Here is a 288,358-nt window from a genome sequence, read left to right as displayed (position 1 = left end):
ATGGAATGATGCGATCGCTTGGCCAATTAAATAACTGAAATGTTCAAAACTGTTTGAATATATTGTATTAAATATATTTAATAGCTCCCATATCAATTCAAGTAAATAGAGCGACGTTAGAGAGTGGTTTGGGTCATACCGTCCTGTAATGAAATGAAGAGCGACTCGTCTCCAATGGAATGAACAAAAAAAAACGCTGGACTAATTAAATATTTGAAATGTTCAAACGATAGCAAGGCATTGTATTTTATATATTTTAGAGCTTTCATGCCAAAGACATGAAATACATAGACGTCAGTAATCGGTTAATGGCATGACATGGGCGCGTTTCACTCCGCCGCTAACAGTGTGAGTGCGTATGGTGCCAGCAAAGATTGTGTAAATGAACAGTGTATCGACCAAGGCTGTCGCTTTTACAAAAACGGTCTTCGAACGGGCAAACTCTTTCGTAACGGTTCGTAAATTCGCTAAACCTAACGGTATTTTCCGTTAGAGCGTGTATCCAGCACTTGTCAGATGATCACACGTCACGTGACCGCTCTGTAATGGAACGGACGCGCTCTAATGGAATGGCTCGAGCTAGGTCTATTCGGCCGGATTCAACACAAATAAGTTCCAGTCGCTGATTCTGTTCTAAACAATTTGGATTTAGGCATTCCCATGGTGTATCCTTGAAAAGAAAATATGTATAATAATAAGGTTATTACGAGAATACCTCATAGTATGCACTCAGACAGTACGCCGCGCATCGACCTCCGCTGCGTGTCGGTCGATACTCCCGCTGTACTGTCTTAAGTTTGTGTATACTTTGAGGTATCTTCGTAGTAATCCCCATACTATCAGTACGATTACGTTATCAGTAAATACAATATAACATGAGTATACATGAGTACGAGTAGTGTTGCTATTGTTCTCTTAATATTTCTTTGCATTTTGAGATTGCGCTAACTATACACGAGGGTTGTGTAATGATCACTTATGAATATTCATGACCTACCGTTCATAAGACTGGCCAAACTATCAATGACAGACATCGAATTTGTCGAGTGTTTTTTTTTTTTTTTACACATCAACTCATTTTAATGTGTACTAGAATATCAACGCTTTCTCTGCTCATATTGACGACTATCAGTGAAATCACTAAACTTAATTATTTCTTAAGTCAGGTTACGAAAAAGCTGTTTTAAATAAAATAAACAAATAAATTTTACTAGCTTGACTCGGCGATTGCCTATATGGGTACATTCAGATGTATTTCATGGGTACTTTCGAGTGAATCACGCAAGTCGAATATATCATTTGCGTGTTTATATATAACATACATCAGAATTGAATGTTCCCGTGAGATTTCATCGTTCAAGGCCTAACGTTATTCTAAGAATTGTGGAAAATCGAGAGTTATCTTGCGCCCTCATGCGAAATGACGCCTTCTACGTCACCGAATGAAGTATTTATGATAAAACGCTCATGAAAACATAACACATATTTTTATTAAAATGGTTTACTTACACATGCAATAGCCACGACTTCTGTAGTTTCCATTGTAAATATCTTCTTACGCTATGTAATACAGATCCCAGTAATCTGATTGGTCCAAGCAGGCAGATTTGAAGCATGGCTAACAATCGTAAAATACTTCACTAACTCAGTATTAAGTTTCATGAACACTGTATATATCTTGATGTTTTGTTAGAAATATAGTTAATTGAATATATCAGGTAGTTTCAGATAATAGATTCCCAACTTGGATTGGTGCTAACGTATATATGTGCTAACAAATATAACGCATTATCCATGTTTTGAAGTCTACGGCGTACGCAAGACCGCGACTTGAACCCTCTCCAATATTAGTAATCTTTCCAGCAATGTAACACACTAATACATTTCTGTTCAACTAATAATGATTTGATTTCATGCCCATTGTTATGTAAATGAATTTGATTTTATAATTTTGTTATCGTGGGTCGCTGGTTTCGAATTGAGTGAATATTAAGGGAGTTGTCGAGAGTGAGTTAACAATCACAGTCAGCTGAACATTCAAGTTATTTTTTATTCCAACATTGAACTTATAACATATGAAGCGAGACGACACAGTGAATTGGAAATTGCTTGATAAAATAACAGCTCAAAAAGGAAATGACATTGCGTTGATCGACATGGAGGGTTAGAACACGATAAATCGTGATTTCTTGAACCATAAAATCGTTAGAACACGCCACGAATTTCACTTCATATCATTTGCGTAAAATTAATTATTCAGGTAAGGATTCGAAAAGAAAAGGAATGATCAAATACTCCAATGTATATGAAATGTATATTTTCATCCTACCATATTAGGAAATGGGAATTCCAAATATGGAATGATTACGCGCGTAAGCGTCCTCTAATAATAAAAACAAACATGGCTGCCACCAGAGTTTGACCGGATTCGAAAAGAAAAGGAATGATCAAATATTCCAATGTATATGAAAAACTTGAAACTGCTGCTGTTGATGACAAAGTTGTCAAAATTACTAGCAATACAGAAAATATAAATAGCTGCCAATTACCTGCAAATTGTAGATCAATATTTTAATATCGAAGAGTTTGTGTCATGAAGCAAAGGTGACAATTACGGTATGATGGCGTCACCAACTTGAAGACCATCGAATCGCACCTGAAATTTGAGTTTTTAATGAAACCTTTATAGTTTATCAAAATTGTTTCGATGCAAAGTAATTTCTTTAGGATTTGCTTCTTATTTTGTCCCCGACCTGTAACTTCCACCTTTATACATATTATACGAGAACTGCGTCCATGGCGACCGGACGTTTAACATAGAACATCGCATACTAACTAGGTCAGTAGTGTTGAGTGTGTTTCGAGGCAGCACACACCGTTGCATGCCGGAATTTTACGATGTACAGATAAAAAATAAATCAGTCGGGTTTCGACACGCATAAATCGCGACTACCGTAACTACTTATTTCAATTCATTGCTCATTTTACTACATTAATATGTTAAATATTTCAGAACAATACATCCGATAATACAACTTCAACGTAGAAAGTTTCAGTTTTACCTTAAAAATTTTGGACGTTATTCGTTCTCGAGTGAGTGACCTAAATATAGACTGATTTGTATGTGTTCCATTATATCGCCAATCCATCATAGAAGAAAAAACATATTATGTTTTGCTTGGCAGTCGTAGATGGCAGTATCGATAACAGCGATAAGTGGAAATTCTCGCGATAACAGTCGCCCAGTCATGTTGGGAGATAAAAGCTGCCCAGAACAAGTCGCGTATGTAGTGCAATGAATTAAATGACGCAGCAGTTACCCAAAATGCATTGTCTGCATGGAGCTTGACGTCATTGGGCAAGAAAGTTTGAAAAGTAGTGTTTTCAAAAACAGGAAAGATAAACAAAAATTACACCTTGTTTCTGACATCACTTAGACAATTACCGACATAACATGTGCGTATTGTCGAAATATTTCACACGAATGTTTTGTAGATTTGCTAAATTTCAGACACACTTGTGCGAGATTTTTGAATGAAATTATTCTCGGGGCGGAGCTACGTTACAAGACGTTCCACGTTGCTAAGACGAACACCACTGTACCATGCATTTCTATGGGTTCTGTGCGCGCTGCTGTGGAACGCCGGTCGAGCCGGTGAAAATTCGAGAAAACAACACAAACTGAACTTTGAAGTAATCCTGAACAACCAAATTTATATATGTAACACACTCAGGGCTAATCTTGCTACACTGATCAGAGGAGTCTCAACAACCATCCCAAAGTACCGTTTTCTGCGATTTATTGGCCTTTGCTTTTACCGTGATGGTTGCCAGGCGGAGAAAATGCCCGGATGTCCCCCCCCCCCGAGGATAGTAAAATGTGTGTGATCGACCTTATAGTGAATGTATTCTACTGACGTTCGGCGTTCGGTGCGTCTCAACGATTCCCATGTGCGTGCGCGCAACATTCGATCTGCGCAGACCACGCGTATAATTTCGCGGTTCGAACTTGATTGAATATACAAACCGTGGCCGACTCCCATGACTGGCAAGGCATAATATTGAAATTTCAGGACAGGCCTGAATAAACTTTTTTTTATATAAATCACGCCCTCTGAGTTGAAGAGCTGTTGTGACGTAAGTGTATGGCTGGCGAGAAGTTCAAAACGTCGGAATTCTTTTGACTATTTGATGACAAAAAATACAGAGCCAAACGGATTTGCCAATATAAACGACCAAGCTTTCACCATATACGTCATTTGACGTCACAGTATCTCTCCTTAACTAGAGGGCGCGATTTATACCGATTATGATTGAAAAAAACTCGTTGCGGTGCACAATATTGATATGTTGAACAATGTTAAATCATGCGTACGTTATAATTAGTATGTTCAAGTCACATTGGAAAGTGTTGAGAATATGTTCAATAATGTGTTGTATTATAATTCCAGCCATCAGTCATATACAGACCTCGAAACAATATCAACATCGTGTGCGTCTCAGATCAACATAGCTCGTATAGCTCGGCGGAACATGCATATTTAGTTAGTAAAATCAAAATTTCCCATGAAGCACATGAAACGTAACTTCGTCATGTTAAAAATCGTACGTTTCTAACATGCCCCAATGGTTTTTGAAATGAACTCCGAGTGTAATAGAAGACACATTACGGTAATATTTCCCGTTATGCCTGTGTCAATAACAATATTATCAAACACATTGCCGGCGTCAGCAATATTTGTCTTATCCCAGCCGTTGCGCTACTTAAAATCTCCGTTGAGGGATCAAAATCGAAGCAGCAACCAGAGTCGTCCGATTTCACGTTAAATCTCCTATCCTGGCAGAACCCCACCCCATCCGAGTTCAAATCTCCGATTCGAGTCTCCTCCAGTGTTGCGTTCAGGCACGCCGCAAACAAGTTGTGGCAGAAATTCTCACAAATGGAGAGTCTCTGTAGTCCAAAGAACAGGTGTTGTCTAGGAGAACACACCCAGCACATTAGATAATTGATCCACTTGAGGCAGTCATCGCTGGCATCCTGTGGCGCTGTTATATCAAACAAGACGTCGATCTCCCCCTGGGTACAGCAGGAATATTCCTTATACCACGTGCAGTTGAGTAAATCAGGCTGGCGTGTGGGTAGACGGTTGTCAAAGTACGGGCAGTAAGCTACTTGTTCCGTGGCGAACGCTGTCGCGTAGAAAAGAAACGCCAGGCTAATCCGTGACATTATACCGTTCAATGTTGGGGTTCATATGTCAAAATAATAAATGCATCTCGGTCTCATATCCGCCTTAACGTCTCTGTCGTGCTCGCAGATACGGTTTGCCAATCGAAGTAACCGAACCACTGATGTAGTAGGGAAATTATCCTGAGGCTCACTCCCTGTCCTGTAACACTAAATCTTCACCATGCAAATTGGGCAGTCTTCGATCTTCGTTGAAGGTAGTCAGACCGTTGATTTCGTAGCGATAATCTCGTTACACTCTGTCCTATAACAATGTATGATAAGAATAATTGAAAAGGGGTTAAAAACGAGGTTGTCACCGTAGGGTATTTATCATTCGTAATCTGTATCGGGACTAATAGTCATTGCTTTGTTCAGGATAATGCGAACTATCCATTTTTCAAATTTGTCAGTATACTAGTTTGAAGCGAAGTCGTTATAGATACAGGGATACGCAATTATGGTAAAAGTCACGGGGAATAGTGTGACATGTTTTGAAATGCTACGTTCTATTACGTGAGCGTCCGAGTGCGTGCAACACGTTCGAAACCGCTCATATATAGTTTATGCAACCTGTTTTTAAAAACATGCTTTTGAAATCACCTCTTACGTACACGTCGCAGAATCCGGTCTGTAAAGTATGCTTTATATCATTGCCATTAGCGTATGGCTATGGAACGAGCAGACTCTGCAGGGTGGTTTTGTGTGTCAATACACCATTTCCATCAATCACGCCCTCTAGTGACGAATTACTTGAATGACGTAATTGATATCGCGAAAGCGAATTAAATCGTTCAAATCCTTTTGATCTGTAGTCATTCATAAATAAAGATTTTGTTTTTTGGGGAGATTTTACTATACTCCAAATGACGAACGACTGTACAATTGTCTATTTTAACGACAGGTTGCCTTATTTACACGTCACGAAAGTACCTCGCCGCTAGAGGGCGCGATTTAAGGAATGGACTATCCTCGGGCGGAGCTACGTCACAAGACGTTCCACGTTGCACCACTGTACCACATATTGCTATGGGCTCTGTGTGCGCTGCTGTGGAACGCCGGTCGAGCTGGTGAAAATTCGTGAAAACAACACAAACTTAACTTTGAAGTAATCCTGAACAACCAAATTTATATATGTTGCACACGTAAGGCTAATCTTGTTACACTGTTCAAGGGAGTCTCAACAACCATCCCAAATTACCGTTTTCTGCAAGTTGTTGGCCTTTGTTTTTCACCGCGATGGTTGCCAGGCGGTGAAAATGACCAGATATCCGCCCCGAGGATACCTAACGTTCCCTTCACAGGTAGGGTCATTAATAGATAAACACATGCGGTACATTGCACGGAGACATGATGAAAATCTCCCTCTCTCTCAATCTCTCTATCTTTCCTTTTCTCTCTCTCTCTCTTTCTCGCTTTTCCCTCTTACTACTCCGTCTCAAATCTGGTCCGCAGACGCATATTTGCGAATATTGAAATTATGGCTGTCAAATACCATCACAACATTTTTTGTTAGCACAACCGAGCCAGGACGGCACACAGTTCTGAAAGTATAATACATTAAGATCATAAACACATGTTAACAGTTATACAATATGTGTGGCGTTCTATTAACTTCTAAACTGTGAGTAGTGTTCTTTTACACAAACACTGTGCGATGTCGCGACATCAAACAAAAATCTAGAAAGTTACTCCACCTTCACCGAATTATCACAACGCAGCATCTGCACAACAAAATCTCTTCTGGCCTTATACAAAATCTTGTTAAAGGCAACTTCCGGATATGTCTGTTTGACACACACGCGAGAGTAACTTATTACACAAGTAGATGATGCGATATTGACACTACGTTAAGTAACGCGTGGCATTAACGAGAACTGAGTGGACCGTAACTCGAGCGTTAAAATATGCCGATGACGCAACTGTTAACACTCACTAAACACAGCAGATGCAAACGTATGTGGTAATGAGGTTATACACATACCATAAATAATCATACGTAAGGATAAAATGCGATGTGGATTGTGTTAATGATGCTCATGTCTAATTTGCTCTTCCAGTTCACTCGGTACGGAATGTGGTCACGATCACAAAATCGTTACTGATACTCATAAACTAAAACACGTTGTTCCAGTAGCATAGATGATATTCAATATATAACGAACGACGCTAAATGCGCATGCGTTTTGAATTATCAGTACGTAGCAATAATTCCAAACGTGTGAGCAGTTGTTTTATTAACTCCACGTCCTACAGCGCTGTAATTGATGAAACGAGTTCGTGATAAGCATGTAGATTGGATATTTATCACAATCGTCCGTGTCACGTTTGCTCGATGTGGGTCCCATGTGACGTGTATAGCGACACTGTTTATTAAAATACATTGTTTGTTTACACGATATTCGAATATATTCGAATTCGTATATTAGGAATAGTTTAAATATACAATAAATTAGTGATTTTAAAATCAAAATGTTGCTGCGTTGTAATGACAGTAAAATAACGTTACTAATAACAACGTGGAGTTCGTCACGTCCCGGTCGGGTATATCACGCGTTCAACTCCAGTCGTAAATAATATTACAATACTCACCCTCGATAAATACTACTTCATTGACCTCCCTAACCCTCGAGCACTTATACACAATTTACTCAACTTGCCATTACGAGGCTCTTAGTGGCCTTCTTAGTTTAGTGATTCACACACAGCTTCATATAAAAAATGGTACTACTAGTACATCCAATTCATTCAATATTGAGTGGAACTCGTGGAGATTCACTTTGCCAATTGCTTCTCCCAAATACGTACATAATACAAACATCAATTATTTGCCTATAGGGTCTGCGGAGTATAAATATTATCAATGTGTACGCCAACTTGTGGCGTTAATCCGCCTTAGGGAGAGTCCCATAACGTGTCAACGCAACACAGAAAGCAGTAAGATGCACGAATTGCTTCGTCCCCATGAGAGTTTCTGCTACACAGTTATTGCGTGACGGTAATGCCTGATATATGAATACAGAGGTCCTTCGCATATCTCATCAGATCGTATAGCCTGTAATATCACACATTCCCGGCTTAGATGAGACAGGTACCAGCCAGCTCGTCGTACTTTCCACGATTCGCAATTTGAACTGATTCGATATATTGCTTCGCTACGGTACACACATTTGCAATCAGCGATATTGGTTTACTAACGGAATATGCCAGAGCTTCGTGCCTGATTGATGGTACCATACGCACTCACAAAATCGCACGCTCCGTTTCATCCGCTAACAGTTAAAGTATGTAAAACACAGCGATTTATACTGTGTGCTTTTATATAAACTGGCGCCGATATAAGTATTTATATTAATACTGCGCGTGCGTCGAGCAAAATTGAATTTACTATAAGCAGCGCGTTAACAATAGCGTTCTTATTTTTGAAAACGTAGCAAGTAAACTGAATACCGGAAATCTCTCCGCGTTGAGAAATAAGTCATTGATAGAAATGGATTTGCAAATTTCGATGCAGGGGAGAGAAGATTATTATCTAGCCAGTCTGAGTATCGTCTAAGAAGACAGGGCGGGGCAATGTGAGTATATTTTCGGCACTACCGAATAGATACCTGGCCTAATTTAGGCGACTCCGCGTTGCCTACAAGTGTTCATTTCTCGCATGTATCAAAAAGAGTTTTTACGTTTTCACTATAATGAATACAATGCAAGTGACATCACGAATGTTTTTGTTTTAAACACCTTCAATCAAGCAAAGGCATATACTGTTGAAAGCTGTAAACGGCCAGTTGTATTTGTATCTTAAAGAACCTGAACAGCCCATTGCTCGGGGTAATACGATATAAAGCTCAAAAAATAACCTTCGGTTTAAGAATTAGTATAATATACACTATGTATAGACTTACAAATTTCCATGCAATTCATCCTGAGAATCCTCATGAGAATCGACCAAATGATGGAACAGCAATGATTTTCCCTCGGGCTGTTGACGATGATTATAAATATCCAATTGGGAGTCGCTTTCACTGCCTTATGTAAGTCACAATAATGAGAAAACTTCCGTAAAATAATTCCTAACACTGCACTTACCACCTAGTAAAAGAGATGACTATGATGACGACGGCACATCGCTTACTGGATTGTACGTTTCTGAAAAACTATTTATTTTACCGACTAATGTGTTTATAATCTTCTTAACCCAAAAACGGTAAATCTGAAAAGATCCTCAGGGCGTCGTGGCACGCGATGAATTCAGCCTACAGGCACGTGGTAAGCCCACGTTAATTCTTCGCTCGGTCCCGTCTTCTCGTCAATTAGCGGCGTGTTACGTCACACTTACGAATAGCACACAGAACTGGTACACTATAAAGATTGTTGCAACTCGATCGATATTTGGATGCAGCTTATGTCTTACCAGTACAGCAATGTGATTGCAGTAGGAGCGGCTGGCATGTGAAGTCTAGGAAACTGAGCGACCGATTTATATGTAATATTCCCTATTAATTGAATCGTGACGTGCCCAGGCAGTTACAGATTGGTTGAATATATCGAGTGATTTATGCTCCTTCCGGGAATACATGCACAGTTTCTCTACCTCAAGCAATATACTGCAATATAACAGGGCTGGGGTAGGTAAATGCGAGTAGCACTTGGCGAGCAAAATTTCGCAACACATTTATGCTCACCTGGTCGGATATGAAACGTTTATCGTAAACAGTTAGCACCATTTCCCCCGTGAAACAGATAAGGGCGCCCGCACTTTGCAAAACACACAGTTGAGTGGGAAAGTAACTTTATGTTTATATATAAAAGCATGCAAGTTCTTCAAAACGTTGTATGAAAATACATGTATAGCTAAAATAAAAAAAAAAGGAAAGTGCAAACAAAATCTTCTGAATATATATCTACGTAATAAAAAATGCCCCTTCTTGATGTCACGTGGACAACCACTTAATCTGTTTCAAGCACAAATTGAGTCCGCTGTTCTCGACAGGAAGTTTACATTTTGCTCACCAAAATGTCGCTCATCGAATTATGCTCACTACTTATCCCATCTCTAGCAAATGCAGTTATATTGACCGCTGATAAACCAAACATGATTTTATGAAATATGTTTATGATTTATTCAAATTCAAATGTGGGCAATTATCGTTCTAATTTAAAATATCTTGCCAGACTTAAGAACCGTTAGATTCATGTTATTGGAAATAATAAATCAAGCTCGATCTGATAGGAAAGTATGCCTAGTTGACATTAATACGTTCCCAGCAATTAGCTAAAACAAGACGGCGTCAACTACTGTGTATCCCTGGGCACCGTGCGTGCGTGAACGTCGACTGGAGCACGAGATAAACCGTGACTGTCAGGTTGATTTACAGTACATCTTTTATACCTCACTAATGTGTGTTTTCATGAGATTATGACGACGGTTACAATGATAAGAGGCTACAGTTCCCAGTAATGGATAGTTAGGAGCAAACTAAACGGAGTTTAGCGCGCAATTACTGAGCGAGGTCAGTCGTCAGGTGATCCATTGGTGATAAGGTGTATTATCTAGTCCGTGTAGTACATTCATGAGTGATGCGCATGTCATCTGATACACGTTTCATTTACGTATTTTCACACATCAACTGCGGTACAATGCGGTTATCATCTGGAACATCAGCAACGTTACCTGGACATCGCATTAAACAAGAAATTAAATTGTGTGAAAACCTCGAGTTTTGAAGGGACGGGGGAATTAATAATGTCAACTTCAAATCAACAGCTTTTATCGTAATCATGAAGTTCATTCGCTAATAACAGATGACGTCACGATCGATATACATCAGCGACAAATTAAACTCTATGACTGAATTCTTAACTAGTCATTCGCCGTTTGACTCGATATGTCCCCAAGTCATGTCACATCGTAGAGCAGTGTCACCAACGAATATATTTTACATCATGATCAATTATAATAATTGTCCATAACAATTTGTTGAAGCGACATATCAACGTCTTTGAAAGTACGGCTTAACTGAATATTCCAGTGAATTGACCCCCGAGTCGCATTAGGAGCGCTGCACACGAGAACGCCACAGTTTAGGGGCCAACCGTTCGAATTCAGGGGGTGGCTGGAAGTGTGAGACAGTGCGATTTGTTTTAGCGGTGTCTTATCTGTAATTTTTTGATAATTGTTTTTGTGCCAAATGATTATTTCAGTATTCTCTCGGTATCTAGCTTGCGATTTATTTTTAACAAAACGCCGGCCCCAGGATTTCAAATGATTGACCCCTTATAGACTAACGTCCTGCACAGCGTCGCACTCGTCGCGACGCGCCGGGTTCGGTATGGCTTCTAAGCGACGTATACATCGCGTGTAAAATACGTGGATTCTTTACATACAAACTTCGAATGCGTGTACGTGGCGGCGAATGTGACAATTTAACCTTGCCAACCGAGTTGTGTATTCCTGTCTTCGAATCTGGTTATCATATGAAAATGATCATAGTATGAACCGCCGTTTTCAATTATTTCTTCTTTTCGAGGTCATAAGTTGCATAAGACCAGTGAATACAGAATGGCGTTAATAAGCTGTCACGAAAAGAACCGAGTTAGTTTCAAGCAATTAGAAGCGGCATGGTAAATACTGTCATAGTTTCAAGCAAGCAAGTTTCATTTTGATATTGTATTTGCAATTTGACAATTCCTCGTTAACGAATTTTAGAAACTCTTATTTACGGCCTTCATGTTACAACTGAAGATAAAGTACTCCAAATATACCTGCTTTTTTTTTATCAACGTTTACAGATGCGTGCAATCAATTCTAACACCTTAGTCACATTGGCTTCGACATCGTGGCACAATCACATATTCTAATGAGCTCCTCCATGGCTCAGTTATGAGTGATGTATCATATGATATAAAACAGAATTTAATCAGACAACACACAAAGCAATTGCATACACACGCCCGTCTACTTTTAATATGAGCTTGTTTAGGAAGTTGTGTTAGTCATTGGTCAGCCTGTGATACTGCTCACTCTTGACGAAAAATTGGCAAATGAATGCATTGTTTTCAAGGTTTAACTGTGAATCTCTGAATACAATGTACTCGTATACAATGTGTCTTTTTAACACATTATTACACGCTGCACTGAATACATCAGCAAGTCTGTAAGTCACAGTGGAAAATGAAAGTAAAACCACTTCGTAACATTAAGTGGTGTTAAGGACTGGAGATTGCTCGATAAATTGTCAATGAACTGAAATCTTAATACTAACAATAAACTAAAGTCATTCTGAAGAAAAAGACAAAAAACTACCAATCTATAGTCGCATTGTATAATCGGAAACACTTAATGTTGATGGCAGACAAACCTCGTCAAGTCGGACAAACTTCCGACTTTGTGGACGACGATCATGAAAAGAAAAAGCACCGAGACATTAGGACAATCAGTCAACCACTGTTTGGCGTGATGTCGGACGCGGAAATGCGACGTGGTTGTGTTTAGCTGCTATTACTGAGTTAGTTTCTAAAGGCTATGTAAATGCAAAAATCAAGTTATCATCAGAGAACCGACATGGATATGCTTTGACACGCCACTCAGTGCCAGTGTTATACACGAATTGTGACGTCATAGGATGTACCTATTTTACAAGTCAAATATTGCTTTCAAAATCAGAGCCTCGCCATATACGATAACCATTCAGGCGATTTCTTCCGCGAACTAATAATACAGGCAATTTTCTGCATGAAAAGTCATAAATTCGATCTGACAAGATTCTTTCATCTTAAACCAATATTGGATTTGCAGTTGATTGCAGACCGTCTTTTGGTTAGTGACTAGATTGAATATTTGCATCGCCTGTATCAAAATAACACGCAAAGCTGCGGGCTACTCGTCGGTTGATATTACATATATTATATATTCTTAGGACGGGGAAACACGTTTTAATTTGTGCTCATTGGCACGCTTTTTATTTTTACGCTTATAACTAGCACACCTGGTCCCTCACGAGTAAACCCGCACTGGCAAACGCAACATGTTCATTCAACCATTCCTCACGGTCACAAAGGTTCCCCTCACTGGGACGCCACTCACTGCCATATGTCTCACTGACAAGCCCGCTAATTGGACCTGCAGCGCTGTAACAAACTTTTAGATCGAAATTGGCTTCTGGGGACGATGACTAGTCCGGTGCCATATATATTTAATGTGGTCTGCTGATTGTAATGTCCCGGATGTTATGATGTCAAATGCAAATATTAACGAAGTAGTGAGTTGTAAGACTGATCGCACGTAAATACCAACTACCCATGACAAGAATGATATTTATTGATCATATGATCATGTATTGACCAATCGAATAAACTGTGCTTTCGTGTATTTCTCAAGGCCTAATAATTGGATAATTCACGACTACGTAGCCAGATGTAATGCTTGTTGCGCGTTTCCACGATGATAAAACATGCATTTTCAATGTGTGGGATAATTATGGGATGCCGTTCATTCATTGATTTGTTTATATGATTTAACAATAATAATAATAACAACATTGTTATGTAAAGTTCATAAATAATCATTTTTCACAAAAAACTATTTATAAATAATAGTGAAATGTCATTAAAATGTATTTATATATCCCAAATGCTTATTTTGTATTCGTAAACATATATAATTACAACATACTATTATCCATATTTGGACATTGCATCATCTCACTTCTCTATTTTCTATTGCGGTTTATCAGCCCGGGCCGTACGTGAACCAAAAAATCGTCCCAAGGTTCTAATTGACAATGTGAATTAACATGAAAATACAATGCTGTAAAAACAAACTAAAATAATAATTATAAAATAATTATTTAACATGAAGCATGAACTCGACTCAACGTATCGTCTGCGTGTCCCAGTGCCACGGTAAACAGATACGCGCATGCATGTTCCAGGGCCCACTATCTCGCATAGAATCGACTACTAATCCAATAAGGTGTTCTACGTCATTCACTATAGATGGAGTAAATGGACACTGACACAGTTATACACTTAGTAAATATCCATTATTTGCAAATAAACGGCATCCCATAAGTGATGGTCACGTGACGTAATTACATAAACTTAATGTTATCCATGACGACCGTTTATTACTTTTTTATTTTCAACTTTGCGAAATTGTTAAAATTTTGAAACAGTATTGAGAGTATATACCAACCCAAGAGTTATACAAATGTTCATGACTTGGTGGCACATACATTATTTGCTTTGTTGCCATAGATACAGTTTTCGGATCATGTTTGTGCATAATAAGTAGCTAATTCCCATATAGATTTTCACCAGAGAATAACAATAATTAACAGAATGTACCAGTTTCGTTTGTAACCGCATACCATTCGAAATGACAAGTGTTTTTAAAAGTCTTAGGCAGACCGAACGATGCGGCAGTACACAAGACTATGCAAAACAGTTAGTAATTAGTGTCATGGCCGTCAAAGCCAGGTTTCTAAAAACTCTTAATAAAATGCCAATGCTCAGTGATCACATCCAGGCAACACAGTTTTTTTAATAAACGAATATGAACATCCACTCTAATCGCGGAGCCTAGTGAGTGGAAATAGTTGTAAACCGAATGAAACAGACACACTTGTCGCGTTTTTTTTAGAAATATATGAGCTGTCAACATAAGGGTGTTTGATAAATTCGCATGCTTTGGCTTGTAGTCTAATGAATGAGCTGTATTGGCAGTTGGTCTGTGTAGTCTCTGTCAATAAGATTAGTTTGCTATGTCAGGCACTGAGCGAAACACAACACTACTGTTGTGCACTATATGTTGCACTATGGTTTGGTTTGAAAAGAGAAAATTGAATACCAGTAAATTCAAGTTGCTGTAAAATCTACATACCTTCATGGGTCCCCTTACTTTTAACCACGACCACATTAATCGAGAAATGGAAAACGTCCAGTTCTGGCGTGTAGTTTGACACACGGTCGATATTACAGCCGCAATTGGCAGAATTGTTCTCTCTTTCTGGAGGGACAAACGTTAGTGATTAAGCTGGATAATGTATGAACGCGTTGCCATGGTAATGGCGGGCTTTACTGAAGTAGGACAAGTATATTTGCGGGCAGCTTCGTACACATATATATGATTTTCATTATATTGGAAAGTAATTGTGCATTGTCGGCGAATATTTCATTGCAAATCTCGTGTTCCTGGAATTTAGACGTTATTGAGTTAGCATGCTAGGATATAATGTACGGATAATATAATAGAGCGTACGGCGATGACGCCACGGTAACATGTTCGTGTACGGCGCTTTATCAAAAATCCGAGGTATTTAGGAACGACAATGTAAATTAAGAAAAAGCGAGAAAACGCCTTGTCCGACTAATAAAAACCATCTATATTCTATATATCAGCAACATTAAATAGCCATTACCTGCAACTCTAAAAACGTCAGTTATCGGCGATAATGGTACTTTTAATAGCGGATTTGTTCCTCCATGCAGCAAATAACTACGTCAGATAATTCGATATAATGGCGTATGCTTCACGAACGTTTCTGAAAAATAGGTCAAACTGATCGAAGACACGCGGATATACCGATTCGGAGATTACGAGATTGTGGTATGTTTCAACTGAAAGTTCATTATCGTGTAAATCCATATTAAATACAATGCACCTAAGAGTTTTGGAATTATTTAATGTGTTTTTCTATGTGTCAAAACGGAAATGAAAGTCCGACATCAAGCTAAATCGGGGAATGGACGCCTGACTGACGTAGAATTCACACTGGCGGGTGTAGACAATTAACGATGTGCGTGTCCGGGCATTAATGTTGCGTCCTTATTTATTCGCGGCGATCGAGAGCAGATCGTGTAAATTTACACGTGTTTTTACATAACGATTCATGTAAATTTTACCATATCCGGTTATCCGTAAAATATGTAGCTTTCATTACATGGCGTCATGAGTGAGTTGTGTTTGTTCCATCGATTTTACATTTTATCAGAGGAGATGTTGTTAGACAGTTCAGTGGCATACGCTGCAATCAAGTATGCGATCAGCAACACCAGTAGCCTCGCAGCGTTTGTTCGAAATTACCACAGGGAGTTGGACAAACTTATGTATTCTAATAAATTATTAAATAATAAAATGTTATATAACTTTTCTTTCACTCCCCTCCCTTCCTGGTATCGATTTCAAGTAATCACTTATCTTTGTTTTCTGCGAGTTTTGGGCCTTTGTTTTCATCGCCGCTGGTTGCCAGGCGGTGAAAATGCCCGGATGTCAGTCCGCCCCGAGGATACGTCGCATGGAACCCATATCGCGTATCCAAGTCGCGACACTGAGGCGTTCTATTTCTTCACAGAGAGAATGCAAAATCGAATAAAGCCACAAGCTTTGAAATGTCAGCATATCGCCACAGCAGAGAAAGTAGTTAAAACAATTTCGTAATATTATTGCAAACGCCACCATGTGACGCATCAAGACTTGACGTACTCGTAACGCGGCAACCGAACCATTTGAACATGTGCACTGGGACATACTCTGTGGCCAATGCCACCGTAACACGTTGCTTAGTGTCATTTGGAGGTGTGGTCACGTTCCAACTGAAGTTCATAAATATGCTTTCTATTCCAGATCTGATTTAATGACAGGGACAGGTTATTAGTGTTTGATGGCAGAATATACCCTCTGTCAAAAATGGCATACATGATTACCTGAAACCCTGAAACACTTTTGTCTTTTTGCATTGCAATTATTGCGAAGTGATTTGAATCTCGAATTATTGTGTTGGGGTATCATACGTATTACTGCGTTTAATCGTCGCATTACTTTACTGTTGCAATGGTCACTCCGAGAAACAGGGCACCGTAGCTAAGCGAGAAATGACACAGGACTACCTAGTGATACGCACAGATCGTTATTTTTCAACCAAATGACCTTAACATTGTTTTGTTACACTGCTCTTCAGTTAGTCTTGATAGGTTGTGATTCACTTTGCGGGAATTGATTGACTGACGGATAATAGGCAACCGAAAATACCTGAAACTGAAATAGTAATTACTCTCCAGCTACAACGATTATAAGAAAAGAAATAAGCCGTATTCTCAGTGGGATTTGAAAATGTGAACTATATCGCAACATTAGAATTAGTAAAATAAACGGGTCTCTATTTCTCCAACCTCTAAAGACACAGATGAATCCCCTGGGACGCAAAAACAGTTGAATTATTTACAAAATCGACTAATGGTTCAATATTTCACCCTATTTGCAAGTTGATGCGCCGTAGCCCGACGCTCTTGAGATCAAAGGACTGATAACTCTATATCCGATTCTACTCTGAGTTCAATTTCTGTCGTATCATCAAGATATCCTGCTGATACTAGAGGGCGTGTTCGGATAGTTAATCAATACTGCATCGATATGTAAGCACGTACGTGTCATTTGTCAGGACGTGCCGTGAGTGGCCGAAAAGTAAAGTGAAAATGCGTTCAAGCTTTTGGCGAAAGTTGCAGCAGTCTAAGTTTGTGACGAATTGGATAGAATGAATTTGTGAGAAATTTCAAACCTGAGTGTATATGAACGCTTACGATGGTTCGACTTTTCATTTGATTCAGAGCTTGTTAGTTCGAATTTTTAACTTCTGTCGCTATCTCGATTATTCATCGCAATGCTCACAAATCCAGATAAAATTTGACATAATATAGTCTCGACACTCCAATGTAGCTATACGAACGTAAATAAGCGTTATTTGCATAGAGATTCTATTCAGACATCGTATCCACACCATAACAGCGTTACAGAAACAAATTATTCTAGCGCAATATGCACATTTTTACACATTTTGTTTTTTGCTTCCCTCAAAAAAAAAAAAAAAAAAAAAATCTACACCCTCACCGTATTACATTTGTCATAAAGTACATGTTTTGATGGTTAGCTTCACATGGTTTCGTATTTGTATTGCATGTCATTTTCACGGTTATCGCTTGTTAGAAAGTTCATTCGCACACGGCAGTGCATCTCTTGTGTGACATCTTAAAGCCCGTATTATGAAGTTACTCCAATACAGTATTCTTGATATAAACATTACACTTATTTATTATTTTTAATTAAATTTCGTTGATATTGATTGGTATTGTCCATTCTGGACCGCATATCGTTTTTTTTTTTTTTTTTTTTTCAAATCGTTTGAATCACATTGCACGCACGAATGCGATATCAATAATTTAACAAGTGACCTTTGGAAGGTCACTTGCTTCTGACATACAGTGATTCGACGTTGGATTCGTGTTTTCAGCTAGTTGATCGGGTTCCGTTACACTTCGTTAACGGTTCATTCGCAATTCGAAAAACAAAACGACATACACGTGTTGATCCGTGACATTTGCATATGATATGTTACGTGTCACACTTACCAATGAGTTTATTTTAAATACAATACCAAGTGATGACGTTATTCGTAACTCGATCGTAAAACGAGGTGTGTTGTATACTGGTTACTGGTCCTTTAAGGAGACCTATCCTTTGATTAATATTGCTCCCTAAACGAATTCACATGTCTGAATATTGCACCCTAAACGAATTCACATGTCTGAATATTGTACCCTAAACGAATTCATTTGTCTCAATATTGCACCCTAAACGAATTCACATGTCTGAATATTTCACCCTAAACGAATTCACATGTCTGAATATTGCACACTAGACGAATTCACATGTCTGAATAATGCACCCTAAACGAACTCACATGTCTGAATATTGTACCCTAAACGAATTCATTTGTCTCAATATTGCACCCTAAACGAATTCACATGTCTGAATAATGCACCCTAAACGAATCCACATGTCTGAATATTGCACCCTAAACGAATTCACATGTCTGAATATTGCACACTAGACGAATTCACATGTCTGAATATTGCACACTATACGAACTCACATGTCTGAATATTGTACCCTAAACAAATTCATTTGTCTCAATTATTCACCCTAAACGAATTCACATGTCTGAATAATGAACCCTAAACGAATCCACATGTCTGAATATTGCACCCTAAACGAATTCACATGTCTGAATATTGCACACTAGACGAATTCACATGTCTGAATATTGCACACTATACGAACTCACATGTCTGAATATTGTACCCTAAACGAATTCATTTGTCTCAATATTGCACCCTAAACGAATTCACATGTTTGAATATTGCACCCTAAACGAATTCACATGTCTGAATATTGCACACTAAACGAATTCACATGTCTGAATATTGCACACTATACGAACTCACATGTCTGAATATTGCACCCTAAACGAATTCACATGTCTACAAATTGCACTCTTAACAAATTCACATGTCTGAATATTGCACCCTAAACGAATTCACATGTCTGAATATTGCACCCTAAACGAATTCACATGTCGGAATATTGCACACTATACGAATTCACATGTCTGAATATTGCACCCTAAACGAATTCACATGTCTACAAATTGCACTCTTAACAAATTCACATGTCTGAATATTGCAACCTAAACGAATTCACATGTCTGAATATTGCACCCTAAACGAATTCACATGTCTGAATATTGCACTCTAAACGAATCCACATGTCTGAATATTGCACCCTAAACGAATCCACATGTCTGAATATTGCACCCTAAACGAATTCACATGTCTGAATATTGCACCCTAAACGAATTCACATGTCTGAATATTGCACCCTAAACGAATTCACATGTCTGAATATTGCACACTAGACGAATTCACATGTCTGAATATTGCACCATAGACAAACTCATTTGTCTGAATACTACACCCTAAACGAATTCACATGTCAAAAAAATTGCACTCTTAACAAATTCAAATGTCTGAATATTGCACCCTAAACGAATTCACATGTCTGAATATTGCACCCTAAACGAATTCACATGTCTGAATATTGTACCCTAAACGAATTCATTTGTCTCAATATTGCACCCTAAACGAATTCACATGTCTGAATATTTCACCCTAAACGAATTCACATGTCTGAATATTGCACACTAGACGAATTCACATGTCTGAATAATGCACCCTAAACGAACTCACATGTCTGAATATTGTACCCTAAACGAATTCATTTGTCTCAATATTGCACCCTAAACGAATTCACATGTCTGAATAATGCACCCTAAACGAATCCACATGTCTGAATATTACACCCTAAACGAATTCACATGTCTGAATATTGCACACTAGACGAATTCACATGTCTGAATATTGCACACTATACGAACTCACATGTCTGAATATTGTACCCTAAACGAATTCATTTGTCTCAATTATTCACCCTAAACGAATTCACATGTCTGAATAATGAACCCTAAACGAATCCACATGTCTGAATATTGCACCCTAAACGAATTCACATGTCTGAATATTGCACACTAGACGAATTCACATGTCTGAATATTGCACACTATACGAACTCACATGTCTGAATATTGTACCCTAAACGAATTCATTTGTCTCAGTATTGCACCCTAAACGAATTCACATGTCTGAATATTGCACCCTAAACGAATGCACATGTCTGAATATTGCACACTAAACGAATTCACATGTCTGAATATTGCACACTATACGAACTCACATGTCTGAATATTGCACCCTAAACGAATTCACATGTCTACAAATTGCACTCTTAACAAATTCACATGTCTGAATATTGCACCCTAAACGAATTCACATGTCTGAATATTGCACCCTAAACGAATTCACATGTCTGAATATTGCACACTATACGAATTCACATGTCTGAATATTGCACCCTAAACGAATTCACATGTCTACAAATTGCACTCTTAACAAATTCACATGTCTGAATATTGCAACCTAAACGAATTCACATGTCTGAATATTGCACCCTAAACGAATTCACATGTCTGAATATTGCACTCTAAACGAATCCACATGTCTGAATATTGCACCCTAAACGAATCCACATGTCTGAATATTGCACCCTAAACGAATTCACATGTCTGAATATTGCACCCTAAACGAATTCACATGTCTGAATATTGCACCCTAAACGAATTCACATGTCTGAATATTGCACACTAGACGAATTCACATGTCTGAATATTGCACCATAGACAAACTCATTTGTCTGAATACTACACCCTAAACGAATTCAGATGTCTAAAAATTGCACTCTTAACAAATTCAAATGTCTGAATATTGCACCCTAAACGAATTCACATGTCTGAATATTGCACCCTAAACGAATTCACATGTCTGAATATTGCACTCTAAACGAATCCACATGTCTGAATATTGCACCTTAAACGAATTCACATGTCTGAATATTGCACCCTAAAGGAAATCACATGTCTGAATATTGCACCCTAAACGAATTCTCATGTCTGAATATTGCACCCTAAACGAATTCATTTGTCTCAATATTGCACTCTAAATGAATTCACATGTCTGAATATTTCACCCTAAACGAATTCACATGTCTGAATATTGGACTCTAAACGAATTCACATGTCTGAATATTGCACCCTAAAAAACGAATTCACATGTCTGAATATTGGACTCTAAACGAATTCACATGTCTCAATATTGCACCCTAAACGAATTCATTTGTCTCAATATTGCACCCTAAATGAATTCACATATCTGAATATTGCACCCAAAACTAGATCACATGTCTGAATATTGCACCCTAAAACGAATTCACATGTCTGAATATTGGACTCTAAACGAGTTCACATGTCTCAATATTGCACCCTAAACGAATTCATTTGTCTCAATATTGCACCCTAAATAAATTCACATATCTGAATATTGCACCCTAAACGAATTCATTTGTCTGAATATTGCACCCTAAATGAATTCACATGTCAGGATATTGCACCCTAAACGAATTCTCATATCTGAATATTGCACCCTAAACAAATTCATTTGTCTGAATATTGCACCCTAAATGAATTCACATGTCTGAGTATTGCACCCTAAATGAATTCACATGTCTGAATATTGCGCCCTAAACGAATTCACATGTCTGAATATTGGACTCTAAACGAATTCACATGTCTGAATATTGCACCCTAAACTAGATCACATGTCTGAATATTGCACCCTAAAACGAATTCACATGTCTACAAATTGCACTCTTTACAAATTCACATGTCTGAATATTGCAACCTAAACGAATTCACATGTCTGAATATTGCACCCTAAACGAATTCACATGTCTGAATATTGCACTCTAAACGAATCCACATGTCTGAATATTGCACCCTAAACGAATCCACATGTCTGAATATTGCACCCTAAACGAATTCACATGTCTGAATATTGCACACTAGACGAATTCACATGTCTGAATATTGCACACTATACGAACTCACATGTCTGAATATTGTACCCTAAACGAATTCATTTGTCTCAGTATTGCACCCTAAACGAATTCACATGTCTGAATATTGCACCCTAAACGAATGCACATGTCTGAATATTGCACACTAAACGAATTCACATGTCTGAATATTGCACACTATACGAACTCACATGTCTGAATATTGCACCCTAAACGAATTCACATGTCTACAAATTGCACTCTTAACAAATTCACATGTCTGAATATTGCACCCTAAACGAATTCACATGTCTGAATATTGCACCCTAAACGAATTCACATGTCTGAATATTGCACACTATACGAATTCACATGTCTGAATATTGCACCCTAAACGAATTCACATGTCTACAAATTGCACTCTTAACAAATTCACATGTCTGAATATTGCAACCTAAACGAATTCACATGTCTGAATATTGCACCCTAAACGAATTCACATGTCTGAATATTGCACTCTAAACGAATCCACATGTCTGAATATTGCACCTTAAACGAATTCACATGTCTGAATATTGCACCCTAAACGAAATCACATGTCTGAATATTGCACCCTAAACGAATTCTCATGTCTGAATATTGCACCCTAAACGAATTCATTTGTCTCAATATTGCACTCTAAATGAATTCACATGTCTGAATATTTCACCCTAAACGAATTCACATGTCTGAATATTGGACTCTAAACGAATTCACATGTCTGAATATTGCACCCTAAAAAACGAATTCACATGTCTGAATATTGGACTCTAAACGAATTCACATGTCTCAATATTGCACCCTAAACGAATTCATTTGTCTCAATATTGCACCCTAAATGAATTCACATATCTGAATATTGCACCCAAAACTAGATCACATGTCTGAATATTGCACCCTAAAAACGAATTCACATGTCTGAATATTGGACTCTAAACGAGTTCACATGTCTCAATATTGCACCCTAAACGAATTCATTTGTCTCAATATTGCACCCTAAATGAATTCACATATCTGAATATTGCACCCTAAACGAATTCATTTGTCTGAATATTGCACCCTAAATGAATTCACATGTCAGGATATTGCACCCTAAACGAATTCTCATATCTGAATATTGCACCCTAAACAAATTCATTTGTCTGAATATTGCACCCTAAATGAATTCACATGTCTGAGTATTGCACCCTAAATGAATTCACATGTCTGAATATTGCGCCCTAAACGAATTCACATGTCTGAATATTGGACTCTAAACGAATTCACATGTCTGAATATTGCACCCTAAACTAGATCACATGTCTGAATATTGCACCCTAAAACGAATTCACATGTCTGAATATTGGACTCTAAACGAATTCACATGTCTGAATATTGCACCCCAAACTAGATCACATGTCTGAATATTGCACCCTAAAAACGAATTCACATGTCTGAATATTGGACTCTAAACGAATTCACATGTCTGAATATTGCACCCTAAACGAATCCATTTGTCTCAATATTGCACCCTAAATGAATTCACATGTCTGAATATTGCACCCTAAACGAATTCACATGTCTGAATATTGCACCCTAAACGAATTCACATGTCTGAATATTGCACACTAGACGAATTCACATGTCTGAATATTGCACCATAGACAAACTCATTTGTCTGAATACTACACCCTAAACGAATTCACATGTCTAAAAATTGCACTCTTAACAAATTCAAATGTCTGAATATTGCACCCTAAACGAATTCACATGTCTGAATATTGCACCCTAAACAAATTCACATGTCTGAATATTGCACTCTAAACGAATCCACATGTCTGAATATTGCACCTTAAACGAATTCACATGTCTGAATATTGCACCCTAAACGAAATCACATGTCTGAATATTGCACCCTAAACGAATTCTCATGTCTGAATATTGCACCCTAAACGAATTCATTTGTCTCAATATTGCACTCTAAATGAATTCACATGTCTGAATATTTCACCCTAAACGAATTCACATGTCTGAATATTGGACTCTAAACGAATTCACATGTCTGAATATTGCACCCTAAAAAACGAATTCACATGTCTGAATATTGGACTCTAAACGAATTCACATGTCTCAATATTGCACCCTAAACGAATTCATTTGTCTCAATATTGCACCCTAAATGAATTCACATATCTGAATATTGCACCCAAAACTAGATCACATGTCTGAATATTGCACCCTAAAAACGAATTCACATGTCTGAATATTGGACTCTAAACGAGTTCACATGTCTCAATATTGCACCCTAAACGAATTCATTTGTCTCAATATTGCACCCTAAATGAATTCACATATCTGAATATTGCACCCTAAACGAATTCATTTGTCTGAATATTGCACCCTAAATGAATTCACATGTCAGGATATTGCACCCTAAACGAATTCTCATATCTGAATATTGCACCCTAAACAAATTCATTTGTCTGAATATTGCACCCTAAATGAATTCACATGTCTGAGTATTGTACCCTAAATGAATTCACATGTCTGAATATTGCGCCCTAAACGAATTCACATGTCTGAATATTGGACTCTAAACGAATTCACATGTCTGAATATTGCACCCTAAACTAGATCACATGTCTGAATATTGCACCCTAAAACGAATTCACATGTCTGAATATTGGACTCTAAACGAATTCACATGTCTGAATATTGCACCCCAAACTAGATCACATGTCTGAATATTGCACCCTAAAAACGAATTCACATGTCTGAATATTGGACTCTAAACGAATTCACATGTCTGAATATTGCACCCTAAACGAATCCATTTGTCTCATTATTGCACCCTAAATTAATTCACGTGTCTGAATATTGCACCCTAAACGAATTCATTTGTCTGAATATTGCACCCTAAATGAATTCACATGTCTGGATATTGCACCCTAAACGAATTCTCATATCTGAATATTGCACCCTAAACGAATTTATTTGTCTCAATATTGCACTCTAAATGAATTCACATGTTTGAATATTGCACACTAAACGAATTCACATGTCTGAATATTGGACTTTAAACGAATTCACATGTCTGAATATTGCACCCTAAACTAGATCACATGTCTGAATATTGCATCCTAAAAACGAATTCACATGTCTGAATATTGCACCCTAAACTAGATCACATGTCTGAATATTGCACCCTAAACGAATTCATTTGTCTGAATATTGCACCCTAATTGAATTCACATGTCTGGATATTGCACCCTAAACGAATTCTCATGTTAGAATATTGCACCCTAAATGAATTCACATGTCTGAATATTGCACCCTAAACGAATTCATTTGTCTCAATATTGCACTCTAAATGAATTCACATGTCTGAATATTGCACCCTAAACGAATTCACATGTCTGAATATTGACTTTAAACGAATTAATTTGTTTCAATGTTGCACTCTAAATGAATTCACATGTCTGAATATTGCACCCTAAACGAATTCATTTGTCTCGATATTGCACTCTAAACTACATCACATGTCTGAATATTGCACCCTAAACTAGATCACATGTCTGAATATTGCACCCTAAACGAATTCACATGTCTGAATATTGCACCCTAAACGAGATCACATGTCTGAATATTGCACCCTAAACGAATTCATTTGTCTCAACATTGCACTCTAAATGAATTCACATGTCTGAATATTGCACCCTAAACGAATTCATTTGTCTCAATATTGCACCGTAAACTAGATCACATGTCTGATTATTGCACCGTATCATACGATCCAAGTTTGTGAATATCGATCGCATACCCTAATGCCATGCCATAAATAATACCAGATATGAAGGGTTGTACCCCAAACACCGTGAACATAGCATAATTCAACTCTTTTGGCGCACCGAATTTCACGCATATGAGTCTCTATTAAAGCGGGAGGGTCGTCACCTGCACACGCGCGGGAATTGAGTCCCAAGCGACGATAACAACACACGCTAAAAACGCAAAGGTTCATGGGTAGACGCTTGTTTGTAAACAATGACACGCTATGGCCATCTGACGCGTGCGCAGGTGACGACTTCCCTGCTTTAAAAGAGCAATGTGGACGACGAAATGTAATTATTAGTTTGTTGTATATTGATATATCCATTGAGCTATGATTTACCATGAACTGACGCGCTGTTTTTGTAGCACACACATATCGTAGTATTCGTTCGATGAAATTCTCTAGTACGCATGTGCACTGATTGTTTGGTACGTACAATAACAATCACTGCACATGCGTATTAGTGATTTTGATTTCCCATCAACCGAATATTACCGAGTGTCCCGCAAACGCAACATAGTGAGTTAAGTATCCATCGTCATCCGATTCAGATTGCGGTATCGGACAGCAAATTAAAAAAAAATACGTTTTCGTCCGGATTGCATCTTTAAAGACACTAACCTTTTTGTTAGCCGATGTATTAACTGGTGTCACCGGGCGACCAGCCGTTTCCCACTCGTTATGAGGAACGATGATGTAACAGGCGACGCGACGGGCACGCGGCACACAAGTACAGATCATCTTGATAGGAAGATATTTCAGTGTAATCATCTCCAAGAGATGCAAAGCCCAAATGATCGGAACACACTCAGGAATAAACCGTAGTATATGTCCTCAACATCATGCGTATACACGAAGCGTGTTTGAATCACATCACAATTCGACAACTCAAATATAAACATTAACGTACATGTACTTGAATATTAGCGCAGATGCCTCGCACCCAACGTACTATGTTACGCTACATTACACTCAGTTAACTTACCGTGAAGAGCGGCTCCGTTTGTGATACGAAATAGGTTGCTTTTTTATTGTACATCGCCTCTTTACATCAAATCACCAATCGCAACAGCATGAAGACATGTCCGCCGGTAACGTCACTGTAGTCGTCGTGACGGCGGGAATAACTCAAAACATCCCGTTTATTCATAATCGATCGCATGTTATATGATATATATTGACAATGCTGTCATCTAAAACGCGTTATGACATCCAGTATTAGAATCAATAAATGTTATCGAAGTTATTTCTAATATTTTTTATTTTGCAAGACAGAAAATCGAACATATATTTGATCGTGGAACTAATACAGCATCCTGGGCCGCCACGTGCTTCGCGCATTGAAATGTACATTGAAATTCGCACGATTCGTTTGACCTGTATGAAAAAGTTCCCGTAAGTCGGGAGATATGTAATAAATCAAAATTGATGCTGACGCTACGCAAAGCTAAATGCATATTGTTATATAAGTCTCTGCGTGTACATTCTTTCGTCTAACTCACATATCTAAACATTTCGTGCGTATTGCGTGATATGGTTAATTAGTACCCTCGAGGCATCGCTATGGCCACCAGAGTGAATACACAGAATTTATGTCTTAATCTAAATTACGTAATTGCCATGTTATTGGATTTCTGTATATATTCTCACGAGAAACATATATATATATATATCTCCTGAATGTGTTCTGGTATCGAGTATATACTGTAAAACATGTTGAAAAAGCGGCATGCAATTTCAAAGTAGCGAATTGTAGTAAAATGACATAATAGCGAAATGTTGATTAGCGAATCTTTTTTGTCATTGCTGATTTCTTTGTTTGGCGGCCATTTTGAATTGATAATAAAGTTATTAGCGACATCTTGATTTAGCGAATCAGTTCTCTCGCTAAATTCGCGAAAAAGACATGCTCGCGAAAAAAGACATGTTTTACAGTAGAACATTACTAAAAATTCCATTTAATTATACGACTGAATACAATGTGGTTAGGCGGGGTTACTGCTTTCTATAATACGAATGCACGGCAAATCACATAAATTGTTGCAAATATGTAATTTTTTTTTCAAATAAATTGCGATGCAATTAAAATAACGTGAACTAGTCGTTCATTACCGTTAGAAAACGCGGAGATTTTAATATAATATCAGTAACACCGTCTGGCGAGTGTACATGGACAATAAAACAGAATCAAATCTTTTAGATATCTCGCTCTGTAACAAGTTTATCTGTTCTTGATTATTATTGGAAGAGATGTATTCCAATGTATCATCTGATGAGTAAACATAAGTGGGCACAATGATCCTTAGAGATTATCCCATGTATGCAAAACCGCTGAAAAATAACTGCTATTAACAAGTCGGATAAAATGGCCGAAATTATTTTAGTGGTAATAAAGTCGGGCGCATTATTCTGAGATTTAAATATCAAAATTTCGATTGTCAGTTCGATTTCATCAGCGTCTTTAGAAAACCAGTCGAGGGAAGAAGTAGGAGGTGTAATTTGAGCGATGACTGTAGTGGATCATTTTAATTGATATTGAAGTGAAATATTCTGCTCTGACGAATTGAATACCTCGTCATTTTACAACACTGGTTGTATTTTTGCTATCAGGGGTACATTACTCCATGATATTCTAAATTGTCCAGCTATGCTCCAAGAATGTTCTATCGGTTTATTTGCCACATTGGTTTCTATACGTGAAACATCAATGACAATATATACAAAATAAATTGCCGAGATGTGAATACTAGTAAATAAAATATTAAACGATGTTAAATGGCATACAGTGTGCGTGTGTATGTAGGATTTTACGCTCGTACGCCTTCTGTATGCATTTGATGTACAATGTTTTCTGGGGTTTTCCAGCGTTTGCAATTTAATTGGCCATAGCCGTCTATATACAGTCATATCGCTTGTGATGAATTGAACAGTTGATGAGTAACATTTTAAGGGAACAACTATAAAATATGTATGGGGTTTTCTACAAGATTTTCTCTGATAGAACGAGTAAGTGCAAAAGACATTGGCCTACGGCGGGTCAGTTTATGTTTCCGTCACGGCGAGGGGGAAATAGCATGCCTGGGAAAACCATGAACGTGCTCATTTCATAACATGATTGAGAATACCGCATGACAGTAACCAAGACAGACTTAAGCGGCCTACAGTCATAGGTATATTAGCATCGATTTTCTGCCTTGGTTAATGATAGATATTATTTCTAATTTTATTAAGATCACATTGATCTAAGTAAAGCATGACGTGTCGTGTTTCAAGAACTCAGAAACACTCATTATATTAAACGACATCCGGGCCAATGTAGCTCATCGTCTTGAATGGTTGCCTTCATCGAATGTCCCATATATTACATCCCCACGTAATAAAGGTCATCGTTGTCAAGACGAGCGTAAATTAAAGTAGTGGCAATCTGGATTGTGTAGTGACTACACTACAATCGCGCACGACGTTTTCATGTACTGACGTTCTCGTAACAGAGTACCCAAACTAACTGCGGCGATTTTCATGTATGTACAATTGGTATGGATGCAGGCGGACCGTAAAGGTATATATTCCAAACCTTGGTATATGCATTGCATAGCCGCGTCATATCGAACATCACGCGGCGTGACAACTTTGCCGCTTTTTTTTTTTTATGCAATCAATTTACTTTTCATACTTAATATTGTATTTTGTTAACTTAGAGAAAGCTTAACATAGAGAAAGGTCATTGTTGTTGATGACTCGATACAGCATGGGAGCCTTTCAAAACTTCTGATTAGACCTTTTGGTTGGTGATTGTGATAAAAATTATTCATAGGTGAATGTAAATACTAATTGATCTTCACCGACAGGGATTTAATTGAAACATGGTTAATTCTCACAAATTATGCACAGATAGTAGTCGTAAATAATAAACGATATTTTTTTTTCATACTAGTACATTCACTGATTGTCATGCAGTTTTTCTTGTGATTGTTGAATACACTCTCTTGGGATAGTTTGAACTATTGTGCTGTGTCTTTAGCACATGAGACATGAACAGTGGATGCGGCGTGTGTCACAGGTGGAGAGATGCGTACAATAGATACAGTTTAGTTCTCTCGTAACATACTTTAATCGATGAAACCGATTTGAATTGAAATTCTGGTTTCATGACGTGCGAATGCGAGTCATTGATTGTAAGCAGACAGTAAACAGAAATTATAGTCGTCATATTCGCTCCATTGTGTTGGTGGTCGTATTATTTCATGGAGGAAAGCAACAGCGAATGATATATATCGACTATTACATAAATATTGCTCGCTCGAAAACAAAATGTGTTTAAGACGTACTTTCATTTCGTTCGATTCGCGATTTCGTTCGCGGTACATGCGCAGTTAGGTCATTGGTTAAATATAATTCATATCTTAAAAACAACGTAAGCGCCACCTTGTGGCGGAAGCAGTATCTAGTAAACCGTACGTAAACCTATATCTGTACATCGTCCGAATCGCACGGTCCCGTGTCTTCGACCTATAGGCCTCTACACCATACCGTGCGGGATCGCATAGGCTAATTGCGTATCTTAAGCAGTGAGATGTGATTGGGCGCGCCTCGAAACAAGGCGTCCAATTAGCTTGGACGTACTAAATTATAAAACAAACTTCCACTTCCTGTTTTTGTCGCTATGAAGACATCCTTCCCACACAAAACTGCGTCGATTGCCTGTACCTGATGAGGCTTGAGGGCACCAATACCGAAAACTTTCGCAATTTTATCATCACAAGTATCACGATTCATGGGCGCCGCCATTTTGTTTAAAATAAAACGCCAAAGAGGGATTTGTAACACGCAAACTGATTGGATAATAAATAGCCGCAACTGACTACAGGGGGCGCTGTTAGAATACGCATATTTGATGGTCGTTCTGCCAAGGTTTGTTTAGAGGCTTGGCCGAATAAACTTAGACCTTGGCTAGCGAAGATGATATGTGTACTCCGAAGGTCATTCACACCATTTTTACCTTGTCGTTAGGCTTTTGGGCAGGCTATTGACATAATAATCTGTCCCACTGTAAGACAAATGTAAGTTACAGGCAAATTTGAATATGTAAGCGCACAACGGGGAATTTGAACCGTCACGATCACGCAAATGCGCCGCGCAGCTATAAACAAGGATGCACATCACCACGCTATTTGATACTAACTGCCCCAAAAAGAACGCCGGAAATAGCGTGCAATGATCGCGTACATACAGTATATAATAATATAAGGTTATTACTGGCATTTATGCAGTGATTGTAAAATGTTGTATGTTGACACATTTTCGTATCGTCATCCATGTTTGGTGAGTGTATTATTACTTACTCTATACTAGTGTACGATATTTGTTCAAGACTCTTGCATAACAGGTCATTGAATGCGAGGTATATATGTATTATTTGCTGATAAGATCTCCCGGAATGTAACACGTAGGCTTCAATGGGAATACATTACTTGTCGAAAGTGGTTGTACTGCAACATAAAACGTCTGCCGAGAGAACCGGTTTTATTGCAGTGTGGAGATACTCATCTCTTGTATTTTAACGAGTCTTCGAGTAAGATTGTGTGCGCTGAATTACTTAAGAGTTGTGACACACTGAAAGTTGTAGAAAGATGAATCTATATACTTGATTAGTTGGCGGAGTGTTGATTGCTCGTCGCGTGCAACTGTGATCAATCCTCCCAGCACTCATGCAATTTATATTACAGTCCACGTAGACGTACGTGCACTATAAGAGGCGTGGATATTGATATTTACGACGAAAACAATTAGGGTGTACGACGTGTACGTATTGCCGTAAAGATGTCTGGCGATGTAGATATGAAGATTGGCCTGTCCGCGAAAAGAAACATTTACCCATAGGCTATTCTAGTTAAGGGAATAAAGATGTGACCGCAATCGCAGTAATTAAAAAGTGGCGAGTTGTTTGAATTACCCCCATATCGTCTTCGATCTGTGTTACGTGCACGCAAAATGTAATCATTATTATGAAAGAACACGATGATAATAGAGTTCATATGTTTTTCACGCATTGACAGGGGGGTTCGTTTATTAGAAAATGAAGAAGCAGGAATGAATGGCAGCAAAAGCATTCTTAATGAGGGTCCTCGAAGCGATTGTCAACATCATGCAACAATTGTAATCGGAATGTGTGTTACAAAATATGCTGTTAATCAAGTCAGATGTGAAGCATTATCAGCGGCGATTGAAACGACGTTGAAATTTGGAGTATCTTTAGTTAGTGCAATCATTATACATCATCGAAATGTACACGTGGTGTATTCGTGAGAAAACATGGATTTATACATACCCATGTGGCAATCTGATTAGAAAATTATGTTTTACAGGACAGGTCTCCAATAAAAGCATGTCGACTTAACCTGAATACGTATGCAATGTACCATATTTATATTTTACATTTGAAAAGTATTGTAACTGCACAGAAAATAATCGCCAACTCAAAATCATTGACATCTTTAAGCTTTAGCGACTCCTCCTTTCTAACTTCATCACTAAAACAAATTCAAAAGTACACTCAAAATAAATCTCCTTGAACTTTCTCCCTAAGACAGTACTTACTTGCATTGCATTTAATTTTATTACTGTTATCGTTTATTTGTTTGTTATTTATTTACTTATTTATTTATTTACCTAACATTATCAGGTGTAATACAAATTATATATAGCTATATACAAATTGTATTACTCATACTAGTCAAACGAATCTAACTAGATTAGCTGTTTAAGCTATTTTCAACTGTGTAGTAATCTCTCCCATTTGGATAATATGTGAATGCAATTATAATTTCCCAATTTAAAAAAAAAAAAATCAGGAATATGGTTCAGGTTGGAGTGTCATGGAAGAAATGCTCTTTTATTGATAAAGAATGAATATGAATATAATTTGATTTTTTTCGCCAAGAATATTAGGAAATGAAATTTTCACCTAGCTACATAACGCATTGTGTGACGATTACAGTGGCGTCATATTCAATCTACAAACTGCCACATTTTGTTACTTGTAAATTATGTCTATACATAGTACGGGCGTACTGAAATAAAAACGTTCAGAACGTGAACACTTCAACATGAGTCGCATCTGAGTTAGATGATGTATGCACTCCATCATTGATCTTAATTTAACCTGGTAAATGTATCATCCATATAACATTGGCATACTTCGACTAATTATATAAATTGATGTTAATTTTTAGGTACTAGGTAATAAATCTTCATTCCATTCCACCTATGCCAGTAATTGTACACTGCATTCCGAGAACTCGCGATCAATTTGTAATAATCAAATCGACTTATTAGTCTAAAGGAGGAGAATAAATATACTCTATATTAGGTATTTGTACGTTACCTGGGGCATTCTCTTTTACAATGTAATTCGCCTGGATATGCATTGTGTTAACGACGTAATTTATCATCGCAAAGTGGTATTAATCATACCTGATTTTTTGTTTTCCTTGTGATTTTGTCAGTTCGTATAAATTTCACTGAAAATAATTTGGAAAGTATGAACGATATCGAAATATTTCCGTGAAACTTGTGTGATGAAAACGAAAATAAATCGAATTGCGGTTCGGTCGATCGACTGCGCAAGGTGAAATTTTCGACGTTTATTTTTCAACGGCTCGCTATGAACATCTTGGTGACATGACCAGCAAGAGATGGATCACATTTTTTCTAAGCGAACAATTGATGTCTCACATTTATTTCATTTTGAATAACAATATATCATTATCGCTAGTGTTATAGTGTTTTTTCGCTACATTTTAAATATTCAACGTCAAGTTCTGCTTTCGGAAGCTATGATTTACATCATGAAAGCAAACGACCGATCAGTGCTTGTTTTATAACGAGGGTACAGATCGTCTTTTTCTACGGGTCGATTTTTTGAAAGAGGGCATACTGATTGGGGCAATTTGCAAAAACTGAAAGTACAATATAAGGCACAATTCAGAACTAACCAATAAGGACGTATCTGAAAGCATGAAGTCAGATTCATACCTTGATCTGTTCCTCTAAATTTAACCTAATGGTTTACACACAAATCTGTATATACAATGAGCGGGGTGATTTCAATTCTTAAATAATTATCCATTTCCCGTATTTTTTTAAATATTATTCCGTCAGCTCCAGCTTATGGGTATACATGTATACTATGTACTGTAAAGCATGTAGACTACATGACGATTTTTGAGTCAAATATAGTTCAGTACTCTATATAGATTGCCAAGACTAGATCCTAATTGATATGTATTACAATATGAAACCAATCGATCACGATGGGTGTGACTAGTCAGTTTGGTAAACTTTCTCATTCCCGACACCTAATATCACCGCTGAGATGACAGTGTTTCTTGATCGTCAGTTCGCTATTTTTTTCAGTTTCCTACAAATCAGGACAAAAATACCAATCTTTCACAAAAATACGGTCCGTTGGGGTTATATTAAGCCAACCGATAACAAAATTCCTAAGCCGCGGTATTTGAAACTAAAATTTGGCATTCCAGCACAGCAGCCAATCAGCGACGGCCTAACGCTTAGATGACAATTTCGGTTTCAAATACCCCGGCTTAGTGTTCTAGGTTCTTCGCGTAATTAGGTGTTCGTATGCAAGGGATTTTTCCACACAAAAACGACGAATTCGGCCGAATTTTGTTATCGGTTGGCTTAATATAACCCCAACGGACCGTATTTTTGTGAAAGATTGGTATTTTTGTCCTGATTTGTAGGAATCTTAAAAACGCGTTTCACAACTTGTCTCGTATTTAGTTTTATGCGTCATTCAAGATGGCGGCCCCCATATAGTAAATATCGCATTTATTTTATTATATCAGATGTGCGCCAGCTGACTGTGGGATGAAGCACGTGGGCTGTGGAAGGTTCCCTTTATTGAGGAACCCTCAATAAAGGTGCACGTGATTTTGTTTTGTGACATTCTACATTAAGTGGTCTTACATCCTACATACACCCACTTACACGTATTGTTTTTGTGAACTATGAACTGTATATGAGTGTGCATAGCACTATTAAGTATTCATTTTGTTTTCGATTTAGTCATTGTAGACCCTCGTTCATTGTACGCTATTTTCGAACCGTCTCATTGAAATTGTTAGTGTGGCGTATTGGGGCGCGCGTCTGCTAACGTTTCATCAGTTTGAATCCCGTCTGTAATTATATTATATTTTATATATATCATAAAGGAACACGGTGTATGTTAGTGATTACTGCTTGTTTAATTTAAAAACGCCAATATGATTTAATATCATGCGTGAGTGGGAACAAGTCTCATAAAAAACAATATCACTAAGAGAATTGGTAAATTACTGTAATGTACGTTATTTTCGCTTGAAATTTATTTTCGCTATTTTTGCAGAAGGAATGAATCAATAGATAAAATTCAATGAAATACCACTTTCCCGTATATTTTACATTCAGCTCATCGCAAATCAGTGAAAATAAACTTCACACAAAACAATCAAATGTCTTTTTTTGCGAAAATTGATTCCAGCTAAAAATAAGTATTTTTCAGTATGTTCATGCTTTGGAATTTAATTTATTACCTAGAATATATACAGTGGAAAGCAAGAGGTCATTTCGATATTAAAATGTTGATTTATGTTGAGAATAAATCAGTGACTTATAGCCTTCTTGTTTTGTGCGTATATCCCGGTGTTGGTCTTAAGAAAATTGCGACATAATTCATCCAGTTTATGGGCAATTCAAAATGACGTCATCATTATCGATATGAATAGGAGCCAAACGCGTTAGCGTTTACACACATTAAGAACGAATGCGTTGTCTTAATGCTTGAAGACCGTTCAACGAGTTCCGTAGTATCGACCGACTTGTGACCTAATAGTATTAGTATATTCCGCTAAATATTACGTAATAGTTCCAGACTTTGGGTTTTTTGCAATTTGGCATGTTCTAGTGAAGAGGGAAAACAGATTTCCTGTGCAATATCACACAAATACGATCCGCTGGGATTTAATGTGGATGTGATAATCACGATGTAGTCACTGATGCATTTTCTATACAAACTGTTCAGTCCTGTGTACATTTGCATGGGACTCGGGTTGTGTGTTCTTCTATTCACAACACGTTCAACTCCGTGCCGCATAGTCGACATTTCTCAGTACACGTAGAAATAGTATTCCAAATTTCTTTCTTGTTTGAACTATACCACGAATAAAGGCTAAGCAAATCGTATCCAATATGCAAGAACGGTTGAAAATAATTCGGTCGTTAAACAAAATAAAGTAATATACTATTTCTTTACGAATCTGCCAGGTGCGCTGATCTTTATCTTTGATCCCGCGTATTCTGTGCAAATTGCTGGCGTAGCACGTTAAATTTTAATAAGGACACGCATGACAGTTTTTCGAGGTCGTCACACAATGAAACGAGTTTCACGGAATGAAATATTGACGAGGCGCCTCACAGCTAGTATTAAATCAGCCCCCACAGCGGTAGAATCCTAGATAATGAACAGCACGTCTCCTTGCACAGGTCACGTGAAATAGGATAGCAAACGACAACCTATCTAGGTTTACAAGATTCATTCATGCAAGTCATAGTTTAGTTGGGAAATGGTTTGTCTTCTCGAAGTTTACTGTCAAATTTGAAAGAACATTGTATTAACTATTTACTCTTTATCGTCACCCACATTGCAATGTTAAAGATTATTCTCAGCGCGTGAATAATCCGCCATTTTGAAATAAGTACTTCCGGTAATCTGCATGCGCATAGTACTAGGTACTCGTAACACTGTGAATACAACAACATTGAGGCAGTTCATAGTCGGTCTTATTTTATGCGTCACAATTAGGCATCACTAATTGAGACTAATATGTAGCTATGCCTGGCGAGCGAGCGCAGCCGATGAAGTTTATTGATATACCAAAAATAGAACTGACGTAACCACAGAACGCCGTAGCTCCTATAATGGGGGAGTCGGGTTATATGTTGCGTTGAGCGGGATTCAAGTTGGCGCCAAGTACGATTCGTGTGTCGCCGCTGATCAAAATGATTCGAAACACTGTTCAATGTTGGACTATTTCAGTCTGTTGCCAGAAAACCATTGCCTTATCATTGAACAACATCCTAACAATGTTTTATCATGCATGAACTGTTTCGTTACGCAAAATTTGTGAAACAACAAACAAAATGGCGACGCCTATTGACCGGAAGTGCACATTTTTCAAACACTTAAGGTATCTTCCGTACTCTTCTCTATACAAATGTATATACTTCGGTGTTCGGCTTCGGCCTCTCTCGCTACGCTCACTATTGTGATTGTGAACGTAAATAAAGATGGTGTCAATTTTGGTTGGTCCATGACGAAATAATTAGCAGCTAGTTTCATGTTCTATACCATTTTGTGAGCATTCGTTGTTACGTATTTGTAAGGTCATACCATGTCACATATGGTATACAGACAGGAATGTGACGTAATTGGACGCATGTTGCTACTATCATCTTTAACTAAAGACTATCCATGTTATTGTACGTGTCTGTTGAGGAAGTCAATGCGAAGTCAGAGAATAGCTGATTTGTTGACAATTTTTTTTTCACAATACTGCATTATATACATATACTCCGACCCACCTGTGTTGAGGTAGTTTGAACATAAGTTCTCAGACTTAGATGTAGCAGTATAATATATACATATATACTTTATAATACACTACATTACATTGGATTGTCTTAGAATCTTGAGGATAACTTAGAATTATTACTTATATTGCATCATACCAAGGTTAAACACACGAGGAAAATGGAACAGTTACGTTTACTTTAAGTATCATAAGGCACAGACTTATAAGCGAATCGTGACTTTCAAGTGATTTATGCCAAGACAATTATTATGATTACGATAGCGGTTTGACGTCTCTACTTCATCATGACCTGCACAGAAAGTGTTGTCATATAACTTTTCATGGCCGTATCAACCAATTAATCCCGCATATATCTATTACTCGTCAGCGGTTTATTTGAACATAAACCGTACATGCTCTGTCGCGGAATAACCAACATCACGAAATAGCATGTATTGCTATGATAACAAGTGCCTGGAAAGTTGTTTGGTGTTTTCTTCTTGTTATTGTATCCATTGGCATTTTACATGTCTGTATCGATGAATCATGATGTATATAGACGTCACTCGATCATTTGGTCTCGTACTATCAGTGATGATCGTGAGTTACACGGAGCTGTGTGTTGACAGTCTGTTATATTGATCAGTGCACCATTCCATGGTACTATCGGAATAGTTTGCATGTTTATGTATAAGTTAAATTATAATCAATTCTATTTAGATAATATTCAAATTAATATCTATACGTGGTGATATAAAAGGGTGAACACCTGATTTAAAGCGTCGTTTTATGAGAACGCGTTTTCATGTATGATCACTAAAGCAATTGTGAAAAAAACGTTTATGTCACACATTTCTATATAGTTCGAGACAGGCTCCTGATGCGAATAGCTTACACTCATCAATGTACTTTTCAGGCTAAACAAATATGCTTACTTCACGGAGTCGCCGTTTGAAAAATTTGTTTTGTTTGGTTTGGGAGATTTCAATGATGACATTTTGGTCGTTGTGTCGCTGTTGCGATAAGACTCACTCGAAGCACATATAAACCATGTGCGAGCAATGTTTGTGTTTAACTATGTGTGTGTTTTACTATTCCGTGTTGTCACATCAACAATATCTACTATAACAATGCAACACAATATATGCATAAAGACCATGAATGTTAGAAACTGGAATAGTTGTTTATAGACATCGGCTCTCATATGAGGGTGACACATACGTAATTCATGAATGAAAATATAAGAGGAATTTCGCATGCTAGGATACATTTGATCGATAGATAAGTTTATGAATGAAATTCATCATAACCTGATTAATTACACCGACAATGAGTGCAAATGTACCACACTAGTTGACCGGTGTTGATAAACAAGCACCAACTATTTGATGACACGTCCTTACTGACGCAATATTACACTGCGGTTCCTTCGATAAGCTACCCAAACATATTACACACAGTCCTGTCATGGCATGTATTCCCAAACATGAATATGACATCTGTGGCAAAATGCACTATGTGTCAGCACTAGCACTTGCCATTTGCACATACAACAGAAAAGTCAGGAGAGACAACAGTGACTCTCAATGTCCGGAACTGTCGCCTGGCACAAAAAATATTTAAAAAAAACACATATTACACTGTCGACGGAGATGAGTCGATTTCCGCTTCACATTAAACATAAATTTAGTGGAGGAACTAATCAACAGCTAATCATATTCCATGATGTTAATTTTCAATTATTAGTCAGTGATTGCACTGAACGTATGGTTTTCCAAAACAAGTTAGTTTACACGTCAAGTGAGTGGTGGTCGTTATATAAAGGTGTTCACTAAAACAAGCTTGAAAATTAACGACACATTGTACATTTGACTAAAATATTACTCTAGTAACTTGTGCGGGTATCGATACGGGGATAATGATACACTCAACTACCGATCAAATCTGATAATACTATTTCACTTTAAATCAACTCTACGCGATTTATATAGCGCTGTACTCATGTGTAAAACATGGCCAGAGTGGTTATAATTCCGAATAATAAATAACAGTATATTGATGTGTAAATTCCCTCAAATTGCGGTGTCGTATTTGATGTGATTTATTATACAATCCCCAATGTAATCGAACATCCATTAGCGGAGATTTCAGTCAAGCTCAATAATACATAAGTAACGTCTAAGAAATCTCCGAGGACGCTCAAAAGATTTGTACTGATTTGCTCCGCATGAAAGAAATGAGGGTACATTCACGTCATGTTGTACTTCGTCTATTTACGGAATTACCGGTACACTGAACGTTTCGGATTTCCCCGCTCAGTATGGTTCAGTATACGCTAACGATCTAAATGCATTTAATAAATTTGTTTATTGATTTTGTTTTTAGCGGTGACAGTCCAGCCGATCAATTGGGGTCGTTTGTGTGATGCAGGTTACGTAACTACTCCATGTGTCGCGTAACTGGTGATTGATACGTCGCGGGCGAAGTAGAACATTTTCTGGTCAAATACCAGTGCAAACAAATTGGCGCCAAGAAAATGATTAATACGCCAGGGTAATGTCACCCTTTGATGCATATAGCAGACAACATGTTGATTATATTACTGAAACACATAACTCACACAAATCGTATATCCATTATGTGTTATTCAATTAATCTCAGGCTCAAGGCATAGTCAGATTAAGCGATATTTACAATAGATTGTCATCTCCCCTACTTCAAAACCGCCTGGATCCTGCTGTTTCAAAACTAGAATTGATGACTAAAATACAGTGCACGTAATGTGCATATTATATATAAAAGTGATTCATTTTATTTTCCATTAACTGAACTTTATTTATTTATTTATTTATTTATTTATTTATTTATTTATTTATTTATTTATTTATTTATTTATTTATTTATTTATTTATTTATTTATTTATTTATTTATTTATTTTTATTTTTTTTATTTTTTTTTTTATTTTTTTTTTTATTTATTTATTTATACTTTAATAATACAATAATTTTTAGAGAGTATCGAAGTTGTTACCTGGTTAAAGAATTGTGAGGAGACGGCATAAATATAAACCAGCTTTTGGTTTATGTTTTTTGTACAATATTTTGTTATCAAATTGCTAAATCTTCACTTTTTTTCTTGATCGGAGTGACCATATCTTTCTACGTACATGAATAGATTCTTCCATTGTCGTTGTTGCTGATGTTGTTGAAGGCATACCAGGGAAGAGCATACAATAAACCATGGGGTTTCATTACTGCTATTGACATTGCCAACAATATGTGTGTGGTATTACGTACACAGTATGCCATGGGTCAATGCCCACATGACATAGAATGCCAAGCATCCCGTGGGCATGTACGCATGCGCTACATCTCAATCTATACGAAAACACTCACTTATCATATTTGTTTAAACGACATTTGCATTCGTGATGATTTTTGTTCTCGCAAAGCATGCATGTTTTATATGTAATACTTTACTTTCGTATAAGCGCTCTCAACTGTAGCAATTCACGGCTAGTGTCATTCACGAATAAATGCACAGAAGTCTCTGATGACGTAACGCTATGGCATCAGGAACTACTTCAAATAAAGAAGACAACAATAAACGGTGATTTGTTTAACTTTTGGAACTTTATTATTGACACCTGTCAAATTATAAATTGTCATTTTATAGGTTCCTAATTTATTTCATTAAAAAAAAACGAGTATGTGACCTGTCGACATTGCCTTGTAAATTATCAATGTGATAATAATTATGAAATTCCGTCACTGTGATTTGTATGTTCTCTCACGGCCCATGGCACTACACGCTGTAACATGGTTATCCGACTAGCTACTACTACTACCATAAACCTAATGTCAACTTGTTCATCAGCTACGCAGACAATGCAATTATAATAATTATTCTGGCCTCTCGAGTAAAATTCAGCAACTCCAAGTGTTCTAAGAGACATCTGACTGGATATCGTTAATGTATAGTACTCATGGCCAGTACGTCACATTCCGTTAGAAGAGACGTGTCGTGACCGAGACCAACTGGTATACAAAGTTCAATAGGGAGTGTGCGTGTGGCCATCACACACTGTGACATCAGTGATCGTCTTATTGCGTTCTATCAGAGATGCTAGGTATTATATCGGTGGAAATTGCATTAACCGGTTTACAAATTATTATCAGCAGCGTGGTGAGTATTCGATTATCACGATTTAATTGCGATTAGTTTTTCTTTTAATCTTGTTAAAACCAATATATGGCTAGAGTAGTTTCTATTAACGGCTAAATGTCGATGTTTATTAACAAATTTAACGTTGAACCGCTATGTCACTGCGTAGGAATATATGTAGCAGTCATAACTCCAGTTCGTACAATCATTTTTTGGGTCTGTACTCTTTAACAAACAGAAAATTTGGCTGATTTGAGCTGCGCGTGTGTCTTTTGGACGTTAATCGGAGCAGTACTAGTCACACACGAAACAGATGTTTAATTCGTTACACAACAAATGTTAGAAATAATGTAGTTCAGCTGGATGACTACTTCCGATGGTGAAAATATTTTGGTGAACACGGGGGACATGTGATGCATTTATCGATCTATTTTGAAGCCTTGTAATTGTGGAATATTTGCATGAGTTTCAAACCAGACACGCGCGAAGGCCCTTAGAGACTTCCTTTCTTTCCTTCCACGAGTGCGTTCCATGAGTATAGTGCTATTAACGCGCTCAATGCGAGGATACCCAACACAATGTAACTTGGAGACGAGGGTGACACTATACTATCAGTGTTGCAATACATTAGTGTGCTGGACCGTGAATAGTATCTGAAAATCCAAGAAGCCAATTCAGGCGCACGTGATAGCAGGACTTAGTGTAAGTGTAGTACAACGTATATTTTGCGTTTAAATGTAATTCCTAGTACTTCGATATCGAATGTGTCATGTTCTGTATATTGTGCGTAACGATATGTATAAATATGTGTGAATTAATGAATGAACGAACGAATGAATGAGTGAATTTAATTCAAGAGAAAGGTTCGAAAGATTTAGCAAAAATGAATATTGTCAGGTCCTCTCACGTACTTTGGTGGATTCCTGCCTCATAGTAATGGAGATTTTCAATAGTGCTGAATCCCATTATCCAGGGATGTACTGGCCACGTTGTTGCGATGGTGACGTCAACAGCCCACTGCTGTCATCGGTTCGACTAACATACAGTGACATTAACGATTCATTTGATTCTGGTGTTCGGTGACTTCACTTGGTGTTCGCATCATACTCGGTGACTTCGTGCTTAATCTGACGGCAGATTGATTATTCATGGTTATGAACATGACCAAATGGGTTCCGGAAATGGAGTATCGATGTTTTAATGTACGAGATTGTCTCCTAATATTGCTTGATCCTAGAGCAGTGTTGATGCCGTGATACATTGTGTTGCCAAATCGACATAATTGGGTTACAGCTTGTGCGTATTTAAGCCTTATGGGAGTATCAGATTGCCCGGCACTAACACAACACCCACTGACAGTACTGTCAATGCCGTGTTTTTCTATCCCGCATGGGGATACCAGTATAGCAAACGTGTCTCTTGAGTTTGTTTAAGGCTTTCGACTGCTAGCTTTACGTCATCGTGAACCAAATCAACGCCGTCCTTGCACACGTCTGCATCTTCCTTGAGGCGTGAACATGTGCAATTAACTACGAGCGTGTGTGCGGACGTCTGCAATTTCTGGCAGGTTGAACGACCCGTTATTGTTCAAGCTGTTATATGTTTGATTAGGAATTCTGGAGTCAGTGCGGAGCTATACTTTCAAGATTGTGCCTGATTGGCCACCTAAAACCTAGAAGTCAGACCAATCAGATAACAGTTTGTTTGTTAAGTATTTCACCGCTCATTGTATACATGCCAAGATTCAACCCACTTCTGCGTCGTGTGTTACTCGGAGCACGTTTTTTTTTAACAAATAACCTCAATTCACTAGTTTTGTGGAGTAGGTTTCTTCGGATGATGGCAAGATACAGAAACGACACCAGCTATTGACAGTTGAACAGATTTATTGAAACACTATTGAGACACTACAAAGACAACACTTATATACATTCTTAATTTTGGCGGGAAGGGTATCTATTACACCGTTATCATTGGTCAGTAAGGATGCGCTATGACTGGCTGTTTTTTACATCCGGCCATATGGGATTGGTCACATCGGGGAGACATATGATTGGGTAAGAGGTTGAAGGTCGCTGAAGGCCGAATCCTAAACTGTCACCAAGCTCGGTGATTTTGATTTCCAACATTCTCCCGGGCCTCGCAATTAAACGGAAAATCGAGCTAGAAACAATCAAATAAATCAAAATTGTCGAGTAAATTGTAGAATTAAATGAAACTAAAGTACATAAGCATTGAAAATAATCATTGTAGATATATATGAATCATCGTAGTCATGGAAAACAAAGCATACTAAATATAAAGGATACATGCAGTAAATCGATAGGAAATGAATGCATTGAACGTTATAGTAATGCAAATATCGAAAGTCACGAGATAATTAAAAGTTCAGTAACAATGATAAATAAGAGTTCCTATAAATACAAATAACATAGTGTTCACACGTCATGTAACAGTTTGTTACAAAGAATTGTAGAAGAGTTCATTTAGACTTGGTTCATGTCCGAGATACGGTATCGTGCAACAACAGCGGCAGTCCGTTTTGGGCGTGGTTCAATGTTGTTACCCGAAGTTCGAGGATCAGCAGGTAAATCCAAATGCGTTTTGACGACAGCATTTAAAATAAACGGAGAAGAAACAGCACCGAATAATATTACTTTGAACCGGTATATTGTGAACGGACTTTCGGGATCGGACGGATCCGTTAGCCACATGAACTTGGTAAACTCGCGATCATCGTTCTCTAATCCAACCTGCAAAAACGCCTTCTCTATATCACTAGTTAATGCAAAGCGGTTGACGCGGAAGCGAAGTAGAATTGAAGTGAGATCATTCAGAAGGGAGGGTCCGGTTTCTAAACAATCATTTAGACTCGGAGAATCACGCGATTTACAACTACAATCATAAACTACTCGTATAGGTGTTGTAATTGAATCCTTTTTCACTGAGTGGTGCGGTAAATAATGGCCACGTGTATTGTCGTCATCTTTTACTTCTTCAATGAAGTTTCGGCTTTTCTGATCATTGATGATTTTATCGTAAGTTTGTAAAAGTTCCGGTGTCAATTTACGGACCATGGCGCGAGTGCGTTTCTCAGTGATGTCGTAGTTGGTGGGAAGCGGTGGGTGGTCACGTTTCCAGGGTAACCGAGCTATGTACTTCCCGTTTTCCACTCGCAGATGAGTATCACGAAAGATTTCGAAGTTATCAACATTAATGTCCGATTTCGACGAGTCATCTTTGATACCGATTGTTTCTAAATCCCAATAACTTTGTAGTTTAGATTCTTCTTCGTATACGTGTGTCATGACGTGTAATGTGGTAGCGTTAGTTTCCGATGATATTCCTTGACGAATTGGACCGGAAAGTAAGTATCCAAACTTAGAACTTACAGCGGTCGGGCCTGGGCCGCGTATAACGTGATCTTCGACAAAGTCCCAATAGAAATCTGCTCCAATCAATAAAGAAACTGTGAAAGAGTCAATACTTGAAACGGGTTGCGCAAGTTTCAATGCGCGTAAATGAGGCAAGTTGCGAATCGACGGAGTAACAAAGTTCTTCATTGGTGTTGAGATTTCGGGCACTATTAAAGCATTAATGTCACGTTTGGCCCCTGTAATAGTGTGTAAAGTAAGTGTCGCCACTTCCAAAGATCGCGCACGAGAATGCTTGTCTCCAAATGCGGCGAGGTGTATCACTTCAGAGCGAATAGATTTAATCCCAAGTTTTGAAGCAAGTTCTGTAGTAATAAAAGATCGCGTGGCACCTTCATCGAATAATACGTTAGCGTGAACTTTCTCGTAGTCGGCAGAGATCGGAATAACGGCTGTCTTCAGAAGGACTGGCCCGGTCGGTAATTCGCGTGGAATATCTTCAAAGTCGGCTTTGGCAAATTGAACGTGGGTTTCAACCTTATGTGACGCGGCATTTGGCGTTTTCGACGAGTTCGTGTGTGAATTTGAGTTCGTAGGCTGAGTTGAGTGAAGAGCGGTGTGGTGTTTTCGTTGACAAGTACGGCAACTAAACTTAGATTTGCAGGCACTTACGCGATGTCTTCCGAGGCAATTAAAACATAAATTGTCCCGTTTAACTACCTCCATTCGTTTATTGCGATCGACGACAACTTTGCAGTTATTTGGGCTGTGTTCTCCCTTGCAGAAAGCACACGATCGTGGTTTCCGTGGTTCTGTAGACGTTCCGGCGTAGAACGCAGCGGTGACGGGTGGTTCAGTAGGTGGTTCGAGGTCAAATTCGTCGAGCGAATAACCGGCTTGTAATGCGTCAATTTCCTTAAGGATAGCTTCACGTAATTCGCAAAGTTTCCACTCACAATTGCCGTGTTCCCGTGCAATTTGTTTTCGGACGTAACCGGGTAATTTCTCTAGCATAATCGGCACAAGCAGATCGCCGTACGAGTCTTCTCTTTTTCCCAAAGATTGGAGACCGCGAATATAACTTTCAAGACTGTCATAAAAATTTCTCAGGCTGTTGAGATCACCCGTTGGTTTTGGCATCTCCCATAGCGATTTCATGTATGCGGCGATGATTTTATGGTTTTGTCCATAACGATCAACGAGAATCTGAATGGCATGTCTGTAGTTAGAATCGGTCAGTTGAAGGCCTTCAATGGCGCGAGCTGCTTCGCCTGTAAGTTGCGCACGTAAATATTGGAACTTTTGGACATCTCCGAGATTAGAATCACTGTGTACTGCAGATTTAAAGGCATCGTAGAAACTCACCCATTGAAGTATATTACCATTAAATGTCGGCAGTTGAAGTTTTGGCAGGCTTATTGTTTTCGGGGCAGTTAAATACATCGCCTGTGCTGTATTGTCACCGCTTGTACTGGGTGTAACTGTCGGCGGGGTTGAAACTGTCGGTGGGGTTGTTTCCTCTGTTCCGTGGCTGGATGGGTTTGTTGGTTCCCTGCGCTTTCTTTCGATTAGCCGTTGAATCTTGAATTTACTTGCGTAGACGTCATTGAGGTAGTCACTGGAATCTTCTATGGTACTTTCGATATCGTCTTCCTCTACCAGTTCTAAGATACGTTCATCAAGGGATTTCAGTATATCATACCTCTCTTGTATCAGTTCTTGATTCGAGGTGAGTGTCTCGATGGCCACGGACTTGTCGGTACTTTCGAGTTCAAAGGAGGCGATGACTGCTTCTGTAGTAGCTTCGTCATCTGTGAGCGATGGCCATTTCTTGATCTCTTCAACTTGGAGAGTGATGTCGCGGAGACTTGACTTGGATTTTGTTTATCTGCCATCCTGGTCTTGGCACCAAAAAATGTGGAGTAGATTTCTTCGGATGATGGCAAGATACAGAAACGACACCAGCTATTGACAGTTGAACAGATTTATTGAAACACTATTGAGACACTACAAAGACAACACTTATATACATTCTTAATTTTGGCGGGAAGGGTATCTATTACACCGTTATCATTGGTCAGTAAGGATGCGCTATGACTGGCTGTTTTTTACATCCGGCCATATGGGATTGGTCACATCGGGGAGACATATGATTGGGTAAGAGGTTGAAGGTCGCTGAAGGCCGAATCCTAAACTGTCACCAAGCTCGGTGATTTTGATTTCCAACAAGTTTAGGTTTTAACATGCAAGGTTATCATGATGGAATATAATGTGAATCTTATATCGTTCTGTCGCGACGAGAGTATCGACAACTTCGCTATTAAAATATTAACTTCATAATGCCCAAAAATTTACGGAAGGGAATACTTAGGCGAATGGATTTATCATAAATGTATTAATGTGTGTCATCAGTCTAAGTCGTGGTAAATATTTATCACTTTCGTAGCTTTGAAAGGAAAATGCTACTTCTTTTTTAAGCTTATCAATATTGCATAAAGTAACATGGCATGTGGAGCCGTATACTGCGAGTATATTTACATATATTTGCATCCAACTATTTCGACTTAGCCAATTCTGAATAATTTGTTACTTTTTACAAATCAAAGTAAAAGTAAAAAGCATGACCCGAGTTGCTTACAGGTGACCGAAAATTGTTATAAACAAAAGATTTTTTGCTTTGTTCAGGTCATTTTAATTCAGTCCAACTGTAAAATATTAATGGTATACAACGGAGTTTGCGATTTGCCCAGCGGGCAGCACTCTCTGTATAACAATCTATTTCTAAGTCGCAAAACACGACCACGTGCGACTGTGGTGTCTAGTGCTTATATCAGACCACGTGAATACATACTCTGGTTACAGTGAACCTATACAGGATACCCACAGCCTAGGGTTGGTTCGAATAGTGTCGTCACGGGTGACCGACTTTTGTTTAAATATGCTACTGTGATGTGAATTATACATTTGCATAAGTGACATAATGAACCCCCATGTGGTATAACGTCAATCAACAAAGTTGTCACGTCCATTACCCAGTGAGGTGTCAATATCGAAAAGTGACATGTTAGTTTGTAGCAGAGGAAATCGCGTGACATAGTCTGGCTGTTCATTTCAGCGGTGTGCACTCGATGTAAGGTAAGGCGAGACGCTGGTTTAGAAATGGTGTCTATTCACAGATTCCGCCGTACATGAACTAGATAGAGTTGCAATGCGTAAGGCTGTTATACATATTGTAGTTTATATATATTCTTGTTAATGATAATAGCAAATTAGTGATGGCATTTATTTTGTTTTGTTACAGAGTAGCGAATGATGAAAGCACACCTACCAGAGAGGAAATTGATACGACGACGTGCTTACGACGACGTTAAATGAAACAGCCGTGAGATGAACAGATTGGAAACGACTGAAGACTTTGTCGTTCCTTCAATCGGGGATATTCAGAAGCAAAATGCCTTGGAAAATGTTCATAGCTACTGCAATACAATTGTTTTTCTTTTTAACAGTGACTGTTATTCACGTAGAAAATATCGCCACGAGCGCTCCAGTAGTTGTTGACACAGAAGCTTACTGTCCGTACTTCGATAACCGTTTACCGACACGCCAGCCTAATTTACTCAACTGCACGTGGTACAAGGAATATTCCTGCTGTACTCAGGGGGAGATCGACGTCCTGTTTGGCATAACAGCGCCACAGGGAGCCAGCGACGAATGCCTTAAATGGATCAATTATCTAATGTGCTGGGTGTGCTCACCTAAACAACACCTGTTCTACGGTTATCAGAGGCTTTCCATTTGCGAAAACTTCTGTCAGAATATGTTCACGGCGTGTGAGAATGCAACATTGGAGGAAACCCCGATTGGCATGTTGAACACGGACGGGATAGGCTACTGCGAGGATAGGAAATTCCTGGTGAAACCGAACGAGTCTGATCGTTGTTTTGATTTCGATCCCTTAACGGAACTTTCACTTGCCAATATGAAAGAATCGGACGTGTTTACCGTGGTCACTGTCGCTATTGTAGCTATATTACATACCAAATAGTGTTTTAAAAATCTTAAATGAAATGCGAATACGTGCAATGTAAATGATAATGTGTAAACGAATCATACACAAACGGTAGTTAATGCAATGAACAACACAAGATCATCGTTGTCATGTCGAATTTCGTGGAAATTAACCTGCCACTGTGTCACCAGGACGCCTCAAGTCTACATGCGTGTTTGTTCAATTGTATATTTCTTGTACGTGTAGAATCACGATATACTGTCACGTGACGAGGTTTCAACATCGACATCGATAATTAAACTTAAATAAATCATTTAGCGGTTATCTTTTGAACATTCCTTGCAGCTATCAATATTCAAGGTTCCTGGATACTTGTAGTCCGTGACACGCTTCACTATACTAATCCTATTCACTTATTGCGGGCGGAGTGGTCGTCAACTGCGCACGCGCCTTAAAGTAGTCGCAAACGACGATGACAACATTCGCTAAACACGCAAAGGCTCATAGGTGGACGTTTGTTTGTAAACAACAACACGCTAAGAACGTCTGCCACATAATATAATATATATAAAGCAGTGATTGGAATGTATTTTATTTTTTAAAAAAAGGACATCGCAATTTTATTAGATACGCTTTTCATGAAAACCGACTCGGTGAGTAAATTTGAATACTATGCCTCGATAGGTTCAGTAGATTAGATGTGACACCAGCGACATCCATTATTCAAGGTAGTGGGTATGCATCACATGCCAAGAGACAGTAGTATATGCAATATGCGTTACCACGTCATTCAAAAGTAATCGTAATGACATATGATCCTTTGTTTGCGTGATCATATTGTAACAATACATGGAGTGATCTATTGGCCCGGGGGTTAATGATTATTTTAACGACTTTTCCTAGAAGATGACCAAGATAAAACGGGGAATCGCTATCACTACCCTTTATTAATTATCAACGATGATTTCGAAATAATAGGGATAGCGTATTCATACATTCAATTAAATGTATTCAGATGTTAGGTAGAACGATTATTAATCAGGAATTATACATAATCATTTAAATGCGTCAAGACTATATATTTTTATATTCTTTAACTAACTTGGAGAGGGGTTGCCGATCTGTTTTGCGAATCAGATTGTGTAGCGGAAAGGCCATAATTTAGAAGGTAATACAAACAATATTTAGAAATTAGTTCACGAATACGTGATAAAATTCCTAAGAAAAGTCAGTGTCAATAAATGTCCCTATTTAATATCTGGTTTCTGTCAGATGCGTTTTTGAGTATTCGCGTATACAATATTAGTGTTAACATCTTTGACCGAATAACACATATTATATGTAGTGACAATAGCACATCCCATACTTCCCAATAAACTATTATTGATGTATGTAACATAGATATTAGTTATGGGAGGTAAAAATGATGAAAAATGTTTATCAAACAACTAGTGTCAGTTTGGTGTACAAAACACAACAATTAACACATTGAAACCATGTGTCTATAATTCTAGTACAAATACGAGGGTCAAAACATTCGTTTACATCCAGGAATATAAACATTATTTGTTTGTTTTTTGGTAGAAAAAAAAACATGTATATATTTTGATAAAATCGTCAAATGTTCTGTATACTACATTAACATGAACATTAAAAAAAGTACATATTTCAATAAATATATTATATAAACAGCGGGTCATTCTTGGTATCTGTTCAATATACTAGTAACCAGATATTTCGGACAATTCTCCACTTCACTCCTAACTTTAGGTATATTATATTCAAGTGGACAAATATTACTTTGCTTGTACGATCTGGTGACCAATACAATTAATACGATTTGCATCATATAGGAAGGTAACGCAGTAATTTTTTCGGATTGCATGAGTAAGTACCGCAATATAATCTACAATATTTACTAGCACTAATATTAACATGAATTTTAACGCATGGAATAGGACGAATAATCAATTTCCAGTTTCCGTCATCCTTAAATCTTATCTATGACACAAATAATTAACATTATTATACATCTCTCACCGTAACGCCATTAGTTATAGGGTGCCGTAATTTTGCGGTATTTTACGTGGTATTTTCATTCTACCATATTAGGAAATGCGAATTCCAAATATGGAATGATTACGCGCGTAAGCGTCCTCTAATAATAAAAACAAACATGGCTGACATCAAAGTTTGATCGTACTCAATACAAAGATGTTCGCTGATTCTGTTCTAAACATTTTGGATTTCGGCATTCTCCTGGTGTATCCTTGGAAGGAAAAAATGTATAATAATAAGGCTATTACGAGAATACCTCAAAGTAGGAACTCAGACAGTACGCCGCGCATTGACCTCCGCTGCGCGTCGGTCGATACTCCCGCTGCACTGTCTTCGTGCATACTTTGAGGTATCCTCGTAATAACCTTATATTATCACAATGATAGACCAGGCTTCATGAATCTGTATATAGTGATTATGGATATGGTGACAACAGGAAATCGTATAAATGTGCAATATGCTTGACCGAAAACTGGTTACCATATGTTTATAATTTCAAAAAAATATATTCACATTATATCGATTTAACAATACTTGCCCATTTCCGTATACAAAGAATTGACAAATGAAATGGATCCCTAAATATTTCCGGTTGCAGTATAAATAGTTCTTAATACCATAGATGAGTTATTCTATTCAAATACATTCTGATTAGTATTTGTAAAATGTCATGGCAACACGCAACAAGAGATTCGAATTTGCGCACACGGCGTGCTCACTGACCAAAAAATAAATTCAAAATAGGCTGTAGTGTACGTGTTCCAACAGCGGCCAGATGGAAATACACAGACTGAATCTCGAACAACACTAACAACGTATAGTATTTTAACTACGTACTCACATAAGAAGCCTATTATGCATAGAAACCGAACGACTGAGTTTACGTCCAGCATCCAGGACAATCCTATCCACCAGTAAAGACAATCGTCTGAGAAAATTTGACTAATTACAGGCCAACGAACACTGAAATAGCCATGTCAATAACTGCGAAATAAAATGAACATATTCCATCTCGCCGTGCCGTACAGAACACTTTGAAATGTTAGTCATACTTTCTATCGAAATTTCCATTTGAATGCTAGCATTCGCGTCTTACTTCGATGCATTTCAACCAAAAAGCACTCTCAATATATTTGATATAAAAACTGAATAATATTAGATAATTGAACTTTGATGCAGACCAATACGAATGTTGAACAACTCCTGGGATTTTGCATTACCACATTCTTGTATTCACATTGACTATTAAGAAAAAATAAATAAAAAAGCGTTGCCCTGATTTGCACTTTAGATGATATAGGTAACAATGCAGAACGGTGGTTTCTATGGAAAACCTTTTAAAAAGTAAATGAACTTTTGAATAAATGTATTCAATATGAAAATGTCCCATTTTTTTCTGAAAAGCATATTGTTGCTTCACATTTCTGTTGTACGATGAAGCTGTTTCATAATCTGTATTGTAGGTCAGTTGCTATATTTGGAGACATTTAACTAATACAATTAATAGCATAATTGATATATTGAAGAAATGACCTAATTTTTGGATTGTACTTGTCCATCTAACATGGACGGATTACAGTTAGATGATGATTTCGGTTTGAAATACCCTGGGAAAATGTTCCATGTTCTTCGTGTAAATAGTTGTTCGAATCATGATGCAAAAGATTTTTCAGCACAAAAAGTACGAGTGAGGTCGAATTGTTTTAGGGGTTGGCCTAATGTTACCCCCAGCAGATCGTTTCGCAATGAAATCTTCAATTGGTATTTTCCGCTCATTTGGCTCTCACTAGATTATTCGCATTTATTTTATTTTCACTTGTACGCCAACTGCTTGTGGCCTAATTATGAAGAATGTATTCAAGCGCCACGGCCACCGCACTACGTGCTCTCCATTTCGTGTAAACAAACCATTTATATTACAAGCATTATATTCGTCGCATGGGACCCTTGTCAAACATTGCGACCGTGACACTTTAAAGACATGGCAACTTTATGAACTTTCATTCTGTTATTTGATTTTACGTTTGCATTCCTCTGATTGTCTCCGCATTTCTTTACACCACACATGTAATGGTAATTATAACCCAACAGGTACTGATTGTGTTATCGTCGTCTTAAAAACGTCACCTTTTTGCGGCATATGACAGTAATGTACGTCAACATTGCCGTAAACTAGTGACAAACAAATGTGCCAATCTTCGCGACTTTGTTATGTTCCCATCAGAAATACAGCACATTTTATAAGACAAACATTTTTTTTTCTAGAAACACTTTGAACAAGTACTGGCAAAAAACAAACCACGTGATTTCTAGTTATAATCTAGAGCTTTAAAACAGACGTTCAGTCGTGATTTGTTCCCACAACGTTTACTCATGAATATTAACATCACAGCTGCAAAGTACACGTACTGATTGGTCATTTGTTTCCATGACGTTTACTCATGTTTATTCACATTAAAAGTACAAGTACTGACTGGTTATCTGTGTCACGATATTTACTCATAAATATTCACACAATAGCTTCCAAACTCACAAACTCAGAATGTTTTGGAGTGAAACCAAGAAAAAACACCACGTTGTACAAGAATTGTATATATAATATTTCCAACATATTTAGGAGGACACACTCTGTGCGCATTTAATAGGAAGGATTCAAAATTGCAATGAAATGTGAAATGTAAATAATAATGGGCGCATTAAAATTCAAATTCAAACACTTGCTTATTTTTTTTATATTTTATCAATAATATTGAACAAAGCCTGTAGCCAATAGCACATTATGCCCAAAATTAACAAAGAGAAAACATTACAGTCAAATTTTCAAAATTTTGCACCAATATTTTGGCGGGAAAAAAGATGGCGTTTAAGGAGTGAATATCAGAGGATGTTCGTACGCGCAGACGATATCGTTAAAACTAGTGCTGAGTCACCTACATATTTACTATTGATTAAATGTTATCCTCAGCTTAAAGAGGTTAAGTAGTGTTCAAAATACTGGGTGCTAAAAGGTGAACACTAGATTGGAACCTTACAATACGTGTAAATGGTTGTTCTGTAGTGTAGCTCTAACCTTTTAACTGCCGTCATGTCGAGTCGAAATGAAGCGACAGCGAACGTTTACACTGAACAGTTGGATGTTTAACCTCCATAGAGGCATGAAATTAAGAGACACGATCCTTCTTTAAACTGTCATTTTAATTTGTAGTTCATATAATCTTGGTCACCAAGGATACGTATACATGTAAACTTAAATAAATAAAGTGCTTCTCAGTTGGAAATACTTATATAGATTGGACCGCAAACACAGATATGGCAGACTATCGTTGACTCATTGTATTGTAAAATATACAGTAATGGATTAGACTGACAAGTTTACCACACAGATGGCGTTCATACGAGAATGTCAATAACTTAAACCGCTATGAACTCCCTGTGGTGTGTGATTGTGCTTCCAGAAGTGCATAAAAGTGACGTGTATTACATGAGAAAAGCCTTTCTACGTACATATACGAAAACGTGGTTTAGTCATTATTGAGTCAGCTGGAAATGTTTTATCACACGGAGACACGTTTACAATAACACGTACATATTTGACTTTTAACATCGATGTCGTTAAATGTTATTGATTCGAACGTCTCAGGTGAAATTGCTTCTCTCTTGAAAATATATATTATCTAATACACTAATTGGACTACTAACGGTTTGATGTGTACGGTTGGTACATGGACGATGTCAGTGGATGATGGATACGATTTCAGGGGATTAAAACACTGAAAGTAATATCGACAATTCGGATACCTCATTTATGTCTAATAAGTTAAATGGATATAGGCAAATGTTGGCATCAAGAAACTGTAAAAAAAACGTCATTAGTGAAACTACGAAAAAGACGATTTCATCTCATATAAAATCAGGTGTGAGAAGTAATTGCAAAGTTGTGTTCCCAAATATTACGTCACGATGCGAAATAGCCGAGTGCATATATAATAGAATAGAGCAATTTATTGCTTCAAGCAGTCAATAACTGAAAGGTTTCATGATATATGCATCTATATTCCCTCAGTTGTGTTTGCCACTTATGTGTTTTGCCGACTGTTAGTGTATTCGTAGAATGTTTGTCAATTTTACGGGGTTCTTGGACTTGTATCTTCTACGAATGAATATCGATTACTATATAGATAATCAATAATATGGAAATCGGTACGGTACCCTGTTTTTTTTAATAATATTGAATGCTATACGAAATTCATTCCGATTCCGAAAATCCAGTGATGTAATAACCTAAACGCAATTACCGATGCGTTTTTTTCTTCTGACGTTCAAATAAAAATCAACTCTTACATTTCAAACACTAAATCATGGGTCACCGTAATGAAAATAAGTGGCGCTGACGCAGATTTGTGATAAGTCTCGCTAAATCAGCACCTGGTACTTGCTACACACCGCCAATCATTAAAAACGCCAGATTATTTTTCATTTTGCGTCATTACAAAAGGATTACGGCGGATATAAGCCGATATAAAATAACCAATTAAGGTGTATCGTATTTGCAAACTTATCGTTTTTGAATATTGCTGCCGATTGAATATTATAAACCTTGACGATAAAGGAAAGTAATGTGTACGGTTTTCTTAATAGAATGTACAGTCGCTGGTTTCTATGGACTATTCACGTATTTTGAACTATAACTACTAATTGCTAAACGCAGATTTGTTTTCTATGACTATCTTTATTTTCGGTACAATTATCATTTTAATTATATCACATGAAGTTCGGCCATACTCGAAATATTTGAATATTGCTAAACTAGAGAGTATGCATATCTTAGATAAAATATTTGACATTCGCGATTTTACTTGGATGCCAATTTTTCTAATTTACAAACTGGTTACGATTTTAACACCCCGCTGAAATAACTCTTGCAAACAATAATGCTCATGCGCACGTTGTTGGTGAACATATTTTCGGTTCTGTGCAATCCTTGGAAGACACATGTCATAAGATGAATACTATTAGAGTAGCCCAGAGTTAAAACATTGTATACATAGTTATGTGTTATATAACATGGAAGGACATCTGCACACTTACCCCATTACGCATTAGTAGCAATTTCACTTTAGTGTTTAATTCACACGAACTATCTATATTAAGCAGGTTTGAACAGAATGCCAACGTAAACGGAGTACGTGCGCTTCAATGTAACAACATGTCCCGGGGTCATGTACCAATCGATCAAATGTCAACAACAATCACCAGGAACACTTCAACACAGTAATTTATTAGTACACATCTTCCCAGAGGTCAATTACTTTTCACGTATGGGTGCACCGTTGAATTGATGTGGCTTGAATATAAAATGACCGCTATAACATTTGAGGGTTTCAAAGTTACGTGGCATATTTGGTCGAATACGTTAGTAATCATCTATCTTCCATTGTACTTTATAGTTTTCCAGATGTATATCTTTGACTGGTTCGATTTCAAATATTACTGAATCCTAACTTATAGTTTTTAAGTGCGCATTTGAATAGTAGAAAAAGAAACACATGTTGACGAATTCAACCATAAGTAACTTTGCCCCATCGTACCTAAAGTTGGCAATGGATCTGTTCAATTAATAGACAACAGTGTTAACGTTTGGCACAATTTGACTGATTCAAAGCTCCCTTCGATTCAAGGATGTAATAGAAGTTTTCAGGAAATATAATCCACAATAATTATTTTCATAGAAGAAGCCACATCAAACTATACATTTTCTGAAAGCTCATAATGTACACTAATCAGAAATATGGTCATGTTACTGCTAAGTAAATAAATTCTATGTTGAAGACTCAAATCAGTACTTTGAAGAAAGTGAAATAGTTACCACATTATTTTTATAGAATTTTTTTTTGCATTTTGACTAGTAAAATGTGATAGTTTTGTACATTTAGATCTTTAGAATGAATGAATGAATTTAACACTAATTCCTATGACTGTTATGTTCATATGTGTTACATCTCATTTTGTTTTTGAATTGTGACTATGATTTAACGATCAGTAAATTGTTGATGATAGGTAAGCTTCTAAGGATGTTCTAAAACTATTTCACACTTGACTGCGTGATATATTAATTATTTAAAATACATGGGAATGTGCAAATTTAGTCATCCCAAAAATGAGGGTTTTTAATTTCAATCACTGTTTTAAGCATGTTCCATTTATGACAGAACTCTGACATTTTCATAAAATAATTATACTTATGTATTCTATAAAATATAAAAAAGTTCATTTTGATCAAAATGTGCCAGTTATTCAAAACTGATTCAACAGTGTTTTGTGAGGTGATTGGCAGACGAGTGAAAATTAGCTCAAGGAATGGACCACGGTACTAAGAATGGCGAAATCAAAGTTGTCTGCAACCAAAGCGGATTACAAGCATAGTTGAAATTAAAATAAAATACCCAGTCATATTTCTAAAATAATTATACTTATGTATTCTATAAAATATAAAAAAGTTCATTTTGATCAAAATGTGCCAGTTATTCAAAACTGATTCAACAGTGTTTTGTGAGGTGATTGGCAGTGAAAATCAGCTCAAGGAATGGACCACGGTACTAAGATTGGCGAAATCAAAGTTGTCTGCAACCAAAGCGGATTACAAGCATAGTTGAAATTAAAATAAAATACCCAGTCATATTTCTATCAACAACATTTGTATAGGAAACAAAATACAAGTAAAGAAATCATTATCAAAGACATTTGTATCAGGATGACTGAAGATTTGAGAAAACAAAATTATGTCGAGTTCTTGTTAATGTGAGCACATTATCTAATTTTTCTTTAGTATGAAATGTTTTTTTTTAAATAATCGCTTTTCTAAATATTTAGAAATAGGACAAAATTCTAAAACGAGAAATAGTGAAACAATAATGTAACGCAGGTATTATTTTTAATATTGGAAACCGTTGTTTTAATAAATTGATAAAAATATTATACAAGGAGTTTAGATAAAAAAAAACAGTGTCCTTTGACTTATTAAGAATTTTATCGGAATGTATAAAAGTTAAAATCTTATATTTCTTAGGTTTCTAAAATACATTTTATAAACATAAAGATTAACTTTCATAACAACTCATGTGTTATGTAATTTATTTTTTTATTTTTGAGCTTCTAATTTAGATTAGTATTCAGTATACATTGTATTTATGGCTACAAAGTCGTATATGATATCATAGCCCTAGTGACGGTCATATAGGTCGTAAAAACGTGTTCGAGAAAAAAATGGTGCATCTTTAAGGACATAAAAAGTAATGTAGAAGAACTAGTGTGCTATATAGAATGTAGAAATAATCTTGGACACATCTGAAGTCGCATAGGACATATGGCCTGTCCAATAGAAGATACAAATCCAAGAGTATGCTGCATCTACGTCATTTGTAATACATATACTAGCACCAGATGTAAACATAGATAACTATTAATGAACATTACCAGGAATAATAGTTTATGTTGAAAATGTAGGACCCTGGTTTGTTTACATATCTCAATTTCAGAATCCCTTTCCTAATTGATTGCGTTGTCCATGTTTACGACACTTCCGAGTTCAGGCTCACGATACAGACAAAAAATAATCACAAAGATGTAACAAAAGAAAATTCATTCGCTTTATTTATCTTGACAAATACAATTTCTTTATTCAGTCAGTAAGACTACCATCAACAAATTAAACTTAGATTAAAAAAACAATTCCAAGAAGAAAAAAAAGGCCGCCGAAATGAAAAAGGAAAATTTTTTTTCTCGGCCTAACAATGTAAATGCGACGAACAATTAATACAGCAAGATTATGAATTTTAAACGCTAATGATAATTTAATTTTGTATTGTATTTGAGATGAAAGCAGTAAAACCAAAACCAGGGCAAGCAAAATTTGCATTTCGTGAGTAGATAAAAACGAACGACTGTGCAAGAAGCGGCGTTAATTGGCGCTGTTGGCAAAACAAAATGGCGCCTACATAAATTACACTTATTCAGAGGACAGACATGATATACTTCCAATCACGAAATACCAAATGTATACGTTATTTTTCAAATGCTAATAATAATGATACTGAGTATTGTGACCCCGGGACGGGATCGAACAAGACCGTACAGTGTGCTTTTTAAAAATAGGAATGAAACAAGAGAGCTACACAAAAAATACTAAAATGTTCACAATCCTAGTTTTAAAAGAAGATTTCGTATTATATAGTTTATAATTCAGCACTGCGATGATGAGTAAGTTGCGTATGGTTGATGGCGTCCTTCTCATCACTGGCGAATGCCGACGTGCAATTTGGTCGACATTTTGTTCCTGATAGTTCACAATATACATCATTGAACTCAAATTCTGTCGAAATTTTAAGTAATGTCAAATAAAAATAGACGCTTTTGAAACAAATTACCAATTACCTGATTTTCTTCTTATTCACGCACTGAAACGTCGAAAATATTCTCGTAAATTCTCGTAAAATACAGCCAATAAAGAATTGCGAACATGTGAACGGCTGGTCGGTCCGTCATTCACGAACGGTGTACGTTTCACAGCGACTCTGATTCGCAATGCCTTATAATTAAACATGGAATGGAATTTGGAAGCATTATAATACACTTATGCGGCCACAACGTTATGTCTCTTAAAAATGATTTCGTCCCAGTTGCTGACTAGTCACGTTGAATATAGAATCGATTTATCGGAACACGAAACCGAACTCAACATCGATCCCGAGACTTAACAATTATGTAGCGATATTTAATCTACTTACCGTAAATTGTATTTCATAATTGACATTTTGACATTTTGGCCAAAGTATTGATAAAAATATTGGCCAAAATATTGATCAAACTGTTTAAAAGTCGCTGGTGTTTCTGATGTAACTTGCTGACTATATTGTGTGCTTGTATTTGTTGTTCTTTTTCGACTTTTGTTAATATATCTATGGTTTGGTATGTCATTTCCATTTTGCATGTAAACCGCCTTGGTAGTTTGGTTGCAGATAATTTATTTAGTTGCGGGGTCCATGACGCTAATGACATCACAAATCATTGGTGGGTCCCGTGCGAATAACTGTAATACTGATCATCGACAATCACTTATACTTATCTCATATGAGATATATGTTTAGTGCGTAACTATCTTGAATAGGTATACAGACTGAAAAATGTAGTATGGATTGTTTGATTACGTGTGGGTTTTACATTAATCTTCGTGTTTTATTTCACCTTTTCATTTATATAATTAATTATATTTTTTTTAGGTTTTTATCATCTTTGTAAATTGATGCTTTATTTATAATCACGCTTTTTTATTTGTATTCGACGTATTCTAAGAAATTATGAATCTACCAAAAGTTACAATATTCATAGTGTGGCACTGTTTTATTAGCGACATGTAAATTTATTCATGTTAATGCCTGATTTTGCAAGTTTCTGATTGACTTATATCTTGCTGTTATTGTTATCAAAGTCGTGCGTGCATGGCTCGTATATACGATATTTGAAATTGAACCAATCATAGATATACATTCAGAGGACTATTAAATAAATAAACTGCAAGATAAATGATTTACTAACGTATTCGACCAAACATGTCTCGTGACATTGAAACCGACAAAATGCTGTAGCAGTTATTTTTATGTTCGTCCCACGGCAATTCTCCGTATTGGTGCAATCATAGACACAAGTTAATTGACCTCTGGGAAAACGTGTACTGATGAATTACTGTGTTTAAAGGTTTCTAGTGATTGTTGTTGGCATTGATCGATGGGCACATGACCCAGGGACATGTTTTACATATAAACAGTCCTTAGTACAGATAGTATCAATTTCGTGTGAACTGCACAATAGATGCAATTGCTACTAATGCTTAATGGGGTAAGAGTGCAGACGTCCTTCCATGTTATATAACACATAACTTTGTCGCCTTGTGTCTTCCACGGATTGTAATGAACAAACAACGTGCGCGTCAACATGTATATGTTTGTTCGCATATTTGTTTCAGCGGGTGATAAAATCGTAATGAGTTTGGAAATTGGACGAAATGGCATCCGTGTACATCCGCCAATGTCAAGTATTTTATCTAAGATGGAATAGTACTCTATAATTAATTCTGGATATGGCCAAACGTCATGTTATATAATTAAATTAAAAATTTTACGAAAATAATGAGAGTTATAGTGAAAAATCTCATCGAGTAATTGTTGCTCAAAACTCGTGAATAATTTAGAGAATCTGATTGCCAGTTATGGCAAATCCAATTAAATTATGCAATGTACATGGTGTTCTTTAAACATTTTTATATAATTAGAACGGGTCATTATTTATTGGAATATACAGTCATTAAAACGAAAGAATATCGTTTAATCGGATAATGCTATACGGGAATATAATGCAATTAGTTGAACACGTGATTCTTAGTCAAGCATGTATTCCACCGTACAGGTCAACACTGCATAATTGAACAGTTTGGTCGTCGATCACCGGTATTCACTTTAATTAAAATCAATACACTTTCTCAGACAGGGACGACTCTGATCCCCACAATGCGTATGACAACAATGATACAAAAATTCCCACAATGACTGAACAAACGTGTAGATATAATTGTAATCAATTAATTTTGTACTTTTAAGAATAGCATACAACCAGGTTATACATATAAAGTCAACACGTTTTATGCAACAAATTTGCCAGGACTATATATGGCAATCGTCTCACCTATGTTTCAAAACAAACTAACGCAAATGTCTCAAAATGAAGTGGCACGTTTTTTCTGAAAATTCAATATGGTAAATATAGTCACTTACATACGGAGGCACACAATGGGGTAGATCGTCGTCAAGACTAATAATTTAATCAAAACACATCCCAAAATATTATATATACACTGCAAATGAAATTATGTATAAATGTATGCAGTCATAATACTTTAGCTAGTTATTACTTTACAGAAGAGGCCATTGAATGTATATAAACTTACATCTAATTGAACAAACCGTATATATTACTTGTTTCTTGGGATTTAACTGTTAATATCCAATCGGCAGAAATAATTCAAAAAGATAAGTTTGCAAATACGATACACCTTAATTCCTTATTTTATTCATATCTTCTTAGCTGCCTTAACCTTTTTATATTGATCCAAATGATAGAAATCTGGCTTTTTTAATGATTGACGGTGTGTAGCAAGTCGTTGTGGAAGCGAGCATGGGCAACTCCCTGTGGGATAGTCATGTATATGTATTTTCTTACGATTGAAGACAATTATCTCTGTAGTTTTGTTTTTATTTTTGTTAATTAAAATAACATTACAAAGTTATCATAGATGATATCCATATAGCCAGCATTACTACACATAATAGAATTCGATTTCTACATTCTTTTCAGACGTCCTTACGAGCGTCATTACACGGTCTGGAATATGCTGCCATCCAGAGAGGAATAAAACAAATGCTTCCATTTATTCGTACAATAGTTTATATAACGAATAGTCGCAATTGATTCAATCGTAAAATAAATAGAATTCAGCCGTTACGACACGTAAAACGTCATACGGCGCGGCATGTTCAAATATGTTGCAGACGCCTTTGTAAAATGTACGTCATATTTACGTCAGACGCGGTTACAGATCAGACGCAGTAACAGTGTAGGCTCTAACGGGAAGCTTGTATATAAAAATGTCCCTCTTCCACATGGTTTCGATACATGGCAATGATTTCGACACATAAGGACACTGCTATGTGCGTATGTATATCCATGACGAACAAGTTGGATATATTTAGAATCACTTAGTTTCCATTTTTTAACATTCAATTATAATTATACGGTATATAAAGAATCTCCAGTTTGCTTATAATTACATATTCGTATCAGGTTTTGAAACGGCGCCACAGCGTTGAGGTAATGAAAATGAACATCATTTAGAAAAAGCAGACTTGCATGTAAATATTGTATAATGGCATACAACGTCAAAGTCACGGACTGTAATACAATACAAAAATAAACGTATGAAAATCAACATTATGTAACTTCTGCAGTCATTTCAATATCACCCGGTATAGGCGCTTGGCCGGTGACTGTACGCGATATTTGCATACGCATACACATGTCACTTGTATGTCAGGCGATGTATTAACTCATTCTAGAAATGCAGAATTGTAAGTCTGATGACATTGAGACAAGGTAGATTAGTATTCTTCCCCATCGCAACGTTTCATTACGAGACGACTTCAATTCGTCATGGTTTCTGATTTCTACAGACTAAATAGGATTATCAGCGTGTTTCACAGAGTGACTATTCCGTGTTGCTCGGTAATTACATTATACGAACAAGTTGCAATCTCGCATCGCCAACACAGCACTACTACATAAAGTCCTAATATATATATATATATGTACAAACTTCAAAAAAGACAATTAAGGTAGAGATGCAGTTTCGTGGGCACTTGGGAGTGAATTTGTTTTTTTTGCTTTTTATTATTCAAACAGTCTTGGCTACTGTTAAAGTTTTGTATAATTGTGAATAGTGGAACATACTCAAAAAACGATTTTAAAATATAGATAACAGGTGCAAACATTATCTCTTTTGAATACTTAGCAAGGCTGTACACAAGTAATAAAAAAGAAACACGGTGAAAAAAGAAATGACGGGATCTCCATATTATGCACTATATTTAACTTTTAACAGAACGATAATACATTTAAATTTGAAACTGTTACAGCCATTTTAATTATGAGCATTATCAAACTTCTTACTGAGTGAATTGTTATGCAAATTAGCAATTATCTCAGCTTCTTTTTAGTGCACGTCCCAGAACAGAAAAAAAATAGCTCCTAGACGCTTTGACCTTTTGTTTTGAAATTTTCACAAATGATTGACAATGTGTTTATCTTCAAAACGCCGTCGGGCATTGTTTTTGGTTGAACAGTGTTACAACAGGCTAGTCTGGGTGTTAATTTATGCATAAAAGTAGTGACATTTGAGCTGTTGCCCTGCAAAATTGACAACTGGTAGACAGCTTTCAAGACGGCACTGTCTGCATAGTAAACAGATGTACCCATAAACCAATTTTGACAGGAAACAAAAGCATGGTTTAGAAGCTAATTTTTTTTAAATCACTTTTGACCAAAAAAGCACGTTTTTGTGCATATTTCAAACTACAGTCTCCATAACAAAAAAATACTAACAAAATTTTAAAATGCATACAATAAGCTTTCCGAAAATGTATAGTTTTGTGGACAATGGAGGTCATCTTGGTTTCCTAATTAACTAATTAAAATACCTGTCTGGTAAACTACATCTCTACCTTAATGGGTAATTTTATCAAGATACAGTCAGTGCAGTGTGACTAATAAACACATATTTCACAACTAAAACACATATAGCAATCGTACACTCAATATCTACAGATTGCGAATATTGTATCCTATTAATTAAGGTCCAGTGGTAAGCGTTTTCGACCATACCTGGTTATCGCCGAAAGCACAGTAGGAAGCTGGTCATACAACTTGGAACACGACTCTGTGCCAAAAAGTACAGTTTTTGCAAGCGACCTTCCAACCTGGAACATTTGACCAAGTCTGAGGTGATAACAGTGACACGCAAGGACCGAAGTAGTCACCTTGCACAGCAACAGATTAGTTCTTATTATAATTATAAGAGAGATGTATCGATGGATGACAATAGTTGCGTATATATATTCCCCTGTCATGATGCTTTACGATAATATATAACTTGGCCAAATGAACTTGCTTCTCGTGGGAGCTACAAATCATTCCTATCATTATTGTAACCGACCATTAACTGTTTACGGATAATAAATCATTTCGTACTTGTTCACATCCACTCTCCATATCGACAATCAAATCTTATGCACACGAGCAAACAAACAAATAAATAATAATTATTTTGTAGAATGTTTTAGATAAATCTTCAATTATTTTTAATACTGAATTCGGAATACAATGTGCCATTGTGATCATTACTTACGTAAATGGAGTGCGACACATATCAAGTGAGTATACTATTCATATATATTTCCAATATCTAAAACTCGTCGCCTACACTGATATTATAGCTAACCCGATTTTTTTTTTTGAACTGATCATGATTGTATATTTCATTTACATTTGTTTAATTTTATTGCTGCTATATTGCTATACTATCAAATCTAAATATGATGCTCACTTTTGGTAAATGTTGCGTATTACATGGTATTCGTTTTTCACCGCAAATGACGTGTTCTGACATTGTGTGCGCGTCCGTTAAATTGGGACTCAATTGTACGGTATAATTTGTGTGGTGGAGCCATGAATATCACGTGACAGAAACAGTGTGGAGAGGAAACGTATATAACCACGTTACTGATCCCATTTTGAAAATATCACTGTCGCATATTTGACATATACTGGCAAAATACGAACACTCACGAAACTACCTCGGCAACGTTTCACGCCACTGTTCTCAAAAAGGGGGCTCAAAATGGTGTGTAATGAGCGCGGATTTACAGTGAAAAAATATATAAATACAAATAATAATTTTGACGAATAATCAATAAATTTTGAACAGCGTGGTATCGGTGTGTAGCACTTAAAGTTCCAGTGCGAGAACTATTAATTTGATTTATGTTATACTCACGTCTTAACGTGCAGTGTCCTCTTACTCAGAACCTGTGTTGCGATAGAATGACTTCAAGTGTTCCTACTATTTGTTGTATCGAATATTTCTGCTTCCCAGAGCCTTTCAAAGACTCACTTTAAAGTGGCTACAGAATATATCCTTTAAAGTGCTTTCGTGTGGTGAATATTACACACCAGTTACAACGAAAATAATCGCAACGGATTTATAAATAAACTATCTGTCCAGTAGTTTTAGCGACGACGGTTGCATCTTGAGTGGCAGCGTGAAGCTGTGAATCTCGTTAATAGACGAATGCTCGACAGAAAGTGTATCGATTAAGCAAAGATTGTCGGATATGACTTCATGGAACGAGTTACAGCAGGAATATTCAATTCAACGAAATAATCCTCTAATTGTTATGCTGCGTATCAATTCACGACGGAACTAGGCAGTGTACGTTGCATGTACGTTAATGTGACATAATGAGCGCGCATCGCCATCCTTGGGGTTATGAGTATTTAGCCTTACTTACGTCCTCATGTCCAGTACACTACACTGAATCAAACTGGGTAAATATGAACTCCCCGTACTCCAGTTACTGTAATTCAATGCACAATACAACGATGCATTTATATTGTTCACATATAAGAGTGACAAGTCACTCACGAGCAAGGTCGCGCAGTTTTGAAATCAAATGAAAAGTACAGCGTGGGCGTGTATATTTCTGACACGTACCGTCTAATGATGGCGCCACTCAAGGTATTGATTTTCAACCACAGTAGCGTACAATTACAAGTAAGTTGACCAATGAACTTAATAGTGGAATGACGCAAAGTGGGATCTCGTGAAGCAAATTATCACTGTGCGACCCTCAGCTGAATCCACACACGTGCGTATCAACACAGTTGTTGGGGGACTGTGGTACCAACAACATAAATACTTCAGTACCCCTCGTTGTATAATTGATCTTAAATCGTGTACAACGACCCACGCGTTGCATTATATCAAACATTCGAACAAAATTGTATAAATTTAAATTATATACTGTTTTTACTTGTTATATAAAAAAATAAAAGCTCGTCATTGTAGCTGCAGTATACCATACTCAATATACATACTTATATCAAACATATCATATTATAACAATTAGGGTGTTCTTACAGAGAAAAAAATACACGCAACTGGAATTAATTATTTCAACTACTGTAAAATACTTTATTTTCACTTGGAATTAATTTTCGCTGAAGTTGTCAATCAGTGAAAATAAAAGACACTATTCTCTATATGTTCGACTCATCAAAACAAAACAGTGAAAATATACTTTATACAAAACAGCCAAAATTTATTTCCCAGCCATAGATAACTCCATAAAATAAAGTATTTTACAGTATGTATTTTTATTGAAAAAAACGTGATCAGGGTAACGGAGGACAAGTGGGAGAAGACATCCTATGGAGTCGTTGACCAATTGTTTTATAAGGACAGTCACGTGACGGGTTTTGCCGCATTACGTGACTGAAACTCGTGTTGTGATTGGACGATGATTCAATGTTACAGCGTGAAATGCAATAGTGAAGTTAATGATACATACAATGGTCAATTAATTATCACCTGTAGTCTGGATCAGGCGATAATGTCCGTCACATTTCTATCACGCGGCGGCTTTGCCCACCTACATACAACATGGCAAGCCGTAATACTTCACCAAAGGCAGTGAATATTTGGCGTTCTATGCCATTTGTAGCAGAACGCTAATTGTATCTACATTTTCATTGGATGATATTGTTGCTGTTCTATTTTGTATTGTCAAATTTCTCGTCGACAGCGTCTTTGTACACGCACATTCTCATAGTCAGTTGATTTATTATAATTTAAAAAAAAAACTGCACCATCCAGTAGAGCTATTCTTGGATTACAATTAAAAAACAGATTCGAGTTTCCTGGTTGCAAAGAAGGTATCAGTTTAATATATAAATTGCTATTGTGGAATAATATTTCAAAGATAATGGGGCACTCATTACAACGAATCACATTCGATCGCATTTCAAGAACATTTCTGTTTATTTTAATGGCTATCACATTCCGAAACTACGTCATCCGAGATTGTCTCATTGTGATTAGTGTATCGATTGTTGAACACGTGATAAATCCGCAAATTGTATTTGAAATTCGAGGAACAAAAATACATCGCCGTTTTTATATTGGTGTACACAGTACAATACATTATTTTGTTGTTCAGTGTGGAAAAGTTGGTTATATGTAGTGAGCGAGTCTCGTATTTCGGTGGGACTGAATTATTCAATACAGTAATAGACCTTAGTAGAGGAAAAGGGCCGCCGAGATCTCATTGAAAGCGGGAACACAACGAGACTTGATTCTGCCCGTCAAATAGTGTTATATTTTCAGACTGATGAGAATGGAATACCATTGAGGGTCAACAATGTCACGTGGTTCTCTCGCGAGATCATGGCGGCTATTTATGTTTAAAGTCTATTTTTGAGTAACATGAAATTTAGGCGTGAAGTAATCTGTAGTTAGCCAAGTAAAATACTGTCTATTTAAGAATGCAACTGTTGCTATCAACACACACGAAATATGTTATTAACAGATGAAACAAGTACATGATCGTTATCCACCGTCTGCGTAACATAAGTTAATGCATTGCTCTGCAGCCTTTTATTTGTAATACGAGTCTTAATATCAGATTTACGTAATAGCCTCTTACGAGCTGAGCAAGCCCTCAGCGAGTCAGTGAATACCTTTGTTGAATACCGCCTCAAATATCTCAGATGACCCTCTTATAGAAGATAAGATAATAATCTCCGTTTGAAGAGATGTTGAGTACGTTTCAGTGTTAGTGTTCCATTTACACGTACCTCCAGACACATGGCAGTATTTCATACGAGAAATGGACAGCGAACTAAACATTGATTTATACAATTGCGCACGTACATTGAATTAATATTGTTCAGAGTTTCTTTATTTGTTCTTTGAAAAGAGCCGCTGGCCCATCGCACATGAGAAAATATATATATTCAGATAGCATAACGTCACGTTGTCACCTCAAATTGAAAAGTTTATGTAGAGAAATGGGCAGATAGAAACGTGTTTGGCGGACGTTCATGAAGCGTACAATTAAGTACAAAATAGAACTTATTCTCTATTGGAGAGGAGTTAAATTTTTGTGTTGTTTTGTGTTCAGCGTCCCGAACATGTATTCTCACACACAGGAAGGGCGTGTCACGTAAAAACGTGTTTGGCGGAAGTTTATGAAGCGTACAATTAAGTACAAAATATAACTTATTCTCTATTGAAAAGGAGTTAAATTTGTGTGTTGTTTTGTGTTCAGCATCCCGAACATGCACCCTCGCACACGGGAAGGGCTTGTCTATTTCTTTTATAACTTAAATAATGTACAGTAATGAAATATTATTTGAAGGTTCGGGTAGATGCGTCACGGTAGCTAGTCAATTGCGGGCTCTAGACACGAATTGACGGAGAAATGCATTCACCAGGTCCTTACAACAATCAAACCTCACCAAAACCCATAATTATGAAGATTTTTGTTACGCACAATTCCCTGTTTTTCTGTGTCAACTGATATAGCCAGCTCAACTTCAATTAATAGTACATACTGACAACTCTCTGACGAATACGTGGAATATCATTAATAGAGCAAACTTAGCCAGCCGAGTTTCATAACTGTCACCACAGTATTAATTAGGTGGCGTGATATTATTGGACTCCGTTTTAAAGTCTTGTAGTGAAAACAAGGCATTCCAACGATAATTAAATATCATCTGGAAGGCAGCTGTGAACATAAACAAACAGGAGTGGATTGTCTTTCGCAGCTGTTTAAATGGTCGTTTTTCGATGACGTAGAAAGGATGGGTAAATGAGTGTTCACTTGTTGTCATCCACTAATTACCAATATAGGTTTATGACCTCTTTATTTTAATTCAGTATTTATTGATTTATTCGTGTCGTCAAGTATTTCCTAGGAAGTGGGTCTTATGAAATGCAAGTTGTAATACACGTTGGCAAAACGTATGTTCTTGCAGTTTTTATTCTGTTTCCTTATTGCCATTTTTTTCAAAGATGGTGTCTCACGCTAGTATATATGACAGCTGTTGACGTAGCTCTAGATTGCTCATAACATGCGCGGTGTAAATTTCATCAAAAATACAATCGCATAAATAACCAACAAACAAATGAAAATTACAACACAATACATGACAAGGTAGAACGTCGATAGACATCTAGGCACGCGGCTAAGGTGTGACGTCACGTGCTGTTTTATGTGTAACGCGCGTTTTGTGATTCGTTAAAAGAGTGTTATTCATGGCTACTAACAAATGAGCTCACGGGCCTGAAACACTTTTTATGCGACATTGTGATAACTGTTTCCAATCACTACATCTTTTTCGCAAAGGTATGAATGGTGTCGGAATAAGTTTGCTTTGGTCGTCCTGTAAAACAATCAATCAAAAACAATGCGATAATGTGACATTTTTTGCACGGTTCTCCTGTTCTGATGTCATGAGGGAATTACAAAAAACGAGGGGTGTTGAAGCTATCTAAAATTCATACAAATTGTACTGAGAAACAAACAAAGATTATTTTTTCTCGCGTAATCATCTCACCTTGTGTCAGAATTCTATGGGATGAGATCAGTACCAAAATGATTTGTTTTTCTTTTAGCATTACGTTATGTTAGTTATTCATGATATGGCTTGTTTTTGGCATTTGTTGATTACATTTGTTAATTTTTCGTGTATTAATTCTTGATGTTGTCGATTTGCTACCCGAAATGTGCTGGGCCAGGGGTTAAAATTTGTTCACGAATTGCTAAAACGAACATATTGCATTGCATTGATGTGCAACCAAGTTCTGGTACTGTGTGATTATTGTGTAATATCAATTCCTAACTAGAACACAATTGGGGAGCATTAATTTCAAACTTTTTATTCATAAAATGCACATGCATTTAAAATAACTATTATGTCAGTATGAATTATTAGGTCAAATCAAATACTTAATTTTAATGTTGCTTAAAATATTCGATGAAATCATCCTTAGTCAGGAACACATCTTTCAGTTTTCTTTACAGTTTATAAAGCGTGTTTTGTTTTAAACGTATCACTTGTTCTGTTTTTAGTGTGTTTCCTTGATTAATTTGTGCAACAAACAATTCTGAGAAATGACGTAAGTGTGACTTAACATTCATTCACTCACTCATTCATACGACGTTACTTACTCTTTCATTCATTTTGATTCCTTCTTGTCGACATCTCACTTTTGCTAAACTCGTGTCTCGTTTACCTGCAGGCTGCTGGTATCCGAGTTTCGGCATGTTGTGCAGAGAAAATGTCCCTCAATTCTTGATATATATATATGTTTAACACCTACGCCCACGTTCCAATTGACACCCTTGATATTACATAACCAAGCCCTGGTAATGAATGCATTAGAATGGCGCCGTCGAACACTCAGAATACGTATCCACGCAGCAATCAATCTAGAAACAAGGGGTCTGCTGATGACAATGTATTGCATTACAGATGAATAATGGAGATACTGTAGTCAAATTCTTAAATAATTGAACAAAACTGAGTCCCTGAGGCTTGCAGCGCGCCTACAGACGTGTTCTAACTACAGCAGCTGATTAAACTAATGGGCCCGCTATGAATAATAATTTACATTTTTTTCTCATACGGGATCAATTTTCCTATTCTCTGGGGTTACAGGGATAGTTTATCATTGTATTATGTGTTTAACGTAACTTTTAGGGAATGTTCACAGCTGATACATTCCGGCTTGATAATTTTATCTTTTATTCGAAAATTCGTTTGTTCTATGCAAAATAATCAACCCAAAATTTCAACAGAAAAATATATTATATTATTATATTATATTATTTTATTTTAGATGAAATGTTTTTTTTTTTTTTTTTTTTTTTTTGAATAAATAAGAGTTAGTTGCCATGGAACATGCGGGCAAGAATTCATTTTAAAGTTTACCTCCAGATAATAACAACTTTCGGTATACATTCAACTAAATATGCAAATCAAATACGGAAAGATTGAAAGATTTGATATCAGAATGCGTAAGTTTATTAAATCATCGGATTTTCACATTCTTGATGGGAAAACAAATTGGACACGTTTTGCAAGACATACTGTCACTGGCAGATGGTCTACTATATCAAAAATAAGAACAAGTTAGAGAATAATTTGTCCCCGAGGGGCACTATATATACCTGGTAACCACATTAGTTTATGAATGAAAGTCAACATACATACTGTACGTACAATATATTTAATGTACAAACCGCGGACCGCTGCGGGCGCTGCCCAGGTTGAAAGGTGTCAAGAAAGCAGCAATGAACATCTGTGTCCTGAGGATACCCCTACTGGATATATGTGTGACAGGATATGCAAATCAGAATAACATTTGTAGCAATTACAATTGGTTCTACCTTATATGTATATAGTACGCGTGTTAAATGCAATCGCCAGAGTAGGACGTAAAGAAACACCATAATCTCGAGAATCACGAGACTTGCGTTTGCCCCTCAAAAAATGTTCCATTCTTTTCCGTCATCGCGTCCACTTTTCAAAATACCATGATTAAATAGATAAGTGAAACAGAGTACGTGATGACGAGAAGAGTAGGACATTATTTAGGGGCAAACTCAAGTCCCGCGACACTCTAATTCCCAGCGAGATCTCAGCCGCCATTTGCATATAAAGCCAAACAAACTACTACCTATTAATTCGTGGCGTATATTTTATTTACAGCCCACTTTGTTAAATTATGAATTGGTCGCGACTTTCTTCTCCGGGTGGATGATATCGTGCGCTCGGTTACAGTCGTCCATACTCGGGCAGTGATAATCATTTAGTAGAGTTTATAGGGTAACCAAAAGATTAGCATGTGACGTAAGAAGTTCAGATTGAATTGCAGAATGTGTTGAACCTATCGGTGTCGTCTAATCATCTTCCTGTTGAGAACAATTAAAGCGGGGCAGTCGTCACCTGCGCATGCTCATGATTAACTCGATGCGTTTCGTCGGTTGAAACATACAAGCCTATGATGAAATATGCAAATTACGAAATCATTATATACTGTAAAATACTTTATTTTAGCTGGAATTAATTTTTGCTGGGGATTTTGTAGGGAATTTATTGTCACTGATTTCTGACGAGTTGAATGTAAAATATAGGAAAAAAGGTACATTCGCTGAATTTTATTTTCACTGAATCATTGCTTCAGAGAAAATAGCGAATATGAGTTCCGAGAAAAAATACAGTGTTTTATAGTATTCCGTTTTTATCTGTACGTAACTAAAGTCGTAACGGATGAAAAAACAATATTAAAGTGCAGCAATTTATACAAACATCGGATCTCGCACGTGGTCTCATAAAGGATGAGACTGTCCCATACGTGAATTAAATTCAATACGCAAGGGCGCGCGGCTGACTATGAAGTTCATCCAATCGCAAACTATACTACATTCATTTGTATTCCTACTTGGCCGGCAGAGCTGTATACACCAATTAGTGAACACGGAGTCCCCATAGACCGTAAAATAACTGCTGTCACACACAATGCGTATTGATAAGGGATAGGCGGCGGCGCAGATGACGGTCAGCACTCCACATGTATAGTCATTACATTACCGAGCGATCCCCGTGAATATCGTTCCCGTCCGAGAGCGGTTCAGCGCAGGTCGACTCGGAACTGTGAGACGGGCGTCCGCCGATGAAAGCAACTGGTACGGAAACACCTTGCGAGTAAGGTTAAGGTTAGTTTCGGCTGTCGTAATCTTATACAGAAGATTCTCGACCTCTTGAAATTTAATTGGTGAGTCTATTTTTCCATGAGTGCAATCTCGGGTGCGCTTTACGGTCTCTGTGCAATTCGATAGACAATATACTCGATTTCATATTTTGGGGATATCTTATTCTAGTGCTTTGTATCGCCGCCTTTCAGTTCAGCCGATGGTGCGTGTTTCATTGTCCGGGGAGACAGACTTCTATCTCTGTACGTGCGTATGGTATTCATAATAGTTGCTTAAAATGGGCTAGTTTTAAATACCCATAATAATCTCATTAAAATACGCTCAATGTGTTTTCTGACCGACAAAGCCTGAAAGTTTCCCCGTGAACGGCTGTGGTTTTCTCCCACCCTGTTGCTGTGTTGAAACGATTGTACGATACCAACAATCAACAACGACGAGTTGTACAGTTAAATTAATCGTGCCGGTTGTTGTTTTTTTGACAGAGACGTATATAATAAAATTCATGAGTTTATAGATAGGTCAAAATAATGTCAAACGTTCAAGAAGTTGGCAATTGTATCATGTAAAGTTCACGAATTAAATGTCTGACCTTTAAGAAACATGTCTACATTGGATTTCCCGTAATTTGACTTCATCGGATTGAACATCAAGAAAATGCAATGATTGGTGTAGCGAGATATATACATGGTGCTCCCTGTCCAACAACTGAACATTAAATATCTAATAAGAGGGGGGCAAGGGTTATTTTTGTTCAACGTAATTGCAATATTTTCTTATATATAAATAAATTGCATATATAATATAATTAATATAATAAATATAATTGCAATATTTCTTATATATAAATAAATTCCACAGGCGTACACTGTAAAAATATGTAATTTTTCTCGGTACGTATAAGAATTTTCTAGGTTTTATTTCTTAATCTTCCGTAAAATGTAAAATTACCTTTATTTCTCTGTAAACTGTAAACATTCAATTTTCACTGTAAACTGTAAAAAACGTCTTTTTTTCCTTGTAAATTGTAAAAAGCCATTTTTATTTCCCGTAAAACTGTACCAGCTACCCCCCTCTAATAAGTGGTAACGGTGTATGTTGATGTCTAGTGGTCAAAAGGTCGACGAATAACATCAATGCTGAAACGAAAGCAATCATTGTTGATGATGGCAAACACAACGGCGCCGTCTCTATACATTTCTTTGAATCATTGTAGACGATGATCGGCAATAAACTTGGTAACCACATAAATTGCACTTGAACCATCTTGACAAGTTTTACACTTCACGTTCGAGTTACATGTACGTGAGTCATGGACACGTGTCGCAACGCTTTCACTGCGAGCTAGACATCATAGAGGTCACGCTGAACGCGTACCCATTTGATCATACACGTGTTGTATACGACGCATGGGACCCACATCGAACACAACTCGGAGGTGCGATGCATTATGTTTTTAATCATGTTAATTGCAGGCTGCACAGTGACATTCAAGCGTGTTATTTACGACCAGATACATTCTTCGGCGTATAGCAAGAATGTTTCCCCATCCCGTGAGTATCGAACCATAACGTGGTATGATCAATAAGCTTCTGTTATTATATTAACATGGATCTTCTACAGTGAAGATAATACACACAGGTCAATATTTACATATATCAAAATATATGTATGTCACATCTAACGGGCCTTGTTACTTGAGATAAATACACCTCATTCGTAAACGGCCTCCAAAATATCGTTAAAAGCGAAAGATCCACGAAATTTGTTTTTTTTCTTCCCAAATTGTGTCTCATTTTCTAACCTGACCGAATCCAATGTTCCACTGGCATATGTAACCATGACACAATGGATACAATGACGAGGGGCCAATCCGCCAATGAGACACTACCGCTCCACGCGAGATTTCGGCGACCATTTTCAAATAAGATATAACGTCGTGCGCCAGCAGCGCTTTACTTGTTGTGTTGTACATATCAATCAACAATATCTTTATTTCTATCCAAGCATTACACGTGTAACACCTATCGTTGACATTTAATTCACATTCCGTAGACTGGTTGCGCATTACGTATAATTAATATGTTTTAGTAACTAGGTCACACGCACCAATCGGTCTAATAAAAGTGTTAGACAATTTTAATTTGCTAATATAATCCATCCGTTACAACTTGTGATGATTTGTATACCATAAAAACTATTACTGTGTTATCACCTTGAAAAATTACTTCAGCGAAAGTAGCGCATGGTAATTAGAAAGATAAGGATGTCTTAACATTGCTCTGTGACTTCAGCGTTTCTTACAAGACTCATTAAAGTTGTCGGCAGACGGATTGTGCGCACAAAGACTGACGTTTCGATTGAGCGCTGACCCGCTTAGTCGTGTTCAAGTCTGTACAATTATTACATTGCGTATAAGTATAGTACCAATCAGATATATGCTTTTAACTGATGTCCAATACGTGGCGGAGTACATGGAAACAATGCAGCAACATAGACATCATAATACATGTACATACAGCTTGTTGTATGTGTTAGTCATTTATGGAGTAGTCATTGAAAAAAAATATAAAAACACCATATCGAGCCGTAATCGTAACACCGTTAACACAGTCCATTATTGATAAAACTGCATTACGTGGCATTTGTGGCGCCTATTCATTGACTGTTGTCTGTTCCTTTCGGTCGTTATGTCTGTCATTAAATTCGTAACTCTACATTGTAATGGGGCAAAATGTTTAGCGCTTTCTGGGTCGCGACAGTTCCTATATCTCGGGGCGGGCATCCGGGCATTTCCACCGCCTGGTAACCATCACGGTAAAAACAAAGGCCGAAAACTCTCAGAAAACGGTACTGATTGTTGAGACAACCCTACGATTAGCCTTACGTGTGCAACATATATAAATTTAGTTGTTCAGGATTACTTCGAAGTTGAGTTTGACTGTTTTCTCGAATTTAGCTATTTTCACCAGCTCTTCAACCGGCCTTCCACAACAGCTCGCGCAAAGCCCATAGCAATACATGGTACAGTGATTCGCATCTTAGCAACGTGGAAAATATTGTGACGTAGCTTCACTCCCGAGGATATACTAGTACGTCGCGTAAGACCGCCATTCCTATAAATAGCGCCCTCACATGACAGTGAGCTTCTTTGACGACAAAATGACGTATATGGGTGAAGGCAATTTCGTTCAAAAAGATCATTTTCGTTTGTCACAAAAATAATACAGAATAATTTCTCAATATCGACACTTTGTATAGCCATTGTGTCACAAAAAACGCGTCATAGAATCACTTCGTCTGTAGAGAGCGCGATTCATAGAAAAGGTGTATTTGTGATAGTGGTCTGAATATTTTAAAGTTCTGGCTGAGCCCAAAGATAATCGGTTATCTCAGTAGCAATGTCATTTCCATATAATCCAACATGTGTTCGTGAGATTATTGGCAGTGTGTACTTTGGCACAACTCCGAGTCGAAGTATGGACGACATTGCTGATTATTTTTTGTATGTAATTAAGACAGACTAATAAACAAATCTGAAATTAGAAAGCGATACAGGAAAAATAAAAACGATGAATTGATTTATAGGGTGATTGCCAAGGTGCGAATGCAACGAACAGAATGGGGGAGTAAGTGGGCATACGTGCATGCCTACACCACTGGCGTGGTGGAGTAGACAGTCACGTACCCCGCTTCACGCTGGTGATCTCTATCGAGCACCATCATGTATATTATGCTCAGGGTGGGGGGTCACTCTATATTGAGACCTTACACCATGTGCATTCTTGCTAAAAAAATAATAGGCCCCTAGGGCCGGCAGCACATTGGCAAACCATACCCCCTATAGGTGATTTTCCGTTCAACTGCCAGATCTCGCGAGATGCATGAAAGACGCGCGTCGAACGTCTGCAGCAAAAAACGAACGATTTGATTTTGAACTCGAATTTTTTTATTTCGTAACTCACATCGACCGGCCGATCTTCGACAGAGGAATATTGCTTTCGAATACCCTCACTTAATCCGTTGCCTATCATCAAATGTGGACAGCACATTATTAAGCACGGAAATGTCCCCCAAAATATTTTTGCGTTTGTCGAATCCCACGCGATGTTGACGCCACTACGACGCTATGAGCTTTGTTTGTCCTGTTTTTACGTTCGATTTCACGCATAACGCGTGATTATCGCAGTGAGCGGGAATGGTCTATTGCGGGCGCAATGTAAATATAGTTGCCCCTAGAGCAGACAGATTGAAGAAGAAAAAAAAAAAACACCCCCTATTGCAGACATATATTGAGAACATCCTACCTCTATTGCGAGCATTCTCTGCCGTTTTTTGCACTCAAGTGGAGTGTGATCAACTCAAACAAGCTACTTAATGGTTGCTGTGTATGCAACTCCTGTTGGTGTCATTTGTTGTTTTATGGGTCCGTAAATTCGGGGCCTAGGGCGGCGTATGGGAGTGGTTGTTGCAAGATGGGTCCTACAGCGGACGCAGCCGCAACCCTGTGAGTTTATTCCTGGGGTTCTATTGCAAACATTACAATTTTAAAGGGGGCCTATTCACCAGACCCGCTTTAGAAAGTGAAAAACGCCGCCCTTTCCTGCAAAAGTTGGAACGCACATGGGGTAGTAACGGCATTTAGACTGACCCCCATGAGATGTCATACGCAGCAAAATCCTTCGCAATAGATTCGCCACTGTCCACAGTCTGCCGAGACCCAATACTAAGTAACGGCTATCATCAAACAAGTATCACGTCAGGAATACCAACTAGACGCCATTACGGAAGCTCAGCTGCGCGTGTTTATATCAGTGGAATCATGAGTTTCCCATACTAAATCAATACCTTCAGAAGTAACAACAATATGAAAAAAATACAGAGATAAAAGAAGAAAACAAAATCGGTACACCATTACGCATAACCAACGAATTATGCGGAATCCTTGTTTTTTCCATCTTGTCGCCAGTTGTTAAATTCGGCTTCTCGGTGTTGTGGGAAGGTGGTTTCTACAATACAACTGCCAAATTAGTTCTTTTTTTTATATTTCTATGCGTTTTTGGTAAAACACTACTATGGCATATAACTTACGTAGTCTTTTATAAAAACTATTATGATTAAAGTGTTCATTCAAACTTGGTAGTTTTGAGAAATCAAAGGAAACTGATTTGCACTAACTATTAATTGAAACAAAAATGAACGAGAGCTGCCCCAGTTTAAACTTTGAATGAAACATTATTTAAATGAAGGGGCCACCGTACAGACAAATATGGTGATTAATGTTCAAATGACAATCGCTTGATGAGTCTGTTCTTGCTAAAAACTAGAAGAATTCTAAACAGGGTTAAGATAGTAAAGTGTTATTTGTATTTTTTTTTCTTTATTTTGCAGAAAGATATTCTATCCAATGAGTGTATATGACACGGGTGTATCTAAAGGTAGAGTTTGATGGTACGGCGGGAACTGGTAGATTACATGAAAATTGCTCGTACGATTATGTCATCAATGCCACTAACACGTGGATTGCTCGACGGTTCGATCAGGATGAAAAATGTTAGAGATACTACAATGTTTTAGGAGTATGAATTGTCAGGACGTTATATGCTAAGAAAATGATGGTCAACTTAGTGAACATTTTAGTGACAATCAGTATACGATTTCTGGTGTGCGGTGAGTATGTGACTGGAAGCTCCAATAACCGAATCGCTACAGAACACATAGATTATTGCCCGTACTTTGACAACCGTTTACCCACACGCCAGCCCAATTTACTTAACTGCACGTGGTACAAGGAATATTCCTGCTGTACCCAGGGGGAGATTGACGTTCTATTTGGCATAACAGCGCCACAGGGAGCCAGCGACGAATGCCTTAAATGGATCAATTATCTAATGTGCTGGGTGTGTTCACCTAGACAACACTACTTCTACGCGTTACAAAGGCTCACAGTTTGCGAGAATTTCTGCAATAACCTATTTACGGCCTGTCAGAATGCAAGTTTAGAGGAGACTCCGATCGGAGATTTAAATTCGAACGGGACGGCATTCTGCGAAGACAGAAGGTTTTTGGTGACCTCTTCTGAGTTGCTTCGACTTCGATCCCTCGAATACATCTGGAAGTGGTTTGCCGTTGAATAGTGATGGGATACTGTCCATTGTTGCAGTGATTTTTAGTGCTATAGTATTCCTAGTTTGACAACGAAATTCGCCGTCAATTATCCTTACAACTATATCTTGAAGCGGAAGGGTCGTCAACTGCGCATGCGCGCGGGAATTGGGTCCTAAGTGACGATAACAACGCAAGTTAAAAACGCAAAGGCTCGTGGGCAGACGCTTGTTCATGTTTGTAAACAATGACGCGCTATGGCCATCTGACGCATGCGCATGTGACCACTCCCCCACCTTAATGTATACATACGTCTTCTTATGACAAAATACTACGGGTACGATTACGGTTCATCCGAGGCTGCTCGATACAGGTAGCCAGTTCAGGTATATTTGGTGAGAACATTTCAATTGTGGTGATACCATGCATATTCCGCGGACGGTAAAATTACGATGTATATTCGTCAAAACCCAAGTGGGTGTGGCAATGACACATTAATCACACAAATGTATTAATTAATTAATCTGTATAGTCTGTATATTTCACTTTTATAATTAACAAGTAATAAAACTGTCACATATCAAATAATTGGTCTATAGAAATTTACATTTGTAATTGTCTCTCCAGGTATATTTAATATTCCCCAAACGTCGCGACGCGATGTGTTTTATTATGGGTTTCAGGCGACGCGTACACCGCGTTTAAAATACACGGAATTCAGTAGAATGTTTTAGTGTCAAAAAACATGTCTCGTGATCTCTCGCCCCCGGCGTACGAGACCATGCTTCAGTCGCCATTCGCGTCTTAGATCTATTTGTGTGCCCCAATTTTGCGTACGCTATTCGATCAAACATTTGTGTTCAGCTCAAAGCTAGTCAAAATGTTAAATAGTCACTAAATTGTCATTCAATTCTAACATTATAACACGCATGCACACCGAAACCTCGCAGATGATACTGTAAAGGGGGTAATTATTCACTGGGTTTTAATTTAGCTTATTTCGCTGACTGGAAAAATGCGCTAAATTAAAACACAGTGAATATGTACAATTTAGCATAGAACACATTATCTAAATGACGAAACCGTGAATTTAAAACCCACTGAATATGCCTGAAATGGTAAATCAGTGAAATTTAAACCCAGTGAAAATTAGTCATTTTACAGTATATGACCGATATTGCGATACAGTGTACCTGTAGTCTATTTTGGTTGGCGTGTATAATTAAAGTTAAATAGCGTGATGATTTTTGTCAATTAATTTTATTATTAATAATTCATATCTCATTCAGTGTGCATTTCTATGCAACACTGATGACTAATAAATTATTCAAATACAGGACACGGCAATCTCCCACGCAGAGTCCTATTTCTACGAATATGTCCTTTGTGTTCTAACCGCAAGGAACTATGGGAAAGAGTATGAGGACATGGTAACGACTGCCAAATGAATCTGCAACAGCGCCACCATACGATCGACTTCATGTCTAAACCATCTGAGCTCTGTATCAACACCATGATTAGCCTGACAAGAACGTGTGAGTTGCGCCCTCCGCGGTGCTCCAAATCCAACATAGTTGGGTGGGGTCTAATGCCGTTCGACCAGCGAGGGCGGTACTCAAGCCTACATGTCAGGTTACACCACGATCAACTACATGACAATACAGAACAGCTCTATAATGATGATAGAGATATTGGCAAATGCAACACGATTTTTCAATCCACCGCCACATACACATACTTAAATTAAACTGCAAGGTCTAAACTTCTCCTCGCATGTCATTGACTTTCCGGTAGGCAGCGTCATTAAAACATTGAAGGTATATTACGGTGAAATTGCAATTCATTTGCGCAAAATTTGCTCTAAAACTTGCCGCCCATCATGATTAGGTGCATACATCGCGACATATATTCACTGTATCTATGTACCTCGTCTGTATGTTGTAAAAACTAATAAGAAAATGTGAAATATTTTAACAAAAATTGGTGTTATAATGTGCCAGGTGAAACCAGGTGAAATTCAGTACGACTGCCACAATAAATACGTTAGCATTTCTTCAATAAAAAATGTTAATACAGAATACAGAGGATTGCCACCCGAATACTTTCGAAGATAGACGCAGTTACTAAATATTACTGGACAAAGCGTCCGTAAGCTCTACCCCTTAAAAATAAATTCTTTGTGTAAAAATATATTGATTATGCAGTACAGCGTCGGTGTATAATATTCGTTCCACGAAGAATGAAAACATACTGATACTCACATGCAGCGATTAGTATTGTACTTAGCCACAAAGTAAACACGCATGCGTATTAAAAAAAAATTATTGTTTCCACACATGAGATGCAATATGGACGAAAACATACACTCTTAAATATTGTTGTTTCCAACTTAATAATGTACTGGGAATTGTTGAAAAGAGTAGGTGAAGTGCAACAAATGACGTTTTTGATGGCACTACTAATGAGACGTTTCATTTGCGACTTAAATACTCAATGGCTTTGTACATGACTGGTTACACTGGATATGGGCTTGTATACATGCTTGGCGAAAAGAGAAACGAGCTGAATGGTCATTGTAACGAGCTTGTCAATTAGTTGAAGTTAAACCAATCTCATTGGCTGGCTAATTTTCAGTCAGAATCCAAAATTGTTATCAAGCTCGGTTATTTTCCGACAATGTACAACAAATCAGATTATGATTCAGTTCACCGTGAGTTATAAATATCGCGCTTGCAGGACACACGTTTTCCGGTCATGGTAAACTACATCCTAATTTATTCATCAACGTACATTATCAAATCACAAGAGAATGTATTCGGGAACGAAGGGTCAGTTGTCGTTCGAATTCAAAGTCGCTGACCGTGAGCTTCAGAGGGCGACTGTCGCTGTACAGCGCTCATTCGCGTGCCGTAATAAAAAAAAAAAAAGAGCGTTGTATACCACTATCAAACACACCGTGTCAATCGCCAACAAGTAACTAATTTGCATGCCAGTAATTACCGTAACAATAATTTGATATGTACCATGTAATTGCGTTACACGTGAATTGTTATTGCGTTATGCGGAGGTTGTTATGAGCCGGCTGTTATCTTATTACACGTGGCCATGGTTTGTTATTGCGTTATGCGGAGGTTGTTATGAGCCGGCTGTCATCTTATTACACGTGGCCATGGTTTGTTATTGCGTTATTCGGAGGTTGTTACGAGCCGGCTGTTATCTTATTACACGTGGCCATGGTTTGTTATTGCGTTATTCTGAGGTTGTTACGAGCCGGCTGTTATCTTATTACACGTGGCCATGGTTTGTTATTGCGTTATTCGGAGGTTGTTATGGTGTTAAATGTGGGTTGCTATCGTACTGCACGTGAGTCAAAAATATAATACAGGCAACAGCTAGTAGTAAGTTAGTTATTTTTTTCATAATACTGTTACAGTAAGAACAATTTGTGTGCCTTCATATAAAAGTAAATCATACAAATTTCGAATTCAACATTGCTCATATTTTAAGTTTAAAAACAAAGCTGCCAAAATATAAACTATTTATTGGAACAATTGTGTATAATGTCCAATTGCATAGGGGTATAATCTATTTCAGAACTTCAAAACTCTTCTAATAATACACCATTTCATTAATATGCTTCTGAACAATACTGATTAATTCCGCAAGCTCCGGTAAAATCGTTCCTTCAACATATACTGTTACATGTCTTTTTCGCTCGAGCATGTCTTTTTCGCGAATCTAGCGAGAGAACTGATTTGCTAATTCAAGATGTCGCTAATGGCGGCCAAACAAAGAAATCAGCAATCACAAGAGAGATTCGCTAAGTCAACATTTCGCTATTACGTCATTTTACCACAATTCGCTAAAATTGCATGCCGCTTTTTGAACAGTAGATCGATTATGTAGTACCAAGAGTATACGCACGTGACTATGAATTTCGCAGAAAAGTAATTCAGTGTTACATTTATGAATATATAACGTACAAGTTGAGATTTTATTGAATAAATGTAAAAAAAGAAAAAAGAAAACACGAACTGATGAAACGAATCAGACGCGCTGCTAAAACATCTAGTGAAGGGGCGAAGCTATGGCGTCAAGATGACGTATATGCGAATAATACATATCGCTGAAAGAGACAACCCTGACTGTGCACTCGTTTGTCATCTAGAATATAATCAAATCTATGGAAAACATGTTTTACTGATGTTTGGTTGGCCACAGATTAAAGCAATATCGAAATAGTGGCCCTTGCAGTTAAGTCTTAGAAATTCCGCCAACAGAGGGCGCGGCGTATCTATACTACACGCCAATGAGACTTAATTTCTCTGATGTCGTGAATCAGACTTTTAACGAAACAAATGGACACCGCTTGCACCAAGAGAATTCCACCAATCGCAGCACATATAATGACCAAATTCTGGTTCATCCATTGCTCGATGGACACTGCGCACCCTTGTACATGGATCACTCCTATCCACTCGTGGTCTGGCTTTTCTCGTAACCGTCCATAGCCACATTGGTAGTTGACGAGTTCGCCCTCTGGTTTTATACAACACGAGTACGGCACGCCACACGCGGACACCGCCGGAGATGAACAATTGAAGTATCTGTGACATATAAAATATAAAAAAAAACGAAAGTGTAGAATGAAGTTGGCTATGATGGCGCCCTACAGATGTACCGAGTAAATTATTCTTAAATTTCTCAGGTTCATACATAACTGTTTGTGTTGCGGAATAACACCTGACTTCTCGAATAAAAAGCCACAATAGTCACACAACACGTGTTCCGAATTTTGTGTATACAAACTCCAACAATGTATTTGATACTTTCGTATACATCGTATAGAACCCATATGGTGCGTTATAACAACTACAAGGCTTTAAGTGGTGTTTGCTGTCATAATTTTCTCAATCATCGTTTCAAAATCTAAATTTGTTACAAACTGAAAAAAAACAAAACAATTTAGAGTAGTATTTTAAATAAATTGTCATTCGGCATTATTTAAAAAAATGCATTTACAATCCTTATATTACTAAATTTTGGCTACTTACGGGTTGTTGTCCCAATCATTGGGATGAGTTGATCCGCAGCATTTCAAATCAATCTGCATTTGATCCAATAAGAACTGTGTATCGGGGTCGTCTACCATGGTGGTGATTTTTATTGTTATTACGTCATTGGAAAAATGAAAAAAAAAAAAAAATTATATCATATCATAAAGTGTAACATTATTGTTGCTATAGTTGGTTGATTTGTGTGACGTCATTGGGCTGTATTTTTTACGAAATTTTATTTTATTTGGAAATAAAATATTCCACGACAGTACGGGTGGTGTTTCGAAACGAAGGTAAAGATGGTAACTTTGATACAAAACATGTCTTCGATGATATGCCCTAAATATTCAACATAGCTATGACGTCATATGTTGTATATATGTCATCGCAGTGTTCGAATCTTTAATGGTAAGCATACACCCTTTCAATATTTAAAGTCGCGCCCTCTAGCGCCGATGCCTCACTTTGGTGTAAGCAAAATCGTTGCAATAAACAACTCCATCTGGTTGTGTAGTCGATCATCACTTAGAATATATAAAATCTAAAAAAAAAACAGTACTTTTAATTTATTGAAGGACAACCAGATATCAGATATCCTTGTACCATCACACGTCACAGGTGTCATTTATCGCTAGAGGGCGTGATTCATTGGAGCGATCAGTGTATCCTCGGGGGCGGAGCTACGTCACGGACGTTCTACGTTGCTAAGACGCGCACCACTGTACCGCGTATTTCTATGGGCTTTGTGCGCGCTGCTGTGGAACGCCGGTGGAGCCGATGAAAACTCATGAAAAAACAACACAAACTCAACTTTGAAGTAATCCTGAACAACCAAATTCATATATGTTACACACGTAGGGCTAATCTTATTACACTGTTCAGGGGACTCTCAACAACCATCGCAAAGTACCGTTTTCTGCGAGTTTTTTGTCTTTGTTTTCACCGCGAGGGTTGCCAGGCGGTAGAAAATGCCCGGATATCACGGCTACACAGGTCAATGGAACAGTGGACGTGATGACGGAATACAAAACCAAGTCTCGAGGCTCTCATACTATCAACGAGATCTTAACGGCCATTTTCTTTTAAGCTGGAAAAAAAAAATAGAAAACCTACCCCGATAATCGACAATGGCGCGATCGATCCAACCACCAATTATATTGCCTTGTTCTTTGTAAACAAAAGCCAACACCACTACGGCGGTCTCAGCCAGCATAATGATGCTCAGAATTATGGCAAAGAATTTTAGCAGACATGTGTTTTCCCTGAGAGCGCCAATGCAGCCAGCCATCGAGATGATGAAGATGAATGCCCCGATGATGACGATAAACCACATAGGGTCGATGAACCCGCCGATGATCTCGTCAACACTGGTCCCCTTCGTCACTAAGCCCCAAGTTCCAAACGCCAGCAAGGCGGTACCGACGATCCAGAAGACCAGATTGTAAAAAAATATGCCATATTTAACGCACAGGCTGACTTGTCCTGATTGCTGTCGCTGATGGCGTTTTCGAGTCGATTCCATTCTCGGCACCCGTCTACGGGTTTGTCGTCTTACCTGACGTTGAGGTCGAGCTGCTCCCCTTGGTTCAGCCATAACGTTCTGTAAAACAGAATAGTATTTGCTTAGTATCCGAGACGTAAACCCACAGTTTAGACAGCCACTCACATTTCATTGACTGTGTTACACTGTATTACAGTCGATTTAGAAGTTGTAGAAAGGCGGTATATGCGCTACCATATAGTAAAAATATGTAAAGAGCCTGGTTCCAAATAGCAACCGTATACGCCTGTTATACGGACACAAGTAGTGTGGACGCCGGTGTTGACGTCACTTGATTACACACTGGCAGACAAGACAGACAGGGATTGGTGTTAGAGTTCGTTGACCCTATAGGGTGCGGATCGTATAACACTGTCCCTACAACTTGTCAAAATAAATTAGTTTTATTATAGAAGCAACTGTGTAAATAATGTCTCTCGAAGCATGGTTTCATTTTTGATTTTATTAATTTATTTCTTAGGGTAATCTGGGTTACATAAAAGAAGTTTGTGATTTACGGAGGTCTCTTAGTATAAATATACAATTACACGCATAGAGTAGATCATGTCGTTCCTGGTACTGATAAAAAAAAACAGGGTCTCATGGCAGAACGACCTCTCAAACATTACAATTCCACGCGGTGAGTTATATTGCTGTGAATTGCGATTCATTAATATCGATAGTAAATTAAACTCCGACTACATATCGGTAATATGCTAATACACAACTTGATGTGATACTACATCTGAAAAGACATATTCAAACTTATCGGCGTTAAGTTTCCATATATGAAATACCGTAAAAAAACGGAAGATTTTGTCCACTCTGGAAATTCGGTTATGTAATTATTCCTCGGTATTTACAACATGTTTCTGGTGAATTTTTTTTTTCAAAAAAGGTTTCGCCGACTACTCAACAGAGGGCGCTGTGTCGTGGAAAAATGTTAAAAAAAATATTTTTTTTTATGAGAACAACCACCATCGAGGGGTGGTGAAATAAACCAAACACCAAACGCAAATGTTCATCTATACCATAGATGTATCAAATAAGTTATTTTCTACCACCTTTGCTTCAAGTTATCGTTCAGTCACGCTATATATTCGACTTGATAGGAATTATATTTAAAATTCAACAGTTTTATCGTGTTTTTAGAACACTCGATCGATGCTGTCCGAAACTCCGCCGATTGTATTCAGTCATGGTTTGCAACTGAATCATGATTGTCCATCATGATTGGTCCGAGCAATGTCGTAAACTTCCGACATCTTCCGAATATTGACGATCGCGAGGAACGCATTGCGTAAGTGAATAGCTGTAGCAATAAATTTAGTTATAAGTCTTGTCAACTTAATAAACAAAGTCCACAGAATAAATGGTTTTATAAGTTATTTTATTTCCGATTTATTATAATTGGTATGTCGACTTTTGATACTGTAGATGGATTCATAGTTTGAGTTGGGTGCATGCATTGGCTAATAATTGACTAAGTTTCAAAAATGTTATGTTGGTTATCATAATAGCCACACGCGTACGCCCAATGTTTACAATGTAACTAAAACAAAACAAAAATTGTCGTGTCTATCATTTTGCTTTGTTTGTTTCAATATGTTATAAATATTCCTTGGACACCATTTATATCGATGGTTAGTTGATTATTTATATTTACGATGCCCTAAGTGTGTCACGATGGGATTAGATATTTAACTCCCAACATAAATGTGTTATTTTTTGTCAAATTTAATTATAAGTCTATCAATTTTCAGTTGTAAATTCTTAAATAACATTATTTTGAAAATTAGGGTATTTATGCAGCAAACTGGGAAAAACTAATTGAAATATTGAGTTGATCTCTTGAGCTGCGTAATTGCGTGAATTGGATTGTCGCGTACTTCCGTCATTGCACATGATGATTCTCAGATAGACCAGTAGTGCGTGCAACAGCCTGTGTGAAAATACAAATGTGCGCCCTCTAAGCCGTAAGGAGCGCCACTGACGTACACCGTACGGGTTCGATGCATCTAATTGTGTTCATTCACTGGTGTATCGTTGATACACTAAGAATATCGTACAATGAAAACATCTTATATAGTTATGGAATCTGTCGTTTCAAATTGGTGAAATTAAATTTTATAGACAAAATAAGGGAATTCTCAGGGGCGGACATCCATGCATTTTCACCGCATAGTAACCATCACGGTGATAACAAAGGCCGAAAACTCTACGAAAACGGTACTTTGGGATGGTTGTTGAGACTCCCCTTAACAGTGTAACAAGATTACACCTGCGTGTGTAACGCATATAAATTTGATTGTTCAGGATTACTTCAAAGTTGAGTTCATGTTGTTTTTCTCGAATTTTCACCGGCTCTTCGCCCCCTCTTCGCTCGGCGTTCCGCGTTCCTCAGCAGCGCGCACAGAGCCCATAGAAATACATGGTACAGTGATACGAGTCTTAGCAACGTGGAACGTCTTGTGACGTAACTCCGCCCGAAGATACACAGGAAATTAGGTGCCACAACATATTTGTCTATGCCTCGAGTCGCCTCATACAGTCGCATACAATTTGATTTTTTTGATGAAAACCGATCTCCCCAGCTGTCAACAAATTTATCTAACTTGATTTTTGAGGATTTCATTTTGACTCTGGATTTCTACAAATTCTGTTCTGGTAGAGATCACACTCAGGCTGTTCACAACGTCAAATATCTCTTAATATATAAATATAAGCCGGAATAACGGACAGTGTATTTCATTAGCCGATCAATCTGAATATTACCAGAACAATGACCCGTGTCATATATGATTCAAAAATTAATTTACAGAAATATGAGACTCGATTTCCTTTTTAGGTAGCTTAACCGACTACCGAACTTCCAGCTATCGACGACACCGAAGACTTGGAATCATCGCTCAATAAACGGTAGCCGACCATAGTATATGGTTAATTTCTGATTCGGTAACTATGTCCCATGTCCCCAGTGTCCCGAGTGTGTTATATCATATCATTTAACAATGTGACATTATACATATTTTTGATTTATGTACTGTACATGTCTGCCACACCGTATATCTGTGGTTACAGTGCACAGTGCCATGTAGCGGTCACATTGAAACATGCATTGCCGCACTGTGGGGAATATACTATGTGTGTATTTTTGGATCATTTTACTACACACAGAAAGTGCCTGGTACTATGCCTGATGCATTTGGAAACAATCTGCTACAAACGACAATTTATTGTGGCACACGCCCGTATAATCCACGACTGGAAAAACAAAATAGTTTTTGTTTTTTTTCTGTTTACGATAAAGGAGGGGGGTCGATTTAATTCATTCGACTGCTATACATTAAATCAAATTTGATTTACGTACTTCCTGTATGTGACGCGGAGCTGGTGGACTTTGAACCCTGCACAGCCGCCATTTAAAAATAACAGACATGTTAGAAGCGAACAGTTGACCAAATACGCACGTCTACTGCTAACTAACCTTTAGTCCATGTGTATTGTGTAGAATTGATTGGTTAGTTATTGTGTCACGTGTACATACAGTCAGACCATCATAGTTCACATGGGAGTCATGGTCGGTGACATTACGTCGTTTAACTAGAACAAGGCGTATATGGTGACGTCATATCCGTCATTTGCTAAGGTGTTGATTTTGTGGCTGCTCCCACCGAGGAAATATACAATACAGGTTCGTCACGTGATCGGGTTTGTTTTGATTCGTGAACTCCTTCATATATTTGGGGGGGGGATATAGATTACATAAAAAATACTAGTACACAATCAAACATAGCTCTCAGCAATTTTTCGGCTCAATGCGACTGGATGTTTCGGGATCGGTCTTACCTGTGCTGGGGACGTGTTCTCGACATGACCTCCACTTATTCTGTAAACGTGTCCCGAGTCGTATACAGTGTCGTATGGTGGTGCCGATGGGCCGTTTTGATGCATGGCGGCTTGGTTCATTTTCACTGAACCATAAATACGAAGCAGATTTCTTCTAAAAAGCCTTTCTTCAGGTTTGACCTCAGTGGGCCACTTTCAAGTGAGAATAGGTTGTTTGGTTTCACGCTAATGAGTCATAATAGTCAAGGCGCAAACACAGGGCGGTTACCTGTCAACGTAAATGTACAAATATTAAATAAATCATGTTAAGTGCCGTAGGCCGTATTTGCTCTGCTAAAAATACAAACGCTGTTGGTTATAATCTAACTCCACGTGACTAGAGGCTGTATCATACGTTGGATAAACTGAAAGCAATCTAAGATTCAGGGTTACGTAATATTATTATTAATAATATTATACACCAGAGTGCATTGTATTATATTTAATTTAAAGGGATAAGTCCTGTCTGTCGATGATGGAATGTATATTACACGTGTTGCATACGTCACATGAGACCCATATAAAAAATGAAGCGTCTCGGAAACTCGATATTTTTTAAGGTTTGATATGGGTTGAAAGCGTTTTAACGAATCTTAGGGGGGATTATATATTAAACGTGATTAACAGTATTGTCAGTAATCAATACTTGCCCATAAATATACATGCCGCAAAAATAAACACCATTTTGTAGAATAAAGCTGAAAATCAAAGGCAAAAATAAGGATATACTGTTGATGATGTTGTTGTTGCTGTTGGTTCCAATCCAATCAATATATCTGATCTTTGAATTAAAATTTATTTATTTATTTATTTATTTATTTATTTATTTATTTATTTATTTATTTATTTATTTATTTATTTATTTATTTATTTATTTATTTATTTATTTATTTATTTATTTATTTATTTATTTATTTATTTATTTATTTATTTATTTATTTATTTATTTATTTATTTATTTATTTATTTATTTATTGTGCTATATACAAAGACAAACATTAACTAATAATTAATGTAATTAAATAATAGGAACTGAAATAATTCAACGCATTGCAATTTAAATGTAAAATGTGCTTTAAAAGTTAAATTTATATGGCGCCGCCAGTGTTATAAAATTGCACACCATCCACCTGACACGCCGGTAATGTCACGTGACTCATCTGCTCCTCAACATTTTATACATTTGTGAAAATTACAAATTTACATATTCAAACTTTGGATTATCGAGTTTGTTCGTAGCCAACTTAAAGCAAGGTAGACGTCATCTATACAACATGCACACTGGAATTTTCTGGATCAGCATATTAATACGAAGTTTGTTTTCCAAGAAAAAAGGAAACACGAGTGACAAACGTTTTTGTTGAAACAGAATGCGACGTCAGACAACCAGTGTTTCAGTGAACGCAAAAAAAAAAAAAAAAGAATGTGTACACCCCCCCCCCCCTCGACAGGAACTATATATGTTAGGTGGTCTGAGTGGTCTGAATGTTTGTACTTTATGGAAGAGTGTTCTTAGAAACAGACTGAATGTACTTCCGCCTTTCTATCCTGGTGACTCTGAGATTAAAAACATATATTTAAAGCGACAATAGCTGTAACTATCGATCAGTTTTCTTTGATTTTTTATTGTCATCAGTAGCAATGTTAAAGCGGGGGGTCGTAACCTACGCTTGCGTCATGTGCGTCATTGTTTACAAACAAGCGTCTAACCATGAGCCTTCACGTTCATTCCTGCGCGTGCGCAGGTGACGATCATCCCGCTTCAACGGCCGCCGCGAGAATGTTGTCATTGAAAGCATACCGACATTGTACATTATGCGAAATACCTAGGTCCTTCTTTTTAAAATAAACAGATAATATGATTATGTACACATGTTTGAATATTATTTGGTCTCATAAAGACGTTTTATATTAAGGTAGGAGCCTAGTCATAATTTTTGACAAAATTGGTCATAAATCGCATGACAATGTTTATTAGTTTATTATGTACAATCATGAAGATAATGTTCCATGGTACAATGAAATAGCATTATTTTGTGTGTTACAGTTATGCTTTTTGAGAAACGTGTCCCAATTTTTCTTATTTTTTTTATTTTTAGAACAATTCCACATAATGTTAAAGAAAAATTGCATTTTTTGACACTTTTTACAACCCAGATTTTTTTAATAATTCAGAACAACAAAAGGTACTCCATCATTAACAATATATGATTTTTTCAGCTTATGTCACGAGACTAGATTTTGAGATATTGCATAATATCTCTGCCGTAGGAACCTGTTGTAAAAGTGTCATAATAGTGTCAAAATGGCGACTTTCCACTAAAATACAACCATCCATTTCTCGAAAAAAAGGCTGGTGACCCCCAACTTTTTTTAGGTCAATATAATTATATTGCCTCGGAGTACAATTTATTGCGAAATGAATAAATTCTGGGTTTTTTAATTTATGAGTAGGCTTAAATATATATAGCCGGTTCGGTGTTTCACGAATCTAGACTATAGATGGCGCTAACTATCGAAACCTAGGATTACCGCCGTACAAGTGAACAACTTACGGCGGGTGCCCTGACGAAATGCAAATACGTTGTTATCTTGAGAGGTTATGCCTCCCCTGACAGCCTAGTCACTGATCATTTTATGTGTCATCTCCCACATAGTGTGCGTCGATGGTCATCATTTCTACACGGTGTACACCACGTGACAACTCGACCCTTATTCAAAAGTTTTTTCACATCACATTTGTGTTGATATTGTGTACGATCACTTTGCCCATGCATTGTCTCTAAAATAATATTTCGGTAAGATTTGGCTATCTTTACGTTTAAACAAAAAAATGTCCAAAATCTTGTGTTAAAATTGTTACTATTACCCGCGGCTACTAAAGACAAAGTCCCAATTAATGTTAAAATTTCTTTGGTCCGGATACTAGTATATTTGAGCGCGAGACGGAGATTTTATGATCTCGTGTTGCTTATAGTAATAATGGGACTTACTTGATTGTCATATTGTTGTTTCTTATCTTTGCCGGTTTATTTCTTGTTTAATGTCCGATAAAACCACAGTAAACATCATGTGGCCAATTTGAGCTTCTCTTATTTTTCTTTTCTTTTCAACAACTGAAAGTAATGTTTTATGTGAAAATGTGCTCAGGTTGCAAAGTTTAAAAAGTGTGAAATGTGATGACCCGTATCTGTAAAACATCACGTGGTAAAAGATTTGGGATGAAACGTACAAACTATTTTTTTATTGTTTGTTATCTTTTTACTCGGTTTCAGTTCACATTTAGAGACTATAATATGATGTGCAGCGTTTTGCTCATATCGGGCGTTGGTGGCGACCTTGTAACATACGGAATACATGCAGTTCTGATTGTGAATTCCCGCGACGCGTCTGTCTCCTAGTTTAAAGCGGGGGAAGTCGTTACCTGCGCATGCGTCAGATGGCCATAGCGTGTAATTGTTTACAAACTAGCATCTACCCACGAGCCTTTGCGTTTTTAGCGTGTATTGTGGGACTCAATATTTAAGTATTTCAGCATATTTATCCAAAGTGTACAGTGCGTATTGTAATACCCTACTTATTATGGGGGTATATGGTGAGCAAAATCTTCTGATCAGAATTAGGGACGGCGTAAAAACACCAATGCGGATAAAAAACTTAATTCCTTTAGTTTTTCTTCAAATCCTCCCCCCCCCACACTGAAACTTAATTGATAAATATTGGTCATGGCGTCAGACTATATTCACCATTAAATACAAATGGATAATCGGACAGTAGTATGGCAGTTGGTTATCGGGTGGGTGTAAAAAGACTTTACAAATGCACCTCATTTGACACACATATTTACACTCGGACCAAACCATTTCCTCGTCTTGGATGTTTTTTTTCTTCATTTTCTGTTATTTCTGTTCATGAGTGGATAGAATAAAAATGAACTACAAATTTGTTTTACTTCATTAAAAAATAAAATTGTTTTTGTAGGATAGAAACTTTTTGAGGTCAACCCCCAACCCCCACTCCCAAACTAAAGCAAATAAGTTTTTTATCTGACATCGAACTTTTGACGTCGTCCCTCAGGGAGATCATATTTTTGTATGGTATTTTGCGCACCATATCATTAGGGAATCTCCGTTCTTAATGGAGGGAAAAAAATTTCTCGAAACAGATAAGGGCCTACACTTTTGAACTAAATGGGGTTGGGTAGAAGAGTCACCCGGCATTTATTGATTTTATATTAAAAAATCATTGGGTTTTTTGAAACGTATTGAATTACATGACATATCGCTATATTAAAGTTGAAAAAAGTGTAACAAAAAGCTTCTTGTTGATTTAATTAATTATTTTTTATTCAAAGCATATCATGAATTATTAATTTATGGAAATCATGTCATGCATTATAATTGATGCAGATTGTGTAATTAATTATTATTTTTTTCAGAACAAAACAACAATATTACGTGAAAAAATTCCCCCCATCTAATTCACTGAACTGGTTCACTTTTAATCTGTTTCAGGGGGAATTTTGGCATCGTTTACGCCAAATTCTTATCCGATTTTGGTGAGCAAAGTTTGGTGATTTACAAAATTTGGTCATCACATATCTAACCCTGGGATGTATGTCGCCAAGGTAATTTATGCGTGTGACGGCGGGCAGGAGATTACTTTCCAAATGTCTGTATGTTATGTCCAAATCCTAAGAAAAAAAAAAGGATGAACCAAATATAGCATTTACAAAATATGCCATACTCTGTAACCTCAAATAAAGGAAATTGTATGATCGGAGCAGAAAATAAAGTACTGCAATATATTTTCAACTCTAACTTACTGAATCAATGGCAACCAATGCAGGAGAGGGAGAGGCGTAGTGTTACATCCGCCAAAGCATTCACCATACACATACATAAATGAAAACGAATATCGAATGGTCAAAACAAATGGTCGAATAATACACGATTTAATTTTGAAGTTCAATCTTAATGTCATGCTTTAATAACTCTGGCAGCGAATATGTCCAGTTGCACATGATTGGATTACAGTGTACATTACATGGTTTCTTTTGAAAGTCACGGGAGACTTTGGATTAGTTTTCTCAGGGAACACGAGTACGTCAACAACAGGTGTGAAAATCGGAGCTTGACCTCATTCTAGTAAAAAACAAGTGAAATCTTAGATACCCACTCGTTAATGATATTTTGCTGAGGTCGATGGCTACTCGACTGATTCATTTACAGTAAATGCGAACTTCATAGTAGTTACTGTACTATTTTAAAACTTGCTATAAAGACGCCCTCTAGCGACAAAAAATGCAAAATCAAAATATCAACAGACGATACTGCCCCTCATTACTACAATGAATCAAATCATTACATATGACCGAAAGAGTGCTTTTAATTTGTGATAAATCCTAATCAAGGGTATATCGGAGCGCAATTAACAAAAATAATACAAAATACTCAAAACTATGTGTTCTTTATTTCAAATTAAAGCTTAGTGTAGCACGACATATGGGTATGCTGCGGGGACATTGTTGTATCAGTAGCTCGCACAAGAACACCGCTTTGTACTGCCAATAGCTGGTCCGTTACAACGAACTTGAACTCGGCCCAAGAAAGTGGGAGACTTTGCCGAAAAGAATATTTATACCGGAACTGTCGGCACTAAGGATTATGGGAGGAGCGGGATGGTGTCCTCAATTCATCCATACCTCATCGTCCGCCTGCACGGTGTTGTTCCGTTCGGACATTCCTCCCTCTACAACACCGTGCGGTAATACCATTCATAACCGTGTATGTCACGTGGTTGCGCGATAGAAAGTTTACCGACCAATAGAATGCTTTGTTACAAACAAAGACTGCCAGAAAGCGCTCGGAGATCTGCATTTCTGATGTTTTCGGCTTCATTACTGCCGATATGTGTTGCAGTGATATCACGAGCTTTGGGGTATAACACCTACTCTTCTATAGTAGTCAACAGTGGTGACAACACTATTACCACTATTATTAAGTAAAGCTTGAATAGCTTTGGTCTGAATATCAGTGAGTTGCATGATGTATGGATATTGTCGCTGTATCGCCTCGACATCCAAGCCAACACAGCTTTAGCTGTGCTCAGCGACATTTATTCTCGGGTCAGGCATTTTCACCGCCTGGTAACCATCATAGCATGGTGAAACAAAGGCCAATAAATTCTCAGAAAACGGTATTTTGGGATGGTTGTTGTCATCCCTGCATATGCAACATATTAAATTTGGTTGGATTTCTTCAAAGTTAAGTTTGTGCTGTTTTCTCGATTTTAGCTATTTTCACCGGCTTTTTGATCAGTGCACAGCAGCTCGCGCAGAGTCCATAGAAATACATGGTAGAGTGGTTCGCGTCTTAAATAGCAACGCGGAGTGTTTAGTGACTTAGCTCCGCCTCGAAGATTTTGATAGCTTGGCCAAGCGCGTTGAAGAAAGAAGTTATATGATTGGCTGTTGTTAAACTGATTCTAAACTGTGAGGGCATTGTCACATACACATAGTCCTAATGAAATACTTCAAGGTGATAATGGAGTGCTTCGCCGGAACATTCACCTTGAAAATTCAAGATGTCCATACCTTGGCCTACTCGATGCACGCTAACAAGAGCGAGCATTGACTTCCGTTAACCGTGTGACGTCACAACTATCATATTTTTTATATGGGAACGCACAGCCGGGCTGGGGGAAATGATAAATTGTGACGTAAGCAACTGCTGTACACACAACTCTTGACGCACAGCGTCATAAACGAAAATTAATATCAATCAAATATCGGTTTAATATAGTATGTTTATATGATCGTGCAGTGATGAATGTGTTGTGTGACGTCATCGACGCGATCTCTTGAACAAATTACCGTTTTTTTCTGACTACAATATACGCGGAATATAAATAAGCATAAACAACGGTATTCGTTGCAATGTAGCTCAGTATGAAATTGTCGCCGAAAAAGCAGTCACACGCCAGCTGCTGGTTATTGATATGTGTGCAGCTGTTAAAATGGCGTGTCGGGACATCGTCAGTTGTCTTGTCGTTATTTAAATAATAACACATGCTTGTGAGGGTAATATCACGATTTGTTGCCTGCCCAAGGGATGGTGGTCATGACTATGATATTGATGATGCCAGAGCCGAAGGCGAGTATCGGGCAGGGCAGAATCGTTGCGCAGTGGTTTCAGTGACGTCATCCATGTGATATACCGATGTAATATGAATATTGAATGAATATTTCAATACTTTCTTTGTTATTTTCTAGTAGCTACAATTCTTAATCAAAAACTTTCTAAAATATATAGAGAAATGTTTATTTTTTTTTATTTTTGTGTGAGCTATTGAAATACGCATTCAGTTTGAATTCATGGTACGTACCTCGAATTTAAAGCGCACGCGCTTTTGCGTATTTTATTATGTCACCAACAAATACGTTATAGCGTGTCAGTCGTATGAACCTTTTTTAGCACGATAAATCAACACACTGGCAATTATGTACACTTATACAAGGTCCAACAAAAACACTAAATAATAAAAAAAAATCCGAACAATAAGTTCAAGTAATTTGACGGGTGAGCATGCGCAATAAATACAAGATTGTATCATTTGGTACTAGTTGGAGACAAGGTGCGGGTGGGTCAGCTGCAAGGAATTATTGTGGAATGCAACGCACAATATGCATTGATGATTTGGTTTGTTTGTGTTCTACTTAATTTACCATAAAAAAAACAAACATTCCAGCTTGAACATCAACAAACAATATCTGCCGAAATGTGGGAATGTCGTCACCCGGTCATGAATGTGTTTCCGTTCTTGTTCAGTCGAATAGAAGATAGATAAGAAATTTGTGTTAATGGTGAATAAATAACCGTGAGTTATCCAACGTGTCACTTGAATTGTTTTGATTCTGGCATAATTTACATATTCTTTGAGTCCGTTGTAGGAATATTTTACATCGCAATGTTCCATTTCACTGGCGGGCTGAAAATTAAAAAAAAACGAAGCGCTCACAGAGGGCGCTGTGTTCATAAGTCATATGCAACGTTTCGTTTAGAACCGAAGCAAGACTGTCATTGCGCCCCTGGTGCTGCCAACCTTGTGTAGTTTTGCGGTAATCGGTACATAGTGTACAGTGACCGTTAAGAGCTCATATCACGGGCGGTTGGCAACGGGGTCGTTGACGAATCGGAATTCGATGATAAGCTACGGACACAAGGGAGGTTGTAATTAATACATGTACTAGGCAATAGCCCAGTGATGTGCGATTTGGAAATAACTAGTAGTGGGGTGACGCGTTTTTTTTTAACGGTTCAGTTGACGCATATGCAGTGGGTCAAACACAACGTAATTGCCTACAAGTGTCAAAATCAATTATAATCGCGTTCAAGCTAAGTAACACGGTACAGAGTCTTTTTTTCTCGTTAACAGTGCCTATAATTATTTGTTTCTGTGTGTATTCACCCTTAAACGATGTACTTTCTCAGGCTTATGAAGGTTCCTGAGTTGACTGGCCTCTCCCGGTCTTCAAATTACTTTCTATTTAACTCACGTAATTAGCTTCGATGCCAATTACTAATTAATCGTTAGGTCCGCCACCTTTCTTTCGCGCCTCGATAACGCGTAATCGGGCGTGTGATGTGAATCTGCTGACGTCACGACGAATCATAAACGATCCCAATGAAGGCGGCCCTCTAATAAGTCAAAGGTCAACTACACTGTCAGTGAGTGAGCCCGCGGAGTAAGTAGCGATCCGTTTAGCGCGGGTGGACACTACAAGGCGTGTTGTTTTTAAAGAGCGCGCCGTATGGAAACAATTATTGTGCGGAACACGTGAGAAAAAAAACAACCCACTCGGCTGACATAATAGCAACAGTGGCCAGTGATCCGCCAGTGAGAACGGTGAACCAGCAACAGGGATTGTAGCAGCAGCTCAGGCCAGTATCGAGGAGAAATTACACGGACTTGAATATGGGCTGTGTGGAATCAAGCAACGATGACGATTGGGTGCCCGGTGAGTTTTAATTAAATGTCTGTCACTAACATATTGACTAGTATTCTACGAAACAAAACCGCAGCGCCGAGCTTACAACACTAATTACGTTTTTTTAAAAACCGAGGCAGGGTCACGACAAATCGGATTGGCATCCCGGACATGCACTCCTTGTATATTTGTCTTTTAACCATATGCGACTAGTATTTCACATCGAAGATGAAGCTATTACGCTCACTGACAGCGGTTCTGCTTTTAATGCACTATTAATCATTTTGCTTTTTAGCTTGTAAATGCACAGGCGTATTTGAGTTGACAAGTGCGTAAGTACCTATCGCGTGAATCGCCGTGCCGCAAGTCCATAGCCGTGTCATTTATTGTGGTGACGAGCGTGACTGTTGCTAGCTTTCACCTGAGGCTGTTTACATCGATCGTTTGTTACGTGCGTTCTCTGCCGTCTATAGCAAAACATTGGCAATAAATCCCATTGTAGCTCGTCGGATCAATACGTCAGTTGTCCAATTGTTCGCATGTCACTGGATGCCGGTGTTTTTGTAGCGTCTAATGCTAATGCTCCCGGATGACAATTGTGGTCGGTGATTTATGTCGGATTTGTTGGGAAGGGATACTTTTGCCAGGGAATTTGTTTGCAGGGTATAACAAGTCATTGAGAACAAATCCGCGACCAGTGTTAGGCTATAATACGAGTTGTTTAAATACATGTTTAAAGTTGTTTAGATCTTCTTGGCTGTTAGGGTAATTCTACCCTTTACTGGTACGCATGTGAACGCCATCGGAATTTGTTGAACGTGTCAGCTGAATACTTCACAATGATATTGCCAGATTAGCAGCGAATTTAAATTAAAACACAGGTCAACTGGAGTGTATACACACGGACAAACACGCATCCGTTTTTTTTTTTCTTCTTCAAACCTATAAAGTTCGATCTTAGCGCGGCGTGCTACAGTGGATGCCCGGGCCGCTTTCGACGATGTCACAGCCAGAGAAATGTTTCCACATTGTTGTATATTATGAATGGCATGCCGATCCTCCAGTTCAGTGTTACTGAACCGTTTGTTTAGAGTTTCACTATTAAACGTTGCTAAGCTCGGCACGAAGTGGGTTGAAACATGGCCCTTAGCCGCCGTGGGACAACAAAACTCGATTATGTTATTGTTATTCGCGTTATAATTATCCGTTATACGCGCACCACCCATGGATCGTCGATGAGAAATCAAAGCCAACACTAACAAGTGAACACTGTTTTTGTTACCGCTATGCCAACTATTATTCGACAAAGGCGACTGACAAATAACTAGCAAGTTCAATGCAAATGATGGAAAGCGTTTAAAACGCCTATGTACCAAAATCCGAAATACATTATTGTCCTGAACAACAAGGCGATGACAAGACCCTGTCGCAGTGACTTGTGGTTTGACATATTCTTTGCAAATCAACCACATGCAGTGTATTTGTCATTTTCTTCGGCGTGATAAAAAGTTACCAGTATGGGTGCGGGTACAAGTAGTTATTTTGGTCATTCCCCGCAAATTATCGATGACGTATGTGTTCTAGATAGGTAACAGCAGGCGAGGCAGAGAAGGTTTCCCCGTTCAGTTGTACGACGGTGGTGTTATATTAAAGGGGAACCAAATAGAGCCTATTTTGGTGTTTGTATTTATCAAGTTATGTATATTGATTATAAATTTGAAAAAAAATAAAATAAAAAAATGATTATCTTCAGAGTTATGATGATTTAAATATGAGAAACCATATACCTGCGAAGAACTTCCGTTTGCGCCATCTTGCCATAAAAAAACGCCCTAATGAGGTATAAACAGGTAAGGTAACAAAGCATGATGACGAAATAGTATCTGATTAAATATAAGCAACTTAGGGAGCCATAGTTGGCTGGACTGGTGAATTGACTTCTAGTCTAGGTTGTTTCGACTTTTACGTTAATGTTATTTACAAGCGTATCAACATACAATGATGGACGCATGGTTACGTGTTAACACGTAATTGTACATCTGTATGCATAAGGGTGGGCAATGTTACTTACGGTGTCATGCACAGAATCATGTACGATGACACGAAAATTAATAGTTGCACGCTTGTGCATGTTCCCGCCAAACCACAACAAACTGCGGTGGTCGTCGTCGTCACGGTGCAGACCGCGCTCGTGTGAACAAGCAATGTAATTTACACACGTTGTAAACATGCATGGGACCCACATAGGAAACCAACGATCACCGCCATTTTAATTATTCTCCACATGGCGGAGAAAACTGAGAACAAAAGTAACATCGTACGGCACAAACACAAATTATTTAGCACACGATTGTGCGTTTTCCCGCCAAACCACAACAGACAGAAAGTGCCGTTCTGTTAAATTATTCAACGAATGTTGTAGTGTAGATAGAACCACAGTGTCGCTATTAATTACACAACAAATTATCCGAATTATTCAATTCCTAGTAATAAAAAAATCACCCATCCTGTTCCGGGAATGTCTACGTATTCCAAAGACTGCTGTTTTCCGTCTGACCGCCTGTCTCCGTGTTGACATTATCCTGGCGAGAGAAAATTACAGTAAGGAGATATGTTCATTTCCTGTATGGTCCTTAGTTTTAGACATATTTCCCTGGGGGTGTATCTACATAGCCGCGTCTATTATATGTGCACACCTCGTGTCCAACATCGTCACGCCGATTTAACAAAATTGGGTCACGTGCGAGTCATTAATACTGTATAATGACTTGAGGTGACATTATAGTTGAGAACTGATGAATATCTGTGATATTCGCAATTATGTTTGCTCATTTGCCTGTTGTTGTTTCTAGTGAATCATAAAAAAGGGGGTTAGTCGTCTGACTCTTCAAGCCCGGAATCTCACTTAGGGTTTGACGTAAACAATACTAGTCTCAACAAAGAAAATGGAAATCGACGGTTTGGTTCTACATCGATTTGAGAGATAAAGACGTGAGTGAAAGCGCCCATTCTGAAAAACAAGATATATTGACCGCGACGTAACCATGGTTTCGCCGCCTCCTTACATAGAAAAGGGACGCTATCAAACGAAAAGTACCATGAACGGTTTTGATTGAGTTAACAGACGTCAGTTCACGAGCTTCATGTCACATAATTATCAAGTGAACGTTTTTGGCATCAATGATGTTTCACGAATCTCAAATATTATAATAGCGAAAAACAGATGCCATCGGAAATTTCGCTCTCGGGCAAACTTCACTAACTGAATGTGAGTTGCCTTTGACGTCTTCCATGGATATTCAAATTGCAACTTCCCAATCCACGACTTTTGCCTGAGTATTTATTTTGCAACGCGTTATGCCCGGCCCAAAGATGTTAGACCTCAGCTGCAAACCCTCGCAGAGATTCGCGCACACGTTTTTTTTCTCAGATGACTAAACATACTTCTGAAGGAAAACATGATCCACCCTAAGCTTATTTTTCACCCAACTATGACGTTTATCTCACTTTGGAGTGTAGAACATCATGCACAGCAGTCGTTTCGTCGTGTTCAATATTGAATCTCATGCCGACGTTAAAGCAGGAGAGTCGTCACTTGCGCATGCGTCAGATGGCCATAGCTTGTCATTGTTTACAAACAAGCGCCTGCCCATGCAGTGAGCCTTTGCATTTGTAGCGTGTGTTGTTATCGTCGCTTGGGACTCAACTCCCGCGCGTGCGCAGGTGACGACCCTCCCGCTTTAACAACCTTAGTTGAATAAGATATCTATTTAAACGACGATTAGAATGCGCCAGCGCGCTTTGTGAAAGTTGCGTAGTGTTAATTATCTCAACTCGATCAATACTGTAGAAAAATAACATTAGAAATACTTGATATTATGCTGAGCGAAAGGTTTCAATGGTAGCCAGCCATTTTGAATTCAAAATTAGTCAAAATACATACAACTGAGACTTTGGATTTCTTTGGATTTACAAATAGTAAGTCATAAAGAATACCTTCGTAGATTTGCTGGAAATTCCTGTTCTAAAAGTGTGTGTGTTCATGTATTCTTAAATAAACGTTGACGCCATTTGCTACTTGGAAAGCCATGCTGTATCATTCTCTTTAATTTGGCATTATATACACGTTCTGAAACTGTATGCACTATTTTTTTTCATTTCTGTGGTGAATATATAAATATGAACACAATATTGCAAAGTGTGTGACTCGGGCTCTGCCCTCGAAACGCGATATACCGGACGCGTAATTGAATCGAGAACATGGCAAACAAACACTTCAGTTTGACAGACCCTGCCAGGGGTCATGTCGATGTCCTATATGGAATACGAGTCTTTCAGATCAATCTCAATTTTCAACTGTTTGCATTTAAAATGTGCAATTTGCTCTTACTTCACCTACGTTATTTGGTACTCCACATCGCGGGCATTGTTCGCCTCAATGCCCAATTTTCTTTGATTCTCCGCCCTATCATTTAGTAGGACTTTCAAAAGAACTATGTTTTGAAGGATTGAATTACACGTCAGGATTTGGGCGGGGCTTGTTTTTAGATCACCATTGTTGCTAAAAGCTGTGTAATCTAGCAGTGAAGGGGATAAAAAAAAACATGTTGCGACAAATTACCCATTTGTGCTTGAAATTGCGTGCTAGCATATTGTAATACAAGCATCCATGGTCGTCAGTCACGGAAGGTTTACATAGTGTCCAAGTGGTGGAAATGCGACAATATTCCCGTTTATTTCGCAATATCTAAACTGTCTTTTAATCTTAATATATTCAATGTTTTACTGAAAACAGAAACGTCTATGTGGTAGTTTGGTCTGACGCTTTCGAAATCTTACAATATGTGTATTCATATATCTGCTGAATACACTTACCACCTTCGAGCAATTTCGTCGCCAACTCAAATAGCAAAAATGAAACGTGTACTAGTATGAAGTACATACGGATATAGTATAAAACGTACACATAATCATGTTACATTTCATGTTGTCACGTGCTGTCCATGATTGGTGTCAACCATGCCAGATTTCACTTACACGTGCACGGTCACGTGTCGCACAGAACGATAAATAATACCAGGACTTGGTAGGGGCTTGTCTGTCGTCTCTTATTTCACTTTCCTCATGATTAATAGGACAATTAAGTTTACCAATTCATAATGAGCGGATAAAATCGCGCCTGTTATAGAGATAAAATATAAGAAATCACTATCATGACAAATCCAAATTCCCATGATCGTAATCCGCCGAATCCCTAAATACTTCAACTTGAATGTCGAGTATTACTACAACCCCAAAACAACCGACAGCGGTCTGTATGGAAATAACAGGCGCCCTTTAATATGGAACAGAGTTCAATTCTTTAGAGAACTAACACGTGTTTTATTCAGAAGCAATGACAGCTGCGTCGACATACTTCAGCTAATCTGCTTCGCATGATATGGGTTACGCTATTACTTGAAGTTTTTTAAACCTTCAAAATATGTTCATATTTTATTCCATTGTGCTCTTTTATTTTATTTCGTCCCGATGTATTTAAGGGCATTTGTGAGTCTACCATGTTTCCCGCAGATATGTTACTCACAAATATCACTCTTGCATTCGAGTTCCATGGATGGCTTTCCCTGATTTCAATTATTGCTTCGAATCCTCCCCGCCTTACATGCAAATGTCCGCCAAGTCTCGTTAAACGTGAGACTTGGTTTTATCTCTCATATAGTGTTTCATTATCTGTGATCAGCGCGTTCAACGTTCACTTGGCACATACAATCCAAGTATTTGGAACAGCAGACGTCGGAACGGAAGAGAATGAAACAGGGATTTGACGGTTTAAACAAAGTCTCGAGCCTTCTCGTTTACAGCGAGTTATCGCCGGCCATTTATTAGATTGGTTGTTTTCCATTGTATCTACTTCTACACATAAAGCGGTTGTCTGACGTTGACATTTAACTTGGTGCCTGAGTATATCTACCTTGGACGTTCTCTTTTCCGGGTCTTCCGATGTTCTACCCTTCAGTGCGAGTCATTCCGAACGTAGAGTCACGCCTCATGTTCAGCTACGATTGTGACAAGTAATTGTTTGTCTCTAGCATGCGACCCATAGCGTGTGATTCCATGATTAATTAAAGGCAATACACTCGTTTCATGAATATGTCATGACATAGGACCACTTAGCTTAGCTTAAATGTTTCCCCATCTCGCCCGGTGACAGGAGGCCACCATTTTGTTCCAAAACTTCGTATTTCACACCTCAGCTCACACCCGTTTTATTTTCACCAACAAATCACGAACGATTATTGTTTCTGATTCTACAGCTGTTTGCCTGTTACCCGACAGACGTTGCTTCTAGGCAATGTATAAATACTAGGTATAGGAACGAAGCTGTAAAGACACGGCAAACTGGTTGTTGAACAACGTAGTTGATCAATTTTTTTTACCTCGCGAGTTCGTGGTGCATTATGGGCAGTGAGCAATTATATATCTCGGCCGTGACTAAGATTGAACGCACGATAGTAATAACTGGGCTCCACATCACATCACGTACATGATATGTTATATTCAAACGTAAATGCGACCGACGTGCAATCAATGAGGGAATGTTATTGCATTCTTTAGTACCAACTTCCCACTTGGTGTATCGACTTCGAGTCAATCTAGGAGTCGCCAAGATTCGCATTATAGCTAATTTATTTTCGCATAGTGAGAGTTGTTTCAACAAAATGGGTGAATCAGAAACAGTGAAACGTTAGATGAAATTTGAGAAACAGGGGGGGGGAATCCCTATCGCGCAGAATGATAAAAAGAGTTCAAACTTTCTAAAGATGATTGGAATTTTATAGACATCTACTGGGTTCACTGTACGGACAAATTAACCCTGAATTTAAGAATAATTGCAAAATCCTGCAAGTCAGCAAAATTATGCTCTCCAAGTGAGATAAGGAATTGTCGTCGTAAACGTTGAGATAAGTTTCCCCTTAAGATTAAAAGTTGACCATTTAAAATCCAGGAGAATTTTTTTCACGTACACATGTAGTCCGGAACTCTTTTTTCTCAATATACCTTGAGGTAATGTCCAGACATGGTAGTATTGGAGCCATGACCGTGCATATTAAAAAGCTAATTTGCATAATCCAGCGTATGTAAACAAAATCTTCTAACCTCTAATGCCATTGCTCCTTCACTGACTGTAGGGAATTTTTATTTTCTAGATATAATAATTGCCTATACTCTACATATGCAGAGGAGCTTTGGAGAGTTGAACTTTGATTTATTTGGGTTGTTTCAGGTTTGCTATAGTGTTTTCCGAATAGAAAAATATGAAAACGTCGTGGTAAGTTGTGGGTGGCACACGATTAATTTGTTCAATTTACCTAAACGAACGACGTAAGCGTCCTATTCGCTTGATACTCAGGCATACGATTTCAGACTTCAAAATAGTCATACATCGAAGGAAAAACAAGTTAATATAGAATTCCACGCTTTGGGTGCTTTACATAATGCACAGATTAGTTACTCTGCAGTCAACTAGAATATTCCAATTTTAATTGTTCCAGCGCAAGTTTATTATTTGTTTATGTTTTAAGTCTAACTTACAGTATTCTACTAGTAATTATAGAGACCTATGCAATCGTTTTAAACTGTCATTACATAATAGGAGTACCCTATTACATTTTAACTGAAATCAGAAACTTGATTATTTGGCAATATATGTTCCAAAGCTTCTATTAGACATTTACGGATCTTTATAGAGTTCATCGTAGTCGCATCGACTTAAGGAAGTTCCCCCCTATGTCAAGATAATAATAATTCTACATGTTTCCGATACATATGAAAGGCTTAACTTTAATTTTAACCCCCCCCCCCCCGTTGTAAAATGTAGTGTCCTGTAATTGTTGTGGTCTGTATTGTATTCGTTTAGATCTGTAAATTGGCCTTCATGTCCGTTGGTTACCCCATGGAAGGTACCCGAAACTAACTAAATAAATAAATAAAATAATCCTACACGGAACTAAGGTGTCAACTTGAATTTCTAGGTCACGTGTGGACAACTCCCGACCGCAATATGACAAATCATAAACCAATTATGGCCAATACTAATACTCCTATATCAATTGTATCATATACTAATGCAAACGTGTTCAATTATTCACCACTCATGTCCATTATATTTTGCCACATTTTCCCAAATTACAATCAACGTATCACTGTTTACGTGTTTTTTATTGTTTTCAAAGTTGTCCCCTCCGGTTAGCCCCCCTTCACTGTTGAGTAAACATACTTGGCTCTAATATTTACCCGTGAGTTCAACCATGGAACTATAATGGTTCAACATACTTCATGAGAAACACATACAGTGTAAATGAATCGTAAATAGCGAGATTGGCATTATTCGGGTCGATTCACGGTGTTCGAAAATAACGCCGAGATGATGATCTCTGTGTTTCTATGGGTCAAACGCGCCATCATATAGAATACATAAATGGAAGATGCCTCCCGCCTAAATTGTGCCAAACACATATAGTTCGTGTCCAAAGTTTATCATACTAAATTGTCATTTTTGTGTTTGTCGTCTTCGTATGTGCACATTTCGCTTGTGCCATATGCTTGACATCCACGTGGCAGTCGATAGGACTGGAATTTCTACTGTTTATAATAACTGCACATAAAACATACTTGTGTTTTATAGGGTCTTTCTGTTGTAGTTAAACATCCTTGCTCAACCGCCGTTTCTTTGGATGAATGATGTAAACTAATCATGTGAAATAAACGATACCATATGTTGAGTGATTTTGACATTGTCAATATTCTACTTTCAAGTTCAAATATTTTCTTAACTTGACACTGACGTTGAACTTGAAAACACATAAAGTCAATGTGTTCGCGATCTGCTGAACGTTTCTCATCGCGTTGGAATTCAGAGCGTGATTCTGACATTGTCAATACTGTACTTTCAAGTTCAAAGCCTTTCTTAATTTGACACTGAATTTGAACTTAAAGTACAGAAAGTCAATGTGTTCGCCATCTACTGAACGTTTCTCATCGCGTTGGAATTCAGAGATCTCGCGTGAACCTTCTGCGCATTACGGCTGTTGGGTGGTAGAAAAACTGTTTGCAAAATGTTTTTTAATCTTCACTTAGTGTTTATGTTGTAGTTTTATTTACAATGAGCGTGATATTTTTCTTGGCCTTAAGATTCAGACATGCAGAATATGTTTTCTTCTGTAATTGATCGCTGCAGACTGTCCATATTTTTTCTGTGCAAACTTCTGCCATCCGCACCCCGGAGTATCAAATAGTCTGCCTCTTAGGAAACAATCTCAGACGACTCCACTATATCGTTCCGAATAATTCATGCGTTCAAAATGATTTGCAATCAATTGAAAATCGTTCATCTGAAAAAGAGCTAAGTCTGACTTTCATTTCTGGCGCCCTGCTGTGATCCACGGTGTCTTTATATTCCCTGAAGCAACATTGACTTGTTACATTTCAACGCCAGCTGAGTGCAGACGACCAATTAGTTCCAGTACTTCTGTTGCTACTTTGATTTCTTATTTCAGGCGATATTTTTGATGTGAAGTTTCGGTAAATAATAACATTTCTTAGCAAAAAGATCGAAATAAAAAGTTTTTTAAAAAGTGTTATACTAATTTCTTGTTTTGTTTTTTGTTCATAGATCTTTCGCCGCAAGAGGAAAAAGAGATATTAGCTGCATTTCGGATGATTGATACGGATAATAGCGGATACATAACGTTTGATGAACTTAAAGTTGCCATGAAAGACTGCACTAAAGCTGACTATACCGAAGAACGCGTGGCGCGAATGATGCGAGTCGCTGACAAAAATCGTGATGGGCGTATCAATTATTCAGAATATGTGAAAATGTTAAAGGGCTATTGACACTATTTATTTAAACTTGTTTTCTAGTGTCGTCTGCGCCTGGTCATTCCAATCACTCTGTTTTTCTACTTTAATTTTATTTTCCCGCAATTTGTGGATTGCAGACGAGAATTTGTATTCGTTCTTGGCATGTTTTCGAATCGGGGGCTATATATGTAACAGCTGAATTAATCCATTTCGTTTCAAGCAGATGACAACGTAATGATGGAATTTATCACGAGCGATTACCATAACCGCCCGGATCGTGCGAAAAATGCTATTATGGGGCCGGAAAATATCTTTTTACCGGGCTGTCGTGCACTAATTTTTTTTCGACAGTGACAATGTCGGTTTCGTCACGATGTTGGATATAATATTGATGCTACGTCTCCATGATGAACTTTGACACGGTGTCAACGATACACGTGCGTCGAGGTTTCACTGATCAATATTCTAACAGAATACGACAGATGATTTCATCGCACGCCTTTGACACCTGCCTTCCATCTATAAAAAAAAAAATACCGATCGTCAACGTCGTGTAAACATAACAGTGCGAATAAGTGTCACGTGTTAATTAATTTTAGTTGCCGATACATTCTTCTTTGATTTCCTGGGAGTTGAAGGATACAAAATGCTATATTTAGAGCCCGCCGAGAGTTTTATGATAAGCTTGTGTTGAGCGTAAATACACGAGCGGCATATGTGTTGATCATTGGTGCCGAATATACTATGGGTGAACCGTGCCGGGATATCGGGTGTGGATTTGACGTTCATTAACGGCGAAAATCAACACGATATGTTGACAACAAGGTGAATGCAGTGTGAGGTCGTCGTGTATGTTTTTCTCTCTTTTTCAATGCGTTTATTATTTGAAGTCTCTGTTTATTTTAGTTAACTCGATGCATTCTTTTTTTAGTACGACTGTACATTTATCCAATATACTTCGTTTATTTGTTCATACATAATTAGTCTTCCTTCTGTCTCTTGATATATTGTGTATCATGACACCGTGCCACTGCGAATGTGGGGTGATTGATATTCAGAGCTTCTTCACCGTAGTGTACTATTTAAAATGACTAGTCTATATGCAAATTACATACACGTTTCACGCCGTATTGCTTCCTGTTGGGATGCCCCGTATTGTCACGTGATACGCAAATCATGATGTCGAATGCTGGTACTAATAACATAACACTGATTGAGAAACACCTATGTACACAATGTATTTGCTCTTCCACTTCTCAGTTTCATGATAAAATAAACCAAGAATAATATTATAAAAAAAAATACGAAATAAGAAGATTGGAAAATAAGAAGATTATAAGGGGAAAAGGGGAAAAGTTCATGCTTTTCAGTGACCAGGTTGAAGATAAGACACTTAATCTCCCACCCCGCCTATGCCGGTTATCGTCTGAATCTTGATATTTTTTCCTAATCGTGATCGTGTCAGTGTGACGTGGTGCGGAATCTAAGATAACAGCCGATCGTTAGTTAAGCACATCTCAACCTATACCCGAAGCGGATAGGCGGCATTGTCGCGCGTCTTGCAAATTGTCTTCTCGATATTGGCCAATTTGATTGGCTTGCTTGTCACGCAACTTGAAATTTCCCTCGACGCGAGTTTGAGGTTCAGTCAGCAATATGATATTACTTCTTGGTGCGGCACGGGTAGCTGGGTTTTCATCGCATTGGCATGGGTCGCCTGCTACACGAACCTTAGGAGAGATCCAATCAGAATGCCGATTGTAATCGCCTGACTTCTTTACAAGATTGCTTTTAAAAGTATGGCTTTCGAACAATCTTGTATCGAATCAATCAATTAATCAATCTATCATGCACTGGAGATGCTGAATTTTTCGAGTTACGAACATTGAGTTACAAAAATGAATACGCCCATATTTAAACCACGCCCTTTTTTGCAAAACCACGTCAAAATTAGATTTCGATGAGCAATTACTGTCACCGCCATGTTGTTCCAAACAACAAAACAGCAAAATTGCCAGCTAAATTGCTGACTGGTGTGCTATGCGTGCCTGGAGATTGTTACGCGATTAGAACAGTCTCAACCCAATTTCAAAAGCTGCAGGAAACTTCAAACTAATAGTTAGGCACTGAGACACGTTGAATATAAATATATTTAAATCAATTTTATTTTGTTCAATCGTATAAATAATAAATGGCAAAGTTATCAAACAAAATGTATGTATACAAAGTCTGAAATGTTAGGATACAATCGCTGGTGTGTATCATTACACTAGTGAATATGCGCATTTAGCCTAACGGTTCACCCTCTAGACTACTCGTAAAAATGGTTTGAAATAACCAGTTCTAATCATAAACCAACTTAGATGCAAATGGCCGCCGAGATCTCGTTGAGAGAGCTCACGAGATCTCGTTGAAGGAGCTAGAATCATGAGATTGTTTTGTGAACTCTCGTAGTGTCAAATTCTCACCTTTCGTCGTGCCCATTGTCTAAAACTACCATGGTTACATAAACCAATGAAACAGTGGACGCGATGACGGGAGAGAATTTGACGCTATGAGAGTAGACAAAACGCAATGTCGCGACTTTCTCGCTCTCAACGAGATTTCGGCGGCCATTGCATCTAAGCGAAGATGACTAAACAGATGACTGTCCAGCAGGATAAATTGTTGTTGAAAAGTTGTTGATGATTCTTATTTTGAGGGGCTTTGTTCTTAAAGCGGGGGAGTCGTCACCTACGCATGCGTCAGGTGGCCATAGCGTATCATTGTTTACAAACAATCGTCTACCCATGAGCCTTTGCGTTTTAGTGTGTGTTGTTATCGTCGCTTGGGACTCAATTCCCGCGCGTGCGCAGGTGAGGACCCTCCCGCTTTAACACACGGACTAATCGCTTAGACTTTTGTAGAGATTTGGATCCGGTTTCTATGGAAACAGCAAAATCTAGAAATATTAGTCATTGATAACTTAACAAGTCAAGGATTGTCATGGGATAACCCTAGGTATAAGTACAAATCTATTAGATTATGGGGAAGATCTGGATCAATGATGTTTCCATGAAAATAATTAAACACATTTGGAATGATTTTTCCTTAGCTTTAGAATCCTTTGCATAAGACTGTCTTCTAAACAAGCACTAATTGTTTCGGGTTTGGAAAAGATCTGGATCTCGTTGCCAAGAATGTTTTCATTGATTACCCATTGCCACATAACCAAAAAAAGATGAGAACGAATTTTCAAGTTAATTTGGTTTTTAAAAGGGCATGAAACAATCGATAATATTTTAGGAGAGATCTGGTTGCCATGAAGACAGCGTCGATTCGTTGTTTGAATAAATATTCAAGACTAAAATTAATTTAGTCTTTTTTTCAGAAAGATATTGGATGGTTATTGTAGCAACAGAGTAAACATGTTAAAATTGGTCTGTGGTTTAGACGTTATCTAAACGTTAAAGAGCAAGCTTTTATAACAGCCTATATATCACCTGAAAACCTTAGATACAGGTGGATAGGGAAATGTACACGCCGTGCAAATGTTTGTCTAGGGGACTACCTGGCGACCAATTTCGCTATTGTACTTGATTTACTATTCCGACTATACTGATTTTAACACTCTGGCGAATCGCTTTTTATTTCGTTCTGTAGCTACGATTAAACAACTGCAGATCTATTACCGACAACGGATTTATCAGATGCCAGAGATTATTGCTTGCATTCAAATAAAATTAAAGAACTATGACAGCCGGCAATAGTTGGTAATGGCAAAAATAACATCGTTTGAGTTGTTTTATCAAGGTCCAATTCGCTCTTATTCTGTTTCGTTTCCAATGTGTATAAATGACACTGGCATCACGTGACAGTATGATACGTGTCTTGCATCACGTGATTTTGATTATTTAAAACAAGAATTCATAAATGCGATATGGTCACAAAATCGCAAAAGAAACTTACATTTCTAGAAATCTTAATTAAAATAAGCGAGTCAGTGACAGAACTTATTCGTGGTCATCTCATTTTTTGGTAGTGCTGTGCTTATTCATTTGTGAATAGGTAACCTCGCTCATTTCTGTCTTTGCGTTCGAACATTAATTGCCAGTGCTAACTGCGTTCGATTAACATGCAATGAAAGAGATCACTTTCTTTCAAACGCTCACGAATCGCGAGAGCGCACTTCTCGTGAGATCTTCATCGCATATCTTATAAATCATTGGTATAACACACCATTGCCCGTCAAAATCATAGCGCACATCGTCTACCAACACTACGACATGGACCTTCTTTTGTGAAATCGTTTTGTTTGTTTTTTGCAGAAAAAAGTAAAAACCGTATTTATTAAAGTTATTGTTCATATGTTTGCTGCAATCTGAAATACTTACGCCGATTAAATCTAATGGTTCAGAATCGAAGTTGTATACTCAAAGGTACAGATACACAATAAGTAGGCAAAGAACATTAGGCGAAAACTAGTTTTAAGACAGACGCTCCAATAATCGAATCATTCGTACACTACTCCTAACGCATGCGCACTATCGCATAAAATCGATTCCGCGTTCTCGGTGGGGGAATTTATCATTACGTCATCTTTATGCAGTTAAAATATCGCAATACAATATCGTGGTGATCTCATTGAAGGTCACAAGCTAAGCAAATCATTCAAAAATAAGGCATGGCAGCGATCGTTGCTAGGACATTCAGTGTTTCAGATACGTATGAAATATTGATATTCTCATGTGAATGTCATATAAATTAATTAATAATATCCTGTTCAGTACTTGACCTTGGCTGAGAACGATATTAGTGGGTATTGCCACTAGCAGCCACTTGGAGACAGCTGTCATTTCTTGATATCGTACACATCCAAGGCCTTGTTTATATAATAAATGTCCGAATAATGCACAACGTGGCAGTTCGTCATATCGTTTTCGAATAATCTCGGACAGGCAGACATGTCATCAGATGAATGTGACGTCTCGGGTAATTAATATAGCTTTAAGCTGGCTTTTCAGCAGAAATTAATATTTCAACACAAATATAGAACTATAAATCAGGAGAGAGGACCCATTATATTATATTAAATTGTAGCTAGCGTGCACGTCAATAAATAAAAAAAATGTGCTTAAATCATAGAATCATAGTTGCATAGAAGATGCACTTTGGTAAGTTTCCCCATACACTACAGTAATTGGTCATCAATGAAATAAAATAATTCTCAGATTGAAATACATTTCCTAACGCCGTTTTCATCCAGATTTGTATTGTAATCTCGGAACACATTCTCTCACTTCGTATTTCATGCGCCGAATTTCTGAATTTGTATGAAGCTGCTTTGCATTTCATAACATTTTTATTAACTGGCAAATATAACTATATAAATATCCAGGGGGCAGGGGCATGCCCCCTCAAACGCATGACGATTCATATCATCTGAATTACGCATAGCTTCTCTGCGATTTTCGCTCCGTAACGTTAAGCGAAGCTTGCCCCCCCCCCCCAATACATTTTGCTGGATCTGCCACTGATAAATATAACCCAGTACAGTTCTGAATATAGCTTAGCATACAAGGAGTCATTATTATAATCCATATCACGACACACTGTGGTCCAATGTTCGAATGTTACTTAACGATAATTGATGAAGTGACGGCTGGAATATAATGTTTCACATGGCAAAACTAAAATTATTTCCACTGGTGGCATATTGCGTGAAAACCAGATAACCTGTCGTTGTCAATTAATTGACGGTAAATTTGTTTTATTTTGTCAATATAATCAGATTTCAAAATTCACATAATATTCGTGACCGTATAATATTATTGCTGGTAATAAATAATTCAAAAATCATCGACACTGTTATCATACAATAAACACAATTGGCCTGCTTTCTGAAAGGACGCTGGCGCGTACGAATTGCAAGTTACCGTTAAATTTACCCGATGTGCGCATCATGTCCGGCTGCGCATAGAACATAACCAGAAGCAGAGGAAATCGGCTTACATGGTAGACACGCCGAATGGAAGAAACAGAACAGTTTCAAACACGATATTAATTAGAAAAAAAAAAGTTAACTGATATATAAAGTATCTTTTTGGTGAGGATAGCAAATGGTATTGTGAGAGACGCGACGTGGCGCATAGTTACGCGTTTTGTTAACGCATGTGCGCGTCGGTTCCTGTCACGTACGCAGTACAAGTTTCCTTTCCTGTATTTGCTCTACTTTGATTCAACCCGATACCGTATGTCCATTGTACGCTGAACACCAAAAATCACTACACATGATTCATTTCAATAAGGTAATTCAGTTAGAATTATCAATTATTTGCATGTTTCATTTCTTTATACGATTCCCATACGGAGCAACACTCAGTAAATTAATATCATTAAAAATTAATATCTGATTTCATTTTAATTAAAGTATACTAATAATTAATGAACTTAATCAGTTTCTGCTAACAACATGCAGTACTCCCATATTTAATAGCTTATCAACCCGGCTCATGCTGCAATGTTCAAAGTTCATTCCCACGAATGTCCATTCTCAAGATGTCCACGAAATCAATGGACAACAACACACGTGATCAAAGTGTAAATAGTTTGGTCTGGCTTTCGTAAAATCACTCGCCAGCAAATTGCACTGGAATTATACGTAGATTAATTTGTAAAAGTCACATTGGGCAAGGATGTGATTGACAGCGCCATCAGGTAACGTCATACTGTAAATACCCACAAAGCTTGATTGGAACAACATATGGAACAGTACTATGGCAACGAACAAAGCAACTGAGTGGCATTCTGTTAAAGACATTTCGTCTCACTGCGCAGCGCATTTGTCATTAAACAATCATAGTCATAGGAAAAGAGGTAATTAGACGAGAAATGAATGCTTACGGATAGCTGTCTCTTGATATTGTACGAATACACCTCGAACACACGTTCAATGAAGGTGGACCGAATGCAAGGGCGAGCCTCCCTTGCCATGATGGCACTCTCTAACAATAAGAGTCTTCTGCGAGAAATCGGGCGTTACACAATATTAAGTGTTTCATTTAAAATACAGTAATTTAAAATACATTTAAAATACTCTGAAACATTTTTTAAAAAAGTAAAGTGTATTGTTCTTGTTTGCATTGTCGCAAGAGCGTTTCATATAACTCCCATGATGCGATGCGTCATTTGGTCTGTGATCAGATGGGGAGTATTCCGCTACATTCAATAGAACTTTTCCAATAATGTTCGCCCTCTAGCGACGAAACGCTTCCTATGTGACAAGGTGATCGCGTAAATGGGCGTAATAAATAGACAATTGTGCCCCCTAAGTGAGTGAAATAAAGAGTGCCTTTCGTGGGTTAGTTCTTCATAAATAAACACTCATTTAAATGGCTTCATGGATTACCCAAAATGCTGAACATTTATTAATAATGGAAGTAACCCTCACGAAGAGGAGTTTGTTTTCAATCACGATCTTCGAACTTTTTTCTCGATATTGAACTCCGCAACGTATTATATGGAAAACGTATTCGACCAATGTATACAAAATCACAATGCTAGTTTCCCTTTTCAAACGACGTCCTAGTCATATAGCAAAAAAAAAATGTTTGATTATACAGCATTGTTTTTAATATTGAACACACGTCAAGTTTATATTTAGTGCTGTATTATATTATTTTTTTATGAGCAACGTGCCTAGCATGATGTTACAATAGTCTTTCTGCCGAACAAATATCAATATGGCCGCCGATCTCGTTTACAGCGAAAGAGCCGCGAGACTTGTATCCTACATACCAGTGCCACCATCTCTCCTTCGATTTTATTTTCGCTCTCGGCCAGATTTGAGCCGACGTTTGCGTCTAATGATTGTCAGGTTGTTGAACTTATAGTAATGTATACTCACAAAGACAGTACAGCGGGAGAATCGACCAATAACCTATGATAACTTGATAGCCTATTCATTATACCCTGCATGCTATTCCCTATCCAACCGCTTCGCATATGTACCCCGGAGTTGGGCAATTTAGTAACAAAACAGTGGTAGTTTTTGGCAATGTTCAAGAAGTGCGCTATTTTAGAATTATCGCGATTACGTAGAAGATAGACCACCATTGCGTCACTGTCTTGAATATGGAGATGACAGATTTATAATATTTTATCATATCATATCATATCATATCATATCAATAAATTGCGCATAAAATACTTATATATGATTTATGTGGTCATATAAACCATAATGAAAACAACAAACAAGATGACAAATTCTCCTGACAAAGATACTATACCATTCCTGTAGACCACATCCCCTGGTGATAGGGCCTCTGTGATTTTATGAAATGGCGCAAACCTGGTAAAGGCAATGTCGTTCAGCTCGATAACCGTGTTAGGTTTTGAGTCGTCTGTCTTCTAGAAATTAGTAAAATGTAATAAAAATATAATCCGCGTTGATGGACGACTACAGAACAAAACGTTATCGTGAACGGCCTTCGTGTCATTTCGCTAGTTCCCGGCGTCCTTTGCGAACCCAAGTAGAACGCAGGTAACTAGTCATTTTTCTGGGCCGGAATTCCGGTCCTGGGTTCGAGCGACAAAGTGACGTAATTTGAAAACATTCCAAAATCCGTATCAGTGCTCTGATGTTTATGGTACTGTAATAACGTCTCGTCCAGTCAGTCTACCAGTCGAGCCTTCATACTGAGATGATGAAAATACCCGGCGTTTCTAGTTATATTTGGAGAAATGTGATAACAAACAAACAAAACAATTATAAAAGGCGTGACTTGATATGAATAGCGTATTACAGTATCGTTCTTTTTTAATTCAAGTAAAGTACTGTCTAGTATAATTGAACATGAAGCAAATAAGTTTGACTTAGAGGGTAAGGTTATCGCTCTGTACATACCAAGTAAAGTAAGTTTATTTTGAATAAAAGGAATATAAGCCACAGTTAAACCATATTTCAGTAATTATTACATCAGTGGTGCCGATAATATTACGGTAACTGTTACAAGACATCCATACTATATTTCATTAACTGTTACATCAGTGTTACCGATAACATTGACTGTTGCAATGCACCCATACCATGTTTCATTATCTGTTATATCTGTGGCGCCGATAACATTAACTGTTACAAGGAGCCCATGCCATGTTTCATTAACTGTTACATCTGTGGTACCGGGTCGTCACCTGCGCACGCGCGGGAATTGAGTCCCAAGCGACGATAACAACACACGCTAAAACGCAAAGGATCATGGGTAGACGCTTGTTTGTAAACAATGACACGCTATGGCCATCTGACGCATGCGCAGGTGACGACTTCCCCGCTTTAACTGTTGCAAGGCACCCATACCATTTGTCATTTACTGTTACATCAGTGGTATCGATAACATTAACCACATTCCCATACCACATTCCATTAACTATAACATGTATTTCATGTATTTCAAAAACAACAAGTGGACATTACACCGCCGTCATACCGTGAACTGTGAAGCCTACGCGACCAGGAGGTTATAAGTTACAGCACGACAAATAGTATATCGATATTTTTTTTTCCGATTTCTTTCTCATGTTGTAATCTATGTAATCATGGGTGATGACAATGATATCAATGCTATCAAATAAATACTGCATTGTAAAATGTTAAAATGTACGAAAGACACTATATTTACTCGGGTATACGAATGAACACGCCGTGCACATCTATCTGCATGCATTCTCCACGTTAATTTTCGATCACATGAATACAATTCCAGCGTTACTGGTCTTAGTGATCAACAACATCGGAATGGATACGAGCGATAAATAATAAGTCGCGCCCTCCCGCGACGAACGGCTTCTGTGACGTAAGATGGGTGTAAGAAATATCGGCCACATCATCGATTTGATTTTTGATCTGTAGTCGTATTTTTTTAATTCACTATATTTTAAATGACTAACGACTGCACAATCAAATACAGATATTGCTTTCAAGCATTTGTTAGTACGTCATTTTGACGTCACAGAAACGCTTCATCACTAGAGGGCGCAAGTTTTACGAATGACGTATTAATCGAAAGTTTTCGTAACAAACATAGACAAAATAGTGTAGGCTCACGACACTAATATCTTCTCTAATGTGTAAAACTACTATATTTAACGCCCATTCATTTGACGGACAAGGCAGGTCGTGGCTAACTGGTATGTCGCCAATAACTCTATTCGTGTTACATACCATTGTACCCATGATCATGTATACTGACAAGTTCACTAGTTTATCACGTCGTTTTATAGGAGCGAAGGTGATGACACGACCACCTATGACGAGGAGCGAAGGGTCTATAAGCGGAGAAGGCCTAGAGTGGTAACTAGCCTGGGCACGCGCGTGTTGTAAGTTCAAGAATGGTCAGAACACTCGTGCATTGCTCGCAATCCTCGGGGGCGGAGCTACGTCACAGACATTCCACGTTGCTACGACGCGCACCACTGTACATGCATTTCTATGGGCTCTGTGCGCGCTGCTGTGGAACGCCGGTCGAGCCGGTGAAAATTCGAGAAAACAACACAAAATCAACTTTGAAGTAATCCCGAACAACCAAATTTATATATGTTACACACGTAGGGCTAATCTTGTTACACTGTTCAGAGGAGTCTCAACAATCATCCCAAAATACCGTTTTCTGCGAGTTTTGGGCCATTGTTTTCACCGCCTCCGGTTGCCAGGCGGTGAAAATGCCCGGATGTCCGCCCCGAGGATATCGCATATGCACGTTAATCAGATTTCCCGACATTCTTCAACTGCGATGAGCGAGTTCATAGAGCGAGAGGACCACGTGACTTATATTCACCTATCTCCCGTCACAACATCCACTGTTTCAAATGGTTATATTGATCAGAGGAACAACGGTCGCGATGACGGTATTGCTTAAAGGGCGGTGATCGTTTCGCCTCGCATGTGCGACATTTGTTTTGATAAACATTGGATTTCCCCAGTTCAATGCGCTCTTCTAATGATTCTAATGGGAATTCCAAGTATGAGTTTTGACCTGGGCTCGATGTGCACTAATTACAGTCGGTGACTCCCTCTATACCTTGCAATCGCATACAAATTATCTAACTAGAGCTTTGTAACGTCTCAACTGTCGAACTCGCCATCTTTGTTTATATGAGTCCCGTATCTCGCGCATGCGTAACGCGACGACCACTGCCTTTAAAGATTCAATGTGAATAACTTTGGGAATTTTTAATCAACGAATACTACTTTGTTTGTTACCAGCCTGAGAACAAAATAATTTTAGTTCACGGTATATCACACTCTGCTGTAGTAATGATCAGTATGTGATATATATTGTCAGTTTAACCATTATAACGGAAACGTCAATAGTTCTTTTTTTAGATACTAAACACCAATATTTTAGTGTATTTTTTTAACTTAGTTTTTATTAATATGGATTCACAGGTATTTCGGATTTGAACATCAATTTACAGTAGGAACCATAAACATAGAGATGAATATATTGAAATTAACCTTATCCATTCCCAATACAAATACTTCCTCTTATGTGATTTACCATTGCACAAGTGATCATGCAACCCACTATTATAATCAAAATATCACTGTTCAGTAAAAAAAAAAAATAGTACAGTATAGTTATTCATATAATAAGGACAATTTCAAAGATGTCTGCAATAGACAATTTTCCTCACACTACATTGCGAGGTCCCGTATTATGCGTGAATCGAACTAAAAAGAGGCCATATTGTGACGTCAAAACACCGCGTGAACGGGATTCGTCGAAGTCGAAAATATTTCGGCGTATTTTCACGCTCAATAATGTGATATACACATTTGATGATGGTCAATATTGATGACGTAAGGATATTTCAACCCACTTTATTGGTTTGTATATATTTGATAATTTGACGCTTATGGAAATGGTCAGTAAACTTCAATTTAAAATTTCAAAAACATGGAGTTAACGTCACATTTCGCGGTCACTCTTGGTGTATCGATTTTACCGAGCCTCCTGTTTACAACTACATATGCCACTTATGTTCAAGTAGCATGAACTTATTTTTGAATAAAACATCCACAAGACGGCAACACACTGACATCTGTCAAAATCTGAAAGAGTTTATCTTAGCAATCAACGTTTTAACGGTTTGTGAAAGTCCGTAACACATACAAACTATACTGTGATTTATTAACCGACGCGCACGTTAACCGTAGGTGGCGCACTATAAATCTATGTGATTAATGGTACACTCTTTAAAAAACGAGCGTACTCTGCACCCAGAAATAAAACAACTATATTAATCAAAATCCATCAGATTTAGCAAACATGTACAATTCTTCCTTACAACTGATATGCAAGTTTCACGCTTATAATTGCTGTTGGCCAAAAGGAAACAGTTCACAAAACAGTTTCGAGAATTATTTTACAATTAATTCTTAATCATATTTGGTTTGTCAATATCGACGTGTCAAATGTTCATGACATTTGAAAATAACACTAAATTAACTGATAATATTAGCCAGAACAATTACAGATGCATATTTCACGTTTCCCAGTTAAAATGCCCACTTCCGGAATAATATTACAATCAATTTTAATCGTATTTGGTTTGTGAATATCGACGTGTCATATTTGGACGACATTTGAATTTAGTTTGGCTCGTTATTTTAGGTCAAAATTAATATTCTGTTTTAAAATACGCATCATTTTGGTTTTCTTGGCGTTTTTCAATTGGTTTGTTTAATAATGACGTATATTGCCTGATATGAACATTCCTAACTAGTAACAGCATCAACTTGAAATTGACTAATCAGTTCGCATTCTCACTAGCGCAAACCCAACTTTTCTCTTGCGGATTGCCACCCTGTAATAATAGTTCAACCATAGCAATTTTCTGCTCCAAATTAGTTGCCCGCTATCTCTGATTCGCTTACAAATTACTAGACAGGGTAAAACAAATAACTTGATTGCTGTTAAACCCGCGGAACGTGGTTCAACTAAGAATTAACGCAGGGCGTGATAGACGTGCCAGAGCGCAGAGACAGGGTTACTGGATGGCCACTGTTGCCTTGCTATTTAAACTAATGAACCGAAGCCGAAGAAGTTATGGTAAAGTTTACAGTGAGTTTAAACACCATCCATCGCCCAGGGTGATTTGTTAAGCGCTTGATAAATACATGGTTTTAAATCATAAACCAAAATACACAAGTTTGGTTCAAATATGTATGTATATGTTAGTAAAACCTTGTTCACACGTGTTGAGAAACGGAGGGCTAGGTTTCTTATCGGAGGGATAAACTTGCGTTCTGTTCATACGTCGCAGTGGTTTAGTACATTTAATTCCGACGGCGGCCACGCCTTTCGAGCCCTTATCAGCTACCGTTGTATCGCCAAAAGAGGGCGTCGTTGTAACCATGAGAACTTGTTCAAGTTTCTCATCTCAAGATGATTAAAACTCGGGGATTGAGACCAGCCCTCTGACTCTGAGCTAAGCTAGCTCGAGTCGTGACCGGGTTAATCTCTTAATATGTGTTATTTTCAACAGGGGGGTACAATTTAATCCGGTTAGATCCTCGTGCAGTGCTATACACGTGTGAACACGGCATGGTTGACGCATGAACTCGCTTGATTGATTGCAGTGCAATACAATTTTTTTACTATTATCTGTCGCGGTCGGTTCGATTACAATAAACACGGATTTCAACGGTACATTAGCGACGAATGTTTGCGTTACGTCTGTCTTCTTTAAGAGTTGAATAACCCTCCTTGTTGCAAACGACACAACTCACACGCTGATTATGTTGACTATATGTTATCCTAGAGCTGAAAATATCTTAAAAATTCTGTTCGCTTGACCATCTCTTAATGAAGGATTTTTGTGAAGGGCATTCTCTCAATGAAGGATGTTTGTGTGAATGCAGCCCTTATTGCAGTGTGTGTCTACTTGAGAGACATTCCTCTCATTCCGACCCAGTTGTGGGAGTGTCAACACACCCTGTGAGCCGGGAAAAAAACACAGTTACACATTACCTTAATTTCCCAAAACTCTAAGTCATCGCCGATGTTATGTGCTTAACGCCGTATCAGTTTGACAGATAATATAACATTGCGTTGACGCCAAAGGGCGCCTGTCCTGTAACATAAATTACTTTATCTGTTTGCATAGTTTGTTTCTAAAGTATTATGTATAATATCGATCCACTAGTCTCTTACTACTACGAGTACTATTAAACTGCTCAAATTAAAATAAATAAATAAACAGAGTGATTTGTTAAGTCAAATTGTAATCAGCATATTTACAGCTTAGCTGATTTCACTTACGTATTTCCAATTTATCAGTTCGCTATTTCATATCCATTTGGCCTGAGGCTTGATAACATGTATTATATGCATATTTATAACTCTTTTTGAAATATATGCATGCATTTAGTTTTATTTTCAGACTGTGGCGGGTGTGAATAATACAGCATTAACAACATTTAGCGATCATTCTGTTTTCAGATATATTTAAGCAAAACCAAGTGTTTGGAACCCTAGTACAGTCTCGCTCAGGGAACGCGGTTCACATCGGCGGGTCGGAGTTGCAGGCTGTGAATGAATTCGCGAATATTCATCACGGACCGTGGCCGTGACTCGTTGATGCAAGTTACGGGCTTTGCGTCGTGCATAAGAGCTGAAACTAACGGGCACAAGCTTACCAAAATCTATTTAACATGCGCTGCATTAAGTATGAACAAAATGGTCACATAAAAGTGGACGCGGTGAGAACCGTGACAATATGGCGTCCGACTAGTTCCAAAATAGGAACTTTAACTGAAATCAGAATAACCAGACCTGAGTACAAATGTTTTGTTTTATTTTAAAAATAAAAAAAACACACAACAATGACACTAAATTAACAGATCATATTCGCCAGAACAATTGTAGAAGCACATTCCACGTTTTTCGATTAAATCTGCTCACTTCCGTAATCAGAGTTTAAATATTAACTCGAAACAGTGGACCCTCGCCGACGTGACCGTAATATTGCATAGAATTTTCGTCAGAGAGTACAGAAACGAGGGTGGTGCAAAGAGTGGGCACATTAGGGAGATTCGGGTTTAATTAGGAAGCGTTTGCCATTTTGTTTCCTAGTCAACGAGTACTAAACGGGGGAGTTGCAAACAAGTTGTTAATTTTACTAATAAAATGAGCGGGCACATTAGGAAGTATATACATTTTCCCCTAGTGAACAAGTCCCAAACGAAGACTCTACATACACTTTATAATTTCACTAATGAGAAACGCGGGTACATTTTTGGGGTATTCGAATAGACACTCAGGTAAGTGAAGGTCCTAGATTCACTGGTGAATATTCCTTTCTAAAATCAGTCCTGAGTCCCGTGTTGCAAAATTGATCACAAAAAAAATAAATAAAATAAAACTGTAAGAAAAAAAAACATTCACTGCCCTTTTTTCGTAAATACTAAAATATTAAAATGTGATTTGCAAAATACCAAAATAAAATAAAAAAATTAAAGGTGAATTATAACTAAAATAATAACAAAACAAATGAGAAATAAAGTGCAACGAAAAAAAATAAAGTGTAGTTTGTATTTACTGATTTTTAATTTTCTTTTGGTTTTGCTTTTTAAAATAATATTAATGTTAATGTTAATTAACAAAATAAAGGCTTCTGGTCTTTAAACTAAAAATAGTATCATAATATGAAATCGATTACACTGAGCAATTATCTAAGCATGTTTAATTAGGAAATGGTTCAGTTGTTTAACGATATCGCCATCGATGAACAACTTGAACATTTTGGGCAAAATTTGATGCAAACTTTTCTACTGAGACGTCATTTTTCATGAACACAATGACCAAGTTCAAATAATAGAGAGCAGTTTCAAAATCCACATTATAGAATACATATATTACAAGAAACACGTTTTTTTTTTGTGGGGAAAAGGGGTATTTTTTTAACAAAACCAGAGCGTTAACAGAGGATCGTTATTACAGCCAATATTGGTTCATATTACCGTCATGTTGAGTGATGTCGCGTTCACTGACATGAAAACGGAAATGTTTCATGCGGTATTTATTCCGTGCACGTATTAATTTCACACTTTGTGCTTTGTTGTCACATGTTTCAGCACGCCATGCGTGAATGCGATGGGACCGGGCGTCAAGCACGACGATTCCACGCATATTAAGAATACTAAATAGCAAATATCCCCAGGGGGGAAATGCAACTTATACATTTTTTAACAATTCACGCTTCATACGTTAGTCCAAGTTAAACTTTTGTCGTCATTATGCATTTTAACTACTGAGAGCACTTGTTTGTATTCCGTGATTCTATGCGTAATATTCATTCGTGCGACTGAACTCAAATTGGTTATAAAAAAAATATTATTGATTCCACGCGTTAGAGGGCGCTTCATCCGATCGAACTTATGCTGTGACGGGTTGTTTTGTTTGACGTCAATATGAAATAAAAAAAATAAAAAAATAGAGGACGGCTTTACAAATCAATTATATATTTCATAAATGCAAATAAATTTTACTGTCCCAAATGTCAAAATACAGAAAAAAAAAACACTTAGTTTTCTCAGTTGTATTGACCATATTAAACTGTCGAACATGATTACAGTTTTTTTAAAACTTCTCATGATGATCTGTTTTCATTTTATTACCGAAGCCACATTTCCCGGATTCATTTCAGAATACAATATCATGGTCACGTTAAGCACACATACTAGTTAGAATAGCAATTTTATAAACAATTGTCATGACAACAAATTGATTTGTTTAACATAAAAAGAAAATTTTCCATAAAAATGCACTTCACAAGTTGGGGTCCCGGATAATCTAATTTGCATATTTTGCTAAAATCCTAGAAGGGCGAGTCACTTTTGCACAGCTTTATACTATAGTGTGTATTGAGCGTAGATCTATTGCAAAACGCGCGGGCGGAAAATGTGTTTATAGTCATAAAACAAACCACATAGATTATGGGATCTTAGGCGCCGTTAAGTTCATGTGTGACCTGGGATACACGTGCAGAACAAACGTGATAACAGTTTGGTTTTAAATGGAAGAAATTGATAAGATCTTTTAAAAAACAAACTCTGGGTGGGTATAGTATGTCGAATTGTTCAAGTTCGCTGTTAGAAGTTTGGAACTTGAAGGTCCAAGGTACATTATTTTTGATCTGAAAAACAATGGAAAATACATGATCCGGGCATTCCGTCTCTCGGGGCAGTATCATAGAAAAGGCGAATTTAGTTTCGAGACAAGAACGCTGTCGAGCATATCTAACGGTGCTCCGTTTGGATAGGTCAAATGTCATTCACAATTCTTGCGTATAATACGTTCAACTTTAGGGTAATATTTTAATTGATTAGGGTCATGAATTGGCTGGCACTAGTAGTTGAATTGAAGTATTAAACGATTACTCGTATATACGAAAAAAAATCATAACTAATCATAACTACATAAGTAGGGTGTGAATTGGGAATTACGCCCTCAGGATGTGTGCCACGGCGGACCTTGCTGGTAGTTTATTGACACAAGTCTACCCGAAGATTTCCGAACGTACTCGCATTTACCTGCTTCGTGCGTTTTCGTAATGTCATTCTTGTGCGGAACGCACAGGCGCATATTTTTAGATCTCGTCGGAAATGAAATCTGTGAGTTTTGACTTTCAGATTGTCGTCGTTTTTGTTGAAATCGGTCAAGTTTGGATGAGTTACGGCGTTTATTTCCTATTACGTCTACGATATTTATGAATACATAATGATCAAATTTTTAGTAATATTTCTCATTATTTTGACGTTTCCCTAAGAATTTGTTGAACTGTTCTATAAAGGTCAAATAGGGGCGTTGGCGCTGACAGTGTTCCTTTGTGTGTAAACTCATAGTTGCTGTCGACATAGGAAGTAAAGTAAACGGCAAGGTAAAGACTATGTCTAATTATAGTAAATACGTACTGCGTGCGTGACTCGAACCGGCGCTCGCGTACGGCACCAAATCGCCTAGCTTCACGACACTACACGTCTTCCCCTCGGCCACCAGGCATCCCCAATAAAAGATGCTTAATAACCGAGCTTATTACGTGCAGAGAACATGAAACCCGTCCACGCGATACGCGCCACACAGCGTGGCCAGAATGCGGCAAAGGCCTTCAGATCTGGCTGTAGTAGGATGGTGAAAGTAATGGTACAGCATTGTAACAGTGAATAAGTACTGAGAAATAATTTTAAACTCATAGTTGCTGTCGACATAGGAAGTAAAGTAAGCAAATAACACCGAATAAACGTGTGGACGCTTCGGGTTTCTGTGAACATTGCGTTTTGGAAACTTGACTTATGGCTAACGCAACTAAGTGATTGAAGCCATTTGATATTCAATAGGAAGCTGATATTTTAATGAACCATAAATTTTAAATATCTAAATCTACTCTCGTTTTTTTGTATAATTACAGAACAATGGTCCTTACGAATGATATCGACTATCGGTTATATCGACTACCGCATAAAACAGTTTATATTTGTGTCATTTACTATGAATATTCGAATTGAAGAATAGAAATGTCTTCCTTGTATATTCAGTGATATCTGCCAACGCCCTCACAGTCGGATGATCTCGGTGCCTTTTGTTTTCAATAGCCTTGTTGCTACAACAAAGAAGGACCCAACACGCAGTTGTACTGGCATTACATCTGTTTTTTTTTGGGGGGGGGAGTGTTGTAGTAGTAGTTCTGACTATAATATAAATCAATATGGTCTCAAAACTTAGTGATTAATTTGACAGCGCGATATGATTATTCTTGAGAAAAAAGGCTGTGTTGTAGCAAAGATGGCGTTGCCGACCGCGGTTGTCTGACAGTATGTGCGCGTCGCTTCGGTCGCCAAGGAACGGACCGTACAATGAATGATGACGTAGTGTCGTGTAAACACGGTTTTCAATAGCCCAATGCTTTAGAAAGTAGCCACAAAGGCCGCTAGACTCGAGTCACCACGTACACTGACAATTGTTCTACGCATTGTTCCGATAACAATATACCTATGATTTGGGATATTTTCGGGGCATTGTCATCCATCGTAAAGTACTGTCCCGTAGCCACTATCGCATGACTGTATTTTGTGAACTTCAGTAGAACCAACGGACGCCAACTGCTGCGAAATACGGATCAATTCGCCGCACCAAGCATACACTGGGGGAGATCTAAACACAGACATGGGCTGTGGGTCGAGCTCATCGGGTAAGTGCCTCGCAACTAGGGCGACAGCGCCGTACAATTAAGTGACGTTAGCTTCGTTGTAATTTCCGGGGGCGACTATCAGTTTCACACACATATATTAAATAATCGCTCCACTCACAGACGTAAGTCAATCGGTATTAAATAACAGCAAATGCGTAAATTACACCGATCGGACGGAGTGTTGCGCTAATCTAGTAGGTGATCTATGAAATGGCGACAGTCCTGAAAACGTGGTGACAACGGTGAATTATGACAATGACACGCTATGATAATAACAATGATTATACACATTTTGCGTTTACGTGTACTACATCCTGTCATACGAAGTTTTTGTGATATATGCCGACACACTGATCCGTTGCGACACAGAAGCTCCAGGATACTTAGTTTCAAGCTGTCAGCTTTTTGAGCGATCCCTGTTTTAACTCTACTGACATCTAGGGACGTTAAAAAAACTATATATATAAACGATGCAAATAGTTTACATACACCGTAATGTTAGCACAGAGCACAATTCGCCGATAATTTTGAATAAGAACACTCCAGATCATGAACTTTCCATTCATTGATTACTAAATATCAGTTTCGCTTCAGAAACTACCTTCGCAAATAATAAAAAAAAAATCAAGAGATCAAGAGCAGTAACTAGAACGGAGTCATCGTGTTGTCAAGCAAATATCAACGTGCGGTCACAGCACCAGTCACTTAATAGTGACTTATGAACCGACTGCATGTAAATCGTGGTCTTGACTTTTTCTCTGAAAGATATTTTTCAACAACTCAGGTATTTTGCGATATCTTAACATACGAGTCACCGTAGCTTTGTTCAGCATGATGACTACGTATGATCGAATGACCATCGTAGTATACGGCGACGTCCTGTTACCTGATGAACAGAAAATTTAGATAGAAGCAGAACCTGGAAAACGCACAGTAGGTAATCCTAAAGATGATGACAGTACACGATTGCAACAGTTATAAATGATGTAATCACTGGCAGGCGGAATCACTAGCGGGCACCGATCCGCGTGGATAACAGTGGCATTGTCCTCCTTTTGTTTCGCAATCACAATACGAATATTGTGTGAACTACTTGGTGATCATTAGACCAAAGCACCTGTTGGAGATCGCGACTATAAAAAAGTTGCATAATGCTCGGAATCCGCCAAATGTGATCGTGCACAGGTACAGGTCGAACAATATTATACGAATGGTGGTGAAATTATTATAATGATATGCGATTTTGGAAATTGAAATAACAGAAGAAAACATATTTATCGAATGCAATTTACGTGCTTTTATATAATTGTCATGTTAATATGTTACCGTGCAGCCGATGAGTAGGTTGAAGCATGGACGTACTAGAGATCTCTAGTACGTCCATGGTTGTAGCAATAGACTCGTGATCGTTATGTCCCAAGTTCAAATTATACCTTGAGTTGAACGGACACCAGCATTAAACGCGTGTGCAAGATTCTTTTTTTTATCAACGACTTTAAATATCGTAGTCAACATGCGACTGCGTTTCGAGCCTGGCTGACACTGGGATAGAACGTCAAATTACCAAGTGACGGAGAACGGCCAATGTAACCCTGTTTTGAACTCCTAAACATGAATATTTATTGCTGTCACACGATGGACCAGAATATCTATGACTGTATTCACGCCAGTTTTTGTTTTATTACACACTGACATATAAAACACATTGTATGTTGTACAGTTTAATTTAATCTGATGAATATGGAGTCTGTACTCAAATGTCTCACCTTTTGCCCTGTCTATCTGACATGACAAATTGAACACTCTGTTGTGTTCAGGCGTGTGTACGTGCTTTAGCATAAACGCCATGTTTGTATTTGTAAAGTTTAACCCAACGATGGCCTATTCAAAATTGATATGATTGTTTTTTGTACTGTTCGGCTCTAAAATTCACATGTTTGGAACCCAAATTTCACACTAACCCCTCCCCTTCAAATTAATTCACGTCTTTGCCTGTTTGCCAATAGCACCGTCACGTATATATATATATATATTTGTTGATAAGTAAGTGCTTAGACTTAAATGGTCGCCGATATATCGCTGAGAGTGAGAGAGCCGCGAGACTTTGCCTCTCAAATTATTTACCCCATTCTCTCCCGTAATCGTCTTTTAAATGTCATGGTTCTTGTTAACATGGAAAAGTCGTATAAAGGGAATCCCTCAGAATAGGAGTAATTATAAATAACGAATTAATCGCAAAAAATGGCACTTTAAAACAAACTTGAATATAACCCTGACATGACAGACCTGTCACAATGAAAGTATAATATATTGTTCGTAATGACTTGTCACAGATGTGTTACTAGTTGCCCCGTCGATTTTGTTCGCACTGTGAGTACAGTTAAAGGTGGCTGGAAATGAACCAAATTAACAAAAGAGGCTTTGTCAAAACACATCGAAGTGTACGTCGCCAATGTTACGCCGAGATACTGATCATGTTAGAAATGAAACGATTCGCACCCATCCGTGTGCCTTAATCGTGAAACGAATTGCCAGTAAATGGGGGCGATTAGCTTTACCCTGATGGTTAACATCAACGGGTGATTGGTCTCTACGTGTCACTGTGATTGTTATTTCAAATTAAAAAAATAAATCCCCGACAATACATTTCAATACATTTCATAGCAAAAGAGTTGATCCCCAAGCAACGGGATTTACAACAAGTCTGTCCCAAATGGTTTGTGTGTTATTGCTACTGCCATTGAACGGACACCCTGACAGTACGATTCCACGTGCATGGAATCCGGATTTGTTTGACACCATGGACTTGCTGTACTCTGAGTTATTTGGTCAATTCCCCCAGGCTTCTTCACAATATTCATCTGTCAAGATTCTAATGAAAAAAATCGTTCATAAACCAAAAAAACAGAAACTGACTAGTTCTATTTACCTCGCCCGTTACGTGTTTCACCCGCAGTCACTTGCATCCCGGGTGATCTTCACCTTTGTCGGTTACATGTAAATTCTTGCTGTATCGGCCCCCTCCTTCAATGCTACTAATGAAGAGAATTCATGAGGCCCGGCGATCAAAAGAACATTGGAAATGTTGCTGAAATCTAGGTTAAATTAAATGTTTTGATGATCATGTGAGTAAATTTTGAAGAATCGACAATCGGAGTGAATTTGACATCAACAAAAGGATACTCGTGATCAAAAAGACGATGTTCACACTACACGTAGATATAGTTTTTATGCGCGAGATTTACTTCCTCTAATTTCGGAATATTTTGTTTACTACAGATGCTTTGCATAACCTTCAGTCTCTATTTTGGCAGTGGGAAGTTATTGTTGAACTTTAAAACCGCGCGAGTTCTACGAAACGGAACATTGCTGGTAACATAAATACGCATGTGCTCTGATTGTTTTGGTACGTCACGGTACAGTAGTAATTACTGCACATGCGCAGTAGTATTCTACTTTTTTTCATCGAGGGGATTCAATAGTGTATGCTGCAAAAGAAACATTTTTTGTTTTTTACAATAGATGCCTATCAAATTTAGATCATCAACTGTATGAAATAAATTTAAAAAATAGAAATAATGAAAAAAAATGTCTTTTGCACATATTACAACTTTAAAGAAAGTCCATGGTGTGGCAATAAACATTGTGATTGAGCTTCGTGTTTCGGAGACAGCTGAGAAGTACGATGATAATGTTTACTATTTGAGTTTAAATCCCAGATACACTTTTTTTTCGACTTTTCTAAGTATGAGCCCATGACTCGCCGGTGTTACGAATTAAAATACACTTGCGTATTGTCTGTAAACATTGGGAATTTTAGCCACTTGGAATTTTCGCCATATCACGGAATTTATTATGTATCGCTATTTCTGAGGCGAGTTACAAAAGACGCAGGGCGTCGATTTCAAGCAAGGGAGGTTTGTTACGCTTTGGTTGGCATCACTGTCTCTGCCCATGCGTGACTCGACGTCGTAAAATTAGGTAGCATCACCTATTCAGGAGTGCACAATAGAACGCATGCACATGGGACACACCAAGGTAACCGTATGTATCAGAACGTATCGGTCGGCTACCTATTTACTGGACGTTATATTAAACTAACACACGAGCCTTGTTAACGACAGTGGTGATTAGACAATTCCCCGGTCAAATTAATTGCCCTTCTTATCAAGAGATGAGTGAAGAAAAAGTGCACAGTTGTTCTGCCATCGTCTTCTAATGCCCCCCTCCACTGAGCCAGGGCAAGTATACTAGTACTCTCTATGTCATGTCATGGTAGACCATGACCTGTCAATTCACGGCGTACTACATGTACTAGTATATATCTACCTTGCCATGCCTGCTACTCTATATGATATGATATGATATGATATGATATGATATGATATGATATGATATGATATGATATGATATGATATGATATGATATGATATGATATGATATGATATGATATGATATGATATGATATGATATGATATGATATGATATGATATGATATGATATGATATGATATGATATGATATGATATGATATGATATGATATGATATGATATGATATGATATGATATGATATGATATGATATGATATGATATGATATGATATGATATGATGTGATGTGATGTGATGTGATGTGATGTGATGTGATGTGATGTGATGTGATGTGATGTGATGTGATGTGATGTGATGTGATGTGATGTGATGTGATGTGATGTGATGTGATGTGATGTGATGTGATGTGATGTGATATGATATGCTATGCTATGCTATGCTATGCTATGCTATGCTATGCTATGCTATGCTATGCTATGCTACGCTATGCTACGCTACGCTACGCTATGCTACGCTACGCTACGCTACGCTACGTTACGCTACGCTACGCTACGCTATGCTATGCTATGCTATGCTATGCTATGCTATGCTATGCCACGTTACGCCACGCCACGGCCACGCTACGCCCAGTTTTTTTTCATAATTTCATACTGTAATAATACAGTAAATTTATACATTGGCCAGCAGACGAACCACTCTAAAGTCACTGCAATTATTCTCACAAATATAAGTCTTAGTTACTCTGGTGTCATACAAAATAAAATACTGTAGAATACTTTATTTTCGCTTGGAATTTATTTTCGCTATTTTCGCTGAAGGGATGATTCCGTGAAAATAAACTCCAGTGAAAATATTTTTTTTCCTATATTTCACATTAAACTCATTAAAAATCAGTGAAAATAAATTCCAAGCAAAATGCCCAAAAAGCCGTTTCAGCGAAAATTAATTCCAGCGAAAATAAAGTATTCCACAGTAGTTAGAAATATCAGCATTCAATTCCTAGTCAAAGTTTTTTTTTAATTTTTTTAAAGTGGGTTAAGTGACCTCGTGCCTTATTGCAAATTGTAATTATAGTGTGTAACCTATAATGACCCATCGGCATTCAAGATTGTATTAAACGCCCCCATTTCAGATACAACAAAGTCAGTCAACGATCCCGGCAGCATCATTTTAAAGCGGAAGGTCACTTGCGCACGCGCGGGAATTGAGTCCCAAACGACGATAACAACACACACTAAAAACGCAAAGACGCATGCGCAGGTGACGACTCCCCGTTTTAAATAGCGCCGTGTTCCGCGTTTACGTCACATCATGTCCCCATCGCACTGTTGACGTCACTTGGGCAAGCGATTGTTTTTTTGTTATGTACTACGCGATTTATTTATTAGAAGCGGTGTTTGTTTCATATTGTATACGCATTCAATCAAACGCAATACTGTAGGCACGTGACCGATTTCAATAGTTATACATTGTCAATATCTAGGGATATGCGCTTGTTTATGTTCTCATTGGAACACGCAATTGTATCAATAACCGCACGTTGTTGTTATCCACAATAATTGTCAGTTGTTCGGCTCTTTCAAACGTTGTCACAAGTTCAATGTAATTGTCAGAAACGACATAGTGTAGTGTAGCAATAAGGTCCGTTCGTATCTTGCCATGAAACACGAGTTCACGAATCGTCATTTCCTTTCTAAACGAACAAACTAACTCTTATAAACCCACCCGTTTGAATGAAATAATCATAACATGTCGTCGATTTGTTTCATCGCAGTCCCACTGATAGACAGAGGGACTGCGGTTTCACGTTGAACGGGACACCGATACGCACACAGAAACGAGGGAACAAAAGACACAAGTAAAATCAAACATCGGACATGTCAAATAGTGTCTCCTTTTACTGATCATGTTTTCGCATCTGTGAAAGATCATTGTTGGCTTATTATCATTGCCGTCTCCCGGTGGAGAACAATTCTCATCGCCCTCGAGTGGAGAACTAGAAAACACTACCGCGCTTGTTTTGTGTCTTTCGCTCGAATTCATAGTGTGTTTGCTGGTCAAGTTTGTTCCAATACCATGTTTATCTACAGTCTGCTTTGTTCGTTGGATGTCTTTTCTATGAGAATCGGCCTATCAACAACATTCAAACACCTGTCTTCGCTGATCTGCACAGTTGCCTGGAATAAACACTCTTGATATTTTTCAAACTTTTTTACTAGTCTTCCCATGCTTTAATAATTGAAATTATACTGATTAAGAAGTGCGCTTGTTACTGCGTGAAATTACTAGTATTCTAGGAGAGGTCACGTGTACGCAATCACGTGCCCTGCGCGTGTACACATTAATGCAAGATCGCTTGAGCATCATTGATAATTACTAATCGACACAACATCCATGATCTGACTCACTGTATAGACGTTTTTTGAGTGATAGTGTAAACCATCTCCCTCGCATAAGAAACAAATTATTGAAATTTTTTTTTTTTTTTACCCCAACAGCCGACGATTTGACGGCGGAGGAGCATGAAAAGGCTTTTACGGTGTTCCGAAAGATTGATGTCGATCACAGCGGCTTTCTGACGATAAACGAACTGCGAACCGCACTGAAAGAGACAGGAGACGTCTCAGACGAAGACGTAGACAAGATGATGGAAGCGATTGACGACGATGGTGATGGAGTCATCGAATTCAATGAGTTCAAACAACTCTGGAAAGCTGGAAGGGATGCAACATGAAGAGACGCTCAGAACATTTTTTTTTTCAATAAGATATGCCAAAGGAATTTCCTATTTACATTATAATTTTAAATCAGTAGAATGTCGAGCAGTAGCAGAACACTAATCATGTCCGGCTGAGATTATTCGTAAAAGTTTATAAAGCAAAAAAAAAAATCATGTGAAGCAATCCCCAAATTAGATCAAGGTGTTATCATGGCTGTCGGAGTTGGTACTTGTTGGATCGTGCACGGCGAATCACGTAATCGACATCAACTATATTTTGCCGTCTAGGTATCCATGACCACTTGCTGCCATCAAAGTTACCAGGGTGCAATCGAAGAAATTAAAGGGCGGCAGTCGTCGTGCCGCGTCTTGTTCGACGTGGGACTCATAGCGACGTATACAACGCGTGTAAATACACATGAAATTCGAACACGCGCAGCGCGACGACCACCGCCCTTTAAAGAAATTTACGTAGACTGTCTTTCAACCAATCATGCCGTCCATCTAACTATATTATCTCGCAATTGTCTATATTTGAGAAAACATAACCAATAGAATACATGCGGGATTTCTCGAAATATTACATGAAATATTGTAGAAGTTTTATCGATGTATATACATGTCCATGCTTCGTTTGTGTTCATACTCAAAACTCTTTGTGGGGGAAATCTGTTCAAGCCAACGTATCCAGTCGCCATTTGCTAAGCAAACGCGCAATGAATGCTGGGACCCGTCAATTTTATAATTGAGCTTTGCTCGCTAGATGGCGCATTTCCACTGGTAACAAGTCAAATGGCGTCTCTTACCGCTTCTAATATCACATATCTAGCGACAAAATACGAAATAATGAGAAACGCAAATACAAAAAGATAGTCAACCAATATGTACTGCCGATAACACCCGAGCGGAGCGAAACGACCGATCTGCCTAGTCGCCGTTACAGTGAGAGTACAGTGATAATATTGTGATTGTTTCTCCGGTAAGCAGTGCGCGCGATGTATATAATAATAGTACAACACTATTTCTGTTTATATAAAAACTAGCGTTTGAACCCAACGGTTATTAACGCCCACATTTACCGCAGCTAGATTAGGAGTAGCAGTAAAACGATAAACGGGGTCAAAATAAACTCGCTCGCGACTCCTGGAAAAAATATACTACGTGACTGTGGCTGGGAGAGGGGTCAATGACTGACTGACATATGACGACAGTTTAAAAAAAATGCAAACATCACGCATTGCAGTGCTTTTAAAAGCTGATTCTCGTGCGTTTTCACGATTGGGTTTTGGTCTGCACTTAAGTTCTGTATGAAATTACTATGTTAGCTGCAGGTAATGTGGCGCCAATAACTGTTGACTTCGAGCACTAGTTTGTCATATAAACAGATTGAAACACAGTTCACTACTGTAAAAATCGCGCAGTGCTTATCGACGAAACAATCATAGTGGTAATACTTTTACGCTCACTGTAATCGTCATTGGCGACTACGCCGAGTGGTCGTTTCGCTCCGCTCACGTGTTACCGGTAGTAGTTATGTGAACACTGCGCCAAAAGTAACCAGACCGTACACCATCCGTCACGGTGCAGTAGCTGAGTGTCACGTTGACCTTCGCGTTGACAACGATTCTACCCTATGAGATCAAACAGCTTGTTTTAATCTGAATGAGTCGTACATTAGTGATGACACATCTTAATATATATTAATTTGGAATAAATGAGTTGTTTATAATAATTATTTTAATACCAGCCAATAATTTTCTTACAATTATGTTATATTTCATGTTTTTTTTTTTTTCTTGTTCCTTTGTTTATTTGTTTTTTTAAAGGTTGTTGTGTTAAACTGCTGTCGAATTCTTCATTTCTCTTGTCTACTAATATTATAGATGTAGGTTGCTGAGGTAACAGGTTATTAGCAACAAAGTTATCAGCGCTACTATCCACTAACACGTGTTCTTCAGTAGGCGTCGGCCATCTTGGATCATTTTGCAAAACACTTCGGGCAGAGCGATTTTTCTCTCATTCCACAAACAACCGAATTCTGAACCAAAACAGTCCCAAGACGAACCTGTACCCGTATATCGTTTTCCATCGAAGTTCCTCATTCTAAATAACTCGCACAATAACCACAACAGGCAAGAAAACACAAACAAATACAGAGCGACGTAATCACCGATGTTAACACCGCACGCCCTCAGCGACCACCAGTCGTTATATAACGTTCAAAGCAAGCCAACCGCCAGGGGGGGGGGGAGTTGCATGACACGATTGGTTGAAATAATCGTCTCATTTGCATAAATTAATATTCAAGAGCAATGAAAAACTCGTCTTTTCAGTAAAATTGTGCTAAAATGCTTTCCGATAGCATACATGTTAGTTCTAAATTGACTGATTCTATCGTTACCAGCTGAAAAAATAATCGGAAAAATTATGTAAAAGTATTTTTTGAGACACGTTTTCGATCGGACTCCAGCTAACTGTTGAACGTAAGCACAGGTTTTCTCTTTACCATGATCATAGCAAGTTGCGATATTCATGGAGAATGCAGAGGCACGTTTAAATTTCACTCTCGTACTATTGCTCAAAATTGCTCAAATTGTTTTTGGTGACTTTTAGCAGTGACAAGTTACCTAATTAGTATGCATTTCGAGAAACCACAGTGTGTGTGCATGCGCAGTTTGAAATGGAACAGTTTTGAACGCAATAACATCACGCGTGGAACTCGGGCTCCAGCAAGAAATTGTGGCGTCAAACTGGTTGTCGGTTGAACTGTTTTGCAATAGACATAATTTTGGAGCCTGTATTTGTCTATGAAATGTTTCTAAGTTTTGTTGAGGATTTTTCTGTAAAGAAATTGCTGAAATTATTTCATCTGTTTGTAAACGGGACGTTGTTGCTTTGACGATGGGCTACGGACGACTGACGTCGAAACGTTCCATTCAGATCGGATGGCGCCCTCTTGTGCCAATCCCCCCTGCCAACCGCCGTAATCGTTACACGCATTGACGCTGCAGGTCGGCGTCTTCTACACCGATCTGACGTATATCACTTTCACTTTCTTCTATGCTATCGATAAAGAGCCATTGCTCGAAACGTCTAGCTATTTTTAATAGTTATTTAGGACTACGATTACCAAATATTATCTTCTGACGTATATCACGCTAGGTCGAACTCCGCACAGTTCGATACGCGTTACCATTGACGCTGCAGGTCGGCGTCTTCTACACCGATCTGACGCATATCGCGCTAGGTGTGCCGGGAGTTTGTTCGAAATTTCGAACGTTTCGAAGTCAATCGTCGGTTGCCACGTATTTTACGGATATATTAAATCGTTTCAGAGACATGTTTACTAAATAATGATAAATGAAACTTAGAAAACTTGTAAGAACAAACTGGGCCCAAATTGCGCAAATTGTAATAAGTTTACGCTGCTAGAGTCTAGTTCGGATGGAGTTCTACGCGTGATTTTATTGCGCTCAAGGACGTTCTATTTTCGAACTAGTTGAAACCGGAAATAACGCAACTACTTTCGAACTTTAAACACAAATTTGATTATCGTTATTATGTGTTAGTTTCTGTTGTTTCAAAGATTGAATTATGTATGACAATAATATTTCACTCTATAAACATTATTTCACTAAAATATGTGATTCAAAGGCAACCCAAATTGTAAAAAGCAATATCAAGTTCCGCGTATAAACACTGTTGTAAAGAGGCGGCGGAGCGGAATTTTAGCCAAAATCGGCGAGTAAGACGTCATATGACACATGTTTGTGCTGGGACAGCGCTTCCGGTGACGACACAACGTACGCGTTACTTATCATAAAGCGCAAAGGCCTCTGGGAAGGAGATTGGCGCTAAGTGTGCCGGGAGTTTATTCGAAATTTCGAACGTTTGGAAGATAATCGTCGATTGGCACGTATTTTACGGATATATTAAATCGTTTCAGGGACCTGTTTACTAAATAATGATAAACCAGACTTAGAAAACTTGTAACACCGTCCCTCAGAGGGACGGTGCTTGTAAGAACAAACTGGGCACAAATTGTGCAAATTTGCAATAAGTTTACGCTGCTAGTGTCTGGTTCGGAAGGAGTTCTACGCGTGATTTTATCGCGTTCAAGGACGTTCTATTTTCGAACTAGTTGAAACCGGAAATTACGCAAGTACTTTCGAACACAAATTTGATTATCATTATTATGTGTTAGTTTTTGTTGTTTCAAAGATTGAATTATTTATGACATTAATATTTCACTCACTAAACAATATTTCACTACAATACGAGGTATAAAGCAACTTAAATTGAAAAAAAGATTATCAAGTTCCGTGTATAAACACTAGTGTAAAGAGGCGGCGGAGCGCTTTTTTTAGCCAAAATCGGCTAGTAAGACGTCATACTAGTATGACACAGGTCTGTGTTGGGACAGCGCTTCCTGTGACGACACAACACGTTACACGACGAAGTCAAGTTGATGTCACCGACATCACCTGTATAGGCTCAAACACTTAATAACTTTCTTGCACATTTTTGTTCAATGAACATAATTTCACCACAAAACAGTTATTTTCCGAAATGCACCTTTTCTAAATGTCGCGCCCTCTAGCGACGAAAGGCCTTTGTGACGTAGCAATGACTATGACGTGAACACATTGTCGACCAATGTGACTACCTAGTGAGGCTGGGCCACGGACGAGATGTTATAAAAACGCTAGCATTATTTGAATGTCATGTTTTTACTAGACTCACCACATCCGATAATACTAATACACAACACACTTACATAAGGTAAGGTCATGCCAGGTGTGGCCACGTATGTGCAGTCAGTCCGGCGAAACCGTTTATTTAAACCAATACTCTGATAAGCCGACTAAAAAAACGGCTGCTGTTACATGGCTTTGTAGCGCTCAAGTGAAGTGATTGAAAATACAAAAACAAACAATTCAATTCAATTCAAAAAACTAATTGGAAAAATAAAATATAACTTGAATTAGCATTCGAAAACTTAAGGTCGACATTGGCTGCTTAACACCATTGAATGTTGTGCTTGGTAAATGCCACTTACATTGAACAGATCAAAGAACACATTAAACATAACTGAAAAAATCGCACCCCCGTTACTGGCACGCCGACCGCCCAGGAAAAACCAGGAATAAAAAACCCTTTCCTATAGTAAATTGGATAAAAAATCCCTGGAAACCTGTACCCGTCGCACTGTCGAGCGTGCCCATGGGAAAGTGGCGGGCGTCACCCAGTGTGCTACAAAAAATCAATAAACAAATGAACAAATGAAAAAATGAATAACTAAATAAATAAATAAATTTACAAAAAAACAAACTGAAGAAACTGCACAGTGGCGTGACTGGCCTAGAGTGGCATTCCACAGCCTGTCTTGCCTTTACATACCCCTAGTCATGTGACCCCACATACCATACCCGTCTGTTTGTCATCCCGAACAGACAATAGTTACCCGCTATACTACGAAACGCGGTTAACAATATTTCTTTCACTCATTTCATCACATGAGCGCCACATCACGACTGAGTAAAGAAATGTGTTGTCCATAAATTCGTAATTTCAACCTGGCGACTGGCCAGACTGACTGACCCCGCAGTTGGCATGTACTTATTTAAGAATGGCTGTAACTTGTGTGTTTTCCATGTGTCGCTTTCATGGTCGCTTTTCGTTTCCATATTGTCTGTGTGCCGTCGTCCGTAACACCCACCACTACACCAATTTAAACTATTAATGATATTTGTACGTCAAATGGAATTGAAATCGAAGATGATCGACCGTATTCCCAAAGGAATATGTAATTATGATCGCCTTTATACAATCTCTTCAATGTATTTTCTTCATTAACAATCAATTGTACTGGAATGTATCTGCGCGCGACAATGCGTCTATCTATTTGTTCAACCACAGGTCGAAGACCATTTAACATTTTTTTTGTTTTCAAGTGATGAAAAAATGATGGGGACGATCAGATAATATAATGAAGAATTGAGGACTGTATTGCACCCACCCCGCCGGCAATTTAAGCTAAAAGAGTGGATTATTTAACCGCCAGAATAAGCTGTTAATTCTTATTTTACTGGGATTGAAATGTTTTTTAAACATGTGCCGCTGTAATGGTGAAATGATAACATTTCCTGAATATGTTGTTCTTCCAATAATTTTGTGTGATGTGCGAGTGCGTTTACCTGTGAGGGCGTCGTTTATTGAGTCCAGTAGATTCGTTCACTCTAAAACCACTACGCTGATTAATGTGTGACGCAGACTCAACGAAGACATTTACGTTAACATTAATATTACCAATTTACTTGAAAGACTCGTGCAATTGTGATTTCACTCAAAACAGTAATATGTGAGCTTATTTTATATTCTATTCGATTACAATTCTATGTAATGGGTCTTTCAATTTCCACATCTTCCGGTTAATCTTCAGTTACAATCGTCTGATGAAGTACAATGTGGGTACGTCGATTTACTCGGCCCTGTTCTCTAAACTGTCACGTGTTTGAAACGAACCATACGTCATATCTGCCAGTGGGTGTTGTCATGATTACATGCACACATTTACTGAGTAAATATATTACACGAAAATATTTACACATCTAGTGATGAGATGACGTATCACAACGCAAAACACTGTGACGTCATTCCCTACGTCGTGAAATGAACTGAAGATGTTCCCGACCTGCGCAGTGCGTTGGTTTAGTAGCCAAACACACATGTCACTGTGTACAACAGGACTCTCCGGAGTTGATATCGTTCCGTGCTTGAACATCTTAGCTGTTTGCCGCCCGTTTGCTTGGGAGCTGTTCCACGGCGATGGGTTGTACGTCCAGCAGCACCAAAGGACGTGAGTATACCTTCAAAAATCGATCAACACGACACTTTATTCGCCAGCAGCGTGTGGGCACGGCAGTTCAGTGCAGACGACACCAACGATTGGAGACACTCGCCTATCAGCGTGTCATCATCTCGACTCATATTGCGACTACATCATATATTTCATACATGTTTCATAATTTTTAAAATAATTTAAAATGCGTACGACGAATGAGTGGCATCGTGACGTCACATTGACCATCAAGACAGCCAGAAACGTTTCATATTTCTACTCTCTTCGGGTTTCATTTTTTATCTAATATTTATGTTGTTCAATGTGTATTATTTGAAGGCCAGGTAAATCCGGATGCTTTGGGCGACATATTTCCTGTTCACAAAATCCGAACTTGACCTTTGATGCTGGCCGTTGCCGGGATACCGCGAGAATGAAAAAAATAATAACTCGAATCAAATTTACATTGTCATGGCCATCGTTATTGTTACTAGTATGTATGTAAAATAATTACGACCGAGGTTTGGGACATGAGAGTCAGTGGTTAGGATATTCGACGACCAATAGACCGTGTTCTGTTTAGTGCGAGGTCACGCAGGTCATGTGCGAAATCGAACGTAACACAGGACGAGCTAAGGTCATAGCGTGCTGGTAGCGTCAAAACATCGCGTGGGATTCGACAAACCTCAAACAAGGTCTGCTATCACGATGTCTATATTTCTAGAATAATTTTGTATTTTAATATAACAATAATAAGACATTACATCAATGTTTGCACGTGTCTGAATTATATTCAAACAACTCGATTGATAATGATGAGTTTTCATTCTCTCTTTATTGCACACGGAATGAAGAAACGTGCTAGTAGCCGCGCTCATTGCAGTCTTGTAAACATGGCCGTCATGAGTGTATACTATTATTCATCGTTTGTATTTGACACGTCGTACACAGATTTAACAAGAATTACATTGATATTCCATGTTGATGTAGGCTGTATTATGATCTATCCTCAAAAAAGTTTACAGTAAACCGGATAGCGTAAAAGACCTACTACATGTATATGTATCGCGTACATGTAATTTAAGAAGCATGCGCGTTTGCCTTATTTGCATTATATTACAGAACGAATATTAAATGGAGCGACAAATCCTTGTATAATATAATATGATGACTCCGGAGATCTTGGATACAGTTTCCGAAAAGATTAAATCTAATCCCCCCCCCCAAAAAAAACGTGGCTTTTCACGGATTATTCGATCTGTATATTATATTCCTTGCTCAAGGGTCGTATAATGATGACATCTTGCCAACAAATACATGTTGTGAGCTTGACTCTGTGGTATCGCGGAAATTAAATTGCGTTTACATGTACCGTTTTATGGCCAGCGTAATCCGTTCATGGTACATCGATCGCTCGGGGTGATTCACTGTACATATTGGGCAAGTTGTGCCCCAACTTGAATGAGCAAACTCCTTAGCCTGTGATACTGTGGTATCTCAGTAATTATTGTTTTCCGGTATTGTTACAGAGTTATTGATTAGTCGTATTATTGAGCCGCGATTACTTCGCTTCGTTGATACATAATTGAAGTGGTAGTAATTCACATTGTAGATTTTGTCTTGTCAAGTCAATTACATGTAAAGAGAGAGACATGCTTTCAAATGTCCCCGAGTCACGTTAGCGTGGATTTTACGGCGATCGGAAAGCAAGGTCAGAATTATTTGCAAATTCCGATAACGACTTCTCTCAGCGTGATGGTGTTAAGTCTATAACAATTAAATACGTTATCGCTCAGTGTCAAAGAATATTGCTCGAGTTCGCCCCAGTATTTTGGAGAACGACTCGAACGACGACCTCATTCGAATCTGGCTTCCATGAGTCTTGTGTGTGTCGTGACGGCGGCCGTTATAAATTAAGTGATAGTTAGAAGGATTCGCGATGAAGTTAGATGAATACGGTCTAATACTTTACCCTTTTTTCATTTGTTCGCTTATTATAGTGAGTCCCAAGCATTTGTCCAATTTGTTTGCATAAGAATGATATATAGTGGGAGGGGATGTGAAGCGGGGGAGGGGGCTGTATTAAGCAATAACGATGTGTAAGCGCTTTGCGGGGTGTACGTCAGGAACAGATCTACGTCTTTCTGCAAAGCCGTTGGCTAAAACGTATTGGGATTTCGTGGCGTCTCATTTTATGACAGTATCATGACTCGTCATGTCAGGCAATGAGGGACAGTTGACTCCACGCACCAACTTAATACGCAATTATTATATCTATAATGTGTCTATGCGCTATACTTTAACTAACAGATCATAATCCAGCGAATAATAATATTAGCTCTCACTGTGCCATGACTTGTAAATGGGACAGGAGTCTTGAACTCAATCCCAGGCTCTAGTGTATTATTACCAAAGGCCACGAGAAATGCTGTTTGTTATGTAAACTCAGAACTAATCACCCATCGGCGAGTTCCCGTTACACCGTGGCGACGTCGGTGCAATTGCTGCTAATGTACCAAAGCCGTATTTGTATTCAAGCCTACGGGCTAAAAATACAGTGTGTATAAATGCATATCGTTCAACCAATCTGTCTGCGTGTGTCGTAGTCGCTGCTACATGGCCTGTGTTTAACTTGTCTGTCAACTAGCTGTGTGATCGATCAAACGTAAACCATGCCACGCCACTCAAACGTTTTCTTTTTCCGTCTATGTTGCATGGCGTGTTGAGAAGGTAATTCTGAGCTGCTCCCGGACATGCATGAAAGTTCCGAGTTTCACGGCGTTTCAGTATCATTAATTTGACCTCGTGAGCAGTCTCAGACTACTACTACTAGAGTAATCTGAGATACAGTGCATTGTGGGATATAACCTTATTGTATATAACAAAAAACTAGTATTGTACTGAAAGTTACTAAAATAAATGTATGTTTTTTTTTCAATAGTTCAACAGCATTCGGAGTCATATATGTAATAGTATGACTTCTTCGTCCCATACCATTGTGTACAACTTCGAAATATTTGTCAGCATAACATTTCAAACTCTTGTAATACAATTTTCTAGTTATCCCATATGATACTTGCTTTTGCCTTTCAAACCACACCGTACTCTTCTCGCTTTCTTTATCGCGTCAGTTCACCTGACCCGTGTAACTACGGTCAATTTAGAATGATGGGCGCCATGATAGGAGAGCATGAATCACTGTTCTTATTACTCGTACGATAGGCCATCCTAACTGGTTATCACCATAAAAGGGCATGGAAAGAAGACAAAAACACAGTACAATTGTAACACGCATCAAAAATGACATGCTATACTATGGACACACATATATCTAATTGTCTTATTGTGTAAATGATATACGACATTGTGAGTAAAACGCTGAGTTAATAATTCAAAAACATGTTTTCGGTAACAAGGTGTCTATTTCACAAAAATGTTATTTGAGCAAGGCTGGTCACGTGTTCTGATAATATGTATTCATCTCAGACATCAATGAATAAATAAGAAGCTAACGCGCACAGGTTGGCGACCTATCGTGGTGCTTATTGACGTATCTCGACATGCCATGGTCTATTAGAAACAACGACGATTTCGTTTAAATTCCGGCTGTACAATGTGGTACCTGAGAATGCATTACAGCGCATGCGCACCTGCCGCGGAAATCAGAAGATACAGATGATGGCGGAAAGGCGGTACATGGGTGGCCATACCTTCTGGCGGGAAGACCCGCAAGTCCAATAGATTTAATCTTTTCGGAAAATGTATCCAAGATCTCCGGAGTCATCATATTATATTATACAAGGATTTGTCGCTCCATTTAATATTCGTTCTGTAATATAATGCAAATAAGGCAAACGCGCATGCTTCTTAAATTACATGTACGCGATACATATAGTAGGTCTTTTACGCTATCCGGTTTACTGTAAACTTTTTTGAGGATAGATCATAATACAGCCTACATCAACATGTAGTATCTCAGATTTGTTCATTTTGTAATGATATCTTTAATTCTCTAATTTTGGTGAATATTTTTGTCATTTTTGGTAAAAAGTGATATTTTCAACTTCTTGTTAAAAACCGCAAGTCCAATTGCTTTTATATTACATATACAGGTACTACATGTGGAACTCTCTCAGATTTGTTCATTTTGTAATGATATCTTCAATTCTCTAATTTGGGTGAATATTTTTGTCATTTTTGGTAAAAAGTGATATTTTCGACTTCTTGTTAAAAACCGCAAGTCCAATTGCTTTGATATTATTACATGTATAGGTACTACATGTGGACCTTTCTCAGATTTGTTCATTTTGTAATGATATCTTTAATTCTCTAATTTTGGTGAATATTTTTGTCATTTTTGGTGAAAAGAGATATTTTCAACTTCTTGTTAAAAACCACAAGTCCGATTGCTTTGATATACATATATAGGTACTACATGTGGACCTCTCTCAGATTTATTTATTTTGTAATGATATCTTCAATTCTCTAATTTGGGTGAATATTTTTGTCATTTTCGGTAAAAGTGATATTTGCGACTTCTTGTTGAAAACCGCAAGTCCAATTGCTTTGATATTATTACATGTATAGGTACTACATGTGGACCTCTCTCAGATTTGTTCATTTTGTAATGATATCTTTAATTCTCTAATTTTGGTGAATATTTTGTCATTTTTGGTAAAAAGTGATATTTTCTTCTTGTTAAAAAACACAATCATTTATGGTGAAAAATGATATTTTTGAATTCTTGTTGAAAACAGCAAGTCCCATTGCATTGATACTATGCATATTGTTCATTTTCTAATGATATCTTCTGTTCTTTAATTGAAATGTGCATTGCTAACAGCGGAGCTATCTCAGCCGAGAGGCTGCTTGTTAAAAATTTCTACTGATTTTTATTTTTGTGTGGGCTTTGGTGTTGATGATTCTATAAATCTCATAATTTCGACGTCGCTACCCACAATCCTATGCGGTTTTGGCATGGGATGTCTGTTTATAGTATACTTGAGCATTCCTTACCAACCTGAGTACACAGTTGCAATGTATTCCCTTTATTCTCTTTATTATATATTATTATAATTGTTGTGCAATATATCCATTCGGACGCGCTCTGCACCTCATTTTTACATTTGAGTGGATGAAACAATAAATTTGACATTTTAGCTACCAATTAACGAGAGTTGACAATTATTTTATTTCGTGAATATGCACTTTTCATGGATTTGATCACATCATTATAAAACCTATACACTGCCCATTACTGCATTTGAAAGACACTTTTCGTCGCACAACGCGCCTGCAAAGTTTGTCTAAAGTTTGTAGTTTACAGGCGTTGTCACACGTCGCATGGAACCCATGTAATGTAATTTTCCGATCATATCTTTTAAAAAACGCACTTATAGATTACTTAGAAGTGCAATGAATTTAACAAATGATTATGCAACTTAAAGGTTTCAGTCGTAGAGAGTCAAAATTGACAAAATATTCAAAAAATAACATCCATGTTTGATGCATTGTTTAATTCATAAACCTCTTCCTTAATTATTGTTATTTTATCTTAATATCGACTGCACGACACCCGGGTATCTTTCAACGAACAACTAAACTAAATGTTGGTCATTACTAGTATACAATAACAACACACGCTAAAACTCAAATGTTCATGGGTATTCTCTTCTTTGTAAACAATGACACGCTATGGCCATCTGACGCATGCGCAGGTGACTTGCTATAAATTGAGCAGAAACTATATGTGTCATGTATCGGCAAACAATTATTCTAAAAAATACAATTGCCATCATGAGAACCTGTCCAATATATATAAATATATATAATACATTATATTTGGGTTAAATATGTTACCACCATTATTTTGCTATACTTGTGGTCATCATATATTTATTTTCAGAAGTAACCTTCAATAAAAACGTTGAATATGAAACACTTTTTTCTTTATAAATCGCGCCATTTAGTAACTAAAGAAAGGGTTTCTTGACGCAATCGGTGATTTCCGGTGATTGTAATTATATTCCAGATGACGAACGACTGCATAACCAACCACAATTGTCGATTTTGTTTTACGTATGTACGTCATTTTGACGCTCGACGGACGTGATAGTTTACCTTAATGTTTCACTTTGAGATCGTTTTTTTTTAAACTTGCCTGTTTTTTGGATCAATTACGTGATCATGTTGACAGTGTGGATAAACGTCTCTACATTAAACGACAATTGGACGATATTAGCTTTGTCCTTTGTTACTTCTGACAAAATGCACGTTTTCTAGAATAATGTTGTCGTATACTAGACGCAAAAATGGGGGGCGTACAAGTAAGATTTGAAATGCGCCTTCCGTCGTAAAATCGTTCAGAATCTCAGTGAATACGGCATGTGTGATGCAGTTAAACTTCATCTAGTAATTAGACGTACTTAATTTGCTTCATTATTTTTTTTCACTGCTGAAAGTGGCTTGATCAACATCAGGAGAAACTATAACTTTGTAAGTAACACATTCCCAAACATTTCATCTATAATTTTCTTACAAACGCACATTGTTTAATGTTCATTGTTCGTCACAATGGGTGAAGTCATGGAAGTTGGTCTGATGACAATGTCGAAGTCTGAGCCAATATAGTGATGACGACGGGACTCTGACTTGAGATACTCAACCATTTGAACATTTGTGGTTATATATTCACAGATGGCAGTTTTTTCGACGTTAGAATGTAATAAGAATAATACAATACAAATCAATTTCTCAATGATTCATCTTCAATAAAACAAAGAAGCGCGCAAGGTGCTAAACACCGAGCGAGAAAAAAGACTGTATGAAAATGTATTAAAATACAATAGAAAACAATATACAACCTAACAGAGGAGACATAATAAAATTATTCAATGAATTTATAATCAGTTAGAAAAGTATCATAAAAAACTATTATTTTTTTAAAGTAACATTACAAGCTTATTTAATATGAGATTTTTCCAAAGATAAGTAAATCAGTAAATCAGCCCATTGTAAGTATTTTTACAGTTGGAATTCTTAAGTTTCTGAATCATCTCAAATTAATTCCATACTATTTGACAATAGTTTCTGAATATTATGCAGTATTTGAATTACACTTTATAATAATCTACCCATAAATCCAAATTTAATACCTGAAACCACTTATCATATATACTTCTATCATTTAGAGGGAATGTGTTGTAGAAATCATTTAAAGATTTAGCACATGCGCATGACTTTATTCTCGTATAAATATTGGCCTCTCCTCCACCAGCCAATCACTTTTTTTTATATATTTGATCACACTCACTAGTTTTTAAACTCACAGATTTGTTTGCTTTAAACAAACACATGTGCTTGTTAATCAATGAGTTCTGTCGTCATATCACCTATTCACATGGATTTGAAATGAGGTATGTTGAGATTAACACAGTTTATGTAATATTATTATTATTCTTCCAGTCCTTCTTTATGGATATTGATTTTATTGAAATCGTCATTCAATATAATACATTTCAACAAATTCCACAAAAGACAGGGGGGGGGGGTATCAAAGATTGGAATAATTTTATTCACATTAATAGAATGTCTGGTGTTTGACCTGAGATGCATTGGACTATTAATTTCTCGTGATTTTATGAACATGGAAATATAGACCCATTTACAATGCCTCCATACAGCGCCCCACACGATAATTGTATATGGTTTTTGCATGTCAACTTGAAGGCATTGTATTCCGATTAAAGACCTTAAAGCCACTGTTTGATTGGAAATCAGTTGCCGTCAAGACTCCATTGAGTTAAGAGTGAACGAAGATTTGATTCACAACCAGTCATGTTAATATTGTGGTTAAATATTTTCTCTGTACAATAAGTGTATGCTAAGTTGCTCTGCAATAAGGTTTTCCCACTTATACACTTATATGCACCTCTTTTCGTATCTAATGCCAATATATTTCTTTATATTTTCAATTTACAGTCATACACCTTGTGTTTGTGTAGGTCATAGCAGATTAAAGGGCGGTGATCGTCGCGCCACGCATGAGCGTATATGGAACTCATATGAACAAAGATGGCGACTTTAACTGTTACGCAGACTAACGAGTACAAACCGAGACGTTACTAAGCTTTAATTAGGTAATTTCTTTGATGATTGAAGGGTGTCGAAGGAGTCACCGGCGTAATTATTGCACGTTGACAGGTCAAATCTCGTACTGGCGATTTTAATTAGAAGAGCGCATTGTGTTGTGGGGGAAATCAATGTTTATCAACACAAATTACGCACATGCGCAGCACGACGACCACCACCCTTTAAATTCAGCAGTACCACTTTACAAGATAACTGATTTGCAAATTCGTTATGTATACGTTACAATAGTCTCGTCCGCTATTAGCAAAGTGACTGAGCTAGTAAGAACAACATTGTTGTATTGTCCACTTTTGTTAGAACGTTTTCATCATTAACGGAAGTCATGATATACTTTAACTTATTTTCTGTATTATATTCTTTATTATATTATGTATGGTCCAAGTAAGTAATATTTTAATAATTCAGATATAACTTTTGATTTTGGTGTATATGTGATTGTCGCTTCTAACAGAGCAAATACTGAACACCAATTGGAATTTTAGATTGTTATAACCGCATCTATAAATGATGCGGTTCCAAAAACGCAAATGCAACATTATTGTTACATATAATTGTGAATAGTGAAATGAACGTAAATAATCGCCAAACTTGACAAAGATCTTTTTTTTTTAAAACCAACATCTTTTTTAAAATCACAGATGCAATATGAATTTCTTAAGCAACAAGGCTTAGATAGTTTTTCTATGTTCTTATTATACTGCAAGTCGAAGAAACCGCAATTGTTAATTTCAACTTATTGCGAACGGTCTGTCAGATACTTCTCTGCTACTATCCTGGATACCATGCGATAGTTGATGGCAGGCAGTCAAAAGCTTTCGATAAATTCTTGAATGGCCAATGACTGTCTTAGAATCAAGTTCGTGCTTCCAATCTTCGGAGAGTCTCAGCGGTGATGTCTCTCAGCTTTAATGCAGACATATATGAGGACAAGTTTGAATTATGATGCCTTCAAATCTATATATGTTCAAAAATCTCAAATTTAATCGCTTGAAAAGTCTGCATTTGATTTATTCATAATAAAACCCGTGAGAAGCGTGAAGAGAGAGTACATTGATATGTGAGATTTCTCGTGTTTCAGATGCCAGAGCCTTGCGTTGCGATTTGAGAAGGAAAGGTTACAAAGCTTAAATAATGAAAAAATAGCATTTTATATGATTCCTTGAAAACAGATAATGGAATTAATTTAATACTGACATGTCGCATAATGTCAGTTTTAGCGATTGCTGATCCGACTTTTCATAAACTTTATTGTGATTCACAACAAATCACAGGCCGCTACAACGCGTCCTAGTTGAGTGGCCGGGGAAAATGCATCATCGGCTGCACACGTTATGCCCACATTTGATCTGTACAGTTTCCCGCACTGCGCATCGTTCTACGATTATGTTAACTTCATTTCCAAAGAGTGTACCCTATACTGATCAACGTTATTACATGTACACATACATGCATTTGTACCATGCGATCACCATGGTTACAGTTTCCAAACACGTTCTATGTATACACTAACGCTAACACTTGTTAAATTAAATTTCCGGAGTTTGCAACTGTAATACTTTCCGTAACAACACGACGCCCATTCAATGCTCAATGATTTTTTGGTGGTAAAACATAATTGCGACAAACTAACGACAGATTCCGGTGAAATGGACAAATTAAGAAGGGTTGCTAATTAAAAACGTCACAATAAATGTTTATTTCCTTGTTAATTTCAACGGTACCATTCAATCAAACTCAGAATGCCGACAACAGGGAAGAGCCTGATTTCTCGAGATGACCACCCAATGATTGTTGCCTGGCAACGGGAGAATAGTCAATTACGGTTGATGGGATGATTTGGCACTACATCCGGGATATAATGACTTTGTAACGTTTATAGTGTTAGTATGTAGAGTTTAAAGTGGGCTAATTGATTAATAGTCCGCGCCATCAATGTACGTGGATACAATGAGAACGTCTATGGCGTAGCAATTCGCGAGATATATCAGTCTAGTTGGTAGGCACTGCTATCAACTGAGAAGCGTAAACAACATTTATTGTCATGTAAACGAAAACAAAATCCCGACTTCACTTTTCAGACAGATACGTACACATACATAAAGGAATGAATGTAACAGAACTATAACGCCGTTTTGACTGGTGGTCATCCGCCGATTTATTTAGAAATTCGCTACATTCTAAATATCGAAAGACTGTACAACGAGTTGTCTATGAAATATGCCTATATACGTCATTTTGACTTTACGGTTCGCTTGTGCCCGGCGTCCTTCTCGCGATCGCTTGCACAGAGGACGCTGGGAACGTCACATGAACGCTTCCGAGAGGGCGCGATTTATGGGCGAAATAGATTATGAGCTTGCATATTGATTCGGTATGATGTAGTTTTTACTCTGTTCATGAGAAAAAGTATTCCATTTGCTTTATTGTTTCACGTTTATTTACATTTCGTAATAGTATTTCGCACGTACCTAAATTCGTAACATTTATCCCATACTTTTGTCTTTCACATCTTAACCGTTTTCTGCTACACAGATCAATACCGTGTCTTTTTCATATCTGCATTCATATAAAGCTGCAATTTAGGTGATTAGAAGATGATCACATAATTGTGGCTTGATTAAAATAACTACTTCCTGTCTAGAAGAAATTCAAAATGGCGGCCAAACCATGTGACCAATGATAACAATTTGTTAAAACTTAAATGTGCTTCGTATATTGAAGCTAAATATCATATATGGGAACATTTTGCTTGGTGGTTCTGAAAAAGAAGATTTTCAAGCGTTTTTTCCCGTTTTTGGGAGAATAAAGATAGCGGAAAAAGTTGAGGTTTACGTTTAGAATTTTTTTTCCAGATATCTATTACACATGAGTTGTACTATATGCCATAAAAAACTCTGATCTCCTAGACCCTCAGAAAGTGGTCACATAGCCACTTCCTGATGAACTTCAATCCAATATGGCTGCCGAACTAATTGACCAATCAAAATTCTAGAAGTCTTATGCACATGAGTTCACAATAAGGACTACAAATTATGCAGCATTTCAGACTATTCCGTTCAGCGGTTTTCTCAAAGAACTTGACGAAAGAAAATTACGGAAGAAACAAAGAAGAACGAAAAAACTGAACGATAACAATAGGGCTTGGGCCCCTAATAATAATATATAATACTTAAGGGTTTATTCTAAAGAAAAGTGGCAAAAGTTGTCGTTTAGTGTTTTTTTTTTGTTGAGCCAGGGCAAAACTGTCAGGTGACATCGAACCGGCAAACGTTTTTTTATCAGATCAGTTCGCCAAATCATTCAGTATAACGCCCTCATTGCCACTATCAAAGGTTCAAGTTTACTGGGCCACATGAAACATAGTATTGCGGTAACGGGTTAGCACAGAAAAGCCGAAAATGTTGCCTGGGGGACTTGGAATCGGACACTAGCACGGCACTCATAATTTTTATTTAGTCTTTGTAGTACGAACCTATATTTTACAGATGAGTTTGCCGAATAAAAGAAAAACATTTTTTCCCCAAAACCTGAGAAAATTAACTTGCCAATTAATTTCAAAATCATAGTATAAAAGCTATTTACTAGTACCCATGTAGGAATTGGATTGTAGCTTGACATTCTAGACTTGACCAAGAAGTAGTTCAATACAGTGGTAGTTTGACAGTTCATGGTCAAAAGTTTCGAGCTGCACCCTTCTGTCAGTATGCTTGTGAGAATGATTTAAAGTCTGAGTGGAATGTACACGTAATAAGCGTCACGTCCATAGATTATGATTTTCATATGACTAGTATCAATGTCAGCGCGAGTGAATTTCAAAAAAACTATCATCATGATGGAATCCATCAATATGCTCAACTTTATCGTAATTATAATCCCAGTCGTGTATTACATATCATCTCATGATTTCAATTTGAATCCTTTGAAGATTGTCAGCTGACCATGTCGTACGTAGTTTATCTCCATGATAGGGGAAGCTGTTACAAACGCCGGCCATGTGCTAAGTCGTCATAGTGACGCAGCTGACGCGCTCCCCCAACATCACAAGTGGAGAGACGCGTTGCATGGTGTCTAGGTGGATTCATGGTGACGTCACTGGAAATAGCATAATGCCGATAATTTTGGAAATTGTATCACCATTAAGATATCATACGATGGTTTCGTTTTTGAATTTAAATGAACAAAGGTTATAAGAACAACATATAGCATGGTGGGAATAACAATACTCTCGTGTACTAGTAAATATCATGGCGAGTGCTCAATAACCGAACCTCATGAATAATTCATGAACTCGTCTGCTTAACTCGTCTATTAATGAATAGAGATGAGTACAAATTAATGAACTGCACAACTGCCACGTCATGAAGTATAATATAGTATTTCGAAAACCCCACAACAGAATTAACCCGCATAACATTTTTCACATTAGTTTATACAGTTTGACTAAGACGTGCAGTCATCATGTCTACAGTTTAACGAAGAAAGTATAGAAAACTACATAAAAGTGTTGCAAAATATTGCATAGACAATTGTCTTGGCTGGAAAAATACGAAATTAATTATTTTGAAGCGAAACATAAATTAAAGTTACATGTATGTTATTACGTTAACTGTAAGAGTTGATTTGTATGTCGCGTGTTCGCATGATACGTCAGAATACGTCTGTAGCTTTTAGGCTCATCCGTGAGTTGTTACCATCCCAAGTTACACACATAATTGACTGTAATTTTCACAGCATTCTGTCAGCTCTTCAAACGAATCAGATATTTAATCACAAAGTCAAGGTGGACTACTTTTGAAAAATTACATGGCTACTGTAAAGGGGGTAATTATTCACTGTGTTTTAATTTAGCTTATTTCGCTGACTGGAAAAATGCGCTAAATTAAAACACAGTGAATATGTAAAATTTAGCATAGAACACATTATCTAAATGATGAAACCATGAATTTAAACCCTACTGAATATGCCTGAAATGGTAAATCAGTGAAATTTAAACCCAGTGAAAATTAGTCATTTTACAGTATTTACATATGCGAAATAGGATGAACAAAAATGGTGGTTTTAATAATGTATTCTGACAAAATTGATTTGTACATAAGCAGGTTTGTGGACGGTTAACGAGCGGTAGTCGTCGCGCCGCGCATGTGCGACATTTGTGTTGATAAACATAGATTTCCCCCACAGTCCAATGCGCTTTTCTAATAGAATCATAGAAATATGTGGTTTGACCTGGGCCTGACTTGCACTAATTACTCCTTCGATACCTTCAAATCACCTAAAAAATATCTAATTTAAGCTTGGTAACGTCTCAGTTTGTACTTGTTTGTAACAGTCGAAGTCGCCACCTTTGTTGATATGAGACTCGTATATCTCGCGCATGTGTGGCGCGCCGACTACCGCCCTTTAACACGTGATCAATGCCGATCACAATGTGTGTAGCCCAAGTTTGCGTGTCCAATGTACGGTGTGAGTGGTGTTACAGATACCCCACTACCCGCATACTTACTATTTACGACACTAATTAACCAAAACATGTTCAAGTTAAAGCGAAGGGGGTCGTCAACACGCAAAGGCTCATCGGTAGACTCTTGTTTGTAAACAAGGACACGCTAAGGCCGCCTGCGTATGCGCAAGTGACGTCTCCTGCGCTTTAATACGAATGTTTAAATTTAATTTAAATAGTAACACTTGGAAATACATTTATAGTATTGACTCTTAAACTTGCATTTACTGTTCATATCCACGGGAAAACATAATGTTGTTAGTACGAGTGACTGTTGTAAATTCTAAAATTGGTGAAATGACACTAGACACGTACTATATATATCTATCAAATTATTTCATCACGTGGTTCAGTGAAACATATGGTGTACATAGCACGTTGATTACTCGCACTGATTACCCGTAATTTTCCAGATCCATTGAGTGATTGGCTGTCACATACCAGTAATTATATATATTGACAAACTTCCAGAATTTGCCGCGGGCAAAGCTTTATGTTGTTTTGTACTCGGGGAAAACAAGCAGTCATTGCGAGTTCCACGCCCGCGGCTCCTTTGGAATTATCGACAAACATTGACACTGTCGACAGATTAAATGATGAGTGCATAGTCAATGTATTAATACTCAGTACTGGCATATAGAGGATCTTGGAGAAAAAGAAACTGTGATGGGGTCTGGAATCAAGAAAGAAGATCCACAGGCTCAATAGTAAAAAAAAAAAATCCAAACATAGAAAAAAGTGTGAAAAAAAATATGCAATTGACTAATTTCCTTCAGTTACCTGCCCTTACCGCCCACGGTATTACGATCCATGGGAATACATTATATACAGCAAGCAATGCCTGACAAGCGAACGCAGCTGAGCCGTTTATCGATTTAATACAAAAAATAGGACTGACGTAACTTTAGAACGCTGGAGTACACGAATTTCGGGTGACCACATTTATCTAGTTCATTCGCACGGTTCTCATGATTCCAAGGAATGTTATGTTTTAAGTCCGTTTTCAGCAATCGATTATCTTATCATTGAAGAGCATATTTTATTATGAATGAACTGTCACAGTGTCATTTTGCATAATTTCTGATAAAACAATAAACAAAATGGCGCCACCCATAAACCGGAAGTGCGCCATCTTCAAGCTTCTTGGTCTTTCGTAGTCTTCCCATATATATACATGTTATAGCTCACTATATATGATTTGATGCGTCGTCTGCTGTATTTTACTTCGGGATATAATGACACAATTGTTGGCTTATGACGCATTTATGTTAACAATCACCTGTGCAGTAACATTAAACCATATGTCATTATTAATACGGGTAATAGCATTTTTTGGCCACTCTCTGCGTAATATTCACTGAAAAACCAGGAACATTTAAACAATCAAATATTTACGAGGCCTGCACCGGCATGAAAGGGCATTCAGCAAGAATGTTGGCTGTCTATATCTTATACAATACGAATACCTTCTAGGCTCTGGTTGATTTCTCAATACAAAATGCTGAGACTTACTAACAGTGACAACCATTTTTGAAGCTTTAGCAACTTGTATAACTATTGGTAATATACTTGATGGGATACTTGCCACGAATTGGAAATCCTTAATTCTCGTATTCACTCAGAATTGAATGTTGTAGTTGGCACGAAGTTAAAGCGGGAGGGTCACGTGCGCACGCGCGCAAATTGAGTACCAAGCGATTATAACAACACACGCAAAGAACGCAAAGGCACATGAGTAGATGCTTGTTTGTAAACAATGACTCGCTATGGCCATCTGACGCATGCGCAGGTGACGACTCCCCCGCTTTAAATCACAAAGTCACTTTAACTCGCAATTCGTAAGTACTATAGTCGATACAGGGTTATGTCGCAGCGTTGCACGGACACATTAATTGAATTAGACCTTTACCTATAAAGAAATGGTATCGCCCGCTTTGAGAAGCCGAGACGTAAAATGTAACTGACAGCTTATTGCATTTACAAAGTCTTGCTGAAATGAAAGCGGCGATTCCATCTCCTAAAGAGGGGTCGGTAACACAGTTAAACATTGTTTCTCGTTGAGAAAATCTCGAGATAATGCAGCATGTCCTGCTGTTGGGTATTCCCCACAAAGTTTGTAGTTCTATTAACTTTCTGAGTTTCTTACGCAAAAACAAAGTATATTTGTTTGAAGAAAAAGTGACTGACCAAATGCAAAAAAAAAAAAAAAAAAAAAAAAATCTTTCCATAGGGATCCATTTGTTTCTCAAACTGTATATATACTATTCCTAGGAAAGACTCTAAAAGTTCATGTAAACCACTGAGACAAGATATGTTGTAACAAGACCATAGAAACCTAAAAGTATGATTTTCACAGATGTTTGATGATAAAATTCGTTGTATTTGTATGTATGATTTTGCGAAGAACAACATGAAACAAATAGTTCGTATAAAAATCATGGAAATCGGATAATTTTATTTAATGCTAACATATGAATACACATTTAGATGACATCCACACAGTCTGAAGGTGGAATCATCCATGCAGTATTCGATGGCCGAGGCACTTACCGATGTTAGTTTACAGCACACGAATAATTTATAGTGTTTTATTTTCAGAATACTGGAAAACGCGTCGATCATGTGTATCTTGATTCGACCTTTGCGATAGGAGCAAATACATGGACATCGTTCTTTACAAAACGTGTGTCATCAGATGTTCGTTCCCCTCGTTAATATTCCGTGTTTTATTGCTTTGCGTCAAATCCATCTGTACCTTAATGTCAACAACCAATTCGCAAAAAGTTCGCAGCAAATACATTCGCCATCGCCATTTTTTTACCAGTAGTTAAACACAAATGACGTCACCTTTCTCGATTCCTCCAAAACGTGTAAATGCATCAACTGTGATAGACACACATTCATTATATTACTGGGTCATATTGCCCTATATAATGTGTATTTTATTGCATGTTATAGAAGACTGTATTCGTTATTTTCTAATGTGTTCGGCTATCGAGTTCTATTACGTTTATGCATATTGAAGGGCACATGACAATATTCAACATCTGTTGGATCTGTGTCAGAATCAATCTGATCTAAGACTAATCTGACCGAGATACAATGAATTAAAATAACGGCAAGTAAATCCCCCAAAAATATTCATAAATAAACAAAAATAAACATTAAATTTAATATGGAAAATGTAGTCAGAAATTATGATTTTATTAATACATTCAAAAATAGTAATACTTCATTGACTATATAATTATGTGTTTTGTTGTTTATGTATTTGATTAGTGGTGTTCTGTTACTGACATCCGAGTTTGTTTTTTTAATTAAAATTTGTAATATCAAATGAGTGTTGATATTTGGTCAGCTTGTTATTTGTGCCCATGGGTGAGTGAAATGTTTACACGATAATATAGTAGTATAAAGTATCAATATCAAATGTCGCCATGGCAACTATAATAAGAAATGAATAGGATGATGATAATGAACAATTGAATGAAAATGGAACCTTTATGCCCGATGTTGTGTGTGTGTGTATGAGACGCGATATCCGATAGTAGTAGCTTCCGTACGATATTATACAAAGTGCGAAACACAAGCCGTGTACAGAACGAAGGAAATTGTTTCCGTTCTTGTTGAATAAAAAAAAGAAATTTCACGAATCGTCGGCTCATATGGCTTCGAGGATACTTACTAAATTAGATGGTAAAGATAGTATCCCCTGAACGAGGCGATGACATTTTTTATACGCTTCGTGCATAGTATCAAATCACCAAAGTGCTATAATCTTCATAGACATTTCGTCACTATTATTGATTGAAAGCAATTTTCTTATCGCGGTTGAACGTACCTTATCGTGAAACATATAGGATTGGAAGGGATATTAACCTTTTAATCGTTTAAACTTTTAAGCGCTGTAAACTTAACCGCAAAAATGTTGGAGCATTGTATTTTAAGAAAAAGTGACAAAAATGACTTTACCCTAATGTACTGTTAGTAGATCAAGTTCAAGGGGGTACTGACTAGAAAGTTTTAGTATTATGTAAAACTAAGGTAGTTGGTAATCATAGTCGTCATAGTTATAATATAATGTAATATCTGATTTGTTGCCACGTCAAATCGGAGAGAGAAAGAGAGAGAGAGGGAGAGAGAGAGAGCCATTGCTCAAAATTCTCACTGGTGATTCCCATCTACTAATATTTTTGTATATAATATATTCATCTGTCCAAGCAGCTATCATACATTTTACCTGGTAAAATTTCACGAATATATTATCGAGTTTGTTGAAAACGATGCTTGAATTGGACAATGGCTGCAATCATAACAACTTTTTGTGAAAAGAAATCATAAGTCTGTGGCTGAACACTTCTAAAACGATACATGTTACCCAACCTCTTGTAAGTTGATCGACCGCACGAATCGCCCTAGGCTAAGATGCATTCTTTGTTCCACTATCTAGTCTATTGAAGAGAAGAGCAGTTTTTTTTTTTTTTTTTTTTTTTAATCCCAATATATTTTTTTACTTATTGTTGTTGTTACCAACTAGAATTACTTATCAACATACTAGTAATGACAATCTGCGCATGGTGTGATCTGTACCATTTCAGATATTAGCATTTTTTTTCAATTTCATTCGTACTTTTAGTAGTACCATGAAATCCCATTAGTGACATACAAAAAAAGGTTTCGCGACAATAACACGTGCAAAACATGATGAAATCTCGTGATCATAAAATCGGATAATTTGCATACAAATTTCATAACTAATATACATATCAATTTAAAGCCATAATGGACATTTGTTATCAACTATGGGTACACTTATAAATGTAAGCGGGTTTCCATTAAAACATCGCCATGTTTACTTGACTTCAGGCTTTTACAATATTTTTAAATTTTCTTTATGCTGTAGTTTGCAGAATTCAAAATATCAAAATATGGTCAGCGATTTACACTTTGCCTTATAATGTGTCAGACATCCATGAAAATCCTGGACAATTTACTATTGGTTTCTTAGATAAACATCAAAATATTACGGTTATAAGATACGTTATATTTTTATGAATATTAAATAATACATTAACATGAATTTCTATGTAAATAATTTGAAAAGGGGCTGTTTTACATTGTTTCAGACAGCCCCCCCCAAAAAAAACAATATTCTAGGTACTGGAAGAACTCAAAAAATTAACGGTTTATGTCTAAATTATCAATCATATAACACTTTTGAAAACGAGAAAATATGTTAAATTGTTCGCAGATATTTAATAGATTAAATGCCCGCGAACGACTTAAACTATGATTTCAAACCAACTTTCCTTGATTAAAGAACAGTAGTTCAGCGGTCCTATGCAAAATTTGCAACGCATACATTTTTTGCGACTGCGTACACTGTATGTTATCATCATGATGGGGTTGTCAGGAACACGAACTACTCTGATTTTGCCAAGGTACAGAACAAAAAGTCGATATCACTACCGAAAACATGATGTCGCTCAGATACCGTATTTCCATGCCCAGCAAATAGATATTGCACATACATTTAATAAAAATAAAATAGCGTTACTACGTAGCATGCGATACGCCAGACGTTACTTTCCAAGTGCCCCGCCCATCTCGCTGCATCAAGGTAAACCACTTACTCCGGACTTAACACCTAACGTAGACTCGGTTTCAAGCTTTTGCCGCTGTGCAACTGTACCTCGTCGAGGGCAGTTCACCAAACAGGAACGGCAACTATATCGTAAGCGAGGGGCAGAGATCGAGTCTACACCTAATACGACACGCGTTTCTAGTATTCGTATCCACGGTATCATCATGATCGGATCACACAGCTGTGTAATATACGTATATTTGTGTTCACACATACTGGTCGTCGATTTACGTACACGTGTAGGCAGTGACGTAAACTGTGACGTAATATCATGCCAATACCAACCGGAATGTGGGCATCATACTGAACCATATCTAATTTGAGTCGCCGAACAAACATTTTCGTCAAATAATGCACCACCGACGGTAGACAAAGACAAATTTGGGGCGGCACTATATACTGAATGTCCCACTGGATACGGACACATCGCGCGTGACAAACTCACATTTCTGCCTGCGATACGTTGGTGCTAAATTCTCGTACCTTGTTTATTATTTTTCTTGTTCGTGAAAAGAAAAGATAGAAGGAAACCTCACATGAAAAAGGCCACAAAAGGTGGGATTATTGACCCACATCTAATGAAGATGCCTTCCTCCCCGTATTTCTTGACCATTATAATGTACTATACAATAACATGGTACAGACATACAAACAACAATATATAAACATACATTTAGGAGTGGACAATTATTTGTTCGGGTGGGGGTGGGGGTGGGGTGACGGTCTGCTAATTCAATGGAAATATCAGAAGCATAAATGTTGATCACGCGACGTTTTAACGCAAATACTGGTTTAATTAAGTCACCGTGGCAAACCGACGACCGACTACCTACATAGATCACAGAATGCATTTCTTATCTCGGTGTTTTTTTTTTTTATTACAATTTGGTCAGAAGATTCTGAAATGTCAACTACGTGACGGTAATACGGGTAATCGTCGGTGAGATTAGAGTCGTGATCCCTCGACTCCGGCCACGTGATGCGTGATGTCATTCGAATACTACTTGCAGTAAACGGTAGTGAAAGTAGGCGATATCTTTGATTTGTACACTTTCCTACACACTTTTATTTTTTAAGGGTGGATCACAGTTATTTAATAATAATAGTAGTAGTAGTAAAGTGGTAGAAGTTGATTATTTTTTCACTTGGAGCTGGATTTTATTTTCAAGATGACGTTCCTTAAAATATTTGTTTACATCAAATGCGTAGGTGTTTATACACATATTTTTAACCTCTATCTCAGATTCTGTAGTCTCCCTTGGATAAACCCTGACGAATGGGGACTATCTTGATAATTTCTTTAAAAATGTCGCGGGTGTAATATTTGTTTAAAGCGGAGGAGTCGCCTGCGCATGCGGCAAACGGCCATAGCGTTTCGTTGTTTACAAACAAGCGTCTACCCATGAGCCTTTGCATTTTAACGTGTGTTGTTATCGTTGTTTGGGACTGAATTCCCGCGCGTGTGTAGGAGGGGGGCGCCCGCTCCGCTTTAATAAATGTTCTTCCATTAAAGTTTGAAGATAAAATGATGGTGTAAACAAACAATATATTTTACTGGTGGCAAATACATCTCGCGGGATCCATGTCGAACACGGTACGCCGCAATGCGCATGTGCGAGATATATGGGTCTCATATAAACAAAGATGACTGTTGCGCAGATCAACGAGTACAAAATGACATGTTTCCAAGCTGTAATTAGGTAATTTTCATGTGATTGGAAGGTATCAAAGGAGTCATCGGCGGTAATCAGTGCAAGGTGCGCCCAGGTCAAACCTCATACTTGTGATTTCCATTTGAAGAGCGCATTGGATTGTAGGAAAATCAATGTTTATCAACACAAATGTCGCACATGCGCAGCTCGACGACTACCGCGCTTTAAGTGATTCTTAGTGTGAAAACGCTGCTCGTGATCGCGCCACAAAATGATTAAAAGAACCATGCAATTGCGCATGCGGTTTAAATTAATGGTGCGTACCAATAATTTGAACAATAACGGTTCTTAGAATTCTGGACAAATCGAAACGAAACAAGTACTGTTGTCAAATCTTACAGAATAATGAAGTTGTAATCGAAAATGTATATCACTGAGCTCGAGATCAAACAATCTAGTCACGATAGTGAGGATTTAAAATGAATACCCGGATATCTCTACCACGTGGTCTCTTGAGGGCACAATTGTCTCGTATAATATCAGAATCGACGTTTTATTATTCCTCGAAAGGGTATGTGGATTAGAAACAGCAAATGTAGATATCGTTTACTTTCTCATCAAGTCGTTAAGCGTATTAGCTGGGCAGTGGAGCGAGGATAACGATACGATGTGAAACACACACGTTTTGACTCGAAATCAATAAATGCTGGAACTCGCGTTGTCTCAAATTTAGTACACAAACCAGCTGTGACGATTCGACACACACTGTTGCGAAAACATTTGTCCCTGTGCGCATGCGTTTTTGCTTTTAACTTTTTAGATTACACTTTTGATCGCTACATTTGAATGATAAATGTGATAACGAACTTATGTTGTCGAATGATCATTACTTATATCTGTTACGTAATTTCATACAAGCCTAGGAGTCGCAGTGAAATAGACACCCTAGTCTGTTGAAGAAAAGCATCATTGAAACACCACATTGGCAAGTTTTTTGCAGTTTACTATGTTTTAACGTTCGTATGGGTGAGATCGTTGGAGATCATTGTGAAATCAGCGTCTGGTAATTTCCCTCCAAATTGATCATTATATTTTATTCACCGCGGTGACCGCAATTGATTGACAATACTTTGAGTTCAGCACCAATTCCTGCGACAGTGCTTTTCTAAGCGGCTCTTCATTCTTCTTGTATCGAACCGTTATTAAAGTTGAACTATGATATTGGAAATTAATCCAGACATGTGGCGCAGTTCCAAAATGTGATAAATTGACTGTGAAATAATTTAATCAACCAGCGTCGAAACATTATGTCTCTGGGTTCCTCACGCTTCGTGTAGCGCAGCCCCATCGTGTCTCCATGACTACCACTCTAGCAGATGGGAAAACGTCGCATGCACGAAGAGAATACAATGAATATTCCGGTTGTCTGTCATTGGCATAATATTTTATTTTCAGGTCGTTTCTATAGTAATTTCACGCTTGGCGCCAATTGTTTTGAAGTACACGTCTTGTTTCTGTAAGCCATCGCTTCGTTCCCTTTGGCTCTGTTCATTATTTACGTTGGCGCGTGGTTTCTTATGCAAATTTGAAACAAGAGAGTAACTGTTCCGAGTCTAGTCACCACGAATTGAAAAAAAAAGACGAGCATCTTGTTTTGATATATGTATATAACGTCATGGTACGAATAAACTGTTTTTTTTTTTTTGTTTGTTTGTTTTGAAAAACCAGTCAATGCTAGTACGGCACATGGGTATGTTGGATGGGGATGTGAATTTTAAGTGAATAGAAGTTGAATCGAACCAACCAATAATCGAGCGTAATGCACAATGACGTCATTTGAAAATTGTTCAACCGAATTAGTCCATTGGTCAATAAAAACATTATGTTTCAATTTAAATTAGCATAAAGTAAGTAAATATTTATATAAATCATAAGATTGGATTTGTGGTGTCGAAAATATATATATTTATAAATGCACGAGAAAACCATGTCATTTATGAACGGGAGCACGTGACAAATGCCGACATGGGTCCCATGCGACGCATGCAACGCGATGACGTACATTGTTTACACACATTTCATCACGTCATGGATCAGTGATTCAAACTCGACCGAAGGCGTATGAGTGAACAAGACTACGAACAGTATTCAAAACAACATCGTGTAATGACTTGCATATATTTATGAAAGATAGGTATTCAATTCCCCGTCTTACGTGATCAGTAAACACTGGCTTAATTATTCACACATAAAGAAGAATCCTGAATCGTGCATTCGTTTGAATAAAAAACGACTATCAAAATGCAATTCGTGTAAATGGGACACGGTTACCTCACGTGTACGACGTTCTATTTAAACATAACAACCTACTATGATTTTATTCCATGATGTTATTCACAGAAAAAAATATTCGGTTGCATGTGCTGAAGCCATCTTATGAAGTTATACGCCACGGTCGTTCTGATTAATGCATTTTATAAAAATGAAACAATGCTTTAATATGAATTCCTATGCAATTATTTCAACAGATTTTTCGAACTTGGTGAAAGAATTGAAAGGCTGATAACATATGCTTAAATCAATAATTATATGCGCAACGTTCGAAACATTAACTTGTGAGATGATTTCTTTTCAGTATAAAAGGTAGTATTAACACCTATAAATCGCGCCCTCTGGCGAATGGCTAGAATGACGTGTTTTGTCGTTCAAAGCGTCGATATCGTTTTATTCCGTCGTCGACTGTCACTGGTAATAATAGTTTTGAGAGATCTTACTTTATTCTAAATGACACCCGCCTGAACAACCAAACACAGTTTACGTTCTTCAGCAGAGGATATAGGGAACACCGGGTCACGTTCCTTTCCTTTTGTTTGTTTTTGTTTTAGTTTTAGGATGTTGTTACGTACATATACATATGTTTGCATTTCATTTTCGTAATATATTTGCAGACCGTGCACCTTAAAAGCTGCATTTTTTTTAGAGATATGACTGATTAACGACATGGTAATGCATTACTGTACTAGTAAAATAACATTCAGTTGCCTCTAATGAAAATAATGGCTGTATAAAAGAATAATTCAATTCTCAGGTTGACATCATATTTAAGGCAGTGACTGTGTGGAATACGCTTAATTAGTCTGGAATTAAGATATATTCGTAATGTTAACAATATGTTAAAACATTTAAATGTGAATAGCTGTGTGCGTAATTTCAAGAATTGAGGTGTGGGACAATACGAATGACTTTATTTACTCGCACAATACATTTATTATGGGACAAACCTAATCTTGTGAAAGACTAACGTTTTGTTCCTACATTCATGATCAGGGTTGATGACCTGCCCGGGTTACTGTGTTTTTCAGTGTTTTCCCATACTTGTAAGATGGTACATTACGACGGATCATGTTTCATAATACTCTAAAGTTCAGCAATAACAAATCCAATACACATTTCGTGTGCATAAATTGTATAAATGTTAGTACTGTGAGCGGAATGAACGCCGGCGAACAGAAACGGCTCACATGTGCATTTTGTTTTCTTTCAGATATTTTCCGTAACTAAATCTCATGTACAAATAATGAATTGAAATTCATAAATCATTGTCTATATGTAACTTTTTCTAAATGAATATCATTACTATAGTGACATGGTTAAGGGTAATGTATTTGACCCTGATTTTGACGTCACGGAGGCGACCTGTCACAAGAGGGCGCGATTTTCCGTAATGGCCGTTTGCAGGCCACTTGTTTTTTTTTGTTTTTTTTTTAAATAATTAATGTGTTCAGACTTATATTAATGGCCCCTAAAGCGAATATTTGTCATTAGAATAAAAAAAACAGCTTTTTTTTATGGAAATTACGATGTATATTATTTATGTTCAGCAGGGCGTAACATCATGATCCTGTCGATCGGGTGGTAAAATCTATATAATTTTTGTTACCCTCAAATCATAAACCATAAACTCATTTGAATTTCAGCTGTGTTGATGAACCGAAACTGATGAATTTAGTCATTTAGCGTGAAAAACGTCCCACACCATTTCGTTTCGTGCCGTATCCAACATCACAGTGCAAATAACATGACTGCGCGCCGCATATTCGCACGTACAAGAAAGATTTTCAGGGGACCCGATCGAGGTCTGATTTCTGGGTGCATGTGGGTGTGTGTGCAGGGTACGGGTAGAGTGGGGTGGTGGGGTGTGTCGGGGTCGGGGGGATCCGAACGTGTAGACCTCATTTGACATTATCCGTGGGTTTTGATTCTCGTCTGTATATGTGAATGGAAAGATTAGATCCAACGAAAAGACTACTAGTATTTTGAGAAAGGTTACAAATTTCGCAGCGGTAACACGGCTTAACGTTACGTTACGACCGACGCACACTGTTTGTCGTTCCATGCGCAAGAGCATTCTCGTTTGTCTGCTACTGGAAAATATATATGTACGTGGTTCTCCGGATGACAGCAATTTCCATGGAAACAGACCCGAACATCCATGGACATGCAGGGTAACCACTTGAGATTACCTAAAAACCATTTGGGGGTCATTAGTATAAATACCAGACGCGTATGCCCGGCGCGCGCCTTAAGGGGTCTAGATCTGTTGGATCATTATGAAATTGTCAACTAGGTCACTCAGTCAGTTTGTAGGTTTCTAGGTCTGTTTCAACTGTTTGACCTTTCACCCAGTTTCAGCAAAATTTCAAATTCTATTTTTTTTTTTATTTTATGGCGACGAAAGCCCAAAAAACTGAACAGTCTCCATGGAAGATATCGATCTCGTTCATGAGATCTCAAATGACTACGGATTAGTCAACCAATCAGAAGACATTGTATACAGTGATACAAGTCAACAAAGACCTTCTCTGATTGGTTATCACATTTTGCGAGAGTTGAAAGATTTATCCTATATCAAGTTGTTGTTGATCAGATAATTACAAATTAAAATAAAAAAAAATATGGAAAAACGAACAATAAAATCAGCTACAAATTATAGAATAAAATGTGAAATAAACTTGAAGTCCTATAAGATCTGGTCAGATTGTACATTGGACTTATTGTACTGTTTTGCGCAATCCAGCAAAGTGGTCGACTTTGTAACGTCCCTCCGTCCGGACACCATCCCAAACTCGAGGGAATAATCGAGAGCTGTTGGCTGAATTACAATAAGAAACTGGACGTCGCGGCGTCAGTGTGTAGTGCGCCACCAACGTCAAACCCAACCTACGTGGTAAGAGTGTAAGTACTCGTCTCGCAAGCCAACAGCTAATATTTATCTAACTCGCTAATACAGTAGTGAAGCATTCCCAAACAGGTCATTGTCCCCTTCATTCCAGATCTGACGATATCGATCTTCATTCTTTTCAACTCATCATTGAGGGCAGCACAACAGCGTCCTTTTCCCCACTTGTGCACGTACAAATCGCGTCGCTCCAAGTTAGCAATAAATCACAGTCACCCAAGCGCTGTAAACAAGTAGAATCATTATCATGTAATCTGTTTGAGAGTGATTTAACGGTGTTTACACGAGACTTTACACAGCCATTGGGCAAATAGCCGAATGAACTATACGCACAAACACCCACCGACTTCTCAAGTTGCCGGTAGACCATAAACCGCGCTCGATTGAAAACAGCAGAATAAAGCTCTTACATAAATCCAAAGGCCCAAGACAGTCACGATAACCCACTAGGTATCTTGTCAGCCTTATTTTATATAGAAATGGAAGTAACACGTTGATTTGTAAATAAGGCAAACTTGCATCATGTCAACTCTCATCCCTTAAAAACAGTTCTAATCAACGTTTTTCACGATTGTTGTCAAACATTTTGTTTTTTACGCAAGCAATCAAAACCAGTTATTGAATTTTTACAAATATCGATCACTTATTTTTAGCTTGAAATGCCCAGCTTTTTGAATATCGATCACATGACATCATTAAATGTCACCTCTTTGACTTAACATTTTGCAGGGTTTTCGGAATTAAACAATAACATGTTAGTTTATTTCTATTCGTTTCACTTTTTTTCATTTTAGAAAACTCGTCATGGAATCCCGAACCTTACACGAGCAGGTCGACGGAAACAACAACCCTAACAACGACACAGGCAAATGGATCGCCACGGAAACAGCAACTTGAAGGTAATGAATCCGAGTAAACCTTTATACTTAATAAAACATATTTTGTGGACTCGGAAGTATGACGCGTGAAAACATATTAAATGTTGGTCCGTCCCTAATTTACATAATGATCATTACGTAATTACTAGTATGATCTCACGTAACCTTGCGGAAGGTGTCTCAGTCACGGTGTTTCGCCGGGCTTCAGATCGATGGCGTTGCGGCTTGGTGAGTCCACACAATCAAGGTTTTTTTCGATATGGAGTTATTGTTTTTAGAGCAAAATTGGACTGACTGTCTTTAATTGAATGGCACTGTGTTCGTCCAGATTATTTTTCCGATGAGCTTTTCAGGGAAATTCCTCACTGTCAAAACGGTAAATGTAGTCAGATAGATCAACTTGGAACTTTGAAACGAGTTTACGAGATTTACTAGTAAAAACAATGTATAATTATGCATGTAATTACACATTTTCGCGTGTCACTGGTTAGCGGACGCGACTTTATCGAAAAAAAAAACTCAGGAATTAAAACGAATCTTAGGGTTTACGGTAATTATTATGAAATTTCAGTATGCAATGAGTGCGCCCTCTTGAAACGAGTAAAGTTAAATCTCAGTGTCTTTAGGTTCAGGAATCGCTTTCGTCGCTCATGTTTATATATTTTCATCGCTATTGCTTGGGACTCGTTCACAAGAGTCATATGAATCCACGTCTCTTTAGTGTGTCCGCTCTTTTCAAAAGCACAGTCCCTCCATCAGACTGTGTCAATAGTTAAATCAAGTGTTTGTGACGTCTTTGTTTGAAACTCGCTTACTATGGAAACATGTTAAGGAGAAAATTGTAAACACTCCCTAATTCAGTCCGAACCACCCTAATATGTCCGCACTTTTCGTTAATGAATCTATCGCCTCTCGATTGAAGGACGGTGATGAAATCAATATATAACGCCTTCGTTCGATTCTAGCTGACGAGAATCCTATGAAAAAATCGGTCACGTGAGTGCCACCTGAGTTAATATTTAAACTAGGAGCATTTTAATTGAAGAACGTGCAATATACAACCATTTCCAATTGTTCAGGTGAATATTATCACTTTATTTAGTGATATTAAAGTGATGGTTATTCTGATTTTAGCTAGTTTCCCATTTTGAAACAAATCAGTTGCCATTTCATGATTTTGCTCACCGCGTCCAAATTTATGCCACCGATTAAGTAACATAAAAATGAATTTTCACAGTGCTTCGACATGGGATGTTTGTGCCCGTTAGTCTCAGCTCTGATACCTAGCACAGAGTTCGCAGATCGCAACGTCGAGTCCGGCTTACGATCCGAGATGAAGTGTTGCCCACTTCATCTCAGATCCCACCCAGATCCGCCGCTGCGATCCACGTACCCCGCGCCGCCATCACGAGCTAGACCATAAACACAAACATGAATCCTGCATCGGAGATCAAACAATTGGTTTTGTGTTTTCCTTCAAGTTAACGAAACCATAATGTGAAAATTTTAGTTTTTTTTTTCACACCACATTCTGGTTAAACAACTTTTCGCACTGAGGGAATGGCGTCCGTGTATTTCAAAAAAGTGTAATATTACCAGATTAATTAGCAGTGTATTAGCAACAGTGACTGAATCGGTTTAATTGTTGTACTTTCAACATATGTGATGATGCCGTTTAATATTTGATTTTAAAAACTATACAAATCATGCTTTTTATTTTTCAAGTGTTTGGCAGTTGACGCAAATAAGTCTGTGTTCTGCTTTTTGAAGTTGTTGTCACACATAATAACAATAAGTTCATTGCTTACCTCGGCCACCGTCCCATATACAAACACTTCGATCAAAACAATATTTAAAATGAAACAGGTACAAGCAGATTATGTCATATACAGGAAGTTTAATTGCAGTATATGGATATTAGAGCTCATACCACTAATTGAATTTCCATAGACGACAATGTTAACATTGCTAAACATGGATCAAAAATGGGAAATCAAAATGTCCGTAAACATTCACATGAAAAAAAAAAAAAACTAATATGTTGGGCATCTCAAACTCTTGCAAATCTCAGGTAAACAAGACACACTTACTGTATTTGGACTCAGACTAGTCTGAGATTTGGATTGCACCTAGAGAAATCACTGAGAAAAACACCAAGATTATAACATCCAAATACACACAGAATAAACCCACAGGTACACAGCTGCTAAGTAGTAAACAAAAGACCACATGTTATTCGCACATTTGACCGACGTGATCACTCCCTCAAACAGGTAGCTCATGAGAATAAAAATATTAAACACATTTCATTGGTTCTTGCACGGCATTAAAATTGGTTGATTAGTGGCATGAGACCTTAATATGTTACACCTTGGGAACAAATTATCCGAAAATACAAGTAATAAAGCAGGGCTTGTGACACACGCATTGAAACCAACGAGAGGTGGGTAGGACGCATTCTCGTGACCGCAATACGAATTAGTTCCCGACAAAAAACACTATTGTTAATTGTCTTTTGAAAGTGAAATAAACTTATCATCACAAACACTCCACCAAGGCGTTTGTTTTGACATAATCTTTCATTTATATTAGCATGGAATTTATCTCAGTCATACCAATGCTTTGGAGGTTTTCATACTAGATTTCTGTACATAAATGCAATATTGGTTTTACTAGCACTTTATTGAATGTCGATATCTGGGACTTAGTAATTACTGTTATATAATCGTTGTAGTTGTTAACATTTAGGTAGCAACCACTAGCGTGCACTTGAACTTCCTCTCCAATCAGTCTATGCATACTATCATGGTAGTACGAGATTCGTCACAAATCTGTGTTTTTGTAAACAATAATGAAAACGTCTGGTATTACAGTAAATTTTATGAAGAATGGTTTCTGGTTAATTCTTTATCCTGTAATTTATCTTTATTTTTGTCTTTGTTTGGGACTCGTTCGCGAAAATCATATGAATGAAATGATATACAGTCTTATCCGAATATCATGACTGTGTATGCTTCGGTCTTTTATTGGTGAAATTAACAAGCCCTCGTTCGTTACTCGCTGACACGGAATCATAACGCTGCCGCGGTCACATTATGATGAGTGGCCACTATCGCGAGTTAATATTTAAATCGAGTTAATATTTAAACCGGGATTACGAATGTAAGCATTGTAATAGAAGAACGTGAAATATACAGCCATCTACAATTGTTTATGGGAATATTATCACCTAATTTAACGTTTTTAATTTTTGAACCATTTCTAGTTAGGTCTGATAATTTGTTTTTAGTTTAAGTTCATATTTTGAAACAAATCAGAAGTCATGTTTTCGCGGCGCTCACCGTGTACAAAGTTTTGTCACCGATTAGTTCATACATAATGCAGTTCATCGCATACTATGTTCGGAATGTTTGTGCCCCTCGGTTCCTGTTCTGATACGCAACACAGAGTTGACATCCGGTGCCTTAGCAGTGTGGGGCTGTGGTAGACCGTCCTGTATGAAACCCCTCCATGTGTACGGAGTTTCATGTACGGACGGCGACTGCTAACCCCCTAGGTTGCGTTTGAAAATTCTGCGTCATTATCACGAGCTGAGCTATAAACACGAACTCGTACCGGAGTTCAAAACCATTGGTTTTGCATGTTATTCTGTAAATTGTAACTGCTTAATCATTATCATATTAAAATTGTAATCATTATTGTGAAATTATAATATACAGTAAGTGCGTCCTCTTGCAACGATAGGGGTTCAAGTTAAATCCGTTAAAAACCCTACAAAATTCTGCCTTCAAGTTCGTGAATCGATTTTCGTCGTTTTTGTTTATTTTTATTTGTGTCTTCATTTGGGACTCATTCACTAGAATCATATGCAGAAAATTAGTTTCACTAATACAATTAAAAAGTGTTATATGTTAAAAGCGTAATATCTTAGTTTGAAGCAACATAGTTTACTCTCCACAGTAGCGAGTTAATTCAACGGAAAATACGAGAACTATACATCCCCCTGCAATTGTTTTGGCGAATAGTATTGCCTAATTTATGGGTTGTTTGTGTCCGCTAGTTTCAGCTGTGATGCACGGACTAAGCCCGTGGTTTGCATCGGCGAGTCACTGTCACCGTCCGGGATGAAAAAAACGCGAATTTCATTCACAGACAGCGACTGCGGGCATCGGCGTTCTCTGCGCCGTTACCACGGGCTGGTCTATAAACACAAATGCAGGCCCCGTACTTGGGTTTAAACAATTAGTTTTCCGACTTGCATACAGTCGCTTGTTAGTTTTTAACCAGTTATACACTCACTAAATATTTTATTTTATTTGGAAAATCACCAAAAAATAAACAAGAGACTGTTTGCAAATTTACGTTCTCGCGCTTTTCTCATCTTGTGTTGATGAACTATTCATTTGCTACTCGTTAACAACCACATTGTGCTGAATAATAAAGGGACTTAAAAATAATAACGGTGATTGAGAAGCGCACAACAATAATTTGTGTCCATGTATTCTGTATTCTTTAGAAAACAGCCCTCAGAGTTGTGAGTGGAATCATTTAGGGACGACGTCAAAAGATCGATGTCGGATAAAAAACTTATTTGCTTTAGGTTGGGGTGGGGTGGGGGTTTGACCTCAAAAAGTTCCCAACTTACAAAAACGATTTTATTTTTTAATGAAGTAAAACAAAATCTTGGAGTGTAGTTCGTTTTTTTCTATCTAATCATCGACAACAATAACACAGAAAATGGAAAAAAAAAGAAACATCCAAGACGAGAAAATGGTTTGGTCCGGGTGTAAATATGTGCGTCAAATGAGGCCAATTTCAAGGCATGGACCTAGAACCAACTGCTATGCCATGCCACTGTCCGATTATCAATTTGTATTTAATAGTGAAAGTAGTCTGGCGCCATGATCAATATTTATCAATTAAGTTTCAGTGGGGGTGGGGGTGGGGAAATTAAAGGAATTAAGTTTTTTATCCACCTACATTGAACTTGATGTTGTCCCTTAGCGAACGCAAATGTATCGACCAGACCAGTTTTGAAATGATCGCTAGTCTGGTACATTTAGCGGGAATACTCAGCTGGGTGCGGGATTACCATTTTTCAATATGGCTAATGATACCAGTGCAGTTGAATCGGCTTATTTTTTTATACTTTCAACATATGTCATGAGCAGTGTTGTGATGATGCTGTTGACTATGCAAATCCTTTTAAAAACATGTTCGATATAGTTAACGTACTTGAGTCTATGTTAAATAAAGCACTTTCCTGTCAGTAGTTGGCTGCTTTTGTAGTTTTTTCCCCATTCTATTCTGCGAGGAGTGTAATTATAGTATGAGATCTGTACACCGATGTTGTATATTTAACACCTTGGTAACAATTTATTTGAATATAATAAAGCAGGGCTTGAAACACACATACATTGGACTCGTGGCCGCACTATTAAATTAGTACTCGGCAAAATTCACAATTGTAAATTCCAACCCAGCCTAGAAACGGCTGACGCACACCCAATGCTGCGTTATAATTCCCAATCAGCCCTATCATAGGGTTCAACCACCTTTTTTTCGCTGGGGGGGGGGTCATTAAAAAAATACATAGGAAAAAATTAATATGCGAAGGCATTCGGGATCTGACAGTATTGATTTGATTCTGAGAACTTTAAATGCATTGCTGATCGGTTTTGACGCGAGATCCCGAATAGGCAGCGACCACATCGGGTATAGTGATTCCAACCCCATTGCAAATTGCATGGCACAATATTAAGATAATATATGACGCATAGCGTTATCTGACATATTGAAGATGATTGTGTACTTTTTATGGTCAAACTTGTACAGGTGTATTAAATAGGCCGGGTCACAAGTCAAATGAGACCAGGTCAATGTCCAAAATTGTTTTAATTACGGACAATACATAAGGTCGCATAATAGTATGTTTTCTTTTTCCATGATACAACGCATCTACATATATCATGTAAGTTTTCGGACAATTGCGACAGTTGCCGGGCTCATATTTTCCGTAATTTGAACTGAACAAAGAGTTTGCCTTGATGTGAAATTTTCTTAGTTTCTGAAACTTGTCAACTTTTGGCCGTGACAAAAAAACATCTAATATCAGGTCTTTCCCGCCAAAAAATAAATAAACTCAAAAGTAACAAAACATTTGGAAGCAAAACTATGGCTATGGCTTTTCCCCACAGCACTGAAACCTACTAAATTATGGCATTATTAAAACATGGAAATAACGTATTGGTTTATGAAGCGCGTTTCCACGATTCAAAGTTTGGTGTTGTTTCTGTTCAGTACTAGTGTAAAACCTATGCGGCGTCAGACTTGCTGAATGCAGATACCGTGATGGACACGTATACGAACAGATTCAAAGCCGTGTACATGGGGCATAGCAGCGCAAACGCCGGACGGGTGTTTATACGTTAATCGCATTTACATTCAACCAATCATATCCAGTACGGATAATAATTATAATACTTTTTTTCCATTATCGGATAATTATTGAACTATGCTGCTGTCTAAAATCGACCTAAAATTTCGATAATTATCGGATAATATGATATGATGCATGATACTATGCAAACTAACCGGTAAATTAATTGATGAAACTATTTTATCATCCAGAGTGTTCACTCATTTGGCGCCACAAAGGTCGTTTTGGCTGCGGTTTACATGGATTAAAAACTATGAACAAACGCAGCTGTTGTCATAGATGGTCGCAATATTTTTGAAGTTGAAAACTCCACACCTAGGATTAACGTGTGCATACTGTGAGTCATCGTTGATCTTGTTCAATGACTGCCGCGCCCTACTAGTACGAGTTTTCGCCACGGTCAGTAATTTCTCATAATACATAGCCGAGGATCTAACTACATCAGTTATCGTACAAATGTGTTCATCACTCTGAATTATCGCAAAACCTTGTGCGACTAATGTCAATCGAACAACAACTAATAATTATAAAGTATGTGGGTGCCGGAGTATTACTGAACATACGTGAGAAATAAATTAAACGACTTCGCCCCCCCTCCCATAAGCGTCTGTATCTCCTAAAATTTGGATATAGCGTCGAAGTTAATAATCCGTTATTGAAACGACTGTACGTAAAATTTATTAATAAAAACATGTTTATGGGTTTGCATTCAGTAAGGGTAAATAAATTTGAGTATACCTCCTCTGTCCGTCTGTCAGTCTCACGGGTGAATCCGAGTCGTTCATCACATTTTTTTTTCATTCATGACTGCGCTTTGACAACCGTCTTTTTTTGTTTTCAATTTGCTTAAATATTGTATCAATACTTTAGTAGCACACGATATTTTTTTAGGAAGCAATATTTTTTTGTGAACAATAATGAAACTGTCTAGTAAATATTATGAAGATTTTTTTTTTGGTGAGCGCACATCGGTTCAAAACGGCCGTTCGTGTATTTTGGCTCTGTTGTATATATGCTTCTATGGCAACAAATCCAATCAACATCTGTTCGACCGGACAACATGTCACGAGTCGATCTGTCCCGATCCCTCATACAACCCGGTTTTGCGCAAATACCTAATACCTAAGTATGGTATCTCGCGCTGTGAACTAACCTGTTTTCGGTGCCGTTCAGAGTGACGCATACGCTCTTACATAAAACGACACGGGCAGTGTTAGACTATTACATACATATTCGTACTACTTCCAGAGCCCAAATCAACAAAAATGGTTAAAGGGCGGTAGTCGCCGCGCCACGCATGCGCGAGATATATGGGTTTCATATAAACAAAGATGGCGACTTCGACTGTTGCGCGGATCAACGAGTACAAACTGAGACGTTACGAAACTTTAATTAGGTATTTTTTAGGTGATTTGAAGGTATCGAAGGAGTCATCGGTGCGGTAATTAATGAAAGTCGCACCCAGGTAAAAATTAGTACTTGTGATTTCCATTAGAATAGCATTTGATTGTGAGAAAATCAATGTTTATCAACACAAGTGTCACACATACGCAGCGCGACGACTGCCGCGCTTTAATATCAATTTGTTACCGTGACATAAGTGAAAAAGGCTACAGTCGCCGCTCCGCTCGTGGCTCGTATCTCATATACAACGCGTGTCAAATTGTTTGTTTACAGGACTTTCGAACACGCGCTGATTGACAACTATGGCGCTTCAATAACGACATTTCTTTATTTTTACAGAAAAATTCACCAAAGATGATATACTCCTAATTTTTCGAACTATGGACAAGGACAAAAATGGCTTCCTGACGTCGGACGAGATAAGGGACGCTCTGGTGAAAACGAGGGCGTACCAAAACGAGGCTCAAGTTCAGCAGATGATCACAGAGGCCGATAAAGATGGCGACGGACGAATAAACTACGTGGAGTTCGCTGGTGTTATGGACTTCGTTAATTCAAAACCGTAATAGGATCCACTAATACCCAAATTCAACAAATACTATGAAACGAAATATTTGTGCGTGAAACAAATTTACAAGCCATGATATGTGGTGGGGAGCGCCTTCGCTGGGTTGGACTGAGCACTAGCAGTCGGCAAGTGACAGGTCACCACAGTTATATTTGAACCGAACTACAGATGACAGCAAAAGAGGAATGCATGTACTTTATTCGTGGTATTATTCAGAGGGCGAACAGAAGCCTTTCGAACATTGTAATTTAAAAACTTGAAGGAATGTGGTGATTTTGAAAAATGTTCAGAAAATTAACAGCGACAACGGCGCGCAATAATTGAAACAAACAAACAAACAAACAAACAAACAAACAAGCGACCGTTTATCGTCATCATAGACGTGTGTGTGTACTTTTGCTCATTTATGTTGGTATTATACTCTTTCAGATATTCTAATTTATTCTAATTTATCGGTTCAGTGTAATAAAGCAGTGTAATAATTTTCTATATCTCCGCATTATGTACTGCATCAAGTTACATCGACCTTTTGACATCAGGGTCATTGCCAAATATCTCAATATAAGCCAATATATCGAGCTATTGGTGGTTTTACAGATCTATAGATCTCATTTTAAATTTTCCCAAACCCTAAACTTCGAGTCCGCGCACATAAATTTGTTTCACCAATATCTAGAGGCAATTCGCCGCAAATTGTGAAACGGACACAGTTGAATTGATTTAAGATATAGTATTAATGCACAATAATGCATCCCCAAATCGTAAATATAGTGACAACTTTAAACATAACTACATTTCTTAGTTGCATGCGGCTAATCGGCGTGCATGCAGATACAATGGGAAGCTACTCACAAGATTGCTCCTGATTGGCTACCCAACCCTAACAGTCAGACCAATCAGAAAGCAGCTGGTTCTTGACAGTTTTGTTTCGTCGTAATAATTCCTGCTTCCACTCAACTGCATTCGAGCAGGGCGAGGAGAGAGACGTTAAAGGCAATGGCAGCTCATCATATAAACGTGCAGTAATTTGCCTTGCCATTAAAATTTATTTGAGTGGTGAGATTCGTGTATGATCGCATACAACAGCGGCTTTTTCAAACTAAACAAGTTGGATCGTTCGATTTGAGTGGAGATTTACCGGTCTTTCATCCGCCTACCCTGCAGTTTGAAGGAAACCGTGTCGATAAAAAGGTGCGGCCGTCGATACTGTATAGCGCAATGGGAGAATGGGTTATTCAAATTATATAAAATACGTTTTTTTTTCTCAATAGCACATACGCAAGTATGAAATGTAATTTTGTATTTACACGATCGTAATTGTAGCCTCGACTCGATGAGTTCTCGCCGTGTTTGAAGCAGCCATGTGTATCACAATAGACTGAGTACAGAATAACACATCGAGATCCCGTGACATATTTTCATTCGATCTCAATTTCAATAGCTTTTGTGGAATTATTACTCATGCCGAATTGGTTATGTAGTTCTGTATTTATATTTGACGACTCGTTACCATGGCGACCGATTTTCGTAGTTCAGTGGCCTCATTGGAATAGCAACCCCCTGCTTATGATAGTAGATATTCAACAAACAACACACGCAGAAAATACAGACGCGCAGTGGAGGTTGAACTTGTGACAGCGGGCCGCTGGAGATCTTTAGTTGATGAAGACTTGTTATGTCGATATTTTAATTGGTTGGGCGTTGATCGAGGTCAACCCAGTTTGAGTCCATTCAATACATATGAGAACGGATTTTAACTCCTACAAAAGTGAAGACTTCTAAGTAATCGATTATCGTTTTCTCCTCACATTGCAGCAATTCGTTCGATTGGCACTTTTTTTTAATGACTATTGATCCATTAAACATTTCTTTTGATACGGACACTCTGTTGTTGTTTCATCTTTTGTAAGAACACTTTATGAATAGTGTATCTATCGCAGGAAAACACTTTATTTATTTATTTATTTATTTATTTATTTATTTATTTATTTATTTATTTATTTATTTATTTATTTATTTATTTATTTATTTATTTATTTATTTATTTATTTATTTATTTATTTATATGTTGAGGCAACATAAATGTCGCGTACGGACAGTTTTGAGCAAAATAATGACAACTATATGGGGGAATTAAGTCGATCTTTCTTGCTATGGTTTTCATGGGAAGTAGTCAGTATTTCTTCATTAAAGTGGTTATACTTTCATCTAACAGATATGGCCAAACGAACTGGCTGACGTACAAGAAACACACTCATTGCAGTAATAGCGATACCGCTGTCCTTGAAGATCGCCTGGCGTGGTTTTACCGCAAATTCATAAAGCAGCGACGTCAAAAACGTACTATGCTGCTCGGAAACAAGCCATTGTCGGAATGAAGATTGCATTTTACTTAAAAGTGCGTTCAGCCATTCGCGAATTTGCAATAATTGTATCATAAATTTCATAATATTCCGCCGGAAATGAACATAATTTGTGACGTCATAATGTCTGAGGTTTACTTATACTTTGATAGAACAGCCCGGTGAACCAACCTGGGTCGGGGAAATCGTGAAATGAACTAAAGTGGTGTCACTATAAATTACGATGATGTTTGCTATATAATAAGCGATACAATTTTCAGTCATGTTCCCGGAGAATTATATATGTATATATGAAATTAATACTGTCAAAACGATAAACTAGAAATGTCGTCACATGTTGGTTGCTAGCAGTAACCAGGCAATGTCGGATTTCCCCCTCAGAGAAGTGAATACTAATTACCCCGTTATAGTTTCGATGGATTTTCAGTCCGCCGTGAAACAAAGACATGTAGTCGGTACTGTGAGTCAGCCATTTTAAAATTGTGAGGGTGTAATTAACCCTATAACCGGTCATTAAAAACGTAATGCAAGGGGGAAACTAAGTAATCACGGTTTTGGTGGCAGGCGTTGAAGCGGTTGTCACTGCAACAACAGTCGCATTACACAATGTTGACAAACGCATGGTTACCAACAAGGGCGGGGTTCGTTGGCTTCTTTTGTATTGCAGTGCTCGAGCTTGGAAGGAAGGATCAACTCTGGTATTTATTTATTTTATTTATTAACACACAACATCCCCCGGAGGGGATGAAAAGGGTTACGATGATGGTAGCAGAGTCGATCGTAAAGTCACCCATCATAGTCCCAAGGCCAGTAACAGTATATGCATATGTTTCGTGTATTGTCGCTTGTTCTCGATTCATGCCGTTACGTTCATGACCTAAGACATATATGTAATTATTTCTGGAAGTTTTTTTTGGCGAATTTTCACAGTTGTTTCAATATGGGAGTGCCCACCGACTCCATCGGGCGACCTTGACGAGCGCAGTGTCCCAGACAAGCCACGAAATCTAGCATTATTAAACTGTCTCTTATTATCATTATCCTCCTTTCGACGACATATATTATTGAACTTATGTGAACAACGCAATCGACACATGGAATGCATCCAATATTAGGGCCAGTTGTCATGGTAACGCATCAACAAAAGCTTGTCCTTTATAGACTGACACAAACAGAGGTCATTTGCTTGTTGCATTGATCGACAGTTGTTGTTTTTTTGTTCACTGTACGGTGCTATTGAAATAAATGCATATGCCAAGGCACATTGCGCTATCCACAGACTTACGTATAAATAAATATAAGGCGCTCGTACAGGTTAATACAGTAAGTGAAGAATTCAATCGTTGTTGTCCCGGTTCAGAAATAAATTAGTCAACGCGAAGAGTGAAAATATGGATTTATTCAAACGTTCCTCTGGTGGATACATTGGGGGGGGGGAATTCCGTATGGTGGGCGTATTGTATCTGATGGTTCATCAACATAAGATTTCTGCGGTCGCACCCGGCCCGATCGCAACTACTTCGCCGGCGTAAACGAGTATTTTAGGTCAATCAATTCGGTTGTTTCATGAGAGTATTTAGTTTTTTTTTTTTTCAGTCTTGAAGGACTACTCGTCCACCCGACAGATGAATGAATAGTCAACACTTTAGTAAACGGAATGCAAATACTTCGTATATTGTTTACATGTTCCGACAAGCGCTTTGCAAACAGCGTGGAGTTGTTTGAACTATTGTTTGGCCAACGGAAAGAAATGTTTTGTTTCGCGTCTGAAATACGTTATTTTGTTTACGATTTTTACGGGACTTCTTTCTAAACTTCTTTTTTGGGGGGTGGGTGGGGGCGTGGGTGGGGGCGTGGGTGGGGTGGCGAACATATATCAATATAATTAAAGCTGATGGGACTAAACCCTAGGCTCATACTTACTTGGCTGGATTAAACTTACAATAAACCTTTGAACAACTTATCAACAGTTTTCCATCAATTGTTTTCCATTCGGGATTCCTTACTGGAGAGCATGATTTTTTAAAATCAATTCTTTGGTATTATATCAAGTATTTGTTTCAGAAGACAACGATTTAAAATAGAAATGACCCCGCCTTCAAGGTCAACATGTTTTTGAAAAATATGTACTCGATATGGCTTAATTATACGCTGTTTTTCCGCTTATTTATTTTTCATCCAGTTAAATACACAAAGTTCCCAAAATGATAAAATATAATGTTTTCCTCACAAAGCAATGAGTACATGGTGAATATCCCTGCAACATCAGAGTAACATTACCACCCCCCTACCCTGTGAATTGTGATGGCGTTGTGACGGCAATGCACAATGTGTATCGGTAATTATTGTTTGTGTATCCAGGTGTATATTTACCCAAGTTGTTATCATCATTATCCACACGAAAACAAATATTAGTAGTTATACACGCTCTGCAGTGGCAAACTTGAATAATATAGGTTAAAGGGCAGTGGTCATCATCAATCGCTAAGTGTGCTTTCGAATTTCATGTAAATAAAACAAAGATTATACAAGTTGTATATATCATGGACCTACTAACACGCGTGTTGGTAGGTCCATATACGTATATATATATGCGTCGCATTGGACGAACGGTCGAACGGACGCTGCGTTTGTAATATATCTAAGTTTTTTTTTTCAATGAATGTACGACCATGGGAGTGGGTGAGCTGGTGGAATATTTTCTTATACAGTCCGGATGAATAGTTTCTCATAGTTTCCGAATTGCAATCACAACTAGCCCGCATAACTAAATATAAATTCCGCACTTTCTTGTTGACAACAGTATGAATCGGAACTCGGTCATACACCGGGGTGTCTTCCGTAGTATTATTCAAGCATTTACGCAAAGTAATCATTAGTACTTTTAAAAGTTAGTTTTAGCACGTGTTCGAATGCTTTCAGATAACTTAGCCCACGCAGCAAAGAATAACGCGTGTACGTCAAATGCACTGTTTAGGGGTGTTGGTGGGCTGTGGGAAAGAAAACAAACAACACAAAATAACAGTCGCGAGGCATTGCGGTAAACAGTGCTTGCTGTTGCCACAGTTACAACCAAACAGATGACAACACATACCGTTCGCGACTGGAAACACACAAAGACACCCAGTCAGTCAGCACACTTCAGTAATATCGGGTAGAAAACCGCCTTTCAAATTATGTCATATGGTTGCGTCAATAGAACAATAGAAAACAATTAAAACTCCGAAACACGCAGTTTTGTAAATTATTTGAAATTAAATAATTGTTAATTGTACAGTATAGCATCACTACACATTTTTCTTTTTATTCCAATAAAAAAGGCAAAATTTCCCCATACCGTAGTGACATCACTGAATAACAACAGACATATTGTGGCTTATTAACCCGACAGTGCCTGGAACGATTAACTCCCACTTCTCCGTAAACAGTAATAAACACTGGTCGCCATGGTTGTAAGATGCAAATACGTTACACGGGTGGAGCGTCGCCACTTTCATCTAGCCTAGCCACACGAAAGCTCCCTGTAAATTCGCTGATCGTGCCCGGGAACCTTAAACCGACACTGATATCGAAATGGGTTGTGGAGGAAGCAAGAAAACATCTGGCTCGGAGCGTGAGTAGCCTACACTGTTTCTGAAATTGTATAAATTGAGAGGCCCAGTCACTGTTAGCAGTGTTTGCCTATATCATATAGCGTCACTTAGCGTATACGAACAAAGTGTGTCTGCGTTGAGCTGCAGTCTAGTTTTTAGCGCTATGAAGTCGCATCTAAATGATATATCATCAATTTACGGAAACCAATTATTCGCGAACTCTCTCGATAATCCGCCTGTGGACAGCGGTGATTCAAACTGTAAATTTATAATTACTACTGCTAAACATCATCACATGACAAGGGCAAAGAACTTTCTCTCTGTTGACCTGTCTGCACATGTGAAATCAATTTGACTAACAACTGCCACGCTGTCAGTGACGGCATAAATGGCACGCATTGCTTACGACGTGTTTTCGGGGCTCTACGGTGGTTTTGAAACGCATATATGGCGAATACATGAGGGCTGTGTTTCCTTTCGGGACCTCGTTACTACCGTGGTTTAATTCATAGTAACAGCCGAGACCCATTCACCCAAAGAAACGCCCTTCGTTCTAGTATGGCCTTTTGTATTTTAAGAGCTATTCAGTGACGCTCATAATGGGGCCATATGATACGCTGAGTTGAAGGACGGTGTGCGCTTGACAACGTGATCCATACTTACTGCGATATCGAAATCTGATTCTAGCCAGAGTTCGTTGGTTGTAAATATGATGAGTGTTGATACTGCGATCGGCAGCGAAGGGGTGACTATTATGGCTGTACCCCGTGACGTTCGCCCTGTTTTGTATACTAGTATACTGTCACTGACGGATTTTAAAACGTTGCTATGCACGGTTTTCAAGCGGGTCATGACAATTGGGTCTACTTAAACCCGATATTCACTTGTGTCAACAGACCAGTGCATCAATGCAAACGCTTTTGGGGAATAAGAAGTCTAATTTAATAGTAAAAAAAAAACTATTTTAAGGAGAATGGGAAAACCGTGTAATTCGATCAGATCGTACTAGGATTATTTGGCGCCGGCTTGTTTAGTTAATATATGGGTCGATGGTGTTACTAGTATTCGGTTCAAATAACGCTGAGAACCGCGACAAACTTTGAATTATGAAACGTGCACGGCATGAACCCGCCTGAGGAGGTCAAGTTCTTGTGGATATCAAAACAACCAAACACAGCGACCCTTACAGCGTACTTATGTTACGTGTTACGTGGCAATGGACGACATCATACTGACAGCCTGTTTGCATAGTAACGACGGCGTATGAAACATGAATGTCTCGACACTCGTGTGGATTTTTCATCGCTAGTAAATATTATAAATTGAATATTATAAAGTGAATTGTCAAAAAACGAGCCGTTAGAATGCCTACATCGTTGTGTTTTATTTTTATTTTACAAACGCGTTATATACATATTTACAAAGTCAATTTGCAGTATCAAGAACGTGCTACAAATGACGCGTTTACTAATCGGACACGAGTTAAACCCAACTCTAATCTTCTCCTTTTACAGTCCGGTCGATATCACTGTTTAATATTGTTTTGAGAAACGCCCGAGATTGTTGCCAACGGTATCCCCGTGACAGAGGTCAGATGTTATCGTGGCACAGTGGGCTATTCATCGGCTTTTTTGAATAAAAGATAGTCGATGTCTTGTTATACTCAATGATGCTGCTAGACATTGTTGTGCATTCTTGCGTGCAAACTCGTAATAGTAGAACACTCCCTGCATATTGTCGTGTGAACGTCTTCATATAGCGCCGCCCTGATGCACAGACAGCGCGAAATATACAATCTGTTACAGGTGTGTTCACGATGCGAATGCCATCCACAATACAAATGGTGAACTGCAAGTCCCAAATCAGCGTTGTACAGTTAGTTTTTTTGAAATTAACTTGTGCTTCAACAGATTCTGGAAGTTCTCAGATTCAAACAGAATTGTTTTATTTGTATTGTTTTAATCAAAGTAACAATACCGACTGCATTTTCATTATTTTCTTACAGCGGCCGCAAATACAACGCAAAAACAGGATGACAAAAGTGCAAAGAAATGCAAGAAGCCAGGTAAGATTTATAGAGCGCCATCTACGGCAACAATACAACTTTCCAGACAGTTGAGGGCGCTTTCCAACCACAAGTTAGCCACAGATAAAATACTGATGTTTTACTCAACTTAATTTATTTCAGTTAACTCAGAGGAGAAAGTTATGGAAGCCTTTAAAGAAATTGACAAAGATGACAGTGGTTACGTCACAGTTGATGAAGTGAAGAAGGTCCTTAAAGACTTAGGAGAGGAAGTATCGGATGAGGATATCGACAAATTCTTTGAGTCAGCTGATAAAAATGACGATGGCAAAATAAGTTATAATGAATTCTATGCAGCCTGGGTAAAAGCCACGGAAGAAGCCAAAAAAGAAGGTATGTGAGCGGCTTTTCAATAAATAGCGCCCTCAAGCGACGAAGCACGTCTTTCACGTTAAATAGGTAGTAGATAAAAGAAGGAAGTTTTATTCAAACAACTGGCTTTGGTTGTGGGGTCGTTCTTTATTTCAAATACTGCAAATCAAAAAAGGAAAAATACTCACACTTTGTCGCCTGAGGGCGTACCTTATAGGTAAGGTGTATTGAAGAATTTGACTCCCAGATTTGGTATGTTTTAAAGGGATATTTTGAAGTGATGCAACAGCCTAACATGTATTTTCTTTTTTATTTTTAGGTGAATTATCGCAAGACGAGATGTTGGAAGCATTCAAGGCGCTTGACGCCGACGGCAACGGGTCACTTACCAAGGACGAGGTGAAGAAAGCCCTTCAAGATGCATCAAGTTACTATTCTGATGAACAAGTTGATTCAATGATAAAAGAGGCGGACGAGGACAAGGACGGAAAAGTGGACTACAAAGAATTTGTCAAAGTCCTCAAAAAGGAAAGCCAAGAATAAACTGTTAATATAATTGATCATGACTACCCGAACGCTTCCATGCCAGCTTTGTGCAATTCAAACAAACACACACAAAAAAACGTGGCTACGATCGCTTCTTCCGGTTGGGGAGATGCACAGTGTGATATGAACTAGCTGCGATGTGAAATAGAGCTCTCGTAGTATCTTAAAACAGACCGCGTGACCAGGAAATGACGTCATGATAACGGCAACACTATTCTCGCGTGTCATTGGATTTTCGATTTAAATGATTGTCGTGGACCAGAATTATCCATTGTAAATCTCCCTGCCTGCATTTTTGAGTGGCACAAAGTTTTATATTTAAAAAAAAAAAAAATCGAAATTTCACAAATGTATCTATCTCCATCTAACAATACTAACACACTCATTTGAACTCAGCCGAGAGTATGTTAATTTATTCAGTCAATCCATAATGTGTTAATAGTTTTTGTGGTGAAATCAGGTTTCCAAAAAGGGGAGGGGCTTTTAAATCTGTAAAATGTTATGATTTAAGACGTTTGAACCCATAATTCAATAATAACGAAATGTGTCCAAGAGCCCGCTCTTGAACTTTCCATATGAGTAAACAGCCAATAGCTGCAATCCGTCCACATTACGTATGTCAAAGTTGTATTATAAACGGCGCCCTCCGTGGCAGTTTCCGGGAAGTCCATGTATGTCCAAGTTATTTATCGATTTGAGAAATCGGTCGTATTTTTACGTAAAATTATTCAAAATAATGACATAACATTAATACTAATCACTGGTTCAATCGTTTTCATTGCAACGAAAACATAATTAAAAGTACAACACAGTTGGCCACGTGGGACACCCTCGGCAACATCCGGGGGCTGACGGGTTCTTCTCATGCTACCCACAAATCGCCGATATAGCTATTTGTATACCTCACTAGAGCTTTGTCAAATCTATATTCGTGTTTTCTATATTTATTTGTAAATATACCAATTTTTGGTAGGATCAAGCGAACCGGAAGTTGGGATGAAGATAAATACACTTGAATTTCGAATTGTTTAATCGCCAACATTCCATTTTGTATACAAATGAGACGCATGTAATTTTAGTAAAAAACAAATATTTGTCTTTAAAAAAAACCCAAATAAACAAAAACATATTTTAGCACCTTTTGTACATAAACCCAAACACTGTGCAGATACATAGCAGTACTATTTATATTATAAGTGGCGTAGTGTTTGCTTATGATGTTAGTATTACGTAATACATGTACATTTTGTAATATATATACATAAACAAATTTGCACTAGATAATAAATTACATATATCGATTTTCTGGACATCTGTCGATTTTCTCTTAAATACTGATGTATGTGAGGAGTGTGTGCACATATTATCTATGCCGACACGGCGATCATAATAGCACGCTGGTTGTCCGCAATGCGTGATATTTTCAATGAGTATAATGATCATATATAAGAATATGACAGGAACCCCTCCCCGACCTCTCGCCCTAACGTTTGTGGGGAATGTAAGTTATTTTTGCGAGTCAATTACTTCTCTACACATAAACGTCAGAGAGAGGCCATGGTGTTCTTTTATGAGGTGTCAGGGGTGGGGGGTCGCTGGTACAGGTTACAGAAAATAAAAAAAAAAGGCATTTCACGTTTTACATTTTGCATTTGCACTTTACACGTTGCAGATAAAGCAAATTCCTAATTCCGTTTTTATAATATATTTGATAATTTGTTATGTGTAATAAGAATCAAAATTGGAAATTGCGTAATAATTAAGACATTTAATGTGGATAATGCTTTATACGCTTACAAAAAATAAGATCTTTGTACAAATTACGGACGAATAAAATAGCAGATTACATTTTACACCTTGTCCATGTCTGAGAATTTACGGTTTTTATTTATTTAAATTACATTATTACGAGAATAAAATCAATTGATTACAGCTTAAGAAAATATCCCTTTCCGACCGTCTGTTATTATTACTTATGTTTCCAGACCATTGATTTATAAAATGCACGATTTATTTTTATTTTGCTGATCAATAGAAAAAACAACAGTTTGATTTGTTTCCCGATTTCTGAAGAGAACAAACACAGATTAGAGCTCATAAGCAGAGGCACACTTTTGTTTTGATATTTAGTTTGATCTGTACTGCACCGGAATATAAAGAACGTTCATTTGCACAATTTACCGTGAAAATATCGATTTTATTATTACATGAATACGTGACAATCAATACCGATATTATTGGGCAAGGTTGTAACTATAAATACCGCATGTGTGATGAAATGGTGAAAATTATTTTGTAAACCCAGGATCACCAAGTGTGAAGCATTCTTGAAGTGCGAGACTTTGGTCAAATTTGTGTGTTAATATTTGCGCTTCTCTACCTTTGATGACTATTTTAGTAATTTGCATAAAAAACTGTTATTTTCGACTTCTTTTTTGAAAATCATTATCCAGAGAAAAACACAGTTTGTTTAGGCTGGTTGCTACGTTACTGAGCGCACATTCCACAGGAAAAAAAGAGCATACTTCTTACTATCAGTCGTTCGTCAAGACCGTGACCGTTTCACGTCCTTGGCCCCTCGTACAGAAGACATCGTACAATTTACGTATGAATACCAATATACCACAAATTATATTAATTATGATTTGTTTATGAATGACAAGTACGTTAATTGCATCATAATATTGTACGAAGTAGTATTTACCTATCTTTGTCTAAACCTTCTTATAGTCCCGATGACCGGAAGTCTATCCAATGCATGTCGACCCCTTTCCCGTTCCGGTCACGAGATCGGCATTTTGGCAATCCGAGAAACGATGACATATGCAGCATTCTGTTGCCTTTTTTTATCAGTATTTATATATATATATATATATTCATGGTCAAAGGTCAAAACTAATATTTTCAACTTCTTGTTTGAAACTAATATTTGTATACAGGAACTGATGATATCTTCAGTATGCAAGGAACTTGGGTTGTCGTTTTCATGTTTAATTAGTTTGGAGCCCCGCCATCTTTATCGCGATTGGTTCAAGCAGTTTGCGTCCAGGTGAGAAGGGGTTATTAAAAGTTTACATGTGTTCATAGCGTACTTTTTGGCTTCTTTAGTTGTGACTAAGAGCACTTGTATTCAACCTTGTGCTGTGTTAATCTCTCTCTTTGCAATACTGCTCTAGATATGATTCCTCGCGGATATATCGGTGGACGGACACTGGTATAGTATCCCTCATTGGTTAAGTGCCGGGGATAATAAGTCTCTGTAAAATAAGCAATACCAATTTTATGCAAATATGTGCCGTAGAAGGCGCAAACATTAAACATATAGGAAGTACGACAAATTTGAAAGTACGAAACATCCATTAAACTTTTCCGGCGATTGAGCAGGTGTTATATAGTAATTAATGTTCCGAACAACTGTTATTTATTTGCCACTTTTGCGATTGAGCAGGTGGGGCTTTCCGTTGTTGTAAGGAGTGTGCCGCGACATCAAATGCGGCCTTCTTTTTGAACTACGGTATCAGGATTATAAACGGGTCTACCTTTGTCACATTCAAAAACCACAACATAAAATAATCCATGAAAAACATCGATGCTCTTCAAGCATACCAAATCACTATTTATGGGCCCGAACAGGCCCGAATTAATAAAAAAAATGAGCTTGACGCTTAACCAAATACAGACTGTAACTCGGTCAACATTTGCTAAAAAGAATTGTGAAAGAGTGTATAAGGTAGGGGTTCTGAAAACATAGACGACATACCGCTTGCCAGTGAAGACCCCCCCCCCCTTTTTTCGCGTTCATTGCGCAAATGAGTAATTCGACAGTGAACTGAAAGCGGCGGAACATCACAGCAACGATGGTCAGGGGAATAGAAAAAATATATTCAAACCCCACTGCTTATACGCCTAGCGCCGATGTGCGCCATCACGCTGCCCATCCGTCGCCGGATGATGTTTCATTCCTGATGAGTCGCCATGACTACAGCCTCTGGCAAGTTAAGGCGTTGGAGTTTTATGTTACGACCACAATCATAACAACGTGACGTCAATGCAAATTTTCCAAACATATGTTTGGGCACGACTGGCTCCGATCATATCCGACAAATGAAAGGAAAGTGTCGCCGAACGATTGATTTCATCCATCAAAGTCAGTCAGTGCACGTTGTCGAACCCGAGCGTCGAGAGTATCGTACAGACGGTGACCGTGCGTTAACGAACAGACGAAACAGTCCTTTCTTGACCTGATTCGATCATGTAACAGCGACGGACAAGGAACCATATGCCGGCAAGACAGTCTCAGAATGGGATGCGCAGCTGGGAAAAGTTCTTCGATACAAGGTATGATATGATATGCGCATTGCGAGCGTCACCTACAGCCACAGGCTTGCAAACCAGAGCAATGCATGTAGCCTGGAAGGGGGTCCGTCGGCCGGAGAACGTGTGCACTGATCGTCGTTCGCTTCTTCTTCGACCATTGTTTATTTCGAGTGGCACGATGGAATGCTTGCTCTGCATGGCATATTTTCACGGGTTAGTTGAAATGCGAGCTTGCCGACGAGGTCAGATGTGTACTAGTATGTTCGGATCCTGCGCATGGGCTATACTACGATGTACCACGCTCACAGAGCGAATCAATTTCGGGGGAAGGAAACAGCGATCCAAACTGTTGACTGATATTTCGCGGAAGAATATGCTCTCCTATTAATAACACCGGAGTCAACAATACGCATTCAACATATTTCGTGGTCGTTGAACTCTTAACACGTCGTGTACACATAACATATTTACATTCCCTTTCTGTCGTCTGTTTTATTTCGCGCGTAAACTTGTGTAAATTTACCTTCCACGTTTTACGTCACTCTTTCGCGAGAATCGCATCTGTTTTGCGACAAAATATGCGTGATTCACCAATCGAATCAGCTCCATCTCATACAAAAAAGGTGCGATAGAGGGATGAGTCTACAATATGGTGCACTGTGATTGCCAAGGGCCATCGGAAGCTGGATTTAAATATCTTTCGCACTCAATCCATCATCTTGTTCAAAAGAAAAAAAAAGCCGTGAACGAGGTCGGCGTTGACTTGTGCAATGCATCGCAACTGGTAAATTAGCCATGTCAATATCACTGATTGTAATGTCGCTTTCTTCCGTCAGGAGTAAGCCTATTACGCGTCTTTATATGAGCAGAGTGTATATTTCTGACAAGTGTATTCAGCGTAATTATCGCTGTACAAAAACGCTCAAATTTACAATCAAATTGAGAGGATATATTGATATGGCTGCCGGTTGCAATTATACTGTTATTGTTAATTCACTAAAAGAGCAGTAGGTTATTATGATTTCATTTAAATATGAACAATAATTGAAGAAAGAAAATGGATGCCGTGGCAAACTGCGCGTGCAATAACGTTGCACCCGAAATGACAAGTGAAAGTGTCCGTGACAACTGTGTCTAAACGATTCTTCTTTTTTCAGCTACGTTTGGTTGCTATGACGATTCATTGTTATGTTTTTTGTTCCGGATAATAAGCCCGATAAAATTTGATTAGCAACGATTCGAAGGATGATAAATCGTATTCAACCTTAACCATTCTTTCAAATATTACCCATAATAATAAATCAAACGTTTTTTTTTTCTTCTCTTTTTCGATTATGCTAATCTGTATTTTAATACCATTTAGTCGAACCATATATGTATGGGAAGATATGGATTTCCGTGCAGTTTGTATTGTATTAAGGAAAAGTGCCTTTAAATAATGTTTTTAATGGATTTCGATCGTTTTCTTTAAATGTGATCGTTATACGAGGGTATAGTCTTACTCATAATTAAACTACTACGAAAATAGGGAAACATCACGGAATGCTACGTATTGATGCTTTTAATTAATTTCAATGTATTGTCCCTATTGTCCTAGCTTTAATTTCAGTCGGTATCACGGTTTTTAGTTATGCTTAGAACATGATTCGCCTGGGCTTCGGAAAATCAGGCCAAATATCAATTAGATATTACAATTACATCTTTTACAACATTTCGCAACAAACTGAATGTACACCGCTGCGCATACTATAGTATATTTTTGCTTGTGTGTGATATAATTTTTTTTATGGGGTCGATATATGGGGTTATGAGTACTTTCTTCATAAATGCCGAGAGTGTGTAATTTAGTTGTTTGTAGATTTTTATAAGGGCTTAACTCTAGTGTAAATACTGAAGTGCGAATGTGGAAGATTTCTGTACTTACATGAAACGTTGCATTTCATGTTGGTTAAAACTGATAAAAATGGATATGCACCGGTATCCTAGGGCCTGTTATAAAATGGTTAATGACAGGGAGGGCTACGTGGGCAACAAAGAGTTATTGTATCCCCATGTTTTTTTGAATTGTGCATGAATATAACAACAAGTGGGTGACAGCAAAGTTTTTTTTAGCTTTATTACGCGAACTTGAGATTATGCAATTGTTATCGTCGAGAATGGTCGGCATCGCTGATTCTTGGAGTAAGTCGAGTCGATTTCGTTGTTATATTAATTTTAAATCTTTGTTAGAGCCAGAATTATATTTAACATGTATTATGACCTTGAAGTTTAAATTTGCTTTGGCAAGGCTTCGGTGTTCAAGTCATAAATTGGCAGCGGAGATAGGACGGCATATTTATCCAATAACTGCATTTCCGTTGAGAATTTGTCTTTATTAGCAAAGTATATAAAGATCAGTAGTTTAGGATGAATTCCATTTTATTCTATTTTGTCCGATGTATATGCAACTTAGTCGCCGTTTCAGAGTCTATCCATCCAACGAAAAATGTGTTGCTCTTTTAAAATCACTAAATGCAGAAACACAATATAAACTTTGAGTGTATGTAAACAATTCTTTCAAAATCCGTTACAACTTTCTCTCAATTTTAAAATTACAGTGATGTATTCGCATAATTTTGTATTATAATGATTGATGTAATGGGCGGAGGCCCTGACATCTGAATAAACTACTACTACTACTACTTTTTTTATTTTAAACCAAAAATGAAGGGATATCTAACGACTCCCGCTCAAGTTCAACTAAAATTGCCGAAAAGTAAACTAATATATTTGTCCCTTTTACACACAAAAATTGCTTTAATTGATCGTTGCATACTGGTTATGATAATTTTACTCCACATGAGAACACTTTCAACAATTTCTCAGAATAAATGCGCATAAACACGAACTGTGCCTTTATTTTTAGATCATCACGTCACTATTTATGTTGTCAGAGTATATATGACTCCGCAAGACTACTCCTGAACCCTAACCGTTACAGAGGCAACTATAACTGTGGCGATGAACGATTTAGCTACCTGGAAACTGGACATCATGGTCCATCATGGCTACGCGATTACATAATACAAACGAAACAATTCTTGGAAGAAGAAACTGGCGTTGTCTCGTTCGTTGCTCCGTGCGTTGTTTTATGTCTTATAAGAGTTACAAATGCCCAAACGCAGCTCATAAAACATTGAAAAATCTCACATCGCAGCGATAAAAAAACTGCATAGATTCACGAAGTTTAGCATACACGTTGCACATTTAGTCTGAAATATTACAATTAAAGCATTTCTACACTATGGTAATATGATACAAGAGGGCATTACGTCTGGGTCGTCTGAAATTGGTATTTTTCTATAAATATATGATAGTCGTATTTCGGTTTCTAGTGTTGATATGTATCGCGGGCGATCACCATCTAAATAATATACCGCCGCGCACGGGCAATAGAAAGACGATACATCACAGTAAACTCGAGGCAATGTGTCAAAGCAAAGAAACATAATATTTTCCATAGGATCTTCAGATTTCCCTCGCATTGAAATCAGCAAATGTATTTTTTTTCTTATAAAAATACTTAAAAACAATGTCTTCCTCAACGGTTTTCATTTGAAGTATGTCTCATTAAAATGCAAATAAAACGACTGGAGTACTGGGTTAAGCAGCTATATATCCTCGATACAAATGAACACCATTGATACAGAAATTAGGACAGCCTGCCTCACTGCAGGATCCCATAAACTGTCGTCTGAATTTATAAATATTTAGGTTTAGAAATAATTTACGACGTACATGCCTTACGTAGCCTACGAAAAAAAGTGTGCGTAGTGTTAGGTAGGAATATTTGTTTACGTTTTACATTCCAGATTTATTTATAGTACAAGTAACTGGTAATTTTTAATCTTAAATATATTTTTGGTAAAATCGGTGAAATATCGTTTGGTTGTTTCCATGGGTGACAACGGTAGATGATTAGTTACCCAGACGTAGAGAAAAAATGGCATATATCTCCACGCAACAAATAATAATACAATGACGTGTTATTACCATGGAAACCATAGACACAAACGTTGTATAGTTCACAATTAGGCTGATTTTGATGAGTTGATGCAACCAGCATTTTTTAAGACGAAGCGCATAAATTACCCCTGCCATATGTATATTCTAATATTTAAAATAAAATAATATACGGGTAGAGATTTTGATAAATACTGGATTTCATCCATTTATGAGTAGACATCTCTATTCAATCAGTATGCGCATAAATTTCCCCTGCCATGTGTATATTCTAATATTGAAAAGTAAAATAATATACGGGTAGAGATTTTGATAAATACTGGATTTCATCCATTTATGAGTAGACATCGCTATGTAATCAGTATGCGCATAAATTACCCCTGCCATATCTATATTCTAATATTGAAAAGTAAAATAATATATGGGTAGAGATTTTGATAAATACTGGATTTCATCCATTTATTAGTAGACATCGCTAATCAATCAGTATGCCTGTCATTGATCGGTTGATAAATTGATTGATTGATTCATTTATTTTTTTCCAGATTCCAATGTTGCTACGGACGACGAGATCTACGATGCCTTCATGCAGTTCGACTCCAACGGCGACGGTTACATTTGTCAAGACGAGCTCCGGAAAGTGGTTAACGATATGGGCAAGAACATCTCAGCCAGGCGAATGGAAGAGATGATCACACAGGCTGACATCGATGGCGACGGAAGGGTGAACTACCGGGAATTTGTCAAGATAATGCGAACGGATATCAAAGACAGAAAAGGTAGGTACAGCCATCAGAAGGGGGGAGTGAGCTTCGTAACCCGACACTATTTTCTTCACAGCAATCCCAACGCCAGACCAGACACATGCGGGATTCGCGCTTCTAAACGCTTATGCAGAAAATCATTTACTCTTTACGCCCGGGTTTCGATGTAAGTTTACAAACTTGTATTTGTGGATTAACAATTGGCGAATTTATTTTACAATGTTTTTTAGTACCAAATTGCTTAGCACCATTGTTTCTAGTAGTAGCATGCATTATTTTGAATATGTGTATAGTACAATTATTGATTTCAGTTTTCCCAAAATAAGAAAGCAGTGGCAGTTTAAATGGCGGTGGCCGTCGCACCGCGCCCTGTTCGATATGGGACTCATAGCGACGTTGTGTACAACGCGTGTAAAATACATTGTTTATTTACATGAAATTCGAACACGCACTGCGTGACGACCACCGCCGTTTTAGTTAAGCTTCATCTGCATTTTAGAGTCACTGCAGCCACTATGCGTATTGAATATGTAAATGCGTATCGCGTTCTTCGAAGAAAACTTCGCATTTTGTGTAGAAAGTCACTCTTATCACCCGCATCCTCTTTACATTTGCCATCATCAAAGTTTAGAACCTACAAATGTTTTCAGTCTCGTAAAAAAAACTATTATGAGTAACCTGTAATCTTTATAGTAAGAGTCGTTTCTGCTGATCCATCTTAGATACCGCTTGTAGCCGTAACTGATAGGTACGAAATGTTCTGTAATCGATATTGATAATGGTGTAATTGTCGTCGATATTGCTTTAATGGTGGTGTCTGATATCTATACGAAGTATTAAGTTATCATGTTTGAAACTAACGTCAGAGATTCAACCAAATGGGAATTTTTTATCTAAACGGGTTACATCTCAGAACGAAAGTTTCTTAAAAGTGATCTAAAAAGTGTGTGTTACGAGAAGTTATTTCCACGAGATTACTATCATTACTTGTCTCCGGTATGGCGGCTTATCTTCTGCTTATTCGCCTTAATCCGGAGACGTCACAAATTTGCTCACACGCACCAGTTTTCAAATAAGGAGAAGCAAAGTTGATTGGATTTTCAGTTTCGATGTGTATTTCAAGCTGGCTTCCAGAATAAACGTTTTGTTATTCCGTGTGCGTTGTTGCACTAATTACGAGAAATGTGTCGGCAATTTCTTATTAATTGACCCTTTTAACTACATCCTCTTCAATTCGTCATGATTCTATTAGAGGCTATTATTATGTGTCATTAGAGTTAATTACCAGTGGTTAAATATCCCACCTCTTCAAAAAATCTGTTCGGTATTAAAAATCGTTGATATCCTTATAGTGGTATCCTCCGCGTTACTATAAATGTGTTTACGAGTATAATAGGCCTTTAAGAAAATTATTCCGAAAAAAAATTCGGGTATTTCAAAACTGATTGCCATGGAAACCAAATATATCATATTTACGCTGTACATTTGATGGGCACATATTGCTTAGAAATTAAATTTAATTGACATTCAGTTTTATTGAAAGTGTTCTGAAGCGAAAGAGACGTCTCACATCACATAATATCAATCACGCTGTGTGTTTTTTTGCTGACGATCGAGATCAACCAAAATGCAAAACCGGAAGACGAATCTCTGTGATGTTGAATGACTAATGTGGCGACCGCGTTTGGTTCTAGATCAGGCACTGTACTAAATATGACACACTATCTTTCCATTAAGTATCACAAAACATTTGGACTTTACCAGTTATGTGTCTCCTTTAAGGATCACAATGGTGACGGCGTGTGCTATACAGCGAATCCTCTATTGTCGACTTCAAAACCACACGGCACGATATGGCACATTCGTATATGTTACAATACGGAGGACGCAATAGTATGTCAATTGCTTGTACGCCATAGTGCATATATCACATAAGATAAAAAAAAAAATATTTAGTATCTCCACGTTTCGTTATTCACTGTGACAGCCATGGAAAGTACTTTGGCACTGGCATGGCTTTAATCGCAGTTGACATGAACACGACTTATCCCAGAGATGCTGAAGTGTTCGAGTTACGGACATCGAGCTACGAACATCGAGTAACAGAAACATTGAGTTACAAAAATGACCACGCCCTTATTTCAGAAACCACACCCTCGAACCCTCCCTCAGCGCCAAACACTACCCTCCTTCAGCGCCATACACTACCCTCCCTCAGCGCCAAACACTACCCTCCTTCAGCGCCATACACTACCCTTCCTCAGCGCCATACACTACACTCCCTCAGCGCCATACACTACCCTTCCTCAGAGCCATACACTACCCTCAATCAGCGCCACACACTACCCTCCATCAGCGCCACAGACTACCCTCCATCAGCGCCACACACGAACCCTCCCTCAGCGCCTTACACTACCCTCCATCAGCGCCACACACTACCCTCCATCAGCGCCACACACTACCCTCCATCAGCGCCACACACTACCCTCCATCAGCGCCACACACTACCCTCCATCAGCGCCACACACTACCCTCCCTCAGCGCCATACTACCCTTCCTCAGCGCCACACACTACCCTCCCTCAGCGCCATACACTACCCTCCATCAGCGCCACACACTACCCTCCATCAGCGCCATACACTACCCTCCCTCAGCGCCATACACGAACCCTCCATCAGCGCCACACACGAACCCTCCGTCAGCGCCATACTACCCTCCATCAGCGCCACACACTACCCTCCATCAGCGCCACACACGAACCCTCCCTCAGCGCCATACTACCCTTCCTCAGCGCCACACACTACCCTCCCTCAGCGCCATACACTACCCTCCATCAGCGCCACACACTACCCTCCATCAGCGCCACACACTACCCTCCATCAGCGCCACACATTACCCTCCATCAGCGCCACACACTACCCTCCCTCTGCGCCATACTACCCTTCCTCAGCGCCACACACTACCTTCCCTCAGCGCCATACACTACCCTCCATCAGCGCCACACACTACCCTCCATCAGCGCCATACACTACCCTCCCTCAGCGCCATACACGAACCCTCCATCAGCGCCACACACGAACCCTCCGTCAGCGCCATACTACCCTCCATCAGCGCCACACACTACCCTCCATCAGCGCCACACACGAACCCTCCCTCAGCGCCATACTACCCTTCCTCAGCGCCACACACTACCCTCCCTCAGCGCCATACACTACCCTTCATCAGCGCCACACACTACCCTCCATCAGCGCCATACACTACCCTTCTTCAGCGCCATACACTACCCTCCATCAGCGCCACACACGAACCCTCCCTAGGCGCCATACTACCCTTCCTCAGCGCCATACACTACCCTCCCTCAGCGCCACACACTACCCTCCATCAGCGCCATACACTACCCTCCATCAGCGCCACACACGAACCCTCCCTCAGTGCCATACACTACCCTTCCTCAGCGCCATACACTACCCTCCATCAGCGCCACACACGAACCCTCCCTCAGCGTCATATTACCCTTCCTCAGCGCCATACACTACCCTCCCTCAGCGCCACACACTACCCCCCATCAGCGCCATACACTACCCTCCCTCAGCGCCATACACGAACCCTCCCTCAGCGCCATACACTACCCTCCCTCAGCGCCACACACTACCATCCATCAGCGCCATACACTACCCTCCATCAGCGCCACACACTACCCTCCATCAGCGCCATACACTACCCTCCATCAGCGCCATACACTACCCTCCCTCAGCGCAATACACTACCCTCCCTCAGCGCCATACACTACACACCCTCTGCGCAATACACTACCCTCCATCAGCGCCATACACTACCCTCCATCAGCGCCATACACTACCCTCCCTCAGCGCCATACACTACCCTCCCTCAGCGCAATACACTACCCTCCCTCAGCGCCATACACTACCCTTCCTCAGCGCCATACACTACCCTCCCTCAGCGCCACACACTACCCTCCATCAGTGCCATACACTACCCTCCATCAGCGCCACACACTACCCTCCATCAGCGCCACACACTACCCTCCATCAGCGCCACACACTACCCTCCATCAGTGCCATACACTACCCTCCATCAGCGCCAAACACTACCCTCCCTCAGCGCCGTACACTACCCTCCTCTGCGCCACACACTACCCTCCATCAGCGCCACACACTACCCTCCATCAGCGCCACACACTACCCTCCATCAGCGCCACACACTACCCTCCATCAGCGCCACACACTACCCTCCATCAGCGCCACACACTACCCTCCCTCAGCGCCATACACGAACCCTCCCTCAGCGCCATACACGAACCCTCCCTCAGCGCCATACACTACCCTCCCTCAGCGCCACACACTACCATCCATCAGCGCCATACACTACCCTCCATCAGCGCCATACACTACCCTTCCATCAGCGCCATACACTACCCTCCATCAGCGCCACACACTACCCTCCATCAGTGCCATACACTACCCTCCATCAGCGCCACACACTACCCTCCCTCAGCGCCGTACACTACCCTCCTCTGCGCCACACACTACCCTCCATCAGCGCCACACACTACCCTCCATCAGCGCCACACACTACCCTCCATCAGCGCCACACACTACCCTCCATCAGCGCCACACACTACCCTCCATCAGTGCCATACACTACCCTCCATCAGCGCCACACACTACCCTCCCTCAGCGCCGTACACTACCCTCCTCTGCGCCACACACTACCCTCCATCAGCGCCACACACTACCCTCCATCAGCGCCACACACTACCCTCCATCAGCGCCACACACTACCCTCCATCAGCGCCACACACTACCCTCCATCAGCGCCACACACTACCCTCCCTCAGCGCCATACACTACACACCCTCTGCGCAATACACTACCCTTCCTCAGCACCATACACTACCCTCCATCAGCGCCACAACGAACCCTCCCTCAGCGCCATACACTACCCTCCATCAGCGCCACACACTACCCTCCCTCAGCGCCACACACTACCCTCCATCAGCGCCACACACTACCCTCCATCAGCGCCATACACTACCCTCCATCAGCGCCATACACTACCCTCCCTCAGCGCCATACACTACCCTTCCTCAGCGCCATACACTACCCTCCCTCAGCGCCACACACCACCCTCCATCAGTGCCATACACTACCCTCCATCAGCGCCACACACTACCCTCCATCAGCGCCACACACTACCCTCCATCAGCGCCACACACTACCCTCCATCAGTGCCATACACTACCCTCCATCAGCGCCACACACTACCCTCCCTCAGCGCCGTACACTACCCTCCTCTGCGCCACACACTACCCTCCATCAGCGCCACACACTACCCTTCATCAGCGCCACACACAACCCTTCCTCAGCGCCACACACTACCCTCCCTCAGCGCCATACACTACCCTCCATCAGCGCCACACACTACCCTCCATCAGCGCCATACACTACCCTTCCTCAGCGCCATACACTACCCTCCATCAGCGCCACACACGAACCCTCCCTCAGCGCCATACTACCATTCCTCAGCGCCATACACTACCCTCCCTCAAGGCCACACACTACCCTCCATCAGCGCCATACACTACCCTCCATCAGCGCCACACACTATCCTCCATCAGCGCCACACACTACACTCCATCAGCGCCACACACTACCCTCCATCAGCGCCACACACTACCCTCCATCAGCGCCACACACGAACCCTCCCTCAGCGCCATACTACCCTCCATCAGCACCATACACTACCCTCCATCAGCGCCACAACGAACCCTCCCTCAGCGCCATACACTACCCTCCATCAGCACCACACACTACCCTCCATCAGCGCCACACACTACCCTCCATCAGCGCCACACAATACCCTACATCAGCACCACACACTACCCTCCCTCAGCGCCATACTACCATTCCTCAGCGCCACACACTACCCTCCATCAGCGCCACACACTACCCTCCCTCAGCGCCATACTACCCTTCCTCAGCGCCACACACTACCCTCCATCATCGCCACACACTACCCTCCATCAGCGCCATACACTACCCTCCCTCAGCGCCATAAACGAACCCTCCATCAGCGCCACACACGAACCCTCCCTCAGCGCCATACTACCCTACATCAGCGCCACACACTACCCTCCATCAGCGCCACACACGAACCCTCCCTCAGCGCCATACTACCCTTCCTCAGCGCCACACACTACCCTCCCTCAGCGCCATACACTACCCTCCATCAGCGCCACACACTACCCTCCATCAGCGCCATGCACTACCCTTCCTCAGCGCCATACACTACCCTCCATCAGCGCCACACACGAACCCTCCCTCAGCGCCATACTACCCTTCCTCAGCGCCATACACTACCCTCCCTCAGCGCCACACACTACCCTCCATCATCGCCATACACTACCCTCCATCAGCGCCACACACGAACCCTCCCTCAGTGCCATACACTACCCTTCCTCAGCGCCATACACTACCCTCCATCAGCGCCACACACGAACCCTCCCTCAGCGCCTTACACTACCCTCCATCAGCGCCACACACTACCCTCCATCAGCGCCACACACTACCCTCCATCAGCGCCACACACTACCCTCCATCAGCGCCATACACTACCCTTCCTCAGCGCCATACACTACCCTCCATCAGCGCCACACACGAACCCTCCCTCAGCGCCTTACACTACCCTCCATCAGCGCCACACACTACCCTCCATCAGCGCCACACACTACCCTCCATCAGCGCCACACACTACCCTCCATCAGCGCCACACACTACCCTCCATCAGCGCCACACACTACCCTCCCTCAGCGCCATACTACCCTTCCTCAGCGCCACACACTACCCTCCCTCAGCGCCATACACTACCATCCATCAGCGCCATACACGAACCCTCCATCAGCGCCACACACGAACCCTCCGTCAGCGCCATACTACCCTCCATCAGCGCCACACACTACCCTCCATCAGCGCCACACACGAACCCTCCCTCAGCGCCATACTACCCTTCCTCAGCGCCACACACTACCCTCCCTCAGCGCCATACACTACCTCCATCAGCGCCACACACTACCCTCCATCAGCGCCATACATTACCCTTCTTCAGCGCCATACACTACCCTCCATCAGCGCCACACACGAACCCTCCCTAGGCGCCATACTACCCTTCCTCAGCGCCATACACTACCCTCCCTCAGCGCCACACACTACCCTCCATCAGCGCCATACACTACCCTCCATCAGCGCCACACACGAACCCTCCCTCAGTGCCATACACTACCCTTCCTCAGCGCCATACACTACCCTCAATCAGCGCCACACACGAACCCTCCCTCAGCGCCATATTACCCTTCCTCAGCGCCATACACTACCCTCCCTCAGCGCCACACACTACCCCCCATCAGCGCCATACACTACCCTCCATCAGCGCCACACACGAACTCTCCCTCAGCGCCATACTACCCTTCCTCGGCGCCATACACTACCCTCCATCAACGTCATGCGCTACCCTCCATCAGCGCCATACACTACCCTCGGTAAGCGCCATACACTACCCTCCCTCAGCGCCATACACGAACCCTCCCTCAGCGCCATACACGAACCCTCCCTCAGCGCCATACACTACCCTCCCTCAGCGCCACACACTACCATCCATCAGCGCCATACACTACCCTCCATCAGCGCCACACACTACCCTCCATCAGCGCCATACACTACCCTCCATCAGCGCCATACACTACCCTCCCTCAGCGCAATACACTACCCTCCCTCAGCGCCATACACTACACACCCTCTGCGCAATACACTACCCTCCATCAGCGCCATACACTACCCTCCATCAGCGCCATACACTACCCTCCCTCAGCGCCATACACTACCCTCCCTCAGCGCAATACACTACCCTCCCTCAGCGCCATACACTACCCTTCCTCAGCGCCACACACTACCCTCCCTCAGCGCCACACACTACCCTCCATCAGTGCCATACACTACCCTCCATCAGCGCCACACACTACCCTCCATCAGCGCCACACACTACCCTCCATCAGCGCCACACCCTACCCTCCATCAGTGCCATACACTACCCTCCATCAGCGCCACACACTACCCTCCCTCAGCGCCGTACACTACCCTCCTCTGCGCCACACACTACCCTCCATCAGCGCCACACACTACCCTCCATCAGCACCACACACTACCCTCCATCAGCGCCACACACTACCCTCCATCAGCGCCACACACTACCCTCCCTTAGCGCCACACACTACCCTCCCTCAGCGCCATACACGAACCTCCCTCAGCGCCATACACGAACCTCCCTCAGCGCCATACACTACCCTCCATCAGCGCCACACACTACCCTCCATCAGCGCCATACACTACCCTTCCATCAGCGCCATACACTACCCTCCATCAGCGCCATACACTACCCTCCCTCAGCGCCATACACTACCCTCCCTCAGCGCCATACACTACCCTCCCTCAGCGCCATACACTACCCTCCCTCAGCGCCACACACTACCCTCCATCAGTGCCATACACTACCCTCCATCAGCGCCACACACTACCCTCCATCAGCGCCACACACTACCCTCCATCAGCGCCACACACTACCCTCCATCTGTGCCATACACTACCCTCCATCAGCGCCGTACACTACCCTCCCTCAGCGCCGTACACTACCCTCCTCTGCGCCACACACTACCCTCCATCAGCGCCACACACTACCCTCCATCAGCGCCACACACTACCCTCCATCAGCGCCACACACTACCCTCCATCAGCGCCACACACTACCCTCCATCAGTGCCATACACTACCCTCCATCAGCGCCACACACTACCCTCCCTCAGCGCCGTACACTACCCTCCTCTGCGCCACACACTACCCTCCATCAGCGCCACACACTACCCTCCATCAGCGCCACACACTACCCTCCATCAGCGCCACACACTACCCTCCATCAGCGCCACACACTACCCTCCATCAGCGCCACACACTACCCTCCCTCAGCGCCATACACTACACACCCTCTGCGCAATACGTTACCCTTCCTCAGTGCCATACACTACCCTCCCTCAGCGCCATACACTACCCTCCATCAGCGCCACACACTACCGTCCATCAGTGCCATACACTACCCTCCATCAGCGCCACACACTACCCTCCATCAGCGCCATACACTACCCTCCATCAGCGCCATACACTACCCTCCCTCAGCGCCATACACTACCCTCCCTCAGCGCCATACACTACACACCCTCTGCGCAATACACTACCCTCCATCAGCGCCATACACTACCCTCCATCAGCGCCATACACTACCCTCCCTCAGCGCCATACACTACCCTCCCTCAGCGCAATACAATACCCTCCCTCAGCGCCATACACTACCCTCCCTCAGCGCAATACACTACCGTCCATCAGCGCCATACACTACCCTCCATCAGCGCCATACACTACCCTCCCTCAGCGCCATACACTACCCTCCCTCAGCGCAATACACTACCCTCCCTCAGCGCCATACACTACCCTCCATCAGCGCCATACACTACCCTCCCTCAGCGCCATACACTACCCTCCCTCAGCGCAATACACTACCCTCCCTCAGCGCCATACACTACCCTCCATCAGCGCCATACACTACCCTCCATCAGCGCCATACACTACCCTCCCTCAGCGCCATACACTACCCTCCCTCAGTGCAATACACTACCCTCCCTCAGCGCAATACACTACCCTCCATCAGCGCCATACACTACCCTCCCTCAGCGCCATACACTACCCTCCCTCAGCGCAATACACTACCCTCCCTCAGCGCAATACACTACCCTCCCTCAGCGCCATACACTACCCTCCCTCAGCGCAATACACTACCCTCCCTCAGCGCCGTACACTACCCTCCCTCAGCGCAATACACTACCCTCCCTCAGCGCCATACACTAGCCTCCCTCAGCGCAATACACTACCCTCCCTCAGCGCCATACACTACCCTCCCTCAGCGCAATACACTACCCTTCCTCAGTGCCATACATAAAGATATTTTTCATATGTCATATTTATGAGCGTTTTAAACATTGACAAGTGAAGGTTGAAAACAATTTGGCCAATCACAATGCTTTAGCGGAGCAATACTATCTGAAGAGACAGTGGTCAGAGTAAGGTGAGGATTTAGAATTTTAGTACAATATTATAAAACAATTATATTCTAATACCGTTCTCGTGAGATACAGACCGTTATCGCGAGACCCATATCATTCTCGTTAGATCGACTGATGTCTGCAAATATCACACCCGAGACGAGGAAAAACAGATCATAAACTGAGATAATCAAATTCCAACGTTTACAAAAGTATCAGATTTGTATCTCACTTTTTCTCTTAATAACCAATATTTGAACAAGCTCAGCTGGGGGTACTTCAAATTGTGACGTCCACGTAAAATGCCAAGGTAACGGGACATCAGATGGTGGCTGTGATATCATCGATTTCGACGTGTTATTTAATACTGCTACTCTATTTTAAAATCAATACGGCACACACAACGCATTTGAATAATATGTATATTTTTTAATAGCTATAGTTACTTTCGCTATGATTATAACATTTCATTTGTTGAAATGCATTTCCGGTGCAATCATATTTTTTAATTAAAAAAAACACAGATAACGTATTTCACTACCCCCTGATTGATTATATTGATCCAATCCTGAATTACGTTATTGAGAAAACCATGGTTTCATAATAAATACACAAAACAGTATGTACAGTTCGCAAATATATATATGAAATAACATAATAACGAAATAGACAGGGCTAATCGAGCGTTGAATACAAGATTACTATTCACTGAGGCGTACAGAGAAATTTCAACGGATATTGAAATAAGATGAATCTATTTTCTCTGAACAATAAACGCGTTCAGTATTTAGATATATCAATTTTAAATTTTGCTTAAAAAAGACCTGCGTTTTCCTTCCTGTTATTTACAGTCATTATGCCGTTGCATGGCGCAATGAATCCGTATCGGATCCAGTCATCAAGTATCCAATCACAAATCGATAGTGAACGTGTTCGTTCTTCACCTGTGTTCAGATTTCTGTAAAGGAGACGCCGCGTTCCTTGCACTTGAAAACTTCCATGAAAGGAAACGACGCGATTATCGCTGCTGTGGAATGCCGTCAGCTTTTAGATCCCGGTGTATAGTTTCACGAACTGTGACTTTGCTGCCATGGCAACGCGTTTTAATTCAAACAACTGCTAAGTATCTCCGACAAGTGCCGGAAAAAAATAGCATGAAACTTTGAACTGCTAGTAAGACTGTTCTGTTGACTTTTGTTCGCATATAATGCTAGGCAACGAACTAAGGAGCAGTACATTGTATCTTACGGGCGTGGTCAGGCTACAAAAACACGTTTGAAAAGTACCTTAAAATATGTCTTTTTAGCAAGCATGTTATTTTAGCTAATTTAGCTAATCTGTAATTTCGCTAATTCAAAATGCAGCTAATTTAACAGAAAGTATATTCTCACAGGGAGATAGTCGACACTTTAGCTAAATTAAGATTCTGTTAATTCATGCCAAGAGTCAAATTCGCTAAAATTGCATGCAGCTATTTCAACATGTTCTACAGTAAGCATGCAGCGAAGCACGGCATCGACACGATGCTGCGGGTGTGCCCAGGGAACAAACAAGTAACCTGTATGAAAACTTCGATATAACCATCTCTTCTATTGTTACTGATGCTCTCCTCATATGCTGTAACGTATTTGAAATGTCCAAGAGGTCGTGAGAGGAATAAGGTCACATAGCCCTGTGACGTACAAAATAAAATTGTCTGTGGCCACATACACCATGTATAAACCGACACAAACGTACACGAAGACAATTAATGAATTGTCGTGTTGGCATAACACCGTTTATTTGAAAATGTCAACGAAGTACACATTGCGTAACATTTAACTGGTGGTAATTAGACCGGGTATACGCATCGCCCAATTTCATGCTCGGATTTCTACACCCAAAATATGCAAATGCTTCTTTTGTATTTTTCACCCGATCGGCGACAGTGTGACACGTAAGTTAATGGGATGGAGATAATGGCATAACAAACAATAGTTATTGAATATGACGTCATCACGAATTAAAGAAATGTGGGGTTTACGTCTAGCATATATTAACATATGAATAAAATGTTGATATTTACATATTATGGTGCGTATGAATTAAAATACAAGTACATGTACTGTACTACAAATGTTTGTGATTCATATAATTGCACACGTGGGAAATTATATATGTAAAACACGGTGAAGGTTTCAAGAAAGCAATCAATAAAATGGATTTAAGTTTTGAAAACATAACATTGATACGTTGATAAATGTGACCAGGGTTTGGTTGGTCACATGGGAATCTGTTAATTATGATGAAATCGCGCAATACAGACTCATACACGCTCCATTAATATATAAGGCTACTCTCACTGTCATGTCTGACGTAATTTGTGGTATTGAATGGATACGGCTTGTGAAAACGCGTCAGAAACTGATTGGAGTCAACAGTGTGATTAATTATCACTACACGGTGAAGCGAATATGAGTGTTGACTGTGCGTTAACCGGGGATGGTACGGTGCTTCATACACTACAAATCGCTCTCATTTTCAATAATAACCCTCTTTGGTTGAGAGTCTCCGTCTTTCTGAATCTGAATGATATTGGAACGAGCTGGCACACGCGTGATAATAAAATAAATGCGATATTTACTATATGGGGGCCGCCATCTTGAATGCAGCATAAAACTAAATAAGAGACAAGTTGTGAAACGCGTTTTTCAGATTTTTTACAAATCAGGACAAAAATGCCAATCTTTCACAGAAATACGATCCGTTTGGGGTAATATTAAGCTAACCGATGACAAAATTTGGTCGAATTCGTCGTTTTTGTGTGGAAAAATCCCTTAAATACGAACACCTATTTAGACGAAGAACATAGAACACTTTCATGGTGGATTTGAAACCAACAATGGTCATTCCAGCTCAGCAGCCAATCAGCGACGGCCTTACAGTTAGATGACAATTTTGGTTTCAAATACCATGTTGTGTTTGCCTGCAATTAATGTATATACTTTGAGTAACATGACTTCACATCCACTGTCTAAAAATACTGTTGGTTGATTCCTTGTACGCAAAAGAAAAACTACGTTGCTTCTTTCTTTAATAGGACTTTAGTATCCCCAAAACCAAATAACATCGGAATCAATGTTTTCCTTTTATTGGATGTGTAGTCAAGGTCTAATGAAGCAAATTAGGCCACCCGGAAAAGTGGTTTACAACATAGTTAACTACAACATGATCTCTACATGTTCAGAATAAAAAAAAAGATTGTGTACTATATTTGATCCCTTGACGTACAGTCAATTCAAAATCAGGTTAAATATAAATCTTTCATAAGAGCAATCACGTACACAACAACAGAGCATAAGAGAGATTCAACTGTCGTAATTGTCACACGTGTACTATTTATCACCGTAAATTGAAAGCATTCAATTCCCAAAGAAAGTTGGTTAAACGTAAATTATCTAAATTCCAAAAGATAAAAAAGAGCTCCTCGTTGATATTCAGCAAGCGTCTAAGCATGACTCAAGTTCCATTAGATGCGATCGAGTGTTGTCATGTAAATTAAAAGCAACATGGCAACTTCAAATATAGCGTACAGGTTATTAGCGTCCTTGTTATAAGTAATCTAACTCAAGTGATTTCTATTTCATGACATTTTCAGATTGCGAATGACCTAAATGCGATATCTAATCTTACCATTATTTTTTTTTACAAATCCTATAAGTGCAATCTCCCAAGTGAATCACATGCTCCGTCGATTGATATCAGTAATGTACTAAACAATTGCAGCCTATTTGTTCTTAGTAATTTGCATAACAATTTTTTTTAATCTCGAAATGCCAATCAATTCATGACCAGAGTCAATGTAAAACGAAACAAAACAAAACCTCATGCCACAGAGCAATATTTGGTAGTATTGACTTTGAAAGTCCAATTGAAAAAAATGAATGTTACAGTGATAATGAAAATCAACCGCCATTCTATTTTCAGAATGTATGCTAGGCAATGACATGTACCTTTTTATAAGTTGAAACATTATTAAGCAAAATAAAGCATGATCATAGTTCACAAAGCACGTGTCATCTCCTACATTTGTGGAGATTTGCCAGACACTCAACAAATAATGATTATACAATTCTAAACAACTTTCAATTTGTTGGACGTCAGCAGACGTGAGAGATTAGACTCAAATTTGTATACTGATCGGCGCCTTGGGAGAATATATTGGAAAGGATTTTTTGCTTTTGAGCGAATGCTGCACAATACATTATGACTGTAAAACGCGCCCTCTAGTGGTGGAACGCTTCTCTGACGTCAATATGACGTATATGGGTGTATAAATATACAAAAAAGCTTAATCTTCTTTGTTGCACGAATACAGATCAAAACATTATTGACGCTTAGAAGGAACTTCGTGTACGGTTCATTTACGTATACGCCACAGACGCGGGTTGCCACTAGAAGGCGTACCCATACAACCATTTATGTCATAAACGCGGCTCGTCGCTAGAGGGCGTGTCCATACATCCATTTGTGTCATAGACGCGGTTCGTCGCTAGAGGGCGTTTCCATATATCCATTTGCGTCATAGACGCGGTTTGTCACAGGTGGGTACGATTTATAAAAAAAAGGTGTATTTTTTTAGTATGTTTCAACCACAAAGCACTGCTTAGCTTATAAACCTAATTCTTTCTGAAGTGTTTCCTTCGATAATACTGGTAAACAGGTAGCCGGCATGACAACTCTTGATATAGTGCACTGTCTAGTGAGATTGGTCGTGTGTATACGAAACACTCCATTATATTAGAGCGGGGGAGTCGTCACCTGCGCATGCGTCAAATGACCATAACGTGTCACTGTTTACAAACAAGCGTCTACCCATGAGCCTTTGCGTTTTAGCGTGTGTTGTTATCGTCGCTTGGGACTCAATTCCCGCGCGTGCGCAGGTGACGACGCCCCCCCCCCCTTCAAGAAAATACAATCGTTTAAATATTCATAAAATTAGACTCTGTTTTTGTTATTTAGACAGAATAACTGGGATTATTTGTTTCAATCCGAGATTTGATAAACATTGATTTTCCAACAATCCATTGCGCTCTTCTAATTAAATCACGATTACGATTTTTCCTGCGCGTGACGCGCGCTAATTACTGCCGGTGACTCCTTCGATACCTTTCAATCACGAAAGAAATCACCAAGTCACGTCTCAGTTCGTACTCGTTGGTCTGCGCAACAGCCAAAATCGCCATCTTTGTTTATATGAGACCCATATCTTGTGCATGCGTTGCGTGACTACCACCATCCCTTTAACACTTTTGACGCCAAAAATAACGCCATTTTTTTTCCCCAATTTTTCCGAAAAAAAAAAAGAATTATGTCATTTGATTCAAAAATAACACAGAAGTTAAAAAATAAATAAATATGTGCAAAATGTTTCGTCAAGATCATGGCGTTGGTGTTTTGCCAAGATTAGTCATACACAATTTAGCCGTCATATCAGCGACAACATTTGCTGCCGATACATTTAGGTACACTTTTCCAATACATTTAAAATTCGTACATTACATTAGCGTCACTTCTAATAACATGTTCATGACAAGAAATTCAATTTATGAGTCTATTTCTAGACATTCAACTTTACAGCGTATCACTGAGAATGTTCCATTTAACTGTCTGCGTGCAAAAATCATTATTCCACAAAAAAAGGTAATTTACCCTTTTTTAGTTTGGAGATGATTGGTACAAGGCAAGTGCGGCTGCTGGTGCAACATGGGGCTAGCTTAAAGCGCCAATGACAGCCAGTGCACAGTGCGTGATTGAATTGAGTGTATGAAAACAAGATACTATATGTTTCACATGTTGTAACTCTGGTATACAGACGCAATGCGATGGCTGCGTTGCTTTATAACATCAATACTCATTTCATTAAAGTTTAACGGTTTATTTTTAATATGTGGCGCTTCGTCTCCAAAATAACTGTGCACGTACATATTTGTAGTAATTAAATGTAGCGAGGGCGCCAAGCGTTGTATAGTTCACCTACCAGCAGCGAACGTGGGCAGATATCCAGAGACCGTCGAGAGACAGGTTACCACCCAACTGATGAGTACACGGGTGTTTTATAATCACGAATGAAGCATCGTTATTCATTCGTTTATAATTTTCGTATTGAGGTTTTTTTTTCTTTCATTCGAGTGTGCCAGTGATAAATCTCACATGTTACGGCGATCTAAGGCTAATTATACATAAAGGTTTATTTATGTGAAAATACATACCATACAATACTGACTAACGTTAAAATTGACTAATGTTTATCATTGCTGGAGCTCCGCTACCGGTAATTGAAGATTAGATTATAACGTAGATAATTTATCTGGAGACTCGACTGCACTAAGTCCATCATACAATGGGCCTAGTGCATTTACTTGTAGCGTGTCTGATGAAAAGTGACATGGAAATTAAATTTCAGGGAATTGATAAAGCCAGAGCATTTTTCACACTTGATTACATTTATCATGAGTGATTACGATTCCCTTTAACTTATTAGGTCGCAATGGCGGAAGGCAAGAATATAACCAGCATGCGTCGGTAATTTGAACAGAGTATAGATTTATGGTAAATATCGACGGAACCTCTGCTTGTGTAGCAAAAATGTAGCACGTGCTCAGCGGTTGATCAGTCAGCAGGTGTTGGCTGTATTAAATTAGTAAATAATACAGGTGGCTTTATTATGGCAACTGTGTAATTAGTTGGCAAATTTCGTTTCAGTTTACATGTTTTGCTAATAGCTAATACACAATGCAGTTAGTTTGAATAAACGTGCAGAATGCTTAATAACTGCTTTTATGCTAATTAAAAAGTTACACGTGTCTTATGATATTCGTGTCTCGGATTGTGTGAGGTATATCGATATTGACGTATTATTACATATTTGGATCATAAGATCAGTCATTCAAAAAAGCGCTTAAAGCGCGGGAGTCATCACTTGCACATGCGTCAGATGGCCATTGCGTGTCATTGTTTGCAAACAAGCGTCTACCCATGAGCCTTTGCGTTTTCAGTGTGTGTTGTTATCGTCGCTTGGGACTCAATTCCCGCGCGTGCGCAGGTGACGACCCCAGCCTCCCGCTTTAAAAATACAATCGTGCCTGTGACATGTTTAACAGAAAAAACAAGAGGATATGGTTTTGATCTGGAGCTTTCAATCGGCAATGAATGCATGGCAAAAAAGGCGTGTAACTGTGTTCAGTTGCTGCTGTCTTTGCCATCAGTATGAACGCTAACATGTAGCTAGGATATAACTTATTTACCTTGCCCCTAGAATAGATGAAGTGAAATGTATATGAGAGGAAAATGTCTGTTCTAGTCTTGTCGTTGTCGTCGTTGATGTTGCTTGCCATCTTGAAAACTCAATCATTCGATCCATTCCAACCTCGTTAGTCACATTTTGACCATAATACTATATCCCCAAGTCTTTTAGACCATTTTTATTCATGTTTGGCATATACATCATAAATATAGGAATACATATTCATATCAGTTTGTTCCATAATCAGAACAAAGATGGCCGACTGGTATCCATTGTGTTTTTTGAAAAATGTTGTATCTTCGACAGGATTTGTCGGTTTTTGTTCAAATTTGGTACAACCATTATTCATGTTGGTATACATGTCCTTGGTGATTTATTTTGTGCTCGGATCTAAAATGACCAACTGGCAGCCATCTTGTTTTTTCAAAATTTATTGATTGACATTTTTTTGTCTATAAATTATACATGTCAGGACACATATCCATGACAATTAGTTTCAAAATTGGGGCAAAGATGGTTGACTGCCTGCAATCTTGCTTTTTGACCAATTTCTCTTAATTTTTTAGTTAAATTTCTGACAATATATTTCGATTTTAGAAAAGTAATTTGATACATCTAATTTCTGTTGATACTAGATCAGCCATTTATTCACTCTAAATTACTAACAAACTATGCTTTTGGTCCGTAACTTGTTTGCATGACAACATTTCTCCTAATATCAACAGGGGATATGTATTCAACAATGAATAGTATACCCTTCAACCCACCCCCCCAACGATGTAACAACACTGTGTTTTGTAATCAAGTGTTACGTCATTGCTTATTTGGTGCGACATAAGTTAATGGCGCAGATATTATTTTATAAACATGTCACGTCTCATCTCGGCGTTTGAATATCTTGGATCGAAGGCCACATCAAAAGTGCTTCAAGCATTTTATAAAATGAACATAACAAGAATTTCGCATTATATTACCAAAAAAATGTATACTCAATTTCTTTAATTGTCCACGATGTATACTGCATTCGGTGTGTGTTTCCTGTAGTCGAGCGAAAATCAATTGTATTTATTGAACATTTCTGCTGTATGGTTTAAATATCGACTTTTATCTAGTAGACACTAACTAGTCAAGTCATACCTTCTTTTCCATATAAGAACTAAATGTAACTTATCATGTACATTGCAAGGTCAAAGTAAATACATCAATCGTCACATATACGTCATCTTATTAGTTGATCAGACCCAGAGCCGAATAAATTGTAATCTCCTCGACCGTTAAGTTTCGGTTGGAGTCAGATATAGAGTTATTTTAATGCATTGGCTAGACCACACAGTAGTCTGACCTCGATTACATACATTGTAATAAACCCATGTTACTAAAGCCTAAATCCTGCAACATCATCTGATTAACACATCATTAACAACACTGATCGATTACGGTATTAATCGGTTTTAGTGGGGGAGGAGGGGATTCATCATTTGTTTCTGTATACTAGTAAGTTGTTTATCTTATGTTCCCTAAGATATACCCCAGAGCCGTAATGCATTCGTAATATTTGCACTACGTCACGTGTATAAGTTTACGAAGTAGATACGTTTCTGGTCACTTTCCCGGCATTCACTGGGAAATCCCGCGTTATGCGTGAACTCGAACGTGGACAAACAAAGGACATAGCGTCGCGTCATTAGTGGCGTTAAAACAGTGTGTGAGATTCAACAAACACGAAAGTAGTTTTTGTTCTGGTATTTCCATACTTATTAATGTACTATTAACATTTGACAATTGTCAATTTTCTGGAGTTACAAAACCATGTTCCACTCTGAAATCTCAAGGGCATTTTGACATTATTAACTTTAAAAAAAAATCATTCGATTTTTGCATTAGTCTTTCAATCGTTCAGTCACACATTACGCGAGATCTCGCAATGTACGGGACAATGTCGTATGTGAAATCCATGCGTTCAGTGACACACGGTTGTATGCTGATGACCACTTTTACCGCGTGGTCGCCCGCGGTATAGTACACAATAGAAACGCTTTTAACACAGCCACATAGTGAGTTGTCAGACATTATCCACCGATGGGGTACCACCTGTAATAAAACCGCTCACAAAAAGTGAATGTGCTAAACTGGGTATAATTGTTTTTCTTTTTTTATTATCAATATCGCACATGAACCCCGCGCGGATACATTAAAACCTTTCCATTACCATAATGAGTTTTGAGTCACGTGGCACATCGAATCGGGTCACGTGCGCCAATGAAAGGTTTGTACGTATAATGACGTCATGCCAACATTAGACTCAAATGATACCCATACTTTGATTGCATGATGATTCTCGTGCGTAATTCCTTGGCCCAGAGACAAACTGTTAAAAATTGTCAATGCCTACTCTGATACAAGATCACTGGCAATGAATTCCTCAAATTCCCTTGGAATACTTAGATCACAAATAGAAGGAACTGAAAATAATAGAATATATTGAGGGATAATTTCCAATTGATACGCATTTTCAAACATAACAACACAATACACTTATGAATAATATTAAGTTTGTTTTCTGTTTATATAATAACTTTATTCGTATAATAAAAAAATCCTATTTAAAAACAAAAACAATGTTAAGTTAGTAACAGAGGAATCACGGGTCTGTATCTCAGCTTTCAGATGTTGTGTAGGTTGTTATAATAGCATGCTTTGTATCGTTTAGACAGGGTCAGAACCACAGATCAATATATAACTAGTTTCACTCATTGTTGCTGACTAAACAGAAAATAGATATGTCATTGAGTTAATCACTGGCACTGCATTCAATATCAATACCTTTAGAATTAACATTTTTGGGGCTAAATTCATCTTTGTTCACCTTTCACAAAATATTTTTTTGTTCATATTCGTTCCAAATTTCAATCCCTGATGCCGATAGAGAATTATATTTATTTGTAAATTAATTAATTATCAAAGGTTACAATAACAATACATAAAAACAAGCGAAATATTAATGTTGCTCCAAAATGTTGTTTGGAAAATGCCACTCAAAAAGTTAATATTATCTAAATAGTACATGGGAGTACATTAACAGAATATTTGCTTTGATAAAACATTCTATTGTCAAAGTATCTCAGATTTACTCAAAATGTATTACCCTCTTAAACCATCGCTGCAATTGTTTTTTTTTCTAGTTGAATACATGCTTTATATGTTTTTATAAGAGAATGTGGAAAAAGAGTAAATTTGATATTTTCAAAGTCAAAAACCTCTATCTACTTCCTTAATATAATAACATTCATTTTACAGCTCTCATAATACTAATTCAAAACACAGGTCAACGACATCAAACCTTTTCACTATACAACACAATTAACATATATAGCATATTCATATGTAAAAGTTACATAATAGTATATGTATAAACAGCATTTCTCTGAGTTATTTAGCATATCAATGATTGTCATACATTTCTGAATTCGTCTTTGGTAGATCTCTATCGTGCTGCATCACATTAATTTCAGTGCTCAAGTTTTAGTGAATATTGTTGTTCTTGCAAATTCCAATCAGTTATTTTGCTAGCTTGTTTAATGTTTAACTATGGAAGTCGTATGTTATAAAACTGATCATCACCTGTTTGTCTGCCAATTTTGTGTCCCCTGTGCGGAGCACGCAACGAGAGTCATTTCAGTTAGTCTGATATCTCAAGATATCTCAAGAACTACTATGATATGTTGCTTTTTGATGAAACTTGATTCATAGATGCTCTGGGAAAATTAATTTCCTAATTTGCATGATAATTATCTGTTATTATTTTTAGCTAATCCATGACTGTTCCACTGATATCTAAAGAACTACTCATTGGATGTTGATGAAACTTTGTACATAGATGTCATAGAACAATGTACATAATTGATACGTTTTGGGTTAACATACATGCATATTAATTACCTAATTTACATAATCAGTATATTTTCGGCTTTATGCTGATATTTCAAGTACTAATGATTACATTTCAATGAAACTTGGTACATATGTGGTCTACGACTATTCACAAACCTGATTAGTTTTGGGTAAAAATCGGTGCATAATAATTACCTAATTTGCAAGTACCATTCAACAGATTTTGATGACACGTGATACATAGATGCTCTAGGATAAAACGCAAACCTGATTAGTTTTGGGTTGTTTGCAGTTATATTTTTAAATGCTGTATTTGCGCTAATAAAAGAACGTTTGCTAACTTCAGGCACACGGGAGTTCTTTTTAAGTTTTCTTTGATTTCACTTTCTTATTGAAAACATTTACAATTTTCCTCACATTTATGTGGGGTTCACTATTTTGGGTTTGCCCCTTATGGAAGATAGTGGGAAAACGAGTACGAGTGTTATAATCAGTCACACTTTCAAAGGACACAAACAAAGGACAAGGTAACAAGAGTTTTAATATGTTTTATTTATTTTTTCAGATAAGAAGCTGTATGAAGCATTTAGGGAATTTGACGAAGATGGCGACGGATTCATCAGCCGCGACGAACTACGTCATGCGACTTGGCAGTTGGGATTTAAAATGACGGAAGAGGAGCTCAGTCAAATGATCGCCCAGGTGGACCAGGACGGCGATGGTAAAGTGAACTATACGGAGTTTGGGAAAATGATGAAAGGAACGCTATAGCAAAGACCACACTTTATTTACCCGCATCATCACAATTCCGGGATTATATCGACAGGGAGGATGACCCGTGAAGGCGCGGGCCCACTTGGAACAGTCTTAATGGCTTGAGGGAGAAAACAGCTCGCTCTCACCACTTTGTCGTCGTGATTGCAGCTAGTCGATAAGCCACGGTTATTTGCCGATTAATACATCCGCCGAGTTATGCCACTCACTGGCTGCTGACGTAATTTACAATGTAATGGACAGCTGGAGATTCCATTTCCTAACCACGTTTTTGTAAAGTGACTTCGACTCCAAAATGGCGGACGTCAGGTTAAAAAGCAAGGTTTACAATAACTTATAATGCTCGAGTAGCGAAATGTATTTATGATCGAGTATATCAGACTGACGTTGTGCATGATATGTATTGTAAATTGAAATATGAATAGAATATGGTCATAATAGTGTACACATTGACTAGAAAGTGCCTGTATGGTGAAATTACTCGAAGGGTATAATAATGGAACCTTTGAAGCATATCATTTCAAACTTTATATGTAAATAATAATTGCAGACGCACGTTTTTCTTTTTATATCTTTCAATTGTTGAGAACTCAATTTGTTTAGAGCAGCATTGTAAATCTACCACATATATAACGGTTATTCGACAACGAATCTGTCTAATAGATTATGATCTATAAATCTGTATCCCCTGCCTTATAATGAATGTATCCCGACATGATCCCGACATGATCGAAATTAAAAATGTGCATATATTAGTCGTCTGTCCATAAAAAACGCCAACTCAACGAAACCGGCCATGTTTATTGTGTATATATCCCGTATTTAAGACATGTTCAAATTCAAATCACGCATTCAGATGGTAGTATCTCCTAACAATATATCTGTTTGGCATTGACCTATTCACACCTCGAGCATAAATATTGCATCGAGCACACTTAGCTCATAACGAGAATTATTCTTTTCAAGTACGTAAACACGTATCCATGGATACTCTCAGACGGTGAAACTGAGAGATGCGGAAAGATAACTTCGTAGCGTATATAATGGTCGCCTTGGTGATCACATATAAACTATCTCGTGTATCATGACTGATCGTGTATGGGATGAGTTGTCTCTGAAGAGACGCCACGTTATTGTGGCCAGGAAATACCAATATGAAACCATTATTTAATAAAATTATCTTATACGATTACATGATAACAATCTTATTGGTTCTACTATTTTGTATTTCCATCGCAATAGTTTCGGGTTTGAATAACTGACACCTTTTAGACATTTATTCCTACCAATTTGAAACAGAAAATATTGGTATTAGACTCAACTGATAAATTTATACGATTGACTATAATAGACGCGTGAATATTATATATTTTTATTTTTGTTATGCACACAAATAACGAATATACGAAGGGATGTATATGAGCAGATGCATTGGAACAAAAGCATTGCAATCAAACGCCCAGCCACAGTGGCAATTAAGTATGCGTACTTGGTCACGCGAATCGCTCAATAAATGTTATTGTCGTGGAAAAAAAAGAACCATGTTTTAATTATTATATTTTGTAATAACTTATGAAAGAAAGCGAAATGTTTTATTAAAATCGATATTCACAAAGTGTAATGGCGGTTACTATGACAACAACTCTTTATTATGCAACTCATTCACACAATATGGTGTGCCTACTGATGCGAGAAACTACCGATATATATATATATATAAAACGATGATGGACTATATTTTAATAGACATCATGATGCTGTTCTCGTTTTTCTTTTTATACAATATATTAGGGGAACAGTTCAACGTTTTTCAGTGATTCCTTTTTAAATTAAAGTAGGTTTTGTAGAAGTTATTTTTTTGTTCGAACATTTGTATATATATTATTATCATTGATTCTTATCAATTAAAACACACGAATAGCGGAAACATCAACATAACTCACTGTCACGTTGATATCAAAGCTTTTATTATTATCTGATGACATACGTAAGAGAATTACTGATAACGTACATTTTTTTATCATAAATTATTTAAAAAAATCTGGGTTTTAGAATATATTTAAAAGTGCTATTTTGCTTTAACATTATGTATAATGGTAACTTTCTAAAACCTTACTGTAATCACGCATTCACGTAACCATGACTACACCATTGTAGAGAAAACCAGTAAACCAATGAACGTTGTCACGGAGATTCATTATCAACTTTCTCAAAAAAATATGATTAAATTTCTACTTTAATCTTAGTCGGAGATCTCAATATCTATTTATTACACGGCTTCTCTAAAATATAGGAATTCGTTGCACATTATTCTATAGAACACGTGTCAAACCATATGGTCTGTGATTAACCAATAATGGATGTTCTTATTTTTTCCTCTGAAACGAGAAGTGAGAGGGCGCACTTCAATAACATCTGTCAGTGAAGGCGTGCGCTGGTTTGTTTGAATGACAGGAAGGTGACCAGTAAATCTGTTAATTTCACACTTCCATACTTCCAGATATGTATTAGGCATAGTAGTGTATTTTGTTTCAATGCATTCTGTGGGAGTTTGAGCTGCAAAAAAGCGTTTTTTTTTGTTTTTTTTACCTAATGAGAACTTGATTTTTACAGCGGAAGATTTGGACGGAAGATTTGGCCGCGGGTTTATACTAGAGTGAATGCCATTTAGCAGTGGGTACTTTGGCTACAGTGAATTGGAGCCCACCACTCGACCCGTAATAACTCGACTGACATATCGCTGGCTTTTATCAAATTATATATAAAAACGGATGAAGGAATTTCCGATGGCTCAATTAAAATAAAATACTTTCTATGTATTATGGACGGGAAAGCTGCGCTCTAATGTTTAACAAGTAGGAAATCGACTCTCAGGTTAGTTCTATTGACAATTATTCTTCGTCGTGCGTATGAATTCTCCGTCTCATTTAGAAAAAAAAAATAACATGAAATTTGTGCAGGGTTCTCATTTGTAAACGTTGATAATATTAAATATAACAAATAGCATCTACTTCTAAATTGGATATAGATATGGATTTTTTCCGTCCACAAAATGAATTTTTAATTGAGTGATTTCGATCATTGAATTGAGTGATTTTTATACTCGAAATTCCTTCTTTCCACGTAGACTAGGGTCAGAAGATTTTCAAGAAAAACAGACAAAGATAAATATATTAATAACCATACATATCACGAGACATACTCGTTGTATAAATAGGTTGGGAGTCAATTATTCGTCCTTATTAATTTAATGAACTTTATTGCCATACTAGGCCACCGGCCCATCACAATCTCAAGTTTACATTTCTTGAAAACAATAATAATACATAAATACATAAATTAACTGTAATATAAAAATACTGCCCATCAAGAGGTTAATGTTAGTGTCTCTGACCTTAACTTAAAAGCTTGATACAGGAATTTGACAAATTACAAAGTGTAATGGGTAACTCACTTGTTATTAATTTTATGAAAGTGTGGTGTCCCTGGTCATGTAATGACCAACCTGGTAATAGCTCATCTCTGTAGGCCTGGTATATGAGACATTCGGTGTAATTCATCTTCAATTATTCCGCTATTGCATAATACACATTTCCTTTCAAAACGAACTATATCATGCATACGGCCAGATTCTATTGCTAATTGGTGACTCGAGCAACGAAGCCTTGATAAAGATTTCCTATGTTTGTTCACACTTACACTGATAATATATGTGTCTACAGTATAGTGTCGTTTTACCTGGCAGAACAAATTTAGGCGGCTCATAGTTGAGCATTCTTCCCACCATTCCTGTTGCCACATGTCCCTAATTCTTTGACCAAAATTTGCGAGGAACGCAATTTCATTTCCTACCCCTTGATTGATCCATACTATCCCAAATCCATACCTATTCAAAATATCTTAATTATTAAGTATGATATTCATTTTAATGCACGCCAATTGCTGTACCGCGTCGTGTTTTATATGTGTTTCTATGATGTGTATGTAACTTGTATGTAAATTGCACTACAAGTGTTTACTCGAAATTCAACCACGATTCGGCTGCCACTCTTTAGGGAAGTGAAACTATGTCGACGTCTCTGCCTGAAAAAATAAGATTACGTAATATTCAGTTGCTGTTTTGATTTACTTGATGGTTTTCATAAATAAAACAATTAAACCACACAATTAGAATCGCTTTTGTAATTCCTTAGTGAGTGAGTAAGCGAATGAGTGTGTGTGAATATAACCCCATCAACGTCTTATACAGATATGTGCTTGTTTACACATCATTACAGAGATGAATAAAGATTGGCGGATAAAACTATAAAAATGCTCGACTCATGGAATCATATTGAATATGTATAAGCGTAATTCGCGAAACGTTTCGGGATTAAGTGACGTATGATTTATACAATCATTACCTAAATGTACAACATGACTTGGGGAATTGCGGTGCTGTCCTCACATGACGTAATCCAATGATTACTGTGACGTAATAGCTAGAAATTCCTTATTACTTCATCATTCATCCAAAGTTTGGCACATTTTTAAATTAATTAAATATCACACATTTCTGCAAACAAATTACAAAATATTTTTTTTTTAGTTGGTTGGAACTTTCCCTCGAAGGATAGTGTAGACAATTCTGCGTTTTTTAACGGTAGATGGAACACCTGTCCAGTGCGTCTGTTTCGCGGGAGTCATGTATTATAAATACCCATGTTAATGTTGCAGGCTATGACCATAACAACTTATCAACAGATTTCCTGTTTCCTGTACTACCGTATGGTCATAGATATGGCCACTGATCGTGATAGAATCAAGATAAAATAGTATGAACACCGAACTACGTTTTGCACAAGATTGTGTTAAACAACCATACAAATAGATTCTATAGTAAAAAAAGTTGAGTCATATCTTAAAATTTTTGTTCAGGTACATATAGTGGGGAAAAATATGTAGTTATATATTGATACGTAGTTTTGCCCTGAACTTAAATTATTAGGTAATTCTGACGAATATTGTTTCATTTTCAGGCAAACACAAATCCAGTTGTTATCACGTGAAATCCTCTCAAACAGACGTTTCAATTCTTCCCAACAATTCGGTCATACCATTTATTAGAGTGATGCGCTCTCTAGTGAACGAAGCACTACTTTGGTACCGGACGTACTGCATGGATGGAGGCAATGTTGTGGAAATCGACAACCATGTTTGATTGTGTAGTCAATTGTAATATAGGATATGGTAAAATTCTAAAAAAAAAAAATGTTCATTGATGGGAAACTACAGATCAAAACGATATCGACAATTGGAGCAGCTTTTGTTTTACTGACTATTTAGAAGCGCTTCGCCAATAGAGGGCGAGATTTAAAAAATGAAGCAAAGCGCCATTAAATATTATACAACCCGGGCCAAGGTATATACTAGTATACAGATTTGTCGACCCGAGGAGAGCATTGTTGATCTTGGCTTCGTCTCTCTGAGGGCCGACGGTTGATATATATATCGACCGAGAATAGGTCAATATTTGTATAATTATACCGTAAAAAAAAACAATTTGTAAAAAGATGTATTGTTAGATCTCTCCCGCCGAAGTTTTCAGTTATAGCAACCAGAATTTTTTACATTCACAAGTAGCTGCTTTATCTCTCTTCCAATGGTTTGTATGTATTTATATTCCATAATACTTCCCAAAATTATAGATTTTCGTAGCTATCTAGCTAGAATTATACACGGTTAGAATCACTACGGTCGGACCGTTGACCGATGTAACGTAGTCGGGTTGTTCGATGATTATCACCCGATTACAAGTATTCACATAGAGCGTACTCGTCACATAAACATGCAGGATACCTTGTTAATCCGAAAATTAAAGGTGATTCTACAAGAAAATACCGACAAACCTCAACGACGAATCAGCATTTTTTAGATCAATCATAACGTCTGCGCAAGCGCAGAAGCCAAATATTACGCCTTTGACTTATTTTGATAACAAACATCGCGTGCATATTTAATTCACAGTGGGTAAAATTATACTGGAAATTATTTATTTGCTTCACAATATAATTCTCGTGTATTTAAAAGAGACATTGAGCAACTTTGCAATTGTTTATGTGTTTATGATTGCAAACGTCACATACAGTTGTGGTGATCGTCTTCTAAACACAGTCGATCTCGTCCGTTTACAATATCGTATAATGTCGACAACTGTGGCGTTTACATTGATAAGCAAACTTAAATTCCGTACGATTACCTATACTATCAATCAAAAAAGTTTCGAGAACTGTAAACAAAATTTACGGCAGTAAAATATGCATGCATCGCGTAAGGACCGGTGTCCTGGTATCTACCAACAACGTGAATTATTAAACCGGGAAAGTCGTCACCTGCGCACGCGCGGGAATTGAGTCCCAAGCGACTATAACAACACACACTGAAAACGCAAAGGCTCATGGGTAGACGCTTGTTTGTAAACAATGACACGCAACGGCCATCTGACGCATGCGCAGGTGATGACTCTCCTGCCTTAATTATCCCCGTCAAATAATGCTAATGTTACCGCAAGGGTCAGCTAAATTCACTACCAAATAGCATCCAGTACCGTTTATTACCATGGGACTACCAGTTTATGTTATTATGACAAATTGAAATTTCAAATTTTATATAAATAAACAAACACGCCTTGTACACGTTGCATGGCGTAACGCTACGGTTGTAGCGCTTCAATGGACATATAAAATTTAGTGTTCCCAGTAAGCTTTAACCATCATAACCACAAACTCGTCAAAACTGATTCTGCCGTCTCCATCCTCGTCCGCTTCTACCATCATGCTGTACACTTCCTCGTCGGTATACGTCCCAGTTTTCTTGACCAGCGCAAGCTTGAGTTCATTTAGCGTAATGTACCCGTTACCGTCTGCGTCCAGTTCGGCAAATTCACTTCGAAGGGTGTTAACGTTTGGACCTTTAACGATAAAAGGAGGATTACATTGCATTTAATGTGGTGTAGGTTTGTTATAGATTAAAGTAGAAGTATCCTACTTTTGGCTAAGGTTAAATCGAGTTCAGATTATTTAAAGATTTCCTTGTTCGTAGGTCACGTGACAGACAAGACTGACCTCGTACTGATTGTATGCTCCGCTGTCAAAGGGCAGATCTGTACAAATGTAATAATACTGATTTCGGTTTCAGCAAAACCGACTGTTTGTAGTTCATCACCAAATCAGAGCATTCGACTTACATGTTTCTTTCTTTGGGAAGAGCACATTCTTTGCAGCTGATTTTCGTCGGGGTGCAGCGAGCCGTTGGATGCCGATCCAGTATACGGTGAACTCATTGAAATCGATTCTACTGTCTCGGTCGATATCGGCCTCCCTCATGAAAAAGTAAACGTCCTCCTCGGTAAAATCGATGTCACGTCGCCGTAGTCCGTCTTTGAGCTGACTTATAGTGATAAATCCATCCCCGTCGGTGTCGTAGTGGTCAAAAGTTGAACGTACACTGCTCGTTGTCGTATCGCTGCGAGAATGGTCACCTGAAACATGAAATATGACTGGTTATACGCCCTCATTCGACAGTTGTTTGCCAAGTATTGACCGACAATCTATAAATAGTAAACCACACATTTTCCATTTATCCTTTTACACATAGATGGGAAATATATACTTTTTACGCAATACATAGGTTAATTATAAATGAAACTTAGTATTGAGCTATTTATTATTGGTTTCTATAGTTACTCAAAATATCTCGAAATTCCCTCGTTATATATGATATGTAGCTATGAAATTAGTTCTTAAGGTTGTCAAAAATAAAAAAAAGAAGACATAAAAAAACTCTTATTCTTTATGAAATAATGATTAAACATGGTTTTCTGCAGCATCTTTTGGGAATTTGGTCTACAAACAAATATTTAAAACTTGGGAAAATCTCAAAAATTGATAACATGCGTCGAAATTAATAATTATGTGACACTTTTATTTACAAAATGAAACAATTTTTTCGTCCGTATTCATTAAAGTTGAACTAAATAGAGCCTATTTTGGTGTTTGTATTTATCAAGTTATGTATATTGATTATAAATTTTGAAAAAAAAATAAAAAAAAATAATTATCTTCAGAGTTATGATTATTTAAATATGATAAACCATAAACCTGCGAAGGACTTCCGTTTGCGCCATCTTGCCATAAAAAACGCCCTCATGAGGTATAAACAGGTAAGGTAACAAAGCATGATGACGAAATAGTATCTGATTAAATATAAGCAACTTAGGCAGCCATAGCTGGCTGGACTGGTGAATTGACTTCTAGTCTAGGTTGTTTCGACTTTTACGTTAATGTTATTTACAAGCATATCAACATACAAACATTATGGATGTGCGATTGATCGAGACAGGCATTTTGTTTTGTTTTTTGCCTAACTGTCTAATAAATGCTGTTTCCAGTACTGCACTGTGCGGCGTGCAAATTATTCAAAGTATGGATGCTGGAGTATGCAATCTTGAGTTCGTAGGGTGGTGGTGGAAACATTTTCGTTCATGTATTCACGGGGCTGCACTGGCAAATCATGGGACAAGTGTCACAGGAACACCAAGCAGATTGTTCACAGACTTCCGTGTAATTTGAAATAAAACTTTCATCCGAACAAGGGGCATCGTCGACGATATACTCCCATCACTCACACTGGACTGATCTGAATCGTAACAGTATACCGTACTTCCCTGATCATAAGCCCGGAGGCATGAACACGTAAAGGAAAAATAAGGGATGAGCTTGTACTCGAGGACCAACTCAGAAAAAATGATTTTGTTTTGGGGTTAAACACTGTAATCATCTTGCAAACAACGAAAAATTATCCAAAAAAAATATTCGTTCACCACGCCGGGCTCGGGAAAATAATACTTATTTTTGAAAAAAAATGCGTCATTGATTTGAACGATACTTACAATGAAGAAACAAACATGTTCATAAAAAACACACACATTTTATTACAATACGATTTACATACCGTCTGAATTTACGGTGAAATAATGGGTAGGGTCTGTGAGGAAACAGTGGACGAAGGCATTTATCATTATCTTCGTTTTGGTATGTTTTCGATCGTACGCAAACTCTCGACGCAAAACAATTTTCCACCATGAGGTTTTTCAGCACGATTTGATCTGGAACAGCTTCCTTTGACATAACAGGTCATGTCTTTCATTAACCAATCAAAAAGATGTGTCGTAATGATGAAACTTTCCGATTATTGACGATGATTTTTTAGCGCAATGAGGAAGTGAATTACCGCAATGTTAAAATGCGATCTGTAGCATTGATTGCAACGAAAAAACGATGATTTTTTCCCCTAAAAACTGGCGATTCGCAATTTCCGAAATATAAACGACGGTTAATAGTAATCGTGGGTAAACTGAGTGTGGAGGAAGAATTTAAACACCTTTCTCGTTCGCCAACATGTCTCATCGTTCAAACCCTAGATTTTTCATGATAGTCTCAAAGTAAACCATGCCCAATAACCAGGTACACGCCTTGACGATCACATTTTTGGCTTTTCAAAGGCTACTACTCAAAGAAATATGGATTACTCCAGAATTGCAACATCGATGTTCATCCTGAGTAAATGACAGAATAGAAACGATGCGAATCACGTTGTGTACGTTCGCCATGCACTCTGAACTTGAAATTAATGCGAGTTTTCTCATAAAACTAAAAGCATGAACCAAACTAACATGCAAATCACGATTATTATGAAATGAAACACACCTTTTACAGGCATATTTTAAAGAATGTCGTCGACGCCCAGTAAAAACACTCTGGGCTTATAATCGTGAATGCTCTCAACTCGATAAATACCAAGTAAAAACATAGGGATGGGCTTCATACTCGAGAGGGGCTTACGATCGGGGAAGTACGGTACTTTAACGCAATTGGGCTTTCACTCTCAGAATACTGTGGTTCAAATGCACAAGGCTCTAACCCAAGTTTTAAAAAGGACATTGTGCATATAAAAGTTGAGTTTATACTAATAGTACACAATGCTTGGCAGCATGAACGGCTATGTACAATGGCGTATACGAATGCGATCAGATACTAAAACGTCATAGCTTTGAAAAGTAACCGGATGTTAAATATGTTCGTTCGTTAATTATTTCCCTCCATGAATGGCCTCCATGGCAAGCACTTCAAATGCCTATCCAAGCTACAGTTATAATTAAAACAAAATTAGACCACTGCAATATTATTTCGAATACAGTTTAGAATATACACAACTATAAATTAAGGTAGCGAGATAGTTTTTTGGCATGAAAAATGTAAACATCTATAATCGGAGTAAATTTTACAAGAACCTATACAATGTATATATGTTTGGAAAGCTCTTGACTTGTACTTTTCTATTATTAATATTTTGTGAACATTGTGTTTGTTTTAGCGTCACGTGATTCTGAAAATCGGCGCGGCTGATAATTAACTAACGTGAATACATTTTTAAATGTCAGCTCTACGGTCATGCATGCGGCCAAAAACTTTACACTGTTTTGAAGCAAGGGTCATGAAGTTTAAATCCGTATTTCTATTTTTTAAATTAAGGTTTTTTTTCCTCTCCGAAAATGGAAAATTTCAAGCACGTTTTTTGGTGTTGAAGTTAGTGTATACCGGTGGTTTGCGCGAGGTTTGTGAAAATACGCGATAGAATTTCGCAAAAATGTAAATACGGATACGAAGCCAACATATTCGAGAGTACGAAAAGCCAAACGGCGACATCGTAGCGCTACTCACTGAAACGCCATTTAAAATTAGGTCAACGGCAATTGCCAGAAATCGAACACCGAGAAATCGGCACTTTTATGATTTTAAACTTCAATCAAGGTTAACTCCCGTTTTAGCAGCAACAATTATATAGGTTGGTAGTAAATAAATTACCTTGAAGGTTGTTTTCAGAAAAAAATCATGATTCGACATTTATGTCTGTGAAAAAACTGTATTTTTACCGTTTTCTTTCACGCTATGGAGTTTTGACACGGTCTGTGCTGATAACGAACGGTGACGTCATTCATTACAGCTGGGATTATGCAAAGTGGGCGGTTCTGTTTGCAGGTAGCAAACAACACAAATACTACACTGGGCAGTTGAAGTGTTTGTCAACATAGCGTATTTATGTTTGGGCCGTTTTATTTGCAAACTTATTTTCTTGAGTATTCCACAAGTTTCAAAGTCTTTTAGAGACACAAGAACACTTTCCGACAATAATTATCAGACTCCCGCGAGCAAACTTGCGCAGAATACGGTGGGTAGAATAAGAAAATGGAATGACGGCTGCGGGGTAAGTTTTTTTATGTGTGGAATTGGAAGAAATGCAGAGTAAATTTTCAACACGAAAATATTGTAAATCATCATCCGACGAGACCGTTTTTGTTGGACTTGTTATTTTCGGGAGGGACCTTTTGTAGTGTTCGTGCAAGTTTAGTTTTCATTTTACCTGAATAAGCCTAAAGCGATTTTCAGACAAATTCGAAGGGAACGCTGCCCCTCCTCACCAAAGTGTTCGTCTTACAGCACATTTACATGCACTCTTTTTGCAGGTACGTCGGACTTTGGTTTGATTTTGGTTTAAAATAGTAACAACCACCATCAGCTAAATTCAAGTCCATTATGTTCGCAAATAATTGTGCTGCATCAAGTTTTAAACTTGCCACTTTATCGTGAAGATTCTGGCGATCTCGGCAAAGGAAGCTACCGTAGTGTGGCTCCCCAACAACAAGTACATTGCGGATATTTTTTTTTTCTCATGACGATAACAGTGATCAATCACTGTCAACAGACTGTAATATTTGTTTCAATTGACGACTCTTTCAACGTAATTCGACCAATGAAAATGCAGTGTTCTAAAATATTGACAGACACTAAACAACCCCACGTGGTTTCTTGTTATGGCTATGACGGGGCTTCAAAGTGTCTTTTTGTCGCTTTAACCGGACTTTTCTGGTCTGTTTATAATTCACACTTCCGCATTGAATACGTCGTACTATCTTGGGAAACATCCTTTACCATTGTGAGTACCGCCGTTGAGGAAACGAAAACTGCTGTGAATGGCGGTGGAGTCAATGAAAGTAAATTACTGAACAGCAAACTTCAAGAGGTGTTAGCTGGGGAAGCTAACTCTGGAGAAGAAGATGACGAATTTGACTTTTTGGACGAAGACAGTTTGAAGGTGAAGATATCACAGATGCCCTTCAAGTATTTGTGAATGACGCTGACGAATCCGACGTTGGGGGCTTTTAGTTTTACAGCCAAAACAAAGTCAGCTTGGACTTTCAGTTGCGAGACGTGACCCCCCAAAAAACGCAGTCAGTGATACATTTCGAAGACAAAAATACAAAACAATCGCAATCAAAGACGCCGACCACGCGCGTTAGAAATAAATAAAACATGCTGTTTCATTGGCTTCTTTCACTCACACAATATAATTATGCTATTTCCAAACGCTTATATTGATCACTGTAAAAGTGGATAAATTCAAACCAGCCATCAAATTAAAAATTCGGATCTCGTTGAATGTCAATCAACACGGAACTCGGTAAGGGTCAAGGCCCCCTGATCTGATCCTAAAAAGCATATAATGTATCAAACAGAAATAAAAAATAAATAAAAAATCTCCAACTGTGACATTGTACTTTTATTTTGACAACAGATTTAAAAATAACATTTAGAACATAAATTTGTCTTCCCAAAATATTAAAAAAAAAATCTTAAAAAATACCAAACTGCCGTTAAACGGCCCGGGCGAATTTATGGCAAAATCCGGTAACATGTGATACACTCATGTACTATTTTGTTTATACAAAATTTGTTGTGTTTCGAAAGTGTTTTTTGTTTTTGTTTTTGCTGTACAGCTTCCTCCTCATGAAACGAAGCAGTGCACATATCTTATCAGCTGTGTGTAAACTACAAACAGATATCTTATCAGTTGTTTGTAAATAGCTTAGCCCCAGTTCAGTTATGTTTGTTAACCATGAATATTAATGAGAAGCACTCATGGGGTGTACACTGGATAAACAAAAAACTTGGGTATTTGTTTGCACACAAGAAAAAAACAGTTTACTTGAACAAGATATTATTTTTTCAATAAAATAAATACACTAATGTATGTGGCATGCCTTATGGAGCTATGCTTGTGATTTTCAAAAAAAAATGTGAAAAGTGCCCAAAAAACTATTCCGCTACCGTATTTAGGTTCACTTTAAGTTAACGGGGAGCCGCTCAATCCCATAGAGGGACTGTGATTGCACCAAAGAATCATGGGACACTATTGTGTATGTTGTTTACAAAATTAATCTTTTGTTATCCATTGTAATTTTAATCTAGAAAGTAAATTTGTTGTGAGATTAGGCTTAACTGGAAGTGTCCCTTTAAGTACCAAGGGTCTGCCCTAATCTGATTTACCACGTGATATATTAACCTATAATTGCCATAGCGACGAAAGCGTAAATTTCACACTGCCGCAAAGAGCGCGTAACAAGCGGAAACGAAGTCAATTTCCCAAGTCTACGGCCAAGACACTACGGTCTCTGACATTGTTTTCATCGACATTTTTTTTTCGAAAATTCGTCCGTCCTCCACAACAACATTCATTGCTAAATTGTAACAAATGTTTTTGCTTCAAAGATGTAGTAGAGATGTTTTATCCCATGTTAGTCGAAGTTTTGATATTTTATTATTATTATTATTATTATTTATTTCAGACAGAGTCCATATAAAGTAAATTACAGAACAAAAAGAGAAAATGAAATAGAGTTACTGTTTATAATAAAAACAAAACAGACATGCTACAAAATCAAAAAATCAAATTATTCCAGTACCACACCAACTGTGAGTTCCAACGTATGTCACTACTATATATTACAGAGACAATGCCATTTGTAGATGTATAAACGCGTTCAGTAAATAAAGATACTAGCTTTCTATTAAGACAAGGAAATATTTGTACTCAACACACATTGTACTGACACTACAATCATGTGGATATCCAAAAAAATTCCTGAAAGCATTGTTATAGGAAACCCCCATGGCATTAAGCGTAGACTTTCGAAAACAACACCATAATTGACAGCAATAAAAACTAGAGCAGTAAAAGTTTTGAAAAGCAATTGCTTAACCTCAGTGCTGCAATTCACAAATTTTCGCAACAAGAGATTGGCACGAACACAAAACAAACGTCTCTGGTGATCAATGTCAATATTGTCTTTAAGATCGTAAGTAATTTTGTGACCGAGGTAGTTAAACAATTCAACAAATTCTAATTTATGACTACATAGATAAACCGGTGGTATATTACTCAATTTATGACGACTTGGAAAATACATACACTTTGTTTTCGTAGTGTTATAAATAATATCATGATCGTTAGCATATAACTCACATGTATGCAAAAGTTTGCGCAAGCCTTTGATAGAGGGCGCAATGAGGCACATGTCGTCTGCATAGCTTAAATTATTAACAGTTTTAGCACCAACCTGATAACCACATCCAAGCTTATTTAGTTCACGACCTAAGTCATCTAAATAAAGGTTGAGCAGGGCAGGGGACATAATACCACCTTGACGAACTCCGTTAGTGACCTCAAAGAAACGTGACAGGTTGTTTCCCCATCTAACACAGTAATGTTGGTGTCGATACCAGTTCACTAACAGCCGAGTAATATAGGAGGGGGGGATTTTACGGTGCACAAGTTTTTTAAATAATGTCCAATGGTTTACTCTATCGAAGGTCTTGGAAGCATCAAGAAAACACACAAACATATTACTTCCCATGGTGTTGTAATGACGAATTATTTCTTTGAGAACAAGAATACACAAATCAGTTGAGTGTTTCTTCTTAAAACCAAATTGGTTGTCTGTAGTTTCAATGTAGGATTCACACCTCACCAGCAGAACGTGCTCCAAGACTTTCGACAACACTGATGTTATTGCTATTGGACGATAATTGTCAGGGCTGGTGACGTCACCATTATGGATTTATGGATTTTATGGATTTATATTTATAAAATTAGCAATTAGTGACTAAATTTACACGTTTTATTCAACATTTTTCATTTTTAAAAATACGGCATTCTTTTCAATGTCTTCACTGTACTCATTTGAATCTTCAATTAAAAAATATTTTCTTGGCAGTCACGTGACAACATGACGGTTATTTATAACGTAACATCGGTTTTTAAATAATTTAATTTTAATTATGAGCTTTTATAAAATATATAGTTTCATATGTTTTAAAACAGTTCTTATAAGAAAATAATAAGTATGAAACCATCAATATAGTATGTGTCATATCGACGAATTTATTTCGAAACAAATGTAATCAGTGGACATCCCATGATTCTGGTCAATTAGCCCACTACAGGTGGCGCTATTCGGTGTTTACTGGCCAGGGAAACATTCAAAGCGTCAGCTGGGTGTTTTCACCTGGTCAGCCAGCACGACGACTACCTTGAGACATAAACAATATTGTGCAGGTAGTGTTGTCGATAACAATAACGTTGTTGACAGGGTTACATAAGTTAGGATTACTCAGTGGTGTGTGCCCTTTTAAGACAATAGTTGGCACAGGCACTGAAAACTGCGATATAAACTCTAACCACAGTTCCTCTCCATAGAGGGACTGTGCTCTAACCCTAACCATGGAACTATAAACCATATAAACTATAGTTCCATGCCCTAACTTTAGGTCTATGCCCTAACCGTCTCAAAAAATTGATAAGCAAATACTTACAAAACTAAAGGTGCTTATTACAAATTGGAAATCTGCATACGTATTCAAAACTGACAACTGACGTCAGTGAATTTCCTCGGTGCACCCGCAAGAACATTGAAAGTTACAATTTTAACCCAAATCACGCTGCTCAGGCTGTAAATAAATTATGGCCCAAACAATAGTCACGAGAACAAAAGAACCAATTGATTCGTTGGACGCGATGAAAGAATAGACTGTGCACCACGATTAATGACATAACTGGATAAAACGTGTCATAGTCGTCTCTGCCACCACAGTCACTCTACTGTGCTGCCACTAACAAGCTGAAAAGTGGTGTTTTTGATCTTTGTACATTGATCTTTTTTCTCGGGAAGGGCGTTAGATATACGATCGCGGGAATTCATACAACACATAACTTATGGTACAACAAATTGTTATACATTTATTCCAGCAAACATTTCTAAATCGAATGCAGTGACCTGTAACTTCATTTTACACTATAGCATGACAAATGTTTGTTAAATCGACATAAATTCAACACAAATGCGTGTCCGTTCAAATTGGTGCCGGTTCTCTCGTACATTGCGGTGCCGGGTTGGTTTTGGTGCCGGGATCTCTTGTTTCCGCATGACTCAGTACTCCCGTTACGTTTAATTTTTTAAAGTCTACGTGTGTAAAAAAAATGGTCATACAACCTATATGTCTCTCTTCCGAACTTCCTATATGATACAACATTTCCCAGGTTTAAAAAAAACAAGTACAATACTTACCCATGTTCGTACCTGTGTGGAACCTCCGCTGTTGGTTGTTTAATAACACACCCGGGTGCGATGTCCCGGTCGTTTTCGTGTCACGTGTTTACAAACAAAATGCATTCTTGTATTAGGTATTGTTAACAATCCAAACTGTAGCTAAAGCCGACCACAGACACAACACGACTAGAATATTCCAAACTTTCCAAATTGAAATTCAGTGACAGTTTTACAGAGTGGAATTGGACTGAACAATTATTCTTTCATTTCGCCTTGAAAGTTAACAGTTCTTTTTATCGTTCAGTTCAGTTGACGTGGAATATTGAACTATATTATTTGAACTTCTACGTGCCGGGCTTAGAACAGCTTTCCAGTTTGTAATCATATAATCTACAACTGTAGGTGTTAGTCCGAAAATGCATTGTCTTTTCCTGTTTGTGATTGGCCCTGGCAACGTTTGGGGACTGTACGAATATAAGCAGCAAGCCTGACTGGACTGCTATACACACTTATTACACCACATATCGCATCACACCATACACAAAATATATATATAAACAATATACATTGTCTGTCAACATTCGCGTCTTTCAAATTTGTTAGCTATTTTATTCTGCGTATATACATAGATATTAGTTCAGCATTAGTTAATAACAAGATACATCATCGTACTCTCGTCTTTATTTTTACACTTCAAGTGTTTGACAATACCCGTATTGTTACAAAATATGGCTGGCGAGGTCCTATACAATGTTTGTCGAATGACAACTACTAAATGTTGAATAACACGCATTGACTGGTTGATTATATTACTGTCGTGACTATAGGTGTTATTGATACTTTCGATTACGTATTGGTTGTTGCCCTCTAAAGTGATATCGTCGTGTCGCATGACATGTGCCCCCTGAAAGGATATGTCGTACGAACAAACCTCTGCCATATGCACTAACTTTCAATACTATGACGTGAACTAAATAGACTGATCATTCTCTTTAAAGTGGACTATTGTACGTTGAATTGTATAAATATATATTTAAAAATTCTGCACAAATAAACGAATAATTTATAAATTGTGTGCAACATCAATGTGTGAGCAAAAACAAAATATTAATTGGAAATCCAATTCTAAAACTTATATATATAGCAAATTTGAACTTCACATATCATTTACATATTGATTTTGAAATACTGATACAAACAAATTATTGGTTCCAATTATTAATCGTGTTGGTGAGAAAGGAGTCCGTATCGCGATATCCCAGCCACCCTGAGTTATTACACACGGAAACTATTTAAGTGAGCGTTGTCGATTATATTTATAAGACTACACATCATTCACGGCGACTCCCAGTAAGCTTTAACCATCATTACAACGTATTCGTCAAAACTGATCTTGCCGTCTCCATCCTCGTCCGCTTCTACCATAATTTTGTGCACCTCTTCATCGGTGTATGTTCCAGTCTTCTTGACTAGCGCCAGCTTCAGTTCATTTAACGAAATGTACCCGTTACCGTCTGCGCCAAGTTCGGCAAATTGAGACCGAAGTGTGGACACTTTTGGACCTTTAACGGTACAAGTAAGAATGCATGACACTCGTTATTGTTTTTATAATGCAAGGATACGTAATATTATTACCCCCAAATATTTTTCCATTTTTAAGTACACCCTAGTCTGACATGGTGACATGGTCGGCGATAGTTTTTGCGCCCTCGGCGACCATGTCAGGCTAGTATAAGTATAACGCCTCCATATATTGACGGCTGTTTAACATAACTGTCAATTTCATTAGTAGTTGAGTGTAGTCGTTTTTTTTTGTCCGTATGCACATAATTTTCATAATTTTCTGTTTTGAAGTAGGGCGGGTCGTTTGTTTATATTTCATGAAAAAAGTTTGATTGCCAAACAAGACGGTTCACTTCCTCTCAAAGGAAAGTTGATTTCATACTAAATCGTCACTTACTTGTTTCATGCTTGGGAAACAAGACACTCTTCGCAGACCTTTGTTGTGATGAAGCGAGTTGCTGTTTGCCAATCCAGTAGACTGTGAACTCGTTGAAATCGATTCTAGAATCTCCATCAGTATCAACCTCCCTCATGAACGCGTACACCTCCTCCTCCGTGAACTTCATATTTTTTCGTCGCAGTCCTTTTTTGAGTTCGCTTATCGTTATAAATCCATCCCCGTCAATATCAAAGTGGTTAAACACAGTTCGAATTTTGCTCGGTGTCGTACCACGCTGTGTCTGGTCACCTAGAACGAAATTAAAACTGCTAAGAGAACGCCCTCCTGCGACAATAGTTTGAAAGAGAAAGACGATCATCATCGCTGAAAATGCAAATGACTATGTCTCAGTGAAGATATTGATTAATTACAACACGATTTAGAATTTCGGTGATTATTTTTGTCCGATGGTGGTAAGATACAGGTTCATTGGCACTCACCCCAAACAAATGTTTAAATTAAATAAGTTGAAACAGAATTATAATTTTTTTATATACTAGTACATTCAACAGTACTTAAAAATCAACTCTTTCATGACTGTGAACTTCGAAATTGCAAACCGTGAAAGAAAAGTTGGTGTTAGACAAATTGAGATCAATATCTCAACTTTGTTTTTGAAGTGTGACAATGACGTCGATCTTGCTAAGGGTTGAGAATTGACCTTTTTTATTTCAGCTAGGAGAGAATATTTTCTCTGCAGCCTTGAAGCGATTTATCACAAATATCTGAGAATCATCGGCATTAAAGGAAACATTATTATCATAACAGGTAAATATGTCCTCATAAGATAGAATCGGGTCGAACCCAGTACGAAACCCAGAATACTATTTTAGGTGGCCGCTGATTGACGAATTGAAGGTATAAGAATATTTGCGTGGCTCTGAATTATTCCGCAACAATCTGGTAATGGTTTGTTTCTTCAAATTTTACAACCACTAATAGTAAGATTTTTAAACTGCACCGATTTGATTGGTCAAGCTATTCAAATGTACACACTTTTTAAAAAGATATTGGTCCTTTGTTTTCAGTGATGTACCTGTGCTCGGCCAACGTGCACGTGCCTTTGTTGTGAATCAGGGGGCACATTCAAAGAGTGTAAATAATGGCTGTTGTGTTGCGTCAAAATGCTACCCGAGTGAAATATGCATTTTTCTTCCAAGTAATTTTTCACGAAATTTGCTTCAACATAATATGCGTAATTTCAACTCTGTAAAAAATCGAGTTCTACGTTCTCCTTTCGTATGATTGACAAGGTGAATGAACTTTATCGTCACGAACTTCGAAAGTAAGTCGGATCTGCGCACGTAGACAAGATATTAAGCCACCAGCGACAGGATGATTTTTTTTTTTTGCCCCGCGCGCTGACAAGACTCTGGTCTGATTTGTTTGGTCTGAAAAAATCTACACTTAACCTTCTCTTGAGAAACACGCAGAAATAAAATGTGAACATTCTAAATCTACTGGACGCAAACACTCACAAACCGTATTGAAGAATCAAAACGACGTCGTGTGAAATTGCAGAAGTGGGTATTGACGTAGTACGATTTGAGACGCGCTAACCACGTGTCGTTTTATTTCCTCCCAAGCGTACCACTGTACGTCTATTATTTCTTCCGACATTACTGGGTATTATATTTACACGCATTGATGAATCACCTGTTGTCCTTTATTCTCAAAATGAAACTGCACATGCGCACGCACGCGAAACGTAAACAATTACGACCTTCTCCGACAATTCATGTAATAAATAAACTACGCCATACCAAATACAATGCGTTTATGTTGTGCTGGCGTTTGTCGTTGAATAATTCAGACGATTTCAATACGATTATTGTAATACATTTCTTGACGTTTTGTCGGAGTACTGCTTTTATCCACGACAGCTTCGCATGGGAACTCACTCATCCGCCCGTCGAAACAAACAAAGTGTATGTCATGTTCATGGTTTAGGTTGAGTATTTCAGAAGAGTTTAATACATTTGCCACAAGTTGTCAGAAAGCAGTTGATCTGTCTCTCTAACCTAACCACTGTATCTTTGCGGGAACGTCTTTACAAGCATACAGTATGTATGTCATGTTGGCTTTGATCGATTAAACACGATTTCAAAACGATTATTGTACTAAGGTCTATTGACGATGTGTTGGTAGAAAGGTAGACCTCCAGGGTTGGAGTAGGGCTGCACAGCTTGTTGTGTCAACGACAGCTTTAAGGAAGATAATTCTTATGTGATGACGCCATTCTTGTTGCGGAATTCCGTTTATTAACGACTAAACTGATATTACGTTGTAAGCCGAAAAAGATGATCTCTGAAAGGTCAAGTGAAGTCATTTCACTGACTTTGCACAATCCAGTCATATTTCTCTGGCTTGTCATGTTTGTTTTGTGTCTGGATTCGTCGAACAATGCGTTTCACGACGTCTCCTGGTTACATAGAAAGATACAATGTTCTTATCAGCATGAATAAATACAATACTTACTCATTTTCGCGTCTAAATTTCCTGTGGCAGTGTTGCCATTTGATTAACACAGCATTTCCGGGTTCGAGACCCTGGTTACTTTCAAGTCACGTGTTGTGTAACAAAGAGTTTAAACACAATAGGGTATTGTCGAATGCCAGAACGTCCCAATTGCACAACACGACATGCGTATTTAAAATACAGAAATCGGTAGGAGGACGATCCGGCTCTGGTTGGTTGCGGCCTTGGTAAAAAAAGACGATCTCGCCCTGGTTTGGACGTTCCGGCCCCAAAACGGCCCTGGTATAAATTATATTCGATACGTGTTCATATCTAATGTTAATATATTAAATGCACAACGAATGCTTGACTGTCTTGCTTAACAACTATTTTTCGTCTTTTGCAGGGCATTTTCACGATTTCACACCATTTTTTACACAATGCAACAGATGTTTTTGCTTTTACTCGCCGCCGCCTTTGTACTAAGCATCAGATGGCCCGAGTGATTGTTACTGTGCACGTGGACATGTGTGGCCCGCAGACAGATATGTAAAGGGCGCATAAATACACTAGTTGGAGTCGCAAGTAGCAAAATGTGTCAGTTGCGAGTGCTCGAAAGTGTCAGTTGCTAGCGCTCGAAACTGACACATTTTGCTACTTGCGACTCGAAACTCACCACTCGCAACTAGTGTATTTATGCAACATTACATACCCCGCAGACAAATAACTTGAATACATATCTAATACAATCCGTTTTAGTCAGGGTTCGAATGCACATTTGTGGTTGGTCACGTAATGAATTAAGAACGTTAATCAAAAGAGGAAAAGAATGTAGCAGTTTATGGAAGTAGACAAAATAGTGTTATTCGTCTATCAGTAAATACACAAATAAACTGTTTCTTTGCACGTTGTGCTTCTGGTTGTTGAGCAATACATTTCAGTTCCACACAGGGTCCGCATTTTTGTGGTTCGTTTGAACATGGAGCTAAAAAAAGAAGGAGAGAGGACGCAATATAAGCCAATAAACTCCCTTTGTTTCACGCCCAGATTATTCAATTAAACCCATTGAATTTCGTTCTATGGAAATCCACGATAGCTGGTGTATGTTTGCACAGTGAGACGTGCCGTAGTCCTGTATTTCAAGTGAGATGTACGCCCCTCTCATAAAATTGAATGCGCAGTTAACAAATAAGGTCACTGCGTATGCGCAGTGGCGTGTGATTGGTACATTAGGTCATTCTGCGTATTTGAAGACCGGAAGCACAACAGTCGGACGATTATTCAAGAATTGGCGTCAATTTACAACATTTTTGTGCTCCGTGAGTTGACGATTTTCGAGGCTTGATTACCAAATTTTCCGCAAACATTTGCAAAACAGTTCAACTTGATTTATTATCGTTGTGAAGTTGGCTTTTAGACTCTATTTTCATTTTCTGCGAGCGACGTCCAGCGATCGGTAAAGATCGCATTTCATATGTCAATGGTTCGCCGCTAGGTTGGAAGATTACTGTACCTGTTTGTTACTGTGCGCATGCGCAGTCAACTCTAATCGCGCTCTCCGTCCCAGAGGCCTTTGCACACAGTGTGCCGGCGAATACCGAATGCGTTCCGAATATACACGAATCACGTAATCCAATTAGAAGGGATTAAACAGACAACAGGGAAGGAATTGTTTATCTTTTGGCTAAGCAAACAAGAACCAACTAACGTGGTACACAGGAAAGACAATAGGGTCCTCTCTCCTTCTTTTTTTAGCTCCGTGGTTTGAACGTGTTTCCATGGGGGGGGGGGGAATTGCGTGAATAAATTTAGAACAGAAGTCGGAATGTAACAATGTAGCAAGATGCCTCACTTTGTCGCCATGTTAAATGTTCGATTTCTTGTACTAAAAAGTAACCGTGATTATACGCTAAATTACAAACAATGACCTGTCGGTTGGCGGCAGATCATTGTTGAAAGAAAAAATTCACGGCTAAAAGAAGGTGTTAACAACAACAAAGTGAGTACGTGACTGATGATACCGCGCATGTACGTAAGTGGTCAATATTGTGAACAATGAAATGTCGTTCACACACTCAGTGTATAAGACTAGAGAGCAAAGCACAGTTCAGTCATTCTGATTCAGTCTAGCTATCAGTTAACTGCTCAGAATTCTATATCGCTCGCTCTCTCTCTGAAAATTTGATATTGCTACGTTACGTTAAAATCGCTATATCAGTCCCACTGATAATCTGTATCGCTTCGTCTCGTATCAGTCCCACTGATATTTTAAAACAGTCTCTTTTCGTTAAAATTGCTATATCAGTCCCACTGATATTCCGTATCGCATCGTCTCATATCAGTCCCACTGATATTTTATAACAGCCTCTTTACGTCAAAATCGTCAGTCATGGCTCGGAATATCGCAGCATACCCATGCGTTGTTTGTAGGAAAGATGTAAGACCTAGACAGGAGGCTATTCAATGCGATAATTGTATTAGATGGCAACATCGTACATGCGACACCAATATAACAAGAGTGATGTATCGTGCTATCACCCGGGGTGATATGGATCTTGAATTATGGCATTGTGCTGCGTGCCCGGCACCAGCAAATATTGGTGAGGCTTCAACAATTTCTGATGGCCTACTAACGTACAACCAGAAGCATCAGAAAGTGTGAATGGTAACCATCCTATGGATGTTGATGGCGCTGATGCGTCGCCCAAACAGCAACGCAATGGAAACATTACTTGGCGATGTAGTGTAAGAAGCAAACGGTTAACATGTACGGCAACGGTTCTACAAAACGGAACAACATTTACGAAAGGTTTGCATGGCCATAATCAGCAATCACTGCCAGGTGTTGGAATGCGAATTAAAACAACAGTTGAGGTGAAAAATATTGCCCGAGACAATATCTTTCGCTCTGCAGCGGACATTGTTGAAGAGGTTACCATAAAACGTGACGCCCCGGCTGCACCCGCGTACAGCCAACCGGTACCACTAAACCTTATCCGGGCAGCGAATAGGTTGCGTCAGAACATGCGCCCAACCACAGTCCCTAGGACTGTGGCCCAACTGAACCGCAACGACATGATTTAGATTTTGAGATTGCGTAATAAATAAATCGTCCCATGTTACGATACGTGGCATCATATCAGCAGCACTGATAATAAATAAATCATCCTATGTAACGATATGTCGTATTATATCAGTCCCACTGATAATAAATAAATCGTCCCATGTTACGATACGTCGCATAATATCAGTCCCACTGATAATAATTAAATCATCCCATGTTACGATATGGCGCATCATATCAGTCCCACTGATAATAAATAAAACGTCCCATGTTACGATACGTCGCATAATATCAGTCCCACTGATAATAATTAAATCATCCCATGTTACGATATGGCGCATCATATCAGTCCCACTGATAATAAATAAATCGTCCCATGTTATGATACGTCGCATCATATCAGTCCCACTGATAATAAATAGATCGTCCCATGTTACGATACGTCGCATCATATCAGTCCCACTGATAATAAATAAATCGTCCCATGTTACGGTACGTCGCATTATATCAGTCCCACTGATAATAAATAAATCGTCTCATGTTACGATACGTCGTATTATATCAGTCCCACTGATAATAAATAAATCGTCCCATGTTACGATACGTCGCATTATATCAGTCCCACTGATAATAAAATAAATCGCCCCAATGTTACGGTACGTCGCATTATATCAGTCGCACTGATAATAAAATAAATCGCCCCAATGTTACGGTACGTCGCATTATATCAGTCCCACTGATAATAAAATAAATCGTCCCATGTTACGATACGTCGCATTATATCAGTCCCACTCATAATAAAAGAAATTGTCGCATGTTACGGTACGTCGCATTATATCAGTCCCACTGATAATAAATAAATCGTCCCTTGTTACGGTACGTCGCATTATATCAGTCCCACTGATAATAATATAAATCGTCCCATGTTACGATACGTCGCATTATATCAGTCCCACTGATAATAATATAAATCGTCCCATGTTACGATTTGTCGCATTATATCAGTCCCACTGATAATAAAATAAATCGTCCCATGTTACGATACGTCGCATCATATGAGTCGCACTGATAATAAAATAAATCGTCCTATGTTACGGTACGTCGCATTATATGAGTCCCTTTGATAGTAAAATAAATCGTCCCATTTTACGATACGTCGCATTATATCAGTCCCACTCATAATAAAATAAATCGCCCCAATGTTACGGTACGTCGCATTATATCAGTCCCACTGATAATAAAATAAATCGTCCCATGTTACGATACGTCGCATTATATCAGTCCCACTGATAATAAAATAAATTGTCCCACGTTACGGTACGTCGCATTATATGAGTCCCACTGATAATAAAATAAATCGTCCCATGTTACGGTACGTCGCATCATATCAGTCCCACTGATAATAAAATAAATCGTCCCATGTTTGGTACGTCGCATCATATCAGTCCCACTGATAATAAAATAAATCGTCCCATGTTACGGTACGTCGCAGTACATGAGTCCCACTGATAATAAAATAAATCGTCCCTTGTTACGGTACGTCGCATTATATCAGTCCCACTGATAATAAAATAAATCGTCCCATGTTACGATACGTCGCATTATATGAGTCGCACTGATAATAAAATAAATCGTCCTATGTTACGGTACGTCGCATTATATGAGTCCCTTTGATAGTAAAATAAATCGTCCCATGTTACGATACGTCGCATTATATCAGTCCCACTCATAATAAAATAAATCGCCCCAATGTTACGGTACGTCGCATTATATCAGTCCCACTGATAATAAAATAAATCGTCCCATGTTACGATACGTCGCATTATATCAGTCCCACTGATAATAAAATAAATTGTCCCACGTTACGGTACGTCGCATTATATGAGTCCCACTGATAATAAAATAAATCGTCCCATGTTACGGTACGTCGCATCATATCAGTCCCACTGATAATAAAATAAATCGTCCCATGTTATGGTACGTCGCATCATATCAGTCCCACTGATAATAAAATAAATCGTCCCATGTTACGGTACGTCGCATTACATGAGTCCCACTGATAATAAAATAAATCGTCCCATGTTACGGTACGTCGCATCATATCAGTCCCACTGATAATAAATAAATCATCCCATGTTACGATACGGCGCATCATATCAGTCCCACTGATATTAAAATAAATCGTCCCACGTTACGGTACGTCGCATTATATCAGTCCCACTGATAATAAAATAAATCGTCCCACGTTACGGTACGTCGCATTATATAATCGTGATTATACGCTAAATTACAAACAATGACCTGTCGGTTGGCGGCAGATCATTGTTGAAAGAAAATAATTCACGGCTAAAAGAAGGTGTTAACAACTTGAATAGAAGTGAGTACGTGACTGATGATACCGCGCATGTACGTAAGTGGTCAATATTGTGAACAATGAAATGTCGTTCACACACTCAGTGTATAAGACTAGAAAGCAAAGCACAGTTCAGTCATTCTGATTCAGTCGAGCTACCAGTTAACTGCTCAGAATTCTATATCGCTCGCTCTCTGAAAATTTTATGTTGCTACCTTACGTTAAAATCGCTATATCAGTCCCACTGATAATCTATCTCGTATCAGTCCCACTGATATTTTATAACAGCCTCTTTACGTTAAAATTACTATATCAGTCCCACTGATTTCCGTATAGCATCGTCTCATATCAGTCCCACTGATATTATATAATGCTTCTTTACGTCAAAATCGTCAGTCATGGCTCAGAATATCGCAGCAAACCCATGCGTTGTTTGTAAGAAGGACGTAAGACCTAGACAGGAGGCTATTCAATGCGATAATTGTAGTAGATGGCAACATCGTACATGCGACACCAATATAACAAGAGAGATGTATCGTGCTATCACCCGGGGTGATATGGATCTTGAATTGTGGCATTGTGCTGCGTGCCCGGCACCAGCAAATATTGGTGAGGCTTCAACAATTTCTGATGGCCTACTAACGGTACAACCAGAAGCATCAGAAAGTGTGGATGGTAACCATCTTATGGATGTTGATGGCGCTGATGCGTCGCCAATTACTCCATCTGACGGCCCAACTATGCAAACGGACGCTTCAGGAAGTATTAATAGTGGTCATCGTACGAGTATTGGAGATTTCTCATTCAATATCAAGGACTCAATTGACGCTCAACCGAATGTACTCGAAAATACACTGGAAGATGACGCACTCCCGAACTTGCCGCCTCAGGTCGGGGAAGTAGACGTTACGTATGATGTCATACCGGGCGCTTCTAAGCAGGGGAAGGCAATGCTAGTCGACAGTCTTGGTTACTCGTACAATGTGAAGAGTACCAAACAGCAACGCAATGGAAACATTACTTGGCGATGTAGCGTAAGAAGCAAACGGTTAACATGTACGGCAACGGTTCTGCAAAAGGGAACAACATTTACGAAAGGTTTGCATGGCCATAATCACCAATCACTGCCAGGTGTTGGAATGCGAATTAAAACAACAGTTGAGGTGAAAAATATTGCCCGAGACAATATCTTTCGCTCTGCTGCGGACATTGTTGAAGCGGTTACCGTAAAACGTGACGCGCCGGCTGCACCCGCGTACAGCCAAACGGTACCACTAAACCTTATCCGGGCAGCGAATAGGTTGCGTCAGAACATGGGCCCAACTGAACCGCAACGACATGATTTGAGATTGCGTAATAAATAAATCGTCCCATGTTACGATACGTCGCATAATATCAGTCCCACTGATAATAATTAAATCATCCCATGTTACGATATGGCGCATCATATCAGTCCCACTGATAATAAATAAATCGTCCCATGTTACGATACGTCGCATCATATCAGTCCCACTGTAAATAAATAAATCGTCCCATTTTACGATACGTCGCATCATATCAGTCCCACTGATAATAAATAAATCGTCCCATGTTACGATACGGCGCATCATATCAGTCCCACTGATAATAAATAAATCGTCCCATGTTACGATACGGCGCATCATATCAGTCCCACTGATAATAAATAAATCGTCCCATGTTACGGTACGTCGCATTATATCAGTTACATTGATAATAAAATAAATCGTCCCATGTTACGATACGTGGCATCCTATCAGTCCCACTGGTAATAAATAAATCGTCCCATGTTACGATACGTCGCATCATATCAGTCCCACTGATAATAAATAAAATGTCCCATGTTACGATACGTCGCATTATATCAGTCCCACTGATAATAAAATAAATCGTCCCATGTTACGATACGTCGCATTATATCAGTCCCACTGATAATAAATAAATCGTCCCATGTTACGATACGTCGCATTATATCAGTCCCACTGATAATAAAATAAATCGTCCCATGTTACGATACGTCGCATTATATCAGTCCCACTGATAATAAATAAATCGTCCCTTGTTACGGTACGTCGCATTATATCAGTCCCACTGATAATAATATAAATCGTCTCATGTTACGATACGTCGCATTATATCAGTTCCACTGATAATAATATAAATCATCCCATGTTACGATACGTCGCATTATATCAGTTCCACTGATAATAATATAAATCGTCCCATGTTACGATACGTCGCATTATTTCAGTCCCACTGATAATCAAATAAATCGTCCCTTGTTACGGTACGTCGCATTATATCAGTCCCACTGATAATAAAATAAATCGTCCCATGTTACGATACGTCGCATTATATGAGTCGCACTGATAATAAAATAAATCGTCCTATGTTACGGTACGTCGCATTATATGAGTCTCTTTGATAGTAAAATAAATCGTCCCATGTTACGATACGTCGCATTATATCAGTCCCACTCATAATAAAATAAATCGCCCCAATGTTACGGTACGTCGCATTATATCAGTCCCACTGATAATAAAATAAATCGTCCCATGTTACGATACGTCGCATTATATCAGTCCCACTGATAATATAATAAATTGTCCCACGATACGGTACGTCGCATTATATCAGTCCCACTGATAATAAAATAAATCGTCCCATGTTACGGTACGTCGCATCATATCAGTCCCACTGATAATAAAATAAATCGTCCCACGTTATGGTACGTCGCATCATATCAGTCCCACTGATAATAAAATAAATCGTCCCATGTTACGGTACGTCGCAGTACATGAGTCCCACTGATAATAAAATAAATCGTCCCTTGTTACGGTACGTCGCATTATATCAGTCCCACTGATAATAAAATAAATCGTCCCATGTTACGATACGTCGCATTATATGAGTCGCACTGATAGTAAAATAAATCGTCCCATGTTACGATACGTCGCATTATATCAGTCCCACTCATAATAAAATAAATCGCCCCAATGTTACGGTACGTCGCATTATATCAGTCCCACTGATAATAAAATAAATCGTCCCATGTTATGGTACGTCGCATCATATCAGTCCCACTGATAATAAAATAAATCGTCCCATGTTACGGTACGTCGCATTACATGAGTCCCACTGATAATAAAATAAATCGTCCCATGTTACGGTACGTCGCATCATATCAGTCCCACTGATAATAAATAAATCATCCCATGTTACGATACGGCGCATCATATCAGTCCCACTGATATTAAAATAAATCGTCCCACGTTACGGTACGTCGCATTATATCAGTCCCACTGATAATAAAATAAATCGTCCCACGTTACGGTACGTCGCATTATATAATCGTGATTATACGCTAAATTACAAACAATGACCTGTCGGTTGGCGGCAGATCATTGTTGAAAGAAAATAATTCACGGCTAAAAGAAGGTGTTAACAACTTGAATAGAAGTGAGTACGTGACTGATGATACCGCGCATGTACGTAAGTGGTCAATATTGTGAACAATGAAATGTCGTTCACACACTCAGTGTATAAGACTAGAAAGCAAAGCACAGTTCAGTCATTCTGATTCAGTCGAGCTACCAGTTAACTGCTCAGAATTCTATATCGCTCGCTCTCTGAAAATTTTATGTTGCTACCTTACGTTAAAATCGCTATATCAGTCCCACTGATAATCTATCTCGTATCAGTCCCACTGATATTTTATAACAGCCTCTTTACGTTAAAATTACTATATCAGTCCCACTGATTTCCGTATAGCATCGTCTCATATCAGTCCCACTGATATTATATAATGCTTCTTTACGTCAAAATCGTCAGTCATGGCTCAGAATATCGCAGCAAACCCATGCGTTGTTTGTAAGAAGGACGTAAGACCTAGACAGGAGGCTATTCAATGCGATAATTGTAGTAGATGGCAACATCGTACATGCGACACCAATATAACAAGAGAGATGTATCGTGCTATCACCCGGGGTGATATGGATCTTGAATTGTGGCATTGTGCTGCGTGCCCGGCACCAGCAAATATTGGTGAGGCTTCAACAATTTCTGATGGCCTACTAACGGTACAACCAGAAGCATCAGAAAGTGTGGATGGTAACCATCTTATGGATGTTGATGGCGCTGATGCGTCGCCAATTACTCCATCTGACGGCCCAACTATGCAAACGGACGCTTCAGGAAGTATTAATAGTGGTCATCGTACGAGTATTGGAGATTTCTCATTCAATATCAAGGACTCAATTGACGCTCAACCGAATGTACTCGAAAATACACTGGAAGATGACGCACTCCCGAACTTGCCGCCTCAGGTCGGGGAAGTAGACGTTACGTATGATCACAGTCCCTCTATCACCGGTCTAGAAACGGCCGCTGTCCTATTGTCCTATTGCGCGTAGCGGGTAAATAAACCATTGACACCTATACGTAATCCGCAGTTGACGCAACTTGTCAGGGGTCATCTTCAAGTTGACCCGCATATCATTACCATTAATGATTTACCCGACATGCTTTGCGAAAAAAAATTGTGCGGTTGCGCAGAAGTTTTCAGAACCAGAATCAAAACATTGGAAGTCGATTTTTGAGCAGCATGTCGTGGAAGTACGGAAATGATTTTGTTGGCTTCGAGGACGAAGATATCGAATGGGATTTTGTGATGGGACAGGAAGACTTTTTCCCCTCTAATGCTGCCGATGTTCCAGACGATATGAAAGTACATGTACGCGAATCTGCTAAACGGAGAAATTTCGTCTACGTCTGCCCGACTTGCGACAAGCAGTACAAAAGTTTAAGTGGCTTCAAGGGGCACATGAAAAATGTTCATGATACAAACGTCAAAGGTATGTCCGTTACTATTGCTGTATGATCGAGGGGAATTAGTAAATGTTTGGTCTAAATGTTGTTCGAATTTTTTTTCATATTTTTAGCACAGTTGCATCAGGCAGCTGGTTGCATCTCCAACGATTATTAGTTGTCTGAGATTGCATGTACTTCCGTTTCACGGCGCTCCTGTGACAATATCTTGGGCAAGGAGGAGGCAATAAATTTGAGTACAATAATTATACGAAAAAGAGCCTATTGCTTTTTATTTGGGTCGGCAGACTCGCCGTGTATGAATCAAACTGGGCAGACACGATAACATGAAGTCGACATCACTACCAACTTGTCGCCTCTTGTGAAAGTGTGAATGAGTATTGTTGACCGAAAATCCTCACGATGTCTTGACGAATATGAAAATATGAATGATTTATTATGAATATATTTATTTATAAGTTTTAGTTTCTATCTATGGTAATCTGTATACTTCATGGTTATATTACATTGTTTTCAGTTCCTGAACACTAGCAAACTGGCAATATACAATCTGTGAAAAGAAGGTCCAGTGAAGAACACAGCAGATCAGGTAGACATTTTTTTTATTACAGGTTTAATCTCCATAGAGCCACGTTATAATTTTTTTTAAGATAGGCTCAAAGAATTTTTTTGTGGGCCTGATTATTTTTTTTAGATAAGCTTAATAAATATTTTTTTCAACTCAAATGTACTGAATATGAATTATTACTAGCCATCTAGTATCCATGAAGGAAGAGCATTGTAATATCCTAAAATAAAAATATAGTAATTTAAAAAATGCAATTACCATGTGCAATAATTAAGTTTTTCCGTTTCAGGTTTTACCAGACCCAGCAGTGTATAACAAATTGTTGTTGCAAAGGCCTTACACCACAAGATGGTTTGGCATGCTTTTTTTAATATGTGGGTAGACAGAAAAACCACAGATGACATAATTAATGTATTTATGGATTTTCGGCCCAGTGACACAGATATAGATGAACTGTTCAGAACATGCATTTTTAACTTTGCAGTGTTGGCAAGAACCCGAAGGGACACCATGGACTACCAGTCTGAAACAGTTGAAGCAGCAAGCACAAGTGAACTAAGTATTGAGGAAGAGCAGGCACTCAGATATTTTGCTGATTACATTCCCTACAACTTAAAGAAAATGGCAATGAAAGCACAAAAGCAAAATTAATTAAAATTTGTATTTATTTATAACTTATTTACATCTAACAATAAATACAAAAAACAGCAATATATTAGTATATCTTGTTTTTTTACTATTTTACATTGTTTTCAAAAACAGAAATACTAACACTTCTGTTTGGAAAGAGAAGAGGAGGAGTATCATCTACTATATGCTGTAAGGGCCTTCTCTTGTGTCTCCCTGTATTGCCTGTGATGCACTGCATGTGATAAGATTTTTGAAGTCTGATGACATTCTCTTGATACCCAAAAGCCATAACTGTTGGGTGGTTATTTGCTCCTCCTCCTCTGTGCCGATGCTTACTGAAGTGGGCTTGTAGTGGGTCTTGACGGAACCTCTCACTCAATATAAAATCCACTCCATGGTTTAGTAGGTATTTAGATACTTCTACAAAAGAATGCACTGGGAAAAACAAAACAAAAATAACTCGTAAGATAAATTTTAAATTACTAGCATATTACCAATTTCTGGAAAACTTTACAGTGAATAACAATTTCACATAAAATAAAAATAAGTGCGACTCAACTCACCAGTCATTTTCAATTCATCAACCGTTTGTTTACTAAGACACATAGCATTTCCAGCACTTTGAGAATATAATAACTTCCACATTTAATTCTTACATGTTGCATTGTAGCATCATTAGCAATGGTAACATGCGATTGTGAAAAGTCATCACATTCACTGGACTTTTTTTTCAAATTGCTTGTAGTAACTCTTGGGCCTCCGAAAACTGTTCTTCTTACGAGGCATGGTTGTTAAGAGCTTGTATGGCTTCAACAGCTGCACGTTCTCGTCTGACAATATAAAAATAAAATAAAAATGTAAACAAAGATATTTCACCGAATATAACGAAACAGCAGATACCCAAATATACCTTAACCCCACAACTCATTTGTTAATCTTCATAACAACCAGTATTGGGTATTATTATCTACACCGGATTTGTATTATTCTCAAAAAAGGAACCGAAACGAGAAACTCTCGTTGATGTATTTACGCACAGTTCGGTATCTAAAATGGCGTCGAGTTGAACCACGAGTTTCGAAAAACACACACAGAAAATCTATTTTTCGGGACACAAAAAAAATGTTGGCAGCACAGAACATCTTTTACCGTGAATGGCACCTTCAACAGCACATAAAATAGTGAATTTAGTGATCATAACGTAAGAATATCTGATTTAAAAAACACGACCCATTATCGCAACAATCGACTATTCTCAGGATGTTTGGTCGTATGTGAATAACCAAGATCACACAGTTTTCAAGAATTCGACAAAAAATAATACGATATAAACACTCCCACTCGAAGCAAATACACTTCCACCCGCCAAAACGATGCGAGTTGAAGATTTTGCTAGCATATCAAGCGAGAAAAGGGAACCGAAAAACTACCGACATGTTTTGAGCGATGAACTTTTTGACAAAATGGAGGTCAGAAAATCGAGGTCAAATTTTCAAGATCGAAAAAACTACGAAATATTCGAAATGAAAGAATGGATAATAACTCACCTGTTAACTAATGGTATTTCGCTTCGGTAATAACAAAAAGTTGTTAAATATATGAAATTTTACAGCTAAGAGCAAGGAATAAAATACGGAGCCCTCGATCATACGTTGTCCAAAATGGAAAGCGACGCTATACTGTCACGTGACTATGCGACGCCAACAACCGCTACACGCACTCACTGGATGTTTATTGCTAATCTCCCCTAAGACAATAGGCGTTTCGAGACCGGTGATAGAGGGACTGTGGTATGATGTCATACCGGGCGCTTCTAAGCAGGGGAAGGCAATGCTAGTCGACAGTCTTGGTTACTCGTACAATGTGAAGAGTACCAAACAGCAACGCAATGGAAACATTACTTGGCGATGTAGCGTAAGAAGCAAACGGTTAACATGTACGGCAACGGTTCTGCAAAAGGGAACAACATTTACGAAAGGTTTGCATGGCCATAATCACCAATCACTGCCAGGTGTTGGAATGCGAATTAAAACAACAGTTGAGGTGAAAAATATTGCCCGAGACAATATCTTTCGCTCTGCTGCGGACATTGTTGAAGCGGTTACCGTAAAACGTGACGCGCCGGCTGCACCCGCGTACAGCCAAACGGTACCACTAAACCTTATCCGGGCAGCGAATAGGTTGCGTCAGAACATGGGCCCAACTGAACCGCAACGACATGATTTGAGATTGCGTAATAAATAAATCGTCCCATGTTACGATACGTCGCATTATATCAGTTACATTGATAATAAAATAAATCGTCCCATGTTACGATACGTCGCATAATATCAGTCCCACTGATAATAATTAAATCATCCCATGTTACGATATGGCGCATCATATCAGTCCCACTGATAATAAATAAATCGTCCCATGTTACGATACGTCGCATCATATCAGTCCCACTGTAAATAAATAAATCGTCCCATTTTACGATACGTCGCATCATATCAGTCCCACTGTAAATAAATAAATCGTCCCATGTTACGATACGTCGCATCATATCAGTCCCACTGTAAATAAATAAATCGTCCCATGTTACGATACGGCGCATCATATCAGTCCCACTGATAATAAATAAATCGTCCCATGTTATGATACGGCGCATCATATCAGTCCCACTGATAATAAATAAATCGTCCCATGTTACGGTACGTCGCATTATATCAGTTACATTGATAATAAAATAAATCGTCCCATGTTACGATACGTGGCATCCTATCAGTCCCACTGGTAATAAATAAATCGTCCCATGTTACGATACGTCGCATAATATCAGTCCCACTGATAATAATTAAATCATCCCATGTTACGATATGGCGCATCATATCAGTCCCACTGATAATAAATAAATCGTCCCATGTTACGATACGTCGCATCATATCAGTCCCACTGTAAATAAATAAATCGTCCCATTTTACGATACGTCGCATCATATCAGTCCCACTGTAAATAAATAAATCGTCCCATGTTACGATACGGCGCATCATATCAGTCCCACTGATAATAAATAAATCGTCCCATGTTACGATACGGCGCATCATATCAGTCCCACTGATAATAAATAAATCGTCCCATGTTACGATACGGCGCATCATATCAGTCCCACTGATAATAAATAAATCGTCCCATGTTACGGTACGTCGCATCATATCAGTCCCACTGATAATAAATAAATCGTCCCATGTTACGATACGTTGCATCTTATCAGTCCCACTGATAATAAATAAATCGTCCCATGTTACGGTACGTCGCATTATATCAGTCCCACTGATAATAAATAAATCGTCCCATGTTACGATACGTCGTATTATATCAGTCCCACTGATAATAAATACATCGTCCCATGTTACGATACGTCGCATTATATCAGTCCCACTGATAATAAAATAAATCGTCCCATGTTACGAAACGTCGCATTATATCAGTCCCACTGATAATAAAATAAATCGTCCCATGTTACGGTACGTCGCATTATATGAGTCCCACTGATAATAAAATAAATCGTTCTATGTTACGGTACGTCGCATTATATGAGTCCCTTTGATAGTAAAATAAATCGCCCCAATGTTACGGTACGGCGCATCATATCAGTCCCACTGATAATAAAATAAATCGTCCTATGTTACGGTACGTCGCATTATATGAGTCCCTTTGATAGTAAAATAAATCGCCCCAATGTTACGGTATGACGCATCATATCAGTCCCACTGATAATAAAATAAATCTTCCCATGTTACGATACGTCGCATTATATGAGTCCCATTGATAGTAAAATAAATCGTCCCATGTTACGATACGGCGCATCATATCAGTCCCACTGATATTAAAATAAATCGTTCCATGTTACGGTACATCGCATTATATCAGTCCTACTGATAATAAAATAAATCGTCCCACGTTACGGTACGTCGCATTATATAATCGTGATTATACGCTAAATTACAAACAATGACCTGTCGGTTGGCGGCAGATCATTGTTGAAAGAAAATAATTCACGGCTAAAAGAAGGTGTTAACAACTTGAATAGAAGTGAGTACGTGACTGATGATACCGCGCATGTACGTAAGTGGTCAATATTGTGAACAATGAAATGTCGTTCACACACTCAGTGTATAAGACGAGAGAGCAAAGCACAGTTCAGTCATTCTGATTCAGTCAAGCTATCAGTTAACTGCTCAGAATTTTATATCGCTCGCTCTCTGAAAATTTGATATTGCTACCTTACGTTAAAATCGCTATATCAGTCCCACTGATAATCTATCTCGTATCAGTCCCACTGATATTTTATAACAGCCTCTTTACGTTAAAATTACTATATCAGTGCCACTGATTTCCGTATAGCATCGCCTCATATCAGTCCCACTGATATTCTTTAATGCTTCTTTACGTCAAAATCGTCAGTCATGGCTCAGAATATCGCAGCAAACCCATGCGTTGTTTGTAAGAAGGACGTAAGACCTAGACAGGAGGCTATTCAATGGAGGCTATTAATTGTAGTAGATGGCAACATCGTACATGCGACACCAATATAACAAGAGAGATGTATCGTGCTATCACCCGGGGTGATATGGATCTTGAATTGTGGCATTGTGCTGCGTGCCCGGCACCAGCAAATATTGGTGAGGCTTCAACAATTTCTGATGGCCTACTAACGGTACAACCAGAAGCATCAGAAAGTGTGGATAGTAACCATCTTATGGATGTTGATGGCGCTGATGCGTCGCCAATTACTCCATCTGACGGTCCAACTATGCAATCCGACGCTTCAGGAAGTATTAATCGTACGAGTATTAGAGATTTCTCATTCAATGTCGACGACTCAATTGACGCTCAACCGAATGTACTCGAAAATACACTGGAAGATGGCGCACTCCCGAACTTGCCGCCTCAGGTCGGGGGAAGTAGACGTTACGTATGATGTCATACCGTGCGCTTCTAAGCAGGGGAAGGCAATGCTAGTCGACAGTCTTGGTTACTCGTACAATGCGAAGAGTACCAAACAGCAATTCACGCAATGGAAACATTACTTGGCGATGTAGTGTAAGAAGCAAACGGTTAACATGTACGGCAACGGTTCTACAAAAGGGAACAACATTTACGAAAGGTTTGCATGGCCATAATCAGCAATCACTGCCAGGTGCTAGAGTGCGAATTAAAACAACAGTTGAGGCATGGATGTTCTTAGTACATCCATGGTTGAGGTGAAAAATATTGCCCGAGACAATATCTTTCGCTCTGCTGCGGACATTGTTGAAGAGGTTACCGTAAAACGTGACGCCCCGGCTGCACCCGAGTACAGCCAACCGGTACCACTAACCCTTATCCGGGCAGCGAATAGGTTGCGTCAGAACATGCGCCCAACTGAACCGCATAAATAAAATAAATCGTCCCATGTTACGGTACATCGCATTATATCAGTCCCACTGATAATAAAATAAATCGTCCCATGTTACGATACATCGCATTATATCAGTCCCACTGATAATAAAATAAATCGTACCATGTTACGATACGTCGCATTATATCAGTCCCACTGATAATAAATAAATCGTCCCATGTTACGATACATCGCATTATATCAGTCCCACTGATAACAAATAAATCGTCCCATGTTACATACGTCGCATTATATCAGTCCCACTGATAAAAAAAAACTCAAACTAGGCAACAATGAGTCAGGTGGCGCCTGATGATACCACACTGCATCGCATGTACTGGTAATGTGGGACCTTGTCCCAGAGTGATTTTCTATATGATGTCAAGCAAATGTTACAAATGAAATATATTGAAATGCTACATTACGTTTGCTGGAAACTAATCATGTTGATTAGAAAATTGGTTCCCTACACTTTAAATGTTCGTGGGTACTTTGACACATTGTCTCTGGAGTCAAGTGACGTGTTTTCTACACTCCTCATTTCCATTTCAATGAATGTGTGTACTTCGACGCTGTACCGCCCGACCGGAAGGTGTGTACGACCCTTGCATTGTGCAATCTTTCCATGAACTCTGATAAGTCCTACAAAAAAACGAAAAAAAGTTGTGGATAAGATAGTCACACATTTAATATATTAACGTTCGTTTACGCGACAAACCACGAATGTGCATTCGAACCCAGATTGTATTTGATGTGTATTCTAATGTCTGCCGTTCACGTGCATAGGCGGCGAATAAATGAACATACATCTGTCAAACACGGAGTTAAATCGTGAAAATGCCCTGCAAAAGACGAAAAATAGTTGTTAAACAAGATAGTCAAGCGTTGTGCATTTAATACATTAACATTAGATATGAACATGTATCGAATATAATTTATACCAGGGCCGGATCGACCAAACTGTTTTGGGGGCCGGGACGTCCAAACCAGGGCCGGATCGTTATTTGTTACCAGGGCCGCAACCGACCAGGGCCGGATCGTCTAGAAATACAAATTTGTGCGTATCAAATGAAGACGTTTGCTGAACTACCCTCATCTTGAATTAGTGGAAATACATCATAGTTAAACAATGTTTGAAAGCATATATGTATGGCAAATTTAAGCAACTCGCAATTCGCTTCTCCGCGATGTCTATTTGTAAGGCATGTAAAATGAAATACATGTATATTGTTATTCCATTTCACCTCATCGTGGTTTCACGTGACCATGACAACCAATCAAATAACAGTATAACGAATAGACATATTCTCCGGAGTTGTATTTCAATGTCTACCTGACATATTCCTATGTCTACTCCCATCCGGGTACTTTCCTCCTGAATTTACTCCAATAACTCAAGGGGAAACAATATGCGACAATATTCATAAAAAAACTACGCATGCTTCATTTATATTATTGAAGGGAAAACTAGGATTCGGATCTCGCGTGATTTTTCCGTCGCGCTTTCCGCGAGATTCGCTTTAGATATCAAATGAAAGCTTCGTGGTATTGCTATTTACGGAATATGTAGGGTTGTGGAGATGTCAAGTGGCTCTTGTATGTTGAAATAACAAAATATTGTATGTATTTTAAAGCGAATGAAGCTAGTTATATTTTAACTTGAGTTTGTTCATGCATGCATTTCTCATGCACACTCGATATAGATTAGAATACTACAAATATAATTATAACCTGTTGGATGATGGGAAAGATAATTTTTTTTATTAGGGTTTGTGTCTGTCCTTATTGTTTGTTGATTCAAGCGTAAACAATTTTCTAAGCAATGACACAGACAGCGGATGTCGAGCTCCACGTCTTTGGTGACTGCGATGTAGAGATATTGTAACGAGTTTATTTTGAGTGGCAATCCTTCACATGCATTTTCCCGGGTACCGCGAGATGTGATGATAAGGGTGAGATTGAGCAAAGCTTGGCATGTTATAGTTAGTTGGTACTTTCAGAAGTCGAGAACAATTTACGCTGCAGTAATGAACTCCCTGCCATTGTTTATTGATTCAACCAATTAACTGATTCCATTGTAGATATGAATGAATAAGTGATAAACGCGGGTTCTAGAAGAGTATGTACTACCGGTTTAACAGTCCTAAAAAAAATGGTATGTTAGTTGCAATACAATGATTATACGGTCGGTGAATTGAATATCATGTTCGAGACGATATTTGTTATGACTGTGGGGATAAACAACAAACAACTTGTATTATTTGTGTAGTAAGAAAGTCAACTGGAATAGGAGTGACGGGTTTTCCCCATAGTTAGTGAAGGTACCCGAGACTGTTGTATACTTACGGCGAAAAACTGTGTGCAACCAAAGACTATATAGAAGAGGGACAGGGAACTGCCGGCAAACTTCAAAGGAAGTCGAACAGCCGCCATGCAATGTCCCTTGGAAACGTAACAAGAGGACAACAGTTATGCAAATACTTACAGCGCCCCCAACAGTTGCCATTTTGAAATGTGCAAAAGATTTAGTTTTAGCTGTTCGCTTTGGAGTGAGAAGTTGTCCGTCTTTTGCTGTTCGAAATCCGTGTAAAAATATACTATATCTATTGTTCCAGTTTCCGAGAACTATTTCCGAACGTTTATTGGCAGGTGAGTAATACGTATTTTGTTTAGTTACATTTGAACTTCGTGCACTAATGTTCTGTTTACAAAGACATAGATAAAAACAAGACTGCGGGCTTGTCTCGAAATATTTGTGTTTTTAATCTCCCTCTTTCGGAAACGTTATTCATTTTATATGCCGAATGTATATACCCTAAGGTAATAATAGTCATAAACTTTGGCTTTGGCCTGTTTTTAAAGCTAAATTCGCGGAATTTTGGTCGTTTTGAGCATTTTCTTGACCGAATGTTCTGTTCACAAAGAAATTGACAAAAACAAGATGGGAGCCATGTCTCGAAATATATGTGTTTTTAATCTCCCTTTTTCGAAAACGCGACTCATTTTGTGTGTAAAATGTATACATCCTAAGGTGATAATAGTCATAAACTTTGGCTTTGGCCCATTTTGAGAGCTAAATTCGAGGAATTTTTGGTCGTTTTGAGCATTTTCTCGACCGAATGTTTTGTACACAAAGACATTGATGAAAACAAGATGGCAGCCGTATCTCAAAATTTCAAGTGTTTTTAATCTCCCTCTTCCGAAAACGTGATTCATTTTGTATGTAAAATGTATATATCCCAAGGTGATAATAGTCATAAACTTTGGCTGTGGCTCGTTTTAAGAGCTATATTCGAGGAATTTTTGGTCTCTATAGTCTTTGGTGCAGCGCACCTGATTGACGCTATATAAATATATCATTTCAATCTCCTGTGCTCGACCTGTTTGTGACGTTATGCGGGTAGTAATCCTATTCGGAAATAGTTGCATCGAAAGTCGTAAAAAAGCAATATGAAGGACGAACGTTTCTGATAATAGATCCGGGGTGTCAATATTTAGCTTTACAGGGCTATTCTGTTCTGTATCTCGAGTGTAAGGATAATTCGGTTTGATAAGTCACATTGAAACGGAATTTGCTACCAACATTAACAAAGAGGAAATCTCGTATGCTTCGCAACTAACTGTAACAAATTCGTCATTTGGCATTTCGTGACAATATTTTCAATTTTTAGCAAATATTTTTGAAAAAAGATGTTATTTTCGACTTCTTCTTAAAAACAAACAGCTTAATTGTTTTGATACTTTGAATGTAGATACCTTGGGCGTGTCTCTCTCAGATTTTTTATTCATAAACGATATTTTCAATTCTTTATTTTGGGTTAATATTTTGCCAGTTTTGGAAAAAATTTTTTATTTTCGACTTCTTCTTGAAAACTACCTACTGAATTGCCTTGATACGGTGTATGTAGGAGTTGTGTGTTGCGTATCGTACACGAGAGTTATCACCTGACACATGCATGCAGGTTGCGCCAGGTACACATATTTACACTATTGGCTTTCCGTACATCGCTTTTTTATTATCACTCGTGAAAGAATAATCATTTTCTTATTTAATGATCAAACTGGCTTCCACGCGTAAATATCTTATCCAATACTGTCCAAAAAATCTTGCCGAAATATCTAAATTAAAATTAACTAGAAGGAATTGATTTATATTATTAATAATTCGTTTTATTGCATTATAATAGAAAAAAAAATGATTAGAAAAATTATAAAATATTTTTAAAAAAATTGAAATAAAGTGTTTCATCATGTTTATGTATAAGTTAATTTTACTATCAGAGGAAAATTGGACTAATTGGATTGTTGAGACACACGCATATAATGTTATAAAATAATGTTGAAAATCGTAATAAATCAAAGTAGTAAATCAATGTTATCTACAATATTGTCGACTCGTCTAGATTTACATATAGGGGTCGAAAATAATTCCTGGATATTGGTATATAAATATAGCATTTCAATCTCTTGTGCTCGACCTGTTTGTGGCGTTATGCGGGTAGTAATCCTATTCGGGAATAGTTGCATCGAATTAAAAATTCATGCCGTGAAATGACGGATTTTCCCGCGTACAATGCGATCTCGCGTGAATCGGATTCGAAGGTACTAAATCACGTGACAATAGTCACTTAGCGCTATAATTTGAGTTCACTCAGTTTTTTCCATGTCTCTGGAATCTTCGCTAACAGTTGACGTTCTCCATCACGCCTATTCCAGTGCAATTTCAACTAAATAACACGACCTGTATGTAGTCTGAGGGTCATCCTAATTCTGTAAAACACCCCCAGAACAGGACTGTTAATTCCAACATCAGATGCATACTAGATATAATCAGATTATATGATATTGTACAGCAGAAAGAGGCCGGAAATAGTTACATTGAATTAAAAATTCATGCCGTGAAATGACGTATTTTCCCGCGTACAATGCGATCTCGCGTGAATAGTCACTTTTCAAATAAATAACACGACCTGTAGTATGAGGGTCACCCGAATTCCATTTTTTGAACCATTCATTCTGTAAAACACCCCAGAACAGGACTGTTAATTCCAACATCAGATTCATACTTGAGTACCAGATATAATCAGATTATATGATATCCTATAGTAGAAAGAGCTCGGAGTATGATAACTGTCGAAGAACGGGGTTCCTGGTCACACAATTAACACGACCTGGTTCAAGACCACGTTAACACATAAGATTGCCCTATCATCATCCTCTGCCCTGATGCGGTAAAACAAAATATTTATCATTTTCAATTGATTTAACTCCTACGACAGTGTGTACGCGAATTAAAATAACGGTGTCACAGTTTCACTACAAAACCAGCGTCTATTTTAAAAACTTGAAGATATTTTTAAAAACGCATAGGTATTGTAGACGGCGTTTGCGACGCCACAACACACGCAGCAAAGGCATAAGGTAAACGTAATGTGTATCAGAATGGTCATTTGTAAATATTATTTGGCACGTTGAATTCTAGGAAGAAAATTAAAAGTCGAGCATAGTAAATGCAAGTCAGACAATGTGTTTAGTCGTAGCAGTATATGGCGTATACTCGCAAAATCTCAACCGTGAATTGAACCTATCTTAACGCAACTTGAAAGTAGATGTTGTGAATGGTTAGATAGGGTACGGTGCACCGGGGCGTGTAGAGTCAGGCAGAGTGCGGTGGGTTCAATAGAATTAGTTATCGCACATGATTCATAAAAAAAGGACGTCCTGTCGGTATCCCGGGAATATAGTTGTTTAAAAAACAAACGTTTCTGATACTGGGAGCTGGGAAATTGGAATATGTAACTTTTAAGGGGCCGTTCTGTTTTGTATCACACGTGTCCGGACAGATAGGTCGACTGGATGAGTTAGCTTGAAAGAAATTAAATACATTAAACAATGTACTAATTAAGGTCACACAATTCATCGTCATTTCTCAACAAACATGAGCTTTGTGACTTGATTTTAATATTTGCTATAATGTCTATAAACGTTCTCAGCTAAGCAATCCCATGATTATACGTAAAAGTAACCTGATTAATTTGAGCGTTTTTTTCAATGCAAATATTACATCAAATTAGAACTTCAACAGTGTTTTTTTTCACATAAATTAGTATAGTATATAATATTATTGAATATATTATTAATCTATATCTACAAACCTATAATTCAATTTGGTAAATGAATAAACAATACAGGGAAGTCGATATAGCAACATTACAGTATAAAGCATGTTCCAGTTAATGATGATTCGGCATGTGTTGTACAAGCTCAGTCTGATCCAATCAAAGTCAAGGCTCCCGTTGACACATAGTTCATTGTTGATTGGCGCACCGCGGGTACCCCCAAAATATTTTGTCACGTGAATGGTTGTCACTCAAAATAAATTACTACAACACTGTGGCCATTGATATGTAAATTGACCCTCTACATCGCCGCGTGCGATGTCGATTGCCTTTTGTTAATTTCACGTGCGCAATACCAAAGGTTTACCAACTCGTGTCGTATGAATCGGGCCTCGCAACACTATAGAAACAGTGCCGATGGGGACCGCCATATCAACTCCAAGGATTTATTAAGCTTATGTTGGATATGTAATAAATAGTCCATTTTCCATTCAATAGGACATAACAAACATCACAAATGTTGCAGCGTCGTGATGACGCCAGAACATCGCCGCTAAACGATTTGATAAACGCAAAATATGAATACGGTCAAATTTTGATTAAGTAAGTGTATGTTAGCGCCTTATTCCTCTTTGAAAAATTGTCGACACTGTACTATAAAATAAGACATTCAAGTTCAAATCATTACATTTTTGTAGCAGACGTTTGATCCGCGCATTTATCGCATTATCTCGCAGTGAACGGAAAATCGCCTACTACTCTTAGAGGTGTTACCCCAAAAAGGCGTGCCGTAACACGCGAGGATTTTCTTGTTATTGATGGCTATTATAATTTCAATAACTCATTTAGAAATGAGAACGATTTCTAATTAAAATTCAAAAAATCAAATGTTTTCTCTAATAATGAAGTGATTGGTCTGCAAATATATCCAAATTAGAGTTGCTCATAGAATTGTTTCGTATTTGTTCGTGTATTACACGGGTCCGCGCCCACATAACATGATATTGATTGTGCTTTTCTAAGTCTGAGTGCAACACTTTTAGTAATACAGTTAAACACTAACAGCAAAAATGATCTTCGAAAACAAAAATGATATTGCATTGAATAGACCAAAACAATGTTTTCAATAGCCAAACAAAGTAACAAAAGCGAAATATTCTCTTGTATATCTAAGCCATCACGTGATCTATAAGTTATATATATGTTATGCTTAGTTACGTTTAGTGAATTTCTGAATCACAGATTACTTTTTGATGCGTTTTACCCTATTGCAATCTCAAGTAACATGTAACCGACGTATAATTAATAGTCTCACATACGTTATTATCTTCACATAACACTGGCCTTTTGGTATCCTAGAAAGATGTTTGTTTTAAAACAAACGTTTCTGATACCGGAGGCGGGTGGATTAGAATTTTTAGCTTTTTTAGGAGCCGCTCGGCTCTGTATCTAGAACAGATATGTTGGGTTGATGAGGCAAATTGAAACACAACAAAGTAGAAATTGAAGACATTTAATACCATCATGGTCACGTAATTTATCGTCAATCAACAACTCAACAAACATACGCTTTGCGAATTGACTTTCCACAATGTATTATTTTGGTATCTTACCAACTAACTCAAAAACAATTCCATGAATATTTGGTTATATTAAGCAGGGAAGATTATAAAAAGAACACTAAATGTATATCCGGTAGAAATCGCAAATTATCTCGGAGACCACCCCCAAATTGAAAGATGCCAAAGCAGTGAGTGTTCTCGATGAGCAATTCGTGAACGAATTATGCTTTTGTTTTGTGCTTAAAGAAGGAAGCACCTTCAGATTAAAAAACACAGTTCAGCTGTCGAGCACCAGCATATGATGGATGTCACTATAATGTGTATAATGAATATGTTTATCTAATAATCATGTGTTATGAGGATCTCTGCACTGCTAGTGGTGGCGAACTATAAAAACATGTGTTGGGAAATGTCTTTCATATGCCTCTTCCCACTTGTCAGAGCTCTATCACTGAGCGTTTGTTCATTTCATTAATGACAACTTCACCACTAATTATGTCACTAGGGTCGAATCATTTAGTTATATTGTTCAAGAAACAATTTCAAAATAGATTCATTATATATAAAGACACCACAAATTATTATATTCCTTATTCAAGTATGGGTTTGCCAGGTGTATCTTGACACATCTTGCAACAAATCAATAAATATTGAAACTGATGAGGTGGTTGATGTAAGTGGTTATAACAACTCGAAAGATGAAATAGTACTAGGTACTGTTCTAGATGTAATAAGATTTTTTTATTTCAATTTCTCAGATTCAAGAATGAGTAGTTATAGCAAGAGTAAGCTTAAGACAAGTTATTATCACAGAGAATCAACGCAGCCCATGCTTAGAAAGACTTTTCATGAATTGCAAGATGAAAACGCCAGATGTTTTCCAGACAGAGATGCATTTGTGTTCTGCGAAAGTGGTGTGCGAATATCTGTCAAGCAATTTGTAGATGAAACCAACCAGCTTGCTTGTGATTTGGTGAAGCTCGGTCTGAAACCTGGTGAGCGAGTTTGTCTCTGGATGGGTGATGGATACGAGTGGATGCTATTGAATTCAGCTGCTATTAGAGCCGGTCTAATCACAATTGAATTAGCAGAATTACAATCAGCTGATCGTTTAAGACACATAATAAATAAAACAGAGTGTTCAGTTTTGTTTGTCGGTTTCAGTCAGTACGATCAATATAAGAAATTAATACAAGTTACTCCAGATATAAAATCTGCCACATCAACTTTATCTTATGTACCATCATTGCGAAACATTGTAACATTTGATGATGACTGCCCTCTACTCGGATGCAGCATCGTTATGCATGCTAAACAACTACAAGGGCGTTGCGGAGCAGAAGAAGATGAGTTCATACAAACTTTGAAGAACAAAGTCAGTGTTGATGATCCTTATATAATAACTTTCATTTCTGGCAGCACTGGATACCCCAAACCTGTGGTTCGAACACAAAGAGCCAACATAGCAAACTTGTATGCTTCAAAACGCAATGCTGCAGCCAATGATGGAAGCATAATAAAGGTTCTAAAGTTAGCAGGCCTTGGTTCATATTGTCATATATATCAAACCATGCTTCTAACCTGGGGTGCAACTCTGGTTTGGCCCAGACCCACAGAAGACTTTTCTGGTGCATTGGAAGCCGTCGAGCAAGAACAATGTAATTTCGTGGTGTTGTTTCCTCAGTTTTTATCACAAGCTGTCAATCAGCAAAATATTACTAGCTTTGATCTTTCATCCTTGAAAAGATGTTGGTGCACAGGAAACGTTTTTTCAGAAGGCAACATTCTAAATGCAATTAAATTACTATGCCCTAATACTGTTGTCATGTATGGATCAAATCAAGTCCAGGATATCAGCATAGGGGATATAATGGATACAGTGGAAAATAGAATTCGTGTGAAAACCCAAGTAATTCATAACTGTGAAGTGAAGATCACGGACACACATCGAAACATTGTTCCAGTCAATACAAGGGGTGAAATATGGGTTCGTGGACCGTATCTATTCCAGTGTTATTATGGTGACAGGGAACGTACAGAGAAAGTTAAAGATGCATGCGGTTGGTATTATACTGGGGATCTCGGTCAGATGGAAGAAGATGGTCGGTTGGTTATATTAGGCAGGAAAGATGACATGATTATAAAAGGAACACTCAATGTATATCCGGCAGAAATCACGAATCATCTAGGAAACCATCCAAAATTGAAAGACGCCCATGTAGTCCCTGTTCCTGGTGAGAAACTCGTTAATGAAATCTGCCTTTGTCTTGTGCTTAAAGAAAAATCCACTTGTACCATGGATGAAATGCTGGAATTCCTGGCTGGGAAGGTGTCTCCTTTGAGAAATCCACGTTACTTTCTATTTTTTACAAACATTCCTACAATGGGTTTGAAGGTAAATCGAAAAGCTATTATAAAGGAAGCGGTCGAACGCCTAGGTCTGTCATAGTTAAAAAGGTGCATGATGCCAAATTTAGTTGTATGCTGCCCTCTACTTTTCATCATTATCCATGCTTTGTAGTTTCAATTTGGTCACGTGAGCCCTATGAGTTATAGAAAATACGTGGGCAGTACTATAATCTGATATTCAAATAGTTTTTGTCTCTGATAAGCTATAAATATAGCAGAAGGCAGGGGATTGCGCTATATATAATGGCTGGATATAATGCGATTTTTAATTGCATTTTAATTTTAACTGAATTGCAACATCAAGAGCCAGTAGCTTTTATTATTATTTACTCTGTTTAGTATCTGGGCAGTCTGGTATATTTTGGCAGAAATAGTGAGTGTCAAAACAGCGGTCTTTATGCTGAGATGTGTTTGTTGTTCCTCGTAATATTTTTTTCACTGAGAGACCTATAGCTTACACAAGACTTTTAAGCTATACATTCACTCAGGCTAGTAAATGTAATTACTTTTTTCAATAACACCGCATTGAATAATGATTTGGCAATAATTGTTTGTCTTATTTCAATCAGAAAAATATGTTGAAGCAGTGACACATAATGTGTTCCATTATTTTTATTTATTGTCTTTAGTAATTTATCAGTGCAATGAACGTCAAACATCAAATTATGTTATTGATTTAAAGGGTGATGTTTCAATCGCCAGTATTTACGTCCGTTATTCGGGTTACTTATGTTTCATAATTCGGTGCATGCAAGTTTCCATGTTACACCATCATCTATAGTATTGATTTAGAAGTGTAACATATATTTCCTTGTGACAATGTAATGTAGCCCACTATCACTGATAACAGGTCAGCCATTTCCTGTCCACCCCTTCTCGTGTAGAATAAAGCACATTGTTTAAAATATACTTTCATAGTGTGTACTTGACTTTCATTTCACATTTCCATTATACAATTTTTGGACGCTTCGAAATTTAAAAGAACTCATTTTACAGGGGTGTTAAGATAAGATAATTCGTGAATTAGTTACTCGCACGATGGTCAATTCTGTATTATTACATATTGTGGAAACAAAAACAAATGGAAATGGAAAAGGGAAGCGAAATTCTAAAATGACCAAAGAGCCAAAAATAAGTAAAATCGACCCAAACGAACTCAAAGCCGTCTCTATATCATATATACTTAATATTAAATCAAGATATTATAAAGCTAATTAATAACAAATAAGACTACTAATAGACATTAAATCATATTTCGCATAATAATAAACAACACAAAAACAATGATTCATGCATGTGTTATTATAGGCCACTTTTTAAATTCACTACTTCACAGCTCCCAAACTAAACTCAGCCAGTAGAGTAGTCACTCCATGTCTTACATGATCGATGATGACCGTTTTCGAATCCAGGGTATTGCTGTTGAAGAAAAGTCTCTTTTATATTGAGGAGGGAGCTGAACTGAACAAAGATGTACGTCGTTGAAAAGTCAAATAGGAATAGTTGGAAATCCCTCGATGCGTGACGTCATGATCGTGGTTTAATGTCTGATAACAAGGCCGCTCGTGATTGACCTGTATCAATGTATGTCCAAATGTTTATCCAACAGTCAATTTCGATATTACATGTTTTGGATATTCTGACTATTACGCCGGATGATTTAAAATGTAAAAAAAATAAAACTTAACGTCATGAGAATAAAACAAGTCCGTTGTCTTGACCTGAGTCAATACGAAGCTACTTAAATTATTGTGCTTTGATACTCAACCTTTAAATCTAGCTAACAGATAAGGTTGTTTTTTAAGGTTACCGTGTCAAAATCTGCTTTATATATATTCGATTCAACTTAAGAAGAAAAAAAAAACATGGATACGCCTTACGCAGCCAGTTAAAGAATGCCGAGGGTCATATACAATGTGTTGACATCACTCGGCGCGATTCCAAAATCTTTATAGACAGCTTGTCATTTAATAAACTTTACTTTTGTGACATATATAATTCGAGTCACACAGACTTTTTTAATTGCCAGTTATGTTGTACTGCACGGTTTATGTGACTTTTCCGACTCCAGATATAATATTTAATACGCGTTCTCTTTTATTATTTTGAATTGGAAAAAAACATGTTTGTCGGGTAATAATATTTAATCACGCATATTTGTGACTTATGTAATTTAACACATTTTTAAAATTATCAGGACATAATTTTTTCAAAAGTTTTTTTTTTAATTTAATTCAAGACAAATATACAAACTGTAATCACATTATACTTATGCTCCGTTCATCTTCTCTATAAACATTACGACAATGAACAACGAGTGGGAATAACAAATTGCATTGTGGGTACCCATACATCACTTTACATTGATACTAACTTGTATGCTAATTTCTGTGCATGATTTATTATTAAGATTGTAGTTGACAGTTGCAATATACGGGTTAGGTTTGTCGGAACAGATGAGTGTTCTACTGGCAATTTCGATTCAAAGAATATATATTATACATCTTTTTATGATGGTTTGAGCATAGTAATTGGTTATAGATTGTATTGCAAGAATATTTGTTGGTGCCAACAATCGTGTTTCTGAATGCAATGCTGATTCACGTATCTGCAGGCACAATTTAAATTCACTATTTCCTTTGAATTCGCCCTTTCTTCTTATTCAGACCGAATAGTTAGTTAACGATTAACATTTGAATTCTCTGGAATTGATTCGCAGTCATCAAATAACCAACACATTTTGCAGTTATGTCACTGTGTGCATGATACAGCGTATAACAAACATAGCTAATGTAACCATATCACCATTGGCTGAACGGAAATACATACAGCAATGGGTGCTCTGGAAATCAATTGCCGAACTTTTCTAAGTGACATATTTGCTTGGATTTGTACAGAATCTCTACAGACATTTGGTAACACGAGGCTAAATTTGCGAATCACGTTGTCAAGAAAGAACAATATATTGCATGTGACGTTGTTTAATCGAGAATCAATGATTAAATTTACTTCAAATATTTTTCTGTTTATAGCCCACTGTAGCATATAGATCTTATTGGGGTTGTTGATTCAATTAGTTTGACGAGTATGATAAGATTGAAACAGGATGTACAGCTCACAATTATATCGATCTGACAATCCTTTCGGGGTTATCGTTACAAAATACACCTATGACAGATGAGAGGAATTAGAATTATAACACAGATTGAGAGAGTAATAATTTTACTTTATGTGTTATTTCAAGGACTATGACATACGATAATCCTGTGTCATGAGTATTCTGTGTACTGCCAGTGATGGTAAAGTATAAAAACTTCGTCTTGCATATGCATGTTCCCTCATGTCAGAGCTCTGTCACTGGACGTTTGTTTCATCAACGACAAATTCACTGTGGTCAAATCATTTGATTATCATTTGAATTGTTCTATATTCGTTAATATCAAAACAATCGTTTATAATGATGTTTCTTCCTTATGATGCATCTACTTTAAATGAAGAACTACTTAAATTCGTATTTACTACATGTAAATTTGTGAGAATGGTGATGTAAATGGTTATAAAGAGGCTAAAGATGAAATAGTACCAGGTACCCTTATAAATGTATGAATAATTGTTTTATTTCAATTTCCCAAATTCGAGAATGAGCAGCCCTTGCGAAGAAAGACTTTTCACGAATTGCAAGATGAAAACGCCAAACAAGTTACAACTGATATAGAATCTGGCACATCAAAATTGTACCATTATTGCGAAACATTGTATCATTCGATGCTATTAAATTGCTATCTCCTAATATAGGGGCCTCGGATATATCAAAATTAGAGTTGCATATATAGTAATGAATGCAACCCTTCGGGCTACATTTCATTGTCACAAGGACCAAAACAATGTTTGCAATTGTAAAAACAGTAAAAAAGTCCCAATATTCGTCTATCTAAGCTTCCATAAGATATATACGTTGTTATAGTAGCATGCTTAGTAACGTTTTGTGAATATTTAATGCGTTTTACCCTATTGCTACAAACAACACAAACGTTTTTGACACTGAGGCAAGTGGATTAGAATATTTAGCCTATTCTGTTTTGTATCTGGGGCAGCTAAGTTGGCTGCATTGGGCAAATTGAAATAAAAAGTAGAAATTTACATTAAACATATTATTATGGTTACACAATTCATCGTCATTACTCACCAAACATGTGATTTCTTGGTGACTTGACTTTGCCATGTCTCTTATCTTAAGCTTCATCAGCCAACTGAGCCAACTGAGGCAATTGCATCATAAAAATGTCTTGATAAATCAGAGCGTTTTCTTAATGCCAATCAAAATAAGAACATCACCAGCGTTATCTACACAACGTAGCACATGAGTTGCTAATGGAGTGCAATCAAATTTCGTTTTCTCTGCCTTTTCCGCACTCGTACTTGGGCAGATCATTAAAATCATATTATTTGATATGACTTATTCATAGAAATGGTAGGTAGATATTTATAACGCCATGGGCATACGCCCTCACGTGTTGCATACGGTACATGAGAAGTGAACGTAACATATATATGTAGATTTACCATTCACACTTATTAAGCTATTGGATTCAACTTCGTTTTTTGACAGCACCCGTGTAGAAGTAAGGTAAGTCGCATTTCCTTCCTCATCTGGTATTATGTCGTCGTCTTATTCATTAGTAGTATATTAAATACTGTCGAACGTCAAATGATCGTGCAGAAATATCTTAATTAAAGTGGACCAGAAGTAGCCAAATTAAACCTAATTAATCGTTTTATTGCAATAAGCGTAAAAATAAACTACATGTATTGTTTTGTTTGTGTTTTTAGTGTTTAAGTTACTTTCATTGCCAGAAAAAACATTGTTATTGCATTCTAGATGTATATGTATATAAAACACCACAGTAATATTTACACTCTATACATTCACATAGCGGCCGAATTATTTTCGTGGCTATAGATATATAAATAAAGCATTGCAATCTGCTGTATTATTTTTACCGTGTGTATTTAGTATGAGGTATACCCAATGTGGAAATTATTACCGATTTTGTCATCTACCTAATTCATTAAATTAAAAATTCATGAAACACATCTGCAAAAACTCCACAATTAACAATTCACCCTTGCGCAGTTATTTCATGTCCACGCTGCATTTTATTGCGAATCGAGCATATCATCAGAATTCTCGCCAAGATCGAATACAAATAAAATGTATGTCACATTATTGTTACTTTTATTTAAAATTGGCTCACAATACTGAATATCCTTATGAAGTGTCTGCTAAAAATGTAAGAGTAACATATGCTCATTCGAACATCGTAAAATATGATGAAATATAGTTATGAGATTAAATATTATATAAATATACCACAAAATATTATATTTTCACAATTCAAGTATGGGTTGGTGGGTTGCCAGAAAAGTATTATGTATTCGCCATGACACAACTATTTCAAATCATGAGGTAATTATTTGGAACTGGTGAGTGAATTGATGTGAAGTGCCCCAAAGTGCATATAGATAAAATAGTATCATGTGGAATGAAGATCAGTATATGATATGTAATAATTATTTCACTTCTAATTCCCAGAGTTCGAAATGAGCAATAAATGCAATATACAGAAGAGCTACTATCACAGAGCGTCAGCGCAACCCTTCATTGGGAAGACTTTCAATGAACTACAAGATGAGGCCGTCAGACGATTTCCAGATAGAGATGCACTTGTTTTCTGCGAAAGTGGCGTGCGAATATCTTTCAAGCAATTTGTAGATGAAACCAACCAGCTTGCTTGTGATTTGGTGAAGCTCGGTCTGAAACCTGGTGAGCGAGTTTGTCTCTGGATGGGTGATGGATACGAGTGGATGCTATTGAATTCAGCTGCTATTAGAGCTGGACTAATCACAATTGAATTAGCAGAGTTACAATCAGCTGATCGTTTGAGATACATAATAAATCAAACAGAGTGTTCAGTTTTGTTTGTCGGTTTTAGCCAGTATGACCAATATAAACAATTAAAACAAGTTACTCCTGATATAGAATCTGGCACATCAAAATTATCTCATGTACCATCATTGCGAAACATTGTAACATTCGATGATGATTGCCCTCTACTCGGATACAGCATTGTGATGCATGCTAAACAACTACAAGGGCGTGGCCGAGCAGAAGAAGATCAGTTTATTCAAACTTTGAAGAACAAAGTCAGTGTTGATGATCCTTATATAATAACCTTCACTTCTGGTAGCACCGGATTCCCGAAACCTGTGGTTCGTACACAAAGAGCTAACATAGAAAACTTGTATGCTTCAAAACGCAATGCTGCAACCAATGATGAAGGCATAATAAAAGTTCTAAAGTTAGCAGGCCTTGGTTCATATTGTCATATATATCAAACCATGCTTTTAACGTGGGGTGCAACTCTGGTTTGGCCCAGATCTGCAGAAGATTTCTCTGGTGCATTGGAAGCTATCGAGCAAGAAAAATGTAATTTCGTAGTGTTGTTTCCTCTGTTTTTATCACAAGCTCTCAACCAATCTGATTAAAATCTGATGTAGTGTACGGGCTTTAATTATTTTGCCTATAAACTTATTTTAATTTTATTTTTTATTACTTTTGTTATTAATGCCCTTTTATTTTATTATTTTACTTTGATTTTGATTTTGTGATTTTTTTAATTCTGCCCTACCTACCTACATCTGATCCGACGCCTATGTAAGTCCCGTTCAAATCTCGCGTAAGTAACAGCCAATCACAGCCCCCCTTTTATACAGGCTGTCGGTTGCTTACTTTTCAGTGTAGCGATACTCTACGGGCAATCTTTCTGTACATTATATTTTGCCCACTTGAATAAACCATTAATAGAAAATTGCTAGTATATTTTTATTTGCAAAAGAAATTCCTCAGCATTTTACAATTTTTGTCATTACATTGAATATTTTTTTCACTTCCAACAAATGTGTACACTTCCAGATACATCTTCGCCAGCCAAGGTTCGTTCATTCAGTCATCGCTTCAATTTTACATCACTGAGCATAATTATCTAGAATGGAAGCAAAAAAATACGTAAATCGTAATGATTAGAACACTGTAAACAGCTATAGTAAACAATGCAAACTGATTTTAAATTGTATAACGGTCACCGGCCCACGGCATCGACGCAGAAAATTGGAGCAAACAAATATTTCCTGATCGATTGCGATGTGTTCCAAATAAAAAATATTTTATTCCAGTCCAAATCAGCTCAATTACTTTAATAAAGAGTTATTGTATAATGTACAAAATGTTGATACAATTTGATGAATATTTACAGCTACGGCTTCAATACCGTAGACGATGTTGGCCCGATCTTCAACAAAACATCACCCGTCTCCAGGGCAGGCGACTGGAAAAAGACACTGGTGTTCGGTCGAAACGGTGGGAAAAAAATCGTCACTCCCAGAATAACTATGCAAAATAACGATCTAAAGTCGAACCATTCGAGCCACAATATTAACATAAAAATGACTTTCGTTGCATTTGACAATGATAAACTTACCGTAAAGCCGTGTTATTCTCGGTCGCTAACGTCGGTATAATCCGCTATTTTATTTGAGTTATAAATAAATAAACGCTGCTCAGACTGATAAGTATGATATATTGAAGATAATATTTGGTAATCGTAGTCCTAAATAACTATTAAAAATAGCTAGACACACTTGCTTCTATGCTATCGATAAAGAGTGGTACGTTATCACACTTGCTTCTATGCTATCGATAAAGAGCCATTGCTCGAAACGTCTAGCTATTTTTAATAGTTATTTAGAACTACGATTACCAAATATTATCTTCAATTTTATTTGAGTGTTTGCCACCCGACTCCGCCCGGTGACGTCATCATGTGCGCTATAGAAGGAGGTCTGTGATTCGTTGACTAAAATCGTCGATAGTGGGTCTCGTTGAAATCTCGTTACATAGGCATCGGCTCAGATGTAGGTAGGGCGGAATTAAAAAAATCACAAAATCAAAATCAAAGTAAAATAATAAAATAAAATAAAATAAAATAAAATAAAATAAAATAAAAGGGCATTAATAACAAAAGTAATAAAAAATAAAATTAAAATAAGTTTATAGCCAAAATAATTAAAGCCCGTACACTACATCAGATTTTAATCAGATTGGCTCTCAACCAGCAAAATATTACTAGCTTTGATCTTTCGTCTTTGAAAAGATGCTGGTGCACAGGAAACGTTTATTCAGAAGGCAACATTCTAAATGCAATTAAATTACTATGCCCTAATACTGTTATCGTGTATGGATCAAATGAAGCCCAGGATATCAGCATAGGGGATATAATGGATACAGTGGAAGATAGAATTCGTGGGAAAACCCAAATAATTCATAACTGTGAAGTGAAGATCACGGACAAAGATCAAAACATTGTGCCTGTCAATACTAGGGGTGAAATATGGGTTCGTGGACCGTATCTATTCCAGTGTTATTATGGCGACAGGGAACGTACAGAGAAAGTTAAAGATGCATGTGGTTGGTATTATACTGGGGATCTCGGTCAGATGGATGAAGATGGTCGGTTGGTTATATTAGGCAGAAACGATGACATGATTATAAAAGGAACACTCAATGTATATCCGGCAGAAATCACGAACCATCTAGGAGACCATCCAAAATTGAAAGACGCCCAAGTAGTCCCTGTTCCTGATGAGAAACTCGTTAACGAAATCTGCCTTTGTCTTGTGCCCAAAGAAAAATCCACTTGTACCATGGATGAAATGCTGGAATTCTTGGCTGGGAAGGTGTCTCCATTGAGTATGCCACGTTACATTCTCTTTTTTACAAATTTTCCTACAATGGGTTTGAAAGTAAATCGAAAAGCTATTATAAAGGAAGCGGTTGCACGCCTTGGACTGTAACTGTTTGAAAGGTATATTATACCAAATTTTCTGGTATCCTGCCTTCTAATTATCCAGGCTGTATAATTTCGATTTCGTACTGCGAGTAAAGCCCTGTTAATTAGAAAATACCTGGGCAGTACAAGAGTCTGAATATTCGAATAATTTTTGTGCCTGATCAACTTTAAATGTAGCAGAAGGCATGGGATGGCTGAATAATGGGTAGATATAATGCTTGCAGCTTTTCTTATTATTTATTTATCATTTATTATGTTTGGGATCTGGGTGGACTGGTATATTTTGGCAGATATATCAAAATATTACAGTGCCTATGTAGAGATGTGTTTGTTGTTTCTAATAATTTGTTATCACTCGGTGAACTATAGCATACACAAGATTTGTAAGCTATACATTCATGCAGGATAGTACATGTAATTACAATTTTCATTCAGATAATATTTAATAACACTTACTTAACAAATATTGGTTGTCTGATTTAAAATAGATAATTAAGTTGAAGTATTGAGACATAATGTGTTCCATAATGTATCTTGTTTTTCAGTTATTGATCAGTGCAACGAATGTCAAACATCAAATAATTTTGATGTTAGTATTGATTGAGAAGTGTGTCATATATTTCCTTGTGATTATAAAATTAACCCGCTATCCATGCTAATAGGTCGATCGGTCATTTCCTGTTCACTCCTTCTCACGTGGAATAAAGTGCGTTGTTTAAAATATACTTACATAGTGTGTACTTGTGTTTTATGTCATATGCCCACTATGCAATTGGTTGATGATTCGAAATTTTAAGGAATTCATTTTACATGGGTGTTAATGGTGTATTTTCACTGGCCCTAATTTGAAAATGTGTTCACACCTAATAAAAAATCGAATTGAATTTGAAAATGTAATTGTTGAGATAATTCGTAAAATATTTACTGGCACGACGGTCAATTCTCTTATATTATATATTGAGGAAACGGAAGAAATCGAAATGGAAACAGGAAGCAAAATTCTGAAACGACTAAAGAGCCAAAAATAATTCAAATCGACCCAAACGAACTCAAAACTGACTCTATATCAGATATAGTTAATAGTAAACTAAAATATAATCAAAATAATTAATAACAAATATATTCACAGACAATAGATTATATTTATATTCATAACTATGAGTTTACAATTATTTTTCAGTACTTATTCACTGTTATAATGCTGTACCATTACTTTCGGCATTCACCATCGTAGTGCAGCCAGATCTGAAGGCCTTTCCGCAATATGGCTGCCCTTTGTGACGAGGATCTCTGCTTTATTAAGCTTCCATTTTTCAGGGATGCCCGATGGCTGAGGGGGAAGACGTGTTGTGACGAGAAGCTAGGTGTCGTACTCCAGCGCCGGTTCGATTCACGCATGCAGTACGTATTTACTTTGATTTGAGTAGTATTTACCATGTCGTTTATTCTGTTTATAAGTTGTACTAAATCACTAATTGAAACACCATACAAATACTATATTCCCTGATTCAAGTATGGATTTATCTCATGGGCTTATTATGCCGGATTTTTGAAATGTTCGTTTAGTCGGATTGAATAATTGCCCCCCTAAAAAAAACACGTTCGTCGTGACAATTAAAACGTCCGCTGTCTTGACTTTTATAAGGTCACTATGTCAAAATCAGGTTTATATATATATACAACTTGAGAAAAAGCGCACTGGATACACCCTATAAAGCCGGTTATTGAATGTCAAGGGCCATATACAATGTGTTGACATCACTCGGCGCGATTCCAAAATATTTCTAGACAGCTTTTCATATAATAAACTATACTATTGTGACATATATAATTCTATAAAACAGACTTTTTCAATTGTCAGAAACATTGTACAGCGCGTTTTATTTAATACGCGTTCCTTTTTATTATTTGTATATTTGTGACTTAAGTAATTGAATACACTTTTTATTTTGAAAAGATTTTGAGGGATTTAATTCAAGACAAATGTACAAACTGCAATCACATTGTATTTATTCCCGTCCATTTTCCCTAGGAACTTTACGAGCTAAGGCTGAAATATGGCTTGATGCCACCTTAGTTTTTGAACATAAAGGTGACATGTAAATCGCATTTGTGAGGCTCGTTAATTCTATAACAATTGCTCCAGATGGCGCGTCTTATACAATTAAATATTGTGTTTGCGTACCATTATTCGTATATTAACAAATTCTTGACAAAGTCTGTGCAAAATCATCATTCCACAACCTAAATAACCCATGTTGATTCATATTTCGGTTGTTGGTTTTAAGTTGGATAAATCTTGCTCAGATCACTTCATTCGTCAATTTAACTAGTTATTTTGTTTGAAAGAGCTACAGGTAAAAAAAACAAGGACAAAATTTATCTGTACTGACACATTTTCTAAAAGTTACTTAGCGTGCTACAAATCTGCAAATACGATAGTGACTATGCTGTATCAATATATGCCCAAATGATTACAGTTGATTTCGCTGTTATATGTTTTAAGTATTCCGAATATTATGCTGTAAAATTAATAATATACGTTTGCCTCCAAATTAATAATACACAATAAAGCGTGTATCAAAATATTACGTCCAGACAATTAAACAAATAGGTTGACCTAAATCGTTAATTGCAACCACAACATACTATATTTCCTAAATCAAGTATGAACTTATCCCGATGTTTCTTCGTTTTGACTATTTTATATGAAGAAATACTTATTGTAAACTTGTGAGATGGTTGATGTAAATGATCATAAAGAATCTAAAAATGAAATAGTGCCAGTATGAATTATTTATTTATTTTTTAAATTTGCAGATTCCAAAATGAGCAGTTATTACAATACAAAGTTGCTATCTCAGAGCCCCTGCTTAGAAAGACTTTTCACGAATTGCAAGATAAAAATATTAGACGTTTTCCAGAGAGAGATGCATTTGTGTTCTGCGAGAGTAGTGTGCGGATATACTTTAAGCAAATTGCAGATAAAACAAACCAAAGACAATAGAAAAGAGGGACACGCAACTACGGCAAACATGAAAGGAAAGTAACAGAAGTTCCGTGCAAGGTCTCTTGGAAACAATAGCCGTTACGTAAACTTGGAGTAAATGCTCTCCGGGCGCCATTTTAGAATCTGTCTTTCACAGAGCAACAGTGCTGGCAACTTGTTTTCGCAATTATTTACATATTCACCGTCAAATCGCCGTATTTTATCAACTAATTTCTTTTGGAGTATATTTGGATTCAGGTAAGTGTTTTTATGTGTTAATGAATCAACTATGTTTTTGTTTTTTTGGGACCGTTCAAGTGATAATACGAACCTAGCCAGCAAAAATCGAACAATGCGATTTGAAACAGTGGACGGTAATTATTTTCACCCGTTTTGCGTCAGAAGATTTCATAAAAGCTGTTTATAACCGTGTCCAGGGGGCACCTTCTAATCGTGGTTCTGCATTTCAGGCTTAAGTTTTTGTAAAATATAAGAAATAAAGTGTGTAAACCCCTGTATTTCAGAACTGTAAAGGGAAATACAAATTCGACGCCATGACTGGCAGTTCATTATAGTGTTGCCGGTTTTCACCCCTTTGCGTCAAAACATTTTAATTTCATAGTTTTAAGCTTTGGTTATTGAATACATTTTCATTATTGGTGTGCATTACGGTCTAAATTTTATGCGTAATGAACGAATGAAGTGTTCTAATCTGCGTTTTGCAGAACTGAGAACGAAAATAGGATATGTTCACCACATGATACACTGTTTAAAATCACGTTGCTTGTTTTCACCCATTTGCACCAAAGCAGTTTAATTTTACTGTTTTTAATTTTGATTGTTGAGTCACTTTACATTACGGGTGTGCATTACGATCCAAATTTTAGGTGTAATGGAAAGAATAAAGTACATAAATCGCCCTATTCGAGTACTGTACGAAACGGAAACATTAATTTTCAAAATGGCGGACGTTCGAAAACGTTGTTGTTTTGATCGCGGAACTAATTCGCCATTCATGCTCGTGCCTGATTTCATTTCTGTTTTAATGTTTTTCTTTTTGTTGGGGGAGGTGACTTTCCGCCATGACTCTGTATTTCGGTCTGAATTATATGTTTAGTAAAGTGTAATAAAAATGTTGCTAGGTAGTTCCCAGCTATTTCACCAAGATGGCGAGCGATCGACATTCAATTTGTTGTTGTTGTTGACATTTTCTTCGCTAAACATTTTTTTTTTAAATTCACATTTAAAATTTTGTCAGCATGTACTTGTAACCTCACAAGTGTCCATTTTTGTATAGACACAAAGCTCCATCATTTATGCCTTTTCTTGTCATGGGCTCTATTCACACATGCTTGTTTTGGTTTTACCCTAATCCTCCCAGCATGTCCTGCCTGTCAACTTCCTAAAAAACAATTTCCATTGGTTGCAGTTTTTTTTTTCGAGTTGTTTTGCAGTATTATTTGCACCTAGGTAGTGAACAAAAAATACATATTTTGTTATCACAATTTTGACTACACTGTTTATCATATATTATTGATGAGGACTAATAGAGCACACTGATGATACCAGCAAATTTAGCATGGCCATTTAAAATACATCTAGACACATTTATTTTAATGTGTTGTTGGTGACATTAATTAGCTCACATATTGTTGTTTTGTCACTGGATATCTAAAAAAAAAAAGAATGTTTGTTGGTATTCATTAGCATTGTGGGTAATAAAGTTGATGTTTTCATTACCCCTTTATAGTGTCAGTCCTGTTAAGTATTCCTAAAATTTAATGGCCCTGATGTGCTCCAAAAGGTTGGTTTCAAAACAACTAAAAGCCTGTATAATTATCTTCATTATTCTGAATCTATGCAATATTTTTTTTACAGTCATGCCGTACAGTTATGGTATAGGGAGACGTCCAAGATATTACCATCGAAAGAGGAATGAGAGATCAAAGAAGAAACAGCATTCACAGAACAGTAATTTCAACAAGCTGGATGCTGAAAACACTTTGGACCCCATTGATACTGATAGGTTAGATGTTGCTAACACATTGTGCTCCCTTCAATTTTTAACTGAGAGTAGTTGTCAGTCAGGAGAAGCAGGTATTCATCATGTAGATAGTCCATCTGTGAACAAAGATAATAGTAATAGTGTTTGTGACCAAGCCAAAGAAACACAGGTACATGTAGATGACAATGCCTATGCCGTAGAAGCAGATATAAATCAAACCATGGAAAAAGATGTCATTAGTACAAGTTGTGAATCAGCTACCTTGGGTGAGTTGAGTGCACCTCCTGATTGGTCGTTAAACTTGTCACCTACTCCAATTCTGCCAGTGCTAATGGGATTTGATCAGATGGCAAACTTTTTACAGTCATGTTCATTGCCTCCTGAATGGATTTTCCAATCAAATTCTAGAGAAATGAACTTCCTCTACCTACAGTCAGTTGGCGAACTTGGGCAACAGATTACCAAATCTCTTAATATTCGGCGCAGTGGTGTATGGGAAGCTAGGCTTGCTCAGTCAACTGTAAATAACACGGCTCCATTTCAGCAGTTAGCAAAAGTTATTGAGCGTCCATCCATGGTCCTTACTCTGGTTAATATTGTTGACAGCTGTAAAATTTGTATTGGGAATCCAGATACAAAGTTTTATGAGGTATCAGCATCGAGAAATGGTGTATTCACTGGTCATGGAAAGCATGCTCCAATGGTTGCACAACAGCACAAAATTCATATCATTGACAGCAAAGGTAATTTGTATGATTCCACAGTCAGAACAGTTGATTGTGGAATTATTTCTGATGAAGGAAAGGACAGGTGTAATTCATGTTGCCTTTTCAGAAATAAACTCTTTGCTATGGTTGCAAATGACAGGAGAAAAACAGATACAAGTGAACGAATTGACCCAAGCAGTAGCACGCCTCTGACTTCTTTAACTTCTGGTGAACTCTGCATGCGAGCTCGTAATATAATCAAGGCAAAAAGAAGAGCAGAGGCAGCTGAGGGCAGATTGAGACACAAGCTTAGAGAAAATATTAAGAGAGAAGGATTAATTCTAGATGGTGATGTTTCTGATGGGCTTCAACAAATCATGGAAGAGTATGGCAATGCTGTAGAAGTGGAGACTGCAAAGGACACTTTTCGTAGTTTATTCTGGCAGCAACAAAAATCAGCATTGCAGTGTGACGACAAACGAGGCCACAGGTGGCACCCAATGTTTATTAAATGGTGCCTGAACTTGAAATTACGTTCTAGTGCTGCATATCAGACACTTAGAGAATCTGGTGTGATCGAACTACCAAATAACCGCACATTAATGGACTACACGCAATGGAAAAAGGCATCTACTGGCTTTAGTGCAGAAACATTTGAACAGTTGTATCGGGAATGCAACTACCACCAACTTAAAGAACACCAAAAGTATTTAGTTCTTTTACATGATGAACTTCGTATTCGATCTGACCTAGTATTCAATAAAAACACTGGAGATTTGGTAGGATTTGTTGATGTTGGTGATGTTGGCAATGCACTGATGGAATTTGAAAGAAGGATGAAAGATGAAGGGGATGTGACATCGTCTGACAAGCCAATAGCAAAGTACATATTGGCATTTATGGTTCGGGGTATAACTATGCGTCTGGAGTACCCGCTTGCTCACTTTGCGACAACAACTATTACATCCGACTTTCTTTTCCCATTGGTGTGGGAGGCAGTGGAATGGCTAGAAAGAGTTGGATTTAAAGTTATCGCATCAACAGCTGATGGTGCCTCACCAAATCGAAGGTTTATTAAATTACATAAAAATGACCCCATGGATGAATTGGTTTACTGTACATCAAATGTATTTGCAGATGATGGAAGGATGTTGTATTTCTTTTCTGATGTCCCACATCTGATGAAAACCACTAGGAATTGTTCTGGATTCCATAATAAGAAGAGAATGTTGTGGGTGAGTGTTGATTATCACAGTATCTCTGTTTATTAAAATGACTATTTAGCTCTGATGGGGACATACAATAACTTGTTAAGGAAGGGCTTTCATGGCTGTTTGTGATTTCTATTTTGTATTTTGCATGTTAGAAAGATAAAACAGTAACATTACTATGCCACCCTGTCTTTTGCTAGGTAATGAACCAGTTAGCCAATTTGAAAAATAAATATAGTTGTTCAGTCTTCTTAGATGGAAAAATACTAAATAACTAAATATAATTAGTGAAAAATACTTACAGGACTGAATTCACATATTTTAATTACTTTTTACTGTTATCAGCATTTTTTTTACATTTCAATGCTAACATAATACCAACATAGTAACTGAAAATATTACATTGTTTATTTGCACCATTGCATTATATAGATGTCACTAACAGTAAATACTATTTTTTTTAGAATGGTGAACATATATTATGGACAGCTGTCATAAATTTGTACAAGGCAGATTTAGAAAGGAATGGATTATTTTTAGCCAACAAGCTGAAATATGAGCATGTTTATTTGTCTTCATTTTCTCGCATGAAAGTGAAATATGCTGTACAGGTAAGCTTAGTACTGGAGGGATGCGATCTGACACAAGAACTTTGAAACTGTAATTTCTATTTGTCTTGTGTATTATTTTAATTGTTCAAGTACATGTATAAAGCCTTGTATTTACATAAATTGGGACAGCAAAGTACATGCTTTTACTCACACAAGATCAACAAGCAGGGCTGGTGCTGAACATTTTTTTAATTAAGTGCAGTGCACTCAAAGGCGACTCGTTGCATGTGGCTTCTATTACAGGTTTTACAGTAGCTCATTAGAGAACATCTTTCAGTCAGATTCATATATATCTTCTAACCATATTTTCTTTTAGGTTCTCAGCTCAAGGGTTGCCAATGCCTTAGAAGCCTTCCATGCTAATGGGAACCAAGCAACCATTAAATTTGTCAGAAATTTTGACAAATTTTTTGATTGTCTCAATGTACGGAGTATGAAAGAGGGTATAAATAAAAGAAAACCAAACTTGCTACCATTCAACAATCCTGCAGATCCAAGACTAGAGGTGTGTATTTCATATTACCCCCGGTACCGTATGAAATATTGTAAGAGTTCATTCATCGGTCTGTATGAAAAAATGATGTTTACTTTAGTAACAAGATATGATTATAATATTTACTTGCTTTAAAATTATTGTTATTAAGTGTTACACTCTGTAGTGTGATAACTACATTGAGATACCACAAATTTATAATTTTTATCTATTTTCCATACATGATTATTATCTTTAGTGGCTCAAAAAGGATTTCCTGCAGTATCTTGCTGACTGGGATGAGGCAGTTGATCAAAGAGTGGAAATTTCCAAGAGTGACAGAGTTCGTATGAAGTTGGGCAGAGAAACTTTGGAGGGAATACGTATGACAGGTTAGCATAAGCATGTCTACAAAATGACATAATTCCACAAATTCCTGCAGTTCAATGGAAATAAAAACTAATTTTGTTTCCACTTCTGTTGTGACGTTTAACCAAAATGTGGTATTTTGCAGTAACATGGTGTGTGCATAAGAGGGGGGTAGCCCAAGTTTACTATCAATTTGTGGTAGTTAACATTTTCAGAAATTTTTTCAATTTAGCATTGTTTCAAAACAGAAATAAACATAAACAACACTAGGTAACAGATTGGTGGTAGCCATTGTGAGCTACCAATTTTGAAATGTGGTGGCCCCATTCTAGAAACTGGTAGTCTGTGGGCACATGGCTTACTGTTTTGTGCCCTGTCATTGTACATGCAGCTGTACTTTAGGCCTAGTATTATATTATTAGTATTCTAATCTAATTATGTCTTGAGAACTAGAAATGTGTACGTACCATCTTCATTATATTCAAGAAATTGTTCCTTGACATTATTTCTTTTTATTGTTATAGTCAACTCTTTTGTTGAAGTCACAAGATTCTTGTTGAGTCAACCTGGCGTGCAGTGTGTCCTTTCAGAGAAGTTCAACCAAGACCCACTGGAAGCGTATTTTGGTAACCAACGTCAGATGAAAGGTGGTAACGAGGCCCCATCTGTCCAGCAATTCAGTTACAATGCTAATGCATTACAGCTCAAATCATCAAACTTGTTGAGAGTCAGTGGGTCAAATGTCAGAATAGAGGCGAGTTCACGAATTGATGATACTCCTCTGCCCAATCACCGTCACATCACACAGTAATTTTTTTTTTAGTAAATGTATATTAATTTTTTTTATTACTTTAAATGTATATTAATTTTGGTACTGCAGCAATAACAATACTCACAAAATGATTACTTCTGGGATGTTTGAAAATGTCCAATAACTTTGGATCCAAAATACCACTTTGCATGAAAATTGGCATAAATGTTCTTGCAATATTGAGGTCAAAAATTCTATCAACATTGATGGTTCTCAAAAGTAGTTTCAGATTTGTTAACCAGGTGACAATACTGGTGTATGGAGGTCCATATTTTAGACCATTTTTGTTAAAATTGCTATTTTCAACATGAGGGATTACACACAAGTTTGTTTTTACAGAAAAATCAACGGTGTTTATTGCTTGTAATTACCTGGCAGTTTTTTTTTTTTGCAACTTTAGTAATGTAGAGACTGAAACTGGCCAATATTTTGGTTACTTATTCTGTACATATTCCTGCGTCTAAATAACACTAAATAAATGCCATTTATAATAATATTGCAAATGAAGGTATTTGTCATTTTACTGAAATGCATATGTGACCACCCAGTAATCTTCTTGGTGAATTGTCAGGCATAACCACACAGACAAGAGTGTTTTCCCCATGCCTTCCATTCATAGTCTGCTGACTATTAGGCACATTGTTTGGTGTTCATATCAGGGTTCCCTCAGGTCAGAGAAACAAGTGAAAGAAATTCTCTGCATGAAAAAAATCAGTGAATTAGAAAGAAAAAAAAATCAGGGAATTTAGGATGGAGTGGTAAAAGGTGTGCAACAGAATCTGCTTAAAACATATACACAATTTAATTTTGAACACTTTATTAAAAAAGGAAAAGAAAGCACGTTTGATTTTAAAATTACATTGAATATAATACTGTGCTCATTTTACATGTTAAACAAACACAACTGGGACATGTGTATGGCTTCTGCTGGGACCATCACTGCAGAAACACTGGCAGTGTCTGATGTACAGAGATGGACGTTGCTCGCAATGTCCTTCATATTTGCAGTTGACCATCCCTCAGCGCCAGACAGTGATGCCAACAAAACAAACTGGTAGACACAACGCAAATTTCGTTAACTCCCCCCCCCCCGAGCTGATGCTGTGGATACATAACATAGACGAATTCTGATCCTTGCAAGTTATCAATACCAGACATCCTCCAAGAAATAAAAAAAATGTATTCAATATATATATAACAGCATTGTTCAAAGATACTAAGGATTTTAAGCTGCAAGTTCTTTCAGTTCTTTGCGAATTCCTTTGCTGCGATGCGTCTTGGCATTCTTTACTTTGAATTCCTCAATTATTTTTCGTGCAGCAGAATGGCCTCTGATATTTACTAACATCTTCACACACATGAGCATTAATTTGAGCGAGGCATCATCTTGTAAATTGGTTGACAGGTCTGACCAGTGTGTTAATGCCACTCTATCAGCAAGGATTGACTGTGTGACAAATTCATGGATAGTTTTATTCTGTGCAATGGATGCAGAATGTAGTCTAATAAAATGTTCCACTCTGCGAAAAAACAAATATGTTTTGTCACAGACAGAAAATAGTCCACCTCGATTTTCTTCCGAAAAAACAAATATGTTTTGTCACAGACAGAAAATAGTCCACCTCGATTGTCAACCCATGTAGTTGTGTATGCCAAAAATGTTGGAGAATCGTTTTCAGATCTTTTCATTGTAGACAAAGTCTGAACCATGGGAGTGTATGCTGGCCCACGTCTGCGCAACTGTTTGGATAGTGCCATTGGAATGTAGCCACAGGCATAACGCAATACATTCTCTTCAACTTTTGTCATTTGGGTAGAGCTGCTCTTGCTGTCACTCAGTTCAACTCGTTCTCGTTGCAGGAGTAAGCTTCAAAAAATACTCTTGCAATACTCATCATTACAACAGATGAAACTGGGGCACCTGTTTTTGCCAGTAATGTTGCCATGTGCTGCTTTAATTCTGATGACAGTCTCACTTGATGAAATTTTGCAAATATTGCTTCCCTTCTACTGTGACTTAGATGTTTACTGTCCCCAGCTGTTATTGCAGGCCACAAAATTTGGAGAATAGAAGACGTTTCCTCTTTAATCTGTCCTTTTAACAGTTTTGTGACAGCCAGCTTTGTTTCTTTAACCCCGGATAACATCTTGCTGTTCAGAATGTCTTTCTCACCAAATTTTTCCAATGCATTAGTAAACAGTTGTTCATGGTTTTTCAAAGCATCTTCAATTGTAAATTTTGACTTTATTTCTACAAAAAAAAAGAGAAAATGGTTGTAATTACTAAGCTGCAAAATCATCTGACCTGTTGAGTACTTCTGCATGTACATGAACACACAACATTCTATCATTACATATTTAAGGCATTCCACATCCAAGCTGCATCATAAAATATTATTGGTAATAATAAATCTAAGCAAAAACAATAAATTACATATACAAGAGTTCAGTTGATGAAGTCATCAGTTATGTCATTGTCCCCATGTGTTTTTTTTATTACTGCTTTCCTAAGCTTGTTTCAGTTGATGGACAGGAATGCTAATATAATAAAAACCAAGTGGGTATTCTGTAATCCTGCAGGTATTTATTTTTTAATTAATCCAGTTTGTTAATGCACAGCATTCAGATTTACATATAAAGTAGCAGCAATGAAATAAACAATTTTGGTTTGTAATAACTTTTGCAAGAGAAACACTGATGTCTAGATTATAATGTTGCTGTAAGATTGGACTGTGGATTTTGATCATTTGTGTGAGTTATAGAACCAAATCTGACCTTAACTATTATTATGTCCATTCATGTTACTGAGCCAATATTTAGATCCATTATTGGAATTGTAGTATAGAAATAATATCTTTCTATTGACTTAGATAACAAGTATTTTTAAACTATTAAAAAAATCAATGTCTAGACAACCCAAAAAACGTTTTGGGTTAGTGAAAAAGAGTTACCTATTGCCTTTGTTAAGTTTCAAACAACAAAACAATGAGTGAAAACACTTACCCATGGCTTTTATTTCCTGTCTAGTAGTACCGGTAGGCCTACATGTTGCACTTGGTTCTCCAATACGTCCTGGTTCTGAAATTAAATAATTTGAACATTAATAAAATAAGTTCGTTTAAAACAGAAAATATTAGAACGGAACGAATCGACTAAAAAAAGGGAAAATACGCCCCCCCCCTGTTTCCATGGTATCTTTTTACCTCCGTGCATGAATTTAGACAAAGTTATTGTGTACACTTCACACGAGAGAAACTTGACATACAACGTTAGAAAACACTTCCTTACCTGTTAGTTTATGAACACCGATTAGATGGTTCTTGCATCCTTGTTTTGTTTTGAATTGCTTAAGACACGGATTACAAATGAACATTTTTCTCTTGGTACTGTCTTGCTCGTCGACGGCGATTGCAATATACTGCTCAAGGTACTTGTAGTCACGCCGAACGATTTTGGCGCATTTTTTGCCGGAGAGCTATAGTCCACATCTTCAGTTGTGCCTTCGTCATCAGAGTTGTCAGTAAACTCTTCTAAATCTGTCCAGTCGTCGTCAATGTTGACATTTACGTTGTCTCCTTCGAATACGTTTGCAAACTCGGAAGCCATCTTGTAAACAAAATTACCTAATTAGCATACTATCGCTCAACTCGCGCACTCAGATAACGCGAAATACGAGACATTTTCACGATGTTTACCAAGATGATAGGGATTAACTCGGGATTACAGTTCCTCTATATTAAGCGGATTAACCAAGTACCAAGATACGTTGCATGAAAAGAAATACCGCAGTTGCGTGTCCCTCTCTTTTTAATGTCTTTGAACAAACCAACTTGCATGTGATTTGTTGAAGCTTGGTCTGAAACCTGGTGAGCAAGTATGTCTTTGAATTGGCGATGGATACAAGTGGACTATATTGAATTCAGCTGCTATTAGAGCAATTAGGGCTGCCAGAAAAGTATGTTTCGTTTTCAAATCTTGGGGTAACTATTTGAAACTGGTGAGTGAATTGAAGTGAAGTGTCCCAAAATGTATAAAGATATAATAGTATCATGTGAAATCAAGATCAATATATGATATGTAATAATTATTTCACTCCTAATTCCAAGATTTCAAAATGAGCAATAAATGCAAGACACAGAAGAGCTACTA

At 38.1% G+C, this 288,358-nt stretch overlaps 12 protein-coding genes and 1 long non-coding RNA gene across 14 annotated transcripts; 7 read left to right on the top strand and 6 right to left on the bottom strand.

The window, feature by feature from the left end:
• Nucleotides 1–44,693: 44,693 nt before the first annotated feature.
• LOC100369367 (uncharacterized) lies at nt 44,694–48,644 on the bottom strand. Its single transcript, XM_085492960.1, has 2 exons — nt 48,614–48,644; nt 44,694–47,425 (listed from the first exon to the last, which is right to left on the bottom strand). Exons 1-2 carry the CDS (start codon nt 48,642–48,644, stop codon nt 44,694–44,696), a joined length of 2,763 nt encoding a protein of 920 aa, XP_085349086.1.
• Nucleotides 48,645–84,164: 35,520 nt separating this feature from the next.
• Nucleotides 84,165–90,881, bottom strand: LOC100378439 (tetraspanin-17-like). 2 transcript variants are annotated; one of them, XM_002739353.4, is made up of 4 exons: nt 90,636–90,881; nt 86,360–86,846; nt 85,244–85,334; nt 84,165–84,796 (listed from the first exon to the last, which is right to left on the bottom strand). In XM_002739353.4, exons 1-4 carry the CDS (start codon nt 90,753–90,755, stop codon nt 84,484–84,486), a joined length of 1,011 nt encoding a protein of 336 aa, XP_002739399.2. In that variant the 5' UTR covers nt 90,756–90,881; the 3' UTR covers nt 84,165–84,483. The 2 variants fall into 2 exon arrangements, with proteins under 2 accessions (XP_002739399.2, XP_085349495.1); XM_085493369.1 differs by lacking the exon at nt 90,636–90,881 and adding an exon at nt 90,274–90,382.
• Nucleotides 90,882–99,414: 8,533 nt separating this feature from the next.
• On the top strand, nt 99,415–109,591 carry LOC100367030 (calmodulin, striated muscle-like). Its single transcript, XM_002740324.3, has 2 exons — nt 99,415–99,693; nt 109,337–109,591. The coding sequence occupies exons 1-2, from the start codon at nt 99,651–99,653 to the stop codon at nt 109,558–109,560; spliced, it is 267 nt and encodes an 88-aa protein (XP_002740370.1). The 5' UTR covers nt 99,415–99,650; the 3' UTR covers nt 109,561–109,591.
• A 19,013-nt stretch (nt 109,592–128,604) lies between these two features.
• Nucleotides 128,605–136,021, top strand: LOC100367181 (uncharacterized). Its single transcript, XM_002740325.4, has 2 exons — nt 128,605–128,757; nt 135,586–136,021. The coding sequence occupies exons 1-2, from the start codon at nt 128,733–128,735 to the stop codon at nt 135,819–135,821; spliced, it is 261 nt and encodes an 86-aa protein (XP_002740371.1). The 5' UTR covers nt 128,605–128,732; the 3' UTR covers nt 135,822–136,021.
• A 6,505-nt stretch (nt 136,022–142,526) lies between these two features.
• On the top strand, nt 142,527–178,613 carry LOC102802452 (uncharacterized). The gene is made up of 3 exons (XM_006823556.3): nt 142,527–142,665; nt 169,628–169,732; nt 177,894–178,613. Exons 1-3 carry the CDS (start codon nt 142,635–142,637, stop codon nt 178,118–178,120), a joined length of 363 nt encoding a protein of 120 aa, XP_006823619.1. The 5' UTR covers nt 142,527–142,634; the 3' UTR covers nt 178,121–178,613.
• Nucleotides 178,614–183,938: 5,325 nt separating this feature from the next.
• Nucleotides 183,939–187,417, top strand: LOC100367481 (neo-calmodulin-like). The gene is made up of 4 exons (XM_006823557.3): nt 183,939–184,098; nt 186,084–186,143; nt 186,267–186,497; nt 186,796–187,417. Exons 1-4 carry the CDS (start codon nt 184,059–184,061, stop codon nt 187,017–187,019), a joined length of 555 nt encoding a protein of 184 aa, XP_006823620.1. The 5' UTR covers nt 183,939–184,058; the 3' UTR covers nt 187,020–187,417.
• Nucleotides 187,418–191,095: 3,678 nt separating this feature from the next.
• LOC102802805 (uncharacterized) lies at nt 191,096–218,969 on the top strand. The gene is made up of 3 exons (XM_078014023.2): nt 191,096–191,360; nt 195,887–196,120; nt 218,006–218,969. The coding sequence occupies exons 1-3, from the start codon at nt 191,324–191,326 to the stop codon at nt 218,209–218,211; spliced, it is 477 nt and encodes a 158-aa protein (XP_077870149.1). The 5' UTR covers nt 191,096–191,323; the 3' UTR covers nt 218,212–218,969.
• A 5,255-nt stretch (nt 218,970–224,224) lies between these two features.
• LOC102802917 (neo-calmodulin-like) lies at nt 224,225–234,896 on the bottom strand. The gene is made up of 3 exons (XM_078014024.2): nt 234,716–234,896; nt 225,440–225,733; nt 224,225–225,163 (listed from the first exon to the last, which is right to left on the bottom strand). Exons 1-3 carry the CDS (start codon nt 234,717–234,719, stop codon nt 224,940–224,942), a joined length of 522 nt encoding a protein of 173 aa, XP_077870150.1. The 5' UTR covers nt 234,720–234,896; the 3' UTR covers nt 224,225–224,939.
• Nucleotides 234,897–235,709: 813 nt separating this feature from the next.
• LOC100367328 (neo-calmodulin-like) lies at nt 235,710–239,260 on the bottom strand. The gene is made up of 3 exons (XM_002740326.4): nt 239,178–239,260; nt 236,658–236,948; nt 235,710–236,259 (listed from the first exon to the last, which is right to left on the bottom strand). The coding sequence occupies exons 1-3, from the start codon at nt 239,179–239,181 to the stop codon at nt 236,033–236,035; spliced, it is 522 nt and encodes a 173-aa protein (XP_002740372.2). The 5' UTR covers nt 239,182–239,260; the 3' UTR covers nt 235,710–236,032.
• Nucleotides 239,261–250,701: 11,441 nt separating this feature from the next.
• Nucleotides 250,702–252,299, bottom strand: LOC146731616 (uncharacterized). The gene is made up of 3 exons (XM_085493396.1): nt 252,164–252,299; nt 251,180–251,446; nt 250,702–251,051 (listed from the first exon to the last, which is right to left on the bottom strand). Exons 2-3 carry the CDS (start codon nt 251,259–251,261, stop codon nt 250,723–250,725), a joined length of 411 nt encoding a protein of 136 aa, XP_085349522.1. The 5' UTR covers nt 251,262–251,446; nt 252,164–252,299; the 3' UTR covers nt 250,702–250,722.
• A 12,186-nt stretch (nt 252,300–264,485) lies between these two features.
• LOC100369038 (medium-chain acyl-CoA ligase ACSF2, mitochondrial-like) lies at nt 264,486–266,168 on the top strand. Its single transcript, XM_006818158.2, has one exon. The coding sequence runs from the start codon at nt 264,486–264,488 to the stop codon at nt 266,166–266,168; it is 1,683 nt and encodes a 560-aa protein (XP_006818221.2).
• Nucleotides 266,169–271,729: 5,561 nt separating this feature from the next.
• Nucleotides 271,730–275,038, top strand: LOC102810315 (medium-chain acyl-CoA ligase ACSF2, mitochondrial-like). Its single transcript, XM_085492959.1, has 2 exons — nt 271,730–272,604; nt 274,339–275,038. Exons 1-2 carry the CDS (start codon nt 271,730–271,732, stop codon nt 275,036–275,038), a joined length of 1,575 nt encoding a protein of 524 aa, XP_085349085.1.
• Nucleotides 272,998–273,796, bottom strand: LOC146731615 (uncharacterized). The gene is made up of 2 exons (XR_014927103.1): nt 273,667–273,796; nt 272,998–273,171 (listed from the first exon to the last, which is right to left on the bottom strand). It is a non-coding gene; the product is annotated as an uncharacterized LOC146731615 (long non-coding RNA).
• Nucleotides 275,039–288,358: the final 13,320 nt, after the last annotated feature.

Source organism: Saccoglossus kowalevskii, chromosome 18 (genome assembly GCF_978046115.1).
Source record: "Saccoglossus kowalevskii chromosome 18, keSacKowa6.1, whole genome shotgun sequence".
NCBI lineage: Eukaryota > Metazoa > Hemichordata > Enteropneusta > Harrimaniidae > Saccoglossus > Saccoglossus kowalevskii.
This window is presented reverse-complemented; position numbering and strand designations above follow the sequence as displayed.

Bases quoted from the DNA above. Each gene is read 5' to 3' on its own strand.
- LOC100369038 (XM_006818158.2), top strand. From the start codon at position 264,486: ATGAGTAGTTATAGCAAGAGTAAGCTTAAGACAAGTTATTATCACAGA.
- LOC100367328 (XM_002740326.4), bottom strand. The intron at 236,260-236,657 runs GTAAGTGACGAT...GTACCGTTAAAG, and splicing joins GTTTCCCAAGCATGAAACAA to GTCCAAAAGTGTCCACACTT.
- LOC146731616 (XM_085493396.1), bottom strand. From the start codon at position 251,261: ATGTGGAAGTTATTATATTCTCAAAGTGCTGGAAATGCTATGTGTCTT. The intron at 251,052-251,179 runs GTGAGTTGAGTC...TGTTTTTCCCAG, and splicing joins TGATGAATTGAAAATGACTG to TGCATTCTTTTGTAGAAGTA.
- LOC100367481 (XM_006823557.3), top strand. From the start codon at position 184,059: ATGGGTTGTGGAGGAAGCAAGAAAACATCTGGCTCGGAGC. The intron at 184,099-186,083 runs GTGAGTAGCCTA...ATTTTCTTACAG, and splicing joins GAAAACATCTGGCTCGGAGC to CGGCCGCAAATACAACGCAA. The intron at 186,144-186,266 runs GTAAGATTTATA...AATTTATTTCAG, and splicing joins AAAGAAATGCAAGAAGCCAG to TTAACTCAGAGGAGAAAGTT.
- LOC100367181 (XM_002740325.4), top strand. From the start codon at position 128,733: ATGGGCTGTGGGTCGAGCTCATCGG. The intron at 128,758-135,585 runs GTAAGTGCCTCG...TTACCCCAACAG, and splicing joins CTGTGGGTCGAGCTCATCGG to CCGACGATTTGACGGCGGAG.
- LOC102802917 (XM_078014024.2), bottom strand. The intron at 225,164-225,439 runs GTAAGTCGAATG...TTATCGTTAAAG, and splicing joins CTTCCCAAAGAAAGAAACAT to GTCCAAACGTTAACACCCTT.
- LOC102802805 (XM_078014023.2), top strand. From the start codon at position 191,324: ATGGGATGCGCAGCTGGGAAAAGTTCTTCGATACAAG. The intron at 191,361-195,886 runs GTATGATATGAT...ATTTTTTTCCAG, and splicing joins GAAAAGTTCTTCGATACAAG to ATTCCAATGTTGCTACGGAC. The intron at 196,121-218,005 runs GTAGGTACAGCC...TTATTTTTTCAG, and splicing joins GGATATCAAAGACAGAAAAG to ATAAGAAGCTGTATGAAGCA.
- LOC100367030 (XM_002740324.3), top strand. From the start codon at position 99,651: ATGGGCTGTGTGGAATCAAGCAACGATGACGATTGGGTGCCCG. The intron at 99,694-109,336 runs GTGAGTTTTAAT...TTTTGTTCATAG, and splicing joins CGATGACGATTGGGTGCCCG to ATCTTTCGCCGCAAGAGGAA.
- LOC100378439 (XM_002739353.4), bottom strand. From the start codon at position 90,755: ATGAACCAAGCCGCCATGCATCAAAACGGCCCATCGGCACCACCATAC. The intron at 86,847-90,635 runs GTAAGACCGATC...TCTGTTTTACAG, and splicing joins AGAACACGTCCCCAGCACAG to AACGTTATGGCTGAACCAAG. The intron at 85,335-86,359 runs GTAGGTTTTCTA...CCACCATGGTAG, and splicing joins CGCCATTGTCGATTATCGGG to ACGACCCCGATACACAGTTC.
- LOC100369367 (XM_085492960.1), bottom strand. From the start codon at position 48,644: ATGTCACTTTTCGATATTGACACCTCACTGG. The intron at 47,426-48,613 runs GTAATGGACGTG...TCACTCTCCAAG, and splicing joins CGATATTGACACCTCACTGG to TTGAAGAGATCAAGAAATGG.
- LOC102802452 (XM_006823556.3), top strand. From the start codon at position 142,635: ATGGGTTGTACGTCCAGCAGCACCAAAGGAC. The intron at 142,666-169,627 runs GTGAGTATACCT...TTTTCATTTTAG, and splicing joins GTCCAGCAGCACCAAAGGAC to AAAACTCGTCATGGAATCCC. The intron at 169,733-177,893 runs GTAATGAATCCG...TTATTTTTACAG, and splicing joins ACGGAAACAGCAACTTGAAG to AAAAATTCACCAAAGATGAT.
- LOC102810315 (XM_085492959.1), top strand. From the start codon at position 271,730: ATGAGCAATAAATGCAATATACAGAAGAGCTACTATCACAGAGCGTCA. The intron at 272,605-274,338 runs GCAAGAAAAATG...GTCTTTGAAAAG, and splicing joins GGTGCATTGGAAGCTATCGA to ATGCTGGTGCACAGGAAACG.